Source organism: Cryptomeria japonica, chromosome 11 (assembly GCF_030272615.1).
Source record: "Cryptomeria japonica chromosome 11, Sugi_1.0, whole genome shotgun sequence".
NCBI classification, from domain to species: domain Eukaryota; kingdom Viridiplantae; phylum Streptophyta; class Pinopsida; order Cupressales; family Cupressaceae; genus Cryptomeria; species Cryptomeria japonica.
This window is the reverse complement of record NC_081415.1, coordinates 693723475-694011832: the sequence shown is the minus strand read 5'-3', so window position 1 is coordinate 694011832 and position 288358 is coordinate 693723475. Positions and strand designations below refer to the sequence as shown.

At 38.1% G+C, this 288358-nt stretch overlaps 3 protein-coding genes across 4 annotated transcripts; all 3 read right to left on the bottom strand.

Moving 5' to 3' along the window:
- Positions 1–94493: 94493 nt before the first annotated feature.
- LOC131038090 (ABC transporter G family member 3) lies at positions 94494–239507 on the bottom strand. 2 transcript variants are annotated; one of them, XM_057970397.2, is made up of 11 exons: positions 238321–239506; positions 237581–237660; positions 206349–206641; positions 205906–206077; positions 184853–184966; positions 184609–184737; positions 165014–165205; positions 124281–124367; positions 95458–95730; positions 95213–95320; positions 94494–95095 (listed from the first exon to the last, which is right to left on the bottom strand). In XM_057970397.2, the coding sequence occupies exons 1-11, from the start codon at positions 238664–238666 to the stop codon at positions 94844–94846; spliced, it is 2046 nt and encodes a 681-aa protein (XP_057826380.2). In that variant the 5' UTR covers positions 238667–239506; the 3' UTR covers positions 94494–94843. The 2 variants fall into 2 exon arrangements, 1 of the variants encoding a protein (XP_057826380.2); XR_009359528.1 differs by lacking the exon at positions 94494–95095 and having other exon boundaries at positions 95458–95528; positions 95623–95730; positions 238321–239507.
- LOC131038091 (uncharacterized) lies at positions 193898–198838 on the bottom strand. Its single transcript, XM_057970398.2, has 2 exons — positions 198261–198838; positions 193898–198151 (listed from the first exon to the last, which is right to left on the bottom strand). Exons 1-2 carry the CDS (start codon positions 198373–198375, stop codon positions 197595–197597), a joined length of 672 nt encoding a protein of 223 aa, XP_057826381.2. The 5' UTR covers positions 198376–198838; the 3' UTR covers positions 193898–197594.
- On the bottom strand, positions 199798–201119 carry LOC131859964 (uncharacterized). The gene is made up of 2 exons (XM_059214275.1): positions 200802–201119; positions 199798–200465 (listed from the first exon to the last, which is right to left on the bottom strand). Exon 2 carries the CDS (start codon positions 200441–200443, stop codon positions 199853–199855), a length of 591 nt encoding a protein of 196 aa, XP_059070258.1. The 5' UTR covers positions 200444–200465; positions 200802–201119; the 3' UTR covers positions 199798–199852.
- Positions 239508–288358: the final 48851 nt, after the last annotated feature.

Sequence of the window (288358 nt, the reverse complement as noted above, 5' to 3'; positions counted from 1 at the left end):
GAGGTCACGACAAGCAAAGAGATTACTCACACCGACGGATTACAGATCATTAAGGTAGTTGGTCAATCATCTAGTTCTTCACTGATAGAATTCCAACCACCCAATGTAATAGAGGTGTTGCTTGATTCAATTAAGAAAATAATTGATTGCAATGTGTAGTCACATAAATCTGTCCATTTTAATTAAATAAATATTTCATATTTATTTGATTAAAAATCCACTAGCCATCAATTAATTAAATTAATATTTAATTAATTCATCCTCAAACATTCTTCTATTAATTAAATAAATTATTCAATTTATTTTAATTAATTCATTAAATCAAATTCCATTCAATTAAATAAATAAAATCTATTTATTTAATTAAATCCCCCTATTCCTCTTTTAAATAAATTAAATAAAACATTTATTTAAATCATTATCCCACCCCACTTGCATTTTCCTACAAATGCAACTTGCACACATTTATTGAAATAAATGAATTTTTATTTTTAATAAAATCCTATTTTCCCTCACCCACCAAATCCACTTGCAAAATCTAATCCCCTTCTAGATTCTTCTAACCCCTTCCTAATTAGCCTAATCCATCCCCTAAATATTGTCACATTCATAAGCAAAATGGAGTCACTTCTCAAATGGCCCAAAGTCTTGGATAACCATTGAAGGTTTTCAACCTTCAACCACCAAAAACCCCAAAGTCTTTGAAAACCATTAAAGGCTTCCAACTTTCAACCACTTAATCCCCAAAGTCTCCAATAACCATTAATGGTTAACTCAAACCCTTCCACATGGTTAAAACATTTGTTTTGACTCAACCTCTACCCAACCCAAGGGTCTCATCAAGCCTTTAATGCTTTGACCATGATTATCTCTTAATCATTTGCACAAAGGTTTATCCTTGCATTAACTCCTAATCCAGTGGGTAATCCTAATTTAGGCTTGACCCTTAGCCTTTAGATAACCATGAAGTCTTCTCAGGCATTCAATGCCTCCAACCCCTTTCTTTCAACCCAATCCTGTGTTGACACTTGTCACTATGTCATTGGTGCAAATTGTGCACATGGATCCCCAACTTTCAAGCTTGACCCTTGATTAAACCCTTCAATCTTGGCCATCCATTGCTCCATTTTTCCTATAAATAGAGCCCATTCCTTCATAATCCAGATCCTGAAAACTTGTAAGCATTTAGACTATAGCCATTTTAGAGAGCATTTAGCATAAACAATCTAATCTTTTGTCTTTTTGGTAAAATCAATCATTTTAGCATTAAAAATAGCTTTTCATTTCATGTTTGGAGCTATTCTACAAATCTCAATCCTCCATAAGCATCCATAGTGCAAAAAGCTGCTGAGAGCTACACTATTTTGGAACTTGGAGAGGAGAGGAACAAGGGAGAAAGGAGCTAATATCGTGTTAAGAGATAGTTGGAGATATCTCATTGTCTTACTTCTTTAGTTAGATTCATTAGCATGTTTTTAGTGTCTCCTTTGGAATGCCTTCATATGTTTTAGTTTTTGATTGATTAACTCTAACGTCTTGTGTGTTTTGGGTTGTTTGATCAAGAACTAACATTTTGCCATTTAGGAGGGCATCACAATGCACTTGCATATAATTCAATTGATGACATCATACCAATTTTGAAGATGATTGCACCCAAGTGTTACATAGAAAACAAAGATTCTTTAAGCCAATTAGACACATTGTCTAAGTACATAACCGACAACCTACTAACAATTGATTAGATCAATGAGGAGACTTTTAGAGAGAAAATAAATAAAGAGAAGGAAAAATTCTTTGAGGAGACAGTAAAGAAGAGTAAGGAGCGTATTGATACATTATTACTGGCACTAGGAAAGACAATTTTGGACTTCAATAAATTGTACAGAGATACATGTAAAGAGTGTTTGAAGTGTGTTCGTTTTACAGACCTAGTGCAAATTGAGCCGACTTCAGGCTTTGGAAATACACCTTAAAATAAATCTAAAGGAAGGGTCAAAAACAAGTCCAAGGATTGGGTTGATCTAGACCCATACTCATTTGTGCCTTTTGAGGCAACATTCTTGTGTTTGTGTGCTTGCTTTGTTTTCTTGTCAAAGAAAAATCAGAAAATCAATCCCAAAAACAAAGTATTCATCCAACATCTGTCAACACAACCAAAAACATCAAAAACAAAGTGCAAACAACACAAAGTCACCACTTTTATGACCATTCTTCACATCTTGCGAAAGAAGAAGTGTCATCAGAATATTACCTTGAAAAGAAGACCATTGAGCTCAAAGGCTTTAATCAAAAGAAGGAAATTCTTCTATATCAATCGACAAATCTTTGTCTCCCATAGAGTCTTTCTACATCGCATGCGTCTATACCTTCAAGGTAAAACAAACGAGTTTGATTCAGAATCATTGAACAGCAGAGCTTTTATGCAATATAGAGCTCTGAGTTATCACAAAAATCAAGGAGGAAAAATTAATCCCAACTTCTTCCCAAACATCTGTATCACCTACAACATAGCTCGAGAAGTACCGCCAACACCTGAAAGGGAAGAAGAAGAGTTTGTTCCATTTGTGACACAAAGTTTTTATTGAAGTTGAAAACAAAACATCCATCATCTCATTCATACATCATCACTTCATCATCAATCCATCCCAAAACTCTCAAAACATTAAGAGGTTATTGTCCAAAGATTCCTTTTTAGATATTGCTTGAAATCAAAACACATCACCTCAATTTTTTAGATTGTTTCTACATCTAGGATAAACTCATCCTAAGAGACACATCTACGCAGGTTAAAACTAGTTCATGAGTGAATCCTCTCATTGCTAGGTAGTCAAAATCTGTAATACATCTCAGATTTCTCTACACCTTATCACATCAAATCTTATCAAAACAAACAAGCAATTCAAAGAAGGAATTTCAGTTACATTTACCTTAAAGTGCTAGAGATCACCATACAAACACAAAAACACTAAATCATCCATCTTTCATCGAATAACTCATCATCATCTTCAATCAACTTCAACACAAACTTGCAAACAAAATGGCTCAAACCCGATCACGATCAAGGCAACGAGAAATAGAAATTGAGGAAGAAGAGGACAACCTCAATGAATTTCAAGAAGCACTTGGAGGAAATGTAAATGATGAAAACCCAAGTACTCCCACTCCGTCAACAATCGAAAGGGTTCAGCATAACCCTCACTTTAACAGATTGTTTGATGAAATTCTCAGAAGCAATGCAGATGCTCACTTCTTAAAACTCGCTCAAGAAGGAGCCAAACTCCCCTCGGACTTTGATCTTGCCCAATTAAGACAAGAATCAGAAAGACAAAGTCGCCATGAGGAGGAAAGGGGTAGAAATCACATCAGATATAACATTCCTCGAGGTAACCCACCACCTCCTCCTCCAAATGAAATAGAGATGTTGCGGCAACAAGTTGAGAATCTCGCCCAACAACTTCATAGTGGTGTTAAGACCAATCAATTCTCACTTAATGACATCTGTCCCTATCCGTTTGATAGGAATCTTTATATGCCACCCTTTCCATGAGGATTCGAAACACCCAAATTTGAAAAATATAGAGGAAAGGGGGATCCCCGTGATCATGTCCGAGAATTTCATTCCGCTTGTCTTGAAGTGGCATATGAAGACACATACCTAATGCGCCTTTTTCCCCAAAGCTTGGGAGGAACAACCACATCATGGTTTTCCCGATTACCAGGTGGCATTAGAACATTTGAGGAACTCATCCAGAAGTTCCTATCTCATTACTCTTATAATATTGAACGCGACATCACCATGGCTGATCTATGCAATACCAAACAAAAACCAGGTGAATTATTCTCAGTATTCCTGCAACGATGGAGCCAAATGTCTAGCAGACGTTCTCTTCAGTTACCTGAACAAGAACTAGTGGAAATTTTCATTTCCAACTTAAACGAAGAAATGGAATTTCACCTGGATGTCAAAGATACAGATTCTTTTAACGATATGATCACCAAGGGTATAAAATGTGAAAGGGCACTCATCAAAAAAGGACTCATCAAAATCTTTAATGAACCCAAAGATGGTCCTCGCCCGCGCTTCAATAGCGATAAACCGAACTTCTGGAATAAGAATAAGAATATCGTCAACGATGGAGTTGTGGATGCTCGGACTGTCCAAAATGCACAACCTGTGGTTTGGTTTGCAGGACAAAATCCTCCACCTCAAAATAACACAAATGTTCCTCTTAATCAAGGTCGCATCACATCTCATGATGAACCAAGACCCCGTCCACAAAAACAAAAACGCACATACACTCCCTTAGGGGAACCCATTGAAACAGTGTTGCGACAACTCCTTTCTCAGAATTTGGTCACTCTACCTAAACTATCCAACTATGAGCCTTAGGTAAAACCAGCATGGTGGAGAGATACTGAACACTGTGAGTTTCATCAAGGATGAGGACACAAGACAAGTAATTGTCACCGATTGAAGGATCTCATTCAGGATCTTATTGATCGAGGAGAAATTGAAATTGAAGGACATGACCCAAAAATGACTAATAATGATCATCTCATGTTCAAGGATCCACTTCCATCACAAGATCAAAGGGGTCCTTCCACGTCCAGACGAGGTCCTGATACCACTGATTATACGCAGGCTGCGTATAACTACACTGTAAATCACCTGTATGATGCCAGTGAACAAATTGCAACTATCACCTTCAAAAATCCCACCTCAAATTGCAATGTTGTTACACGTCGTGGCAAGGTCACCATAAAGGCAGCCCCACAAGGCACCACCTCCATCCCAAAGCAGTACAATCTTGTGGAACAATTAGATAAAACGCCTGCGCTCATATCCATTTTGGAGCTATTGCGCCTATCACCATCTCATAAAACAATCTTGGATCAAGCACTCCAAGAGGCGTCAGTCCCTGCAAACCTTAATACGGACCAGTTTCAAGCCATGGTTGGAAATCTAAAGTCATCACCTTGTCTCACTTTTTCTGAAAGTGACAACTCTTCTTTCCAACAACCTCATAACGCCTCACTCCACATTGAAGGCTTTGTCAACCAACATAGGATCAAGCGAGTCTTGATCGATAATGGAGCAGGCCTAAACATCTGTACACTACAGTTGGTCACAGCATTGGGATATGCAATAGAATCAGTGGATCCTCACAAGAAGATCACCATCAAGGCCGATGATGATGCAGAGCGTTCGTCCAAAGGAGCTGTGGTACTACCAATCCGAGTGGGCCCTGTGGTAAAGCACATCATTCGTCAGGTTCTGGACCTTCCTCTGCCATATAATCTATTATTAGGGAGACCTTGGATACATGCCATGCAAGCCGTTCCATCTACCTACCATCAATGTATCAAGTTCCCACATAACGGTATAGAGATCACAATCCTGGGCGATGCAAATCCCTTCGCATTTTGCCATAATATCAGCCATCAACCGGAGATTACTATTCCTAATAATAGGGAAGCTATTTCTTCCACATCATATGTAAATCCCACCTCTCTTGCCAGTTCAAACACTCCTATACCCAAGCAAGAAAAGCTTAAGATGAAAGTCGCAGAGGAAGGTCCTAGAGAATACAACTTAAGTCAGCTCTTTTGTGTGGGACAAATGCCCACTTCTCCTAGAACACATGGTAAACCACAACAGTTACTCCAGCAACCACTAATCACACCTGCATGTGCCTTGACGCCTTTCGTCCTTGGAAGGAGTCAAGAGGAAGAAACACAAGATGAGGACCTAGCGGACTGGATCTATAAAGATCCCATCACCACTGACATACCGTGAGTTACACTTCCTACAGAACAGTGTGGCAAAGGCCTCCTCATTATGCAAAGAATGGGATATGATGGTCAGAGTGCTTTGGGATACTGCAAACAAGGACGATATGAACCGTTGCTGCCAGAGTTCAAGCCCAAAGGTAATACAGGCCTAGGCTTTGAAAAAGAGATCCTTCCTAAACTCAGATTTAAAGGAAAACCTAGCAAACCATTTTGCCCACCTACTGTAAAGAGGACACCTTTCATAATCAAAGCACCATCAAGCAATATTGTCACTGCCCCATCGAGGCTCACAAACCCACCGCAACCGTCATCAGTGCCAAAAATCCCACCAATCGAACTAGTAATCCCATCCACAACAGTCATCACATCAATAAAACCATTCATAGCAGCAACTATATCAGAACCCGCAGCAACATCTATGGCACCAGCCCTTCCAACAGAAGTTACTAAATCAACACTGTCGATACTTCCAGTGACAGATCCTTTAAATCCTATCATGATTCCTGCAGCACCGATCACCTCAAAGGTACATAAACCAATCACACCTGCAGTATTCAACTCCAGCGACATCCCAGTATGGTATAGCAATCGGATGCTGGAAAGTGATTCAGAGACCGACTCACATGAGTGGGAATTTGATTCTGTACAGCTTAACACTTCAGATGAGGAAGACACGTCACCACCTCCGCCACGCAAAGACATTCCTATTTACGGAGAAGCACAGATAAAGACCACTTGGGTACCTGAGCTGGAAACATCTTCCACAGACCCTACGTCTCATCCTACGCCGGATTCTGATAGGGAGAGTACCATCAACGACCTTCACCACACTGTCTTAACGCTCACTGATACATCTCCCGCACTTAACTTAATCGATGAAGTAATGCCCATTATCCACCCTGAACTCATCGAATGGAACCAACCAAATCCCCCATGTCTTGACCTCTTCCAAAACGATGAGGCTATCATTGACTTTTTGGAATTAAGGGATAATCTACCAAGCGGGGATCACAAAGCTAGATTCACCATTGAACTTAATAGCGCAGCATACTTTGGGGCGGATGCCAAACCCTTCAGCTGCAAAAATATAACATTAAAACATCGATCTTCCAGTGAAAACCACACTGTGGCACTGTTTGATCCAACAAAAGTAAAAAGAAAGAGCGTATCCAACGGTGAAAACCTCTCTGAGGCGCCTGAGGATGAAGGGTTTGACATTCTCCCTACTAATACACAACAGGAATGATCAACGATCCTCATTGAGGAGACCAAAGAATACAATGTGGGGACTCCTGAAAACCCTCATATCATACATCTGGCATCTCTTCTCACTCCAGAGGAACAACCTCAATTTATCGAGTTCTTCCAATAGCGCCAGATCAACTTTGCATGGTCATATGCAGACATGCCTAGGCTTGATCCTGATTTAGTCATGCATCATCTCACAGTAGCAAAAGGAGCCAAACCTGTCAAGCAGAAGCTTCATAAGATGCATCCTCAGATTGCCATGCTAGTCAAAACAGAACTCAAGAAACTCCTAGATGTTGGTTTCAATAGACCAATTGATTACGCAGAATGGATCTCCAATATTGTGCCAGTCAGCAAACCAAAAGGGGGCATCCGCATTTGTACAGACTTCAGAGATCTGAATAAGGCATGTCCTAACGATGACTTTCCCCTACCAAATATCGACATCATAGTGGATTTGACAGTAGGACATGCCATGCTTTCACTCATGGATGGCTTTTCAGGATACAATCAAATAAAGATCGCACCAGAGGACCAACATAAGACAGCCTTCACATGTCCATGGGGCACATACTGCTGGAATGTAATGCCTTTTGGTCTAAAGAATGCAGGAGCGACCTATCAAAGAGCAATGACCACCATCTTCCATGACATGATGCATACTATAATGGAAGATTATGTGGATGATTTACTAGCAAAATCACTTACTAGAGAAGGACATCTTCACATCTTAGATAAAATCTTTGATAGACTGGAAAAATACCATGTTCGACTCAACCCAAAGAAATGTGTCTTCGGAGTGACCTCCGGGAAGCTTCTAGGATACATTGTCTCAAGCAAAGGCATTGAGGTCGATCCAGCAAAGGTTAAAGCAATCATGGACATGCCACCTCCAAAGAATATCAGTCAGCTAAGAACACTACAAGGACGGCTTCAATCTATCCGCAGATTCATTGCACAATTGGCTGATAAGTGTCACCCATTCACACACCTGCTACACAAGAACATCCGCTTTCAGTGGGATGACAGATGCCAGCAAGCATTTCAGGCGCTTAAAGACTATCTCATGAATCCACCATTGCTGATGCCACCAGATCCAAGTAGACCATTATTTCTCTATATCTCAGCAACAAGTACAGCATTGGGTGTACTACTGGCACAACATAATGCAGAAGGAAAAGAGTGTGCTATTTACTACATCTCTCGCACACTGGTGGGCTATGAACTCAATTACACACCTATTGAGCGAGCTTGCCTAGCAGTAATCTTGGCAGCCACTAAACTGAGGCACTATCTGTTAACACACAAGGTGCAACTCATTGCAAAGATTGATCCACTCAAGTATTTACTTAGCAAAGCAGCATTGACAGGTCGCTTGGCCAAATGGGTAATGATTCTAAGTGAATTTGACATTGAGTATGTGGACCGTAAAGCTATCAAAGGTCAAGTTATTGCAGATCAGTTGGCCGATGCACCACTCATAGGTGATCATCCTCTCATTTCCAATTTTCCAGATGAAGAGATATTCATGATTACAGAAGCACAGTCATGGAAATTATACTTTGATGGTTCATACACTAGGCACGGCTCGGGGGCAGGCATTCTGTTTATCACACCTCAGGGTGATAGCATCCCGAAGTCTTACAGGCTCACATTTCCATGCACCAACAACATAGCAGAGTATGAGGCCTTGATCACAGGACTCAGGCTAGCCATACAATGGAAATTACAAGAACTGCAAGTATATGGCGATTCCCAACTAGTCATTCGACAAGCAACCGATGAATATCAGACCAAGGATGATAAACTCATGCCATATAAGCAAATGGTGGACACTCTAAAGACATCATTTACTACTATCACTTTTGAGCAGATACCAAGAGATCAGAATCGAGCTGCTAACGCCATGGCTACCATCGCATCTCTACTAGATCTTCCACAGAATTCAACACGCTACGAGTTCTTGGTAGAACAACTTTGGATCCCCGCTTATGATATCCCCGAATCTGAAATGATATGTTGCCTTGTTGGTTCTGAATCCCCATGGTACGGTGAGTTCTACACCTATCTCCGCGATCACACCCTTCCTCCCAACCAATCAAATAACCAACGTAAAACCTTCATTCGCCAAACTGCTCGATATACCATTATTGCCGAAACCCTATATCGACGCGGTCTTGATGGTACTCTCCTTCGATGTCTGGAACAAGGTGAGATAACAAAGGCTTTGGAAGAGGTACATGAAGGAATTTGCAGGACTCACTCAAGTGGTCCGTCACTAGCCAAGAAACTCATGCGAGCTGGATATTATTGGCCATCTATGGAAAAAGACTCCTACTACTTTGTCAGGAAATGCAAGAAATGTCAAGTTCATGGTGACCTGATACATGCACCAGCACAAGAACTGCAACCAATCACAACACCATGGCCTTTTTGTCAATGGGGCCTTGACCTTGTGGGTAAGATTCATCCATCTTCATCCAATGGCCATAAGTTCATTATTACCGCCACCAAATATTTCACCAAGTGGATCGAAGCTGTTCCACTTATCCAAGTCACCGGCAAGCAGATCGCCTCATTCATCCTCAACTACATCATCTGCCGGTATGGTGTACCCATGTCCATTGTCACAGATAACGGTCTTCCTTTCAAAAATCAGGATGTCCGTGAACTTTGTGAGAAATTTCATATCCAACACCGCTTTTCCACTCCCTATTACCCACAAGGCAATGGTCAGGCCGAAGCATCCAATAAAAACATATTAAGGATCCTAAAGAAGACAGTCAATGATGTCGGTCGTGATTGGCATGTTCAATTGAATCCAGCATTATGGGCATATCGAACTAGCATTCGAACCCCTACAGGTGCGACTCCTTATTCATTGGTCTATGGTGCAAAAGCTATCTTACCTATTGAGGTTGAGATACCATCATTACGAGTTTCCTTGCATAATCTCATCGATGATGAAGCATACAGAGTCTCACGTCTTCAAGACTTAGAGTTACTTGATGAGAAGGGACAAGCGGCATACAATCACCTCAAAGCCTATCAGCAGCGCATGAGCAGAAGTTACAATCACCGAGTTAGATCTCGTACATTTGAGGTAGGTGATCTTGTTCTTCGAGAAAATCCTCGCAACCAACCAAATAGAGAACATCAAGGCAAGTTTGAATCAAATTGGCTCGGCCCATATGTTGTCACTGCTGTATTCGGGTCCGGGGCATACCAGTTGGCTACATCAGAAGGAGAACCGCTTGCAGATCCAATCAACAGCATGCACCTCAAACGGTTTTATACCTAAGGTGTACAGAGCATCAGGCTCCCCTACATATCAGAAAAATACCAAAAACATTCAGAAAATATCCTGAAGAAAATACAAAAACATTCAAAAATCTCCTGAAGAAAATACAAAAACATTCAAACAAGTAAAGAAAAATCATGCATCCAAACAGTGAACAAACACTCCGGTGGCACCTTGGGTAAGTACGATGGTGAAAACCTGGCAAACAGGCGCCACTCGTAAAGGCAATGGCTCCAGTATCTTTCAGGCTCGCTGCGATCATATTCATGCACACACACATCCATCCATCCCAACCATGGCTTGCTACTTGATCTGCAATTAAGATAGTACTCCATGCGTCTGGCATCCCGCTTTTTCATAAATCATGTCCAACTTGGGGGCAATGCCCTTACAATCTAGATGATGGAAGTGGATTCTACATTACTGGTGATTCATTGGCAAAAACATTCAAAAATGTCTCGCAAAAATCCAAAAACATTCAAAAATGACTCTCAAAAATACCAAAAACATTCAAAATTGTTTCACAAAATCCAAAAAACATCGGAAAACCCATCAAAAATCACACAAAAACATGGCAACACCTTGTACATATTCATTCGAGCAGATACAAAATAAACATTGACAAACTACTCACACAATGACCATTTATCAATCAAACCAACACAATCGACTTCAACAATCCAAACTGTCTTAAACAAGGATGCATCCTTCCTTACCAAAACAAAGACAAAAGTGACGTTTTCTTTGACAAGAAAATTATGTTAAGATATCAAATGCTTGGTTGATTCGTGAGTAATTCATTTGTTTATCTGTATCAGGATCTTGCAGCATTGTTTTGTATCGTTTGCACATTATTTCCGATGAAGTACTGGGGCATGTACTAATGGTGTCTACGTGGGAAGTTCACTAAGCTACGTGATCTTATGCAAAATACAGTCATAGATCATTACGGCTTGCTGACTACAGCGTATACCTCGACCATATGGACATGAACCATTACCAAGGATCCATATTCTTTATTCTTTATGTATATACTGTTTGTTTACAAGTACAATGCTCATTCTTTGGTTCCTCCTCATCCAATTTGGATAAAGGTTTTTATTTCTTAGTACGGTATGCACTTGTCTCAGGATATGATCAGCCTAAGATCAAGGAGGACGATCCAAGTCATGCACGAAAGGAGATAATCCTTGTCTGTTCCGCAAGCAATACTCTGGTCAACTTGATCTATTATATCAAGTTGCTTGTATTAACTTGCTATATCAAATCCATGTAAGAAATACTCAGGTCATCTTGAATCATTATGTCAAGATGCTTGTATTCTCTTCCAACATTTTAAAGCTCAATGATGAAAATAGAGCACTATGGATCGTCATCTCATCTCATCTGTATATATTGCATTTCGTTGCATTCCACCCATCCATACACTCGTAATAGCTACATATCATGCATACATAGTCATAATAATGCATACTCTATTTTCCTCTTCTTCCATAGGAATGAGTCATAGGTTCTCCATTTCTTCTATCTAACATCGAACCCCCCCCCCCTCACCCTCCCCATCTTGATAATCAGCATCACATACCCTACATCGTGTCTCAATCAACCCAATCAAGCCACGTTCATCACCATCCATCTCTAAATAGGAGGGATTGTGTTTCCTATGCTAAGTCATCCAATAAGCCAAGCAAGTTACTTTGTCTGCACAGATGCATCGACTCACGCACACCTAGACTATCAACAGATACTCTGATCAAGTATCTTCGGGTCTCAACAGGTAATCGATCATGGTAATCCTAGACTACAACAGGCATTTATCATAATGACCTAGTCTCAACGGGGCTGCTATGATTCACCACAACCATCCATCACACGCACATACTATCAATTGATCAACCAATCAAACACAATCTATTGGACAATTACATCAATTGTCTACGTCTCAATGAGTATTTTGCTTCATATACCTTGACTTCATCGGGCAATTGCATCAATTGCCTAAGTCTCATCAGGTCACTTTGATTCACTTACTCAGACTTTATCATGTCCAAGCAAACAACTAGCATCAACTGTCATGCTTTGACTTGACCGGGGCAATTAAACCGATTGCACCAGATTGTTCAACCAATTTTGATCAATTGTATAGCATCAATCCAAACCCCACACTACATCTGCTATGTATCTCTTGCATGACCTCAGGGTACTCGTTGGCTTGTTGTTTCTCCATATTCACTCTATTTTTCTTCCATTCTTTCACTGTTGTTGCTAATTTCTTCTATTCTACCTCCCCTCCACTTCTCATTCTTTTTCGAGAGATTGCCCGATTTTTTTGAAATTTTTCGGCCCATCTCTCGAGGGGGCATACCACCCATTAAATTTACATTTTATGGGGCATTTCTTCACACCAGTTTTTCTTTCTTTGAAACGATGTGATAAACTGCACCGTCTCAAAGAGGGGCAAATGTAGTCACATAAATCTGTCCATTTTAATTAAATAAATATTTCATATTTATTTGATTAAAAATCCACTAGCCATCAATTAATTAAATTAATATTTAATTAATTCATCCTCAAACATTCTTCTATTAATTAAATAAATTATTCAATTTATTTTAATTAATTCATTAAATCAAATTCCATTCAATTAAATAAATAAAATCTATTTATTTAATTAAATCTCCCTATTCCTCTTTTAAATAAATTAAATAAAACATTTATTTAAATCATTATCCCACCCCACTTGCATTTTCCTACAAATGCAACTTGCACACATTTATTGAAATAAATGAATTTTTATTTTTAATAAAATCCTATTTTCCCTCACCCACCAAATCCACTTGCAAAATCTAATCCCCTTCTAGATTCTTCTAACCCCTTCCTAATTAGCCTAATCCATCCCCTAAATATTGTCACATTCATAAGCAAAATGGAGTCACTTCTCAAATGGCCCAAAGTCTTGGATAACCATTGAAGGTTTTCAACCTTCAACCACCAAAAACCCCAAAGTCTTTGAAAACCATTAAAGGCTTCCAACTTTCAACCACTTAATCCCCAAAGTCTCCAATAACCATTAATGGTTAACTCAAACCCTTCCACATGGTTAAAACATTTCTTTTGACTCAACCTCTACCCAGCCCAAGGGTCTCATCAAGCCTTTAATGCTTTGACCATGATTATCTCTTAATCATTTGCACAAAGGTTTATCCTTGCATTAACTCCTAATCCAGTAGGTAATCCTAATTTAGGCTTGACCCTTAGCCTTTAGATAACCATGAAGTCTTCTCAAGCATTCAATGCCTCCAACCCCTTTCTTTCAACCCAATCCTGTGTTGACACTTGTCACCATGTCATTGGTGCAAATTGTGCACATGGATCCCCAACTTTCAAGCTTGACCCTTGATTAAACCCTTCAATCTTGGCCATCCATTGCTCCATTTTTCCTATAAATAGAGCCCATTCCTTCATAATCCAGATCCTGAAAACTTGTAAGCATTTAGACTATAGCCATTTTAGAGAGCATTTAGCATAAACAATCTAATCTTTTGTCTTTTTGGTAAAATCAATCATTTTAGCATTAAAAATAGCTTTTCATTTCATGTTTGGAGCTATTCTACAAATCTCAATCCTCCATAAGCATCCATAGTGCAAAAAGCTGCTGAGAGCTACACTATTTTGGAACTTGGAGAGGAGAGGAACAAGGGAGAAAGGAGCTAATATCGTGTTAAGAGATAGTTGGAGATATCTCATTGTCTTACTTCTTTAGTTAGATTCATTAGCATGTTTTTAGTGTCTCCTTTGGAATGCCTTCATATGTTTTAGTTTTTGATTGATTAACTCTAACATCTTGTGTGTTTTGGGTTGTTTGATCAAGAACTAACATTTTTCCATTTAGGAGGGCATCACAATGCACTTGCATATAATTCAATTGATGACATCATACCAATTTTGAAGATGATTGCACCCAAGTGTTACATAGAAAACAAAGATTCTTTAAGCCAATTAGACACATTGTCTAAGTACATAACCGACAACCTACTAACAATTGATTAGATCAATGAGGAAACTTTTAGAGAGAAAATAAATAAAGAGAAGGAAAAATTCTTTGAGGAGACAGTAAAGAAGAGTAAGGAGCGTATTGATACATTATTACTGGCACTAGGAAAGACAATTTTGGACTTCAATAAATTGTACAGAGATACATGTAAGAAAAACATTTTGACAAAGGATATAGATACAGAGATCAGAAAAGAACAGAAGAAAATCAATAATATTGTTGATAGTTTAATAGGTTCATCAGACTCCATATCGGTAGTAGAACAATAAATTACCGCCTATGAAGAGAAAATTGAAAAACTTGAAAAAGATAAGGAGAGATTAAAATTTAAGGCAAAGGAACTAAAATGCAGACTAGGTCCTAAACTAGATATCCTCATCTCTTTGAGAAAAGAGATTTCTGAGGCTCTTGTTCTAGGACTTCAGACATCAGAAGAGAAAATGCACATACTCACCGGTACAATCCAAAGGATAGAAACAACACTAAAGGATAGTGAGTGGTTCTATAACAACCTAAATTTTGCATTAGAGGATCTATATCAGATTGTAACCAACCGGTTACAAGGAACTAGATAGGAACTACACTCAATTGACATTGAATGACATCCTTTGTCATTGATGCTAAAGGGGGAGTAGTAGAGGATGAGAAAAATGATTGACAGAAGAGATCATCTACTCAAGGGGAGCACACCGTTTTGGTAAGATTTTTGGACAACACTTTTTGGATATAATTTTGGCTTTTTCTCATGAGTGTTGCCATCAATGCCAAAGGGGGAGATTATTGGCAAGTGCACACTCCAATGAGAAATTGTAGGTGATTGAAAGTATTGTCATTGATGGCAACCTTACAATCCTATGGCACTGGTAGGCATCGGCACAGGCAAAGATGTTTACCGACACCCCAGCCGACAGGATTTTATTTTGTATTTAATTGTAAAATCTTTTTGTAAAGACGACAAGGCGAATTGTAATAGGACTCATATAAGTATGAGATCTTGTAAATCATTTGTGTAAGTAAGCATGTATAAAATGTAATAAGCAGATGTGAATATTAAGGCAGATTGTGGAATAAGGTTTATAGAAGTTGTATGAGCTTAAACTGGTACTGAACCTGGCATAGTAGATGCTGAACTGAAGTGGTACATGATATTGGATTTGCATAATCCATTTTTGTAAGTTAGTGAGACTTCCCTTTTGTATTCAAGCAGTGAGCTTTAGGCAGTTGGGATTCCTGCATGTGCAAGCCCCTATTGTAAGTAATATTCACTTATTGGCTAGTGAGAAAATATTGTGGGTCACAAATCCCACCAAAGTTTTTTCCACACCGGGTTTTCTCATTAAAAATATTGTGTTATGGTGTGCTTTCTATGTTGTGGTTATTAATCTTATTTACTGCATTATTTATGGTTTACTGGTACACTATTTTGGAATGCAATTCATTTAATAAGTTTAGAAAATCCATTAACCGGTTAGATACTGATTCACCCCCCCCCTCTCAATATCTTTGGGAATCCTAACAGCCGGAACCCCTCTGCCTGGATGCCACTATTCTTGCTCCACCGCTCGGCCACCAGAGCACCCACCACTCAGCCACCGGAGTGCCACCCATTCGCCACTAGAGTGCCGCTATTGGCCACCTCCACTAGGCTCCTGCCACCGAACCTCCTCCCTCTTGTCTTTCTAAGGGGGGGTTTTTTTTTGGTCATATCTTGGGCATACGGAGTCATTTTTTCTAAAACAAATAGGCATTGGAAAGATGGTTTCGAGCCAAACGCCGTGATATTGGAATTTTTTTCAAATTTTTCTATTTGAATATGTTTTTTTCCAGTCAAAGTGGGGTCTCTTTTTTGCACTCCGGGAGCCATAGAATGAGCATCCGAACTCCATTTTTTGAAAACTTTATATCATTGGAAAGTTTGTCCTGTGCAATTTCCAGCCATATGAGTTTTCTTTCCAAATTCTGCTCGAAGAATATTTTCTTCTATTTTTTTCTTTTTCAGCACTATGTGGATATCTTGGTTGTTTCAGGTCCTGGGATCTCTTCTCTTAGTAGGATGTCTCTATTCTGGTTCTCCTTTTTATTTCTAGTCTTCTTATCATTGTAGCTTATTTTATGCAAACACACTGAGAAAAGTGCCATCATGCATTGTTTACTTGGGATCTTGCACATCTTGTGCCTTATTGTACATGCACTACTTATAAAGTGCCATGAGGGGGTTGATGTTTGCCTTGTTTTCCATCCACCTTTGTCAAGTGAGTGTTCCTTCCACGTCACTATGTACTTTTTCTCTACGCCTTCGATGTTCCTGGTTCTTCGTCATGCAGTTCTTGTTGGCCATTCTTTTTAGTGTACCTATCCCTCTCTCTTTTCAACATTATGGGGAGGTTTGTCCCATTGTTTTAATGCTTCCTTGGTTTGATTGATCAGCTCTTTAGGCTTTGGTTTCTCATTCCATCAGTATCTTAGAGTTTAGTTGTTTGCCTTTGTTTGCATTCTAATTCGAGTAGTATCATTTGAGGGCACTCATACAGATCACAGTCTTCTCTACCTGGTCATGTTCTATTTTAGTGGAGGTTCTTCAGATCAGCAGTTATTCTTTGACAGTGTTTGTAGGTTCTTCATGCTTCAGTGATTCTTTTAATCTTCTTTTGTTCCTATCTTTTTGGAACATTCTTGTTTGGAGGCTTTTTTAGTCCTTCTTCTTGCTTTTTCCATCTCTGTTTGGAGTAGAGATTTTTTTCCCATGTGGTTTTGTCTATTTCTTCAGTTCATAGAGATTTGGTTGTATTTGGGTACCTGATCAGGGCTTGTTGTCGGCACCCATCTTTCTTGTTTTCAGTAGTTGTTCTAGGTTTTAGCTTCTCCCTAAGTCTAGCTTAAGGGGGGGTGTTAGAGTATTCGAGTATTTACTTGATTAATTAAACAATATTTTTTTAATTATTTAAGTTTCCTTTATCTCTTTTACGCTTAAGCTAACTTTAGGTGCATAATAATTAATTATTTTATTAATTATTATATGCAAGCCTAGGTTTTCCTTTTTAGGGTTTCTTGACCTATTAGAGGTTTATTCTTTTCATTGTATTGAAAGGATTATCACATTACACATTTTGTGAATATTGAGCTCTCATCTTTTTTAGCATATTTTTGTGTATTTTTTTTATCTATTATTTGCTTCCTTGCTTCTCCTTGTAACAGGTTATTCAGCTTGCAGAGATCATTTGGGCTTCTATGGTGGTGTATTTCTCAACTCTCACAGCTACCTCCTCCAAAATATTGTCAATGAACAAAATTGGGAATGGGTCCTTGATAGTCACGACATTCGAGCATTTGAAGTCCACACATATCCTGATCTGATTTGCATCCTTCTTTAGGGAGATTAAAACCGGTGATACTCATTCATTGGTTTCTACCTTAAAGATGATTCCAGCCTCCAGCATCTTTTTAATTTCTTCATTCACATTTTCTGCATAGTTCTTGTTCATTCTATATGACCTCCTTCGTATGGGTTGGGCAACCGGTACGAGAGGTATTCTATGTATGCATAGTTCTGGGGGTATCTCTTTCAAGTCCTTGTATGTCCATGCAAACACACCCTTGTACTCCAGGAAAATTTTAAATTTCATCACTTTCAGCATGGGGTTCCAATCCTCCCTGGCCAGGATTACCTTCAAATCAACATCATTCCCTAAATTCACTTTCTTCACGTTGGACTCCTCGTACTTTATGACTTTTTCCCATTCAAAATGGTGTGCAGGTGTATCATCCACACGTGCTACCCCCTCACGGTACTCCCCATATTCTGGGGGAAATGTTGCATCTTCTGTAATTGCACTTGATTCCCTGATCTCATAGATCTGCAACATGTGACAATCAGGGTGAAATACTTCATAGTCTTCCATCTACCAATGGAAGAGCCCAGTGAGGGAGCTTGTTTCATCCTCTGAACATCCCTCCAGTTCTAAAATCCCCTCATCATCAGGTTCCATCCTTTTCTATTCGTTTTATGATCCTCATTCCCAATTGTGCAAGTCATCTGAGTCCAAATCGAACAACACCTATTCCTCACTTATGGCTTGATTCCTCAAGTCAATCACATACTTTTGACCTTCACTCTCAATGGAGAGTTTTTTTCTTCCATTTTTGGTTTTCCTTCGCCATAATCATGTTGGGATCTAAGAACACTGAGAAGGGGGTAAATCAGTGTTTTGCCAAAATGAACAGTTTTTCACTTTCTAAACCATTCATGTATGTATTGGTAAACAAATAAGCATATAACAAGAAGAAAATAAACCATCCACATAAATGAACACCATAACACACATAACTTATACATGAAAAACCTCAATGAGGACAAACCACAATGGGATTTGTGACCCACAATATCAATTCACTGACCATATGAAAAGATATTACATAAAACAGGGGCCTGCACTTGCAAGAGGGCACACTGTGTAGAGAATACTAAAGAGCCTCACTGAATACAAGCTTTTTGCTAAAGTAAATTACTGAAATGAACTCAAGAATGCATCTGTTGTGCCATATAGAGTTCTGGTTCTGGTTCTTCTCTCTACCGATTCACAAACTTTAACTATTACCGATATTACTTCTCCAAGAATGCTTTCCAAGCTATCTATACATCATTGCATGATATAATGTTCACATACAAAAATGATCTCCATACATATATTTCGCATCTCATAGTTCTGCTATACCTATATGTCTATCATCTATTCTATCACAATACCATCATATTAAATTGACCTAGCAGACTGATTTATATACCGATTATACATGATATGCCTTATGTCAGCTTACAATGCATTTACAAAAGATATTCAATGTTGGCCTCGACAATAATTACTACATAAATCTTCCTTGATGTCAGTTTCCTTGAAGTATTGGTGTCGGTGTTGGTGCCGGTGTAGGCCTGGATGCTTCCAATGTCGGTATCTATTGGTATACGCCTCCTAGTGCTGGTTTGTGACTTCCATCAGATCTTGTTGCCATCAATGACAACAAAATGAATCCAATGAGTGTCAATTGCCAACAAATCAGCCATCCCCTTTCTAGAAGGGCATCATAGGCCTTCTTCTCCAATAGTATAACCATGAAGTCAAGGAAAAAGTGTTGGGTACTGACAATAATTTTTTGTGCCATGAGTGTCCCCAGGGGTTTGATTCCATGTTGGTTGGCACCGACGAGGTGGAATGTTGGTGGCTAGAGAGTTGGCTTGCCCAAACCCCTCCATGTCTCCTCTAGGAACATGTTCACTCTGGAGTCATCGTCAACAATGGTGTTTGTCAAATTTTCTCCCATTATCTCCATCTCGACCACGACTGACTTCCAACCAATGCTTACGGTGAGGAGCATGGGGTCTGTAGCAGACGTCTAGGTAATTCTATTATCGTCATGGGGTCTGTGCCAGATGATTTTTCTATCATTTGATAGTGTTCCTGGTTGGCAATGTTATCACCGACTATATTTATAATAGCCATCTTCAATTGTGGCATTTTTTTTAGAAGGTCAGACATGCATATGGGTACGATGGTTTCCAACATCTATTTGATGATAGTTTTCTCAGACTTTGACCAAAGTGGGGTACTGGCGGTATTGTGTGAGGCCCTACGTTCTTCCACCATCACCTATTCCATATCAACCTTTTCTTCCTGGAGTCTCTCCTTCTCTATATGGGGATCAAGGTATACCGCCTTCTTACTTTGCAATCTTGTGATTTTCAGTACCTCCTCTTCTGGCTCCTTTACATCCAACATGTTTTTTCCCTTCTATTTTGGGCAATCAGTATCCTCATGGTTTCCAGGACCACACAATTTTCACAGCAAACCCCCACCATTTGTTCCCATTCTGACATTCCTGAGCAAAGTGGCCCCCCCACTCATTACATTTTTGACACTGGATCATGGGCCGCCCTTTTGCATCATACTGAATTTTACTCCTTGGCATTTTATTAATAGAACGGTTGTTCCCGCGTCGATTATTACAATATCCTCTAGGTGAAGCCTCCGAGTTTGTTGATTGTTTAGGTGGTGTGATTGGTGGAGTAGCTTTCTTGTCTTGAGTCTAGATCACTTGTGTGCTCCATGTTTTTATATTGTATGAAAATTCCTTGGTGGAATGGCCCAATACCTGACAGATGTCACAAAAAGCTTTTTTTGAGCATATGTCCCCTTCGTATTCCCTTCCACCTTACAGTCGGTGCACCAAATTTCTTTTTCATCTCTGCCACTTTCTTGATCAGCCTTCAACTCCTTCATCATTCGCAACATATCCTTTCAAAGATCTTGTAGGGTTTTGGACACACCATTTCTACTTATGTATGTATTGTCATCATCACTTGCCCTTCGTTTCCCCTTTGTTGTTTTACTCTCGCTTTCAATATCCATCGCTCAGTTATAAGCTTCATCATATAACAACAGAGGGACCACCTTCATCTTCTGCCTGAGGAATGATACCAGGCCTTCAACAAATCATCTCTTCTTCAGCCCATCTGATCATTGGTTCTCCATTTTGTTTAAAAGTTCCTTCAACATTCAGTTATAAGCTCGGACACTTTCACTTTTTCCCTATTTGGTATTGTAAATCTCCACCACAATTTCATTGCCATCATGTAGGAGTTTGAATTCCTCTTGGAAGGCCTTCTTCAATTGTTCCATGATGTTTTATGTTGGGCATCAAGGTCTATGTACCAATCAATTTCTATCCCTCGAAGAGTGGCTGAAAATGCCTTCAACCAGTAATCCCAGTTGTCTTGCCCATTTGCCTCCCAAATGGTTATGCATGTCTTGCAATGTCATACAGGATCCTTTGACCCATCTCCCATGAATCTAGGAAGCTTCTATTTCTATGGGTGTGTGTCATTGTCTTTGTCTAGAGGGTTTTATGTGCCACCTAGAAGGTATTAAATGTATGGAAGGTACCATAAGCGTTTGACCAAATAGGACCGTATTTCTCTATCCATGAGCTTTCTACACATCTTCCATGCTTTGGTCATCCTCACTCCTATACTTCCTCCTTCCCGAGGTTTCTAGGTCTGACTCTCCTATTTTTGAGTATTCCTCAAGGGACAGATTTCCAATTCGGTACAAGTTATTCTCAAAGAATTTGATGACCTCATCCTACAGGTCCTATACAACCCCTTCGTCATGGTTAGAGTGCGCTGATAGATTGCTGATAGATCGCTCGATGTCAAGTGAGCAGTGTGGTCATTGATATCATCCTCCACTACATCTGGCAGTGGCAGGGTCCCTGGCAACCCCTACCAACTCGTTCCACATACATGGTTTTTGTCTCTCCCGATTGTGACTCTGACTCTTGCTTCGCCTTTCCGAACTCTCTAGGCCTTCAGCAATCTCTTGCAGTTGATGTCTCTATTTGTTTTGTTCTCTAATACATTGGGATCTCCATATGGACCCCTCACCTACCTCTTTGGTGGTACTAGTATGTCATCAATCCTTGTTGGGACATAGGGGCATTAATTATGGGGGGTAAGACATTTTCTCGTATCCCTCTCTTCTTCTTCCCTACAACTCCTTTCTTCGTACTGCTGCAAGATTTGTTGTTGACGATGTTCCCGACTGGTTTCTTCCCTCTGCTCTTGGTGTTCAATGAGGTTACATGCGAGCAATCTAGGAAGGCTCCCCAGAAGATCAAACATGATAGAATTTAGTGTGAGTTCCTCACATACCATGCCCTCTGGGACCGCTCTCTCCCAAGCTTCCCTCTGCATGTATTGGGTGACAAAAATGTCCCGCAATTCCACCAAATTATTTGTCAATTGATCCTCCCTAGCTTTCGCCTGCTTGGGCTCTTCGTGTGTATCACCTCCAGTGACTATTAATTGTTGTTGATATGGTTGGCCCATTAGTGGTTAGCACCTACCACCATATTGATCTTCAGAATTCAAATCAACAACGGCACCAAAATTTGTACTCCCTATGGTGAATTATTCAAGTAAAGGAAAAGAAGCTTCAAGCACAATGCCCAATTTTAGATAAACTGTGTGGCTAATACTAGTCACACCAAGGGAGTAAAAGCTACATGACACCTTGCATCCAAGGTGTGTTAGATAACATGACCAATAATTAATTCTTATTGTTCATATTGTTAGACAGATCTGGTACCGAGAGAAAACTGAGAGGGGGGTGAATCAGTTTTCTATCAACAATCAGAACTATTGCAGATTAGTACCTTTATACCAGAGCACAAGGAGACCAACATAATGAAAGATAAAACATGAAAGGACAACACATACAACAACAATATTTTTGATGTGGAAAACCCGACAAAAGGGAAAAACCATGGTGGGAAACCCAACCCACAATCAGATAATACTTCTAGAGCAGTATGTGAAATAATTACAATGGGGATTGCACTTGCAATCAAGACAACCGCCTAGAACTCACTGCTCATCACAAAAGAGAAATTATGCTGACTTACAAAAGCATTGGACTACAATCCGAAAAGAATGAACTATGAAAATAGCATCTCCTAATTCTTGATACAATTCCAGTTAAGAACAATTGTCTGCCCCGCAACACTAAAAACCTTTTGTTGAATGATATATCATTGTGTGCACATAAACCTTCCTCTGATAATGCAGACATAACCATCGATACCATCCCATACCATTGATCTCATTGATATCAAAATTACATGAATAATTCACCTATAAATACATATCATCAACCTTATGATAAGGTCGGCTAAACCCTAAACCCATAATTACAAAAGTTATATCACACGATATCACCAGACCAATATTATGATTTACACTACATAGCAAGGACCTAAATCAAATTCCCAAACAAATATATCCATTGGAAATCACCCTGAGACCAATCTCCAACACATTTCACCAACCGATAGAAACCCTTAGCCCATTAACACAAAATATCTAACTAGATCCAAATAAGACCACCATATCAGCATGCTAGCCAATGTGAAGCCACCAAACAATTGGGACATGATCAATGTTTTTTTAGCCAATTATAACAATAACTAGACTTACAGTCTTAACTTAGGGATTGGCCATCCATTCTGAGTAGCTATCATTTCCATGACTGAGGTTCATTTACTTGTCAACACAAGGACGTATTACTTGAAATGGGCCTGCATTGTATACGCACTAAGTTCTAATAAGTGTCACTCTGTCCTACTGCAACAACTAAATCTATCTAAAATAAACAAGCAAAAACATGACAATTGAATTTCTATAGGAAATATTAACATTAACAGATGATTCTAACTAAATAACTGTTAACTAAGTTCAAAGCTAACAAACAGGGATCAGTCTGTATTTTTTGGCTAGAGGAATTGTAACAGGATCTGGTTCCAATGGTTGCAGGAACAGTCAATTGCTAGAACATCTACTACAGCAAAAGAAAACTTAATCTAACAATTACACAAGAGTAATCACCAAGTGGGCCCCCTTGGATGAGTGTATCTAGACTTCAAAATGATTATATATGCTCAGAATAACATAACCTTTATTCATTATTTCTAAAAGTCGATACAATGCATAAAATAAGAGAAATGCTTCAAATTCGGGAAAACGTTGTCTAACCTTTGTGAAGAGGTGCAAGTCTTTATTTATAAGAAATTTATAAAAAAATTTCAACTACTTATATCATGCCCATAAAATTAGGTGGAAACTTTTATTACAACAATAAGAAGAAGTCAATCCATAGAGAACGTGGGACTTTATTACCACGCAGTCAAGAATATAGCATGGCGGTTTTTTACTAGATTGTTACTTGCTGAAGACAGCCATAAATGAGTCTGGTACTACCTCACTATTCCTTTTCCACTTCACTCAAACACCATCTTCTCCACTGTCTTAAATTCTCAACCGCCTCGAAATGTCTCCAACTGCTTGCATGGCATGATTCTCCATCTGACTTAACTCAATCGCTTCTTCAGCAACTTATTTATTCCTGCATCAAAGGTTAAAACATACAAGCATATATATATCCATTTCCCATTAATCACAAGATTTATACATCCACGCATGATATTACCGTAATAATCCACATAGCTATAGGAATATTTAGTCAAAACAATACAGGGCTCAATGGGTTTAGCTATCATTCAAAATGCAAATAATCAAAACTTTGATATATCCTATGACCTTCACATTATCCCAATATGCAACTTAAAACACAAGAAAAACTTATCAATCATAGAAATAAAAAAGCTATTATTTTAGCTCATCATTTTCCCCTGAGCCTAATGTCTTGCTGGTCCTCTAGCAGGAGGAAAATTCCTTACTCAAGCAGTGACTTGAAAATAACCTATGGTACCCTCTCCCATGCCTCTTATAGCGAGGTTCCAATAAAATTCTTTCATCTTCTCCAACCTATGCAGTCTCATCATATTGTTTATCTATAGCTCTGCATCCCATCAGTGGCCACATAAGAAAAGGTGGCTGAAATATCAAAGGTAGCCAATTATTGCCTTTTGTCTCGCCCAAGCAGATATACTTTGGAGCTCTTTGTATGGCTGCATGATAGTTGGAAAATGAATGGGTTTCACCTTGCTTTAGATCCTCTAGAAGGTTGTTCCAACACTGAGCCAAACGTTTAACTGCAGTTTGATTCTCAATTCCAACCAAATTTTCATACTCCTGAAATACTTCCTCTCTCAATGGTAAAAATTGTCTTCTGATATCATGTCTATTCAACAGTTGTTGCCAGTCATAATACATTTGTCATGGCTTTTTAGCCTCAGCTCTCAATGGCAGTGGACAATCAAGTTCCAATTTCCTGTGCATTGTAGATTGTACTCCTATACTAATTTCATTCTGTATCCAATACATCAATGCCTTTAACTGAATATCACCAATATACAGTAGAGGATTCCATTCATTATCAGAAGAGACAACATAATTATGCAAATAAAACTCAAATAGAAAAATTTTAATGGTTGTAGGAGAGCTTTGGTAAGCACTATAAAACTCCTGATGAGTCTCCAAATAAGGACTTAGATCCCTAACAATGTGGTTAAGTTTGAAACACAAATATTGTCCCTTTAGATACAAAGAATAAACTCTTGGCGGATCCCTGCATTGCATTAACTCGAGAACTATGTTTGCTACAATATCTACTTTAGTTTGCAACCCAACAATTTGTTTATCCCTCTTTTCAATTTCCTTTTGTTGTTTGTCAATTATCCCCTATAGCCTACCTTTTTCTATTTCCCACTCTCTATAAAATGTAAGTGCAGTAGATAAGCTAGTGAGATATGAAGGGAGCCTATGAGAAGTTACTAGAGGGCTCAAAATCTTATCACTTGGTTTTGCAAATCAAGCTAAATTTGTCAGTCTTTCAACTTCCTGTCCTTCCTGTGGCTTGCTCTCTTTCTGACTCTCGTGCCCTAATTTTGATGTTTCAACATAAATAACCAAAACTCACACCTCCATTTTCCTGGGATCTCTACCTAACTTGATGACTTCTTCTTAATGGAAATTCTTATTTGGTTGTAGGAGGTTCTGCCACAAGAAAAATCTCCTTCATTTTTTGCTTTTTAGTTGCAGGAGGAACCTAGACTTCTTGAGGCCATTCAATGGTTTCTTCCTCTGCATCTCCTTTTTTTTTAACCTTCCTCTTATGAAATGCATCCCCACTTTGAGTTTGAGTGGAAGGCATATCAACACTTGGCTCAATTATTGTTCCTTTTGCACTAGACAAAGCTTCCTCGGTAATAGGAGGTTCGACTATCACAGAAACTCTAGAAGACAAGGCTTCTCCAATATTTTCTTCTTGAACTACAATTCCTTCTGTAGTAGGAACATTACCTTCTCCAAATTGCCTAATATCCTCAAATTAGCCCCATGACATTTGAGAGACATCCCTAAGAGACTGTTCTACTAATTTTTTTATTAATCCATGATGACTCACAAAGTAGGTACTACCCTTCTGCGTCTCTTTTGGACTGATATAAATGAGGTGATACAAAACATTTGGGATATTCAATCTTCGGCCATGCCTCAAATGACTCAATAATTTAAGTGAACAGACTGCAGATTAGAGTACTTACCATCACATGTCAAATACTTCATCACATGATATGCAACCTACGTCCATTATCCTAGAAGAGACGTCCTCTTAGTTCCTTCCTTGTCCATGCTAAGAGGTCCATCAGTTGGATGAGTGAAATCTTCCCTTGCACTTCTTGCATCCTTCGCCTCAGGAAATAATTCTCCATCTTGTGGAAACATGGTGACCTCTGCTATTCTCTACTCTATGGCTATAACCCATAAACCTTTCACAGAAGCTTCCCCTTCATTGAATGTACGCATAAATTCCTGCGCAATCTCCTCATTAAAATTTGTCAATTTCAAAATATAATCGATCCACCCATAAGTCCGAAAATAGGGTTCACATTGGTCATCCTGCAACAAGGCGTCATGAGTCACATGCTCATGGCGGATAGGCACACCTCCCATGGCTAACTTGACAGTGAAAAATTCCACTACATCAAAATGCAAAGTGTTGAGATATCCTACGAGATTTGAAAACTCATGCCCCGTAACCTTTTATTTATCCTTTAGTACTTATAATCAACTATGGTGGTAGGAAAGGTATACTTGATAAATCAATAATGAATAGTTAGTACTAAACCAATACTGAGAGGGGGGGGTGAATCAGTACTGATAAAAACACTTTTCCTTGAACTGGTTTGACTGAGAACCCTGCATATTGACTAGCAAGCAATAACACCGGTCTAAACCAGATTACTACCAGTTAAGCACAGTGAAAGACATAAACCAGTAACTCATCTTTCCACACAATCTAACATCTTATTTCCACTTCACTCATATACATACATTAGTAATTCTACAACATAAATGTAAAGACTTACTGGTTCAACATGCTTTACCGCTTAACAGAGAATAACAAAGCATCACACATAACACACATATTTTTCACATGGAAACCCAACTGGGAAAAACCATAGTGGGGATGAATAGCCATAAGCTATTCTTTGAACCCTTTTGAAGTCCACTCAGTTAGGAGCCTAGTCTGATTAAAGACTTTACAATAGGTTCTATTAGGAACTGATCTTGCTAGGGATCACCCGGTTAAGGGATGGCTAAAATACCCAGTTAAGGGTTAAACCCTGTTAAAGGTTACATTGTTAGAGGATTTTTAGAACTCAATGATTTTGAGTCACCCTGTTAAAGGATTTTACAGCAAGCCGGTTAAAGCTACCTCGTTAAGGGATTTTCCAACTATTGAAGTGGTTAGAGGTCAATAGGTATTACAATGATCTGGTAACAGTACTCAATGCCAATGTAGATCACTTTAGTTCCTTCCTTCTGCACTCACACTCTGCAAGTATCTATTCTCTTATCTGGTCTGGCAAGAATCACGTATCTTTGCACTTAAATACACACACAACATCAACCTTATAGGAAACGAATAGGTCGGTAGCATAAACCCTAAACCCTAAACATTTCGGTTGAGCAATTCAGTCGGTTCAATCCTGACCATTGAACACTTTGCATTGTATACAACGGTCTTGAACAAATCTCAAGACATTCTCCATCGTTCGTTCTTCACTGCTTCATGGAGGCAATAACCCATCACGCGTTCTCCACCATTTGCAGAGACTTCACACATTCCCAAAGTAGATAGGATCAATCTCCTTCATGCAATATCCTTCATGCACACAAGGCTGACGTGGCAACACGATCTGATCTCCATTACAATACTAACTCATTGCACGACGTCATTGGTTGAATCACACAAGCTTGAAACACTTCAACCAGAAACCCTGAAGCTGAGACTACCAACCGGTAGTCATAACCATATTAAACCTTGATAGAAAACATTTCATATACCGATTCACAAAATCATACCGGTTCTCTTGCCAGCCGGTTACTTACTTCAATATACCAGTTCACTCTTTAGCATATTGACATCAATGACAATATACAATATCATTATGTCAACATACTCTGCACATATGCCAACAATCTCCCCCTTTGGCATTGATGGCAATATACAAAGATATCTATGAGCTTCACATCTTCTCCCCCAATACTGTAGATATCTTCTTCACTTCACATCTTCTCCCCCTTTGACAACAATGCCAAAGTGAAGGCATAAGCATCTATGTTCTACTATGGTGCTCCCCCTAAGAAGTAGCATCCTTCAACACACGAATCCTAAGAAAAATATATGAATGTAAGTCCTGACTAATGTGGAGCACACACCTTTAGTTCACCTCTTGAAGGGGCAGCACCCCTAATTCACCTCTCAAATAGGTAAAGGTAGCCTTTGGTAGAGGCTTAGTGAACATGTCTGCTAACTGCTCCTTATTGTAAATATGTTGTAGTACAACTTCTTTGTTCTGAACCTTTTCCCATAAGAAATGATACTTAAGCTCATGCTTGGTTCTAGAATGTAAAACCAGATTCTTGGAGATGTTAATCGCACTTGTGTTGTCACAAAATATACTTACCGGTTCAGATATAGGAACTTTGAAGCCATTTAATACATGCTTCATCCATATTGTCTAGGTGCAGTTCATAAATGCTGCAACATACTCTGCTTTTGTTGTAGACTAAGAGATACAACTCTATTTCTTACTCATCCATGAGACTAGTCTTCCACCAAGAAAGAATGCACCACCGGTTGTGCTCTTCCGGTCATCAATATTACCAGCCCAGTCAACATATGTAAACACTTTCAGTTGAAATCATTATTGTATGGATACCATAATCCATAGTCAATAGTTCCCTTCAAGTATCTCAGAATTCGCTTGACTGCTACCAAGTAGGATTCTCTTGGGCTTTTTTGGAACCATGCAACAATGCCCACTACATGTGCAATGTTCGGTCTGCTATGTACTACATAATGCAATTTACCAATCATTAATCGATATTCCTTCTCATTTACCAACCCTAAGTTATCCTCTCTAGATAATTTACAACCGGTCACCATCGGTGTACCAACCGGTTTGTTGTCTTCCATGCCAAAGGTCTTCAACACCTCTTTGACATATTTGGACTGAGTGATAAAGATTCCATCTTTCATTTGTTGCATCTATAGTCCAATGAAGAACTTAATCTCCCCTATAAGTGACATCTCAAACTCCTTTTCATCTCATCTACAAAATCATGACTCATCTTGTCATCTCCTCCAAAGATTATGTCATCAATAAATACCTCACAGATCAGAATCTAATCTCCTTCTAACTTCAGGTAGATATTACTATCCTCACTTGTTCTCTCAAATCCAATCTTCACAAGATGGGAGTGCAAGCATTCATACCATGCTCTAGGTGCTTGCTTTAGTCCATACAAGGCCTTATGTAGAATACACACCATGTCACTATCTTCTGATAGCAAAAACCCATCTGGTTGCTCTATATACACCTCCTCTTCTAGTATTACATTCAGGAATGTAGACTTTACATCCATTTGATATACTTTGAATCCCTTGAATGTTGCATATGCAAGAAGCATACAAACTCCTCCCAATTTGGCTACTAGAGGAAAGGTTTCTCCATACTCTTCTCCTTCTTCTTGGGCATATCCTTTACACACCAATCTGGCTTTGTTTCTAGCCACTAAGCCATCTTCATTTAGCTTATTTCTAAAAACCCATTTGGTGCCAATGACATTTTTATGCTTCGGTCTGGGTACCAAAGACCATGTACCATTATTTTCTATCTGGTCAAGTTCCTCTTCCATTGCCTTGATCCAGTCTTCATCTTTATGTGCCTCTATGAATGTTTTAGGCTCAAATTCAGAGATCATGCAAGAGTTTTCTCTTATCTTTATTCTTGTAAGAATTCCTGCATCCTTGTCTCCTATGATCTTCTTTGGATCATGATTCAGCTTTACATACCTAGGAATGATCTTAGTTGTTTCCTCTTTCTTTTCTTCTTCATCCTCATCTTCATTAGCATCAGCATCCACCAGTGTAGGAGCATTATTACTAGTGCTTGGTTGTTTTGCAATTGGTTCCCAGAAGGTTACTATCGGTTCATCTCCTACTTGCTCATTGTCGGTTTCCTCAGATTTCTCAGAGGTTCCATCAATTCTAACATTGATGCTTTCAACAATTCTTTGAGTCCTATTGTTGAAACATTTGAGAGCTTTGCTCTTTGTCGAATATCCTAGGAATATTCCCTCATCACATTTAGCAACAAACTTGCTCTGATGTTCACTCCTCTTGATATAACATCTACTACCAAACACTATGAAGTAGCTTACCACTGGTGTCTTACCAGTCCAATACTCATAAGGTTTTTTGTCCTTACCCTTTTTGATGAGTACCCGGTTCATTGTGTGGACTGCAATACTCACCGCTTCTCTCCAAAAGGTGTGAGCAATCTTTCCTTGGATCAACATAGTTCTAGTTGCTTCAACCATAGTCCGGTTGTTTCTTTCTGCTAGGCCATTCTGCTGTGGAGTTTGGGGGGTAGACAGTTATCTCTTGATGCCATTTTCTTCATAGTATTGGTTGAATTCACCGGAAGTGAATTCTCCTCCTTGATCAATTCTTAAGCACTTAATCCTCTTACCGCTTTCTTTTTCTACAAGTGCTCTGAAGGATTTGAACTTTCCAAAAGCTTCAGATTTTTGCTTCAAGAATGTGACTCACATCATTCTTGAGAAATCATCAGTAAGAATCATAAAATACCTATCTCCCTACACACACCTAGTTTTCATAGGACCAAACAAATCAATATACACAAGATCAAGTAAATTGTCTACAGTGAAAGGTTTACCTTTGAAGGTTGAGGAAGACATTTTTCCGAGTTGACACTCTCTGCACAAAGGACTTTCCGGTTTGCTCAACATAGGAAATCCTCTAATTACCTTGATCTTACTGGCTTTCACAATATTGTCAAAGTTTACATGGCAGAGTCTCCTATGCCATATCCAACTATCCTCAAACTTAGCCATAAGACATGTACTGACGTTAGCATTTAGCTGAAATAGGTTACCTTTGGTCTGCATGCCAATAGCCATCAGTTCACCATTATTTCCCTTGATTTTGCACACTCCATTTCTGAATTCCAGAGTGAGTCTATTATCATTCAGTTGAGCAACACTCAAAAGGTTGTGCCTGAGACCTTCTACCCAATACACATTGTTAGCACTGCTTATTCCATTCAAAGAGATGGACCCTCTGCCTTTTAGCATATATGGTGCATCATTACCAAAACAAACCACACCACCATCATACTCTTCCATAGATAGAAACTTACTCCAGTCACCAGTCATATGGTGAGAACAGCTACTATCAATAATCCACTCATTGGAATTATCAAAGCGGGAGACAAGAGCCTTCTTGTCTAACACATCTTCCTTGACCACTACAAACACAATATGTTAGGAATCTCACAGATACTGAGAAGGGGGGTGAATCAGTATCTAACCGGTAATTAGAATTTCTCAACTTAAAACATGCAGAACATATTATAACAGTGTACTTGTATGTAAGAAATAATTTAATAAACAGAATTAAAAACATCCACATGAAAAGCACACCATGACACAAGGATTTAACAAGGAAAACTGGTGTGGGAAAAACCTCGGTGGGATTTGTGACCCACAATATCCACTTACTGGCCAATGAGAGAATATTACTTACAAAAGGGGGCCTGCACATGCAGGAAGGCCAATTGCCTAGAGCTCACTGCTCAATGGGAAATCTCACTGACTTACAATGTAGATTATACAAATCCAATAACATGAACTGCTTTACAATAGCATCTATAATGCTTGATACAGTACCGGTTTCTACTCTATTTTTTACATAAAACCTTTAACCTATATTTCTCATAATAGGTTTGCCTAATATCTCCCTTTTTTGCTTTCTTCACTTTCTTAATGTCTACAATGATCTCTTTTACATATAAGAGTCATTTTACAACTTGCCAAGTTGGCTTACAAGGTTTTTACAATAATAAACAAAATATAATAAAACAAAAAATCTTCTCGACCTCTGTGTCAGTGTGCTTCCTTTCTCCGTGTCGGTGCCAGTGTAGAGTGTGACCTGTTGATGCCAGTGAACTATCTTGCCGATGTAATGTCTTGCCGATGTAATGCCTTGTTGGTGTCATAGGATTGTAAGGTTGTCATCAATGACAAAACCTTCAATCACATATAATGTCTCATTGGAGTGTGTATATGCCAACAATCTCCCCCTTTGGCATTGATGGCAACACTCATGAGAAATTTCAAAAGTGTATCCAAAAATGTTACCAAAAATGTGTGCTCCCCCTGAGCATATGATTCCTATGATATTAAATTTTCTCATACCACTACTCCCCCTTTGGCATCAATGACAAAGGTTGTCAAGATGTCAGTAGAGTTTGTAGTTTCAACCTTGTAACTGGGTAGTTACAATTTGAAATAGATCCGCCAAAATCAAGTTTATACTCTCCATAAACTTTTTACTGTCTCTTATTGTTGTCTCTGTTCTTTTAACTGTACTGGTGAGGTGCTGCATATGCACTGCCAGTGTTTTCTGTCCCTGTATCAGTGCCTCAGATATTTCCTTCTGCAATGATGCTAGATAGTCCAATCTTGGACTCATTTTTAATCTCAGATGCTTTGCCTTATTCACTATTCTCTCCTTTTCTCTGTCTAATTTAAGTAGCTCTTCCTCAAAATTTGTTATCCTTTGCTCAAAAACTGATAATGTATCAGATGAGTTAACAAAATTATCACCAAGTTTATTGATTTCATCCTGTACCTTGCTTATTTTCTTATCTATGTCTATTGTCAAAAGGTTTTTCATGCAGGTGTCTTTGTACAGAGTTTTGTATTCCTTTAATAAGTTACACAGTTCTGGTAGAAGTGTGTCAAATTCCCTAGTACACTTCTTTATCTGATCTTCAAAGAATTTTTGCTTTTCAATTTCTACTTTGTCCTTCAATGTCTCTTCCTTTATTTTCTCAATGTCTACAATGATCTCTTTTATATATAAGAGTCATTTTACAACTTGCCAAGTTAGCTTACAAGGTTTTTACAATAATAAACAAAATATAATATAACAAAAAATCTTGTCGGCCTCTGTGTCGGTGTCGGTGCCAGTGTAGAGTGTGATCTGTTGATGCCGGTGAACTATCTTGCTGGTGTAATGTCTTGTCGGTGTAATGCCTTGTTGGTGCCATAGGATTGTAAGGTTGCCATCAATGACAAAACCTTCAATCACATACAATGTCTCATTGGAGTGTGCATAAGCCAACACAATATCTTCATTTTCTTCATCTTCTGATTCCTCATCAGTGACACCTTCATCAACTACTACAAAAAGGTTTCTTTGGTTTCTTCCTTTGAACTTCTTGAACCTCTCCAGTTTATCCTTGTTGTCACCATTAGGCTAGTTTACAGCAATGTGTCCTATCTAGTTACAAGAAAAGCATTTCAAAGGAAGCTTACCTCTGTATTTACCGGTTCCCTTGGGAAGTCTCTTGGCAAGAAGAGCTTCAAATTCCATCAGGATCTCCTCATCATCCATTTCTCTACTTTGTCTTGGTTCACCACTGGTACTAGCTTCTTTGCCTTTTCTAGATGGTGCAGTAGATCCTCTGAATGTTGATTCAGTCTTCTCAATACTGCCATCTAATTATTTAGCTCATAAGTTGTTAATATTACAATGATGGAGTCCAGGGATACCTTTGTCTTGTCTACAGACCTCAACTCCTGAATAGCAGCAACCCTTATTTCATAGACCGGTAATAAGGATCTCAAAACTTTGCTAACAATAGTGGAATCTTCTATTTTACCACCTACACTTTTGATATCTACAACAATAGTTTTGATTCCTATTCCATATTGTTGAACGGTCTCTCCTTCAACCATCTGCATGTCTTCAAACTTTCACCTAAGGCTTTCTTCCTTAGCTTGTTTCACATGCTCATCACTGCCATAGATATTCTCAAGGGATCCCATACTTCTTTGGGATTCTCTTTGTCCTGAACATCAATAAACTCAATGTCAGATAAATTGCTAATTAGGGCTTCCATGACTTGCCCATTCTCCTGAATCTCTCTCTTTTGATCATCGATGAGAGTATCGGTAGGGATAACATAAGCATTCTCAACATAGCTCCAATGTTGAGCACCCATGCTTCTCATGTATATCTTCATTCCATCCTTCCATATTTTAAAGTTGTCTCTATTGAACTTTGGACCTTCCCTCTTCATCATTAGAGTAGGATCTTTACCTCAAGCGGTTAAGCTTACAACACAGAGGACCTAGAGGAGGCTCTGATACCAATTGATGAATCAATGATGAACAGTTAGTACCAAACCGGTACTAAGAGAGGGGGTGAATCAGTATTGATAAAAACACTTTTCCTTGAACCGGTTTGACTAAGAACCCTGCACATTGACTGGCAAGCAATAACACCGATCTAAACCAGATTACTATCGGTTAAGCACAGTGAAAGACATAAGTCGGTAACTCAGCTTTCCACACAATCTAACATCTTATTTCCAATTCACCCATATACATACATTAGTAATACTACAACAGAAATGTAAAGACTTACTAGTTCAACATGCTTTACCGCTTAACAAAGAATAACAAAGCATCACACGAAAAAGCATCACACATAACACACATATTTTTCACATGGAAACCCAACTAGGAAAAACCACGGTGGGGATGAATACCCACAAGCTGTTCTTTGAACCCTTTTCAAGTCTAGTCTGTTAGGAGCCTAGTCTGGTTAAAGACTTTACAATAGGTTCTGTTAGGAACCGATCATGCTAGGGATCACCTAATTAAGGGATGGCTAAAATACCCAATGTAGTCACATAAATCTGTCCAATTTAATTAAATGAATATTTGTTATTTGTTTGATTAAAAATCCACTAAGCCATCAGTTAATTAAATTAATATTTAATTAATTCATCTTCAAACATTCTTCTATTAATTAAATAAATTATTCAATTTATTTTAATTTATTCATTAAACCAAAATCACAATCAATTAAAAGAATAAATATTATTTATTTTATTTAATCCCCTATTCCTCTTTTAAATAAATTAAATCAAACATTTATTTAAAATCATTTATCCCCCCACTTGCATTTTCCTACACATGCAACTTGCACACATTTATTGAAATAAATTAATTTTATTTTAATAAAATCCTATTTTTCCTCACCCACCAAATCCACTTGCATTCTTAAACCCCCTTCTAGATTCTTCTAAATCTTTCCTAATTAGCCTAATCCAGCCCCTAATTATTGTCACATTCTAAGCAACTTGGAGTCACTTCTCAAAGACCTCAAAGTCTTTGAAAAGCATTTAATGCTTTGTGTGTTCAACAATTTAACCTCCAAAGTCTTCCAAAACCACTAATGGCTCTTACATGACCATTTATGGTTATTTCAACTTGCACTCATGTGTCTCCTCAAGCATTTATTGCTTTGACCATGGTTATCCCTTTTGCCTTTGCACAAGATTTTATCCATTGGATAAAAGATTTATTCTTTGAATAAAGAATTTATTCATTCAACTAACCTTGACCTTAACTTCCAAGTTAACCTTCAAGTCATGTCAAGCATTTAATGCTTATTCCCTCTCCTCTCAACCTATCTCACATTGACACTTGTCATCCTGGGATTGGGTTGAAAGCCCTCACATGGATTGAATTTCATTCAATCCTAACCCTTGTTGAGATTACTCAATCTCAACCATCCATTGCTCCATTTTACCTATAAATAGAGCTCATTTCTTCATAATCCAAATCCTGAAAACTTGTATGCATTTAATCTATAGTAAATTTTAGAGAGCATTTTAGCATAATAAACTCATCTAATTGTCATTTTGGTTTAAAACAAATCATCTTAGTATCTATAGCATCTAGTATTAGCTTTTCATTCATATTTAGAGCAAATACTTTAATCTTGAATCTCCATAAGCATCCATAGTGCAAAAAGCTGCTAAGAGCTACACTATTTTGGAACTTGGAGAGGAGAGGAACAAGGAAGGAGAAACTACCAGCATGGTAGAGAGCATTTGGAGGAGCTTAGTTGCTTTTTGTAGATTCCTTAAGCTTTCTTTTTGCTTAGTAGTGTCTTTCTTGATATGCTTGCTTAGGATAGTTTTTAATTTATGATTTTCTAACATCTAACAATCGACTTCTTGTTGTTTCTTGTTCGGTGTTTGTTTATCCTAACCTTGTCCTTTTTGCAAAGCATCATTTGGTGAACCCGACGTGAATCCAAACACCTAAAAACAACCTTTTTTTTGACACAACTAACTTGTTTGAATGTTGAAATTGACACACGGGTCGCGCTTTAGTGCTTTTGATCGCGTTGTAGCGCTATTGCAACTTGACATTCTAGCACTATTGTTTTTACAATAGCGCTATTAAAAAAATAGCGCTATTGTACCAAGTTTGGCTCTATTGACCTTTATTCAACGCTTTTGTTATTGTTTTGGTGCCTTTGTGCTTGTTTTAGCGTTTTTTCATTTGTTGTCAAAATTTTACTTTTAGCACTCTTATGTCGGTATTAGCGCATTTGTGTTAAATAGTGCTTCTGTTCAAACACAGAGTGGCGCTATTGTAATAGAACGTTGTAAAAAAAAGACCCTGTAACCAAAAAATTGAAATTTGTTAGGCTTGTAGAAGCCCACCATAAATTTGGTTTTTCCTAACTGTTCGTTTCTTGTGTAGGTGTTTAAAACTAACCCTTTTTGGTGCTCTAAAAATTGAACACAACAAATTTACTTCCTTGCAAGTTAGGTTCATTTTATTTGGTGCTTAAAACAAGACAAGACAAATTTCTTTCTTGCATCAAACTAAAATTTACAATCCACACTTCAAATTTTGGTGCAAATAAAATTCACAATCAACTTGTTTCAATTATGCAAACGATTTACTTCAAGCAAACGTGCTTTTTATTAAGTTGACCAGTATTTTCTTTTCCTAGTTACTTAAACATATTGCCTTTGAAGTTAAAAAGAACATCATGGTTGTTGGAGCAACATCTTCAATTAGATAGAAAATCATTGCAATAAACAAGTTAAAAAGAACAAGTGCTCTTCGTGTTTGGCACGCTTGTGCAAAAAGTTGGTCGAGTGGTCCTACTTCTAACACACACTATCCTCTCCCTTGGCTTTCGTGGTCCTAGGTGCAAGAGAAAAGTGTTAGTAACACTCAAATTTTTATCTTTTTAAGAGAGGCCTGCCAAGAGACACATCACTCTTGGGAACAACCTTGTGCGGTAAATCCTTCGAACCGCTATAGAAATCAGGTGAGAGTGAAAGTTTTAGCCTTGGGTATAGCTGTTCCTACAGTGTAACTTGCTGAAAGGACAAATGGGCCCCACCACAAGTTACAAGGCTCTTAAGTGAGTCACTGCAGAATGAACTTATGTCCAAAGACATCAAAAATTACTAAACACCTTTAAGTAGTATCCCACCCATTCTATTGATTGAGGATATCTGTGATATAATTTAGTGCAAGAGCATAGATGGTTTTTCTCCCAAGATACTCACCATACATATTTCCTTGAGTAGAAACATAGCTTTTTGAAAAGTCACTTGTGGCTTGATAAAAGTGGCAACTCCCCCATCATAGGGATCATCTATTTGTTATGCTCGTGCAAGACTTAGTATATCACATCCTTACCTACCATGGCATGATTCATAAGGTATGTAGTACCAAAGTCGAAGAAATATCAAGATGTGGGCTGAATTTATCGCAACCAACCATTTGACCTTAGGGATACAAAGTGTTTGAAGTGTTTTCATTTTAGTCAAGACCAAGTACAAATTGAGCCGACTTCAGGCTTTGGAAAGAAAAACACCTAAAATACATTTGAAGGAAAGGGTCATCACAAATTCAAAAGATTGGGTTGATCTAGACCCATACTCATTTGTGCCTCTAAAGGCAACATTCTTGTGTTTGTGTGCTTGCTTTGTTTTCTTGTCAAAGAAACATAATAAAATCCAAAAATCAAAACAAGTATTCATCCAACTAAACATTTTTCAAAACAACCAAAAATATCAAAAACAAAGTGCAACGACAAAGCATCAAAACTTTATGACCATTCTTCACATCTTGAGAAAGAAGAATCTTCATCAAAACATCAACTTGAAAAGAAGACCATTGAGCTCAAAGGCTTTGATCAAAAGGAGGAAATTCTTCTATCTAAATAGACAAATATTGTCTCTCATAGAGTTTTTCTACGTCACATGTGTCTCTCCCTTCAAGGCAAATCAAGCGAATTTGATCCAAAGTCATTGAACTGTAGAGCTTTTATGCAATATAGAGCTTTGAGTTATCACAAAAACCAAGGAGGCAAGATCAATCCCAACTTCTTCCCAGACATTTATATCACATACAATGTAGCTCGATAAATGCCACCAACGCTCAAAAGGGAAGAGGTAGAATTTGTTCCATTTGTGACACAAAGCTTTTATTGAAGTTAAAAACACTTCATCCATTATCTCATTCACACATCATCTCATTCATTTCCAACTCTCAAAACATTAAGAGGTTCTTATCCTAAGTTCTCTTTTGGATATTGCTTGAATCAAACACAACAAATCACTTTTAGATTGTTTCTACATCTAGGATAAGCTCATCCTAAGAGACATATCTACGCAGGTTAAAACTAGTTTATGAGTGAATCCTCTCATTACTAGATAGTTAAGTCTGTAACACATCTTAGATTTCTCTAAACCTTATCACATCAAACCTTATCAAAAACAACAAGCAATTCAAAGAAAGAATTTCGATCACATCTACCTTTAAGTGCTAGAGATCCACATGCAAAATAATTCACCAACCATCAATCTTTCATTTCATCAACAACTCATCATCATTTTCACCCAACTTCAACAAAAACTTGTAAACAAAATGGTTCATACCCTATCACAATCAAGGCAACGAGAAATAGAAATTGAAGAAGAAGAGGAGGAAAATATCAATGAATTTCAAGAAGCACTTGGAGGAAATGCTAATGACCGAAACCCAAGTACTCCTACTCCTACAAAAATAGAAAGGGCTCAGCACAAACCTCTCTTTAACAGACTTTTTGACGAAACACTCATGAGCAATGTGGATGCTCACTTTTTAAAGTTTGCTCAAGAAGGAGCCAAACTCCCCTCTGACTTTGATCTTGCACAACTAAGACAAGCATCAGAACGACAAAGTCACCATGAAGAAGAAAGAGGTAGAGATCCCATCAGATATAACATTCCTCGAGGCAACCCACCTCCTCCTCCTTCAAATGAAATAGAGATGTTAAGGCAACAAGTTGAAAATCCCACCCAACAACTTCGCAGTGGCATAAAAACTAATCAATTTTCACTCAATGACATTTGTCCCTATCTCTTTGATAGGAATCTTTATATGCCACCTTTTCCATGAGGGTTCGAAACACCTAAGTTCGAAAAGTATAGAGGAAAAGGAGATCTTCGTGATCATGTCAGAGAATTTCATTCAGCTTGCCTCAAAGTGGCATACAAAGATACGTACCTCATGCGCCTTTTTCCCCAAAGCTTGGGAGGAACAACCACATCATGGTTTTCTCGACTACCAGGTGGCATTAGGACCTTTGAAGAGCTAGTTCAGAAGTTCTTGGCACATTACTCACATAACATTGAACGTGATATCACCATGGCTGATCTATGTAACACTAAACAAAAACCAGGTGAACTATTCTCAGTCTTCCTGCAACGATGGTGTCAAATGTTTAGCAGACGTTCTCTTCAGTTGCCTGAACAAGAACTAGTGGAAATATTTATTTCCAACTTAAACGAAGAAATGGAATTTCACCTGGATGTCAAAGACACGGACTCTTTCAATGACATGATCACCAAAGGATTAAAATGTGAGCGGACTCTCATCAAGAAAGGACTTATCAAAATCTATAATGAACCAAAGGATGGTCCTCACCCATGCTTCAATAGTGACAAACCAAGCTTCTAGAACAAAAAGAAAAATGTCATCAACGACGGGGTTGTGGATGCAAGAACTATCAAAAGTGCACAACCTGTAGTTCGATTTGCAGGACATAATCCCCCACCTCAAACTAACACAGTTGCTCCTCCCAATCAAGGCTGCATCACATCTCATGATGAACCCAGACCTCATCACAAAAAAAAAAGCGAACATACACTCCCTTAGGGGAGCCCATTGAAACTGTGTTACGACAATTGGTTTCTCAAAATTTGGTAACCCTACCCAAAACATCAAACTATGAGCCTCAAGTCAAACCTGCATGGTGGAGGGATACTAAAGATTGTGATTTCCATCAAGGGAGAGGACACAAGACAAGAAATTGCCACAGATTAAAATATCTTATTCAAGATCTTATTGACCGAGGTGATTTCAAAATCGAAGGACATGACCCAAAAACAACAAGCAATGATCATCTGATGTTCAAAAATCCACTTCCATCACAAGATCAAATGGGTCCTTCCACTTCCAGGAGAGGCACTGATACCACTGATTATACGCAACCGCGTATAATTACATTGTAAATCACCTGTATGATGCCAGTGAAAAAATTGCAACTATAACCAAAAAAAATCCTAGCTCCACTTGTAATGTTGTTACACGTCGCAGCAAGATTACCATAAAAGAAGCTCCACAAGGAACCCCATCTATCCCAAAGCTGTATAACCTTGTGGAATAGTTAGACAAAATGCCTGCACTAATATCTATCTTAGAGCTATTGCGCCTATCTCCATCTCATAAAACCATCTTGGATCAAGCTCTCTAAGAGGCGTCAGTCCCTGCAAACCTAAACACAGATCAATTCCAAGCCATGGTTGGAAGTCTAAATTCATCACCTTGTCTCACTTTTTCCGAAAGTGATAGCTCTTCCTTCCAGCAACCTCATAACGCTTCCCTACACATTGAAGGATTTATCAACCAGCATAGGATCGAGCAAGTCTTGATCGATAGTGGGGTCGGCCTGAATATTTGTACACTGCAGCTGGTCATAGCTTTGGGATATGCAATAGAATCAGTGGATCCTCACAAGAACATCACAATCAAAGCTTATGATGATGCATAGCATTCATCCAAAGGAGTTGTGGTACTACCTATCCGAGTGGGCCCTGTGGTGAAGCATATCATCTGTCAAGTTCTGGACCTTCCTTTGCCATACAATCTATTATTAGGAAGACCTTGGATACATGCCATGCAAGCCGTTCCATCCACCTACCATCAGTGTATCAAGTTCCCACATAACGGTGTAGAGATCACAATCCTGGGCGATGCAAACCCCTTTTCATATTGTCATAATATCAGTCATCAACCAGAGATTACCATTCCTAACAATAGAAAAGCCATCTCCTCCACCTCATACATAAGTCTAGCCTCTCTTGCCAGTTCAAACACCACTATACCCAAACAAGAAAATCTTAAGATGAAAATAGTAGAGGAAGGTGCTAGGGAATACAATTTGAGTCAACTCTTTTGTGTGGGACAAATGCCCACTTCTCCTAGAACACATGGAAAACCTCAACAGTTACTTCAAACACCACTGATCATGCTAGCATGTGCTTTGATGCCTTTCATCCTTGGGAAGAGATAAGAAGAAGAAACTAGAGATGAGGACTTGGCGGAATGGATCTATAGGGATTCCATCACCACCGATATACCACAAGCTACACTTCCCACGGATCAGTATGGCAAAGGTCTCCTCATTATGCAAAGAATGGTTTATGATAGTCAGAGTGCTTTGGAACCTTGCAAACAAGGAAGACATGAACCACTACTGCCGAAATTAAATCCCAAGGATAATACAGGCCTAGGCTTTCAAAAGGAGATCTTTCCTAAGCTCAAATTCAAAGGAAAACCCAACAAACCACTATATCAGCCTACTACAAAGAGGACACCTTTTATTATAAAAGCAGCATCAAACACCATCGCAATTCCCCCACTGAGGCTCAAAATACCAACACAACCATCTACAACACCCATCATCCCACTCATCAAACCAGTGATCCCATCAACAACATCAATAACATCAATAGCACCATTAGCAGCAACAACTATATCAGAACCCGCAGCAGTATCTACAACATCAGTACTTCCAGTAGAAGCAGTAGAGTCAATGTTACCGATACTCCCCGTATCAGATTCATTGATCCCCATCATCCTTCCTACAACTCCGATCATTTCATCTACAAAGGTACATCAACCAATCACACCTGCAGTGTTTAACACAAAGGACATCTGAGTATGGTATAGTAATCAGATACTGGAAAGTGATTCAGAGACCAACTCACATGAATAGGAATTTGATTCCATCCAGCTTAATACTTCAGATGAGGAAGACACATCACTACCTCCACCTTGCAAAGACATCCCTATTTACAGAGAAGCATAGATAAAGACCTCTTGGGTTCCTGAGCTGGACACATCTTCCACAGACCCTACCTCACATCCTATGCCTGAGTCTGATAGGGAGAGTACCATCAATAACCTTCACCACACCGTCTTAACCCTCACTGACACATCTAACAAACTTAACCTAATCGATGAAGTAATGCCCATTATCCATCCTGAACTCATCGAATGGAACCAACCTAATCCCCCATGTCTTGACCTTTTCTCCAACGATGAGGCAATCATTGACTTTTTGGAACTACGGGATAACATACCAAGCGGGGATCACAAAGCTAGATTTGCCATTGAAATTAACAGCGCAACATACTTTGGGGTGGATGCCAAACCTTTTAGCTACAAAAATATAACAATAAAACATGGATCTTCCAGTGAAAACCACATCGTGGCACTGTTTGATTCAACAAAAGTAAAAAGAAAGAGTGTATCCAGCGGTGAAAACCTCTCTGAGGTTCCTGAGGATGAAAGGTTTGACATCCTTCCCTGTAGCACACAACGGGAATGATCAATGATTCTTATCAAGGAAACAAAAGAATACAACGTGGGGACTCCTAAAATTCCTCACCACATACATCTGGCATCTCTTCTAACTTCAGAGGAACAACCTAAGTTTGTAGAGTTCTTCCAGAAGTGTCAAATCAATTTTGCATGGTCATATGCAGACATGCCTAGTCTTGATCCAAATTTAGTCATGCATCACCTCACAGTAGCAGAAGGAGCCAAACTTGTCAAGCAGAAGCTTCGCAAGATGCATCCTCAAATTGCAGTATTAGTCAAAGTAGAACTTAAGAAACTCCTAGATGTTGGTTTCATTAGACCAATTGATTATGAAGATTGGATATCCAATATTGTGCCTGTCGGCAAGCCAAATGGGGGCATCCGTATTTGCACTGACTTCAAAGATCTGAATAAGGCATGTCCTAAGGATGACTTCCCCCTACCAAACATCAACATCATAGTGGACCTAACAGTAGGACATGCCATGCTTTCACTCATGGATGGCTTTTCAGGATACAATCAGATAAAGATCGCACCAGAGGATCAACATAAGACAGCCTTCACATGTCCATGGGGAACATACTGCTGGAATGTAATGCAGGAGTCACCTATCAACAAGCAATGACCACCATCTTCCATGACATGATGCATACTATGATGGAAGATTATGTTGATGACTTACTAGCAAAATCACTCACCAGAGAAGGTCATCTAGACATATTAGATAAAATATTTGATAGACTGGAACAATATCATGTTCAACTCAACCCAAAGAAATGTGTCTTTGGAGTAACCTCAGGGAAACTTCTTGGATACATTGCCTCCAGCAAAGGTCAAAGCAATCATGGGCATGCCACCTCCAAAGAACATCGGTCAGCTTAGGACATTAAAAGGATGGCTACAATCCATCTGAAGATTCATTGCAAAACTAGCAGATAAGTGTCACCCCTTTACACATCTGCTACACAAAAACATCCGCTTTCAATGGGATGACAGATGCCAGCAAGCATTCCAGATGCTTAAAGACTATCTCATGAGTACACCATTGCTGATCCCACCAGATCCAAGCAGACCGTTACTACTCTATATCTCAGCAACAAGTACAGCATTGGGTGTACTATTGGCACAACATAATGCAGAAAGGAAAGAGTGTGTTGTTTACTACATCTCTCGCACACTGGTTGGCTATGAACTCAATTACACCCCTGTTGAGCGAGCTTGCCTAGCAGTAATCTTGGCAGCCACTAAACTCAGGCACTATCTGTTAACACACAAGGTACAGCTCATTGCAAAGATTGATCCACTCAAATACTTACTCAGCAAAGCAGCATTGACAGGCCACTTGGCCAAATGGGTGATGATTCTTAGTGAATTTGACATCGAGTATGTGGACCATAAAGCTATCAAAGGTCAAGATATTGCAGATCATTTGGCCGAGGAACCACTCATAGGTGATCATCATCTCATTTCCAATTTTCTAGATGAAGAGATATTCATGATCACAACAACACAACCATGGAAACTATACTTTGATGGTTCGTACACTAGGCATGGCTTGGGGGAAAGCATTTTGTTTATCACACCTCAGGGTGACAGCATCCTGAAGTCTTACAGGCTCACATTTCCATGCACAAATAACATAGCAGAGTATGAGGCCTTGATCATAGGACTCAGGCTAGCCATACAATGGAAGTTACAAGAACTACAAGTCTATGGCGACTCCCAACTGGTCATTCAACAAGCAATAGATGAATATCAGACCAAGCATGACAAACTCATGCCATACAAACAAATGGTGGACAAATTAAAGGCATCATTTACTACTATCACCTTTGAGCAGATACCAAGAGATTAGAATTGAGTTGCTGACGTTATGGCTACTATTGCATCTCTCCTAGATCTTCCACAGAATTCAACACGCTACGAGTTCTTGGTAGAATAGCTTTGGATCCTTGCTTATGATATCCCTGAATCTGAGATGATATGTCACCTTATCGGTTCTGAATCCCCATGGTACGGTGAGTTCTACACCTACCTCCACGATCACACCCTTCCTCCCAACCAATCGAATAACCAACGTAAAACCTTCATTCGCCAAACTGCTCGATATACCATTATTGCTGAAACCCTATACCGACGTAGTCTTGATGGTACTCTCCTTCGATGTTTGGAACAGGATGAGATAACAAAGGCCTTGGAAGAGGTACATGAAGGAATTTGTGGAACTCATGCAAGCGGTATGTCACTAGCAAAGAAACTCCTGCGCACTGGATACTATTGGCCATCAATGGAAAAAGACTCCTACTACTTTGTTAGAAAGTGCAAGAAATGCCAAGTTCATGGAGACCTAATACATGCACCAGCACAGGAATTGCAACCAATCACAACACCATGGCCTTTTTGTCAATGGGGCCTTGACCTTGTGGGTAAAATCCATCCATCTTCATCCAATGGTCACAAATTCATTATTACCGTCACTGAATACTTCACAAAGTGGATTGAAGTTGTTCCACTTACCCAAGTTACCAGCAAGAAGATCCCCTCATTCATCCTCAATTACATCATCTGTCGGTATGGTGTACCCATGTCCATCATCACAGATAACAATCTTCCTTTCAAAAATTTGGATGTCCATGAACTCTGTGAGAAATTTCACATCCAACACCACTTTTCCACTCCCTATTACCCACAAGGCAATGGTCAGGCCGAAGCATCAAATAAAAACATATTGAGGATCCTAAAGAAGACAGTCAATGATGTCGGTCATGATTGGCATGTTCAATTGAATCCAGCACTATGGGCATATCGAACTAGAATTTGAACCCCTATAGGCGCAACTCCCTACTCATTGGTCTATGGTGTAGAAGCTATTTTACCTATTAAGGTTGAGATACCATCACTACAGGTTTCCTTGCACAATCTCATCAATGATGAAGCATATAGAGTATCCCATCTCCAAGACTTAGAGCTACTTGATGAGAAATGACAAGTTGCATACAATCACCTCAAAGCCTATCAGTAGCACATGAGAAGAAGCTATAATCATTGAGTTAGACCTCGTACATTCGAGGTAGGTGATCTTGTCCTTCAAGAAAATCCTTGTAACCAACCCAACCAAGAACATCAAGGAAAGTTTGAATCAAATTGGCTAGGTCCATATGTTGTCACTACTGTATTTGGGTCCGGGGCATATCAGTTGGCTACTTCAGAAGGAGAACCACTAGCAGATCCGATCAATAGCATGCACCTCAAACAATTTTATACATAAGCTACCCAAAGCATCAAGCTCCAATATATACTCGCAAAAATACCAAAAACATCAAAATAGTAAAGAAAAAATCATGCATCCAAACGGTGAACAACCACTCTGGTGGCACCTTGGGTAAGTACGATGGTGAAAACCTGGCAAACAGGTGCCACTCATAAAAGCTATGGCTCCATTATCTTTCAGACTTGTTGCGATCACATTCATTACATACACACATCCATCCACCCAAACCATGGCTTATTATTGATCTGCAATCATGAGATAGTACTTCATGCGTCTTGCATCCCGCTTTTTCATAGTCATGTCTAAATTGGGGGCAATGCCCTTAACCTATTGATGGAAGTGGATTCTACATTGTTTTGTGATTCATTAAGTTCTTCATTCAAAACTATCTCACAAAATACCAAAAACATTCCAAAATTGTCTCACAAAATCCAAAAACATTGCAAAACTATCTCACAAAATCCAAAAAAATCAGAAAACATCGAAAATCAAACAACAAAAACATGGCAACACATTGAACATACTCATCCAAGCAGATACCAAACAAGCATTAAAAAATACTCGCACGATGATCACTTCTCCAAAGTGACCAAACAATCAACATCAACACTCAAACTGTCTTCAACAAGGATGCGTCCTTCCTTACCAAAACAAAGACAAAATGACGTTTTCTTTGACAAGAAAATTCTGTTTAAAGCTATCAAGTACTTGGTTGATTGGTGAGTTATTCATTTGTTTATTCATATCAATTCTTATAGCATTGTTTGTGTATCTTCTGCGCATTATTCTGATGAAGTTCTGGGGCATGTACTAATGGTGTCTACGTGGGAAGTTCACTAAGCTACATGATCTTATGCAAAATGCAGTCATAGATCACTACGGCTTGCTGACTACAGTGTATACCTCGACCATATGAGCATGAACCATTACCAAGGATCCATATTCTTTATTCTTTATGTATATACTATTTTGTTTCCACGAACAATGCTCCTTATTTGGTTCCTCCTCATCCAATTTGGATAAAGGTTTTTGTCTCTTATTAAGGTGTGAACTTGTCTCAGGATATGATCAGCCCAAGATCAAGGAGGACGATCCAAGCCATGCATGAATGGAGATGATCCTTGTCTAATCTGCAAGCAATACTCTGGTCAACTTGACCCATTATATCAAGTTGCTTGTATTAACTTGCTATATCAAAATTCATGTAAGAAATACTCTGGTCATCTTGAATCATTATGTCAAGTTGCTTGTATTTTCTTACAATATTTTAAAAGCTCGATGATGAAAAATAAAGTACTATGGATCGTCATTCCATTTCATCTGTATATATTGCATTCCATTGCATTCCATCCATCCATACATTCATAATAGATGCATATCATGCATACATAGTAATGACAATGCATACTCTATTTTCCTTTTTTTCCATAGGAATGAGTCATAGGTCCTCCATTTCTTCTATCTAACATCGAATCCCCCCTCACCCTCCCCATCTTGATAATCAATGTCACATACCCTACATCATTTCCCATCAACCCAATCAAGCCAGTTACTCTATCGACATAGGCACATCGACTCACGCACACCTAGACTATCAACAGATATTCTGATCAAGTATCTTCGGGTCTCAACAAGTAATCGATCATGGTAATCCTAGACTACATCAGGCATTTATCACAATTACCTAGTCTCAACGGGGCTACTATGATTCACCACAACCATCCATCCCACGCACACACTATCAATTGATCAACCAATCAAACACAATCCAACGAACAATTACATCAATTGTCTAAGTCTCAACAAGTATTTTGCTTCATATACCTTGAATTCATCGGACAATTACATCAATTGTCTAAGTCACCATCAGGTCACTTTGATTCACTTACTTAGACTTTATCCTGTCCAAGCGACCAACTGACATCAACTATCATGCTTTGACTCGACCGAGGCAATTAAACCAATTGCACTTGATTGTCCAACCAATTTTGATCAATTGTATAGCATCACTCGAAAGCACAACACCACATTTGCGTAGTATCTCCTGCATAACCTAAGGGTAGTCACTGGCTTGATATTTCTCCGTATTCACTCTGTTTTCTTCCATTCTTTCACCGTTATTGCTAATTCTTCTCTTCTACCACCCTGCCAATTTTCATTCTTTTTCGCGAGATCGCCCGATTTTTCAAAAAAAATCGGCCCATCTCTCGAGGGGGCATACCACCCATTAAATTAACATTTTATGGGGCATTTCTTCACACCTATTTTTCTTTCTTTGAAACGACGCTATAAACTACACCGTCTCAAAGAGGGGCAAATGTAGTCACATAAATCTATCCAATTTAATTAAATGAATATTTGCTATTTATTTGATTTAAAAACCACTAAGCCATCAGTTAATTAAATTAATATTTAATTAATTCATCTTCAAACATTCTTCTATTAATTAAATAAATTATTCAATTTATTTTAATTCATTCATTAAACCAAAATCACAGATCAATTAAAAGAATAAATATTATTTGTAGACGTCTAAAAATGGTCAATGCTTGCGGAATCATACTTTAACATTTGTGCATTGCCATATTTTAGGGTTCTTGCGTTGCATTAACATTTCTTCTATGTTGCGCACTTGGTCTTTATCATTTGCGAGCATCGAGTCCTTCTTCTGCATTCCTCATTTTTATCGCTTTCAAATTAGGTCTTGTCAATAACAATCTTCAGTCATGAATTTGATCGATCTTTGTCCTTGTCAATCTTGTCATTTTGTGATCGATTTGTTATCAATCCTTGTCCTTGCCAATTTTGTCATTTTGCAATGGATTCATCATTGATCCTTGTTTTCTTCAATCATATCAATTGGTGCTTATCAATTTGATCTCCTTGTCAATCTTGGTCAATTTGTCATTGATTTTTGTCCACCAATTTTAATCATTTATCAACATTGGTCCTTTGTTAGTCAGAATCATGATTGACCCTACATCAATTATCTTTTGTCAAGACCTAATTGTCGTCCTTGCAATTCTAATTCATCTTCTAGGGTTTTATGATTTATTCATTTAATCTTGTTTGTCATTTTCCCTCTAGGTTAAATAATTTATTTATTTATCCTAAGTCTTCTTGTCACAATTAAATATTTATTTAATTGGCTAACTAATTCCTCCTATCTTTGTGAATTAATTAATGAATGAAAAATTGTTAATTGATTCACTTAATTCCTAATTTCCTCATTTTCTAATTTTCCTAATTCCTAATTTCCTCATTTTCTAATTTCCTAATTTCTAATTCATCTAATTTTCAATTTTCTCCTATATTTCTCCTAATTTCATGGGAATGACATAGCAAATTTGTCATAATTTGTCATAATTGACAATCAATCAATTTTGACATAGCAATTTGTCATAATTATCAATCAATCAATCTTGCATAGAAAGTGTCAATTTGTCATAATTTGTCATAATTTGTCATAATTGTCATTCTTGATTTGAAATTTCTTTTCAAATCTCTTCATGCTAATCTTGTCTTTTCTCCAATTTGTCTATAAATTGGATGAATTTCTTCAATCAAAGTCCCTGGTCGAATCAATCACGCTTCTAGTATTCTTGCACTATCGTCTTGTATACTTGCTTTCACATCATGCTTATGCACTAGTAGGTGAGATCCACAACAAAGCTATTTGAAGGAGAAAGAAGGACAATGGAGCCACATGAAGGAGACATTCAAGTTTGCAATGGTTTGCGTTTGAATTGATGTCTTGTTTTCATGTCTTTATTGAGTGTTTTTAGGATTGGTCATTGCAATTGAGTTTTTGTGATTGAACTAGGCTATTGTTTATGTTGCTTTGATGATTTCCACATTTCCTATCTACATTATTTATTTCATTTAATCCCCTATTCATCTTTTAAATAAATTAAATCAAACATTTATTTAAAATCATTTATCCCCCCACTTGCATTTTCCTACATATGCAACTTGCACACATTTATTGAAATAAATTAATTTTATTTTAATTAAATCCTATTTTTCCTCACCCACCAAATCCACTTGCACTCCTAAACCCCCTTCTAGATTCTTCTAAACCCTTCCTCATTAGCCTAATCCATCCATATGCAACTTGCATTTATCCCCCCACTTGCATTTTCCTACATATGCAAGTCGCACACATTTATTGAAATAAATTTATTTTATTTTAATTAATTCCTATTTTTCCTCACCCACCAAATCCACTTCCATTCCTAAACCCCCTTCTAGATTCTTCTAAACCCTTCCTCATTAGCCTAATCCATTCCCTAATTATTGTCACATTCCTAAGCAACTTGGAGTCACTTCTCAAAGACCTTAAAGTCTTTGAAAAGCATTTAATGCTTTGTGTGTTCAACAATTTAACCTCCAAAGTCTTCCAAAACCACTAATGGCTCTTACATGACCATTTATGGCTCTTACATAACCATTTATGGTTATTTCAACTTGCACTCATATGTCTCCTAAAGCATTTATTGCTTTGACCATGGTTATCCCTTTTGCCTTTGCACAAGAGTTTATCCATTGGATAAAATCTTTATTCTTTGAATAAAGAATTTATTCATACAACTAACCTTGACTTTAACTTCCAAGTTAACCTTCAGCTCATGTCTGTTAGGCCCAATATAGAAAGCTAATGTACTGAGAGGGGAGGGGTGAATCAATACTCCAAAACTTTTCTTTTGTAATAACCTTACTGTTATGCATAAACAGAATAGTGCAGTAACATAAAATAAAACTATAATCAACAGATAACAATCATACATGATTCACTCTATAACACATATATTTTGGTCACGCAGAAACTCTTAGTTAGAGAGAAAAACTGTGGTGGGGATGGCACCCACAAATTCACTACTGCAATAATAAAGAATGCTCAGTTAGAGCTACATTTAGCTATTTCTGATAGCTTACCCTATTAGGAGTATTAAGATCAGTTAGATCTACCTTATTAAAGGATTTTTACAACACTATATAAGTGTAGCACCTGGTTAAAGGATTTACAATTTATAGACTTGGTTAGAGTCTTTTACCCTGTTAAAGGTTTCTCTTACAACTTCAAAATTTCAATATAATCATTACAAATATCTGCAACTTTACATCTAAAATGTTAAAGCAGATTCTATGTGCTCTGAATAAGATTACCTAGCTTGTAGCTTACCTCGGTAACCCATAATGAAACTCGGTAAACCCTTCTGCTTACTCTGTTCTTCGACTGTTCACTAATAACCTTCTCAGTGACCTCTTTGTGTCTATGTAACAGTCTTCCTTCATGCATACACACTTCTATCTCATTGTATCTCTTATCACATCATATCATGTCATATGTCTAACCCTAGAATTATGTTGTATATATAGATCTCTTATAGCGGTGATCTGATTCATTGCTTTGATCTTACAAAAAGATTCTTCAAATGAATAACTAAACAAAATATCTCATAGGTTAGATTGGCCTTGTAATCATACACAATCTCATAGTGCAATTTCCAATGCAAAAATGGTTAGATGTGCCTCGATCTTGTAACACGTTTTCATGTGTATGTCCAGGTTCAATGTATCTAGTAAAACATTTCACTTGGTGAATATCAACTCGATGAGTTAACTTTACCACTCGGTAGCCATGAACCTTTACTCGGTAAACAGCTCGATGAGTATTGTGTTCTATGACTGCTTTCTTCAGTAACTGACTAGACTGTTCATACTGACTTCTCTGTGTGTACCGACTGCATGATTCGGTAATACTAACCGACTAGAATATAGTATGACTTTGGATATGAAACTAATGGCAATTTGATAAGTAGTAACAATCTCCCCTTTTGACATTAGTTGAGATGTTTGACAAAAACTACTTACAAAGTCATAACTCAAAAAACTATATACTTGACAAAATGACTATACTTGACAATATGTACAATAGTCAATAGTATATGCAGATATACTCCCCTTATCATTATCCTGTACATAACTTTGAATTTTGCATGTTCGATTTTGTTCTGTACTTGTGTGCTATGAATGCTCTGTATATTCTGCTCAGTATACTCCACTTGTATACAATACTCAAAATTGTGTTATCAAAACTATACTACTCTCCAAATGTAGAATTGCGCCCCCTTTGTTGGGCTTTCCTCTGTGTAGTAACATAATATTACTCCCCTTTTTTGACAAACATTAAAAAATTAATTTGCATCCGGAGGCGGTAACTGATCAAAAATAGTCTTATACTTGGTCCAGGCGTCACTGAGGGCAACTGAGAGTGAGTCCTTGAGACTTTCCATTAATGAGTTTTGTGCTTGAATATCAGATAAGAGTGATATCAAGCCATCAAGAGTGCTTCCCTCTTGGGTAGTTGATAAGCTTGTAGCTCGGTTGAGCTGCTCTTGGACTGATGAGAGATGAAGAAGGAATAGTGTTTGAAGGGTCATTATATCCATCCTAGTTTTATGCTCTTCATTCCTTAGTTCTAACTGTTGAGCCATGAGCTGTTGTAGCTTTTTGTAAAAATTCTGAACTGAATTAGGCTCAGTGGTCAACTTGGATGAGAGATCGATGATCTCTTTCTCAATTGCATCAGTTTTTTTTTTTATGTCTTTAATAAATAAAGAAAATGTACACAATTTCTGGAATAAATAAAGAATGTGCTTGAGTTGAGGGGACAACTCAGCAATGAATTTGACAAGTTTTACCTTGCCAATAGCAATTGATTTTTGGACTTCCTCTATCATTTTTGCTATGAGCTCTTTATCCTTGAGCTTGCTTAGGTATTCGGATGCATCAACTCCAAATGTTTCAATCTAATTGAGTTCATCCAACTGAATATGGATGGTTGCATCGGTTGACACTGTTGCTGATGGTAGCATTTCTGTGAGCAGTGTCCTAACCTTCTGAAGTGCCTTATTCTTTTTCTATATTGCCAGTTGTTTCTCTTGTTCGGCCTTTGCTTTGCATAGTTCACCGAATTCAGTGAGTGCTTGCCCTTTTAATTTGGAGATGTTGACATTGGGCAACACGATCAGTTTAGATAAGTCAAATTTAAAACCATGCTTTCTCACCTTCTTCTCTTTTCCTTTTGTCTGGGGCACTAAGACAAGTGCTTGTGAGGCTTGCTGTCCCTCGGTAGGTTGCTCGGTAGATGCAACACTTTGCACTATTCCTGTAGCAGTTGCAATGTCTTTGAATGGCTCGGTGATAGGGGTCTCTGCTGTAATATTTGTTGTGCTTGCCTGTGCTTGAGACAATTGATCTTTTGTTGTGTCTGCTGCAGCTTCAGACTTATTACTTGTATCTTCTGTAGCTTCAAATTTGTTACCTTCAATAACTTGTTTGGTGTCCTTGGGAGCTTCAGTTGGGACTGTTGGCTTCACTGGTGGATAAGGCTAAACTTGTTCTAAGACTGATTCACTAGACACAAGTTTTGCATAAGTGGTGCCTTCAATCATTTCTTGCTCTGGTGCGGCTTCATCCATTACATCTTCATCAATTTGTATTGTGTCAACCGGGTCTGGACCTTGCTCGGTGACATCTAGATCTTGCTCAGTGACATCAACAATTTCAATTTGAGATTGTTCACTGAAATCCTTTTGTTTGAAGATCTCCTGCCACTTGGCCTTAGTCTCATTCTCCACATCAATATATATCCCATTCATCAATTTTAAGGCTCTCTGTTTCACAAGAAATTTTGAATTGTATGTGGACAAATGCTCCTTGATTTCAGCTACGAACATGTCAGGAAATAAATGGACAAGACTTCTTTCTCTTATTTGTCTCTTTGAATCCATTGCATATTTCCATCTGTTATCAATATGTGAGTAGAGTTCACTCGGAAGTGACTTTGCTAGTTCTAATTATGCTAACCGAAACTTCAGAAGTGTACATATGACAACTTCTTCAATCTGTCATTTCTCATCATTGTTCCTAGACTCATACTTAACATATCTGAATCCTACAAATCCACCATATTCCTTAAGATTGGCACAAAAGTTTTCAACACTGTGAATGTTTGCCTTTTTGCTCTTCACAATCTGGAATTTGTTAGCATCATCAGACTCTGTATCACTCGACTCTTTTGCCAAAATGAGTCTCCGAGTAGATTTCTTATAAGTCTTTGTTACCTTAGGAATGGCAATAATCTTTTGTTTCTTGCTCGGTGATGCAGCTGATGCTCTGGTGTTGGGTCTCTTTGTTGGTGGAGTCGGCAGGACCTTTGTTATGTCTTGTTTCTTTCTTTTTAGAACTTTTCCCTTTGGCAACTCTGTGCTCAATGTTATTGCAGCCTCCTATGCTTCTGATTCTTCCTTGGTAATGGCAAGATTGCCTTTGACAGGTGTAGATGAGGATTCTTCTTTCAATTTCTTAGATAAATCTTTTATCATCTTTGTAGCTTTCCTTGTAGCCTTAGAAACTACAATGCTCATTTTTACTTTCTCCTTCACCTCTTCATAGGTTCCATGCCTTAGTTCAGTTGCCTGCCTTGGCAATGATAGGTAGGCATCAATTTGTTGCTGTGTGATATCATAATCAATTTCATAACCCATTGGTTGCAATGACTGAATCCTCGGTTCAATGGCATTTACATAGAAATAATAAGTGTCGACTTCAAAACATATATTGTCCTTGTATTTTTCGACCAGCTGTGGTGGGATCCTGTACCTGTTGTGCATTTTCTCTTGGAATTCACTAAAGTAATCATCCATGACATCATTAAAGTCATCTCCTAACTTCTTGATGTAATCATTGATCTGATGGGTGATAGGTTGGTGTAGCTCCCATACTACTTTACCGAAAGAGGGAAAGAATTTTTCAAAATAGAAAAACATACAAACAAGTAGTGAACCGAACTTGAGTGTGTTTGCCGAGTTGTTCTTCTTCGGCTTCCTTATTGTGTTCAAGTTCTCAAATAAGCTCTTTAGTAGCACTTCACATAAGTCTACTTTAATTCCCTTCTTTACTATTTTGTAGGCCAGGTCCACTGCAGCACATGGTACACTGTTTTCCCTTGCAGATTGGAAGAAACAGTAACCAATGACTCTGATTGCAAATTTTAGTTTAGCATCAGTGAAATTATTCAATTTCAGTCCTCAGTAATCGGATTCTACTCCGGTTAGATTGATTAGCTCCTTTTGTGATATCATTTTCTATGCACGAGCATGATCATAGATGGGATATCCGGTGATCAGGTGAATGACTTCCTTCATGATCTTGAACGGTTGCTCTTGTAGCCACATGAAATCATCATGTACTCTGCTCAATGCAAACTTAACCCATTGGGGTTTGAAGACATGAGGATAGACTAGGGCTTCAGTTAATCCCTTGATTCTGATATGTTCAAATTTACTATCCAGTTTGTTGTTAGTGCACAGTTCATCATATGTGTCACTAATCTCTACATGACCGAGTTCCTCAACACGGCACTTGGTAAAGAATCTGACATCTTCCACCAATAAGACTCGATCCAGGATGAGTGAAAATGTAGTTTTATCATCTGGTTCTGAGGCAACTTTAGGAGTTAGGGAATACTTTAGAGATGGCTTCTCTACATTTTGGACAGCTACAGGGTCTTGGATCTTGGGTGCCATGGTAGATCTCTAGTAAAATTCAACAGGTTATCCTTAGGGTTTACAAGTGACTTACTCTTCACACTCGGTAGACACTAGCAATTTGACTAGATCAGAAACCAACTAAACAGTGTGAATAGATTGATGTAAATACCTTGAAATTCACTCTGAATGAAGTTTGGTCACTTTGATTCGCTCTACTCTGCTTCTCAAAAACTTGGGTGAATGATAATGACCGCAAAAACACTTTTAAGTACTCAAAAATACCTTATCAGGCTCCATGCAAGTTAGGTGAAGATATTAAATGCACTTGGTTCACCTTTTACTGATTTACTTCATTTTCTGTTTTCACCGAGTATCCAACTTTGCTTTGTTAACCGACTTGACAGGTTTCCTGTATACACCGACTTGACAGGTTTCCTGTATAGTATGCAAACTTTTCTAATTGCATCTTAACTATACAGATTTTGAACTTTGTTCATAATAAAATAGGAACTGTTATGATTTAACTTTTAAAGAATGCAGTCCCTTCATACCTTTTCTTGACTAATTTGAAATAGGTGCACCTAACTCGGTAGGTAAGGTGCTTTCTTCATCAGACATAATTTCTTTCTTTTTCCAAATCATCTTGAATTTTTCTTTTATCTCCTCAGTGTCTCTTCTTGGTTGATCTCTGCAATCTCCAGCTAAATGTCCAGCATTGTGACAATGAAAACATGCCATACTGAGATTTCTCCATGATCTCCGGTTGTTCATTCCAAACCTTATAAAACAGTTGGCACTTATATGTCCATATATTCCACAACATTCACACCATATCCTTGTATTGTAATCCCATGATACTATTGCATATTGTCGGTAAGAATCTGTACGAGTTCGGTAACCTCCAGTGTTTGCTCGGTGTGGATACTTCATGTAGTTCTTTTGCTTAAACCAGCACTTCTCGGTACTATGTCCATATCTTTTGCAATTTTTACAAAACCCTTTGAATTTTGCCTTCTGATGGTTGTTAACAGACTTTGTCCTACATTGATTAGGTATGTGACCATATTTTTTGCAATTATAACAATATCCATTGGACTTAGAGATATTTGGTTGCTTACCTTTTCTGATCTGGCATATGTTGGCAGTATGACCTTGATTTCCACAGTAGTAGCAAATAGGCTTCTTCCTTTTGATGTTATTTCTTTTTTCAGCTTGTTTTGATGATTCTCCTCTCTCGGTAGTATTAATTCCTTTCTCGGTAGAGTCTTTTCCTTTGTAACCGAGTCCTCCATCTTTGTAGAGTCTTCTTGTATTCAGTTGCTCATCCAACATCTTTCATGCTTCATAACTTTTCTCCAATGATTCTTTGGATTTCTTTTCTATTTCAAGTTCACCAATCAACCTTGATACTTCAAGTTTCAATGATTGATTTTCATCATTTTTCAGAATTGCTTCATGATGAGCATAACCTAGTTGATCTGTCATATTTTGTTGAATACCAGTTAACCTTATGATTTCACCATCCTTATCAGATACTAGAGCTTCAAGTTGTTGTTTCTCTCTTTGTAGATCTCTTGCTTTATCCTCAGCTCTCCTTAATGCATCTAGATTTTCAATCATTTGTGTATTGAAATGTTCATGTTCTCTTTTCATGGCTTTTAGTTGATCAGCCAATGCTTTGTTCTTTTCTTTCAACATTCCAATCATTTCTTCAGTTTCTTCAAATATACTGTACTCAGATGATGTCTCGATTTGTTCCACTAGCTCTTGAGAATCCTACAAGTCATCAGATAATCTTCTCCTTACTTTCAGAGATTTTTGCATTTGCCTCTACATGTCTGCAATCACTTGATTTGCATTATCCAGCTCTTCTTGAAGATGCACAATCTTTCGAGATTGTTTGTAGCCTTCCATTGCTAAGATCTTTCTCTTTAGGTGGTTAAACCCTTTTCCAAGATTCAAGCTTTGATACCAATTGTTAGGCCCAATATAGAAAGCTAATGTACTGAGAGGGGAGGGGTGAATCAGTACTCCAAAACTTTTCTTTTGTAATAACCTTACTGTTATGCATAAACAGAATAGTGCAATAACATAAAATAAAACTATAATCAACAGATAACAATCATACATGATTCACTCCATAACACATATATTTTAGTCATGCAGAAACTCTTGGTTAGAGAGAAAAACTGCGGTGGGGATGGCACCCACAACTTCAGTACTGCAATAATAAAGGATGCTTGGTTAGAGCTACATTTAGCTATTTCTAATAGCTTACCCTGTTAGGAGTATTAAGATCAGCTAGATCTACCTTATTAAAGGATTTTTACAACACTATATAAGTGTAGCACCTGGTTAAAGGATTTACAATTTATAGACTTGGTTAGAGTCTTTTACCCTGTTAAAGGTTTCTCTTACAACTTCAAAATATTACAATATAATCATTACAAATATCTGCAACTTTACATCTAAAATGTTAAAGCAGATTCTATGTGCTCTGAATAAGATTACCTAGCTTGTAGCTTACCTCGGTAACCCATAATGAAACTCGGTAAACCCTTCTGCTTACTCTGTTCTTCGACTGTTCACTGATAACCTTCTCAGTGACCTCTTTGTGTCTATGTAACAGTCTTCCTTCATGCATACACACTGCTATCTCATTGCATCTCTTATCACATCATATCATGTCATATGTCTAACCCTAGAATCATGATGTATATATAGATCTCTTACAGTGGTGATCTTATTCATTACTTCGATCTTACAAAAATATTCTTCAAATGAATAACTAAACAAAATATCTCATAGGTTAGATTGGCCTTGTAATCATACACAATCTCATAGTGCAATTTCCAATGCAAAAACGGTTAGATGTGCCTCGATCTTGTAACATGTTTTCATGTGCATGTCCAGGTTCAATGTATCTAGTAAAACATTTCACTCGGTGAATATCAACTCAGTGAGCTAACTTTACCACTCGGTAGCCATGAACCTTTACTCGGTAAACAGCTCGGTGAATACTGTGTTCTGTGACTGCTTTCTTCAGTAATCGACTAGATTGTTCATACCGACTTCTCTGTGTGTACCAACTGCATGATTCGGTAATACTAACCGACTAGAATATAGTATGACTTTGGATATGAAACTAATGTCAATTTGATAAGTAGTAACAATGTCAAGCATTTAATGCTTATTCCCTCTCCTCTCAACCTATCTCACATTGACACTTGTCATCCTGGGATTGGGTTGAAAGCCCTCACATGGATTGAATTTCATTCAATCCTGACCCTTGTTGAGATTACTCAATCGCAACCATCTATTGCTCCATTTTACCTATAAATAGAGCCCATTTCTTCATAATCCAAATCCTGAAAACTTGTATGCATTTAATCTATAGTGAATTTTAGAGAGAATTTTAGCATAATAAACTCATATAATTATCATTTTGGTTTAAAACAAATCATCTTAGTATCTATAGCAGCTAGTATTAGCTTTTCATTCATATTTAGAGCAAATACTTTAATCTTGAATCTCCATAAGCATCCATAGTGCAAAAAGCTGCTAAGAGCTACACTATTTTGGAACTCGAAGAGGAGAGGAACAAGGAAGGAGAAACTACTAGCATGGTAGAGAGCATTTGGAGGAGCTTAGTTGCTTTTTGTAGATTCCTTAAGCTTTATTTTTTCTTAGTAGTGTCTTTCTTGATATGCTTGCTTAGGATAGTTTTTAATTTATGATTTTCTAACATCTAACAATCGACTTCTTGTTGTTTCTTGTTCAGTGTTTGTTTATCCTAACCTTGTCCTTTTTGCAGAGCATCACCCAGTTAAGGGTTAAACCCTATTAAGGGTTACCTTGTTAAAGGATTTTTAGAACTCAATGATTTTGAGTCACCCTGTTAAAGGATTTTATAGCAAGTCGGTTGAAGCTACCATGTTAAGGGATTTTCCAATTGTTGAAGTGGTTAGAGGTCAACAAGTATTACAATGATCTAGTAATAGCACTCAGTGCCAATGCAAATCTGCTTTATTTCCTTCCTTCTGCACTCACACTCTGTAGGTATCTATTCTCTTATCTGGTCTGGCAAGAATCACGTATCTTTGGACTTAAATACACACACAACATTTGCCAACAACCTCAACATGAAACACAACATCGACCTTATAGGAAACAGATAGGTTGGTAGCCTAAACCCTAAACATTTAGGTTGAGAAATTCAGTCGGTTCAATCTTGACCATTGAACACTTTGCATTGTATATATTGGTCTTGAATAGATCTCAAGACGTTCTCCATCTTTCATTCTTCACCGCTTCATGGATGTGATAACCCATCACATGTTCTCCACTATTTATAGAGACTTCGCACATTCCCGAGGTAGATAGGATCAATCTCCTTCATGCAAGACCCTTCACGTGCACAAGGATGATGTGGCAACACGATCTAATCTCCATTACAATGCTAACTCATAACATGATGTCATTGATTGAATCACACAGGCTTGAAATGCTTCAACCAAAATCCCTGAAGTTGAGACTACCAGCCGATAGTCATAACCATATTAAACCTTGATAGAAAACATTCTATATACCGGTTCACTTGGACAAACATACCGCTTCACTTTTTCACATATATCGGTTCACCACATCATACTGGTTCTCTTGTCAACCGGTTACTTACTTCAATATACTAGTTCACTCTTCAACATATTGACATCAATGACAACATACTCTGCACATATGCCAACAATACTCACTCATGCTACAGGCTTTCACATTAGTACTAAACTCATTAAAAAATTATGTCAAGTAAATTAAAACACATCATGGACAAGACACATCATTATGCAGACATAAATAGAACCATAAAACACCCCCCCAACTTAAGATGACACATGTCCATGAATGTGAAAAAGGACAGAGTGGGAAGGGAATGTGGATTATCTTAATCATATCAGGTAATCATGATAATGGAAGTATAAATGCATAGTTAAAGAAAAATAAATAATACATGTACCTACAATTGTGCTAATTAATGTTGTAATCAAATGGTTATTTATTCATAATATGAGGTGAGGTGACATGAAGTGGGTGATGTGGCAGAAATAGAGATGAAATTGTTGGGATCCAAGAACACTGAGAGGGTGGGGGTGAATCAGTGTTCTATCGAAATGAACAATTTTTAACTTTCTAGACTATGCATATATATATATCGGTAAACAAATAAACATGTAACAAGAAGAAAATAAACCATCCACATAAATGAGCACCATAACACACAAAATTTATATGTGGAAAACCTCAATGAGGAAAAACCACGGTGGGATTTGTGACCCATAATATCAGTTCACTGGCCATATGAAAAGATATTACATATAATAGGGGCTTGCACTTGCAGGAAGGCACATTTCCTAAAGCATGTTGCTCATCACTAAAGAGCCTCACTGACTACAAGCTTTTTGCCAAAGTAAATTATTGAAAATGAACTCAAGAATGCATCTGCTATGCCAAATAGATTTCCAGTTCTAGTTCTGCTTTGTACCGGTTCATAAACTCTAAACTGCTACCGGTATCTCTTCTCCTCCAAGAATTCTTTCCAAGCTATCTACATATCATTGCATGATATAGAATTCACATACAAAATGATCTCCATACATATATTTCGCATCATACAGTTCTGCTATATTCTCCTATATCCACACATTTTATATATCTTTCTTCATTACAAAAATAATCTAGCAGACTGACCTATATACCTATTACAAATGATATGCCTTATGTTGGCTTACAATACATTTACAAAAATGTCGGCCTTGACAATAATAATTACAAAATGATTTAAGTAAATCCTCCTGGATGTCAGCTTATAAAGAAGTATTGATGTTGGTGTAGCCCTGAATGCTCAAATCCGGTATCTGTCGATATATGCCTCCTAGTGCTAGTTTATGACTTCCATCATATCTTGTTGCCATCAATGACAACAAAATGAATCCAATGAGTGTCAATTGCCAACAATATCCCCCTTTGGCATTGATGGCAACACTCATGTGAAAAATGGATTCCCTGTCGATATGCTCCCCTTGAGCAATACACCTCATCTGAAATGAGTTTCCCTAATATTTTTCACATATGAACATACTCCCCCTTTGACATTAATGCCAAAGAATGGTGAAATAATTGAAAGAATAAAAGAATACTACTAGTTTCACTAGAGCTTAGTCATCTTCAGGATTTCTGGGTATGTCTTTTGCAATAATTGAAGATATGTATCCCAGCCGGATTTGAAAGTATCAGAAATAGATGCAAGTCCACTTAGTAAGTGGGCAAGTGTTTCTTTCTCTTGGATATCTGTCGGTGTGAGTTTAGCTATCATATCCATACACTCTTTCTTGTGAACACCCAATGAATCTAGTCTAGGACTTACCAATCCTCTTAGATTTCTTGCTCTTCTCATGATTTTATCTCTCCCCTTCTCAAAAGAAAAAATTTGGTTCTCCAAGGACAAAATTTGTTCATCAACAAATGTGATTAGTGTAGTCAATCCATCAAATGAATTAGCAATTTTAGCCATCTTATCATATAACTCCTTCAATCTGCTATCTATATTAGTTGTAAGACTATCTATGTTACAACACACTTTGTAGATATTAGTACATTGCTTTAAACAAACCTCAATAGGGATAAGTTTGTCCTCAATTTTCTTCATCCCTGTTTCTATAAGCTAATCAAAAGTTGTTCTTTCTACTTCTATTAAATTGTCCAAAGCCTATCGGTTTGCTATATGCCTCAGAGATTGAAAATTGTTGGATATGTGTTGTGTTAGAGTCTTGAGCTTACCAGGAGGGATTGCTCCATCTTCAATCTAACAGTCGAGTAATAATCTGTGCAATACAAAGACTGATTGATCAATTAATCTTTTATCTATAGTACCTTCCTTCAGTAATTTTTGAGTAGCCATCATCATTAATTTTGTTGGACTCAACTCAGAGACTGATTTCTTCTCAACTTGAGAAGTGTCAATTACCAAAACTTTTGTCAGGGAATCAGTTTTACCTGTTGATATGGACTCAGTGGCTTTTACCTTGTCCATCTCAACCTCTATTGTACCGGTGGCTTCGCCACTTGGTGCAGTGTTGGTTATTGTCGATGGAGTATTATTCATAGAATTTCCTATGTCCTTTATATTGCCTTGCTAAAAGATGGTATGTGTTGGTACAGACTATACACTCTCTTTAGCTGCCAATTGTGTTTGAGTATCTATGGTTACTATCAGTTGTGTCAAAATTGGAGTTGAACTGCCCAAAATACCTTTCCCTTTTGATTTGTCAAGAATGGTGGAAGATATTGCCCTTGCAAATTCTTCTTGAGATGTGAGAAAGTTTGGGTTTTTCTGAAAGAATTTAGTCCATCCCTTACTTGTCTCATTTACCACCTCATTTACTCTCCCCATCATAAGGCTTATCTATAGGATTTACTACTGAAGATTGTCCTATTTGCAATGTCTATACATCTTTTCATTTCCTCATTATTTACAGTACCACACAATTCTAAAAGTGAAACTTCTTTGATCTCCCTATCTCTCTTGACAGCGTCGAGTCTCCTAACCTCAAGTTTATTATACAAGGATAAAGGTATCTCCTTCAAAATTTCAATAAAGGCTTTCTTATAGATGTCTATATACAAAAAAAATAGCCTCTTCTAATTCACTTTTCTCATTCTCCTATAAATATTTATAATACTTAGATATATTTTTCAATATTCCATCTTTTGTAATTTCGTCAATAAGCTCAGCACAGGTCATTGTGGTCTTACCGGTTCCAGTATCATCACCCTTCTATTTTTTCTTGTGGTTATAGGTGTGACTGGTTTCCTCTTTTGCATAGGATTCTTTGTCGGTGGTGGAGGTGTAGTAGGCTTAGTTGTCTTTCTAACAACTCTCCTCCTAGGCTCTACCTTTGTCTGCTCTACCGATGGTTTTACCATAGTCTTCCTTTGTACCCTTCTGAAAGCTAGAGGTTCATTATCCTCAGGATCAGAGTTAGAAGTGATAGGGGAAATGTCAACTTATGGCTTCTTCACTTCTGCAGTACCAACCTCTGTCAGTTTAGTAGCCTATTTTGATTTGGAACCCAGTTGAGTGTCTATCTTATAAAGAACATCTTGTACATATGCAGACATCTTTTCTATTTTCTTCTCTCTTCTCTTCCTATTAAAACTAGTTTTTACTTCAAGAGCCTTCTCTCCTACTGTACCAAAAAAAAAAATTCTTATCATCTAATGGTGCATCTAACATCATCTTTGCATAGAGTTCAAAAATCCTATCATCCACCTCATATCCAAGCTCAATAATCTAGATTTTCCTAGGTTCAACTACTTTTATAAGAGTTTCATCAGTTTTTACCATGAAACAGATATCAGTGGAACACTTCTTCACAATGTTCTTTGAAATTCTCTCCCTTTTCTTCATGTTTTCTTGAAAAGTCTTAAAATACCCCCAAATTTTCTCATCTCTATTGGTACCAAGACCGGTGATAGCTTCCTTGATCTGCATACCTATCGGTATGTCATGAGCCCAATGCTTCTTCCCTATACCAGGTAGCTCATTTAGGAAGTAAAGCATTAAACAAACAATCAAGTTTCCATATCTAAAGGTGCCTTTCTTGATTCCTTTGATCTTTCCAAGGTTTAGCATCAACTCACTCCTCATCCGATCACATAAATCATACTTCACATTATTCCTCAGCATCTGATATGCAACATGAATGCATGAACTAGCAACAAAATTCAATCAGTTGGATTGAGTTACCTTGTAACCTATGATCATGCTTGCAAACTTTATATCCATGTCAGTGATTGTGCTTATCCTCATTGATCTATTGTCAGGTGTAGCATCGGTGAGTTTTTCGACCTCTATGTTGGAAATTTTCTTGCCAAGTTCTTGTCCGACCCTGGGTAAGCCAGTGATAGCTTGAATTGCCTCCTTCATGATTATGTAAGGCCTATCTAGCCAAATAAATTGGTTGTGACCCCTTCTCAAAACGTATCTAGTCACTTCATCTTTGAATTCTAGTATGTACATAATACCTATTAACCCTAGATCCTCAATTGCTTTGAATTCTGGTTTGATGGTTCCTGATTCTCCTAGTATCACAGATTGATACATTCTTTTTGTGTCTTCAGTGTCTAAATCCTCAAGGGTGCAGTGAATGTATGCCCTCACATCTTCAACATACATTATGCTATCAGGAACCCTAGAAAATGCTCCCGCAGAGTCTTCCTTTTTAGCAATTACGGGAACTTCCTTAGTACTGGCCTTAACCTATCCTTGCTTATGACAATGGTGGGATTTGCAATAAAAGTAGGAGTTGAAGATCCAATTGCCATGTCAAAAAATACTTGAAAGTAAATGCCAATGAAATATTGATAATTGCTTCGAAAGATTTTCACAATGCTTCTACTCGCTCTTGAATCGCCTTTACTTTTCTCTAAATGTTTGAATGCTTGGTGAATGAAAGTTAATTCACTTAACCTCTTTTTTCAGTGAATAAAACCCTAATTTTTTGTAATAAATGTTTCACCAACAACCCTACGGATGTCGATTTCATAGTTATGTGTCAGGTGAACCTTCATCAATGATGAACACAATTCTCCAGATCTCCTTAGATCTCTTTTGAGGTAATATGCAAAATTTAGCAATGACTTTGCCAACCCCTAAGGCTTATGCCTCAGTTGCCAGTGGAATTTCCTACCGATGGAGGAATAATTTGTTCTACCAATGGAGTTACCAGTATAGATCCATCTCCACTTGATTCTTCAGATTTTCTAACCCATTTCTTGGTGTGATCTTGTTGTATTTCATCGACCTTTTGATTTCCTTTCTCATTATCTTTATCATTATTACCGGTTGAGTCTTGCTTCTGCAATACTTAGCAATATGACCTATTTTGTTGCATGCATAACATGTAACATTGTTCTTCTGAATTTCTTTGACATATCCGGTATCATTTCTTGACCTACAATGATTAGAAAAATGTCCAAACTTTCCACATGCATGACATTTAACATTCATTCTGCAATCTTCTGATCTATGACCATATTTCTTGCAGTTTGCACATTGACCAGGAATAGAATTGTAGTTTTGATTTGCCTTATTTCTACATTTTTTAGCCATATGCCCAAATTTATTGCAAACAAAACATCTACCATTGAATTTATCAGCATTAGATTACCTTACCAGTTTCCTCTATTCTGATGAGTTCTGCATATCGGTTGTCTGATCTTCATTTACAGTACCGAAGCTTTCACCTTGTACAAATCCAAGTCCTCTAGAATCATCAATTTGTCTTTGTCTTTTCAAAAAGTCATCCAACTATGTAGCATTGATCCTAAACTTTTCTTTATACTCACTTGCAGTAGTCAGATCATCTCTTAGAGTGGTTACTTGTCTTTCAAGTTCTTGTTCATTGTTTCAGGAGTGTGCCAAATCAAATCTCAACAAATTATTCTCATGAGTCAATATGCCACATTCATCAAATTTGTTCTTTAGAGATATAACAAGATTATCTTGCTTCTTCTTTCTATCCTCAATATCTTTTGATAACCTCATAGTCAGATCTTGCATTTCATTCTTCATGAGCATGTTTTCTTGACTTAGTTTCTGACATTGTTCCTTAAGAGCATTTTTCTCCTCATCATCCAGTTGTTGTAAAAGTTCTTTTCTCTTGGCTTGAGTAGATGATAACCTTTCTTGTAAGATAAGAATGGATTCATTTGCAGAATTCAGTTCTTCTTGCAATTTCAAGTTCTTCATCCTTTTAGCATCATAATCCTCAAGAGCCATCTCAAGTTGCTTCTCCATAGCCACATGCAAATATTTCAGTTTCAGGATCTTCCTCAAGCTGTTAAACTTCTTCCAAGGTATCGGGCTCTGATACCAATTGTTGGGATCCAAGAACACTAAGAGGGGGGGATGAATCAGTGTTCTGTCGAAATGAACAATTTTTAACTTTCTATACCATGCATATATATATCGGTAAACAAATAAACATATAACAAGAAGAAAATAAACCATCCACATAAATGAACACCATAACACACAGGATTTATACGTGGAAAACCTCAATGATGAAAAACCATAGTGGGATTTGTAACCCACAATATCAATTTACTGGCCATATGAAAAGATATTACCTATAATAGGGGCAGACACTTGCAGGAAGGCACACTCCCTAGAGCATACTACTCATCACTAAAGAGCCTCACTGACTACAAGATTTCTACCAAAGTAAATTACTGAAAATGAACTCAAGAATGCATCTGCTATGCCAAATAGAGTTCTGGTTCTGGTTCTGCTCTATACCGGTTCATAAAATCTGAACTGCTATCGATATCTCTTCTCCTCCAAGAATGCTTTCCAAAATATCTACAGATCATTGCATGATATAGAATTCGCATACAAAATGATCTCCATACATATATTTTGCATCATACACTTCTGCTATATTCTCCTATATCCACACATTTTATATATATTTCTTCATTACAAAAATAACCTAGCAAATTGACCTGTATACCTATTACAAATGATATGCCTTATGTAGGCTTACAATATATTTACAAAAATGTCGGCCTTGACAATAATAATTGCAAAATGATTTAAGTAAATCCTATAGGAGTTGAGAAAATACAACACCACAGGAGCCCAAATAATCTCTACAAGCTGAAAAACCTATTACAAGGAGAAGCAAGGAAGCAAATACAGAAAAACAAATACACAGAGAATATGCTCAAAAAAAGAGAGCTCAATATTCACAAAAATATGTAATGTGATTCTTACAATGAAAAGAAAGAACTCAACCTTTAATAGGTCAAGAAACCCTAAAAGGGAAAACCTAGGTTTGCACATAATAATTAATAAAAGAATTAATTATATGCACCTAAAGTTAGCTTAACTGTAAAAGAGATAAAGGGAACTTAAATAATTAAACAAATAATGTTTAATTAATCAAGTAAATACCTGAATACTCTAACAAATCCTCCTTGATGTCGGTGTCAGTATAACCCTGAATGCTCAAAGCCGGTATCTATTGGTATATGCCTCCTAGTGTCGGTTTATGACTTCCATCATATCTTGTTGCCATCAATGACAACAAAATGAATCCAATGAGTGTCAATTGCCAACAGAAATGAGATGACGTGGATGAGAAATTTATTAACGAAGAATGGTATTTCCATAAAATATGAAAATGTTTATTATGAATGCATGCAAAAGGAATTTTAAGACTCTAGGCCGAGAAAGCCCCCTGTAGAGGCTTCAGAAACAATGGTTTGTACTTGGCTATCAAATTTATGTAGGAAGTCTTCTTTTGTAGCAGGCTTATGATAAAGACGTAATCGATGACCATTGACCAAAAGTTTGAATCCGACTAGGTCTATTGTTGCCAACTGAACTACTCCATTTTAAAAAACTTCAACAATCTCATATGAGCCCAACCAAAGTGTCTGCAGCTTCCCCATTGTATCCTTATACCTAGAGTCATATAGCAGTGCCCAATCTCCAGATTTAAATTTTCTCTCCTTAATATATCTATCATGTCCTTTAGCACGTTGATGTTGAATAATTTATGTATGCTGGACAACCATATTTCTTAGTTATCTAGAGCATTCAATTGCATGATGTGGTTTTTTTGTGCTTCTGATAGAGTCATATTCAATTGTAGAGTTGTCCTAAGAGTTTTATGCTCAAACTTAATGGGCATCATGGTTTTTTTTCCATACACCATACCCTGGATGTCTGATGCAAGAGAATCCCTGGTTCACAACAATCTTGCATCAACCAAAAACATTTTCTTTTATGTTTTGTTTTCTATTTGCAGTTTTAGTGTTCCTTTCTGTGTGTTCCAGTCTTGGTGAATGCTTCAAGTGGTATCAGAGTGAAGTTTCATTCTGAAGGTTGCGTGCCTTGAATTTTGTTTTAGGATGGTGGATTACAGATCCAACCTGCAATTGCAGAGGACTGGCATGAATCAATGGCGCGAAGAGGAACTAGGAATGGTGGAACACGTGGGAATGCAGACCCTATTGTGATGGAGATGTTGCGAGGAATAGCAGCCCAGTTAGAATCCATGGAGAGAGCCCAGAGAAGAGGCCAACATATTGAGGATGTGAGTGAAGATGAAGGAGAAGAAGCCTCAACAAAACAAGTGAACCTACCGACATTTGATCCAGATGAAGAAAGGTTTTTAAGGGTTTTGAGTAGGGAGAACAATAAACCTCATTTTACCCCACCAAAATATGATGGGAAGTTAGATTCGGGTGAATTGATGGATTGGATCTCAAAGATGGATAAGTATTTTTATTTTGAAAGCACTATAGAAGAGAGGAAGGTGAAATATGCCTATACCCGGTTGAAAGGTCATGCATCTCTTTGGTGGAGAATTTGCAAGTTGATAGGAAAAGAAGAGGTAAAGAAAAGATTAAGACATGGGATAGGATGATTGTTAAGTTGAAATCAAAGTTTGTCCCGACGAATTATCAAGTGGATTTGTTCTGGAAGTTGCAAAACCTGAGATAGAAGGAAACTAGTGTGAAGGAGTACACTGAAGCAATTTACAAGTTGAACTTCGGATCCGGACATGTTGATGATGAAGTTGAACAAATTGCAAGATATTTGAATGGATTGCAGATGTCTATACAAGATGAACTCAACATGATCAAATTGGAGAGTGTTGAGGAGGCTTGCCAATATGCAATAAAGGCTGAAGAGAAATTGAACAAAAGACATGAGTAGAGATAGAGAGGTAGAGGTGGAAGGTTTATCGGAGGAATATTTCAAGGAGGAAGAGGATATACCAAAAGAAGAGGAACCAGTATAGATCAGAATAAGGACAAGGAAGTGAGCAAAGAAGGTAATTCATACCAAAAGGATGCTAGAAATTTCTACCAGAGGAGAGAACAGGATGGTTACCAAAATGAGAACTTTGGAAGACAAGACAAGAGGACATTTAGGCGAACCTTCTTTAAGTATGGAGGAGAAGGACACCATGCATTTGAATGTAAGAAGTCAAAGGCTACCAAAAGAGAAACAATGGTGGAAGAAAACCCCACCGGATAAAACAGTAAATAGGAAGATGGAGAACTATTGATGATGAGGAGAGCTTTGTGTCATACCGGAGGATATGAAGAACCCTTGCAGAGGAAGAACCTGTTCAAGACCAGATGTAAGGTATCTAGTAAGTGTTGTAAAGTTGTTATTAATAGTGGTAGTTCAGATAATCTTGTTTTAGAAGAGTGGTGAATAAGTTGAAATTGGAGAGGTTGAAACACCCTAAGCCTTATTAGATAACATGGATTATGATGAACATAAGTTGTTAGTAAGCTAATAGTGTTTAGTAAAATTGAAAATTGGGAATTATCATGATGGAGTTTTGTGTGATATTATGCCTATGGATATTTATCATCTTTTATTGGGAAGACCTTGGCAGTTTGATAGACAGGCAATACATGATGGAAGGAAGAACACATACACTATTGTGGCCAATGGGATGAAGCAAACCTTCTTACCTTTGGAGGAACCTTTGAAGAGTGAAGTTTGTACAAATACCAGAATCTGTTCAGTAGATGGAAGGAAATTCATGGATGGACTGAGACATGAGAATGTGTGTTTTGCCTTAATTCCTAAGAAGACTGAGAGATCAGAACCAGAAGGAGAACACCCAAAAGAGATAAGAGACTTCCTGATAGAATATGAGGACATCATTTAGGATAATGTACCTGATGTATTGTCACATGTTAGAAGTATTAGTCATCACATGGACTTATTTTCTGGATATAGTTTTCCTAACAAAGTTGCACACCGGTTGACACCAGAAGAGAATGAAGAACTGAATAGACAAGTACACGAGTTGTTGAAGAAAGGTTTGATCAGGGAAAGTCTGAGCCCTTGTGCAGTACTAGCAGTACTAACACCTAAGAAGAATGGAGAATGGAGGATGTGTACCGATTCAAGAGCAATAAACAAGATCACAGTGAAATACCAGTTTCCTTTACCTAGGATGGATGACATAATGGATTATTTGAGTGGAGCAGAATACTTTACAAAGATAGATTTGAAGAGTGGATATCATCATATCAGGATCAGAGAAGGTGATGAATGGAAGACAACATTTAAGACAAGTGAAGGACTATATAAATGGTTGGTGATGCCTTTTGGATTGACTAATGCACCTAGTACTATCATGAGGCTAATGAATGATGTATTGAAGAAATTCTTGGGTAAGTTTGTTATTGTGTATTTGGATGACATTCTAATTTTTAGTAAGACAAAAGAAGAGCATTTTTTGCAGTTAAGACAAGTTTTACAAAGGTTGAGGGAAGAGAAGTTGTTGATCAATATCAAGAAGTGTACTTTCATGAAGGATGAGTTAGTATATTTGGGCTTTGTGATATATGAGGATGGTTTGAAGATGGGCCCTAAGAAAGTGAAATCCATTGTTGAGTGGCCTACACCAGAAAACATTGGAGAGGTAAGATCATTTCATGGATTGGCTAATTTTTATTGGAATTTTAACAAAAATTTCAATTCAGTTTGTAACCCTATGACTGAGACCATGAGAGGAGATCATAAAGAATTCAAGTGGACCACCAAAGCAAACAAAAGTTTTGAATTGTTGAAGCAGAAAGTGGTTGATCAGCCGGTGTTGGCTTTATCGGATTTCAAAAAGGTATTTCAAGTGGATTGTGATGCAAGTGGAACATCAATAGGAGAAATTTTGAGCTAAGAAGGGAGAATAGTAGCATATTTCAGTGAGAAATCAAATGATGCCTGGAAGAGATATTCAATGTATGATAAGGAATTTTATGCCATAATTCAAGCCTTGAAGAAATGGAGACATTTCTTGTTGCCTAAGGAGTTTGTGTTATATACAGATCATCAATCTTTGCAGTATTTGAACAGTTAGAGTAAGTTTAATCAGAGACATATGAGATGGGTAGAATTCTTGCAGAGTTACACCTTTGTGTTGAAGCATAGAAGTGGAAAATATAACAAATTTGTTGATGCATTGAGTAGGAAAAGGAATTTTCTGACAGAAATGAGAGTCACAGTATTAGGTTTTGAAGATTTGAAGACCTTGTATGATGAAGACTCTGATTTTGCAGAACCTTGAAAAGCATGTAGATTACTAGTTATGGTTGATAGAAGTAAATGGTTGGATTATTTCATTCAGGATGGGATGTTATTCAAGGGAGTTTAGTTATGCATACCTAAGAGTTCCATGAGAGAGAACCTGATAAAAGAGAAACATAGTGAAGGTTTAGTTGGACATTTTGGCATTGATAAAACAGTTGCATTGGTGAGTGACCAGTACTTTTGGCCCCATATTTATAAGGATGTTAAGAGATATGTGCAGAGTTGTAGAGTTTGTCAGGTTGCAAAAGGTAGTAGTCAAAATGTGGGATTGTATAAACCTTCGATAGTACCGGTAAGACCTTGGGAGGATATAAGCATGGATTTTGTGCTTGGATTTCCTAAGACACCAAAAGGGAATGATTCTATATTTGTAGTAGTGGATAGATTTTCAAAGATGACTCATTTCATACCTTGTAAGAAGACATCAGATGCATTGCAATGTAGCAAACCTATTTTTCAAGGAAGTGGTGAGATTGCATGGATTACCTAAGAGCATAGTTTCAAACAAAAATACTATGTTTGTTGGTTATTTTTGGAGAACACTTTGGAAGATGATGAAGACAGATTTAAATTCAATTCTACTTTTCATCCACAGACTAATGGATAGACACAAGTAGTTAACCGAAGTTTGGGAAACTTATTGAGATGTTTAGTGGGAGATAAAACCGGAAGTTGGGATTTGATCCTTGCACAAGCAGCGTTTGCCTATAACAATTCAATGAATAGAAGTACCAGAAAAACACCTTTTGAGATTGTTGCTAGAGTGCATCCTAGAGGAATAGCATAATTGAGATATATTAAGAGTGAAGACCGTAAGAGTTTAGAAGAAGAAGAATTTGCAGATCACATGGCAGCATTGCATATTCAGGTTAAACAACATTTGGAAGACATGAAAAACAAATATAAGGAGAATGCAGATGAGAAGAGGAGACATAAATAATTTGAAGTTGGTGATGAAGTGATGGTATACTTTAGAAAAGAGAGATTCTCGGTTGGAACTTATAGTAAGTTGTAGATGAAGAAGTTTGGACCCTGTAAGATTTTGAGGAAGTTCAATTCTGGAAATGCATAGGAAGTAGAGCTACCGGATAGTCTAAGTATTTCACCTATATTCAATATTGCAGATCTTCATGAGTACCATGAACCAGAATTCAATGAGGACAGTGTTGCAGACCTTGAGAAACAATTGCCTTCGAAGGAACCAAATCATATTGAAGAGATTTTGGATAGTAGGATTGGGCATAGTACCCAAAACAGTCAGTACAAAGAATATCTTGTTAAGTGGAAGAGCAGACCAGTTGAAGATTCATCTTGGATTTATTAGGCAGAGGTAGACCACCTTGGTTTCCCTCTAACTCCAGCAAAGTGAAAGGCTCACTTTTTCATTAACCTCGGATGTCTGATGCAGGAGCATCCCTAATTCACAACAATCTTGCATCAACCAAAAACATTTTCTTTTCTATTTTATTTTTTGTTTGCAGTTTTAGTGTTCCTTTGTGTGTCCTAGTTTTGGCTCACCGGATTCTATGGAGTTGGATTCTACTTGAAGACTTGATCATCTTTCTTTCTTTCAAACTACATCTCTTTTGGATCACTTTTCAACAAGATATCGCTACCGGTTTCCATGACAGATTCTTGTTACCAGTTGTTCCTTTGTTACCGGTTGCCTGAGACCTATTCTAGTGATTTACCAGAACCTATTCCAAAGCTTGTGGAGCCTTGGACATTGATCTCAATGTTTCTTGGTGTGTGGCCAACCTTCTATGTTTCATCCTTTGGATTTTCTGGAGGAATCTCTTGGCGGAGGCCGACCTTGTTCATTTTGAATGTTAGGTCTTTTTCTTCAGGTTTTGATCCTTTTTGGGCCGACTAGATCCTTTGGATCAATATATATATTTTTAATCATGCTTTAGAATGTAATCAATTGGAGAATCAAGAAGTATTAGATAGATAGATTGTGCCTAGAGGATAGATCTTTCGATTCCAGGTCCCAGTGTGACCTGTTCTACTAGGCATGTGTGTCAGTATGTTGTAACCCAATAGTTACCGGTTGGATGTAATCAAATTTCATGTAATAAAACTACCTGTTATGCATTGCCTCCATCATATATGTCTCTTTTCATTGTGTTTACTCTTTCTGGTCGGTTTGGACTGATCTCCTTGAATTCCCTCCTCACCGGTGACTGTTTCACCATTCAAAAGGTGTAAAACTAGGTCTTGTCTTCCATGTTGTTCTATATGCCCAAATGGCTTTAGGAAGTCTATTTGACCAATCTTTCTTATGAAGAGCTACTATCTTGGTGAGAATAGCTTCTAAATCCCTATTTGTAACCTCTACTTGACCATTTGCCTGAGGATGGTACAGAGTATATTTTTTGTGTCTAATATTATATTCATTAACCAATGTTGGGATTAGTGTGGAAGTAAATTGTGGTTCTTGATCTGAAACAAGCTCTCTTGGTACTCCATATCTTGTAAATATTTCCTCATAGAGAAATTCAGCTACCTTATTATCTCTTGCATGTCTCATTGCTCTTGCTTCCACCCATTTTGTAACATAATCAGTGCATACTAGAATATAGGATTTCCCAGTGGAAGGAGGATCAATTGGTCCTACAAAATCCAATCCCCATTTGTCAAATTGTGCAACCAATATTTGGGGATACAATGGCATTCCATCAAATCTAGTGGGCCTACCCATTTGTTGACATCTATCACATTTTCTAGTATATTGAGATGCATCTTTATGCAAAGCTATCCAATAATACCATGTGTTAAGAATTTTAAGTGTTCTTTTAGCAGCAAAATGTCCTCCACATGGTTCATTGGGACATGCATGAAAAATATCATATGTTTCATCCTCTCAGACACACCTTCTTAAGACTTGGTCAAGTCCAATGTAAAATAAACAATCAGCAATCCAAGATAAATTTTTTAAAAATTCAAATAGCAACCTTATTTCTTTGGGAGAAAAATGAGAAGACATCTTATTAGTAGCTAAATAATTTGCAATATCAACATACCAGGGAGTGTGATCTTTTATCAAGAATAAATGTTCATTTGGGAAAGCATCATCTATTGCTTCAGGATTGTCCTGCAATTGAAGCCTAGAAAGATAATCTGCAACTACATTAGCTTTTCCTGGTTTATCAACAACTATAATATCAAATTAATACATAAATAGTAACCATTGAGCCAATCTTCATGTGATTGAAGGCTTGTTCGATCAATATGCACGGATATTTGATATCCTATGATATAATGCCTGAAATTGTTAAGTGCATATATCACTACCAACATCTCCTTTTCTGTGAAAATATAATTAAGTTCAACTCCCTCCATATTTTTGCTAATGAAATAAATTGCATTCTCTAAATTATCCATCTTTTGGCCCAAAACTACTCCTATAGCATAATCTGGTGCATCGATGTGAATATGAAAAGGCAATGACCAGTTCGGACCTTTGAGCATTGGTGCTTGATTCCATGTGTGTTTGAGCTTCAAGAAATCTTCATGGCATGTGAGAGTCCAATCAAACTCCATATCTTTAGCTAAAAGACAATATAAAGGTCCTGCTATTTTACTAAAATCCTTAATAAATCTTCGATAATATCCAACATGACCAAGGGAACTTCTAACATCCTTTTTTTTTGTGGGGACATGAAGGTTTTGAATGACTTCAATTTTGGCTGGATCAACCTATATTCCAGTTGTAGAAATATGATGCCCAAGAATTATTCCTTCCTGCATCATCATAAAGCATTTTTCACTGTTCAATGATAAATTGTAATCTTCACACCTCTATAATACTTTCTTTAAATTCCCCAATGCCTCTTCAAACTCTGAGCCATAAGTGGTAAAATCATCCATATAGATCTTCATGTTATCCTAGGAAATGTCTGAAAATATGCTTATGACTGATCTTTGAAAAGTAGTTGGAGCATTACATAACCCAAAGGGAAGAACAAAATATGCATATGTTCTTCTCCAGGGGCAAGTAAATGTAGTCTTTTCCTAATCCTCTAGAGCAATTCAAATCTGGTTGTAGCCACTGAATCGATCCAAGAATGAAAAGTACCACTTCCTTGCCAAAGAATCTAATACTTGATCCACAAATGGTAATAGATAATGATCCTTCTTAGTTGTTGAGTTCAGAACTCTGTAATATCAACATACCCACCATTTACCTCCTTTATTTGGAACTATGACTAGAGGCGACACCCACTGACTATCTAATATAGGATAGATAAATCCAATATTTAATAATTTTTGTAGTTCCTCTTTAACCATCTCCCTTAATGCAGGATTGATTCTTCTTTGTGGTTGTCTAATGGGTCTACAGTATTTTTTGATATAAATGTAGTGTGTACAAATCGTAGGATCTATTCCTTTCATGTCTTTGTAATCTCACGCAAAAGCGTGCTGATGATATTTGAGAAAATCAACCAGTGTTAGCTTTTGAGTTTCTATGAGCTGATTATTAATTTTCATGTATTTATTTGGATCAACTTCCACTTTGAAAGTAAGATCGATCTGAGCTTCTTCAGAAAGATAAGAAGTGTGGACTTCCTGCAGCAACAAGGTATGCAATATGTCAGTGGTTGCACGATAATTCGATGTTGTAGTACTTGATGTTAGCTCCTGTGATTGTTGGTCCAAGCCATACTTATTTTCTAGAATATTAGAAAGGACAAAATCATCATCATGAAGTCGTTTAAATGATTCTCTATTAATCATCATAAGATGACTGATAGAGTTGACTTCCCCTTCCAATTCCTCCCCCACGTCAGGCCAAACAACTTGTTCTTGATCAAGTTGGGGCTGAGCAAGTGAAAACAAAGCAAGAGTTTTAGTGGAATTTTTTAAAACAGTCATATGTCCCCTAATCAACATCCAATGTATGCATCAGTTGTAGAAAGACAAGGTCTCCCTAAGATGAGCGGATATCCCCCTGATGTAGCTTTAGGAGATAAGATCATAAAATCTGTCAGATATTCCCAAGAATCTAGAGTAACCACAACATCTTCAATCATACCATCAAGACAAACTGTAGAACTGTCAGCAAGTTGTAGGACCATAGGAGTAGGCCTGAGATTGGTTATGTTAAGTTTTTGCATAATGTCCTTTGTCATTACATTGATGGTTGCTTCCAAATCTATTAGTCTATTCTTTATCTGAGTGTCATTGATGACTATTTTCACAACAGGACTACTAGGGTCAAAATATTTAGGTATAGAAACCTTCCCCAACATAATATCAGCCAGTTGACCCATTACATGTATTGTTTGTGGGTCATTTTTCTTCCTACCAAGTTTCTATAAGCATGCTTCTTTAATTGTTTTATCATAGATGGGGACATCCTTAATAGCTTGGAATAATGGAATCTTAACATATATGTGTTTTAGTTGATCAATAATATCAAAATTTATATCCTCTTGTTGATGACTCTCTTCAGCTTGCAGCCTTTGAGGAAATGGGGGTATTTGTTGATTCTGAGGAATTTGGTTTGTTGGAATAGATATTTCATTTTCCTTTTGTACTTCAATTATAACTAGAGGGGACGGGTTAGGCAAAGTTGTCTCGGATCTAAGGTGAATATCACTTATATTAAGAGAATATGTTGGGTATTGAGTAGGATCAGCTGAATATACTTATTGTTGCTACTAAGGCTTTCTATTAGGATTTGGCATGGGTTGAGTGGGAAGTTGTGTGGGTTTAGGCGGAATAGTATTAGGAGCAGGAGGTGGAATTATAGCAGGTTGTCAAGGTTGCTGCAGCGGTTGTTGATACCTAGAAGACTGATTTGACCATTGTTGACTTCCTCTCCATTGAGGAGTAGGTTTCCAATTCCCTTGAAATGGTTGCCATGGTCCTTGAGATTGAGACCAATTTCCTTGTGGTTGCTGCCACTGTGGAGATTGATTGGAAAAAAAATTCCCTTGGCCTTGAGGGTTATACCAATTTTGATACTTTCCAAAATTTTGAGCATATGGAGGTTGCCACTGATTATTTTGTCCATAGAAATTCTCATTATAACCAGAAAAAGAAAGTGGATTGGGAGGCATACCTTGTCTTGGAAAATTTGGCCTTCTTTGAGAAACATAAAATATTTGTTCACCGTCTCCATGTATTGGCTTAAACTCAAGAACATAAGAATTTGCAACCAACTTACATCTATAGTCTCTCTTCTTCTGCCTACAATGTGGACAAAATTATGCAAACATTGCCTTAGCTTCCTCATGCTTCTTCTTAGCTTGAAGTGTGTCTAACTGGGTGACCATACTGTTTATGATATCCTCTTTAAAATCCTTCAAAAGGTGATTGAGCTCCATTCGTGACACTTCATTACTGAATGTTGATGAAGACACTCCCAGCCTGAAATGCCTATTCTTCTTAGAGGATCTGGAATATTTTTGATAAATTTGGCCGATCTCATTCTATGTTGATTGAGTTATATCACCACCTCCCATAAGGTCTAAAGAATTTGTGCATTCCTCACTGATCCCTCTCAAAAATATCAACTTAAGAGAGTCAACATTTAAAGTACTATTCTTGGACTTCTTGACACATAATAGAAATCTCTCTAGATAATCTTCTAGGCTCTCATCCTCCCTTTGTATCATTCTGAAGATATCATCCCCATGGTGGTCAATCGCTTGACAATAATTTTTATATTTCTCAAGAAACAACTGTTTCATCTCATCCCATGTATTGATTGTACTACTCCCGAGACTCATAAACCATCTCAAAGCTGATTCTTTTAAAGTGGGAGGAAATATTTTAAGTCTATGGGCATCTCTAGTGTAGTCCTAACTCCTACAAAGGACATCAAATTCAAACAAAAAAGTATCAGGGTCCTCTGTCACCAGTCTGTAAAATTTAGGCAAAGAAGAGGCCGAAATGTTCTTCAAGTTAGAATTATCGTGCAAATCAGAAATGGGGAACTCAAATGTTGGGTTCACGGGTGGAGGTGGGTTATTCCCTCCACCTCCCAGTGGATTTCCTACCATTGGTCCTTGAGGAGCAGTTACTTGGCAAGGGTCCTCTTTAGGCGGTCCAAAGAGGAAATGAAGGTTGTTCTCAAGAAGTTTAAATGCAGGATTGTTCAAATAATCTAGGGCTTGATAAAGTGCAACAAAAGGGTTTACATCTGGTGCTTCATATAGATTGAGTTTTCTATGATTAGGATGATTAGGAAGGAATCTACCACTAGCATCTCTTCTTCGTCTATGCATGTAGATTCATAAGAAATTACTTAAAACTAACCGAACTATCAAAACCAACTATACTAAAAAACTTAAAAATTCATGACTATGACAAGTTCTTAGTTTGGCACCATCCCCGACAATGACACCAAAAATGTCTACCTAGCCAATTAGAACAATAACTAGACTTACAGTCTTAACTCAGGGTTTGGCCATCCATTCTGAGTAGCTATCATTTCCATGACTTAGGTTCATTTACTTGTCAACTCAAGGATGTATTACTTGAAATGGGCCTACATTGTATATGCACTAAGTTCCAGTAAGAGTCACTATGTCCTACTGCAACAACTGAATCTATCTAAAATAAACAAGTGAAAATATGACAACTGAATGGCTATAGGAAATCTTAACATTAACAGATGATCCTAACTAAATAATTGTTAACTAAGTTCAAAGCAAACAAACAAGGATTATTTTGTCTACTTTGGCTGCAGGAATAGTCAGTTGCTAGAACATCTACTACAACAAAAGAAAACTTAATCTAACAATTACACAGGAGTAATCACCAAGTGGGCCCCATTGGATGAGTGTATCCAGACTTCAAAATGATTCTATATGCTCGGAATAACATAGCCTTTATTCATTATTTCCAAAAGTTGATACAATGCATAAAATAAGAGAAATGCTTATAATTCTAGAAAATGTTGTCTAACCTCTGCGAAGAGGTGCAGGTCTTTATTTATAAGAAAGTTATAACAAACTTTCAACTACTTAGATCATGCCCATGAAGTTAGGTGGAAACTTTTATTACAGCAAGAAGAAGTCAATCCATAGAGAACGTGGGACTTTATTACCATGCAGCCAAGAATATAGCATGGTCGTTTTTTACTCGATCGTCGCTTGCTAAAGATAACCATAAATGAGTCTAGTACAACCTCACTATTCATTTTCTGCTTCACTCAAACACCATCTTCTCCACTTTCTTAAATGCTCAACTGGTTGCATGGCATGATTCTCCATCTAGCTTAAGTCAACCGCTTCTTCAACAATTTATTTACTCCTACATCAAAGGTTAGAACTTACAAGCATATATATATCCATTTCCCATTAATCACAACATTTATACATCTACACATGATATTACCATAATAATCCGCATAGCTATAGGAATATTTAGTCAAAACAATATAGGGTTCAACGGGTTTAGCTATAATTCAAAATGCACATAATCAAAACTTTGATATATTCTATGACCTTCACATTGTCCCAATATGTAACTTAAAACATAGGAAAACTTATCAGTCATAGAAGTAAAAGAGCTAATATTTTAGCTAATCAATCAAGAAACACCTTCAGCACATTAGAAACCATTTCCATAAGATGGACCAAAATCATCAAACATCTCTAACTGATAGAGCTAACCAGTACCAGGAAATACCAACCAGGAACATGAGTGATAGCTTCTGGAGCACCAAATCATGAACCAATGGAATATGACAAACATATAACCATGTGGAATAATCATCCAAAACCGAAACCAGTGATATGATCATACTGGATCAGAATCATAGCCAAAACCAAGATAAACGCCAAATCTAACTGGGATAGGTCCAACCGGGATAGCAAAACCATATCCAATTGAGATGTAGTGTTGACATCAATGACAAAACTTAACCAAATCTAGCATATTGTCAATAATCTCCTCTTTGGCATTGATGGCAACACTGAATGTGAAAAACATCCAAGTGCCAAGGAATGCCAACAATCTCCCAAAGACTGATCTGAAATATATCTCCCCCTTAGATTAACATGAATACCATCTCCTCCAAAGATTAACTATTTTCACATGAACACCATCTCCCCCTTTGACATCAATGATAAAGGATGGATACCAAACCAAAAAGAAAACAGAACCAAATGGCTGACTACTCCCCCTGAGTAGCAGCAGCATCTCATCAACCCAAATCAGAAAGTATGTCTGATAGGCTCACCAGATTGATGCATTCCTGCATCTCTAAGTTTCTTCCGGAGGGGTGGTGACCCCCAACTGATCTCTGAGATATTCAAAAGTATCATTAGGCAATGGTTTTGTTAGAATGTTTGCAATCTATTCCTTAGTAGGCACATAAACTAATCTGACTTCCTTTACTTCAACCTTTTCCTTCAAGAAATTATACCTTATAGAAATGTGTTTTGATTTGGCATGAAATACTAGATTATTTGACATATCAGTAGCAACAATATTATCACAATGTATAACAATAGGCTTATCATAACTTACCCTTATATCTTTCAACACATGTTTCATCCATAAAATCTTAGTGCAGTTAGTTGCAACGGCTACATCTTCAGCTTCAGTAGTAGATAATGAAGTACATGATTGTTTCTTGCTAAGCCATGAAACCAATTTATTTCCAAGAAATAATGCACCACCTATAGTGCTATTCTGATCATCCACGTCTCTCGCCCAATTAGAGTCTGTATATGCACATAGTCTGAAATCACCATCTTTTGGATATCATAACCCATAGTCTGTTGTACTTGCTAAATATCTGAATATCCTTTTGACAACAATATCATGATTTTCTCTAGGATCTTATTGAAATCTAGAGGTAATACAAATAAGATTCATTATATCAGGTATAGTCTGAGTTAAGTACAACAATCCACCAATCATTGATTTGTATCCACTTGGATTAATTCTAGGAGATTCATCATCCTTTGATAATTTGCAACCGGTTATCATAGGAGTACCAATAGGTTTGGAGTTCTCAAGTCCAAACTTCTTAAGAAATTCCTTCACATACTTAGATTGACAAATGAAAATGCCTTTATTAGTCTAAGTAATCTGTAAGCCTGAGATAAAATTCATCTCACCAATCATAGACATTTCAAATTCCTTCTTCATATCATCGGCAAATTTCATGCATAAACTTTCTTCTCCTCCAAAAATGATATCATCCACAAAGACTTCAATGATCAATATATCATCATGCTCAATCTTATAATATAAGTTACTATCAACATTACCTTTGCTAAAACCGATCTTTGAAAGATATTTATCTAATCTAGCATACCATCATCTAGGGGCTTGTTTCAAACCATATAAAGTTTTCTTCAATCTGCAAACCATGTCTTTGTCCTTTGATAAATAAAATTCATCAAGTTGCTCAATGTAGACCTCCTCTTCAAGATCTCCATTCAGAAATGCACATTTGACATCCATCTAATATACCTTGTATTTCTTGTGTGCATCATAGGCAAGAAATAGTCTTACCACTTCAATTCTTGCAACCAAAGCATAATTTTTATCATAATCAAATCCTTCTTCCTATGAATAACCTTTGTAAACCAATCTAGCCTTATTTCTCACAACTTGACCTTCCTCATTTAATTTATTCCTAAAAACCCATTTAGTTCCAATAATATTCTTATCTTTAGGTCTAGGAACCTATTCCCAAGTCTTATTCTTTTCTATTTGATCTAGTTCCTCTTCCATTGCTTTCATCCAATTCTCATCTTTACTTGCTTTAATAAAAGATGTCGGTTCAGTTTGAGAAATTAAGCATACCTCTTCAGTAGCTAACCTTCTTCTAGTCATCACACTTTTCCTTTTATCTACAATGATCCGATCTTCAAAATGATTCAACTTCACATACCTGGGTGTTTTCTGAATGTCTTGACTTTCTGATTCTTTATGCCCTTCATCAGTCACTGTGGAATTTTTTGGTGTCACCAGAGCAATTGGATCTATGCTCTAAACTGATTCTTGCACTGTCGGTTCTGATCTGACAAATTCATCTTCCAGTCCATAGTCATATGATCTGATATGATTGTTATCCTGCTCATCCACCTTGACATTTATTCTTTCCATTATCCTATTCAATCTTTTGTTATAACATATATATGCTTTTCTCTTAGTGGAATAACCCAAAAATATTCCTTCATCACTTCTAGGATCAAATTTTCCTAATGCATCATCTCTTCTAATATAGCATTTACTTCCAAAAATTATGAAATATTTGACAGTAGGAGTATGACCAAACCATAATCCATAAGGAGTCTTACCGGTATCACCTTTTATGTGTACTCTGTTGAAAGAGTACAGCGGTATTGCTAACCTCTCTCCAATAGATATTAGGCTATTTGGCTTCCATCATTATTGTCCTTGCAGCATCTAAGATAGTTGTGTTCTTCCTTTCCACTATTCTGTTCTACTATGGAGTTGTAGGTGCAGAAAATTGTCTTTTGATTCCATGCTTCTTACAAAAGTTGTTGATCTGATCGCCTTGATTTGATCTTAAGCATTTTATCTTCAATCTTGTTTCTGTCTCAACCATAGCTTTGAAAATTTTGAATTTCTCAAGAGCTTCATATTTTTCTTTGAAAAATGCAACCCACATCATTCTAGAATAGTCATCAATAAGCAACATAAAATATTCATCACCTTGAAACCTTTTAGTCCTTGCCGATCCACATAGATCAATATGAATAAGATCAAAAAATTCATTAGATCTATCATGTATGCTTCTGAAAGAAGTTCTAAATTTCTTACCCATTTGACATTCTCTACATACTGAATTATGAGGTTTAACAATCCTGGGAAAATATCTGACAACTTGTATTGAACTGATCTTGACTATGCAATCAAAGTTTACATGACACGTCCTCTTATGCCATAACCAGCTTTCATCAATCTAAGAAATCAAGTAATCCTTCTCACCAGAGTTCAGATGAAAGATGTTTCCTTTGGTCTGAGTTACGGATGCAATCTCCAATCTAAATCTATTGATAATCTTGCATTTACCATTTTTAAATTGCAAATGAAATCCTTTATCCACCATCTATCCTACACTCAAAATATTATTCTTCAATCCTTCAACATAATAAACATTTCCAATATTAGTCTTACCATCCAAGGATATTGTTCCTTTGCCTTTGATTCTACATGCCTTGGTGTCTCCAAATCTAACTAGTCTGGCATCAAATTCTTCCAAAGTTAAGAACTTCCTCTCGTCACCGGCCATGTGATGTGAGCATCCACTATCAATAACCCATTCATCCTTTTCTTCAATTTTAGCAGTTAAAGCCTTCTCCTCAGTATGAGTTGCTTTAATGAGAGGTTCTAGAGAATCATCCTTGATAGCAATAAAGACCCAATCTTTATTGGAGCTTCCATTACCGGATCCACTTACAGGTTCATCATCATCACCATCATCATCATCATCAGTGTGGGTATCTAAAAATGGTTAATGCTTGTGGTGCCATACTTTAACATGTCCGCGTAACATTCTTTTGGGGTTTTTGCATCTTATTTACATTTCTTCTATGTCGTGCACTTGATCTTCATCATTTGTAGGCATCTTGTCTTTCTTCTTCATTTCTTTCCCCTTCAACTATGATTCTCACATTTTCAATTAGGTCTTGTTGACATCATCTTCAAAATGCATTCTTTGGTCGTAATCAATCCTATCATGTCATTTGGACATCGTCAACCCTTTGTCATGTCAAATTAAGGCTTTGTCCTTGGTCTTTATCATCTCCTATCATCTTGGATCAATTATAAGTCATCCTGGATCATGTTGAATATGTTATCAATCATTATCTCTCGTCAATTTGGATCGATTAGTCTTTGGTCCTTATCAATTGGCGTCTGTCAATCATTATCTCTCGTCAATTTAGATCGATTAGTCATTGGTCATCATCAATTGGCACCTATCAATTTAATCTCCTTGTCAATCGTGGTCAATCTGTCATTTATCAACATTGGTCCTTTATCAACCAAAATCATGATTGAACCTACATTAATTGCTTATTGTCATGACCTAATTGATAGTCCTTTCATTTCTATTTTATCTTTTAGGGTTTTATGATTTGTTCATTTAATCCTATTCATCATTTCCCTTTTAGGTTAAATAAATTTATTTAAATCCTAAGTCTCATCTTGTCATAATTAAATATTTATTTAATTGGCTAATATAATTTCCTCCTTTTTTGTGAATTAATTAATAAATGAAAATTTATAATTAATTAATGTCACCTAATTTCTATTTCCTCATTTCCATTTTCCTAATTTTTCCTAATTTCCTAATTCCTAATTTCCACCTCATTTTCTAATTTGCTAAATCTAATTTCCCACTAATTATCCTCTTCTAGTTGCTCCTATATTTTTGCTTCCTTTGTCATAAGTTGGAAGCATGATCCTCTCAATTTGTCATAAGTGTTAAAATAGCAACATGTCATAACTCTTGACATAGCAACTTGTCCTCACACCTTGCATGGGAAATTCATCATAGTCATGACATAGAAGGTGTCATAAGCCTTCTCTTTTCGAATCAATTTGTCATTTTCAAATCAAATTGCTTTTCTCATCCTCGTTCATACTACCAATTTCTCTATAAATTGGATGCCTTTTCTCAATCATTTTGGAAAAAACCACTTTTCAAGTATCCTCATGCTGACAAAATCAATATTGCTTCATGCTTTTGCACTTGTAGGTGAGATCCACACAAGCCCAATTTGGAGGAGAAAGAAGAACAATGGAATAACATAGAAGGAGCATTTGTTTGGTTTGCATTTCCTTTTAATGCTTTGTTTCTATGCTTTCATTGAATGTATCACGATTTATTTCATAACATTTTAGCTTTGTGGTTGGCTTTTATGTGTTATGAACCTTATGCTTGAATTCCTAGTTACAATCAGTAATACCAAGATCATCATCACCGGCATAATAACATGATTTATCCTTATTCCTTCTAAATCTAGGTTTGCTCTGGTATTCTAGATTAGGCTTATAATTCCTCATAAATCTTTCTTGATTCCTATCAGCTCTCTCAAGACATCTAGAAGCAAAATGACCAATCTTATTGCATGAAAAACATTTAAAAGTACTTTCCCTTCATACTTACTTCCGACCGGTCCTTTAGGGATTCTTCTAGCAATTAGGGCTTCCAACTCTTCAAGTTCTTTGTCTTCTCTCTCAATATCTTTCAAATCTTTAGCATATAACTCCTTCCAATCTATCTTTTTCTTACCGAAAGTAGATGCTTTAAATGCAGTCTTTGTTTTAGTAGCACTCTGATCTCCAAGTTCCTCAAGCTCAAAAGCAGTCAATTTCCCAAGTAATGTATCTCTGGTAATAGGGATACTTGACATTGTCCAGAGTTCATTAATTGCAGTAGCCTTCATCTTGTAAGCCAGAGGTAGAACTCTTAGAATCTTTGACACAGCCTCATCCTCACTAACTGATCTGTTGCAGCATTTGATTCTCATGACAATCTCATTCACTCTATCCATGAAAAAACTTATCTTCTCATCTTCCATCTTCAAAGTTTCATATCTCACCCAGAAACCTTCAAGTTTTGCAATATTTACTACTTGGTCACCTTCACAAAGAGTTTCAAGCTTTATCTAGAACTTCTTTGCATTCTCCAACTCTATGACATTCAATAAATTTTCATCAAATAGGGCACTTAGTAATGCTTCCTTCTCTTTGACATCATTTTTATCTCTCTTATGTTCATCAGCAGGTGTCAGTGTTCCAAAATTAGGATCATGAGGTATATACCCTTTCTCCACTATCTCCCAAACTTCATCTCCAAGACATCTCAGATGAATCTTCATTCACTCCTTCCATATCTTGTAATTTGTATCATCAAATCTAGGACTCTCCTTCTGGTAGGGATTAAATGTAGAACTAGATGTTGATGCCATCATATCTCCTCAAGCGGCTAAGCTTCTGCAGAGAGGACCAGGCTCTGATACTAATTGCTAGACATATCTGATACCGGGAGAAAACTGAAAGGGGGGGTGGGTGAATCGGTTTTTTGTCAGAAATCAAAACTGTTGCAGATTATAACCTTTATACCGAAGCACAAGGAAACCAACACAATGAAAGATGAAACATGAAAGCACAACACACACAACACCAATATTTTTGACATGGAAAACCCGATAAAGGGAAAAACCATGTTGGGAAACCCTACCCACAATCAAATAATACTTTTGCAGTAGTATGTGAAATAATAACAATGGGGATTGCATTTGCAATCAAGCCAACCACCTAGAGCTCACTTCTCATCACAAAAGAGAAATCTCACTAAACTACAAGAGCATTGGACTACAATCTGAAAAAAAATGAACTGTGAAAATAACATCTCCTAATGCTTGATACATCTCCGATTAAGCACAGATGTCCTCCCTGCAACACCAAAAACCTTCTATCAAATGATATATCATTGTTCGCACATAAACCTTCCTCTGATAATGCAAACATAACCTTCGATGCCATCCCATACCATTGATCTCATTGATATCAAAATTACATGAATAATTCACCTATAAATACAAATCATCAACCTTATGATAAGGTCGGCTAAACCCTAAACCCATAAAGCCATAATTACAAAAATTACATCACACGACATCACCAAACCAATATTATGATTTACATTACATAGCATGGACCTAAATCAGATTCTCAAACAATTATATCCGCCGAAAATCACGGTGAGACCAATCTCCAACACATTTCACCAACCAGTAGAAACCCTCAGTCCAATAACATAGAATATCTAACCGGATCCAAATAGGACCACCATATCAGCACGTCAGCCAATGCGAAGCCATCAAACAATTGGGACACGATCAAGAAACACCTTCAACATGTTAGAAACTATTTCCATAAGTTGGACCAAAATCATCAAATATCGCTAACCGATAGAGCTAACCGGTACCAGGAAATACTAACTGGGAACATGAGCGATAGCTTCCGAAGCACCATATCATGAACCAACAGAATATGACAAGCATATAACCATCCTAAATAATCATCCAAAACTAAAACCAGGGATCAGATCATACCAAATCATAATCATAGCCAAAACCAAGATAAACACCAAGTCTAACTGGGATAGGTCCAACCAAGATAGCAGAACCATATCCAACCGGGATACAATGTTGACATCAATAACAACACTTAACCAAATCTAGCATATTGCCAACACATACATCTATTAATCATTCTTGATCAAGAATTTTAAAGGCAATCACATCATTTGTGTAACCTTAGTACAAGAATTGCTCAATCATTCATTCCTAACCTTGATACATATATCAATTCCCTTTTACTAACTCTTAAATTATACATGATTTATTTGAATCTCACAAGTGCATTAGGTCATGTATTTACTAATTAATACAAATTTATTTGTCTATCACTAAATATCTAGCAATTCTTTATCCTTAGTAATTCCATTACTCTTATGTAATTGCTAGTGACTTCAAAAATAATTCCCTCTACTCCTTTTAAGATGTCATGCATAATATATACACATATTACTTTTCATAATGATATTGATAGTATCATACTTCTGGATGAGACCAAAATTGAGAACCTAAGGCTTCTATGTTTTTAAGAATCAGTGCTAAGGTTCCAACAATTCAATTTCAAACTTAAGCGAAGACCCTTGCCCTTTAATCACTAATTTACTAGGGTATTCCACTAAAGAATATAAGGTTAAGTGGGGAAATTTTGAATTCAATATGACTATATAGTTTCTTTCTAAGGGAGGTGTTTATTTATGAATGCTATAAAAATAATCACAAAAGCACTATTACTGTATAAATATGCAATAGTCTAAGTGATTTATTTACTAATTACCAAAGTTTTTTAATCAAGCACTAATGTGGCACTAAAAGGGGTCATACTCACCTTTGCATTTGTACAAGTATAATTTAATCACCCCATCTCATACTAGTGCTATTTAATGCATCACTCAACACAAACATTATCTATGGTTATGTTATGTAAGCAAGTGTTACACGAACATCATGGGTGATCAACAATCATACACATAAAGTAACAACTAGTGATAACGTTTTCTATTTACACTCATACACTACCTAATTGACATTTTAAGCAATCAAGCTTTTACTATCTAGAGTGGTGAACTTGATGTCCTAGTGCGGAACCTAGGGCTCTAATACCAAAATGTAAGGACCTGCTTGTCCTAACCCTAGTTAATCCACTATAGTAACTCACAAGTATAGTTAACTTCAATTCATCATTAATGCACACATGAAATTTACATTAACTGACATGCAATTAATAAAATAAGGGAACTTAACATCCATATAATTCATGTCTAACATGTGGTACTTAACATGTGGATCGCATGCAACGTAGCAAAGCGAAGTAAAGTGCGCATGACAATTAAGTAACATGCATAAACCATAATTATCAACGATTTCGAGTTAAGTGTGAACATGTGTAGAAGTAAATCGGTTGCATAATTTACGAAATAAATTAACATGCAAAATGCATAATTGTATCAACTAACTGAAAATTAAATATGAACATGTATGCATGCAAAAAAGAGATCAAATCTACAAAAAGTAAATCATGCATGTTAGTGGGTTATGTTAGTAGTTTTTCTTTCTTTTCTTTTTGATAGTTACATTGCATGGCGACTTTTTGTCGCATTACATCATGGACTTTGTAGGTCTTTTACATAATCTTTTCATGCAACCATTCTAGTCAATTTACAAATAAGACACAATTTATATCATATAATTTACACAAAATTTATCTAAATTCTCTGATTTTGTCTCCAAATGTGTCGTCTTTGTTGCCCTGGATAACCTTCTCTCGCAAACCGGATGACAGACATATGACCCAGGCGTTTTATTCGCCCAACCAAACGAAGCATAAGCTTCTTGGTTATCTTGATAAGCTCTTGCGACGGAGTATTCTAGTAAGTCGATACCAACTAGCAGGAAAGGAACATGTGCATTCATGTAGAACTAACAACCCATCCTGGTTGATCTAACTACATGCGTTATGGCAGGGGAAAAAATAAATAATTATGATGGTCATCATAAACCTATTGGGGAGGTGAAAAAAAAATCACCCTTCCCTGGTTAGCCCATAAACAAGCACCTTGTTCCATAAGCATCCCTCATAGACAGAAAAATTAATACTCCCTGAAATAATATATATATATATATATATATATATATATATATATATATATATATATATATATATATATATATATATATATATATATATATATATATATATATATATAGATATATATATATCTTAATTGTCTTAATTTCCTTTCCATATGTTTCAGAATTTTAATTGATCAAATCTTCTGTGTATGAACTTGTATTAGTCAAGGATTGTTACAACTAAATATAAGTCTTCTAAAATCCCAAATTTGTCACAATGGTACAACTTACAAATTATTCATTAGCCGCATATCTTAACTGCTATAGAGGAAGACGTCCAAATATTCTTTATGCACTGTTTTGAAATCTTACCTTAATTCTCATTAATGGAAATAATCTATTATAAGGTTTTAAATTTTTTTTAAATAATAATAAAGGTAAACAAAACAATACTACCCCATTGGAGAGTCAACCTTATTGAGCGAAAATTGTGAAGTTGGTAACTAGATAATCAATTAACTGTAGCTAACTGTAGCACCGTATATAATATACCCTTCTAATACTTCCTAATTGTCGATTAGACTCAACCCAATTGACTTATAATGCAAATTAGTTTGTTTAATTTTTTTCCTCTAAATGTCCTCGTCTTGTCTTCCAAAATTCTCATTTCAGTAACCATCTTGGTTCTCTCCTCCGGTAGAAATTTCTATCATCCTTCCGAAATGAATTAGTTTCTTTGTTCACTTCCTTGTCCTTGCTCTGATCTGTATTGGTTCCTCTTCCTCCTTGAAATCTTCCTCTGGTAAACCTTTCACCTCTGCCTCTGCTCATGTCTTTTGTTTAACTTCTCTTCTGCCTTTTACTGGTAAGCCTCTTCAACACTCTCCAATTTGATCAAATTGAGTTCATCTTGTATAGACATCCGCAATCCATTCAAATATCTTGGAACTTGTTCAACTTCATCATCAACATGTCTGGATCCAATAGTCAACTTGTAAAATACTTCGGTGTACTCCTTCACACTAGATTCTTTCTGTCTCAAATTCTGCAACTTCCGAAACAAATTCACTTGATAATCAGCTGGCATAAACTTCAATTTCAACTTAGCAAACATCCAATCCCATGTCTTAATCTTCTCTTTACCTCTTCTATGTCTATCGACTTGCAAATGCTCCCACCAAAGAGATGCATGACCTTTCAACCGAGTACAGGCATATATCACCTTCCTCTCTTCTGTAGTGTTTTCAAAATTAAAATACTTCTCCATCTCCGAGATCCAATCCATCAATTCATCCAAATCTAATTTCCCATCATATTTCAGGTGGGGTAAAATGAGGTTTAGCATTCACCCTACTCAAAACCCTCAAAAACCTTTCCTCGTCCGGATCAACCACCAATAGGTTTGCTTGTTCTGTCGGGGCTTCTTCTCTTTCATCTTCACTTACATCTTCAATATGTCAGCCTCTTCTTTGAGTTGTCTCCACGGCTTCCAACCGAGCTGCTATACCTCGCAACATCTCCATCATAGCAGGGTCTGCATTCCCACGTGCTCCACCATTCCTAGCTCCTCTTCGTGCCATCATTCACGCTAGTCATCTGCTACTGCAAGTCGGATCCACAACTCACCACCCTACAACAAAATTTCAGGACACAACCTCCAGAATAAAACTTCGCTCTGATACCACTTGAAGCTGTCACCGATGAGGAGGGACCTCTAAGAGATCAATCCAGTCCTGTCTGCAAGAGTAAACACAACGGAAACAAAAAAGATATGATGAAGGCAATGCATAACAGATTGTTTTATTGCAAGAAAATGGATTACAATTAACTGATAACAATCGGATTACAACATATTGGCTCACAAACTTGGTAGAACATACAGAATAGGTCACAACTAAGACCTTGAATGTTGAGATCTATCTTCTATGCACAGTCTAGCTACTTGATTCTCTAATTGATTACATTCTAATGCACAATTAAAATTATATGTGTGTGTGTGTGTGTGTGTGTGTGTGTGTGTGTGTGTGTCGATCCAAAGGATCCAATCGGCCCAAAAGGGATCAAAACCCAAAGAAAAAGACCTAACGTGTAAAATAACAAGGTCGGCCTCCGCCAAGAGATTCCTTCGGAAAATCCGAAGGATGAAACGAAGAGCGCGAGAAAAGGTCGGCCACGCACCAAGGAACATCGGAATCAACGCCCAAGGTTCCGCAAGCTTTGGAAGGGGTTCTGGTAGATCACCAAAATAGGACCAAGCAACCGGTAACAAGAACTGTCAACTTGTAATAGGAAATTGTCAAGAAAACCGATAGCAATATCTTGCTGGAAATGATCCAAATGCAATGCGGTTTAAAAGCAAAAAAGATGATCAAGTCTTCAAGTAGAATCCAACTCCACAAGATCTGGTGAACCAAGACACACAGAAAGGAAAACTGAAACTGCAAGCAAAAAGCAAAACAGAAAGGAAAATGTTTTTGGTTGATGCAAAATTGCTATGAACCGATGATGCTCCTGCATCAAATAACCAGCTCTCTTGCATCTAAAACTCATTTTTATTCCTATTTTTACATTACATATATTTTCCACATCCTTAATCATTTCTAAATAGATGAAATTGAGGAAATCCAAAAAAGAATATATGCATCACACTTAAAACAAAAACTAAACCTTGATCATAATGAGCACGATGCTAAAGAGTTCAAGGTCCCAACAACATGCTTGAAGAAGATGTGTCATGAGGCCTGGCAATTCTCAACAGTGGATTCCCTAAAATGATTTCACGTGTAAGACAACACCTAGAGTAAAATAGTAGCTATAAAGATAAAGAAGCTAAAGAGCCCAAGTTCTCATGCAAGAGACGTGTGAAGGTGGGGAAATGTTTCACTATAACTGGATAGACTAAAAGAATAATAAATCCCTTGCATCACTCTCAATAATAAAACCCTTAGCATCACTCATTTTGAGGTGAATTATCGAATACTTGTATGTAGCATAACATCTTCTACTTACATATTTGATGAATTGAAAGATGTATTGAAATTGTGTACAATTCATCAAATTCTACATTTATTCTCATTTGATGGGACTTTCCCTTTTTTTTCCACTTTTTGAAAGGGATGGCTTTGTATTACATCAAAGAGCATGACAATAAAATTTCAACCAAAATCTCACCCGATATTGTCAAATATCAGGCATTAAATCAATAGTTGCTATAACAACTATTGGAACACGCACCTCCCACTTAACTAGTGGGTCCTCTCCCCTGCATTAAAGAACATGACAATTGAATTGCAACCAAAATCTCACCCTATGTAAGCTAGAAACTCTGACGCCTCACATTTTACTCAAGGGACAACAGAATTCACGTCTTTACAAAAACTATTGATTATGGCTTTAGTACACACATCCTTATCTTTTTTGAAAATATTCAAATTCTCAACAAAGATTAGAATTATCCTTATCAAAGCTGTCTTGTATCTTATCTCCATAAGGAAAACAATAGCAGGCACACTTAACGTATGCCAGAATTCTTTGTAGCTGTCTCCAATCATCCATTTGTTTGGCTTTTCCAATTTGAAAACTTTTGTAAATGAACTAGCTCGGTTGAAGCTGCAACAAGTTTCCAGATGCACAATGAGTACTTATACAGACAAGTCGAAGCATATAAATCACTTGAGTCATAATACTTGTTCAATAGCATTCCTTAGCAAAGCCGATTTGAAAGGAACGGTATATGTGAATTGAACATTATTCACATTCTATATGTACAGTGCCAACACAAGTTATTTTGAACAATATATAATTTTGTGTTTTAGCCACGGGACTATGTAGCTTAAGTAAATACTGAAAATTAATTAGAATTTTCTGTCTATGATATTTGCCATGATTAGCAATTTACAAATTGCATTATTTACACTGGACTTGTAAGCATTTATACATGCTTAAGATGGAAACTTTGTGTGAGACTAGAAAAGAAATAAATAACTTCATTCACATCCCCAAAAAGAAGATGATAGACCGTGAGATCAAAACCAAACCTGGTACAATTCGAAAGCTCATTGTGAAATAGCAGGAACTGTATAAAATTGGGTGCTAAAATATATCAGAATTGCAGAGATTGCCTTGCAGAAGATTAAATTTATTTTTGGGAAGATGGATGCTCCTGCAGTGAACAGATCTGTGGGAATTTACATTAATTACAAATGTAACATTTATAATAAAAGCAGACTCGAGATCATAACCAAGGTTCAAAAGAGCCTGGGTTACCATATCTACCAAATAACATTTATACTGCCCGAGAATCTAGCTGTCCTTTTCAAGGGAGGGAAAAGAAGATCAAGCACTTCTTTGCTAGCTTACTTTTTATTAGAATAAATTTTATAAACAATGGAATTTGTGCTTTATCTCAATTCACAAAGCATTTGTTTTCTCTGTAACTTCTGTAGGGCCAAGATCTGCACTTTTCTCCCATATAAAGGGATAAAAATAGGATTAATCGATATCCAAGAGCTATGATAACAAGAATCAATAGGTTTATCCACTTGGCATTCCTTGAGCTTGAAATATCATATGAATCCCGCAGAGCTTTTTCTCCAGAAATCGATCCAATTTGTCCCACAGCAAAGGATACTCCTACATATTCATTTTCAAGAAGACCCTGTGCATAATATTAAACATTAATTTTCAAGTTTGGACATTAGAAATAAGTGTGAGAATAAGAAAGTGAATAAGGTGAATAATTACAAACAATTAGTTGAAATATTTTCATTCTTGCCTCAATCGCATATGTATGGAACACCAAATATGATAGTGGGTACTTCCATACTGCCCTTGGGAGTTCATCTCTCAGTCTGAAATATCCTGCAACCAGCATCATGATAATCTACAAAACACATTTGATTGACAATCAATAAATAACTTTAAGGAAAGAGAGACAGAGAACAATAACATTGAGACACCTTCAAGCAACTTAACTTTAACAGTACATGAGTATAATGATTTGTATAGCATAATGCCCACCTGAAGAAAAACCATGGTCAGCATGCCTTTGAATACATTTGGTGAGAATGAAGCGAGAATCATGAGCATGCCTTCATTTATCAGAAGGCACACGAAGAAGTTTAGAACAAAATACATAAACAAGCTGAAATCTGATCTCAGACCAAGTAAGAAGTAAATGACTACCGAACACAAGCTGGAGATGAGAAACAAAAAAGGAATACTGGAAAGCAAGTTTCCTAGCAAAAAGGGAATTAGTCCAGTGTGTCTAGCAGCTTTTTCATGGCTGTAAACCTGCATATAACAAATCAGAATGACCAACTTTAGTTACTCCCTTTTGGAATGCTTATAAATGTATGAAGGGCCAAAGCAGCCATTTTTTTAATGTTATAAAAACAATCATTTCAAGGTAATAAGTTTTTAAGCACAACCATTTTTCAAAATAAAATTTCGCTACACTGCAGCCTCAGTACAAAAAATTAGAATGTATCCTCTATGAAAAAAGGCCAGTAGCCCTTATTACAGCTGTCACTCTTATACAGGCACACCTACAGCCATTATTAAAAAAATATTAGAACTGACTTTGAAACTTCAGTGCAAAAGAACTTCAGAGCCTGGGATTGTCAAAAAGCATGCATGAAATATCAACTATAGTCACTGTAACATACATGTTACGATCAACTATAGCCTATTACAATTGTAATAAATTCGTCATTTAAGTTAGAATATAATTGATAGTCATTGTTGTCTCAAGAATTTGGTTAAACAAATTTCCTTTTACTTTCAGTAGCGTTCATGTTTGCTTATGTTTGATCTCATTTTCTGACTTCTGTAATGATATCTTAATTAGTTTCCTGTTTCACTAAACATGAAATTCAACTGTGTCCTTCAGTGAACTATTATAATAGCACTTTTTGCTAGCAAAATCCTTTGTAACAACCAAATTGCAGATTCTGTACCATTGTAGTAGATTGTATCGAAGTCCTCATCAAATACCAATCAAAAGTAGATCACCACAAGAATTTTTTTGAACACTTGCAAGAAACTAGATTCCTTTACAAACTGCGAACATGTCAACCCTCTTCATAGTTGATACTTGTTTCAATTCTTTGATAAGACAAGACCTTAATCAATTCGACCTACTGATACTGGATATGCTTTTCCTTCCATTGCTCAGAGCCAGGCCATGTTCTTTGGAAAAAACAGTGTGAACAAGTATTCACTAACCCCTTGTACAGATTGTACCACATAGGTTAATTGAGATTGTAGACAGGGTACTGGAACATCGAGCATATTGAAGGATTTGATGAATAGCATGTCTCATTCATCATTGGGTGGACCTGAAAATTCTTAAATTGTCCTTTAAGAGAATTCAACAACATTCTATCCTCGCCTACAGCAAGTGTTTCTGAGACATATGTATTGCTATTTGTTGTTTCTCCAAGCAACACCCCATAATGGTAAAGGAGAATTATAAATTCTCTGCCTTAATAAAGAAAGCTCAAAGTACTTTATAAAGAAAGCTTGAGGTATTCCACAATGTTGTATTTGCAAATTTAATGCTCAAAGTACTTTCTTTAAAGTAGAAAGTACTTTTAGGCATCTTTAGATGATGAGGAGCATTCTCAACCTAAAGTGTTCAAATCATGGTTACAGATGTGGAGTCAAATTAGAAGCAGCAAAACTGCAAACCTATGAAGCCTGGAAATACATCAATGATAAAGAATCTGCTGAAAACAAATGCATATTAATATCTGACCCATAAACACATAATCAGCATGCAACTGATTCTTATGATTTTTAGCATGATATCAGTGTTAAGTGATATCCCATCATTACTTCAAAACCACTCAAGAGCAACAATGATGGTACGACTCTCCTGTGAAACCACAGCGTATGAAGTTACAGATTATATTTGCTAAATTCTTGGTAGCAGCTCGAGCCTAGCTATCTCCAATATTCTAGCAAACTTCTAGCAAACTTCTTGGTATTGCTAACCACATTACTACTCACATGTTCCTTACAAGTTTCTTTACTATGGTAGTACCATCCATTTGTGTTATGTAATGTCCCCATTTTTAGAGTAAGAATAATTAATTAATTTAATTAGTTAAATTGTCCAAATAATTGTTATTTTATGGATAGCTTTATTTAATTATTTTAATTAATAGTATTAAGTTAATTATTTATAAAGTTATCAAATAAATTAAAAATTAAAAGATGACTTTATATTTAATTAATTTAATAAAGTGACTTAATTTAATATTATATCATAAAGTCACTTAAGTGAATTAATATTATTTCTAGAAGCTTCTGGATGATGGATTAAAAAAGTATAAAGGAGGTTTAGCTCATCTTCTAATCAGCCTGGAAATTGATTTTGATATTGATTTAGTTTTGTGGAGCCAAGGGGTTTCTGCAGATCTTTGTCTTTGGGAACGAAAACTCCCATTGATAGCATAACTGAGGGAGTGAAAGATCTCTTGAAGGGTTGCATTTGAGGAGGTGATACTTCAGTCATCTCATTTGTGTTTGAATTGTGGCCAAGGGCCAACCTTGCTTAAGTTCGATTTTGAGAAGTGGTTGAAGACATTGTAAAAGCTTAAGGATTCCAATTCATTCAAGGAGCTGTTAGCACTTGCTCATTTCTGAGTTTATTCTCAGATAACTTCAAATTACAATCAGCTTGTGTGATATCACAATTGTATATCACAAGGGCTCATTTTGATCCACACTTGCATCTACATATCAGGAGAAGAAAGGTGATTCTCTTAGAAGCATTTGGAAGGAGAAATAAGGAGGTTGTGGGGGTCAAATCAGGTCTGAGACAAGTTTGAACTTTGAACCAGACCTCCATTACCCACGTTTTTGCTTCTATCACTTTGCTTGAGCATCAAACCCATCATTTGACTATAGCGCTCTCCTTGGGGAAGGTCAACAATGAAGATTAGTGATTGAAAGGTGACTAAATTGCTGCCAATTAATTGTTATCAGTCTGAAACCAATCCTGAACAGGGGCGATTTTGAGAGGAAATCTATTTGGCACTTTTGAGGTCTCCATTTCAGTGGATATTGCTTGCTACTTCATCTCCAGCATAGGGCGATTTGTCCTACCAGGTTCTTAATGGATTTGTAATGCATTGATCTTATATATATATTGCTGTTGTAGATGCCATTAATCTGAAAATATTATTGAATGATAAGAGTCCAAGTAACTATTTGTTCATTGTAATTGATGATTGCAAATAATAAAGGAGATTGATGTCGCAGCTCTCTATATGATCTTATATCTATATTCATTATGTTTGTAGTTTGCATGCCAAATGCAACTGCACAATTGTCCTATAGAAGTCATGTATATGCATTGGTGGGGTTAAATAGAAGTTATTCGTGCATTATACTTCAAGACTAGACATCGCAGGGATCATTTGCAGTCAATTTTGATGCTGTGTAGTCACTAAAACAATATTATATGAGACTAAAACTCAGACCAGCAAACTGAGTGTCTGTATGTGTAGCATTTGACAATATTTCTTGAGTTGGATTCCACCATTTTCACACCTATTTTAGCAAGGAATATTCTAGGTTAACACTCTTGTTTCTGAAGTTTTTCATCAGTCATATGCCAAGTAAAAACTGCATAACACGCAAGTTATACTAGCTGTCCAGACTGCATAACACGCAGATTATACAGATAGAAAACTAGAACAGCAGGTTGTCAATCCATCATTTGACAATATTCCCTTCATTTTCCGCCTTACAACAGCTGGGGATATTACATGTTAATCTCATTTTTAATAACTCGCCACTGGTAGTGTTACAAGGGTTGAACCAACCATGTACAAAAATATTGTCTTTGATGATATTGGTCTAATTTCTACGCATTGAGGGAAGAAGAGAAAATTGTTGGTAAGTTGCTAGCTATTGATAAAAAGTCTCCTCTGCAAAGTCTCTACAGTAGACTAGCCTATGGTTGAATTGTGACCACATCTGACAAAAACTTCATTGCATCAACTGATGGTGAGAGATCCAGTTGAGCATTTTTAGAACTTCAAAAATCAATTATTACACTTGGTGGTACATCTTTTTGAGTAGGCTTCCTAGAAAATACAAATCACTGATGCCATGTAATTGGCTGTCCCATCCACAAACTGTATTAGTGCAAGTGAGAATTGGAGGATCATCTAGTTCTGACTTATGGTTTATAAAGTAGTTAATCAGCATGCCAAGAGAGAAGTTGCCATGGATAGGATTCCTATGTGTTATGATGATGTCAATGGTGGAGATTACCATGGTGTATCACATTGTGACAAGTTGAAAAAAATAAAAATGGCTCAATTCAAAAACATCTAGTTTATCTCTAAAGGTAGATCAGAGAGATTCCACCCAATGCATTCCACAGGGTAATAAGAAAAGATTAAGCAAATTTAATACTCTTCTATACAATTAATATTTGACTGTTTATCCCTTTCTAGAATTTTACTCATAACACCGTTTTGATTTATCATTATTTACTACTAATTAATATAATCAGCTTAATGTGGAGAATAAACTGGAAAAAAGAATTGATGTATACATAGATAGGCTCCCAGACTTGCAAAGCATCAGTCTGACACTTCATTGGATACAAAAGAGGGACTGAAACAAAACAAAAATGCCTTGAGTAGCATATTACTTGCATGCTGAACATCAGGAGTAGTTCCATGCACCAAAAACGTCGATGCAGAATTAGTGGAAGAGCACAACCAAGAAATGAATATGATGATTAAATTTAGGATTGAGCCAAAGACAGGGAAAAAATGTGATATAGAAGATATCAGCGCTGAAGGTGAAAGAGGAGAGGATAACCAAGTTGGAGAAAAGGGTGAAAGCCCTAGAAATTGCATTGGTTGTAGAGATAAAAAGGACAAAGAAGATTGAGAATACTTTTGTGATCCTATCACAACAGACGCTCAAGCAGAAAAGAAGAAACTGACAAAATCAGTAGAGCTAAAAATGCATTTAGATCGTAGTGCACACTTAATTGAGTAATGAACTGAGGACTTCACAGAATCACTTGCAGCCAGAAAATTGAGGTAAATCAAGTAGCCAATGCCACCTCATTGATGACTGCACCATCTTAGGCAGCTCGTTTAGTGTCACCGGTTCTCATAAGATTGGCAAATCAAGCAGTATCCGATAAACCATCAAGTTCAATGATACCATTATTTTCAATAGGAGGAGGGGAAGAAAAATTCACGGATGTTACTATAATGGTTACTGATTATTTCCTTGGCAGACCAAGCAGATCCATATTCCCTAGTTTCTCACTACCGCATCCACAAAGTCCAACCATTCACTAAGACATTGAACCCTAAAAATTGAGGGTCAAATACCAACTTTAAGTTGAGTTTATTTGATATTGTACTTATCCACATGCTTCGAGATGTAACAATGACAAAATTAATACATGAGGCAAAGGCCAAAAATTAAAGCACTCTGAGGTTTTTTGTTTGTCATTAAGAGGATTGTAATGTCCCCATTGTTATGCAATATTATTCCGTGAGCTCTTGGCTAGTTTTTGAGTTTTCCCATAAGCTTCCAAATTGTTAGGAAATATATTATTAGTATAAATTTTGTTATAATTGTTATGAGTTGTTTTAAACAACTCACTAATTCTAGATTTGGGTAATACTACATGGAGAAATTTGTGGAAGACACCTTCCTATTAATGATTTGCGTCGAGTGGTTTGAGAAGGGGAAGATAATACAATGTTTTGTTTGTGTGTAATGCTCTGAAATCCAATATGGTATCAAAGCAAGTTTGGCATCCAGCAGAGCGACGGTCATCATTTGCATTGTGGTTTTAGTTTTGGCGTAGTTGAGGTGAATAATCTTGAAGACAATTGAAAGTGGAATTCGGATACCGATTCAGATTTGGATTTTGCTAGGGATCCCTATCCACTAAAGCGCTTCCCGACCGACAAGCTTGGTGCGCCACCTGATGAGTACGTGGACCATCCCTGCCATGTGTTTTGTTTGGGTAGGGCAAAAGATTTCACCCATGCCCCCTCAACTAGCTATGTCGTATTTGGTTTTGGATTTTAACAATCATATCCCACCACATCTGTTTGCCAAGAATCCAGTAGATGTGAATTTATATTCATCTGATGTCGATACAGATCTGGATTTCGGTACATATTTGGATTCTGATATAGATATAATTATATTTGTTTGATGTCAATACAGATCTGGATTTCGGTCTACGTCTATAGATTTTGTTTTTACTTTGAAGTCTAATTGTTTTTATTATTATTAAATTGGTCTAGGTTTGTCGATGTGTGAGTTGAGCTCATAAGTAGTAGTAAGTTTGTCTTTGTAAAAAGTGTTATTATCAAGGTCCATTATCGATGGAGCCCAACACCTTTGATTTTCTTTTGATTAAGGGGTAGTCATGGAAAAATTAAATTTCATCGAGAATTTGAAGGGTGAGACTTTCATACTTGGCAATTATAGATGCAGTTGCACTTGATCGAAAAAGATCTTTTGGATGGTGTTAAACCCAACTCAGTCTCTCTAACTGATTCAAATGAACTATCAAAAATCAAAAAGCATTGGGGACTATTGGCCTTGGCTTATCAAAAGCTTACTTACACCATGTGGATTTTATGAAGTCAGCAAAGGAAATTGGGGAGTCATTAAACAAGCTTTTCGGATCTGATGCAGAAAGTGCCAAGACAACATTGAAGCAAATATTGTATAGATTGAAGATGGATAAAGGTACAACAATGGAAAATCATATAAGCAAGTTTCACTCTCTCATAAATCAACTAGTTGGGATTAATGAGAAAGTAAAAGATGATGATGCCAAAACAATACTTTTGAATAGTTTGCCTAAGAATATGTCTAGAATGGTGTTTAAATTAAGTAAGGTAAACATTAGTCTTGAAGGAGTAATATCTACTCTATGATATTGCTATTAGGGTTCAATTGTGTAGTTTTTGAGTCAAACTCATTGACCCATGTTTCATGTGTAGAGGTTCACAAGAACCCATCTCTCATGAGAATCAATGGTCCACTTAGCACTCATTGCATCTAGGTGATTTTCACAGGGGTGAAGCATTTGGACTTCCCGGGATGTCACCCATCCTAGTACTACTCCAACTCAACCGCGCTTGACCACGGAGTTCCCTTCAAGGTTAAACCCACTTAGCTTGCAACCCCATTTGCAAAACCTTCAACAAGTGTTGTGCCTTATGAACCATTCATTATAGAGTCCCCTTTAGCTCGTCAATTGATAAGTAGGAGGTATTTTCCACAGCAAGTCAAGCTATGATATTGCTGTCAGGGTTCAACTGTGTAGTTTTTGAGTCAAACTCATTGACCCATGTTTCATGAGTAGAGGTTCACGAGAACCCATCTCTAATGAGAATGAATGGTCCACTTAGCACTCATTGCATCTAGGTGATGCTCATAGGGGTGAAGCATTGGGACTTCCCGAGAGGTCACCCATCCTAGTACTACTCCAACTCAAGCGTGCTTAACCACGAAGTTCCCTCCAAGGTTAAACCCACTTAGCTTGCAACCTGTTGACGTGTATTTTGTACACAATCATACACAGAATAAAATACCGACAGGCATCTTATCCTCTCTTGAGAAAATAGTCTCTAACTGCTGAAGATCTGCAAAAAGGATCAGTTAGATGGACTCCAAGGTTCTTTTAGTGGGGTCTCCACGTGTGGACAAGCTTTTTTAGTGGTATGATGTGATTTGCTGTTTCCTTCAAGGCGTCTTACGGATTCAAAAGCTCGAAGATTTTACTAATCTAAAGGAACTTTCAAAAAAATGAAAAAAGATAGGGTTTAAGGAAGTCTAGTCTAACCCTATGAACGACTTAGCATGAATGAGATTTGGCAAGACTCAACTAACTTCAATTTTGCCATAAGGTAACAACTCAATTGAAATTAGTGCGATCTTCTAAGGTAATAATGGTATTCAATGCATCAAAGACCGAGGACACTACTACGAAAGTACATCTCCTAGATGCGAAAATGCTTGAAGGTTAAGGACTCAAAATGTTTTCCAGTCGACCACACAAGGCGTTCCTACAATCAGCAAGAAGCTAGTGGTTTGGATAGCGAATCCTACCAAATATCAAATCTCACACTTAGTCTTTCAAATTAACAACTACTTTGATTGAGCGTGATTCAAGTACATCCAACAACCATGAAGATAACTTAAGAAATTTGCAACAAAACACCATAACTTCAATATTTTATTGATTTCCAAGTCATCATATACAACAATTGCTTGAATTTCTCTCTTCAAGACTCAATCTTGCTACAAAATAAAAATTGCTTACAACTCTAATCTCTCTATTTCACTCTTAACTCTATTCTCTATTTTTCTATTGACTATTCTATTACAAATGAAATGGAAAATGGGGGTATAAATAGCATCCCCAGTTACAATGAAAGGTCCAGATTGAAAGTAAATCAATGGACAAGATCATGACACCTAAACCCTAATTAGGGTTTGTTACAAATGACCTCCTTTTTACTGAACAATATTAAATACATAGCCAAATATTAAATTTGGCACAAAAATCTAGGAGGTATCAACCAATGAGAAATAAGATGTCATGTCATCTGTAACAACCTTTCATCTAGAATCTTATTCCCTTTCCAATTCTCTTTCTTAGCATATGCAATGAATTTTGTCACGATTCCTTCGATTTCTGTGCTTGGAATCTCGGGAAGATTCTTGATACTCTCTTCTAAGTGGATAACCTGATCAAATGCATCTAGAAGAGCTGTGTCCCAAGTAGGTTCAAGTTCCTTCGTTCTATCAATCAGGAGCATGGTAGCATACATCTGATCATACTGCTCATCTGTAACATCTGCGTCCTTGCGAAAGATGATCTTGATTCTATCTTCAAATTCTTGTAAATCCACATCTGTCTCGACCTCGATCCTTCTGCCAAGAATGGTACGAAGTACCTCAAATACTCTGTCCTGGATCGGATTGATCACCTCCTCAACTTGACCACATCTAACACTGATGTCCTCAAAGAGAACACTCTTTATATGGAGTAAGGTTGACCACTGAAACAAACTGTGAGAATCACCTTCCAAGATCTTCTCTTGTGCTAAAATTCTTCTGGATGTATGTCTTATAACTTTCAAGACAGGGATGACAACGTCCTTGGTATGGGCAAATGCAGCTACTGTTGCCATCAATCTGTGGATTATCTCAAAAACTTGGATAGCCTGATGGGTGATCTTCGACATCCTTGTAACAAACTCAATGGCCACCGTGTGAGATCTATCCATCCAACTACATGTACGCTGGACCATATTCCTGAATCTTTCTGCTTCATTGATTGATTGAAGGGGCAATGCCTGCAATGGTGATCTAACTGGATCCTGACGTCCCAAAGGTTCATTGATGTGACTGAAATATGTCCTCCATGCACCGACCTCTTTCTCAAGCTTTCTATTCTTTTCTACTTCTTCTCTAAACTTATCCTTCAATGCCTCAAATGTGTCGGTGGCATCATCTAAAGTCTGCTCTGCTGTGGATGGTCCTAACTCAATAGTCTGTATATGATAGTCCTCTGCTAGGATCTCACCCTCATATTTGTCTGCTGCCGGTGTAGCTATCTGCAGTTTTCTAGATCCAGTCTCATCTCGAATCATCTTGGACATCTTTATAGCCTTCTTCTTCTCTGTTGTCATATGTGAACGTCCCACGAGGCTCTCTAAATCAATTGCACTGTCCTCGTCCTCAATTACGATCACCTTAGTCAATCTTTCCTTCAACCAATCTGGGATATTTGATCTTGTCTCTTGAACTTGAATTTCTTTATGTACTATTTCTTCTTGTCTGGGAGGAGATGTTACTTCGTTATCATTATCTAAATCATAGTCTTGGAGAGATCCATCGGATGAAACATGTTGTGCCTGTTCTTCTTCCTGTCTATCATTCTGTACCATCGATTCCATGGATTCTTCCACTCGAACTGTTCTATCCTCTGGCCTGGAAGAAGTACCTGGTGTTTGATCTTTGTTAGCACCTTGCTTTTTCTTGGAAGGCTCTTTCTTTTCTGATCTTTCCTTTCTCTTTGAACCTCTCGAATGGAGATTGCCCTCACTGGCACATCGAAGGTTACCCTCACCTGAATTCCTAGGATTAGGATTGCCTTCACTAACACTGGCTCCACCTTCGGCTGGCTTTTCTTCCAAAGTAAAAGACATGGCCATGCCTTGTTCTCTCAACTTCTGATGTTGAACGTCTACCCATCTGCGAGTACAAGACAAGACTGGTGCCATCAATTCATCTAAATCCACGGCCTCGGGCTCATTCCAATTCAAACTTATTGTTTTGCTTTCTCTATCATATGAAGATTGGATGTGCCTGCCGTTGTCCTGAGCTTGGTCGGCCACTCTGTAAATCTTACATTTCCTGATGAAATCCAAAGGCAATCTAGAATGTATCTTTCGTTTCACTTCGAGATCATCTAGGAGATTCATCATAAAATCTTCAATCTGGTACTCATGTCTAAATCTTCTACCGACTGTCTCCTCTAAATGTCCATGTGGATCAAAACTATTCCTCCAAGCAAAAGATGAGAAAGGATACAAGGCTAACTCCCTCTCTGCGTCATCCATGGCTGATACATTGGGACATACCTCAACTGAATTACCCAAAATAATAGGTACCTGAACTCCATTCTGATGTCTGTGTCTGAATGCCTTCTCATATGCTGCCAACTGCCTTGTTACTTCAAGTAACACGATCCTGTCTGTCGGGTATCTCGGCAACATGTATGGAGGTAAAGGACATCCATACACTCTAATGTAAGTGAACTTGGGAAACTGAATGAACCAAGCACCGTACCTCTTGATTAACTCCTGGGCATCCTGAGATAATCTGTTGTGAATCCCTCCTTGCAACGTCCTTGTGATGTTCATCGTGAAAGTATCATTGATTAACTTGTAGTTCTTCCCTGGTGGATGATGCAAGTAGGTATAGGATTCACAAACTCTGACCTCGCCGGGTCCTCTTCCAATCACTCCTCTGTGAGGTAGTCCTGCGTACTCAACGCTCCTGATTAAGGCATAGATGACGTATGAACTCATGTGGAAGGACTTAGTAGCCCTGAGTCTTCTCAACTGTACGTCTAAGCAATGGCTAATTATCCTAGCCCAATGTATTGTACCCTTTCCTTGAACAATCACCTGGATGAAGTAAAACATCCATTTCTCAAAATAGAAGGCATGAGGTGCTCCTGTAACTCTGTTGAGCATGGTGATCAAATCTCTGTACTCCTCTTGGAAATCGATCCTGTGTGGTGTGTTCGATACTTTGCTCAGACGGGGACGACTCTTAAGTAGCCAGTTCTTGTTGATTATGCTTAGGCAAGCATCTGGATCATCATCGTACACTGATCTGGCTCCTTCAATGCTCTTGTATATCATGTCCCTGTGCTCTGGAAGATGGAAGGCTTCACTTATGGCTTCCTCTGAAAGGTACGCCAAAATGTTTCCCTCATTGGACACAATTGTCCTGGACTGTGGATTGTAATGACGGGCACACTCGATCATCAACTCGTGGCACTGAATGGCTGGAGGAAAACCAGCCGCCTTAATGATGCCACTTTCTATTATTCTCCGGGCGACAGGTGATGGCTTGCCGATGTAAGGGACCTCTCGGAACTTCTTCGTGCTAAAGTTCCCCAAGTTTGTATCTCCAATGTTGCTCCACTTGGACACGATCTTGGTCTCCACTTCTTCAGTCTTCTGATCTTCTTTCATGAGAGCCGAGCGACTGGTGGATGCTCCCGCCTTTGGGGTCGCCATACCTACACAACATTTCATTATAAGAAATAGATTTTTGCAATAAATAACGTAGATAAGAGAGATAAATTTTAGGAAACCTTATGATAAGTCTCTAGAGTTATCATTTCCTAAAATACAACGACTGAGCCAAGAGAAATTCAAGATTCAAAATTTCAAAATTTGAAATATGACGATGAATGAATAAAACAATAACAATAAAATCACCATACCTCGATAGAGAGCTAACTCTAGAATGCAAAAACAAAATTTGCCTAGGCAAAATTTGAGGTATAAAGATAATCTTCAATATGATCTCCTCAAATTTGACTTCGCCACCCTTCGTCTTGAGAGAATGTGATCTTCAATTATCACCTTGGACGTGGTCTCAAATGGATCTTCAAGTTCGCACTAACAAATCTCCAAGTCTTTAGCAAATTCGCCTTAGGCGTGGTCTTGGATGGATCTTCAAATTCGCTTTTGGTGTATCCTCAAGCTCGCACCACCTTGGGAATGTCTACGCCACCTTTGGTTTGCAATCGCACCACCTTGGAAATGTCTAAGCGCGCCACCCTTGGATGAATGAAACTCGCACCACCCTTGAACACACTTCGCACTATATTCGCCTCCCTTAATTCGCATGTAGAGAAGGTAAAATAATGATGTAGAAATGATAACTTTTACCCCCCTTATATAGCGCTTGCATCCTTTACCCCTTAGGCCGACTTAATAAAAAAAATAAAACCATTTTTTTTTTTTTGAATGATTTGCAATGAAATGACAAGGCCGACCTCCACATATGAGCGCTTTTGATAGGATTTTTTATTAATTAATTAATTAATTATTTAATGCCTTGCGTTTTTTTAATTGAGAATTTCGATTTTAAATAAAGGCAAAAAATAATTAATAAGTGTTTAACGCCATATTAAATGCCAATAAAAAATAAGATTTTCAATTTTTAAATCGATTTAGCATTTAATGAAATTCGAATTGTTTAAATTTGGCGCCAAAGATATGAAAATAAAAGGACGTACCTCATCGCTCTGGTCCCTTGGAGAGGGACAGGAGCGATCCATGATTTTGGTCTAGATTCTTGCGTTTTTAACGTTCAACTCCTTCATTTTCACCTCCCAAATCGATCATCTGGTGGTCCTTCGAATTTGAATGCCTATCTTGTGCGAGTAAATGCATCTCATGATCATTATCGCCCTGGTCCCTTGGAGAGGGACAGGAGCGATCTCCATGTTTTTGCTTGAAATTCTCCATTTTGGTACGATCCTTTCCTTGCATCAACTTTTGAATGTCATTTAAAACCCTGTGCGCCCTTGATTTTAAAAGAATATCATGCGCTTTGTCTAACATCGCCCTTGTCCCTTGGAGAGGGACAGGAGCGATCTCCATGTCTTCATGTTCATCTTGTATATTTGACCTTCGAAATATCATTGTAAGGCGAACAACATCCATGCTCATGTCCTTTGCGCTTATTTCCCTTTGCTTTTATTATGTGTTTGGATGTATTAAAGGGACCATCGCCCTTGTCCCTTGGAGAGGGACAGGAGCGATCCATGATTTCTCCTTGATCTTGGCGACTTTTAAACTTCGATCTCCTTTGCAATGTCTCCCCGACGATGTCCTTCGCATTTCCTATCCTCATTTCGCCTTGATCTTTGAAGGAACGTGAGTGTTTTGATAGGATCGCCTTGGTCCTTGTCCAAAGGACAGGAGCGATCTTGATTTTTTTACGTTCAATATGCATTTTTGACCTTCGATCCTTCATTGTGATGTTTTCCAAACGCCGTCCCTTGTCTTGCTTAACCTCGCCTTGGTTCGATTTTGGAGGAATATGAGCGCTTTTGATAGGATCGCCCTGGTCCTTGTCCAAAGGACAGGAGCGATGTGAGGCCTTTACACCATTTGGCGATGTTTGGACGTTCAAAACTCTTGTTTATCACCTTGTTGTCATACCATGGACCCTCTAGAACATTGCAATATATTGTCCTTATGTGAATTTTGCATGAAATGATCAATACATCTAATATCGCTCTGGTCCCTTCCTGAGGGACAGGAGCGAAGTTCATTATTATGTGCTTGTTCTCGTTTTTACCAACTTGCAATTATCTTCATTGCGTGGAATGATGTCCTTTCGACCCTCTTGGTAACTTGAAACTTGTTTGCCTTTTGAAATTTACGCCATTATGTAGATATTGCTCTGGTCCCTTCCCAAAGGACAGGAGCGATCTGGGTTATAGAGCGCAAATCCTTCCATGTGATGACCTTTGCAACGTTGCGCTTGATGGAAATGCCTTGAGATGTCTTCGCCACCCTTCGTCTTGACTTGGATCGGCCTTGAACCTTGGAGGGACGACCTTGAACTTTGGAGGGACGTATCATCACCATTGTATCGCCCTGGTCCCTTGGAGAGGGACAGGAGCGATCCTCCCTTTGTGGCCTTTATCTTACTTTGCCAGGTTCCAAGTTTATATTCAACGGAGTCGTCCTTCTTCACTCTATCCACCCATGCCTTTACATTATTTGTAACTTTGCAAGAAAAGCAATTATATCAAAAATCGCTCTGGTCCCTTCCTGAAGGACAGGAGCGAACTAGGCATTTAGCACTGGTATGGACGTCCAAAAAATCTTCAAATTATATTCAATGCGTTCATCTCATGTTCTCCTTCGTTTTTGAACGTAAACTTGCCTTGACCCTTGTCTGGATTTTGCAAAATGGAGGAAATCGCTCTGGTCCCTGGGAGAGGGACGAGAGCTACAAGGTACCTCGCCCTAGTCCCTTGGAGAGGGACAGGAGCGATTTAGTCAATATAGGTCATTTTCCTTCGTTTTTGCATCTCAAATTATATTCATTTGGCAAAGCATCTTCCTTCGGGCGTCCTCAAATTGTTAAGTTATCAAAATCTTGCAAGGACAAAACGAAATTTGAATCGTAGCTCCGGTCCTTTACTGAGGGACAGGAGCGATTTTCTTCCTGGAGGCCTTTCTGTGCTCATGAAAATCTTCAATTTATATTCAATGGAAAGATCTTGTCGTTCTCTATCACTTCAAACGTAAAATTTGTCTGGACTCTGCAAGGATGATGAGATATTTGAAATTGAGCTCCCGTCCTTTACTGAGGGACAGGAGCGATTTTGCTCCTACAGGCCAAAATAACAAGATTTTTCACATTTTAACACTTCACGATGCGAAAACAAATCAATTCCAATGCCCAGGATCAAACTTCAAAAAAGTCAAAATTTGGTCAAAATATTCAATCAGACAAAAATTCATATTGACGGTCATCATTTAGACAAGTTTAAGCTCTGCATGAACATTCCAATTGAAAATTAGACCATTTTGGCGAATTCATTGCATTCAAAATTTGCATTCTAGAAAAGAAGCTCAAAAAGCTCTCAAAAATGACTGGATTTTGGCTTGAAAAGGCAAAATTTAAAACCCTAAGGCTTGGCCCTAAATCCAGACAACCAACTAACTAACAAAACCCTAAAAACGAAAGCGAAAACGAGCGAAAAACAAGCAAAAAGAGGGGGTCCCCATTTGCGATGGGGCGATGTGTGAAATGGTCACAACACAACCCCATTTGCAAAACCTTCAACAAGAGTTGTGTCTTATGAATCATTCATTATAGAGCCCCTTTTAGCTCATCAATTGATAAGTAGGAGGTATTTTCCATAGCAAGTCAAACTATGATATTGCTATCAAGGTTCAACTGTGTAGTTTTTGAGTCAAACTCATTGACCCATGTTTCATGAGAAACCATCTCTCATGAGAATGAATGATCCACTTAGCACTCATTGCATCTAGGTGATGCTCACATGAGTGAAGCATTGGGACTTCCTGGGAGGTCACCCATCCTCGTAGTACTCCAACTCAAGCGCGCTTAACCACAGAGTTCCCTCCAAGGCTAAACCCACTTAGCTTGCAACCCCATTTGCAAAACCTTCAACAAGTGTTGTGCCTTATGAACCATTCATTATAGAGCCCCCTTTAGCTCATCAATTGATAAGTAGGAGGTTCCACAGCAAGTCAAACTATGATATTGCTATTAGGGTTCAACTATGTAGTTTTTGAGTCAAACTCGTTGACCCATTTTTCATGAGTAGAGGTTCACTTGCTGAAGGTTTTGCAAATGGGGTTGCAAGCTAAGTGGGTTTAACCTTGGAGGGAACTCTGTGGTTAAGCGCGCTTGAGTTGGAGTAGTAGTAGGATGGGTGACCTCCTGGGAAGTCCCAATGCTTCACCCCTATGAGCATCACCTAGATGCAATGAGTGCTAAGTGGACCATTCATTCTCATGAGAGATGGGTTCTCGTGAACCTCTACTCATGAAACATGGGTCAATGAGTTTGACTCAAAAACTACACAGTTGAACCCTGATAGCAATTGTTGTCGGGAATAATCATTATGTTATGTTGTTATATTATGTTTATGTTGTCGTCGGTAATAATGAGTTACGGCGGTCAGTTAGTTAGCCGACGGGTAGGTAATTGGAGTTGCGACGGTTGTGTCGCACCCCTTCGGGTATTATATATTGTGTACCTTTTCTTCGAAAGGATCATGTTAGTCGTGTCAGATGTAATGTTATAAGCACTTATTGTACATGGACTGTTGAATTAATATAGAGACTGGTTATTTAATATATTTCCATTATGTTCTGTGCATTTACTTTCTGCATTTAACCGTTTACCCAGGTGGGCAAACATTTGGCGCCGCTGCCTAGACGTACTCGGGAACGGAAGACACGGATGGCGCACAGACACAATGGGCCTACCCGTTGGTGAAATAAACCCAGAGGCCGACGACGCCCGAACAGAACATTACACAGGAGAAGACACGGCAACGCGAGAATTTTCAATTTTGCTCCAGGTAGCCATTTAGACCTACGTCCGACGAGAGGCAGCGGAGGCAGAAATCCCACCAAGTGCCGTGTGGACAGCGCTGGAGATTAGCCCGGCAGTAAACCGGTTGATGAACCACCTCCCCCGGTTGCTTGCACAGGCATCGCTGGCACAACAGGCCCGCCTGGAGGAGATTGCCCAGGAAGAGCGATGACAACAAATCCTGCAATGCTACGAAGAGAACAACCGACGGGAAACAGAACGAGATGGCGCCAGACCAGGAGGAAATTGAACCTTGTAATAATCCCGACACGCTGCTGATATAAATTGTGGCCGAAAGGCAAAATAAAAAATAAAAAAAATAAAAGTTTTTTTGTGTACATGGCGTGTGTTTGCTGTGTATGGAAGTGACTTATGCCCAATAGACTAAATAAGGACAAAAATAAAAAGATACAGAGTGACGAATGGGAAGTGGCACAAACCGCGTTGAATCTCAGACAACAGATAGAACGAAGGCGTAGGCTAAGGCAGCTTGCCGAGGGACGACCGGCCGAGGGGTTGCCCGAAGGGAACCCAGGAGGTGTCACGGAGGTTGCGGAGGCAGAGATAGACGGAGAGAACTACACTGTCTACACTATTGTAGGGCTGCCAGAAGGAGTCACGGAGGGTGCCGAAGGAGAACTCTACAGTTCGCTAGAATACCACCGTAGGGTAAGAAGCCGCGAAGAGTTGGTGGAACAAACAAGGCGAAGTCTAAACCTGATCGACGCTACCAGAGACTTGCTAAAGAATTTGTCCATTTCAGAGGACAACCGGAGGGAGACAACGGAAGGTGACGGTACGACCGAAGGTGCCGAGGGAGCACAAGGGTACCGTACGGAGGCAATTTGTTTGGTTCGGTGTCAGCAACTTTTTCCGGAGGACCCACGAGTGGAGGTTCAGTTGCAGGAGGCGAAGGATCGCCAGGTACAAGCACACAAGGAATTAGAGGAGTGAGACCCAGTGGTGGGATGGCGAGTAAACAAAAATTGCCAAAGTTCACAGGGGAGGGCAAGGAAGACCCCTTACGGCACTGCCGTACATGTGAAACCATTTAGTCCACCAACGGAGTAACAGACCAGGATGACTGGGTACAGCAGTTCCCAGCCACGTTACGAGGAGTTGCCATAGATTGGTACTCCGATGTGGACAAGCAAAAAGTGGCCACGTGGGCCAATCTACAGAAGGAATTCACGGGGGAGTTTCGATTGCTCCGTGATGACAATGAAATTGTAACGGAGATATACAGTACCAAACAAGGTACCAGGGAGACAGTACGGGCATACAGTCGGAGGCTGAAAGAACTCTTGGGTAAAATGGAAAGCCAACCCGCAGATGGATTGAAGAAACAATGGTTCGTTGAAGGGTTGAAATCCTCCCTACGGAGGAAGATGAAAATTGTACCACCTACATCATATGACGACGCCTATAACAGGGCGATGGACCTAGAGAGCGAATACAAAACGTCAAAGAAGAAAAGTAATAAATATTCATCTGACGATGATGAAGACTCTGACAAGGAAAGCAGCAGCAGTGGCGAATCAAGTAAAAAGGTGCACGCTCTCCAAAAGGACATGGAACGAATGTTGAAAGAATTCAAAGCCATGAAGGGGAATACAAGTAAGACTGAAGAAAACGACGTGTGGTGTACCGACTGTAGGAGTGACGGACACACCAAGGGGTCCTGTCCCAAGAAGGCTTTCTGTGACATTTGTCAGATTGCGGGACATTTGACAAAGGAATGTCCCTACAATATGAAAACCAAGAGCCAACAAGTTCTCTTCACGCAAGAGCAGACGGCCGTCGGAACTTCGCAAACCAACACAACAACATCATCTGGAGGTTACCGAGACAACAGACGCAGCGGTGGAAGGAATAGCAACAATAACAATAATGGAAGCTGTATCCAGTATGACGCCAAGGGCCGACCAATTATCCAATGTAGGGCCTGTAATCAGTGGGGGCACTTCGCCCGTGATTGCACAAAGGAAGCCACCCCTCAGCACCTCTGCCGTTGGTGTGGGCCAGGCGACCATGAGGACGCAAATTGCCCGCAGGCAGGGGTTAATCTCCTCAACATTGAGAACGCTGAGAAGACTGGTGAGAAAGAAGTACTGGTGATCACCCGCGCCCAGACGAAAAAAGCCACTTATCCCGACCCCCGTACGGAGAAGGAGAGATTACGGGAGGCAAAGGCCAATATTGAACATGAGATGACGACCGAACGACGGGACAACGAGGTGGCGAGTACATCATTCCGTACGGAAGCGGAAAATAACATCATTGGGCAAATCTTGCAGATAGAAGTGTCGATAAAGGTAAAAGACCTTCTAGACTCTATGCCACAATTGAGGACTGCCATCCTCACCAATGTGCAAAGCACCGCAGCGTCGAGTGCACCACAGGTACGGGTTCCCGCCACCGCATCATCGAGTGCACCACAGGTATGGGTTCCCGCCACCGCAGCGTCGAGTGCACCACAGGTAGGGGTTCCCGCCACCGCTTCAAAGAGTACACCACAGGTGGAGGTTTCCGTCAGCCCTTCGACTGACCCGATGTTACTAGCCTTGAGCAGTGGTAGACACCCAGCTGTGGTAGAAATGGGTATCCGTGGGACCATTCTGAAGGACACCATTGTGGACGGGGGATCTGGGGTGAATGTACTACCAGAAGAAACATGGAAGCGGCTGGGGAAGCCCACCCTGTGGCCACCCACATTCAACCTGGTGGGAGCGGACCAACACGGCATTAAGCCACTCGGCCTGTTGATGGCCCAGCAAGTGACAATTGGTAAGCAAGCATTCTTGTTAGATTTCGTGGTTATTCCCTCGAAGAAGAAAGGCTATGACGCCATCCTGGGGAGAGCGTGGTTGATCAATGCGAGGGTAAACCACAACTGGAAGAAAAATACGCTTTCCATGGAGAAGGGAGGGCGGAAATATACCATTGACCTACACACCCAAGATGTTGGCGAAGAGCTCGCCTCTTCCGACTCAGACTCAGAGGACTTTAATAAAGGGGAAGGGGGTCCCGATGAAAGCAAGGGCAAGAACGCGATGGAGCCGAACAGTGAAGGGGTGCTCGAATTGGAGGGATGTTCTGAAGATGAGGTATGCTCACTTAACGGGCTCTTCCACTGGCAAATAGAGGATTACGAAATGTTCCAAAGCTACAGGCTCGAAGTAGAGGAACCAGAGCAACCAACAGAGGTGTACCTGCCGGAATACAAAGAATATTGGAAGGGAGACGCCCCAAACCCTGGCGACATAGATAATCCGAAGAGTGTCGGCAATGATTGGAACCCTGTGTGGAAGGCCGCAGCCTTCAAAATCTTTATTATTCTTCTTCTTCTTATGTACGGGAAGGAGGTCGTGGTCCCTATAGAATTTGTGGTTCCAGGTCTTCGGATGGCCATGGAAAATAAACTTGCCACCAATAGGTTCAAATTGAAACCCTACCACACGAAGCGCGCACGGGACCCGAGAGGCCGGACGGACACCCGAGAGCCCGAAGGGAGACCTGAGAGGATGGAAGGGGACCTGAGAGGCCGAGCAGGTGACTCGAGAGGCACGGGACAAAAGGAGACTTTTGGGCGAGGAAAACCGAGAAGGATGAAGGGCGATCCCAGAGACAGGGGACCTGAGAGGCCGGGCAGGCGACTCGAGAGGCACGGGACAAAAGGAGACTTTTGGGCGAGGAAAACCGAGAAGGATGAAGGGCGATCCCAGAGACAGGGGACCCGAGCCGAAGACTCTCTAGACAACTTTATTAAAAAAAAACCCGTACGGTCGTACGAGACAGTTAACTGCACGGCAGGAAAAAAATTTGTGAAAAAAACACCACCGTACGGGGCCGTACGGCAGATGACCGTACGGTTGGAAGACAGAAAGAAAAACGTACGGTTGTATGACAGGCGACCGTACGATCAAAAATTTATAAAAAATGAAAAAATCGCACGGTCGTACGACAGCGACCGTGCGGTCAAAAAATTATTATCAAAAAAAAAGGGGACGAACCTACGGTGGTAACACCGACGGTGACCACCGTGCGGTGGGCCACGGCGGTGGTAACACCGACGGCGACCACCATGCGGTGGGCCACCGGCAGTGGTAACATCGTACGGTGAACACCGACGGTGGCGCCCGCAGCCGCACAACTCACCCGCCGGCACACTCACGCGCCGAACAGCCCACAGCCACAAAGATTAAGACGCACAACCACGTAGCCGCTCCGTCGTCAGTGGTCCGCAATACGGTGGAGGGGTGTTGACGACACGGGAAGGTGGCCGCACAATCGGAGGTGCCAATGCTGTTGTTGACCATACAGGGAGCGCACCTGGGGCGCTGCAACAGGACCCCGCGAGGGGCGCTGCCCCTCAACCCCGCTGGGGCGCTGCCCCAGACCCCCAGTTTATTTTTGAGCTACAGAATACCACGGGAAGTGTTGTGGTTGTCCGTACTGTGAGAAAGAAGCCTGCAGCTAAGCATTGGCAGGGAAGCCATAAGCCGTAGAGGGAGACGGATTTGGAGGTTGGGAACAAACAAAGTTTGAGGGAAGGCATTGCAGGTCCGCGTAGTTGTATGACATCAGGGAGTTATTCAGTTCAGTTTTTAGCCTTTGGGGATTGTGATGGAGGATTTGAGGTGTCTCCTAGCCTTTGTGCCAACGGGTTGTGGCCACCTCCAGGCAGGATAGGTACGCTTTGAGGAACTCGGAGTATGTCTCGGTTGGACGTGAGGTTGCCTTGGTGGATGCACAGAGGGCTCGGGAGGAGCTGACCACCAGGTTGGAGGCAATAGTCGCGTGAGACTTAGTTCAGCGTACCCAGGAGTTGGATGCCGGGAGAGCAGCACGGGTGGCTATCGAGGACAAATTGGCTAGGGAGATAGTATCAATTGAGTAGCAGTTGGTGGAAGCTGAGACTGAAAAACGTGTTTTGCAGACAAGTTTGGGTTAGGCCCAGGAGGACTGTGATGGCAAAGGAAGCAATATTGGTGACATCCGCACTTGAGCATCGGATGGTAGCAGAAAAGGGTTTTCAGGCAAGGACGCAGGAAGTGTATAAGATCCGGGCCCGACTGGCGTCAGTAGTTCCTGCCGTTCATCTCTATTTTGTATTAAGTTGTCGGAGTCGACTTCTTTTCTTGGGGAGGATGATGTTGCCGGGAATAATCATTATGTTATGTTGTTATATTATGTTTATGTTGTCGTCGGTAATAATGAGTTACGGCGGTCAGTTAGTTAGCCGACGGGTAGGTAATTGGAGTTGCGACAGTTGTGTCGCACCCCTTCGGGTATTATATATCGTGTACCTTTTCTTCGAAAGGATCATGTTAGTCGTGTCAGATGTAATGTTATAAGCACTTATTGTACATGGACTGTTGAATTAATATAGAGACTGGTTATTTAATATATTTCCATTATGTTCTGTGCATTTACTTTCTGCATTTAACCGTTTACCCGAGAGGGTAAACAACAATATCATAGTTTGACTTGCTGTGGAAAATACCTCCTACTTATCAATATCTACTCTACTTGACCAAAATGAAGACTCGGAATCTGAAGAAGTCTTATTTGTACATAACAAAGCAAAAAAAAGCAAGTACAAATCCAAGTATATTTCTTCAAAAGGAAAAATTAAATGCTTCTATTGTAATGAAATAGGACATGTAATTTTGAATTGTAAGAAGAGGGCACAATATCTACTAGATGATAAACTAGATCATCTTGCTTCCTTGGCTGAATAAACAGATTGGAAAGAATATGTCAATGATGAAGAGCTAAACTGTCCTACTGATGAGGAATTTTTTTTTAAATAAATGAAAATTGGAGGCAAGAGGCAATGGAGGAAGGAGGACACTCAACATCCTAATGTTAGTCACCAACGACGGGGCCACTTATCAGCTTTGGTAGCATGTTGAGATCTATTGTGGCATGTGCTTTTATTTTTGTAATAATTGGAAATGTCACATCATGGAGGGGATATAACAGCAATATTCCATCCCCAGTGGAAGTGACAATTCCCTATGTTGTTGGAGATTGAAAGACACGATCAACAACAATGGGTATTTTTATTCTTGTGTATGATTTCCTTATGTAACCTCCTAATGTTAAACATTGTAATGGACAAAAGCACTAGTGTAATGTTGTTCATGGATCTTGAAATGGTTAGTGGTAATCCAGAAAACCATATGAAGGGAACATATGAGTGTAGTCTTGTTCATGTTTAGGTTTGCGGTAAACTGGTGTGAAAACCATGAAAGGTTGATGAGAGGTTGCACTTGTTTGAATCAAGATCACCAGAGATAACTTTAAGAAACCCCCCTAAAAAACAGATATAAAATCTTGGCGAATTTTTATTTATTTTGGATAAAAATAATAATTTTTATTCGCAAATCTTTCATTTTTTAAAAGAACAATTTTTATTTTTATTGGCGAATTTTTTTACATCAAAATTCTTTGGTATAAAATCTTGGCAAATTTTTGAAAATAATATGAGCGTGCATTAATTCTAGTATTGCAAATAATTTCATTTAAAAAAATAAATTCTTATATAGAAAAGTAGAGGCTTAAGGTGGAAATCGTTAATGAGTTTAAAGGATAGACACTACTTTATTTAGTTACTGCTATTAATTTAAAATTTAAATTAATCTAATAGCCCTCTTTGTATTTTTTTAGATAAAATGTACTTAAAATTTATAATATTCATGGGCCCAAAATTATTTTTATACCATTGATTTTCATTGGCGTCAACAATTGTAAAGCAACACAACCCCCATGAGCATTACAACTTGTAGGTACAATTTTCCTCATGGAATGCAATGATGGTCATTAGATCATATTTTGAATCAATGGTGGCAACCAAAGATTACTAATAAAACCCTTAAGTAACTAATAATTATGATGTATTGTTGGCTAATTAATTTAATTTTTTATAATAAATTATAAAATTTTGGCGAATTTGATCCAATCATGTATCGAATATTTTGGTGAATCTTTGAGTTCAAAAATTTAATAAAATAAACCCTTTGGCGATTTAAATAAGAATAAAATAAAATTTTGTAAAAATGTGGCGATTTAGGTCACCTTAAAACTTGAACTATTAGCCAAATTTTGATTTTTCAGATTTTAAAAATTAGGCAATTGGCGAATATTAGCCACTAAAAAAATCACTAAAGATCACGAGCCATAAGAGTTGGGCTTATTGTAGTTGAAAGTGTGAGTTTTACCATATTCATACTAAGGGGGAAAATGTTAGGAAATATATTATTAGTGTGAATTTTGCCATAATTGTTTATGAGTTGTTTTAAACAACTACTAATTCTAGAGTTGGGTAAAACTATGTGGAGAAATTTGTGGAAGACAGCTTCCTATAAATAATTTGTATCAAGTCAAATGAGCTGGGGAGAACTCCAAAATTCTTGGAGTACATTGGTTTATTCTTTCTTGGTTTCCATTGTCGTATTTGATCCCAGTTGACATTGTGGTTTGCAGTGACGCTTTCAAAAGCATTTTCAGACTCCTGAGATTTCTTCAAACTTCTTGGAGAGCACGTCTATTTTAGTAAGTCTCTGAGTTGGCACTAGTTTTCATCCCATTACCTTGGTTCCATCTTGGCGTGCTCAAATTTGGTTTTCAACGCCTCGGCAATGCTTTCCAAAACTCCAATGGAAGTATTTAAGTGTTATATTTTTATAAAATCACTTTATGTCACCTGAAGTGGATGCCCAAGTAAAAGAGACTTGCACATAAAATTGTTTTATTAATTTGAAATGTGCCTTTGGCATGAAATGAATTATTTAAAATTTCAAAAGGGCTTTTTTCCCTCCAAAGCTATAAAAGCAGGTTTGGGCTCTCATTTTGGATATGTTGAAGTTGACACATAACAAGATGCTCTTGGATTGAATCTACATGCTCTTCCTTGAATCTTGTGAGGACGAAAACCCTCATTAAATAACTGATTTCAGATTTGAAAGACAATCCCTAGCTGTTTGGAGTGGTTCTAGACAGGAATCACTGTTGTTATTCACAGAAATTGCAGATTTGGGGCATTAGAAATGAAGATTTTTGTGGTGTTTCGATATGCAGATTATTGGGTGTGAACATCAATAAATTTGAAGTTTTTTTTTGTTGTTTTTTGAGTGTGTTTAGAGTTTCTTCTAGCTGGCCATACCCCTCTGGGAGGAGGCTGTACCATCATTACTTGTTAGAGAAATTGAGTTAGAGGGTCTACAATATCAGAGATTGTGTGAATTTTCTTTCTCATGGCCGAGCGACTCATTAAGGTTGGTTTTGAGGTTGTTTACAGCTAGTATGAATTTTTGTTTTTGAGGTTCTTTGCAACTAGAGGAGCAAACACAATCAATGACATTATTAAAAAAGAAGATACAACCATTGTTGGATAAATAGACCTTGAATTTGAAGAGGAAGTAACAAAATATGTGTTCTCTAGAGCCATCATGAAGGCAAGAAATGTGGTTTAATCTCATAACCTACTTAGGTCTAAACTGTAATATCCCCATTTTTACGCCTTCAATCTGATAGGGTTGGCCTGTTCCTGGAGGTTTCTAGTTTCTTAGAGAATGTTTTGGAGTTGTTTAACACTTTTTGGGGTGATTTTGAGCAACTAGTCCGAGACTTAGTAAGTTTCTATTTTTAGTGTCAGTTTTGACACCATTTGGTCAGTTGGGAGTCTAGATTGACTTACTATTTTTAGCAATTACTATAAATGGCAGCTAGTCATAGTTCAGTCTCTTCCCAACTTCAGTATGCAACAACTTTAGTCAATAGGTTTTGTGTGTACCTTCCAAAGCTCTTTTTGGTCACTTTTGTTCATACCTACTATTTACAAAGAGTCACGGGATGATTAGTGGGTATCATGGCTATTTCTGGATAGTTAGTTATTGCAGAAGTTAATAGCGTCATGGAGATTGGAGTTTTATGGATATTATATTAAATAACGTTTGAATAATAAAGTCAAATTAAACTTTACATTATTTAATATGATAAATGACTCTATAAAGTTATTTTATAAAGTGACTTTTAATGGTGCTTTGGGAGACATGGATATTATAAAATATTAAGTCACTTTTAATTTAAAATGTGCAAACCCTAATTAGGGCATTGGGATGAAAGCATTATAAAAAGGCACTTGGGGGCTCATTGAGATATACTTGATTTATTTTATTTTTCTCTTTGAGAAGGTTGGGAGCTTGGCTTTCAATGCAGGAAATCCATGTACGAAAACCCTTGGAGTTTCTCAGTGGTTTGGACGAAAACCCAAATCCATCTTTCATGTGGATTCATCTAAAATTCACCATTGCACTTCATTATAAGATTGCTAGAGGTTCAATTGGAAATCTCTCTAAAGGTTTTGACAAGTACTGGATATTGAGAAGGAGCTGGAAATATTATTTATTTGCAGGTCTACAGCTGTGCTAGGGTTTGGAGCACAAAATAAAGGAAATTTGTGAACAAATCTTATTTTGAAGAATTCTTTAATGCAGATCCATTAGGGTTTTAAACCCATATTTATTGGTTTTTTGTGGGTTTGAAATCGAGGCATAAGGAGGTGGATCTAAACAAGGGGTTCATGCATGCATTTTGGGAAGTTTATTTTCTGAGTGCTTAAAAATTCATCTTCAGGTTGTAGTGAAGAGGTTTCTTGTATTGGCAATTTGGGCCAAATATTCTTGTGGTATTAATCACCGGAATGAGTATGTAAATTGCTAATAGCAAAGAAGACATTGTTGGAATTATTTTCTTGACTGTCAAAAGAATAATTCTGATCATATCAATTTCTTATTTCTGTAATAATTATTTCAGACTACTGATGCTATTACTCAAGTCAAAATTTGAGCCTTTCTTTGTATTTTATGCAAAAAGATTTAATTAAGTAAATCTATTTTGGATGTGTTCAAAATATGCTATTCATTTTGTACTTATGCGAGACAACAAGCAAACATCTTCATTGTAAACTCTCAAGATAACAAAATCATTGTCTTTACATCTCAAACTACTCTCGAGATCAGAACAAGCAAACTGTTTGTCAAATTACCTTACCAGCTGAGTGTAAAGAAGGGGCAAAAAATTGGGTGACAATTTGGGGTAGCATATTACATAAACATAGGAGAATTGATAGAGATAACAAATATGGAGAAATATTTTGATTTTGAATCAATCAAGAAGCCACAAAGCATGAAGCATGCAAGCACAAAGTTGAAGGGGCATGCCACAATATGGTGGAACATTTTTGTGCAAAGTAAATGTGTCAAAACTAAAAGGGATAGGAAAAAGATCTCTGACTAGGATTGCATGTTCAAGAAGCTCAAGGGAAGCTCATGTCACAAAACTACACAATGGATTTGTTTAAGAAGCTCTAGAATTTAGACCAGAAAGAGACATTCATTTAAGAGTGTACAGAGTTCTATAGACTCGACATTCAAACTAGTCATATAGAAGATGATTCAAAGGAGGTCTCTAGGAATGTAAATGATTCAAACCTATTCACAAAGCCCATTAGTCATTGGTGCTACATATAGGCACATAGGATAAACATTAGTGTTGATAGAGTGAAGAATGTAGTTGACTAGAGAGAGTGAGATGTATGATCACTTGGAAGAGAGAGAAAGGGTGAAAGAGAGAGAGAGAGAGAGATGGTGAGTAAAATGTGTGGTTGGCTAGAGAGATAGTGAAGCATTTGGTCAACAAGAAGCTGAAACATGCAGTTTCTTGAATCTTCAATTACAAACAAGTGGCAATCTAAACATCATTGGAAGACCAAGAGTCATATGTGTCTGATTTTAAAGGCCAAATAAGAAAGGGAGGACAAGGAATGTTGAAAATTGGGGATGAGTTCAGAACAGAATAGTTCTTATGCATAGCTATGATCATAAAGGGTTAAATTGTACAACATTTAGTCTCAGTGAGTAGGCTGAATATTCATTGGGTTGTGCAGTGTAGGCTAGTTGGTTTTTGTTTTCTTAATTTTCCACTGTTATTGTGCTTTCATTGTGTAAACTTTGGGCAACTGTTGGAAATTTGTTCATAATATCATATGACCCACTTACAATTTGTGCCATCGAGATATAACCTATAATGTAAATTTTATGTTTGGCTCGTTATACATATCACAAGGCAGATTATTTGGTCCACAAAGCACTTTAGATCAAACACAATGGTTTTATATATGATTGGAAAACTCTTGCAATATGCATAGAAACATTGTATAATAAATCTAATATCATTAAGGTTCCTGAAATGAAAATATGATCCACTTGATGCTCAAACAATAAAAGATAATTCAAGTATCTACCAAAACCACAAAATTCATTCATACATAAGTTATCATATTAAAATAAACTATAACAAATTAAGTTCCAATAATCATATTATAGCTCCTCCCTTATGTGTAAAGTTTGGTGTTTCTTTTGCAATAGGTACTTTCCTTGTCCATTGCATCACAAAAAATAAAATATATTTCTATTTGATAAATTTGTATATATAGAAAAGCACATAGTTCACTCAATGGTGAAGGCATGTGCATTCCATAGTGGAGGTCATAGATTTGCATCTGGACAATGGTAAAGTTGTATATTTTGTTAAACAATATATAAAGTATATGGAAAAAAGCAATCCCCTGGTGGCGCAATTACATATATGGTTTCTCAGACACCAAATTTGTGTCTTGCTCGGTGGTAACCTGTAAGAAACTACTTACTTTTACCTTTTGGCTATGTTGATACCTACTTAAGAAAACTATACTATTACTCAATATTATGGCTCTTTCTCTGTTGAAGCATCTTCAATGCATGCTACCATCTTTACTATTAATGAAAATGAAAAGGACTTTCATAGTTAAAAATTGCAAAATGTATTTCATTGGAAGTTTAACTTAAGATATTTAGATTTGTACACAAGTATTGTAATGAATTTTTAGATAGATTCACCATTAACTAATATGGAAAGCAAATCACATATTGATGGTAATTACAAATGCTTTTTAATTCAATCTTTGATATAGAAATAGTCGCATCCTACAATTCAAAATGCTTATAGCCAATATAAAAACACATTTGCAGCATATATGGTAAACCTTAAGGATGAATGATAAAAGGAAATTTTTGAAATATTCTGCTTACCTTAATTTCTTTAATATGAGAAGGAAAACCCCCAATACTCAATAAAGATGTGAAAGCTATGAAAAAAAAGACTGCAACAACTCTTGCCTGAAAAATACACACCCTTAATTAGTGAGCTCCAAGTTCAAACCATATATCCACAAAGAAACTTAAATTTTAATTGTGTATTAACAATAAATCTAATTAATTCCTTTACTTCGGATATGTCCATTTTATATACAAGCTGCTTAACTTGGTCATGGTTCATGTGAAGCATCTTGGAATTTTAAAATAGAAACAATGTATGATTACTCACTGAGCATGGGATGTCTCCTAGTTACATATAAAAATATATAAATATAACTACTTATAAGTCAAGTGATTTACTTTCTACCATTCATCTCTCTCCCTTGATCGGCAAAAGGGATTTGGCTAAACAAGGGGACTGAGATTGGTGTAATATTGGCAAACCAGTAAGCCCTACTTTTGTGTTGATTAACAGCTGTCGCCAGCCTAGAAAACGATCACATTAGTGAGGTGAAGTTTGACCCTTTTAGTTGTTTCTACAAAAAGTAATACAATTTGACTGAAAAACACTGGAACCAATACTTTTAACTACTATTTTCATTGTAATAAATGTTGGATTGAATGTAACTAATTCTACTGACTACTATTTCATTGTACTTGTAAAAAATATGGGGTTGAATGTAACCAGTTGCATTACTATTGAGTATTGACGACTGTTTTGTTGTAATGAATGTGGAGTTCAATGTAATTAATGCTGTTGACTACTGTTTCAATGTAAATTGTTATAAATGTGGAGTTGAAAGTAACAATTATCAAGGACTTCTTTTAAACTTTGACAAATGCCAAGTTATCTGCAGTAAATGCTGATGACTGCTTTTAGACTAATAAATCCTAAATCAACAGAAATATTTGTTTGGATCCAACAATTATCATTTGGAAGTATAATATGATCTTTCTGTACACTTCATTTTGTTTTTGTGCTAAATATTGATATCCATAGGCAAAAGCCTCTGGCCAAATATTGCCTTCAGCACATTTCCTGTGGGCTGTTCTAGCTTATAGCCATGAGTGCCTTCAGGCTATACCTATCAGACTATCGCCTCCTTCTAGCCATTGCCTTTGAGCCATTATCATGTTCTAACAATTGCCTTCAGACAGATTTACAATATCTTCAGTCCAAAAGCAAAAAAATTGAAAGCATCTTGAGATTCTTATTTTTCATTGTATAACTATCCAATTGCAAGCAAATTTTTATTTCAAAACTTACTGTTGTGTGAAAGTATTAAGAATTTAAGATGGAGATAATCTATAACAATTTTATCTCCTCCGCTCTGCTTCACATCAGACCAGCAACTAAAATATGGCTTCCATGTAAAGCATAATAAACTATACAGTGAGTGACTGCCAATCGTTTTTATTTTTTCACCAATTTTTATCCACACTCCATTTTCAGTTTTTTATGTTTTTTGTTAGAGATTCTTGCTCACTGTTCCTTGCATGTTTTGTAGAACTGTTTGATCTAAAAAACAACTAGAAAGCAAAGAGAAGTGCGATCTACTTTATACTGTATATTCTTTGTTTCCATATATATTAATATATTATAGAGCTTTATGGGTTTGTCATGAATGCATGGGCAAGTTGTATACTAAAAGGCTAAAAGCTGAATCCTTTCCATGGCATAATTCCAGGTTTTAAGATATTTTTGCACTTTTGAAGATTTAGATTTTTAGACTTGGTGTGACTTTAGGAGACTTCCTAGAATTATCAAAAAAAACTGTAGCAATTTTTGGCCTTGACCTTTTGTTGATATTAATGAAATGAACCATTGTGCGATGTTGTGAGCTCCTGCACAAAATTGAGTGAGTTTGGCAACTCGGTAGGAATCCAAATAGTCTGAAGAGATAGTTCTATATATTGTCATTATGCTATGATGATGTGGATTGAATGATAATGGTCATTTCTCATTGTTATCTATAACCATTATGAGATTAAATAGTTCCACTACTCATACTATACTGAAACTTCATGTCAATATTCCTAAGAAAGGAATGTCTGGGCTCTGGGGTACAGTATCTTAGACACTATGCAATTTTGTTGCCAATTTTTAGATAACCATTGAAATTATTCCCACTGATCTAAGCACATTTGAGTGGATCTGCAACATCATTGAATTTCTTGTAATATTCACAATATTATAACACTTCCACTTTGCATCTTGTGAATTTTGCAAGACTTGCAAGTAACAATGTGAACATGTCATCTCCATCTGTACAAGATAATGCTAGGTCACCAACAGAGCACTCACCCAGCACTCGCCCAGCAACTGGTATGTAGGTCGTCTCTATGTATGTATGCATGTATGTATAATACAGCTGTACCTAAACGTATCATACCCAAGAGGAAAATAAATTTTTCATAACAGAATACCAAAACCTCGTACCTGTACCCAACCCTGTACCAAAACCAACTAAGCTGAATAACCAAGGGAGAGACGATTGAAACCCAAGACGTCTGATGATGCTAAGAAATGCACTTTGGCATTAGTCTAGAAGTTCAACTAGGAAGCTTTCAAAGAACATAAAAAGAAAATTTTCTCAGAGTTTAATACCCCAATGGCTCAGCTAGATCCTTCAACACTCTCTGCCAATAACAGTCCTTCATTACAAGTTTCAAACACCAAACTCCACTATAAAATGCAAGTAAATATCAACAACTCAGCATTCCAAAAAGTAATGAACGCCAGGGCATTGGATGATTGCCTTTGACATTTGAAGACATTACTCCATCAATAAGTCCACAAATGCTAAAAATATCACCATTGCAACTAAAAATGTCTAAGTTGTTTTTGTGTTAATACAAGTTTCACAATGTGAAGAAAGAGAGCAAATTCAACAATGTTGATAAGGTCCAAGTTCATTGAAAAGGTGTCTACATAATACAATACTCTCAAGCACTATCATAGTGTGTACAAAAGATTCTAGTTACTAAAACAAAAGAAGGATCATTCAGTGCTAGGATATACAAATAAGATTCATGAACTTTACAGCCATCTAAATCTCTGCAAATAAACCTGCACAAAGTCCTCAAGTACATTAGTGATCTTCATCACCGCATACAAGTTGCCATAGAGTTCCTAACTCGTGAAACATTGAGAAAAGCATATTGACATGCCATCAATATAAAAGAAAAATCCAAGACGAAGTTGAAAGGCTCTACGTATTCTGGGCCTTCGCACAACAGTTTCATTAAACATTCAAGTTAGCATTGTACAAAACTTTGCAATGGGAAGCTTTCCCAAAGGTACAGGAGACTACTCAACAAAAAGCTTGTTGATAAATTGTTGTCATTGATGTTAAAGTGCATTGATGAAGGTAAGAATCATTGCTCCACTATCGAGATTTTTGTTTGGCAAGAATGAAATTATTTTGTAAAATCAATTGATTCTAGCCTACATAGGCTGACCTATGTCTTACACCAAATTGGAGAAGATTAAAATGCAATCAATTGGTTTTTGTATGGAGCCGACTTCCCTTCCTTGGTCGCCCCATTCAAGGAATTTAAAATAAATAATGTTTTTTTGGGGGGCCTCCAAAGAGGGCCAACCTCCTAGGCTTGTGCGACCACTTTGGGCTATGTGACTAAAGATTAAAATAAAAAGTAAATGCAAACTGCCTTGGCCTACCTAGAAAGAAGAGGTGCAGCCATTGGTAAAGTGGTGCATGAGTTGGCATAAATATGAGATCATTCATTCAAGAAATTCATCGAATATCTTTCCATCAATAGCAAATTTGGAGCAGACCTTAGAAGCAGAACTAATGTGATTTTAAGAGCAGTCTTGAAGGCGAATTTCTGTAGACCTGAAGGGCAAATTCTAGCAGACCTTGAGGCGAATTCTTGCAGACCTAAAGGGCAAATTCTAGAAGACCTAAGAGAATTCCTTGAGGCAAATTTTTGCAGACCTAAACGGAGAATTGTAGCAGACTTAAGTGCAGATCTTCAAGGGCGGATTATTGCAGATTTAAAGACTATCTATTGCAGATTTGGAGGATGTTTTATGCAGACTGTAAGGGCAAATAGTTGCAGACCTATGAGCAGAAATTCTTGGGCAGAATTGCAAAAGGGTTTCAGATCTGATTGGAGAAGGAGGTCAAACATTCATCATTTCATTCTATTGGAGATTAGTGCCTCATTTCCAAAGAGATTGGTGTCTCTTATTGAGTTGGTGCTCAGTTGTGGGGATTGGTATCTCCAATGGGTTGGTATCTACAAAACCATCTAGAGGGGATTGGTGTCTCTTGTAGATTGATGCCTACAAAATTTGTAAGTTTTCAACACAAAAGCAATATTTTGTTGTGATTTTCTCCCACAAGGGTTTCCATGTAAATCATGTGTTCTTGCTAGATCTTCCATGTGTGATTGATTAAGCTTTTTGAAATATAAGTATTGCATCTAATCAAGATTTGAGAAGTAAAAGATTGTTGATATACTGATTCGCCCCACATCAAAAGGTTGACACCCATAACTCTCACTTGAATTTAGCAATTGTCAGCTAAGCAAGAGCAAGAAACAAATATTGACATCCAATTTGCTTTAACTTCAATTCTAGACCAACAGCCATCAATGCTTAGGAAAGAAAATGTCTGCAACATCATGTTGGGTAGAGTAATAACCATTCCATGTCATCATCATCACTAAAATTTGGAAGAATATGATCACACAAGACACTGAAGAACATCTAGACCTTGCAAACTTAGCACTTACACAGCCTTACTCATTTGGAAGGTTTGGCAAGGTCAAGCTCAAAGTGACTTGTCAATGCACATTTGATTATGGTGCCTTACCATGCAAGATTCCCTTAAGTAGAAGGAATAGAAGGGGGGTATAGTTGCCAATGACCAATCTTTCGAGTCGCTTCTATTATCTAGGTCATCCCACCTATATCGATAGTATAGACTGATAGAGTCGAGTATAGACTGATGTCGGGTAGAAACGTATAGAGTGCTCGGGGTGGGTGGGAGGCTATAGTTGCCACCTTGACAGCAACTTAAGTAGGAGGTTTACTCGCTTCTTCATGTAACCTGTGGTTTTTTTCTATGCAAGACTTATTTGTATGATTGAGATGACAACTGCAGGGTTAAGCTACAACAGTGTTGTGTTAAGGTCAAAAATTCTCTCTATCACATTCCAAAGTTCCCTTCAAAAGCCAACATTTTATTGGTATCTACAAAGCAATGTAGAAAGCTTGTTTCTCGTGCACAAAAACCATGTTATTCACTGGATTTTGCACCCCTTCAATTTCTAAAACTTTAATGAAGGCCAAAGAATTGGACAAAATATAGAAAATCCTTCAACACAGTCAACAAATGCACAACCAATGTCTATAGATTTTGACTTACAAGCAACAAAAGTACAAGGAATGCCATGATTCACATCAAACACCATACATTTTTCAGGCTGGTCACAAGTTTCAATTGTGCCTATAAAAAGAGCAATTCCAAGGTCCTCACCACACTATTAAACCAATGTGCTATAGTCTGTTAGGTCCCAGAGGCAACTAAGGGGGGGGTGAATCAGTTGTCTATTAATTTCAAACCAAAACTAACTTAACCAAACTTAGTGCATAATACCGGTAAACCAAACTTAATGCCGGTAGACAATTTAACAGTTAATTGCAATACCGGTAAAGTTTAATGCATGAAACAGAAAGACAAATAACATACACAACACATGACACAGTTATTTGCATGTGGAAACCCTGTAAGGGGAAAAACCACAGTGGGAAACCTTACCCACAATCAGATGATACTACTGCAGATAGTATGTGTGTACAAATGGGGTCTGCACATGCAGAAAGGCCAACTGCCTAGAGCTCACTGCTCAATCACAAAATGGGAGTCGCACTGACTACAATTGGATGGTTAAATCCAATGATAATGTACTGCTCAAAATAGCATCTTCATATGTTGGATTCAGTACCGGTTAAGCTTTGATTTGCCTTCTTCAAAAGCCTCCTTGAATCTTCAAATGATGTCTACATGTATAGCTCTGCTTATATTCGCATATACCTTATTACAATCCTTTTTCACTCCTCTACTACTACATAATCTCATAAATGAGATCTTACATATATACCAAGACCTAAGACCAAATGTGTAGGTCGGCTCACTAAGATATTACAATTAAATCAATTACAAATGAATCAATATGTGATGCATGATGTCGGCTCAATGCATTTACAACAATAACAAATCATCTCCATAACATGTCGTGCTGATCTGGAATAGATAATGCTTGCCGGTCCATAACCTAGACCTATTTGCCGGTAACAACAAATATGCAAACCCAATTAGATCAATGACCAAATCACCAAAACCAAGTGTCCAAACAATGTCTTCGACATAACCAAGTAATCTCCAGATGTTAACAGATCATCCTCAGTGCCAGTGAACAATATAACCTGCCGGTGAACCAGATACCGGTGACTGTGCATAAGTCTTTGAACATGTCGGTGAACATAACCAAAGATCTCCAAGTGTTTTCAAGTGTTGACAAGTGTTGACATCAATGACAAAACCAATGCAACACATCCATAATACCAACAATCTCCCCCTTTGGCATTGATGGCAACACAAGATGAAAAAACCATCTAAGTGCCAAAGCAGAAATGCCAAAAACCAAAAACCAACAATCTCCCAAAGAGATCATCGAAATACAGATACAGAGAGTAACAATCTCTCCCCCAATGAATAATCTCTCCCCAAAAGATAATGTGTTTTTCCATAAATATCTCTCTCCCTTTGACATCAAATGCCAAAGCAATACAAAACCAAATACAATCAGTTCAAAGAACTTGTTACAAATACCAATAGTTGTAACCACATTTATTCAATCTACTCCCCCTAAGAAGTAGCTCTCCTTCATCAAAGCCAGAAAAATGATTTCTCTATTAATTCTACAGGTCTGATGCCATGCTCCAACTGTCTAAGTTTCTACCGGTGAGGGTATAACTCCAAGCTGCTCTCTTAGATATTCAAAAGTTTCCTTAGGCAAAGGTTTAGTAAAGATATCTGTAATCTGATCTTTAGTATTCACATAAACCAATTTCACTTCTTTTGCTTCAACATTCTCTTTTAAAAAATTGAATTTGATAGAAACGTGTTTAGTTTTTGAGTGAAATACCGGATTCTTTGATATATCAATTGCTGTCATATTATCACAGTAAATGATTATAGGTTCCTTGCATTTTACCTTTATGTCTTTCAACATTTGCTTAATCCATAATACCTGTGTACAATTAGTTGCTGCTGCAACATATTCTGATTCTGCTGTTGATAAGGATGTACAACTTTGTTCCTTGCTCAACCATGAAATTGGTCTGCTGCCAAGAAAAAATGCTCTATCGGTGGTGCTTTTTCTGTCATCTACATTTCCTGCCCAATTTACATGTGTATGCACATAAATCAAAATTTTCATCTTTAGGATACCATAAACCAAGATTTGTTGTGCCTTGTAGATACCGGAAAATCCTTTTTACTGTTGATTCATGATTTTCCTTAGAATTACTCTGAAATCTTGAAACAATACATACTGCATTCATAATATCAGGTCTTGTTTGTGTCAAATACAGTAAACCTCCTATCATAGACTTGTATCTTGTTGGATTAATAGGTGTTGATTCATCCTTCAAACATAGTTTATCAGTTGTAGTCATAGGTGTGCTTACCGGTTTAGAGTTTTCCATGCCAAAATTCTTAAGTAATTCCTTCAAGTACTTTGATTGATTTATGAATATACCTTTGTCAGTCTGTGAAATTTGCAATCCTAAAAAGAATTTTATCCCTCCAATCATAGACATTTCAAATTCTTCCTGCATCTTATTAGAAAAGTCTTTACACAATCCATCTTCTCCTCCAAAGATTATATCATCAACAGCAACTTCAATAACCAAGATGTCAAAGTGTTCTCAAGTGTTGACAAGTGTTGACATCAATGACAAAACCAACGCAACACATCCATAATACCAACATAGTCCTTACAAGATAATTTACACTGCTAATAAGAATTCTCTTGTCCTAGATCTTCCTCCATACATGGCAATGCCTCATGTTCAATGTCGAACTATTCTAGCTTTCAAACCATACACAACTCAACTCAAGCATTAAAAATTTTAACTTCCCCAATACTACACACTAGATTCCAATCAAAATGAACATGTTGAATCTACCTATAATTGTGCTCGCCTTGGTACTTCTTGTCATTTTATGCCACCCTTGGTTCATCAATGAGAACCAATCAGAGATACGTTCCATGGACCAATACTGCCTCAGTTGATCAAGGGCAAAGCCAATGGAATCATGAAATGTTAAGTGTTGTCTTGTCAGGAGGCCAGTTCCAAGCCTTTTCTTTCTTGACCCCAGAATCCCGAAATTTCCAGTTTCCAAGCCTTTTCCTTCTTGAACCCGGAATCTTAGAATTCCCAATTTCCAAGCCTTTTCCTTCTTGACCCCGGAATCCCAAAACATCCAAGTTCCAAGCCTTTTCATTCTTAATCCTAGAATCCCTAGTATCCAAGCCTTTTCATTCTTAATCCTAGAATCCCTAGTATCCAAGCCTTTTCTTTCTTGACCCCAGAATCTCGAAATTCCCAGTTTCCAAGCCTTTTCCTTCTTGACCCCAAAATCTCGGAACCCCCAAGTTCCAAGCCTTTACATTCTTGACCCCGGAATCTCGAAATTCCCAGTTCTCAAGCCTTTTCCTCCTTGAACCCGGAATCTCAAAATTCCCAGTTCCCAAGCCTTTTCCTCCTTGAACACGAAATACAGGAACTCTGAGGTTCTTGTTTCCTCTCCCCTTGCAATAGGGCCCGACGTCCGACTTCCGAAGACTCGCAACACTTCTAGATGAGGCGATCAAAACTCAAGGTTCTTAATGCTCCACCAATTGTCTACTTTCATTCATGGACCTACAAGGGCACATTTTAATGCTTTTTGCAGGGTTGCCATTAAGAGGAGTCCAGGGCCATGCTTATTTATGGTTACTCTATGGCCTTCATGTCAAGTTTGCATGCTCTGACTTTGGAATATCAGGCAATCCACCTAGAAGTACTTTTCTTTTTGGGATTGCTTTGTCAGGGTATGGCCAGGTTGCTTGCATACACACCATGTCAGGTCTGTGCACCTCCCTGCCTTCCCCAACTGGCATTCCTCTGTGCACGCCAAGGTCAAGGCTTCCTCTCCTTGACCATTGGTCTCTTCTCTGTGACCAATTTTCTATATATAGGTTGTTAAATCTCATTGTAAAGGGTTCTCTCCATGCTGGCTTGAGCTACTTTTTGACTCGTTCACTACTCTTGAAGATTTGTATTTTTTCTTGCATTTTTGCAACTATAAATTTGGCCATTGGCCTGAGAATGAATTGAAATCATCATTATTGCCTCTCTTTGACTTATGCATGCTGTGTATGTTTTCTTACCTTCATGATAAGTGTATGTTTTGTGGTTTTCTCTCACGTATATGATGTGTTAACTTGTTTCTGAGTGACTTGTGGGAAACCTTCTCCCCTTTGACATTCAGCAAATTCTAACCTCCATACATGCGTTTGGGGTCATTCATGCAATTGAAGTTTATGCATCTCTAGGGTATTTCGATTGATGCTTTGTGTCATCTCGGGGTGGGGAGAGGAACATCTCTTTTCTTGGTCCATCACCTCCTTTTATTTTAGCATTTCATTCCTTTGCAAGTTGTTAGGATAGGTTTAGAACTAGAATTTGGAGTGTTGAGTTGGTTCAACACCTGCACCTTGATTTAGAAGGAAGTCGGTCTTCTCCAAAGATTCAACCCCTTTGCACAAGGTCCCACACTTCGAGGTTGTTTCTATGTTTCATGAGGTTGCTGAGTTGATAGCTCAACAAGGGTGCAAACTTTTGTGACAACTATTTCTGGCGCGCCTGGTGGGACGTATCCTTCATCAAGCTGAAGATTTGGTGTGTTCTTTAGTGTATTCAGCCTTGGAGAAGCATCTTTCAAGCACTCGCAACTCTACTATCAATTTGGCAAATTTGTTGGTATGTTATTAGTCTCTGGTTGAGTAGATCCATTTTCTCTTTTAAACATTTTATTAAACAACTTCTATGAAAGATCCCTGATGGATCTCTTTTACCAATCTGCTGTAATTTTTATTTATTTAAATTGATTTTTCCTGCTTATTAATATTTTCTTTCAAAAATAGACAGAAGTTGCAGAAGGGTTGAATTCTTTTTGTATTTTGATGATTTTTCAACAAGTAAATAATGAAGTACAAGTACATGAACAAAGTACTGAAAATGAAGTTCATATACAGCCAAAACAAATTCGATTCAAGGCAGATTTCTGAATATAAAATCAAATATTTGACCAGATGAAGATTTCCAATAATTTCAAGAAGATTACAATCAGGAATAATTCCAACCTGGATGTTGAAAGAGTAACATAACCAAGAATGAAGTTGTGGCAAGATTCCAACCCTCCAAGTGCTACACGTGGGAAGGAAAGTGGCTGCCAGGTACAGCCGTACGACTGCCAAGTACACCCAACTGTTTAGAAACCCCAAACCCCACGCTAAACTCTGTCAGAATCGCTGAACCTCCAGAAAGAATGTTGTACAATCTCCAAGATGCTAATAGCTGCAAACGAATCCAAACCACTGTATTGGGGGCTACGTCCCAAACAGGCAAGGCATTGGGGTTGGCGTCCCAGATGCTGAAAAGCTCTTCCAGAGCCAAATCTCAAATCCAACATGTAAAATGTGTAAAAGATACCAAGAATTAGGTCTCAACTTATAACACCTTCCCACTTAGCTCGAACCCTAAAAGTGACTCAATGTGGCGTTTAGGATTAAAATGTTATATTTCTCATTTTAAGTTGCCAATTGCATAGAAAAACGACCCTTTTTCAAATATAAAGAAATCCGTTCACCGAAAGGATCTGAGTCAAAAGAGAAATATTTAGAAAAGTCCAAGACCTTTCCAACGAGCTATTACACCAAGGGATACGCATCCAGATGAGGCCAAAAACCCCTTATTATACCAAAATGGCTATAAACATAGCCTTATTTAAATAATAAACGCTAACTTAGGAAATATTAAAAATATAACCCAAATAGCTGCAAAATGCTCAAATGACACCACAAACCAGAAAGTCAACCTGCCACCTGTCTGTGACTGAAGTTGGAAATCAAGGATCCACTGGCAATCTCATCCCTAAAATCTAGGGATGCTCCTAGAAACTAGGAAACAAACCCAAATCCTCTGAAACTGAACCCAAGGAATAATCTCAAGGAGACCCAACCCTGGGTATGGTCATAACCTCCTAAATAGTAGGGATATCCTCCATAAGCGTAGGAACTGCCTCCTAAAAATAAGGAACTGCTGCAAACTGATCAACTACTGCTAGAACACCAAGTCCCAAACACTGTATAACCACACTGAGTCTCTATCCATCACTGTCAGCCTACAAGAACCCATAATAAGCTGACTCACATGTCTCTGCTAGACAGAGCTAAAGAGGGGACATGACAGTCCTGCCCTCTTGGAGATGCTTGCCCACAAGCAACTGTAATGCTGGATGTTGTAAAATGGCCTCACCCTCCCAAGTGGCATCCTCTATGGGAAGATCTCTCCAACGTACCAAATACTCACGAATCACCCTACTTCTCAACCGTCGTTCCCTCACCTCAAGAATCTCCTCAGGAACCAAAGTCAATTTACCTTCCTCATCCATGGGAGGCAAATCGAGTGAAACTGTAATATGCTGTCCAAGGGCCTTTTTCAAGCAAGATACATGAAACACATTATGAATTTTACTGCCTGGTGGTAACTCAACCTCATAAGCAACCTCTCCAACTCGCCTGAGTACCCTGAATGGTCCATAAAAAACGTGGTTTGAGCTTCTCAGCTCCCCCCCCCTTTAAGGGTGCTTTGCCGGTATGGCTGTAAGCGCAAGAAAACCATGTCATCCACCTCAAATGCTCTCTCAACCCTATGCCAATCAGTGTATATCTTTTGCTGATTCTGTGCATGCTGTAAATTCTCCCTGAGAGATCTCATGATATCCTGGTTCTCCTGTAACCAATCCTGAGCCAAAGGAACTCTACTGTCACTCAGAGCTAAATCACTGAAGGATAATGCCTCATAGCCGTAGAGAGCTCTGAAAGGCGTCATACCAATGGACATATGGTGCATAGTATTATAACAATACTCGCCCAAATACAACCAACGTACCCATGCCTTCTGCTACCCTGACACATAATTACGCAAATATCCCTCAACCCACTTATTGACTATTTCGGTCTGTCCATCTGTTTGAGGGTGGTAACTAGTACTAGATGTCAACTTAGTGCCTGCTAGCCTGAAAAGTTCCTGCCAAAAGGAACTCATGAATTTGCTGTCCCTGTCACTCACTATGGTCTTGGGAAGACCATGGAATCTAAACACCTCTCTAAAAAATAGCTCAGCCACCTGAGATGCTGTAAAATCAACTACAATGGGAAAGAAGTGGGCATATTTTGTTAGCCTATCCACAACCACATAGATACAATCCTTCCCTTGCACCCGAGGAAGACCTGTAATGAAGTCCATAGAAATCCCAGTCCACTTCTGTTCCGGTATAGGCAAGCGCTATAACAACCCAGCAGGATAAGTATGCTCCGACTTGTTCTGCTGACAAGTCATACACTCACGAACATACCGCACAACATCATCTTTGAGACCCTTCCAAGAGAATCTCTCTCGAACCGCTCTGTAAGTCTTAACATACCCTGGATGTCCTGCCGTAGGAGTATCATGGAAAGCATGCAAAATTTGTTCCTTCAACTGTGAACCCGGAACAAGATAAACCTTGCCCTTGTAATAGATAATATCATCTACCACATCGTATCTGTCATCCACTATCAAACCATCCATGACCTCACAAGCATGCTTATTTTTTGAATACTCAACCAAAAGTTGAGCCTTCCAATCTGCTGAAATCTCGCTCAATGAACATAGGGCAGCAAGTGAGGGTTTCCTAGAGAGTGCATCAGCCACAGTATTATTCTTCCCCTTTATGAATTCGATATCGAAATCATAAGCTTGAATCTTGCTCACCCATTTTTGCTATCAATCATTGAGCTCTGTCTGATCTAGGAAATATTTCAAACTGTTGTGGTCGGTTCTTACCACAAATTTGCTGCCAACAAGATACTATCTGAATTTGGCTAAAGTATGCATAATAGCCAACATTTCCTTATCATAGGTAGAGTACAACCTCTCATTATCTCGCAGCTTCCGGCTCTCATAGGCAATGGGATGTCTGTTCTGCATCAACACAACTCCTATGCCCAAACCTAAAGCATCACACTCTAGGACAAATGGCTGCGAGAAATCAGGTAATGCCAAAACTGGACAAGTGCTCATAACCTCCTTGAGTCTATCAAAGACTCCCTGTGCCTGTTCTGTCCATCTGAACGCCCCTTTTTTTGTGAGGTCTGTCAAAGGTGCTGCCAACTGAGAGAAACCTCTCACAAATCTTCTGTAATAAGCACATAAACCAAGGAACCCACGTAACTCAGTAATGTTCTAAGGGCGGGGCCAATCCCGAATCGCCTGAATCTTCTCCTCATGCACCTTCACCCCATCAGCACTGATCACATGGCCCAAATATAAAACTTCCCTAAGTCCAAACTCACATTTGGATAACTTAGCAAATAGAGACTAGCTCTCCATAATGCTAAGCACCTCCTCAACATGTATGAGATGGTCCTCCCAAGTACGACTATAAATCAATATGTCGTCAAAGAACACTAGAACCGACTTCCTCAACTACTTGTTGAAGATATGGTTCATACAGGACTGGAAAGTGGCTGGTGCATTGGTAAGGCCAAAAGGCATTACCAGAAACTCATAGTGCCCATAGTGACAACAGAAGGCAGTCTTGTGTACATCCTCTGCTCGTACACGTATCTGATGGTAACCTGAACGAAGATCAATCTTAGAGAAGTAGATAGCTCCATGAAGCTCATCCAACAACTCATCAATGCGTGGAATAGGGTATCTGTTCTTGATTGTCTTCTTGTTCAAGGCTCTGTAATCTATACACATCCGTAGAGTCCCACCCTTCTTCTTAACAAGCACTACAGAAGAAGCAAAGGGGCTAGAACTAGGCCGAATGAAACCCATATCCAACAACTCATGAATAGTCTTCTCAATTTCATCCTTATAGGCTCTAGGATGACGATATGGGGTAGTAATCACTGGCTTCGCTCCATCCTCCATCTCTATACCATGCTCAAAACCTCTATCTGGAGGCACTCTAGAAGGTATGTCACCAAATACTCTCCCATGACGGTCCATCACTGACTGAATATCAACATGAAATACCCTGCCATCCCGAGGTGTAGGTGTTTTGGACTTCACCAAACAGTGTGTAGCCCAAATCACATCATTATGTCTAATAATAGTCTCCATCCTGCGAGAAGACACCTCCTTAGGTCCACCATCTGAAGCTACCCTCAAGATAGTCTTCTTCCCCCCAGAAAGGAACTCTAACTGCATACGGTGGTGATCAATAATGTAACACCCAATACCCTGTAACCACTACATGCCCAAGACCACATCATAATCCTCTAATGGAAGCACATAAAAATCATCGATCAGAGTATAATCCCCCATCTGAATACTAAGCTGTGGAATCCGTTTAGTACAACCCAAAACTACACCATCTGCCACCTTCACTCCAAAACCACCAAACTCCTCATTCTGTAATCCACGCCTCTCCACTAACTTCTGATCAATAAAGTTATGCGTGGCACCTTTGTCTACCAAGCTCATGACCCGCTTGCCCTTCAGTGTACCTTTCAACCGAAAGGCATGAAATTTAGGATAACTGGAGAGGGTAGCCATAGTTACTTTGGCTGTCGCCAAAGGCTCAGGGGTATCTAACTCCAACTATGTCTGCACCTGCTCAACATATGCTATCCTCAGTGTCAGTGTCGGGTACCTCCTCATCCCCTAACTCAGATGTCACCTCAATCAAATGAACCTTTCCTTTACCCATACAACGATGTCCTGGTTCCCAAGGTTCCTTGCAGGAAAAGCATAATTTTTTTCTTCTCAATTCGTTCCTCGTCTCCTGATTCATCCAAGGGGGTCTAGATGATGACCCTCCTTTATTCTGTGAAGTATTGGCCTTCTGTGCATGCCGAGAGTCCCTGAATGGCTTCTTATCTGCCTGATAAGAAGTGGGAACGGTATCCAGCCTCAATGTCACATCAATGGCCTCCTTAAGAGTGGTCAGCTGGAAAGCACGTACCAATCCCTTAAGTCTATCTTGCAATCCCTCAATAAATAACATCACACTCCGCCTCTGGGGCATATCAGGTACCATAACCGCAATACGCTGGAACTCATTAATATAAGCTTTTGCATGCCCAGTCTGTCTAAGATGTGCCAACTCTCTATAGTAGAGCTCTGTATCCTTACGGTCAAACCGTGTAATGAGTCGTTCAGTGAACTCGGCATAGGAACGTACCAAGGCGTGATCCTGGGTGACCAATCCATGGTGCCACCAATCATAGGCAATCCCGTCTAAATGCAACACAGCAAACTGAATAACCCTGTGCTAGCTGTTCACCTGGTACAAACTGAGGAAGCAAAGGTCTATCCGTAGCAGGTGTATGATGGCATTCCCACCTAGAGGAATGAAGGGAGCTCCCAACTGATGAATGGGACTGATGGCTATGCTGACTGCCTGCCACTGAAACTGATCTACTCCGCCCATGTCTGCCCCCATGTCTATCCAACTCCATTCGTGCCAAGGTTTCCTATAATCTGTCAAGTGTCTGGACTATCCTGGGCTGTGTAGTGATGAGAGTTCTCATCATCTCCCGTTCTTCATCCTCAATCTGGTTCTGTCTAGCACCCCCTTGTTCATCCGCCATACTTGGTACCTGTTCAATTCCACTCTCACGCTCCTGTTGAGCTACCCTGCGTGTATAATACCTGTGTATCTCCTCTCTAACCGGATGCATAGAATAAAATGTAACCCTAGTGTGAAAATTCCACACAAACCCTACAGGCTGGCAGGATGATAGCTCTGATACCACTGAAAGATCCCTGATGGATCTCTTTTACCAATCTGCTGTAATTTTTATTTATTTAAATTGATTTTTCCTGCTTATTAATATTTTCTTTCAGAAATAGATAGAAGTTGCAGAAGGGTTGAATTCTTTTTGTATTTTGATGATTTTTCAACAAGTAAATAATGAAGTACAAGTACATGAACAAAGTACTGAAAATGAAGTTCATATACAGCCAAAACAAATTCGATTCAAGGCAGATTTCTAAATATAAAATCAAATATTTGACCAGATGAAGATTTCCAATAATTTCAGGAAGATTACAATCAGGAATAATTCCAACCTGGATGCTGAAAGAGTAACACAACCAGGAATGAAGCTGTGGCAAGATTCCAACCCTCCAAGTGCTGCACATGGGAAGGAAAGTGGCTGCCAGGTACAGCGGTACGACTGCTAAGTACACCCAACTGTTTAGAAACCCCAAACCCCACGCTGAACTCTGTTAGAATCGTTGAACCTCCAGAAAGAATGTCATACAATCTCCAAGATGCTAATAGCTGCAAACAAATCCAAACCACTGTATTGGGGGCTATGTCCTAAATAGGCAAGGCATTGGGGTTGGCGTCCCAGATGCTGAAAAGCTCTTCCAGAGCCAAATCTCAAATCCAAGATGTAAAATGTGTAAAAGATACCAAGAATTAGGTCTCAACTTCCTTATAACACCTTCCCACTTAGCTCGAACCCTAAAAGTGACTCAATGTGGCATTTAGGATTAAAATGTTATATTTCTCATTTTAAGTTGCCAATTGCATAGAAAAACGACCCTTTTTCAAATATAAAGAAATCCGTTCACCGAAAGGATCTGAGTCAAAAGAGAAATATTTAGAAAAGTCCAAGACCTTTCCAACGAGCTATTACACCAAGGGATACGCATCCAGATGAGGCCAAAAATCCCTTATTATACCAAAATAGCTATAAACATAGCCCTATTTAAATAATAAACGCTAACTTAGGAAATATTAAAAATATAACCCAAATAGCTACAAAAGGCTCAAATGACACCACAAACCAGAAAGTCAACCTGCCACCTATTTGTGACTGAAGTCGGAAATCAAGGATCCACTGGCAATCTCATCCCTAAAATCTAGGGATGCTCCTAGAAACTAGGAAACAAACCCAAATCCTCTGAAACTGAACCCAAGGAATAATCTCAAGGAGACCCAACCTTGGGTATGGTCATAACCTCCTAAATAGTAGGGATATCCTCCATAAATGTAGGAACTGCCTCCTAAAAATAAGGAACTTCTCCAAACTGATCAACTACTGCCAGAACACCAAGTCCCAAACACTGTATAACCACACTGAGTCTCTATCCATCACTGTCAGCCTACAAGACCCCATAATAAGCTGACTCACATGTCTCTACTAGACAGAGCTAAAGAGGGGACATGACATTCTACCTCTTTCAAATGCTTTATAATGAATGCATATCATGAAAATACTTTCTTTTCCCCTCCATTCCATGAGCCTGCTAGTTATTTTCCTTCTCATCAACAAAATCAAACTAGGAATGCTCCTAGTTTCATCCAGAACCTTGCTACAACAAGGTGTCAACACATCGAGTATGCTTGCCACCCTCCCACCCATACTCAACCTTCTTGGCAACCTAACCATGCTTATCAACCATAGTTGAAAATCTCGGACTCGCCTCGGACTCGGCAAACCAAAATTTTGGACTCGGACTCGGACTCGTGAAAGACTCGCGAAAGACTCGGCAAAGACTCGGCAAAAAAAAAAAACCGTAGTTTTACAAAAAAACATAAAGAAATTAATGCATTTAGAGAACATAAAGAAATTAATGCTGATTTTTCCTTCTTCCCTCTACTCCTCCAAACCCTTCTAACCTGCTCCAGCCAAAAAAAACCCAAATTGAAGTCAAAAAATGAAAAAAAAATTGGTTTTAAGCCCCACGGGCGTGTTTTTTCTGGGCCCGCGAGTCCCTGTGAAAGACTCGCGAGTCCGAGTGAAAGACTCGCGCGAGTCTTTGCGAAAGACTCGCGAGTCTTTCACAGGGACTCGCCTGGACTCGCCACGCGAGTCCTAGGCGAGTCGACTCGGCTCGCCAAAGGACTCGCGAGTCCGTGGCGAGTCCGAGGCGAGTCAAAGAGTTTTAAAACTATGTTATCAACGACCCCAAGAGGTCTATTTTAATTCCTTCCAGCATGCCCATCAAAATGAGAAGAACTCGGAAGATGTCAGCATTAGGGATATAATGTTGAACTTCCAGGAGCAATTAGAAGCTATTGAGAGGGAGCAAGAGTATAGTCTACAACAAGGCCAACTTGCTCATCAAGCTCAGCTTCAGCAACAACAAATGGAAGCCCAAAGACAACAACATGAGAACTTCCTTGCAAGGTAGCTTGCTTCTGCTAGGAAGGAGGAAATTAAGCAGCTAGTAGCTATAGAGATGCAGATCATACAAGAGGAGGGTTCTACCCCTAGGGTTCCTAAGTTTGAAATCCCAAGCTTCAAGCAGGGGAGACCTTCTAAGCCTTCAAATAAACCTCCCAGGTTTAAAAGCCTATGTTTCAAGGTAGCTCAAGCCGTTGTTTTACAGGAGCCTTCCACTCTACAACCTCCCTTGCAACATCCCCTATCAAATCAATCTTCTTTTCCTAACACTATTTTACTCTTCAAAGGTGGACATGTCGTTTGGAAAGTTGATTGGCTTGATCATCAAGGAGGAGGGGAGGTGTTGTCTGCTAGTTGTGAGCTACCTTATGCTCAACAAGATCAAGGTTCAGACAAGCTGCAAAGGAGATTCAAAGATCATTTACAGCAGCAGAGCATTGAGCGAGAGTGTGAGGACAACATGGAGGAACCAGTTAGATCAGCTCATGATGTTGATCATTCAGAACATAAGTTAGCCTATGATGAGAATGGTAAAGAATAAAATATTTTTGATGTCTTGCCTACTTTTGTTCCATTTTCAAAGGATAGGATGGAGATTGATACTCCTTTATGTTCAAAGGATGTGTTTGTTGCTACGCATGTCGAGGAGGCCACAAAAAATGATGTTATTGCCATAGGCAGTATGGGGAAGTAGACATGCCAAGGGCTTGAGGTTATTGCAATTGGTTGCCAAGAGGAAGAAACAAAAACAAAGAGGCAATCTAAAGGTATTAGATCTTCGTATGAAGTGCCTCATAAATTTGAGGTTGGTGTTGATGAGCTAGGTATCGACACATGTGATTATGATGTATGTTGGTTTTCACCTATCTCGAAATGTGATGATGTTGAATTTGAAGTTTTCATTCAAGGTGAAGATGTTTCTTTTAGCATTAGGGACGATGTACGAGCTTGAATGTTTCACTTTGGACCAGCATATCAAGGATGGTGATGTTGAGCAACAACATACATGTCAAAACAGTAATTCCCTTGTTGCCCAAATTGACTATATACCTAAGCTTCAAAGTTTTCTATTTGATGTGCATGAGGAACCCCCTTGTGCAGGTCAAGAAAGAGGTATGGTATACTTTTCATCACTATGTGAGTTTGAGGCCTTTTCTTTTGGTTTCAACTCATGCCTGGAGGAAGTCGGCTATTATGTAAGCAATGTTGCCCCCTTGTATGAAGAAAAAGCTTTCTCTTTTGCAAGGGGTAGTTCTTTTGAGGCTAACCTACTCCTAAAATACTACCCCCTTGCTACTATATGTATGTTTGATGCATCCCAGATTCCTCAAATGCCTATATTCTATGGCTTCCTTATGGTGGCAAGGTGAATGGTGAAGTGTCCTTTCACCATATAAGCAGTATCTATGATCTGATGCATGCATACAAGAGACTTCAATTGTTGCAATTGAGTGGTGAATGCAACTACGGTATGAAGAAGATCAACTCCTTCTAAAGATTCATCTTTAACAGAGGCAAATGTTTTAGTTGCCTCTTGTTGTAAATCAATGTAAATATTAGATTAGAGGTTGTTTTGCTTTCATAAGTGCTTTTGCACCTGCTACATTCTCGTTAGGAGGGTGTGTGCTCTAGTTTCTGGCTTTCCTCCAAGTGTTGGCATGCACATGTTTTAGGTCCTTCCAATGACTTAGTGCCCAATGGATGCTTAAGGATTCTAGATTTCATGCTTAGTAGGCAAGCATCCCGCAAAGGTCGCCAAAATGTTGTCATTTTATCACACCCTTGGTCCATCAGTGAGAACCAATCAAAGATACACTCCATAGACCATTATTGCCTCAGTTGATCAAAGGCAAAGCCAATGGAATCATGAAATTTTAAGTGTTGTCTTGTCAGGAGGTGGGTTCCAAGCCTTTTCCTTCTTGACCCCAGAATCTCAGAATTCCCAGTTCCCGAGCCTTTTCCTTTTTCACCCCGGAATCCCAAAATTCCCAGTTCCAAGCCTTTTCCTTCTTGACCCCAGAATCCCGGAACCCCCAAGTTCCGAGCCTTTTCCTTCTTGACCCCAGAATCCCAAAATTCCTAGTTTCCAAGCCTTTTCCTTCTTGACCCCGAAATCCCGAAATTCCCAGTTTCCAAGCCTTTTCCTTCTTGACCCCAGAATCTCATAACCATTAGGTTCCAAGCCTTTTCCTTCTCAACCCCGAAATCCCAGAATTCCCAGTTCCCAGGCCTTTTCCTCCTTGAGCCCTGAATCCCGGAATTCCCAATTCCCAAGCCTTTTCCTTCTTGAACCCGGAATCTTGGAACTTCGGGATTCCCGTTTCCTCTCCCCTTGTAGTAGGGCCCGACACCCACCTTTCGATGACTTGTGACATTTCCAGATGACGTGATAAACACTCAAGGATCTTAATGCTCCACCAACCCCTACGACTTGTCTACTTTCATTCATGGAGCTACAAGGGTACATTTTAGTGCTTTTTGCAAGGTTGCCATCAAGTGGAGTCCAAGGCCATGCTTATTTATGGTTACTTGATAGCCTTCATTTCAGGTCTACATGCTCTGACTTTGGAATGTCAGGCAATCCACCTTCTCGAAGTACTTTTCTTCTCGGGATTGCTTTGTCAAGATATGGCCAAGTTGCTTGCATACACTAATGGAAATGTTGTCATTGATGTCAAAGATGATTAGTTAAGGAATTGAATAGTTGTGATTTAAATAAAAGAGCTTAATACACAATCCAAATGGAAATGCTATCGTAAAAGGTACAAAGACAATATCATCATTAATGACATGTGTTCGTCATTGATATCTACATACCATGTTAAGAGTCATGTTGATAATATGCAGACGGCAGTTAATGAGAGAATAATAGTAAAGCATCATAAGAGTACAGTGATTTAATTAAAGTGAAATGATCAGCAATGGGAGTCTTAACTATATAAAGACACACAGGATCATCTACTGAACCTTGGAAGACAGCGGTATAGCAAGTGATAGAGAAAGATAAATATCAGCATTGTGGTGACTCTGAAAAAGACATTACGTGCTGGCACATCGTCCCAATTCTCTTGTTTGTGGTTGAAGTCACTTATGAGATGAATTTCAGCAATTAGGAGTTATAAGACAAAAGCTACAAGTTGTTTACAAGGAAGAATGTACAGAAAGGAATTACATGCAATTATAATATGCAGCATGTACAGACAAAATTTTCAACAATCTCATTAAGAGACCGTGTTTACTTAAGGCAGCACTTTCATTGGTGCACCAGCCGGGAATAAAGATTCGTTATCACAGGGAGAAACTATTCTTCAACGATTAAGAAACTGACCAAGAATAGAGATTGTTAAGAGAATTGCAGACTTCAGTATATAGAACATATGATCAGGCGGTCAAAGAACATTAAGGGAGCAAAGATTATTTAAACAAAAAAAGAGAACAGACAACATATGGAAGATCATACTTCTGATTTTATTTCCTGGCAGATTATAGTTTCATTGCAAATAACAAAGTTGAGTCAATACGAGGTCCACAGTATTACTGTAATATGTAGCAGATCATTAGTAAACCAAACCGACAATGGTGAATGATTATCATGGGTCTATGAGATTTATTAAAAATCTGATCTTTGCTTTCATTGCTGATATGAATTATAAGGCACAGCGCTCATTATCTTTGACAGACTCAAAAGATTATAAATAATTATCGATTCACTTAGTGGCAGTTCTGATCGATTCATAATTATCGATCATTATGTGGAAGAATCGATTATAATAAAAGACTTCTAAATCAATTTGAAGACAGCGATTCATGTTATATAATGCAGTGATCAGATTAAGAATACCGGAAAGGACTATGGGAGAAGAAATCGAAGAATTGGGCAAGAAGCGATAAGTAAAAGAAAAAGGAGACGGGGATGTGTACTGTCGGCAAAGATAGTGCGATGAAGATTAGATATTAGAGAGTCGATTTACTTGTGAAATGAACATGAACTAACCACGACATTGACAAACAGAATAATAATAAGTTTATATTTGCAGTGAACAAAAATACTATAATACGATATGTATCAAGAAAATAACACAATATGATGAATACATATTAATGGTGGAATCGTGATTATTCATGAAGTGATTATGATAGCAGCAGAAAGTCGACTTCATTATATGCCGACTTTATTGAGAATGAAGTATGAAAGAAGATGCGACTATGTTAGAAGATAGCGCACATATTCGACTCTCCAATAATAATGAAAGTCAAAAGTGTTTTAGCCGTGAGAGTGATTTTAATAGTAGTTGACTATGTGGATTTCATAAGAGAAACTACGATGGGATTAGAAGTTTTGAAAATCAATATTTATTTCAGATTCCCATGTTTGATGTCCAAGATAAAAACATTAAAAAGAAAGTTCCTAATGATATAACAAATAGTTATTATAACTAAGAGAAACAACGGAAGCTTAAACGGTGCGATTCACTTTGAACTAAAATTATTTGTTATTATAACAAAAAGACAACTCCTTTCGAAAGAGTCATTCTCTCCAGGAAAGAAGATATTAAATAGAGAACAATTTTATGAAAGGAGTGAGTGAGTGTGTATATAATAAAAGATCTTTCTGTAAAAGTGGTGTACGTGTAGTGTGAATAAAGAGATCTTTATTAGAATATTATATACTTGCAGCAGTATTGTGAAATGTGTTAAAAAAAATATATATCTATATATATATATATAAGTCTGCTGTTATATCCCAGAAGGTCTGAAGTAGAAGAGCAGAATATGCTCATACATATTACAGTGATATTTTAAGGTATAGTAGTGTGAAGACTAAGTGTGTGGTGTGTGAAGAATATAATTCTGAAATTATTTTTCAGACTGAGAAAAGTATGTGAGTGGCTGTGTATATACATATTTTGAAGACAATCATATTTGTGTACCAGATTATAGGAAGGTTGTAAATGAAGATATTGTACCAGGTTTATATGACGATATAGTAGTAAGTTTCAAGAGAAGTACATCTACATATTTGGTGAGTAAAGATTTGATCAGAATGTTGCAGATCATAAGTCAATAATTGTGGCAGATCTATAGAAGGAATTAATGTTAAGATATTAAAGAGGAAGATTGTGATCTCGTTGAGATAAAATTGTGATCAACAATATAGATGGTATTGCTGCAGATTTATAGCAGATTTGATGAAAAGGATAAAAAAGTTTTATAGCAGATTTGTGGAAGAGTACTTAGCAGATTTTGAAGAAGAATGTATAACAGATTTCTGAAGAAAATATCCCAGATTTGGGAAGAGATCATAGAAGGTCAGAAGAAGACAATATAGCAGACTTGTGTAATAAATTCATAGTAATCCATCATCAGTTGGTACAGCAACATTGTAAAGGTGGAAAATCAGATATATGTGAAGTGGGTTGGTGCTCACAGATTTTAAAGTGGGAGTTGATGCTTCCAGTGGGTTGGTGCTCACAAAATTCAGAAGTGGGAGTTGGTGCTTCCAGCGGGTTGGTGCTCACAAAATCAGATTTGGGAGTTGGTGCTTCTAGTGGGTAGCTACTCACAAAATCAGATTTGGGAGTTGGTGCTTCCAGTGGGTTGGTGCTCACAAACAAAGTTAGGGGTTGGTGCCTACGAAATGTTGTAAAAGAAGAAATATATAAAAGCATCGATTTACCATGGTTTTCTCCCTTAACGGTTTCCACGTATATATCTTGTGTTCATATTATTTAGATCACATATGAATGTTGGTGTGCAATGAATATGTTAATGAGATAAGTTATATACTTGTGATTGAAGTTGCAAAAGTATAAATTGGTAAAAAATTGATGTTATACTGATTCACCCCCCCCCCCCCCCGCTCTCAGTATAACCGTGTGCTCTTCATACACACCATGTCAGGTCTATGCACCTCCCTACCTTCCCTGACTGACATTCATTTGTGCATGTCAAGGTCAAGGCTTCCTCTCTTTGACCATTGGTCTATACTCTACAACCAGTTTTCTATATATAGGTTGTTAAGCCTCATTGTAAAGGATTCTCTCCTTGTTGGCTTGAGCTACTTTTTGGCTCTTTCACTTCTCTTAAAGATTTGTAATTTTCCTTGCATTTCTGCAACTGTAAGTTTGGTCATTGGCCTAAGAATAAATTGAAATCATCATTCTTGCCTCTCTCAGACTTATGCATGCTATGTATGTTTTCTTACCTTCGTGATAAGTGTATGTTTTGTGGCTTTCTCTCACGTATATGTTGTGTTAACTTGTTTCTGAGTGTGACTTGTGGGAAACCTTCTCCCCTTTGACATTCAGCAAATTATTAATTCCATACATGTGTTTGGGAACATTCATGCAACTGAAATTTGTGCATCTCCAAGGTATTTCAATTGACTCTTTGTGTCATCTCCAGGTGGGGAGAGGAACATCTCTTATCTTGGTGCATCACCTCCTTTCATTTTAGCATTTCCTTCTTCCCTTTTCCTCTGCAAGCTGTTAGGATAGGTTTTAGAAGTAGAATTTGGAGTGTTGAGTTGGTTCAACACCTGCACCTAGATTGAGAAGGAAGCCGACCTTCTCCGGAGATTCAACCCCTTTGCGCAAAGTCCCACACTTCGGGGTTGTTTCTATGTTTCACAAGGTTGTTGAGTTGATAGCTTAGCAAAGGTGCAAACTTTTGTGACAACAATACTCATCAATAGTTTTGAATTGTAAAGATGGGCAACATGCAAATCAAGCTAAATCGTATTTTCAAAAACCATTTTGAGCCTAGTTTTTACAATTGGCTACCCACACAATAAGAACCAAATTGCTATTCAAGGAAGGGTGAATGATCTGAGCACAACTAATTTGGGTTTGCAACATCCAGCAAACTCCTTGCATTATTCTCAAGTTATTAGCAGTACTACTTTATAGCTTACAAACTTCAGTTGCAAGTAACATTGTGAACAACACATCATCTTGTCAAGTTTCACATGTACAACACAATAAAGCTGGGGCACCAATGGAGCATGAACCACACATCAACGGCTTGTGGAATTATAGAATCTTGTAACTGATTCAAAATATCCATTTTCCTCATCATCTCAATTATATTGGGGCATGGATGGGACATGGTTGGAAGTTCTACTATCTTTTACAATATCCACTCAACAGTATACACTCTATCACTAAATTTGGCCTGCAGAAATCCATAGTTTTAGTTTCCAAGTCCAAGATTGTAGTCACGTGTAATATCTTGTTCAAGATAAATAAAACAACCATATTGCCTGTTCCACAATTTTTGTATGTGTAATAGTGCTTACACATTTATTTTTTATTTTCCATTGCATGTTCAAGATAATATACAAATGAGTTCAACAGATTCATTTGTAATTGGTTTCTGAATTGTCCTCCATGCAAGCTCAACTCAACAAAAGTCACAATGCTCCATAGTTTACATTTCTTGTATGATGTTTCTTACTGTTTCTATGATCTATGCTATGGCATGTAATAGGATTGCTTTTAGTGGTTTGTATAAAATTAGAAGTTAAAAATTTTAGTGCCCAAATTTAATGGAAATGATTAGATAACATGATGCAGCGGCATTGTACATGGACCAGGGACCAAGAATGCCAGTGTTTAAAATTTACGAAATTTTGCGGCCATCCAGATTTGAAGCCATTTAGCATACCTGCCAACTATATTTACACCCAATCAGGGACAGTATAAGAATCTGGTGAATTCAAACTTTGCCTAGGTCATTCCTTTAGCTAAGGTGATCAATTTGGCACTCAAGGAGAAGATTTAGACAGGACTAAGTGAAGCGTGTGATCTGAGGAAGAGGATATAAAGGGTTGTGAGCAGGAACAAGAAGAGACGAAGGTTGCATAACAGGAGAAGATTATAAGGAGGCTGCCATGTTATAACATTTGGGTAATTGTTTGTTTGTGTGTGTACAACCAAAGGTGCACGTGGAAAAGATGAACTAGCTAGTGAGATGCCTGGAAAAGAGGACAAAAGAAATCTATCTTGTTGGAGCATGAGTAGCCATAAACGAGGAGGAGAGTTCTAATATTCCTCCATGCAGTAAAAAGGAAAAGAAAGAACATTTCAAATAGTGAGGGGAGAAGGAACATTTCAAATTGAGAGGGGAGAAGTTGACATTCCAAGAAGTCGTGGTATTACTCTTCATGCTGTAAGTGTGAGCTGCCAGCGTGGCATGTGAGAAGGTGAATAGCCTGATTTAGAGGGTAGAGGAAGAAAGCAATAGGGCCACCAAGGAATGGCTTAGACAAAAGGACTGTAATGTCCCCTACCTAATCTATTTAAATATACTAAAATTGATAGATTTTCTTCAATAAGTTATTAACAAGTGCTTGTCTATTTTCCTCATTAGTTGATTAATTTCATTATTCATAGTTCTTAATATAGATATCAAACCCTACTACTACTTCAGTTTTAAGGGAGAAGGGTTTACATATGTTACCAAAGCGCTTAGAGACCAACTACAATAGGTTCCCTCAAAGTTTACAGATCCAAGCCCTTACCTATCTTGGGTCTATACCCTCAAGGCTTATTGGTCACTGATCGCCACCCTATCTTGGGACTTAACCTATTGCTTGGATTTAGACTCCCCCTCTTTGGAACATCTCAATCCCATCTTCTTAAATACGGAAAGTAATAACATGATTTAGACTATAAGTATATATATTTCTTATGTATTATGAATACGTATATGAAATTAAGTATGACTATCATACATATTGCAGTCCATATTAGTATTACTATTAATTCTGCATAAGAACATTATTGGGCTTCATATATTTAATATTAAGGATACTTATTAAACACATCCCCATGCATACCACCAAGAACAAGGATGTTACTACCTGTAACTTAATAACAGTTCTGATCTGATCTGATCCATGGTACTCTTACTAGATGCTTTTGATTCCTTTCCTTTATATCTCTCAATGTGAGGGAGAGGTCACACCTCTTCATCATGTATGCCCTTTGGCAAGAGACACACCCTTTCACCATTCCCTTTGATAGAGTGCAACTCTTCATTATTTATGCCCTTTGAAAGGGACACAACCTCTCATAATCAGATCTGCACTTATCATTTAAATCAGATCTGCACTTCTCATTTCCAAATTATTCCCCCCTCTCAAATGAGGTTCTCTTCTCCCTTTTATATCTCATTGTTGAGGGAGTCACAACCTTTCCTTTCATTTCTTTTGACTTTTCATTAACTTAATTAATTTTTAATTAATCATATTTAATTGTATTTAATTATTTTATTTTATATTTTGATTTAATTTTAAATATTTTAATTTTATTATTATCATTTATTATTGAATTTTATTTCGAAGTGGGGACATTACAAGGACAAAAGAGATCTGTATTCAGGAGTTGTGCACATGCATAAAAGGGTGGAAATAATACTTCAACTAGAGGACTAAAGATTATTGGTCTCAAAAAGTGCAAACACGTGATAAACCGAGGAGTGGTGTGAATGAGGAGAGTGTAAAAGTGGGGATATTACAGCGTAACATTTGCGTTCTTTGTGGTATGCCTCCCAATCTGCAGGCGACATCTACAGTGCGAACTCCAAACGCACGCTACAATCTGCGTACAGGTAAGAGGGGTTAAGAAGTATTAAGGTATATATGTGTGCCACACACACACATATATATTAATGCATTTTTATGAATACATATATCTCTAATGATTACTTATATGAATGTAGCAATAAAGATAGGAATCTATGTAGAATATGTATGTATATTTAGGATCATTAGAAAGATTAAAGAATATGTAAATGAAGACGTAAATTATGGAATGGAAAACAGTAATGAATTATAAATTGTAATATTAATGTGATTATATGATGGAGGCTATAGGGAAGAAATTCTCTTAGCCTAATGGAGGGATTATGATAATCCCTGGTAGGTAGTATATACTGAATATCTATATGCATATATATGGCTTGGTTGACTAAGTTCATCTAAGAAGAGACGGATCTAGCCGGTCCCCTCTAATGGACTTGGATGATGAGATGCATCATCCAAGGCAAGGAATTGACATATGGTCTTCCTTGGATGGCTTGGGTGTAATAACCTTCGATTTCTTGGATGGCTTGGGTGTAAGAAGTTACATCCAAGACAGGAATCGAATTAACCTTCGATTTCCTGGATGGCTTGGGTGTAAGAAGTTACATCCAAGACAGGAATCGAATTAACCTTCGATTTCCTTTATGGCTTGGAACCAAGATGGGTTCCAAGAAGGCGAGCTTCACAGCTGCCTAAGGACATATCTTCGTATGGAATTCGTATCCTTTTTATTTTAAAGAATTGAAAGTAGTGTTAATTAAGTAATTGAACTTTAATTGCAAATTAGATTAGTTATGTATATATATTTTTGTTGTGTTCTAACAATCTGTTTTGCAGGACAATGATCTCTAACTAGTAGGGACAGTACAGAGAGGTTGGTTGTTGCAATAGCTACGTGCTGCTGACTTGAAGTGAAGGTTTCAGCAGTGTGAGGTGTTTAATTTTGGCAGAAGAGTATATCAATGTTGTCATTAGGTTGGGGAGATTTAATCTCTTTATTTGTATGGTAATTGGTTAACATGAATGTCTGAAAATTGTACTCTTATTTACATTGACAATAGAGTGATGATTTCATTGCCACCAATGTTGGGTGTGGTGTATCACTATGTATGTTAAATGCTTATATATAAGTTGCTTTTGTTGACCTATGGTTTCCCTGTTTTGAATGTTATAGAAAGTACATATGTGCATGTGTTGTTTGCTTGTGACAAGGATGAGCATGCAGATTGAGTTGGATCGTTTGTAGCAACAAGTGGCGTTGACCTGGTGCACAGGAGATTGCTTGCAACAACTGTATTACACAACTCTATGTTTGTTATGCCAATAATCCCCACAAGCAGGTAGAGGATTCACTGCCCACACCAAAGAGATGGAAGTTGGATACCAGCTAATGAAAGAAGATATTGAACGGCCCACACTTATCAACTAAAACTCATGCAAGATAGGTGAAGCTCAAGCTACAAAGAAGGAACCTGCACCACAAAAGAGCTGCACTATTGTAGAAGCAATCCACAACAAACTCTCATCATAGGTATTTTGATGAGTTGTGTATTAGTATTCTTCCTATGCCAATATAAAGAGATCTTTCATTGAGACAATAAACCTACAATACCACTGGTGAGAAACCATATACTTTCACTGCTAGATAAAATATAAAGCGCCCAAAAACAATATACTTTCACTTCTTCACGCTGCCTTCATTCTTCACATTAAACTGCCTACACATGCCTTTTATACTTCCTTGAGACCAACAATCGCACCAATTTTATACTTCCGTTGAGACCAACAATCGCACCAATAAATAATACTCACAAGAAAGAGAAAGAATGAGTCCTGTGCAAGTGGTACACAAGCTATGGTTTCAAGAAAGATGAAGTGGCTATCTTTTCTCTTTCTGTTCCTATTTCTTTCAAAACCTTCACGCCACAGGAAGAGAAGTTCCACAGCCAGCACATAGACACTAAAAACCTACACAGAGAGCATTTGTTCTCATGGCATAGGTGAGAACCAACAAGGGACCTTGATAACAGGTGCCCCACTAATGAATAGGCCTAATATGAATAATATCCACTTTTGTCACATATTTATACTATATATTGTAAATAAATATTTCACATGTAAATCAAAAAATTACCAAATGTTGGTCAAAATGGACCAATACTTGAACACGTGAGAATCTATAAATGTTATATAAAAAAGACATAAATACATTCATTAACAAGTGAAATAAATTTTTTTTTTTTCAAATAAAATATCATAGCTATCCACTATAAGTGTATCATTTATAAAATAAGATGCTCACTTAAACAAGTATTGTTATCACAGTGAAAAATTATTATTCTTGTGTACAACTATTGGGGTAGCAATGTATATGCATTGGAGTATTTCATATTAATAATTTGTCTTGTCGCAAATATAAAAGGTGAGCAAAATAAATACCTTGTATTTTTCTATGGAATGTGAGGGATTGTCAAAAGGTTTTAGCATTCAACTATTGGTCCATTTGTGTTGGATATAAGTTGTATATTATATAATAATGTCTTGTTTTTATAACAACAAATATTTTTTTGTGTTCAACTATTGGTCCTTATGTGCTGGATATAAAAGTTAGAGATAACAAACATTTATGATCACTTATAGGTATTTGGTTCATCTAAGTTGCATATAGGTTATATTTTACATAGAAATCCAATATTCTACTGATAACAAATGATACTTTTTTATTCAACTACTAGGGATTTTTAGATTAAGTTTTGGTCATATCTTTAAAAAGTCATATTTTGGACACTTCGCACTAGACATGTTATTTTGACGAGTTACATGATGAGTCACACCTTCAAACCTTAACCATAGATAGTTAAGTGTCCATTTTACATTTCTAAAAAACAATGGAGATCTTGCGATATTCCATTTAACAGCTACATGTTGACGAAGTTAGCCTGCACGACTACTGGTCCCTCTCCCCTACCGCAACATTAGCTTGTTCTATTTTCACGGCCCAAGGAGAATTTCTCATGACTTTGAACTGAATATTAAATCACCATGCAAGATATTAATCACCAAGCAGGATATTAAATCTTTCAAATTCTCCCCATTAGAATATAAGGTGTTTCAATACTCCAATGAAATCGACACTAATTCCCAATTTGCCTCCCTTAATAAAGTCGATACATATAATATAAAGATATACTTTAATTTTTCCTCACGCAGCAAGGGTATTTCACAATATTTTATTTGCCCAAATAATCAAACCAAACAATGTGAATATTCAATCGACTCAAAGTAGATATCAATACAAAGGTGGTCAATATATTATTACGAAGAGTTGCCAAAATATCAATATTCAAATGAATACTTTCTCCACCAATATTATAATTTTCAGAAATATTTTCTTTTTATTCCCAAAAATAATGAGTAATACCTCTGTATCCAATTTCCTTCAAATTTGTCTCTAAAGGAGACTTTACAAATTTGAAACAACCTACCAATGCAATGTGAGCTACTTGGATGATGCCTCCAACAGGAACAAGGTTTTCATCTGATTCCCAAAAATCCCTAAGGGCTTTCATCCTCAAGTTTCAAAACCGAAAGCCAGATGCCCTCGAACCCTCCAAAGAAATAACAAAACCAATCATATCTTGACTGAACCTCTCATTGTTCTTTTGTAGCCCACTAAAGAGATTCTTAGCTTTCCCTCTTCTTTACTTGTTGATTTTCCTTTTCTTTTAATTGAACTTGAGGGAAATAATCATAAAGTGACTTTATTAAATTTTTACTTAACCATTAAAGTCACTTAAATGACCTTATTAAATAATTAAAATAAGTCGTCGTGTGATTTATTTATTTTTGACAACTTAAATTTTATCATTTTTTTATATTTCAAGGAATAAAAAAGGGACATTGCATCAGCCCCCTCTAAATATAAGTATGGGTGTTTTCTTCAATTGGTATTAGAGTGGGTTCCTTCGAAAAACCCTAATCACTTGAAGGAAAGATCTTAAGAACACATATCGCGAGTCAAGAAGGATTTTCCTCAAGCCGAGCTCCATTGTTAGACGGGAACAACTATTCACTATGGAGGGTAAGAATGCACACTTATTTGATGGCTCATGGATTTGATATATGGCAATCAGTCCTGGACGGCTATGTGACACCGTCTACTTCACTACCAATCAAGCCACAAAAAGGGCAAGCAAGAACAATGCTAAAGCTATGAATGCAATCCTAAGTGGCCTAACTAAATCCGAATTTGTCAAAGTCATGCATTGCACTTTGGAAAAAAGAAATGTGGGATAATCTTCAAAAGACTTGTGAAGGAGATGACAAAGTGAAAAAGGCTAAGCTCCAAACCCACAAGAGACAATTTAAGAGTTTTAAGATGAAGGATGAAGAAAATGTTGCTGCCTACTTTCTTCATGTGGATGAAATTGTAAACACCATTCATGGTCTTGGAGAAAAGATTGAGGACAAGATTATTGTGCAAAAATTATTAAGATCTCTCCCCATGAAATTTGATGCAAAGGTTTTGGCCATTGAAGAAATGAAAGATCTAGACACCTTGAAGATGGACAAGCTACATGCCATTCTTACAGCATATGAAATGAGGATCAAGAATGAAACAACATCAAAACGAGGAGACGCCTTCACAGCAGCAAGAAGGATGAAGAAAAAGTTCCAACATTGAGCGAAAGTTCAAGTGTTGAGGAAGAAGCTAACTTTGTAAAGAAATTCAATAAAGGAAAGTCAAAAGATCAAATTTGAGAAGATGGTGAAAAATCCGAAAAGACAACTATGGACTTAAAGACTCAAGTTGAAGAAGCCAAACTCATTGAAGATGTTTTGAAAGAACAGCTAAAAGAAAAAATCTCAGAATGTGAGAAGCTTGAATTGGAAATTGTTTCCCTAAGGAGCTAGAAAACACTAAAGAGCAGCTCAACTGAAACATAAAGTTTGATAAGACTTCTGAAATTAAGAAGATCTTATTAACTCACAAAGATCGCCATTTATCAAAAGGGGTCTTGATTTTGATGGTGACCACTCACAAAAGTAGTTGGATAGTAAGATTTATGTTGTGGCCCTTAAAAGCTCCAACAAAGAAGTAAGCAAGGACGTGAACAAAGAAGAGAATAAAAGGGAAGAAAGAAAAAAGCAAAAAGCAAGCAAACAAAGATGAAAGAAGAAAGATAAAGCCTCACAATTTCATAGATTTAACAAGGACAACCTCGAATGGTCCTTCCCTAAAAGAAAGCCATGCACTTCTAGGTTCAACTATTCCTTTCATGGCTATTGTTTTTCATGCAATCAATACGGTAATAGAGCATTAGAATGTAGAGTGCATATAGGAAATGATTTCAGATTTTCAAAGAGGAACTTCAACTCATTTTCTCCTCTAATGGATTATAATGTCATATGCTATAAGTGTAACTATTGTGACGTTTTCACATATTGCCCCATTGCAAATAGGGGCCCCTTGTTTACGCTTTTTGGCTTAGGTGTTTGCGTGTTTCATTGCATTTCTTGTCTCCCAGTCCTTTGAATTAGTTGCAAGAAAATTTTGCCGAGTTGAATCTTGTCTGGGGAAAAGTTGCTAAGTGTTGAGATTAATTAGTCCTTGTAGGGGTCAATTCTTCCATTTGGGTTCATGTTTTGGATTGACAATTGCTTAACTTCCTAGTTGCAATCAAGTTTTCTCAAGGTGAATTTTGTCCCTATAGGGTCGATTTTCCACTTGTCCCTATGACCTATGAAATTCAACCCTTCTCGAAAAGAAGAATTTACCTCAAGGAAATAGGGATTTCAAGATCAATTATCAATTAGTCCCTTTCAAGATCAATTTCCCATTCTTAGAGGAGTTTTTAGCTTTCAAAATCAATTTATCCTCCTAGAGTTTGATTTTCGGTTTGTCCTCATGAGGATCGAATTTCCACTCTTCCCTCAATGTGAATTTTGTGATGATAGATGAATTTGTCCCTATGGGAGTCGAATTTCCACCCCTGGGATGAGGTTAAAATGCAAGTTATCTTGAAGAGAATGGAAAATATGGATGGAAAAGGAATTTCCACCTTAGAAACTGAAAAGTCCTTGTGGAGGTCGTTTTTCCACTCTAGGGAGAATGGTTGAAAATGGAAGATTAGAAAGAGTGGAAAATCCGGATGGATAAGGAATTTCCACCTTAGAAATTGAAAAGTCGCTATGGAGGTCGTTTTCCCACTCCTAGGGAAAGAATTGAATGAAATAAAATTACGGATTGCAAAAAGTCCCTATGGAGGTCGCTTTTCCACTCTAGGGAGAATGGTTGAAAATGGAAGATCAAGCAAGATTTTCTTTGGTCGATTTTCCACCCAAAATTTCGATCCTATGTCTGCACTACTCAACATACTCTTGGCTTGATCAAGCAAGGTTTTGTTCAGCCTGTCTACTACTCCATTTTGCTACAATGTGTATGGGGTAGTCCTTTGCTTCACAATCCCAACATGTTTATAGAATAAATCAAACTCTTTACAATGAAATTCATTGTCATTAATAATTCTAAGCACATTTCTAACAAGAACATTGAATTAATTAATACCGAGCAAAAAAAACATTGAATTAGTTAAAATTGAGAAATGCCTCAAACTTGTTCCTAAGAAAATATATCCAAGCATACCTATAATAAAAATCATTGAATGACTAATAGTACAAAGACTTTCCAAGGGGTGAGATATCCACAAGACCAAACACATCGTTGTGCATCACCTCCAAAATATCCTTTACTCTAGTGCTTCTAGAGTTGAACCACACTCTATTATGTTTAACTGACACACAATGCTCACAAAAGTCAATAGAATCATTACAATCAACAAGACTTTCTACCACATTCCTACTCACTAAGGTTTAAGCCTTTTCCACTCAAATGACCCAATCACAAATGCCACAATTGCAATGATTGAGATGTAGTGGCATTTGCACAACCAAACAAAGTCAATGCATCCAGCCAATAAAGAGTACTATGTCACACTCCTTTTACAAGCACCAACTTAATTCTAGCTAATCTACATCCTTTTCCATTAGAAGTGGCCTGAATTCTTGAGTCAAAAATTTGTAGCACGGACATTATCTTTTCCACCAAACCTAGTATATGCAATACATCTAGGAGTTTCCATACCATTACTATCCATGAAGGCAACCTTGACTTTCCCCAAGCCAACAATCTACAAAGTGATGTTGTCACCAAGAAATACCTATGAATTATCACTCTTGGTATACTCCACGTACCACTCTCTATGAGGTGTCATAAGAAAAGAGGCACCCAAGTCAATCAACCAGGAATCATCACCAACAACATTAGCAAGCACAAAAGAATCACTACTATAGTCATCAATGAAAAAGAGGTCACAAGTTCAAATCTGCATGGGGTAGTGTATGTGTGCCTCATTAGTATCACAGTTAGGTGCCTCTTGCATGGAGTACGAGGTAGTCCCATATTACCATAAGTCATTTGTAAACCCAAAAACAAATCGAATGGTGTTGTGGACTATAAAATGATCCATTTCCATTCCAATGTCAAAGTAATCATCCTTCTTCTTGAAACAATTTCAAAATTTTACCTTAGACTTACTCAGAGATTTAGATTGGTCTTTCCTCTTAGACTTCTTATCTCCTATCTTCTTCTTATCACTCTACTTTGACCTCCCTCCAATAAGGGCATTAGAAGATTTATCATCCATTGATCTTTTCCTAGTTTCTTCACTTAACAAAATGTTGATAACCTTTTCCAATTTAAGTGTTGTATCAATATTGCTTACAAGAATAGCAAATTTGTCCCACGAATTTAGTAAGAAACAAAGTAACACAATGTATTTGTCTACCAATTTGACTTGTATTGATATAAGTTGACATAAAATCATATTAAATATATTTGAGAGATTAGTTATGCAGAGTCCATCCCTCATTTTCACAGAATCAAACTTCTTCAAAACAAGTTTTCTAACCAAACTATTGGACTGATATAACGTACCTAACTTCTTCCATGATGAATTTGCTGTTTGATCCCAAGACACATCAATTAATAAAGACTTTGAAAGACAAGACTAGATTGTACTTCTTGTTTTCTTGTCTAGTTTTACCCAATCTTCAATACACATACTTGAAAGATCTCTTTCCATTGAAAGATCCTCCATCTTTAACTTCCACAACTAGAAATACTAACCATTGAATTTATCAATTCCACTTGACAAAATATCCATATATTTAATATTGTCTGTCTTCTCAAAGAATCTCTCAAGTCTTCCTTCCTTTCCAATTATACATGAACTGCAACAAACCTGCTAGGGTTTACCACCACAAACACTAGGGCTTGCACTCCAATGAAGTAGTAACCACCCAAACAACACCCTTATGCTCTAATACCAACTATTGGGGATTTTAAACCGTTTTGGAAATGAACAATAGATTGGGATGATAAAAACTTGTGATTATGTATTCAATTAATAATCATCTCTTGCAAAATCTAACATATACAAAAGAAAATAGAACAATGTTCATCCAAGTTACATAAAAACATTTATTTTATGTGTGAAACCCTTTCAAGAGAAAACCTACACCAAAAGACATTTGCAATTATATTATTCAAAATTAACAACAATTCAATACAAGGTCTTTGGAAACCTTCTATAGAGTCTCAAACCATAACATACCCTTCTTCTACAATGGCTCTAATTATCACACACCAACAATGTACAAAAATCTTCAATGCCTAATACATAATTGAATAAGTTTGTTAATATATGTAGGTGTATTCATGGGAATACCAAGCATCCAATTGTCTAACCAACTTGTAGAACACTAGGAGTCATGAAACTATATTCCAACCATACATGACATTAGCATACCCCAAATATCCCCAAATACAACACCTCCACATGGATAATCACCTTGTACATTCTACAACTACTACACGCTGTGAATCAATAGTTACAACCTTAACATATTTTATATGAAAACATGCTTCCAATATAGTCACCACTGCCAACTCATTGCTTATAGTAGCTCACATCAACATAACATTGCTTTGGACTACTTGAAGTATATAGTGCCATCTTCTAGGACATTATAGTAACCTCAAATCATGTTGCATTGACCCTAGTATGTGCTCTTGCATCACCATTCATCATCCAGCAACATTAGATAAATGCAGTTGTGAATTCTTCCAAACACCACGTTGTTGCTTCCACATCATCATTGCATGTGAACCAACATAAATGATGTATTGCAAGACCTACAACATCATTATCATATGTGAATCACAAAGTTTATTGTACAACAATCCCTTAAAACTCATCGCATTCCACCACAAAGTATTCTACAAGCAAACTCTTCCTACGAGGAGTTTTTGTAGGTGAATATCACCCAAGTCCCAACAAAAAGAACTACCAAAAGGAAAGCTTAATGAGAGGAAGAATCAAGGTTTGTGGATTTCTCATTTTGTAGTAGAGCGAGGACCTACTAAAGGGGAAAGATATGTAGAAGAAGACTATAGTTCAAGGAGACCACACTAATCTGAGTAGGTGAAAGAGGAGATGGAGAAAAGACCAATCATAACAACAAAAGAGGAGAGAATGCACAATGATGAATGCAAGCTGCTGCAAGTAGAGGGAATCTATGATACCAAAGAAATGCTATAAATGAAGACAAAATGGGACAGCTCTAAGGAGCCTCCAAGCATGCAAGTGGAGGTGAAGGAAATGTTCATTGCTGCAAGCATGAAGAGTGAAGTTGAAATAATGTTTTGTCCTCTAAGCAGCAAGGAACTGTCAATAGATATTGCATTGCCAAGTACAACAAAAGAAGAGATGATAACAGCTACAAGAGAGGAGAAAAATGGGCAATGAGTGCTTAATCAAATCCAAGTGGATGCAAGTAACCATGAAAATGCAACAAAAATGGTGAAGAAACAGAGAAGGTAGGGTGGAAATAAGCGCCTATGGAAATTAAAGATTGCAACAACAATATTTTTGTTGATTTTTGTGCAAGAAAAGCAATGTTGTATCCAAGGGTGGGCAAGAAGGCAATGAAGAAAGAGGTGTAGATTATATCATAAGGAGATAAAGAAGAAGAAAACAAATGAATGAGTAATTTGAATCCATCATGCAAGAGGCTTTAAGCCTTGAAGAAGAATTCACAACGGAGGAACAAGAGCTGCTCAATGAAATATTGGAAAAAAATGTAGTTGAAGAGGAGAATGTGTAGGAAGGAAGAATTAATGTGGAAAAAAATGAAGAAACGCACATTTATACTGAGAGGGGGGTGAATCAATATAAGACCAAATTTTCGCTTTAATAAAAACTTGAGCAACTATAATGAAATAATTGAAAGCCTACACACAAATAAGATTTAACAATTAAGAACACAAGATGCACACACAATTTATGTGGAAACCCTTGTGGGAGAAAACCACGGCAAAATATTGCTTATATAGGAAACTTCTTACAATCTGTGTAGGCACCAATACGTAGGAGACACAAATCCTCTCCGCTGACCACCAACTCAACAAGAGACACCAATCTCTTTGAATGAGGCATCAACCACCCAATATCATAGAACAGAAGGCACCAACCTTCAAAATATAACAATTTTCTCGACTTATTGGATCTGCCCTAAATCACTTTCAGAAAATCTGCTCACTCTTCCACCAAAATCTGCCTCAAAACTTTACTCTCAAATCTGCAAAATATCTCCACCCAGATCTGTAATATGATCTCCAATAAACGATCATGAATCTGAAATATATCTTCATACGAATCTGCACTAAATCTACTAAAACAAGGTGCAGTTTTGTCTAAAACCCTTGCGACTTTTTATGAAGAAAAACCCATGATTTCACCTCAGGAATAGGTCATGATTTTGCAAAGCAAAAACCGTCAAATTTATTCAAAAAATCGATCAAAAATTCTTAAAAATCCTCATGAAATTTTCAAAGTAAAAAAATACCCACGAATTTTGTTGAAAAAATTTGCCAAAAAAATTGCCCACAAATTTATAAAAACATTGCCACAACTTTAGACCAAATACCCATGAATCTATTGAAAAATCTGCCAAAACATCAAGAAAGAAATCTGAGGTATTTTTTTCCTTATTAGATCCATACAACACCATACAAATTCATAGATCCCTTTTGATAAATTCTCTGTCACCGATCTTGAGTTTCCTGCGAAACCGGGGCTTCCTTCTCATGGTCTGATACCATATTACAAAAAGTAATGACAAAAAATAATTATCAAGATATTTGATATTCAATATTCAATATTAACAAAAAAGTGAAAGTCTTCTTAAATAAGAGTTACAAAGATTGACAACTAAAAAAAGCATAAGATAATGAAAAGAATAAAGAATATTCGTAAAGTCTATCCTAACAACTTAATTGACGATTGTAACTAAATATTACAATATTATTTTAATACCAAGACCTATAAACTTCTTCCTTGAGCATGTTTGAAGAATTTTAAAATGTTGTTCACTATCACTTGAGATAATGACTGGCACTTTTGAGTCATTTTTGCCAATTACTGTGGAATCTTTTGGGTTGTCAAGTGTGCTTCTCCACTTCATTTTATTTACAAAACAATGGGGAAACTGAAGTTCTTTATTATATTTTCATCCATGCTCTTTGCATTTCTCATCAAAACTACACAGTGGAATGTCTATGTGTATCTCTTTGTTTTTTTCTCAAGTTTGTTATGGAGTCCAACAATTGGCACATTACAAGATTCTAGTTGCTCTTCCAAGTTCCAACTCTAAATATGTCCCACCAATAGAAGCAGCAAGACAAAGTTTCATCATTTGTACAAAACCTAACAAAAAGTTCACACAACTTTAGCTGATTTACAACAAACTCAAGCCAAATTCAAGTTACTTCATGACTAACACCAAGCAACTCATTATTTCCAAGTTGAAGACCTTATTTTGCTTCACATGGATAAACAAATGTTTCACAAGCATCACAAGGTAAATTCCATAAGATACATACCTTACACTATTCTCTGAGAAGACAGGCCTAGTTCTTTTGCTTTCCATCTCATCTTGGCATTTATGATGATGACAATACAGACAAGATCATGTTGTATGATCCATCTCACTTGGACTGAAAGGTTTTAATCACTCATCCTGAGACTATGACCTGAGTTTCAAGAATCATTGACCAAGGAAACTTTGCTCAATGCTTAGACTCACACTAATTATAAAGGAAAAGCCACCACATTACTTGTCAACTGGAAAGGAACTCTGCCAATGTAGGCTACATAGTTTTCCAAGTCTCTTTTTCAAGAGAAGAATCATATCTAGAAATTGGGGACAGTTTTCTCTAAATAGGGATGAAATGATTAGGACATCCATTATACTAACTATACGTGTATTATTTATAATTTTATATCAGTGAAAACCCATATGCAAGTGGGTGAGTGGAATTGTTCAAAGGGTAAAAAGAAATAACTATAAAAGAAGGTGAACAATTGGAATTCAGTAGGTGGAAGCAGGAAACGTTAAATCGCTATATTAGATTTTTAGCAAATAAATATAGGTTTCTCTTATTTAAATAGGCATTCAGAAATAGAATCACATCACAAGAATCATCTTCCAATTTTATAGTAGTAAAACCTCCACTTACCTTGACTGAAAACAGTGTATGACCTATATTCGTGAATACTGTCCCCATACTGATCATCAGCAGCATATAGAGCATTAGCCGCAACCAAAAGTATCTAAAATCTCTGGCCATGTTCAAGCATGATCTCCATGTCAATATTAGTATGCATTCAAAGACATTTGCATGACCCTTGCTTTTAATCATTGGCCCTGCCTGCAAAATAACAGGTAACATTAGATGCATTAGATTGGTATTTATTAGCATGCAGAACATTTCTCGTATGCTATAAATTAATGATATTTGAAAATATATTTCAAGAATAAGAAATCATTACAAAATTTCATAAGGTGATGAGCATCCATAGCTAAACTTGTGTTGCTTTGTGATTAAAGAAATACAGAAAATGAAATTATCAAAAATCTTCCTGAATACCTTCTGCCAATTAGTATTGATGAAAAACTACCTTTTGGCTGGATCAAACCACCATGCCAATAAGATTTTCATTCCAGGACTGCTTTTGAAATTGTTTTATACAGATTCAAACACAAGGAAAAGTGAATTATTTACTGTGAACTTAACTTTTCATAAGAGAAATTAACAGTCAATAGATGGTAAGCAAATGGAATTTTGCCCCCTAAAATAACAAATTCAATGCATTTAAAGATATATAGATTCATATTGGATTCTTGCTTAGGGTGCAATGGAAACCATTTAATATTCAGAAGAAAAAGAAAACGATATCTGTGGTCATAAAAGCTTATAATGTTGTGAGGAAATTTAAAATAGCTCCACATCACAAGCTCGAAGGCAATCATATCCCTATGACCGCAAAAGGGAAAATGGAATCCTTAGTCCAAGGCAAACACCATAGAGTTCAAGGTAAGGCCCAAGGAAGAAATCATGCAAACCTAGAAAGATATCTACAAAAGTTGAATTATATTAAAGCCCAAACCAAAATACAACTCATGAAGTAGTGACTTGCATCTTCGACATAATACAAGAATCACAATCCAGTTCTCAGAAAACATATTAAATTAGAAAAAATTAACAAATCCATAATTAGACCTTCAACTTAACCTAAACTAGAGACAATCAAAGCCATTGGAAATGTTACCATGTAAGTATTTCATGTGATTTGTGTGGAAACCACCCAGACCACTAGGTCCTCAAAAATGATGACCACTAACGATCAACCCAAGAATTGGATAAAGATGTTAATAAAACAACTTAATTGAAGATCGCAAAATAAAATGATGATTCAAATCTAAGAAGTCACAATAAAAAATTTGTTAGACACAATGTACCACTGAGAGGGGGGTGAATCAGTGGTACTCAAACTTTTCCCTTTAACTATCCTAGGTGAGTATGCTGGTTATCAGATCTAACTCAATGCAGACTTACTGGTTAGAGGGGAGACCAACACAAATGCAATCACACACGAAGGAGACATCACATAACACCAACATATACAAGGAAAACCCAAGATGGGAAAAACCTCTGTGAGAAATGTTGTTGGAGTCTACTGCTCCAATCCAACCTCACAATGAATCTCTGATTACAATGTTTAGGGCACCAACCCAAGAATCACCAACGCCTGATTTAGGACACCAACCCCTAATTTTAGGGCACCAACCCAAGGAGCTGCAACCCCTGATTTTAGGGCACCAACCCAAGGAGCTACAAGCCCTGCACTGAGCTACAACTCAGTGATTACATAAACATGTTTTATACCAAAGTTATCTTCTTGTTACAAATGGATTTTGTAACACTTCTGCAAATCTCTCTACTAGATCTTCTATCTAGTTCACTGTCGGTTATCTGTCTACTGGTTCTACTCTTTGTTGGTTCTCTCTTCTCTCAACTACTCTGCTGCTCTCCACCGGTACTATCTTTTGTTGGTTCTCTGTTTGCCTACTCTGCACTCTTCTGCAACTCTTCACTACCGGTTTGGTCACCACTGGTTACCTCACTATTGTTGGTTGAACTCTTCAACCCTAGTCTCTCTCACACTCAGTCTCTCTTCTGATACTCGTTGAATACTTGACTGATTTCTTCTCACATGCAGCAACACTCTCTCATTTAGCAGCACAAACAATATCTTTGGCTCGCATACTTATAGCCAGATTTTCCCGCCAAGACGTGAGTTTGAACTTGGCACCTCTAGGGTTTCTTCCACTGATCACGAGGCACATCAAATCCAATCAGATCTCATTCGATCTGATCTCCAAGACAACTACCTGCACATCATTGCCATTAACGTGCCTTCCAATACATGTTTGCTCTGTTTAGCAAACATGGCCCTATTCCTCGACCTACTTCTGTCAATCACATTTAGTGATCTCGCGGTTGCCTTTACCAAATCTGATCTACAGTAGAATGTTTTTCATCGATCATGGCATCACTCAAATCTTTGGTTTGCATCGAGTCGCAAACCCTTTGCTACTCCTCCGCGATTGTCGCAGTCAACATTTAATGTCGACCAACCGCCAGCTACCTCCCCAACACGGCACTTCACTGACCTCTACAAGCTTGCCACTTCAACCCCACATGGCATCCTTGTCAATATCCACCTCAGCAAAGATCTCTGTGTCGGTTAGACTCAGTCACCGACAATCAACACACAACCGGTCCTTCTTTTCTGCCGGTTCTCTAACCCTACCGATATCTCACACTTTACCGGTTAACCATCATGTTTGGACTTTGTTGATCTACTGGTGGAAAACCTTAACTGGTCGCCAGACATGCCTATCCATATCATGCTCATTCTCAACAGGTAGGAGCACATTACTTAGCCTCTTTGCTCTTTTACCAGTTCTCATACTTATCGGTAGGCACCTTGATGACACCATGTCATCAACCTTCAGTTGTTTCCATCTGAGGCATCTACATGCAAGTTGCACTCTCTATCAGCAACTACTCCACTTTGCCTTCTTCATCATCAGACCGGACATCATCTCAACCAGTTTGTCAAGGTGACAAACCCATCACTTCTTTACTCTTCCGTTTATGTCCCGATGGCACAATATGCCAACCCTTTCTAATCCGATGCACATCACTGGTTACATGCACCCGAGGCATCCTTTTGTTTCACCGATAGATCCGGTGTGAGCCTTCAATCACATGCCTTTTTCTTCTATCTTATCTCACAAAACTAAGATGCATACTTTGCATAATAGGAGATAAGCTCCACTTACCGGTGGTAGTGAATCCTTGTCATCTGCATCCAGCAATGCACTCATGTGGCTTCCCTGTTTGTGCAGCATATTTTCAAACGGGCACATGTGATCCAGTTGGGGCACACTCACTACCATTCATCTCTTCACATGGTGACTACATCTCTATCCGGTGGGAGTCCTGTTGTTCTGCATCCACACAGCATACTGGTAACCTGTACATCCTTCTCCTCCGGTGTTGATGTGGTTTAGGTAGCATTCCGCCTCTTCATCACAAACAACAACTCAAGCACCTCACTCATCCTGCTTGTACACTGGTCATATGCTTGTCGGTTGGCAACTACTCACTGTCAACACAACTCTTACCAGTTGACATCCTTTCCTTACCAGTGATGTACAACACAAGGTGATATCAAAGATATCACATCATTTATGCATCCATGGAAGTGCTGCCCATACATCTCTTATAAAGGTACCCTTCTATACCGGTTGACATCAATGACAACACAGTGCCAACAATCTCCCCCTTTAGCATTGATGTCAACTCATGTAGTATCCGGCATACTACTTAATCTTTCTTTTATATAATCCATGGATTCTCATACATGTAGTATGCGGTATACTACAGAATCTTTCTCCCCCTTTGACAGCAATGGCAAAGGGCACTATCAGGGTCTCTCACCTCCTTGTATTTACTAGTCACTGTCAGATATTTTTCTCCCCTTTTGCTCTTTACCAGATGCATCTCCTCTTTTGATACCAATTGGTACAATTTCTCAAGTTACAGCTCTTGAGATGGAGGACTCGACCATCAACTAATACCAATTGAGCATGCAAAACTGATACTAATTGTTAAAGCTATCAATTTGCAGAAGGGTGTGTCAGTGAATACTACTTACTTGCCGGTAAAACAGCATCACCTCTCGTTTGATCCCAAATTTCTTTAGAATCAAGTGTGATCGTACTATGAATACAACCAACCAAATGAAACGTAGATATCCTTAACCATGAAATTCTCCTAGGTATTCCTACAGCCATTTCCATCATCTGCAGTTTAGGCAGTCAGTACACTTACAAGTTCAAGCATGCCGACTCTGCTTCATAAGCACTTGAACTCCCCCTGAGTCATACATCTCAGGTCCTCAATGCCTGTCAGGTCCAATACCGGGGCTCCAATCATCTCCATATACCGGTTGAGTTGTGCAAATGTGATCATTTGATGATCTTTCAACTCCATTATATCCACCACAACCTATGACATGATCTTGGATCTTCACAATGCCATACAATGTCATCATCATGCCGTGAATCAAACCAATTAGCCAAAAAACATGCATGTATACATGATCAACTACTGGGCCATCATATGTCATTCAGGTCTTTTCCAATACCACCTGAGACATAACCACTTCTTCATATCACACCACCAGAATTATTGCAATAATCCTGGATCTCATTGACTTACATAACCTATAATATCAATTAGTATACACACCAGTAACCTATTGCTCATACCGATTTACCAACACTATCGGAGCATCTTCCTCTAACTCTTGTCTTCTTGGGTCAATTTGCATCTGATTCCAATTGTTAATCTCCATCTGTTGACACATGCAATAGTGATCCAACTCTGGTCTGTAGGTGTGTAGCCAAGGCAGCCTCTACACACTTATCTTCTCATTTCCATCCTTCATTCCGGCAGCAGCTTGTTCTTCCAGGTGTCCTTCACTGAGGGGGTAAATGATAAGTTCAGTATATTACTCCACCTAAGGTCCTACATCTCCTTTTAAACATTAGGAGATATTACTTGTGCATTGAATGCACAGTGTCAGTCCATGGTTGCATCCTCTTGCTTCTTCTTCCATTCCTACTTGGTCACATTCTTCTTCCCATTTTCAGTCTTGAGAGCAGATCTTTCCTTCTCCTACTAATGGGTCCTTGTATTTCCGGATTCTACATCGCAACCGGAAGCAGTGCTATAGTAGCACACAGCATCCATCCCAACTTCATGATTGAGGAAATTCTTAACATACCGGTTTGACCATTTTCTTATGGTCATGTTGTTGTGATTGGCAACCAAAACCAGTGGACCTCTTGATCCTGCAAGGACATTTCTCCTTTGACTCTGTTGTGACCTTTTTTCACACATCACCCCATCGCAAATGGGGACCCTCTCTTTTCCTGTTCTCTAGGATTTTGTTAGCGTCATGTGACCTTTTGCTACAGTTTCACCAAGCCTTGTCCAGCTCAGAGCATTTCAGGCCTGACAATTGAAAGTTAGTTTTTGCAAGTTATGTGATTCCGAAATGCGAACACCACCAGAGTGCTTAGAGAGGCCAAAGGATGAAGATCGCAATTGATTTGGACGAATTTGGACAACTTTCTTAGAAAGTTTGCTTTTTTTTGCTTTTTCCTATTTTTTAGGAAGTTTCGTTTTTGGCCTTTTTAGCCCAATCCCCAGTATGGCTAGTTTTAGAAAGTTTTCCCTATTTTTTAGGGATGTCTGCTTTTTGCTTTTTCAGAATGCAAACCTAGGGTTCACACTCGTGCCACTGACCTGCTTCGACCGGAACTCGAAAATTCCAAGTTTTGACCTTAAAAAAAGCGAAATCCCTAGATTTTAGGTTTTTTGCTTTTTCCGGGATGCAAACCTAGGGTTTATACTTGCACCATCGACCAGCTCCGATCAGATCTCAAAAATTCCAAGTTTTGACCTAGAAAAGCGGAATCCCTAGATTTTAGGCTTTTTGCTTTTTCCGAGATGCAAACCTAGGGTTTATACTTGCACCATCGACCAGCTCCGACCAGATCTCGAAAATTCCAAGTTTTGACCTAGAAAAGCTGAATCCCTAGATTTTAGGCTTTTTGCTTTTTCCGGGATGCAAACCTAGGGTTTACACTTGTGCCACTGACCTGCTCCGACCAGATCTCGAAAATTCCAAGTTTTGACCTACAAAAGCTGAATCCCTAGATTTTAGGCTTTTTGCTTTTTCAGATGATCCACCTAAGCACAGATTTCAAATTTCAAGTTAATCCGGTTAAATTAGATTAAACTGTGAAATTTTGAAATTTCTTTGAAAATTCTTCTAAGTCTGGCTAACAAGGGTTTTGAAGTGTTTCTGCAGGTTCAAACCCCATCACGAAAGGTTGAAGAGGCCATGAAGGAGCCATGCATGAAGTCCGCCATGCCTTAGGGATCTGTGTGGGCGCCTTGCCTAAAGTCCTCCATGAGTTTGGAGGTCACATGGGTGCCCACTCCAAAGTCCGCCCCACCTAAGGAGACCATGGAGGAGCAAGCTTCAAAGTCCGCCATGGGTTGAAGGGGCCAGGAAGGAGGCCAAGTCAAAGTCCACCATGCCTTAGAAGGCCATGGGGTAGCAAGGGTTGAAGTCCGCCCAAGCAAGAAGAGGGGCCATGAAGGAGGTAAGCTAAAGTCCGCCCAAGTTTGAAGGGGCCACGAAGGAGCACTCTCCAAAGTCCGCCCAAGGTTGGGAGGCTAAGGAGGAGGAGCGATCAAAGTCCGCCCAAGGAGGAGAAGCACTAGAAGTCCGCCCAAGATGCTAAGTCAAGCAAGAGGAGCAAGGGTTGAAGTCTGCCCAAGTCTATGGAGGTCACATGGGTGCCCAGCCAGAAGTCCGCCATGTGTTGAAGGGGCCATGAAGAGGCCAAGCCAAAGTCCGCCATGCCTTAGAAGGCCATGGGGTAGCAAGGGTTGAAGTCTGCCCAAGCAAGAAGAGGGGCCATGAAGGAGTTAAGCTAAAGTCCGCCCAAGTTTGAAGGGGCCACGAAGGAGCACTCTCCAAAGTCCACCCAAGGTTGGGAGGCTAAGGAGGAGGAGTGATCAGAGTCCGCCCAAGGAGGAGAAGCACTAGAAGTCCGCCCAAGATGCTAAGTCAAGCAAGAGGAGCAAGGGTTGAAGTCTGCCCAAGTCTATAGAGGTCACATGGGTGCCCAGCCGGAAGTCCGCCATGTGCTGAAGGGGCCATGAAGAGGCCAAGCTAAAGTCCGCCAAAGCTTAAGAAGCCATGAAGGCGCTAAGGCTAAAGTCTGCCCCACCTTGATGGAGGTCATATGGGAGCAAGGGTCAAAGTTCACCCCAATGCCTTAGTTAAATTTTCGCTTTAATAAAGAGCCAAGAAGAGGGGCCATGAAGAGGCCAAGATAAAGTCTGCCCAAGGTTGAAGGGGCCATGAAGAGGCCAAGCTAAAGTCCGCCCAAGGTTCAAGAAGCCATGAAGGGGCTAAGGTTGAAGTCCGCCCAAGACGAGAGACCACCAAAGTCCGCCCAAGCTTGCCAAGTGTTGGGAGCAACCTCCAAAGTCCGCCATAGGCTAGGAGGGTCCATGGAGGAGTCAACACCAAAGTCCGCCAAGGTAAAGGAGGCCGTGGAGGAGTCAACATCAAAGTCCGCCCCAATGCCTTAGTCAATTTTTCACGCCACGAAGGAGTTCTAGACAAAGTCCGCCATACCTTGGAGAGGTTGGCAAAATTCGCCAAAATTTGAAAAAGATGGAGATAAAATTCGAAAAATCAACCTACACATGGAAGGTCAAACAAAGTCAACAAAATCCACAGAGATTTCAAATTAAATCCAAAATGAAGAAATATCTAAATAAAAAAATAAATCCAAAATGGAAAGTTTTTTTTGAGAATATTGAAGGAATATTAAAAATTTATTGAGATATTAATTCAAAATGGAAAGTTTTTTGAAAGGGAATATTGGAGGATTAATGAATATCTTCAAACTTAAATCAGAATGGAAAGTTTTTTTTTAGAATTAGAAGTATGAGTTGGGTGATTTTAGGGGTTTTTCTTAAAACTTGTCTACAAATACTTCATTATCAAATTCATTATTACATCAAGAAGTTCAAAATTACTAAGGAGAGCTTAGTAAAGTATGTCAGTTTGAAGATCATCTGGAGGAAATTCTAGATATTGCTGGAAATGGGATAATATTTTTTTTGGCAGAAGGCTTACAGATTTCTGGAGAAAGGCATCTTTTTTGAATTTTCTCAATATTTTGGAGAAAAGTCTAGCCTTATTCCTATCCAAGTTAGAGGTAAAATTAAAATTGTGAATTTTCTGAATATTTTCCAGAATTTAATAAATGATTTTTTTCAAAAATTTTGGAGAAAGAAAATTATTTTTTTTTTGGTTAAAGTATGAAATTTTTTGAAAATTTTAACACTTGATGGTAACTTCAACCGACCTCAAGGTTGAGGGTCTGGAGGTGAAAATTCAATTTTTTTGGCTAAGTATGAAAATTTTCGAAAGTTTTAACACTTGATGGTGACTTCAACCAGCTTCAACGCTGAGGGTCTGGAGGTGAAAATTCAACTTTTGTGTCTAAGTATGAGAGTGAAAAAATGGAAAATTTTCCAACACTTAACCATTTCGCGGCCCCGTTATTTTTTTTTCGAAATTCTGCAGAATTTTTCTAACTTAAAGTTTTTATCATTCATCTGCAAGTCTTAAGCACCATGAAGTTCCAGGTAGATAAAGATGCTCCTCCAGAGTCAAGGATGACTTCCAAGTGGAAGAACATCAGCGACACCAACCTCAGACACATCAATCTGAGGGAGTTTAAGAAGCGAATGTTTGGTCTGGACAACCTTGTGCCTACCACCATTGCGTGGAAAATGATGAAGAGTGGTATCATGCACGCTGTCGGCTTCCTCCCCACCATGCAGTGCAATGAACTAGTAGTTGAATGTGCCAAACACTACAACCCCATCAGTAAGGATATTGTTGCACCTGATGGAAGAGTGTTGGCGAATGTCAGCGATGAGGCCATCAGAGAGGCCTTCAGGATCCCTGAGTACCACAACACAGTATATATGACCAAGGATGAAGCTGACAGTCTGTACCATGATCACCTGGAAGAATATGATGCCATAGTTAATCATTCCTGGCTAGACAAGCCGAGCAAGGGCGCCTCTAAACTCCAGAGAAAAAGCCTAGTGCGAGCATACTTCAAGGAGGACATTGGGGACATGATTGTCTTACTCAATAGAATAATAGGAAATCCTCAGGGAGCTCCATTCGAACCCTGGATGTATTATTTCATTAATGAAATAATCAATGGAGTAAAAATGATAGACTGGGCCCGTATGATCAGCGACAGTTTAGACAGCCAGCTAAGGAATCTGGAGGCAAATAGGACTTTCTTCATGAGTTCTTACTTGTTCTATTCTTTAGCCAGGACCTACAGGTACAGAGGTCTCACTTGTAGAGAAGTTGGGAACAAGGAGAACCAATTTCCGGTATATGATTGCTATGCCCAGCTCCATATGGAGGAGAAGTTCCATTTCAAAAGGGTGAATGATGCCTTCCTGATGCACATTACCCGAACCCTTCAAGGTGGTCTGCACCAGAGGCTCTCTCAAGAGTCTATGGACTTCATCGGTCGATTCGGGTGTTGGTACATCCAATATCCAAAGTTCACTTACCTCTGAATTCAAGGATTCTCTGGTCCTCCATACAAGCTTCCAGCTCACCCTACCAACCGAGTGGTGTTGATCGAGGTTGTGAGACAATTGGAGGAGTATATAGTAATTCAAACGGATAAGCAGAAGAAGGCAGGCACATCCTCACTTACAATTGGTAATGGGCTGGAAACATGTCCATCATCACAAGCTGCAGCTACCACTGAGAAAGAACTGGCCTGGTATCCCTTTTACCAATACAAGGCAAGAAAAGATTTCGATCCATTCCAGAGGATAAAGAAGATCGAAGGGACAACGTTTGAGCACAGACTGGATCTGGAAGACTACTGGGCTAATGCAGCCCATAGTTTCGAGATCCGGAAGAGGTTCTGGTCAAGAATTCTTTAAGTATGGTGAGAGCAACGAAAGTGTTCAAAGTTGCTGATCAGGTGGAAGAAAGCCTAGAACTTCAGCAGCCGGGTTTTGAGAAGATGAAGAATGAACCTTTAGTCTTGATAGATTGGACAAAGGGAGAAAAATCAGATCTAGCAGACCTCATGAGGTCAGTGGTTGAATACTCAAGGTGGTGGGCATCTGAAAAGACAAAACAATTGAAGGCCAAAAGTATGGTTCTAACTTATGAATTAATGGGAGTGGATGATACTTTGTCCGTCCACCCTTGTACCTCCGCCGGTGATGCTCGGAATCCGGAAAGTGTTGGATCTCGAAAGAGAAAGGAGTTGGGTGGAAGCTCCACAAAGTGCACAAGGAAAAGGGATGTAGTTGAGAGAAGAGAATCCAGCGAAAGTCACTCCATCCTAAGTGCTGCTTCCATTGCGCCTGATCAGAGTACAATTGGGGAACAAGAGATGAACCTCTATGTGAGTGATGATGAAGTAAGAGTGCTTTCTCAGCCAGTTGAGGAGGTGGTGGAGAAGGTCTTCCGAACTCGAGACAGAGGGCAGGATGAAGCCCCTATAATCTTCTTGGATGGCATACCAGCGAACCCAGGAGAAGCAGACGATGAGTTTGATCAGAACACTGTAGAACAATCAACCATTCCTGATTGGCTCAGAGCAAGGATAAAGGCCAAGGTTCCCAAGGATGTCCACTCAACCGAGGAGGTTACCGCAGCATTCTTGGAGAAGGTGAATGAACCCGCCGCAGCTAAACCGCCCAAACCAGCCAGGAAGTTCTCCTTGATCCAGAGAGACAGTGTCGGATTCAAGACAGTCCAGATAGCAGTGCCCAAAGAAGGGAAGACTAGGGACAATGTCACCGCAGATGACTACAAGATCACCACCATAAAGATGGGTAAGCCTACCCAAGACCAGGAGATCCAATATTTGACGACTCGTGTAATGTTCTAAAGACAAGGCTGGCTCATGAGAAAGAAAAGAGAAAGAAAGTGGAAGAAGAGAACCAACAATGGAGGAAGTATGTTCTTCACCTTACCAGCCCGCTCAACCATGAAGTCCCAGCTACTCCACCACAGCCTCTTCAACAGGGATCAATGAAGGACTATGATGAGATGAAGGGATCATACACTCAAGAAAAGGAGTGGATTTCAGACACTGTGATACGTGCTGACACTCTGGTAGAAAACTTAGTATCAGCACATGAGGCAACTACTTTGTTGATTGATCGTATCCAGGATCTATCATCCAATTGGGAAGAAGTGGATGAAATTCAGAATGAAATACTCCCTCACCTGAAGGTTATCCGAGGCATGTCAAAGAAGAGCTTAGTGGATGCAGGCATCATACAGACAAGAGACAGGTATGACTTCGGCACGTGGTACTATGCTCTGGTCACTCGGATTGAGGTTCTGAAGAAATCCGAGACCAAGTGTTTTGAGACAGAGGCAAGGGTTAGAGAAATCCTGGGCAAGGTATTCCCGATGGCGTCAGAGATCTGGCAGAAGGAAAGCCTAAGGGAGAAGCATTTACAAGCAGAGAACCTGAGAGCCAGGATTCAGACAAGCTTCTTCCGAGATTCAGGGATGATTGACAAAGGCGATCTTTCGAAGATTGCAAACTTCCTCTCCATCGATGACAACTTCCTCACCCAAGCGGTGGAGTGGGAAGGCATCCTTGCTACATGCGCCGACGATGTGGATCTAGTCGACTTCCAAATTAGCAGTTTGCCAAGTGTCACCATGGAGGAGGTCAAGCTCGTGGTGTCCAGATACGTTGAATCTCTGAAAGAGGAAAGTGGCCACTCACCTCAATAAAATTAGCAGTTGCACCACTTGTCACTCTTTCATTTGCTTGAACTGATAGTATTTCGGGAAACCCTAATTAGGGTTTAGGACTTTCAATCTTGGCCCTTGATCACTGTTTGATCTCGGCCATTCATTTATTTTTGAGAAACTATATAAGGTTGCCTCCTCTCATTTGCAAAGCGTGAGGTTTTTGATGTATTGTTGCTTAAGGTCATTTCCAGATAATATATTGCATGTGCGTTGCTTTGTAATCTCTATTATTTGAATGATTTCCATGGTTTCAATTGCCTCAACACTTAGTTAGAAATAATTTAGATTTGCTTTCATTGTTGTTAATTTGAATGAAGGATTTGATAAGTATCGATTGATGGTGTATTTCCGCTCATACTTTTGGTAAATGGATGATTTCCATTCTACCGTGCAAAGTTAGTCTGAGCCCATCCCCTGTGCATCCCAACATCTCGATCATAAGTACAACCCATTAAAGATTGCACCGGCCTTGTGTAGTTGTCCCTAGTGTGGCGAAGCAGGTTTGGTTTCTCAAGAGCACCCAATTGATACCGTCTCCAGAATTCGTAGGATTAGATTAGCCTTCCTGAACTCTATCCCTTTTTCCCTTTCTTTTGAAAGTCTAAATCCCAGAAAATCCCCAAAAAAAAGAAGAGCCTAAATTGCTAAATCCATCTAAGTTCAGCAGTTCAAAAGAATACTTGTCAAATGTAAGTCCCCCTTGAAAATTTTAGCATACACTACCCAAGAAGCTATTCCACTAAAGTCGCTTGTTCGCACATATAGACCTTGGAATCAGTAGTGATTTTTCAGGAGAGGATAGAATACCTTCAGGTATCCTATCCTAATGTTTGGTAGATGATAAAACAGACACCAACAAACTCCATGCAAGTCTCTGACTTCCATATGCTCTATATCCATTCCTATGTTGAGCATAGTTACTACACCGGTAGTCATGTGACTGCAAGTTCATCCTTCTGCAATTATGACTTTTATGGCCAAAGCCATTACACCTCCAACAGATGACATTATTGTTTCTAGGAAGAACATATTATCTATTCCTAGACTTCATTTTGCATCCATCTGCCCTATGGCCGTATTCTTTGCATGTAAATAGTAACCGGAGAGGGGGCACATAACTTACAAATTTGTTTTGCCATGCATGAGGAGATCTTACCGGTTTAGTATCTGCATTTTTGCTTCTCCGGGGATGAATCTTGGATTGTCTACACTCTGCAACTCTTCCATCCATTCTCTCCTTTTCCCATACTTGCTTTGTCTTGTGGGCAGTAGCATTTCCTTGTCTTCTACCGGTAGGAGGTCTTCTATGTTGTCTTCTCATGTTCTTGCTTTCGGTGAAGTTGCCTTCTCTCAACTTCCCTTTTCCTTTTGGATCTGCATTGTTCATCCTTGCAGCACTGGTCTTCTTCTTCATGTCCTCACCGATTGTAGTCAAATCAATCTTCTTTCTTGGAGCATTTCTAACAGTGAAGGTCTGAACCTTACCATTTTCATTTGAGGAGACAAATTGAATATCTTTGTGGGAGGTCTCCTTGCTTGTAGAGCATTCACCGGCAGCATATCCTAATCCTCTAGCATCCTTGGAATGTTTTTGCTAATTCAACATTTTGTCCAAGGCTTCAGTGCTGCCATCATACCGGTTTCTTACCTTGAGTTCATTTTTGCACTTCTCAAGGTCTTTCCTCAGTTCTCCATTTTCTCTTTCAGCTTTCAACACTCTTTGTCTTTTGTTTCCACTTCTAGCTGCAACTCCTCACATCTTCTTTCATTGGCATCAACGACTGATTTCAATTTATCAGTCATTCCTTTGGCATCTTCAAGTTGAGTTGTCAACATGCAGACATTTTTGTTTGACTCTTCAAGGCATGTTCTCAACTGATTACATTCTTCATGAACTGATTTTTTGTAACTTTTAAAATCATTTCTAACAGATTTCAGTTCACTAAGGGCACTTAGCAACTCACCTTCTAGATCAATTTCAGCTTCATCTTCTTCTTCATCTTCTTCAATACTGCCAAACACATCTTGTCGGTGGGATCTGTCTGCCTTGTCACATTCTAATGTGTGCACTTCACTTTCTGTATCCTGTGCCATGAAGAGGTGAGTTTCCTCTTCATCATTGCTGCAATAGCTGACCGATCTGCTATCAACACCTCCACATGTGTCTACTTTGTTGTTCTTCATGCTTCCACAATCTGTTTCAGCAGTGCACAGTTCATTTCCATAAAGCTTCTTTAGTCTATCCCATAGACTTTTTGCAGTTTTGCACTTATCCACCTGTGAGGAAACCTCATCGGTAAATCCACTGAATATAGCCTTCATGGCTTCAGCATTGCACTTAGATCTTCTTTCTACTTCAGGACCGGTGCGAGGACTAACTTTACTAGGGTAGCCATTTACAACAAACATCCACACATCAAACCCTAGGGAAGACAAGAAGACTTCCATTCTACAACTCCAAATGGAATAGTTTGAACTATCAAAAACTAGAGCAAGGATTGACACTAAACAAACCATTGTGTCCTTAAGCCAGAATCTATCCAAGCTAGAGAAAGCTTATCAACCGGAAACCTAGGCTTTGATACCAATTGTTAGACACAATGTACCACTAAGAGGGGGGTGAATCAGTGGTATTCAAACTTTTCCCTTTAACTGTCCTAGGCGAGTATACCGGTTATCAGATCTAACTAAATGCAGACTTACCGGTTAGAGGGGAGACCAACACAAATGCAATCACACACAAAGGAGACATCACATAACACCAGCATATACGAGGAAAACCCAAGATGGGAAAAACCTCGATGAGAAATGTTGCTGGAGTCTACTAGTCCAATCCAACCTCACAATGAATCTCTAATTACAATGTTTAGGGCACCAACCCAAGGAGCACCAACCCTTGATTTTAGGGCACCAACCCAAGGAGCTACAACCTCTGCACCGAGCTACAACTCAATGATTACATAAACATGTTTTATACCAAAGTTATCTTCTTGTTACAAATGGATTTTGTAACTCTTCTGCAAATCTCTCTATTGGATCTTCTATCCAATTCACTGTCGGTTCTTTGTCTGTTGGTTCTACTCTTTGTTGGTTCTCTCTTCTCTCAACTACTCTGCTGCTCTCCACCAGTACTATCTATTGTCAATTCTCTGTCTGCCTACTCTGCACTCTTCTGCAACTCTTCACTACCGGTTTGCTCACCACCGGTTACCTCACTATTGTTGGTTGAACTCTTCAACCCTAGTCTCTCTCACACTCAGTCTCTCTTCTGATACTCGTTGAATACTTGACTGATTTCTTCTCACATGCAGCAACACTCTCTCATTTAGCAGCACAAACAATATCTTTGGATTGCATACTTATAGCGAGATTTTCCCACCAAGACGTGAGTTTGAACTTGGCGCCTCTAGGGTTTCTTCCACTGATCACGAGGCACATCAAATCCAATCAGATCTCATTCGATCTGATCTCCAAGACAACTACCTGCACATCACCATTAACGTGCCTTCCAATACACGTTTGCTCTGTTTAGAAAACACGGCCCTATTCCTCGACCTACTTCTGTCAATCACATTTAGTGATCTCGTGGTTGCCTTTACCAAATCTGATCTGCAGTAGAATGTTTTTCATCGATCATGGCATCACTCAGATCTTCAGTTTGCATCGAGCCGCAAACCCTCTGCTACTCCTCCGCGATTGTCGTAGTCAACATTTAATGTCGACCAACCGCCAGCTACCTCCCCGACACGGCACTTCACTGACCTCTACAAGCTTGCCACTTCAACCCCACGTGGCATCCTTGTCAATATCCACCTCAGCAAAGATCTTTGTGTCGGCTAGACTCGGTCACTGACAATCAACACACTACCGGTCCTTCTTTTCTGCCGGTTCTCTAACCCTGTCGATATGTCACACTTTACCGGTTAACCATCGTGTTTGCACTTTGCTGATCTACCGATGGAAAACCTTAACCGGTCGCCAGACATGCCTATCCATAGCATGCTCATTCTCAACAAGTAGAAGCACATTACTTAGCCTCTTTGCTCTTTTACCAGCTCATACTTATCGGTAGGCACCTTGATGACACCACGTCATCAACCTTCAGTTGTTTCCATCTGAGGCATCTACATGCTGGTTGCACTCTCTATCAGCAACTACTCCACTTTGCCTTCTTCATCATCAAACCGGACATCATCTCAGCCGGTTTGTCAAGGTGACAAACCCATCACTTCTTTACTCTTCCTTATCTGTCCCGATGGCACAATATGTCAACCCTTTCTAATTCGATGCACATCACTGGTTACATGCACCCGAGGCATCCTTTTGTTTCACCGATAGATCAGTGCGAGCCTTCAATCACATGCCTTTTGCTTATGTCTTATCTCACAGAACTAAGATGCATACTTTGCATAATAGGAGATAAGCTCCACTTACCGGTGGTAGTGAATCCTTGTCATCTGCATCCTGCAATGCACTCATGTGGCTTCCCTGTTTGTGCAGCATATCTTCAAACAAGCACATGTGATCCAGTTGGGGCACACTCACTATTAGTGGATGAATCCGGGGATGATTCCTTTGGATCATAGTGCTGCAGGGTTGATTCCTGATAGTGTGAAATTGGATACTACCCAGGGTTTGCAGGCGGGTGGGAGTCAACAGATGGAGATGGATCAGCAGGTACTGGCTCAGAAGGGACCCATCTCTAGTGCTGAAGTGAAGATGGCTGGTGGGGATGTTTCTCCTACAGCATATAAATTGGACTGTGCTGGGGTTAAAAGTAATAAGATCTCTTTACACCTGGGTCTTCTTCAGAAAGACATTAAAAAGGAGCAACGGAGAAGATTTCGAAGGTTGGTAAAAAGGACTTGGATAAGATCAAATTGATGGGGGAGAATTTGGTTGAGTCAGGGTCAATAAAGACTCTAGATTCTCATTTTTCTAATCCCCCGAAATGATTGTGTTATTATGGAATGTGAGGGGCTTGAACAGTGGCCCTAGACAAAAAGTTGTTCCGGAATTGATAAGGAGGCATTCTCCTGATGTCCTTTTCTTGCTGGAAACTAAATTATCTGTGGAAAGTATGTTGGGTTTGGTGCCAAAGCTATGGGGGAGAGGCGTATGTCAGTGTACTAGGGCATTTGGCTCCTCTGGAGGTGTGGCTTGTGTTTGGAATCCCTTGAGGATTCATCCTCTATGGTGGGTTTCTTTCAGATCACCTTTATCCGGGGTTGCCTCTAGTCTTGAGACTGGGGAATATATCTTGTTTACTAACATTTATGCCCCCACTGATCTTCACGGTAAGCAGAATTTGTGGTCTCATATTACTTTTATGCGTGGGTTTTTTCCTTTTCACCCATGGATTATGGCGGGTGATTTCAATGCCATCTTAGAGTTGAGTGAGAAGAAGGGTGGTGTTATGCAGTTGGAGCCTTCCTCATTCCTTCTTCAAGATAGTATATCAACCTTGAATCTTGTTGACATCAAGCCCGGTAATGGTCTGTTCACTTGAACCAACAAGAGGATAGGGGAGTATTGGATTGCGGAGAGCCTGGATCGCTTTCTGGTTTCTAGTTTTTGGGTTGGTGGGGGGTGGTCCACATGCTCTGAGATTTTAGATTGGAGAGGTTTGGACCACTAGCCCATCAAATTGGTGTCTTCTTCTGCTTGAGTCGCTCGCATTCCTTCAATCAAATTCCAGCTTATGTGGTTGCGAGATCCTTCTTTCCAGGATCATGTTGCAAAGTGGAGGAAGAAAGGGAGGCCAGCCTTTGGCACTGCTATGTGCACTTTTGCCAAGCAGCTGCAATTTGATAAGTTTCAACTTAAACGGTGGAATCGTCAGTGTTTCGGTAATATTTTTCATGCTAAGACAGCTGCTCAATTAGAGTTGAATGGCATTACCAGAGAAATAAGAGAGCATGGATTGTCAGAAGCCTTGCTTAGGGAGGAAGTTAGGGCAGTCAAGGATCCAGAGGAGGTGGAGCTTAGGAAGGAAATCTACTGGAAACACTCGTATTGATTGGCTTCAAGTGGGGGATAAGAATACTGCATTCTTTTTCAATTTAGTGAGACAAGAAGACATGGCAATTCCATCCTTGTTCTGGTTAATGATAGAGGTGAGCAGTGTTTATCCTTGCAGGAGATTTCAAGAGAGTCTGTGCAGTATTTCCAATCCCTTTTTAGTCATGATTCTCAGGAGGAATCGGAAGAGGAGAATCAAGTTTTTGCTTGTATTCCTTCTCTAGTTACTAGAGGGGTGAATGAGCAGCTTATGGGTCCTATTTTGTTGGACGAACTTGAGAGGATTGTTTTCCAAATGAAGAAGGGGAAAGCTCTTGGACCGGATGGGTTTCCGATTGAGTTATATCAAGAATTCTAGGATATTATCAAATTGGACTTATTGGAGGTGGTCCAAGAGTCCCAGAGGAATAAGCAGATGCTTCGGGCTTTGAATGCGACTTTCATTGCGCTCATCCCCAAGTGTGATGGGGCCGACTGGTTAGGCCAGTTCCACCCTATTTCTCTCTGTAATGTGATTTATAAGATTATTTCTAAGCTGATAGCGGAAAGGTTGAAGAATTGGCTTGGGGGTGTCATTTCTAAGGAGCGGAGTGGGTTTGAGGAGGGTCGTCAAATCTTGGATGGAGTGGTCAATGGTAGGCTCATGTCACGGAACGTTCTGAGAAGAAGGGGCAGCCTTCTCTGTTTTTCTTTAGGTAGTTAGAATGATGACCATTAAGGGAGGGTATTAGAATAATATATTCTTATTCTGTTTGTTAATGATCATCTTAGTGTAATTAGTTAGTCTCTAATTTTGTCTTCTGTTATCGTTTGTTTCTTTATGGAAACATCGATCTCTTGCAATTCTATTTGATGATCTTTTGATCATTCTTAATTGAATTCAGTTTTTACCAATTACTTTGTAATAATTAGTTTTAGAAAGTGGCTGATTTGAAAAAAGAAAAAACGGGGATACTTCAAAAAGATGGAAACTCTATTTAAAAATTGCAAAGTTGCTTTTATCATTTTGCTAATTTTTTGCATTCTTTTCAGATACTTCCCATTATTTAAGACAAAATTTCCGATGTTTTGCTTGTCTGCTGAAAGTCAGAATTTTCAAAATTTATCTGCATATTTGTCTGACATATTTCAGACACTTCCACTAAATTGGCATTCACAATTTTTGTAGCACTAACATATTTCAGACACTATCACTTAATTTTGATTCAGAATTTTTACAAGACTACAAAGTTGGAGGAGTATTTGTAGCTTTCAATTTCCCTTGGTTCTACTTAAACTAGATGCTTTATGTCATAAATATATCATCTTTATGGCTTCTACAAAAGGCAAAAGCCTTTGTGCAAGGCCCACGTGGCTCTCTTCAGGCTTAGTGGCAGGATTTTTTAAAATATAATATAAGCCCTTCTACTAGGATCTTGGAATAATTACAATCTTAACTGCTGTAATTTTTATTGCAAATTTATAAGCAAATCCTAATGATTAATGGCTTCTTATGGAAAATGAATTGATTTCATCTTCATACACAAAAATCAATGCTTGCCCATCGACATTCAATGAAATACAGAATGCTATATCCAAATTAAGATATATTCTTACCATCAATCAAGTTCTCGTGTGCAACACTTTGTAGCAAACAAAATATTATTCTCTTAATTTCTGGATTTCTATAACTGTATCTCTTTAACACAAAGCATGGAAATAAAACATTAAGAATTAAGAAAAAGGCAAATAAGTTGAATAATACCTTCTCTGTAAGTTTAACCAGCATGGATTCAACAGCAAGAGCATCAGCCGATGCTTTGTATGTAGTTTCTATAGTCTGGATGGCAGCAGCTGTGTCCATCTTAACAGTTGAAAATTCTCTATGTTCATCCTAATAACATATATTAATTTTCAACATCAGAATTATAAACATAGAAAAGGATACAATATAGTAATCTAGAAAATAATACTAAATTACTAATACTGCACTTACAAGAAGCTTATACCTGCCAGTTTTTACACATTGAAATGATTTTATCAAAATCTGTATTGATAGCTCGTAGGAAGTGATCAGATGGACTTTGCATGACAGGGCAAGGAAACCCTGCATTTGCAAAGTGCTGTACAAAAACATCGTTTAATGGAAAGATAGACAATAATGAATGGCAAAAGTGGTTCATGCTAGCAAAAAGAATAATTTAAATTCATTTTTATATTACAAAGATTTCCCTAACACAAAATTTTATTCCAATATTTAAAAATTTCACTTTATACTGTGCAACATACTCATTTTGCTTTTGTGCCTCAAAACCACTGACTTGAAATAAATATAGGGGAACTCTTATACAGGAATCTCATTACCAAATATGTAAATTAATGTTGCTAATATTGGGTAAGAAAACCCTCTTAGAGGGTATGCAGAGGTGAGACTACTGAGCTTTTATCATTTGCAGAACTGAGGTGATTCCTCTTGCAATTAAGTGTGATACATCAGTCATCAGGATTGCATGTTTCCAATGACTCACATGCATCTCCTTCTAGAGTTTCTCCACAACTAAGCTTGAACTCAGGTATATAAATAATAATCAGCCATAGATAAAGACTTGAGCCTCAACATCTCCAAAAATTTAAAGAGAAAGTTTTAATGATATGCTCAGAAACCTATTACAAGAAACATGCATTTGTACATTACTTGAGATGAGCATGATGGTATCAATGTATTGATAAACAGATTTGTCGCTGCAATATTTCACTGCGATCAGCTCAAACTCACTCAATGGACAGCAACAAACACTCCAACAATTGAACAGATCACTATTCAATTAGCAATCTTCCTCTGTGTTTGAGAAAGGCAGCTCCCTCATATGATATTAATGTGAGTTTTTCAGGGGTATGCTATTGACCAGAAAGAAAAAAAGGCACACAAAAAAAAAAAAAAGTGGAGAGAAACCCTAGATGTGAGATAAGAAAATAACCTAGACTTGGGAAGAATAGCCTTGAAATAAAAGTGAGCAGAAACAAATAGTGACACAAAGTTCAACAGTTTGTGCCCACAACAATAACTGATAAGATTTGGAATTACCACTTCTTGGCATGCAAGAAAAATGAGGAATTGATCAGACATTAGACACATAATGAATATGTAATCAAGAAAGGATATACTAGCTCAAAGTCTAATTTTCTTTCAATTCCTATAACCCAGATGCAGCCATACATGACAGAGCGTTTTCAAAGAATGCTTACAAATTAACATAAGAAAAACTTGAATCTATGAGGTCAAATTAGACACAAAGTTCTGAAATACTCATTCAACTCTTCAATGAAATGAGAAGTCAATGTCTCTTAAAAATCCTTGTACAATGGTTGTGTTGAAAAAATCACTAATTGCCAACAAAAGCTCCCAAATGAAAAAACCCTCTTAAAAAGCTCTCTAGATGAGAGATTGGAAAAGGATCCCCCTATTGAATTTTGATTCCATATTTATAGAGTTTCCTCCCTATTTGGAACATAACTGATTCTTGAAGATTAATTACAATAATGGAACTTTTCAATTACCTTGCACATAGCATTTTACTCATAAAATAAAAGCATATATTTCAGCTTGAGATTGACTAGTTAACTACCGTCATGATATTTTGCATGGGTTGTAGGTGTTTGTCTATAGATGGTATTGGAATTCAAATACTTGAACTACAAATCCTCAAAACGGTATTCTCTCCATGTACAAGGATAAAACTTTTATGATTTTGTATATTAGTTCCTTTCAATGAATATAATACTTCAATATACTTCCATAGATTTTGCTCCTATCATTCAATTCAACATCTAGCATCTCAATATATTCATCAACTGTAGTTGGAAACATTCCCAACAATTTCCAACATTTCTCTTGAAGCTCTGCAACAAATTTCTTTTCCATGCTTGGAAAGAAAGGTAAGCCCCCATTTGACCAAGTCGGCAAGGTTCATTTTGCTTTGCTTTCCCGGAAAGTTCTATTAATTACCAAGGATTCACAAGCGAAAAGAACCCATATCATGCCATGAATATATCATTTGGGCTTTTCTCCATATAGATAATAATCATATCGTATCCTACTTTTACAGACTATCTAGCATTGATGAATACCTTGACATTTGATCTTTCTCATACTATCAATATGAACATTTGGGTTGAAATGAATAGTTAATTGTATCTCTTGGCATTTTTCCAAATAGTTTGAATGCCTATCTATGCTTCCCTCTTTGCATACATATTAACTAGAGAAACATCTAACAAAAGAATGAGCACACCTTATCCTATGGCTCACATTTCTGCATGAGTTAGGAGAACGCCCAAAAATGTTGTGGAGACTAGACGTCACATTTTGCCTAATGATTTGCTTGAAAGCTTCTCCAACAAATAGATTTTGTGCAAACCATCCAATCATGGCTGCCAAGATTTTTTTTTAACCATTCAAAGATTGAACATATCATTCTTTTCTATCCCAAGTGCAGGCCGAACACCTAATATTGTAAGATTGTTGCCAAGAACTATAGAGTTGTCATAACGATAATCATGGGTAGCAGCTCCGATTGTGAATATCCATGCACTGAAGGATAAAACGCTCTCTAGAGATGGTCCAATGTTTCCTACAACTTGAACAACAAATATTCCAACTTCTGCGATAGACAACAATGCAATGTCTATTGGGTTGAAGAAGGTTGCAATCCCAAGACGTAGCCTACGAGGTGTAATTGGGAGTAATACAAACTATTTGGAAAAATGCCAAGAGATACAATGCCACTAACAAGAATAGGGATGCCATAGTTTGAATGCCAACTATGGCATTTTTGTAATGTCTCGTTTTAGGAACAATGCAATATAACCACAAAATGTAACGCTTTGATACCACTTGTAATGTCCCTTCTAGGATAATATGTTATTAAGAGACCAATTGGTGTACGTTTTATCATATACCGAACATTAGAATAAAATACCACAAGGATACTCTATCCTATCCTGAACAAAATCACTACTTGTGCCAAGATTGCGAGAAAGACCACAAGGCGACTCCAAGGTCTATATGTGTGAACAAGCGAATTTAGTGGGATAGCTTCTTGGGTAGTGTATGCTGAAAATATCAAGGGGGACTTACGCTTGACAACTAATATCATTCACAAGCCAGACTTAGGCTAATTTACCAATGACTGCTCTTTGTTTTTGGATTTTCTGATTTAAGACTTCAAAAAGATAAAAAAGGATGAGGGTTTAGGAATTCTAACTACTTCTAAGCTATTCCTATGAACTCAAGAGACTATAAAGACTGGGTGAAACGGGTAACGACACTTTGTTTCGCCACACTCGGACAACTATGCAAAGTGGGTGCAATCTTCTAGGGTTATGCTTAAGATTTTCACACTTAGGAAGAATACCAACAATTGAAAAATATCATTCCAAGTAGAAGTTAAACATCCATATTAAAAGCTCAAACTAACTTTACACATTGAATGAAAATCATTCATCCAACAAAAGTATGAGCAAGATTTCACCAATCAATACTATCAGATTTATCATTCATCTAACAGCTTGAAAGCAAATAACTTAAACAAATTTAATCCAAGTGTTGAAGGGAATATGTAACCATGCAACCATTTAGCAATTAAAAAGACTTCAAAACAATACTGATAATGAAATTTATATTACTCAAATAGCTCTACGCAACAATTTCATAAATCTCTCCACACTTAAATGAAATGAGAGAGTGAGTTTATATAGAGTTTTTGAAAGCCAAATAAATGGCCGAGATCAATCTAAGATCGACGGCTGAGATCTAGACAACCTAACCCTAGATAAAGTTTCCAAAATAATATCAAAGATCAACTTCAAAAGAGACAAGTGGTGCGAGATACTATTTTTTAGGATTGCATCCCTTTCTTTTGGCATTCAATGAATTTGGACACAATTTGGTCCACTTCCTCCATGGTGACATGTGGAAACATGTTGATCCTAAAGTCTAATCCTTCCAAGTCATCTGCACACAAAGCAAAGGTGATCTCCCAATCCAATTCCTGTTTGTGAAAGGCATCTTTAATGGACATGAGGTTTGACGCATTAGCCAAATTATTCTTCAAGACTGGTCCTGTGATGGCAAAGAAGATGTCCGGAACTCTGGCCTTCAAATTCTCCAACTGCATATCACTCTCTCGGATGGTCTCCTTCCCAATCATTTATGCAACTACAAGGAAGATCTTGTCTTGAATCGCCTTTATCTGTCCTTCTATTCTATCAGCATCATCTTTCACCTTCTCCAAGACTTCATTCTGTGCAACCAATGTGCAATGCCAACTGTTGAAATCATAGGCAGCCCCTACTTCAATTATCTTCTGATCAACCAACTCTTGAGATGAGATTCCTTTCAGCTCTCTAAGGCATGGAATGATTCTATCCTGGACATCCTGCAAGTCAGCCCACATTTCTGCCATGTTCTCAATCCTGGAAAGTCTCAATCCTAGAAAGGAAAGAAGAAGTTTGTTCATATGCTGATGATATTCCTTCCATGAACTTGGTTGCTTCTTCTTTTGTACTTTCCATCCAATCTCTAGTTTCTCTGGCTATCACTACATCTTCCTCAGAACCTTTGGCTACCTGTTGTGAATCCAAAAGTAGGAGAACCTCTGGATTGGCTTGATCAAGTGGCTTAGTAGTCAACTGTCGAATATATTCTTTCAAGCACTCAACTTTTCTCTTATGTTCATTTTTCTTTTGTGTCTCTTCATCCAGTTTTGCCTTCATGGAAGCAGCTGAATTGTCTAAGTCCTCTTTCACTTGGGCCTTTGTGCTTGGGCCTAAGTCAAAAGTGGTGATCTCATACTCATGAGGAGCAATGTCTCACTTTGCTTTGTTCACCTTAGGCACAGCTATCTGCACTATGTAGTTGCCTGTCTCATCTCTCTAAATGGTAGAAAATCTCTTGCTTGGCTTCTTCACAGTAGTTTGCTCTAATCTGGCCAAGAAATCTGCCATGTCAGCTTCTTCTTGTTCTTCTACTACTAGTGCGTTCATCTTCAATCTCTCCCTCAGCCATTCAGGAACAGTGGGCTACTCAATGCCTTCTACCTCTTGGTCATCCTTTGTTTCTTTGTCACGTGCAATACCCCGAAGAGCAAAAATCATCCCTTCTTGAAACTCTCCCTCTTCAATATCTATGTCATGCTCTGATTCTAGGATTTTTGTGCCAGTAGGAGATGTTCATCTTCTTGATGGACCGATTCTGTATTTTCCTCATGAATAGAGAAGGAATTTTTATTTCAGCCAATGATTCATCAACAGTTAATATATATTTCTCATTCCTTGATGTGGCGGAACAAGATGGTTCTATCCTTTGCTTCTTCTAAGCAGGTTCGTCATTCTCAACTGCCTTCCCCTTCCTTTTAGCACTCTTGATTGGTCTGGCATTTTGTGTTACTTCTTCATTTGAAGGATATCCTTCTGCGCCTCCCATCAGATTATAAGTCAAAGTTGTATTCTTCTACTTCAGCCTATGACACTGTTGATTAACCCACCACTTTGTGTATGTCATGACTGAATGCATCAAGGTGGTCAAATCTGTATGTTCTGGTGTTGACCATTTGATAGGAGGAAGAGGTGCATGCTCATCAAAGCCAGGTTGAGTATGCTCTCCACTATCTTCTAACTGATCTGGTACGAGAAAAGGTTGAGTCTCTCTAATGAAATTTATTGATAGCCAGGAGTATAACCTTTTCCTGATTTCATACTCATCAGCAGCATTTGCCCAGAAATCTTCTATATCTACTTTATGTCTGAATCTTTCCTCCTTCGCTGATCTGATGTTATTGTGAGGATCATAATTAGTTCTGGATTGGTAGAATGTGAAAGGATACCACTACATCTCTAGCCTGACACTCTCAGCTGCCTGCGCAGTTGAACAAGATTCTTCCATATTTTCAATGAAGAATGGGAAAGATATGGCCGCCTTTTGCCTTACTCTTTTGAAGCTCTAATATGTTTCCAACTGTCTGAGAACTTCCAACTGGACCATCCTATTGGTTGGGTAGATTGGCAATCGGTAAGGACGGCCAGCGAAACCTTTGATTTTGATATAAGTGAACTTTGGAAACTGGATAAACCAAGATCCGTATCTGTTGATTAGACTTTTTGATTCAGGAGAAAGTCTCTCATGAGTACCTCCTTGCAGTGTTCTTGTGATGTACATTTGGAATGCATCATGGGCTCAGAAACTTTTGTCCTTAAGATGCAGCTGAGGATAACAATCATATGATCAGAATTCATTCCCACCACCTCCTACTATGCCTTTGCAAATCAGTCTTGAATATCTGTAAGTTGCAGCCAACAGATAAATTATATAAGAACTCATGTGGAATGTCTTTGTCCTTTCCAATTTCATCAATTGTTCATGAAGATTATCGCTGATTATGCGGGACCAATTGAATAACTTGGTTCCTGAGGTGATTTCATCTATGAAATAATATATCCATGTCTCGAATAGCTAACCCTTAAGGCTGCCCTTTACTCTATTCAGCAGTAGGATGATATCACCATATTCTTCTTTGAAGTATGGACGCAACAAATACTTCAGTATTTTCCCTTGAGGTCTTTTCTTCTCCAACCAAAACTTGTTTACATTTGTGGCACATAGTTCAGATTGACTATCATAAACCCTTTGTCCTTTAGTCTTGTAGGTAGTTTTACTGTGGTTTGGTATGTCAAATGTCTCTTGGATGGACAATTCTAGAAGATTTGCCAGAACTCTTCCATCTAGTGCAATGATTTCTCTCGATTGTGCTTTATAGTGCAAAGCACATTCAACTATTAGCTCAACACACTCTTTGGCTGGTGGAAATCCAGTTGCCTAGACAATTCAATTGTGCATCATTTTGCGGGCAATAGGTGTAGGAATGTGTCCATCATGTCCATGCATTCTTTTCTTGAATTCCTCCATATCAACATTTCCATGGTCTGTATCAGTGATATTCTTCCATTTGGATTTGATTTTGGACTTCAGTTGTACACCTTTGTTGGCGAAGTTCACTGCTACCGGTAAAACCACATGAAAACTCCACGTTATTTTCAAAATTTATTTCTGATTTTAAATTCTTTTTCTGAAAATTTCACTTTTAGCCTATTAAAAGGTTAAGTTTCTGCAAAAAAGCGAATTGAAAGTGAAGGGTTTGGTCAAGAAATTGATGAAAATTAAGAAAAGCCACTTTTAGCCTGTTAAAAGGTTAAGTTTCTGCGAAAAAGCAAATTGAAAGTGAACGGTTTGGTCAAGAAATTGATGAAAATTGAGAAAATAAGACAGAAAGGTGAGGAAATTCAGTCAAATTGAGTTTTTGAATCCTCTTTATGACTGAAATTTACCTCTGATTCTGAAAATCTGTCTTAAAATCAGAGAAAAGTGCTTAATTTCTAGACATTTAACACTTAGAAGAATCTTCTTCTGGACAGTTCTTCTTCAAAAATCAAAAATTCATAAAATTTGAGAGAAAACTTCTCTTCGATGCTCTCAAAAATTCTCAACCTGAATTGTGAAAGTGAATTGGTTGAAAATATATAGAGTTTAGGGTTCCTAAATTTAGAAGTTTTTGTTTTGTTTTATTGTTTTGTTTTGTTTTTAATAATTTTTATTGTTTTTTTGTGTTTTAATCTTTCCAAAATGGAAAGTTTTATTTTTTCTCTCAAAAATTCAATCTTATCAAGGAATCTTCTAGAACTTTCTAGAAATCTTGAATTTTGAAAATTCTCTATGTTGAGAATTATTTTCAATTTTAATTTTGGAAGATAATTTAAATTTATTTCAAGTGACATTTATTTTCCAACATGCTGGTCTAATTCATGTGAAATTTTTTATCAAAATTTATCTTTGTTCCTGGCATGTCAACTGAATTGTCTTCAAATATTAGGTCTCTGGCTAGGTATCTTCACATATTCCATTTATGCCCAGATGAATCAATTTGTGTGTTTGATCAACTTGCAAGGGTTTGGACAATTTCTTCATGCCTTATGTGTTAGAGTAATTGGGTATTTACTTGATTAATTAAACAATATTTATTTAATTCTTTAAGTTCCCTATTATCTTTTTACACTTAAGCTAACATTAGGTGCATAATAATTAATTCTTTTATTAATTATTATGTGCAAGCCTAGGTTTTCCCTTTTAGGGTTTCTTGACCTATTAGAGGTTATTTTTCATTTCTTTGTATCATTATGACACTACACTTTTTTGGTGAATATTGAGCTCTCCTCTTTTGAGCATATTTTTTGTGTGTATTGTTCTTCAGATTGCTTTGCTTCATTGCTTCTCCTTGTGACAGATTGTTTTAGCTTGCAGAAGATCTTTAGGCTCCTGTGGTGTTGTGTTTCTCAACTCCAACATGGTATCAGAGCTCAAATCTGCAACTATCTGTTTCTGTTTTTGAGAATTTTTTGCATTGGAAGCAGATCTGGGGTTTCAGGTAATTTTTTTGTGTGCTTAGGGATAGGTTTTTTTTTCTGAGCACGTTGGGCCTAAACGAACCTCGCCATCGTGCTCAAAAGGTCCAAAAACCCCTATAGTCATATAAAATTTGTCTATCTTTGACTCCTGAGCATCTGGGTGATTTTTTTCTCCAACATCCGGCCTTACGACTCTGGCATACAAATCGAGAAAAAAATTGTGCCTTTTTACGACATGCAGGCCGGATTTTTTTTTTTTTTTAAAAAATCACAAAAAAGGGTGGAAAAAAAACAAGTTTTTTTTAAAAAAAATTGTTTTGGGTTTTGGGGATTGCGCAGGTACACGTACTGACAGTCCGGCCGTCGTACGGTGACTGGCATTGCCAGTCCGGCCCGCGTGCAGGTTCCCATCGGCTCGGCCCCTGCCGGCCCCGACCACCGGCGGCACCCCCTCCGGCCCTCGCCGTCCACCGGCCCCCACCAGCCACCGCCATGCCGGCTCTACCGCCGAAACTCACCACCACCGCCGGCGCCGCTCACTGCCTCCGCTCGGCCCGGAAATCACAACCTCCGCCCGGCCCGACCACCACCACCGCCACCCTCCGGCCACCTCCTCTTGGCTTCGCCACCCTCTAGCCTTTTTTGAGGGGGGGTTGGTTTTTGGTCCTATCTTTCACATTTGGAGTAGTTTTTTGAAAAACGAATAGGCGTCAGAAAGCTGATTCTGAGCCAAACGTCGTGGAGTTGGATTTATTTTCCGAATCTTTTGTTTGACTGTACTTTTTTCCAGTCAAAGTCGGGCTTCTTTTCTGCACTTCCAGGGCCGTAGAATGGGCAAACGGACTCCGTTTTTCGAAAACGAATAGGCGTTGGAAAGCTCTCAGCATGTTCTATTCAGATTTGTGATCTTTTTTCTCAGAATTTTCATCAGGTACATGAGATATCAGTTTGAAGTTTTTTTTGCTTATGCACTACTTCCTTCTCATCAGTATGTACTAGGGTTTGGGTTTATCTATTGTGGGGGGGTGTTTTTTTCTTGCTTTCTGTCATTTATATCAGAAATCCAAAACACCAAAACTCTGAAAACAAACAAACCCTTCTGCATCTTCTATCTATTCTGAAAGATCACATAATAAAAAAAACCAAGCAGGTGCAGGTGCAGATACAAAGTTTTGTTCTCATGGCAAATCTTTCAGTTGAGTTGTTGACTTCACACAACTATCACACCTGGAAGCCCCGCATCACGAGGCTTCTCAAGGCACGAGGGTTGTGGTCTTGTTTGGATGAGGTTCAGCCTGTATTGCAACGTCCTTATGAGCTTCTTCAACACATGAACAAGATGGATGAGGCCATGGGGTTGCTCTCCTTGCATGTCTCAGACACTCTTCTATTTCACCTTGATGAGTTGCTCACTCCTCGAGCTATGTGGTTGAAGTTTGATTCTCTCTTTGGGAGGGTCAATGAGATTCAGGCATTGCAGATTGAGGCGGAGTTGGTTTCTTTGTCACCTGATTCCTTTCCCACCATTGAGGATTTCTTGAACAAGTTCAAGACTACCAGATCTGTTCTTCAGGGTTGTGGCAAGATCAAGACGGACACAAAGTGCATTCATTTGATTATTTCGAAGCTTCGGGGTCATTTTCAGTTTTTTGCCTCTACTTTCTACTCCACCATGGATGGCTTGGGTGCTCGTTTCACCATGCCTACCTTTGATGTCTTTTGTGAGCGTTTGTCTCGTGAGCAGTCTCATCTTTCTCAGTTGGATATGCTTTCAGGATCCAAGAACAAAGCATTGGTTGCTCAGTCCTCTAAGGAAAAACAAAAGCAGAAATCAAAGCCGAAGAAGCCTTCTGCAGGTAATGAGAATCCCTCCAAGCCTGCTCATAAGTTGAATCTAAACCACCATTTCCTCCCAAGCATGGGAAATCTTCACAATCTAGTGAGTCTTCCTCCAAGACTAAGAAGAAATCAGGAGATACTTGTAGTTTTTGTGGCAAGGAAGGACATCCCGTTTCCAAGTGTTGGAAGTGTTTAGAGGCTTTAGAGGAAGCCATGCAGCAACATCACATCTCCTCACCTCAGGCATCTTCTCCTTCCACAGGGAAAGGTCATGCTCGAGCTTCGACCTATGGGTCCACATGGATTCTAGATTCTGGTGCTTCTCACCATATGACTCACACTCAGTAGTTGGTTGTTTCTCTTGCCTCTTGTGGTACTTCACAGATTGCAGTGGGTGACTCGGTTCAACTTTCAGTCTTGGGTTCAGGTTCTGTCTCATTGGATGGGGGGTACTCTGCAGGATGTTCTGGTTGTTCCTGACATCTTGACGAAACTTCTATCCATTTATCAGAGTTGTCACTATGGCTCTGGTAAGACAGTTGAGTTGTCACCACATGATGTGGTTATTCAGGACCTCCATGATTCTGACTTAGTTGTTGCTACTGGGAGTGTTGATACTGCTTCTCGTCTATACAGATTTGATGGATTTGAGCCCTCTTTGGGTGTTGGTTCGTCTCTTATAGCCCATGCAGATTCAGTGAGTAAGCTTTGGCATGAGCGCTTGGGCCATGTCAATTACAGATATCTTCAACAGATGAGTACGCAGGCACTTGTTCTTGGGCTCCCACAGATTTCCTGCACTGATGGTGTTTGTCATGGTTGTGTGCTAAGCAAGCATCACAGAGATCCCTTTCCAAAGGAAAGAGCCCCTCGTGCTTTGGCACTCTTGGAGTTGATTCACAGTGATCTCATGTCATTTCCCACTCCTTGTTCTGGGGCCAAGTATGTGCTCACTTTTATTGATGACTTCTCCAAACGCACATCGGTGTACTTTCTTAAGTACAAGTCTGATGTCTTTGATTCATTTTGAATCTTCAAGACATTTGTTGAGAAGCGGTCGGGTTGTTCTATTCGGAAGATACGTACAAACAATGGGGGGGAGTATGTGAACCAGGCTTTCAAAGATTTTTGCACTGAGCATGGTTTGCAGCATCAGTTTACTGTTCCCTACACCCCTCAACAGAATGGTGTCGCTGAGCGCAAGAACAGAACCTTACGGGAGATGGCGAATTGTATGATTCAGTCCAGGTCCATGGATTTGTCTTTTTGGGCTGAGGCAGTCAAGTGTACCAACTATATTCAGAATCGGATGCCTCACAAGGCTATTCGACATATGACTCCTGAGGAGGCTTGGTCTCATAACAAGCCTGATGTTTCTTTTTTCCGAGTGTTTGTCAGTGAGGCATGGGCTTTTATTCCTGATGCTCAGAGGAAAGCCATGGAGCGGAAGAGCCGACCTCTCATTTTTGTTGGCTATTGTGAGGATGTTAAGGCGTACAGGTTGTTTGATCCTGATTCCAGAGAGGTCCTGTTTCGACGAGATGTTCAGTTTGATGAGCGCCTTCCCACAATGGATACCCCGACTCCGGTGTCTACTCCTCTGCCTACTCCTTCCACTGCATCTCTTCAGGATCTTTTTGAGGATGATTCTGATGATGGTGCTGATGATCCACCATCCCCACCTCCACCTGCTCCACCTCAGATGCCCAAGTGGGCTCGCTTTACTGTTAAGGCGGCAGGTCCTCTGGCCAGTGATCCTTTAGATACTCGTCGTACCCGTTCTCATACTGTGGGTTCTAGTCTTTTGAGTCATGCTATTTCAAATGATCCTCAGAAGTTTTCAGAGGCTACCGGTCGTCCTGAGTGGGATTGTGCTATGGAGGAGGAGTATTCTTCTTTGATGAGGAATCATACTTGGGATCTCTGTCCTCTTCCTAAGGGCAGAAAGATGGTTAGGTGTCGCTGGTTGTATCGCACCAAGTATGCTGCTGATGGTTCCATTGAAAAGTACAAAGCACGTCTTGTTGCAAAGGGTTTCTCACAGGTTGAGGGTATTGATCAAAGAAACGGGACTCGGACTCGACGCGGACTCGGCAAGGGTGACTCGACTCAGGACTCGGGACTCGGATCGGCTAGGACTCAGCAAAGTGAAAAACCCAAGAAATTTAGCGATTTTTAAGGATTTAAAACTTGTTTCATGCACCCTTTATTAAACAAACCTTAAATACACAATAACATCATCAAATAGAAGTTAATTTGATCACATACACAAGTATACATCGATCACATTAGTATAAACACAAATTGTAGCTGAAGGAAATAGCAACCAATAACCATAGATATATAAATAGTGTCAAATGTAAAAATATTACAAAACTCATGGAATATCAAATCCATGACATCAAAATTCAAATGTTCCAGTTCCACACATATATCAAAAGTAAAACAACTACAAGTCTATGGCTCAAAGGAGCTTGGGTCCTTCCTACGAAGGCGTCTAACCCTAAGGTAGGTCCTAGATGCATCAACAGCCATACTCTCTGCCCGTGACTCCATTCTACCCTCACAAACATCAGCTGTGTCTGGCTCTAGCTCTGGCTCTAGCTCTGGCTCTGGCTCTGGCTCTGGCTCTCCTCGCGCTCTAACCTCCTCCTCTGCCATGGCTACAACCTCAGCCTCTCTATCTACCTCGTCGATCCAATCTAAGTCCTCATCACCAAACATAGGATCTGTAGCCTCACTGATCCACTCAGATTCTGGATCAACCTCCTCTAGCGTGATCGGGGTGCTGTCATGGTCCATAACCTGTTTGTGTCTAAGACAGAGGTTGTAATGAACAAAGACTAGATCATTCAACCTCTCCACAGACAGTCTATTGCGCCTCTTGGAGTGTATGTGCTCAAACATACTCCAATTGCGCTCACAACCGGAAGCACTGCATGGTTGGCTCAAAATACGAATGGCTACCTGTTGAAGATTTGGTGTTTTAGGACCAAACATCTGCCACCACCTATCTGAGATGAGAAAAAGGAAAACAAAATCAGCCTCATTTAATAATTAATAACAAATTGAATAACATATAATTAAAATTATGCTCTTAATTTCTTAAAATATGCATTTTACCTGGCTGCATTTTTGTCCGATTTTCTTTGCAAAGCATACGAGAGAAGACCTCCCCTTCAGCATTAGAAAAAGCCTCTAGCTCCTGGACTATATTGCTGCTATGACCAGGCGACATTCACTCTATCACTGAGTAGAGCCCACTAAGAACAGCCTCATCCGCCTTGAAATCAGGGCGGAAATGGAATGCCGGATTGAGGTAATAAGCAGCTGCATGAAGGGGCCTCTGAAGCTGGGTCTGCCATCTCCTGTCAATGATATCCCAAATGGGACGATACTTACTCTCATCCCCTTCATAGGCAGATCTGATGCCCTCCTTGGCCCTATCCATGCCCTCGTATATGTAGCCCATTGCAGGCTTCTCCCCGTCAGCAACACGTAGGAGAACTACCAAGGGCTCAATGAACTGCAAATATTGTGAAACAATATGTAATATCAGTTAATGTAAGTGTGAAATTGTAAATGAAAATAAGCAAATAAAAGAAAAATACGAATAAAAATAAAAACTTAAAACTTAAAACATAAGGTAGAGATTAGAATGCTTAAAAATTTTACCTTCACGATCTCAGCACAAGGGGTTCAAAAGCCTGGCTCATCAAAAATGTAATCTGCAACATCAACTCCTGCAACACTCGTAGCATAGGATGAGGAAGTCCACTCCTCACCAACAAGCATACGTCTCAAAGCTGCCTTACTGCGAATCAAGGATTGCAGTGTGATGAAGTTAGTGGCAAATCTAGTGATTCCAGGACGAGCCAACTCCTTTTGCCCCGTGTATTGCCTCATTAAGCTAAGGACCCATGCATGATTGTATACAAATTTGCAAATATTTTTTGCCTTCTCTACACATGTCCTGATCCATGCAATCTTAGCAATGTCCTCCAACATGAGGTCAATGCAATGGGCAGCACAGGGAGACCAAAATATAGATGGGTGCCTCTCCATCAAAAGTTTACCTGCAGCAACATAATTTGTTGCATTATCGGTCACCACTTGTACTACATTCTCCTCGCCCACTTCATATATGACCTCCTCTATAACCTCACATAGGTAAGTGGCATTTTTAGAATGTGCGGAAGCATCAATGGACTTAATGAACATGGTGCCACCTGAAATTTGAAAACAAAGTAAAAACAGTGATCAATGATAATTCAATAAATCTCAACTCAAAAAAAAAATACGAATAAGAATCATTTAATAAAATTTAAGTTATTCAATCACCTGCAGAAGAAACAAGAAAATTTAGGAGCGTCCGATTTCTCCTATCAGTCCAACCATCGGTCATGATGGTGCAACCCTTCTTCTTCCATATCTCTCGATGTTCCTCTAATGTGGCTTTTACATCAGCCACCGATTCTATCAAGATTGGGCCACTTATCTCGGAATCAGAAGGGGCTTTGAAACCCGCCCCACAAATAGCAATGGCATCAACCATGCTTTGCCAATAAGGAGACCTATCACAAATAAATTAAATAAGATAAGTATAAAATTATAAAATTAGAGTCTTAGACAATCACAAAGTCACAAAACAAATTAAGAATATTAATAATTAACAACTTAAAAACTTAAAACAATCAAATAAAAACTAAAAGGAATTACCTGGCTGCGAAAAATGGAATATTGCAATAAAACCAAAATCTTCCAATTGCAGCTTTAGCCTTATTGTGTACCTCTTTGTTCCAAGCCATGCTCTCAAGTGAAGGTTGGGCACCAGGAGTAGTGCGTGGCTCAAAATATGAATCCATCCTAGATTTACGAACTCTAGGACCAATGGTTGGAGTTGCATTGATACTACCACTAGCACTGACACTACCGGCAACAGAAGCACTAGCACTCCCACTAGGACAATATGAAGGCATGGAAGAGGCCTCTCCAACACAACCAATGCTAGCTTGAGCCAACTCCTCCCTTTGCCTCTTCTTTATTTCTTTTCGAGTCTCAAATGTTTCTAATAGCACTTGGCACTCACGAATAGCCTCAGGAAGTGCTTTTGTGCAAGGCTCTGCATCATGGCCACATATGCCAGCAAGGTGGTATTTCAATCTATTTATGCCTCCATGAAAGATTGTTTTGCAAAATTTACATTTTGCCTCTCCTTTTTTTTTCCCAGGAAAAGGTTCTGTATATTTCCAAGCTGGATCTTTTCTACCCGGGATTGCTCTATGAGGAGGACTGGAAGTAGACATTGTTTTCAAAAGTTGAAGGTTGCTGGAATAAGACACAATTACAAAAAAAATGAATATTTGTCCATTGTTAAATTATAAATTAATACAAAAAAAAATATAATAGCAATGTTTTGATTTTGATACAAAAAACAATGTAATAGAATTTGCATCATTTTTTTCAAAGAAATTAGCAAACCTACCATGTAGATTGTTTTTTCATTTCAAAACATAAAAAAATCAGCAAACCCTACAATGTACATTTTTAAACAAAAAAAATGTACATTGTAGGGTTTGCTGATTTCTTTAAGTTTTAAGAAAACAAAAAAAATGTAAATTTTGCTTATAAAAGACCAAAAAAACCAAAAAATATAAATCTTACCTCTTATAAGAAGGTTGAAATGAAATGCAACCTCTTTCCAATCCTCTCTAACAAGCTTTTGATGCACCAAATGCAAGTATTACACTGCCCCAATGTGATTTGTTGAAGAAATTCTACTCCTCCTCCTTGCTAGTTGCCCTACTATGCTCTCTTCTTTTTCCTCACAACTCACTCTTCTCCTCCTATTTTTTCAATAGAATGAAATGAGATGCCTTTTACAACTAAGCTAAAAATATAAATGAAAAAAAAAGCAAGCAAAACCATTTTTTAAATGTTTTTTTTTTGCTTTTTTCGGCTGTTTACGCCGGCCGATTTTTGGGCTCGGGACTTGCCGGGTCCGAGCCGAGTCACCGAGTTCCAGGACTCGCCAGGACTCGGCCAAAACTCGCCGAGTCCGGGTTCGAGCCACCCAGGACTCGCCGAGGGTGACTCGACCCGTGACTCGCCGAGTTTTGGCGAGTCCTGGCGAGTCCTGGAACTCTGGTATTGATTACTCCGAGACCTTTGCCCCTGTCGCCAAGATGAACTCCATTTTCCTTGTACTATCTCTTGCAGCTTCTCGAGGTTGGCCTGTTTTTCAGATGGATGTGAAGAGTGCCTTCTTGCATGGGGATCTACATGGAGCAGCCTCAGGGATTTGTGAGGACAGTTCTTTGGTTTGCAAACTTCGGCGTTCATTGTATGGTCTCAAACAAGCCCCTCGGGCTTGGTATGAGAAGATGGATTCCTTCTTGCTCTCCACTGGGTTCACCCGCAGTCATTCTGATCACACAGTGTATATTCAGCTTCTTGAGGGTGAGATCCTGATTCTTGTGCTATATGTGGATGATCTCCTCATCACCGGTAGCTCATCCTCTATGATTCAGCATACTCAGCGAGCCTTGATGGATCAGTTTGAGATGATAGATCTTGGTCTTCTGCACTATTTCCTTGGTCTTCAGGTGATTCAGTCTTTTGATGGGATCTTCATTTACCAGCAAAAGTATGCTCTTGACATGCTTCAACGTTTGGCATGCTTGATTGCAAGCCTGCTCCCACTCCATTTCAGTCAAGGGTTGTTTTGACCACCACTTGCCCCACTCCTTCAGTAGATTCTACACTTTACAGGCAGCTGGTTGTACCTGACTCACACTCGTCCTGATATTTCCTTTGCGGTTGGCCTTGTCTCTCGATTCTCCCATGATCCTCATGAGAGTCATTGGCAAGCAGCCAAACGTATTTTGTGGTACATTCAGGGCGCTAGTTCTCATGGCATTCACTATACATTAGGGGACACTGACTCAGATTGGGCTGGTGATGTCACTGATCGGAAGTCTACTTCTGGCTTTGTTTTCTGTCTTGGCTCTGGTTCTATCACATGGTCTTGCAAGAAGCAGACTGCTCATGCATTATCATCTACAGAGGCTGAGTACCGCGCTGCTGTGCTCACCACTCAAGAGATCTTATGGCTTCGACAATTGATGACTGAGTTTGGTTTTCCTCCTGATAGTCCCACTGTTCTTTGGTGTGACAATCAGAGTGCTATTCATATTTCCTGCAACCCAGTAGAGCATCAGCGGTCGAAGCACATTGAGCTTCACATGCATTTCATCCGCCAGTTGATTCAGGATGGTGTTCTCATTCTGGAGTACATTCCCACTGTCGAGCAAGTTGCAAACATCTTCACGAAACCTTTTGCATCGCCGCGCTATCTTTAGTTGCGCTCTATGCTTGGGGTGAAGGAAGTTGTCCTTGGGGGGTCTTTATGAGACCTTCCTTCCTTCTTCTTCTTTCAGCATGTTCTTTTATCTCTTTTTGGAGAGGAGTTTTTTTCCACTGGGTTTTCTCCTTTGTCTCCGTTTCATAGAGATTTCATTGTATTTGGGTACCTGATTAGGCCTTGTTGTCGGGACCCTTCTTTCCTGCTTTTAGTAATTGTTTTAGGTTTTAGCTTCTTCCTAAGTCTAGCTTAAGGGGGGGGTGTTAGTGCAATTGGGTATTTACTTGATTAATTAAACAATATTTATTTAATTCTTTAAGTTCCCTATTATCTTTTTACACTTAAGCTAACATTAGGTGCATAATAATTAATTCTTTTATTAATTATTATGTGCAAGCCTAGGTTTTCACTTTTAGGGTTTCTTGACCTATTAGAGGTTATTTTTCATTTCTTTGTATCATTATGACACTACACTTTTTTGGTGAATATTGAGCTCTCCTCTTTTGAGCATATTTTTTGTGTGTATTGTTCTTCAAATTGCTTTGCTTCATTGCTTCTCCTTGTGACAGATTGTTTTAGCTTGCAGAAGATCTTTAGGCTCCTGTGGTGTTGTGTTTCTCAACTCCAACATTAAGGTTTGTGTTTTGGAACCAATTTTCTTCAATATGCACCTTCTATGTCTTGGCATACTTCATGTCGATTTGTTTTGCTCTTTGTCATGTCTGAGACAAGGCGAACTTGGAAAGAGTTTGGACATGCTTTGAGGCCTTCCTCTTGACGAGGCGAAGTTCTCAATTTATTGGACAAGTTTTGTGCTTGGTTTCTTTGGACAAAATCCTTGCCAAGGCGGAATTGGAGGAAGTTTAAACACTTCTGTTCTTACTTTATTTCCTCAGCAAATTTTGAGAATTTTCTTCCTTGAACATGGGCGGACATTCCACATCATTGGACAAGTTTTGTGCTTGGACACAATCCTAAGTTTGTTCATGCTTTTTCTTTATGGCAAACATGTGTATTCCTTTGTGTCCAGCGAACCTCCAATCTCTAACTTTCTTTGATTGCTGCTTTGGATAGCAGTTTAAACAATTTTGCTTGGTTTCCAAACCCTTGGAATGCTTTATTTCTCATCTCCATGGCGAATTTTATAGACTGATTCTATATTTTGATTAAGTTCTTGTCTTTCCATGTCTTGTGAATTTATCCATATCAGTCTGGTCTTCTGTGAAGCTGGCAAACTCTGAGTCTGATTTCTAAACCTTTAGACATACTTTATGGCGAATTTTGCTATGAATCTGATTCTCTTTCCATGTCCTAGGTAGAAATTTGATTAACTCATGTCATCTTCATTGACTGCAGATCGGAGTTTAGTAGGGTTTGGACAGCAATATGTCTTGGACAGACATATATCTTCTTGTCTTGAGCAGATTTAGGAATAAGTTTGAATTTGGGTCTGCTCTGCCTTGAATTGTAGCTCTGCTCCTCCAATTCACACCTTGAAATCCCAAATTTTTTATTAAAATTTGTTGACAAAATTGATAAAACCTTCCTCAATTCGCAGCTCCGCTCCTTTGATGCGAATTTGCTTGGTGATTTTGAATTCTGATTGATAGCTCACTTTCTTCTTGCTTTATATGGGTCTTACCTCATCACACATGTGGAAGTCAACCTTGTATAAGCAAATAATTCTTTACTTTGTTCCCTTAGCACTCCCTCACAGACGACTTCTTTCTTTTATTTCACAATTTACCAATAATTTCATTGAAATTCAAACCCAAAATCAAAGGGTGGAAATTCGAACATAAGGAGGACATTTTAATTTCACTAATCAAAACTCCACTTTCTTACTCATCATTCAAATTGAAACCGAGGGTGGAAAATCGATATGCACAAGGAAATCTTGATTTTTGACAAGGGTGGAATTTCGAGTGGTAGGAGGAAACTAGGAAGTTTTGATTTTTGACAAGGGTGGAATTTCAAGTGGTACGAGGAAACTAGGAAGTTTTCCAAAGGGTGGGATTTCGTGGTCAATAAGGAAATTCCACTCTTACTTCATTTTCACTTGTTAAATTTCACTTTAGAGTGGAAAATCAACCCATAGGAGGAAAGTTTCCACTTTCACCTCCTTTCCTTCAATTACACTTGATTCTTCATTCAATTTCACAGGGTGGAAAAACAACCCCTAGGAGGAAACTAGGAAGTTTTTCTCTTCTTCATTTTCCATTCAATACTTGATCTCTAGGAGTGGAAATTTGACCTCCACACGGAAACCAGGAATTTTTCCTCTTCCATGCTTTAAATCTTCGTCCAACATTTGCCTCCAAGAGTGGAAATTCAAGTGGTAAGAGGAAATTTCCATTCTTCCCTCCCAACCTTCCATTTATTTGAGACTTACCTCAATTCATCTCCCAAGAGGGGAAAATCGACACCTAGGAGGGAATTAGGAAGTTCCCGGTTTTTCATCCTTCCTTGTTTGATTTCTCTTGCATTATTCATCAACTTACCTAGAGGGCGGAAAATTGATCCCTAGGAGGAAGCTAGGAAGTTTCCCAAAGGATCGGATTTCATGGTCAACATGGAAATTCCACTCTTTCTTTTCACTTTTACTTGCAAATATTCCTCAGGAGTGGACAATTGACCATGACAAGGAAATTTTGTTTTTCGCACAATGCTGAAACAAAACAAACCTTATTACTCCACACTTGATTTCGACCATCCTACAAAGGGTGGAAAAACAGCCCCCTAGGAGGAAATCTTGGTTCACTTACCTTGACCTGAAAAACACAACAACCAACAAAAGCTTCAATAAATCCATTTAACTCTACTTTTCCAGACTTGACAAAAATCTCCAAACTTGATCAAACCTAACCTTGGCAATGAACCATGAACTTCAATCTGGGACCCAAAGAGAGCTCCTTCATAAGCCCTGGACCTCAAGATTGCAACCAAAACTGCCAACCCAAGCAAAAAGAGGGGGGTCCCCATCTGCAATGGAGCAATGTGTGAAAATATCACAACACAACCCACACCTAAAATATTGAACCAATGTCACATACAACTTTGCAATTGGACCCAACTAAATATTTAATATGGTTAAACACATCCGCTAAAGATACACCACAAATAAATATTTATTTTACATAACTAAAATGATACTTTCTTTTTTGCAAGGTGTACAACACCCTATTTCTAACATCTTAATGTCTGATAACTCTTGATTGAATGGTGCTTGCCGAACCTCTATTAAGGTCAGGTCTGATCTAGAGGTCCTGAGTAAAATTTATGGTCTAAAAAACTACTTTACATTGACCCAATTGGTTTTTACAACTCTTTACATCTCCAACAATTGAAACTAGAGTTAGTGCAACAAAACTGTAAAACAAATATGTGAGCACAAGTGATGCGTACTTGCAAACAGGATAATGTTTCCCCAAAGAATAGCATCTTTCCATTTGCCAGCAAGCAGATATTGTCAAAGAGGCCAAATACTTCAGTGCTGCTATGATACATGGTAAATATGACAGTACGTCCCGTGCTGGCAAGTTTTTTCAGCATCACCATCATCAATAGAGAAGACACACTGCATGCCAAGCAGATAAATAAAATATGAGATGAGAAAATGGCATATGAATCGTACGAATGCTAAAGCCATACATGTTCTATAATCACAGGTTACAAGATAGTTACTAAAATTATGACAACTTAATTGTAATCCTCCCATACAAGAAAACAGCATATCCAATGTCCCTCACATGGATAAATGACATATTTACTTGATTAATAAATGTCATGAATAAGATGTAATACATGGCACTAGAATTTCTCCTTGCTAAAAATTGCATATTACTAACCAGTCAAGGTGATAAAGGGGTTCATCGATAAATATGAATTGCGGGTTTGTAATCAGCTCCCTGGCAATGCTTATGCGTCTTATTTCACCATTTGATAAACCCTTGCTGTGAAAGTTACTTCCTATGCGTGAATCCGAATATTCCTGCAATGACATAGCTAAGATAGCATCCTCAACCATAGCAGCCTTTTCTGCACGAGATATGAAACCTGGAAGTTGTAAAAGAGAAGCATGGTACAGCATCTCCCGCACAGTAAGAGTGTCTATCAGTTCATCTTTTCGTCCAATATATCCCTATAAAGAAAATAAGAAGACATGAAGAAAAAAAATGTTAGCTAAAATCAACTGCATTTTTCTGGGGTAAACAAGGTGTAAAACCTATAGTTAGAGGAATTCAAATTTGTTAACATTCAGAGCATGTAGAATATCATTGATTTTATAATCTGTAATTAACTTTTTCCCAAACAATCAATATGCTGTAGACCATGACAGATGAGACATCGTACAATGACAACTCTGGAGATTAGTCAGAGTACATAGAATGAAAGGTAACAAACAGAGAAACACAAAATAGCATATGAGTGAAGATACAAAGCCTTGGCTTAGTATACAGATTAAAGCCTTGACGTTATACTATTTTGTGTCTTATTTTATAACGTCAAGGCTTGGTGAAAACTTCAGCAGGCTTTATTTCCTTTACTAAGGCAAAGGCTGTGCTATAAAACTACTGGCTCCATTGTTTTATATACCATTTATCAATGCCAAACCAAGCCCCACCTTTGCTGAATTGTTCAATGCAACCAATCACATTATTCTCCATTCTAAAAACACTCTCAAAACTTTATAAAACTCCGGTGGTCGCTTGATCTGCACAATCTATGGTTGGTGATAGTTTAGCAAAGACAACTGGCTTTATATTTTATCCACACCAATACCTTTGGTTGCGAATTTAGGACAACATACATTGCCCATGGGCTTTGCTTCATTTGAAAATGGCAAGCTTAGGTTTCTTGTTTGAGTAAATGAGTTTTTATCATTTACATATGCTTAAGTTTTACTTAGGCAGCCAACATAATTAGTTATTAGTATTTGATAATGTTAGTGCATTTAAAATTTGGTAGTTGGATAACAGTTATTACTACCTACCAACACCTCTGATATATATAAAAGATGTTTGATACATTATTTGTATCTCAATCCATTTATTCTCTCATTGGTGAAATAGCTTTTGCTTCTCTTGTGTGCCTATATCTCAATCATTTGCAGATTGTTGCAGCTGGGTGGTGATTGCACCAACATGGTATCTATAGCATCCTAAATTGTACTCCCTTTCAATTTTGTCCTCACTTGAGCCCTCACCTTGGCGTTCGTCCCCTAAGGCCTGACTGAAGCCTTGATTCTGCTCACACTATGCATTTTCACTTAAATTTTCATGTTCTACACCTCCTTCCCCAAGATCTTGGGCCTCTGATGTCCAGGACCACGGCACTAGTGCCCTGGTCCTCTTCAAAAGGGCCCATTTTGGGACCTCTCAACAGGAACATGATTTGAGTAGGAAACTGAATCCCTTGTTGGCTCAAGTCGGAAAATTAATTTGTTTTTCGACTAGTATGTATAAAAGGTGGTCTACCCCTCTCATTTTGACATCACACATTCATATCAAACATTCATCAATTCGAATTCAAGATCTCAAATTCAAGTGAACAAGCAATCATTTTCTTTCAAGCATTGGAGCAAAAGTAAAGTCAAGATTCAAGCATTGGAGATGACATTCATGTTATATGTTTTATGAAGACTATCTACATGAAACCCTAATTCCTCGTGGAGACAAACAAAACTCCATAAAGAAGTATATCATTAGTGTTTCAAACATTTCCAGCATTTCCCTCAGAAGGAAATCATTCCCATTACAGTACTTCATTTAAATTTCAATTTCATGGTTAATTCCAAAACCAGGGTTTGACATAAAGCAAACCCCTATTCCCAACCATTTTCCCTTCTCTACTGTATGCAGGAACAACTACAAAGCTGTAATTTTCAGGATCAACATTATTCACAAAAATGAACATGTTCCCCTTTGGACAGCGAAAAGTTCAGAGGACCAAAGCAACGTGTTGTGACCTAATCACACATCATCCCATTCAAAATGGGGACCCCCTACTTTTTAGGCCCTCTTGGTCTTTTGGTTTTCGTTTTTGGGTCTTTTGTGGCAATCTCATCGGTCTCTCTGAGTTTGCAAGTGAGTATGGTCAGTTTGATCAAGCCTGTTTTCGTTTGAGCAATTTTGGCTAAGTCTAGGGCTCGTTTTGTCAGTTTTGGGGTTTTTTCCATTAGTCCTAGATTTTAGGGGTTTCCTTTTACATTTTTGAAAACTAAAAGTTGTAATGGAGTCAGGACCCTTTGAGGAACTTCCCAGTGAAATTTGAGCAAATTTTGAGCAACTTTCTATTTTGAGAAAGTTCCTATTTTTTAGGGATTCCACTGCCTCCCAGAATGTCTTCATTTCACCAAAAATCAAACTTACTATTTTTAGTAAGTTTCTATTTTTAGAAAGTGTCCTTGCATCTTGTTTTGCTCAAACACTAACATTTTGAAAAAGTTTCTATTTTTGGAAAGTCTATTTGTGACAGGTCCTTGTAGGCTAACACTAAAGACCAGATATGCATGATCATTTCTAAATCCAGAAAAGTCAAAGAGCAGGGCAGAGTGATCAAAATTTGGCTGTGTGGGAATCAATCCAGGAATGGAAAGCTTGAAAATCTTCTAAGTCTAGAAATCCACTTGTATTCCTAAGATGGCATCCTGAATTTGGAAATCTCCAATTTGACTAAGTCGAGAAAGTGAAGATGGTGAAATTCCTTCATCTAGTGAAATCTACGCCCTACTGCCAAGTAGGGCCCTAAATTGGAGGCATCATGGAAAATCCAAGGTTGGCAAAATTCCTTCATCAAGTGGATTTAGCACCCTAGTCTGAGGATGGGCACTAAAATGAATGTCTCGTGGAAAGTTTGAAAAGTTTAAAAATCCTTGACCAAGTGGAAAATCCGCCCTAGACAGACAGGTGGGTGCCAAATGGGGATCAACATGGAAAGCTTGAAAAAAGATGAATTCCTTGACCACATGCAAATAGCGCCTAAGTGCCAAGGATGGGCGCTAAAATGAGGCCTCCAAGGAAGGGTTAAAAAGTCAAAATTCCATGGCTCAGTCAAAATTGCGCCCTAGTGTTGTGACGTATTCACACATCGCCCCATTGCAAATGGGGACCCCTACCTTTTTCTTTCTAGGGTTAGTTTTCTTGGTCTTCTAGGTTCTTGTCTATTGAGCTTTTGCATTTGAAGGGTCACCAAGGGGCTCATTAGGGTAGCAGGCTCTGCTTGAGTCAGGTGGATCTCCTCAAGAGGTCGGGTCAATTGAGTGATTAGGGGTAATTTAGATCATTCCTGGGGTGTTTTTGTGTACTATCTAGTCACACTTCAAGTTGCTAAATCAAACCTTGGTTGAATGCATAATGTCCTCCTAGGTCCCATCCCTTACATCAAGGGCAGAGCAAATTCGCCTTGAGAAGACTAGAATGTCATCCTGATCCTCAAATGTCCTGAAATTTGGCTAAGTCTAGAAAATTGAAGAATCCTCCAAAAACTAGATTTTGCATTATCACTCCTGGAGGTCCGAAACCACCCTCAAACATCCTGACAGTATATATGGAATATAACTTAAAGTATAAGACTTATACTTAAATGTTATATTCCATATATGAATCCTAACGGAGAGGCTAAAATGTCAAATTTCGCTCCTAACCCTTCCAAAGGGTCCGGAGCAAAATTTCACAAAGGACCTAAATTCTTCACCTAAATCATTGAATGGTTGAGCAAATTTGCAAGGATATGGAAGGAAATGGATCTAGGATCAAGTCTAAGACAAAGTCAAGTCAGTTTGAAGGTGAATTGAGCCTAGAATAGGAATTTCGCTCCTGACCCTTCCAAAGGGTTCAAAGTGAATTCCTCTATGAGACACTCTACATTGCCCAAAGCCATGAGCTAATCCATGTCCCAGGTATTATTGGAGGCAATTCACTTGTTTAAATGAAGATATGTGGGAAATGGAGTCAGAAATCAACCCAAAATGCAAATTTCGCTCCTGACCCTTCCAAAGGGTCCAGAGCAAAATTCTTGTAAGACCCTATTTCTTCACAAAATCTTGAACTAGATGCCAACTTGAGGAGAAAATTCACTTGATCATGATGGAAGGAGGCCTAAGAAGTTATATCCAAGCCAAAGAAGGGAGGAAAAAGGTGAGAAATGAGCCCAAGTAAGAATTTTGCTCTTGACCCTTCCAAAGGGTCCAGAGCGAAATTCACATAACCTTCATTTTCTTCCTTGTCATGGCCAAGTTTTGGACTTCTAAGGCATGGTTACAGTGCCCTTGAGGTGTTCTAGCATTTGAAAGAAGGTTTGAGGTGATGAAATGGTGAAAATCAACCTAGAATGAAAATTTCGCTCCTGACCCTTCCAAAGGCTCCAGAGCGAAATTCTCCATAAACCTCATTTTCTTCCTTGTTTAGACTAAAAGCCTTGTTCCTTGGACATAGTGGGGGTAAATGGACATGTTCTTGCCTTAGGAAGTGAATGAAAGCATTGAAAAGTGAGGATTTTGTCCAAGATTGGGAATTTCGCTCCTGACCCTTCCAAAGGGTCCAGAGCGAAATTCTCCATAAATCTCATTTTCTTCCTTGTTTGGACCAACATCTTAGTTCCTTAGGCATATTTGGAAGTGGATTGACATGTTTTTTGCCTTAGGAAGTGATTAGAACTGAAGGAGTGAAGGATTTTGTCCTAAAACTAGAATTTTGCTCCTGACCCTTCCAAAGGGTCCAAAGCGAAATTCTTGAGAACACCTATTTTCCCCTTGGAGGAGGTCAAATCCTTGGTTTTTATGGCGTGGATGGAAGTGAAGTGATGTGTCCTTGCCTTTTGAGGTAGTTTGGAATTGAAAAAATGAAGAAATGAGCTCAAGACATGAATTTCGCTCCTGACCCTTCCAAAGGGTCCAGAGCGAAATTCCCAAAATCTCCTTTTTCTGCCAACTTTGTGTCAAGCCAAGTGTGGATCAGGGTGAATTAAGATTGGAGATAGCCCTTTGCATGCCTTTGAATAGCTTGTGACCACCAAATGTGAAGGAATTGAGCTAAAACTTGAATTTCGCTCCTGACCCTTCCAAAGGGTCCAGTGCGAAATTCTCTATAGGTCCTGTACTTGGCCATGGTTTTTAGCAAAATTCTCCTTTCAGGCCTTTTTGAGGTCAAACAAGTGTTGTCTTCGTGAAAGGGGGATCCAAAAGGGAGAGTCAAAGGAAAGTAAGGTATGGAGAATGAAACTAGGTGAAGGAAAACAAGCAAATCAAGAATTTAGCTCCTGACCCTTCCAAATTGTCTAGAGCGAAATTCCCAAAATCACCTAGTTTGCCCATGATTGAGATTAAGAGATGGATTCTCAGGCCTTGGTGGAGAGAAGGCTAGCATGTGCTTGTCTTGGGAGGCATTTTGGAGTAGCGAAATGATAGAATTTGAGCCTAAGGAAGAAATTCGCTCCTGACCCTTCCAAAGGGTCTAGAGGGAAATCCTTAAAACCTCTATTTTGCTCCAATTTTGCATCAAACCTAGTGTTGATTGAGATTAAAGGCATCCTTAGACATGAATTTGAGCAAGTTGTGGTCACAAAATGTGAAGATTTTGTCCTAAAATGCAAATTTCGCTCCTGACCCTTTGTTGATGTGTCTTTTGTACACGACCAAACACAAAATAAAATACCTAAAAGTACCTTATCCTCTCTTGAATAAAGCTCCCGAATGCTGAAGATGTCGCAAAAGGATCAATCGAAGAAGCTTCAAGGTTCTATTATGTAGGATCTCTACTCGTGGATAAGCTCTTTGTGGTACGATGTGATTTTGCTGGAATCACAAGGGGACTTACACTCGATGACCTGAACGTCTGATTTGTTGGAATCACAAGTCTTGCTTACTAACTGGAAGACAAACAAATGGCAAAAGATGCAGGGTTCGAGAAGTCTACTCTACTACCTAGAATGTGAGAAGATGGATGAACGACTAGGTGGAGTCCTACTAGGCTGGGTCTCACCATCAGGCTTGAACAATCCGACACCAACTCAGTGCGATCTTCTAAGGGATGCTTCCAATACGTTCAAATCGTACGTCATCAGACACTGATCACCATTCAAGATAATGCATGAAAAATAGATGTGTAACGACTTAAGATTAAGCTCATTTTATGCCAATTGACCACGCAGGGCGCACTTACAATCAATAAGAGGCTAGTGGTATGGACTAGACGGATTCCACACAGGTGCATTCAACAACTTCTTTCATTCAATTTAATTATCTATCATCTAAAATGAAGATTCAACAAGAGACCATGCATGTTGCAACGAAACAACACATTTCACCATAACTTCAATGAAAATGGAGTTTGTTTACAATCACTGGCAACAATTTATTGCCTTGTCCTCCTAATTTACTCTAATTGCTATTCTATCAGCTGACTATTCACTATTAGCTAACTATTCACCCACTATCAACTATTGACTAACTATTAGCCTTTACAAATGAGGAGCCAGGGCCTATATAGTGCTCTCAATACAATTCAATGGCTCATAACAATTTGAGATCAATGGCCGAGATTTTACGATGAAAACCCTAATTAGGGTTTGTTTCAACAAACTCAATTCTAGCCAATGAAATAATTGCATTATTTGGGCACATGTCTTCTCTGGAATATTCGACCAATGGATAACCGAGGTAGGTACATCGAAGTTAGAGTCATCTTTGATGAGTCAAGAACATTGAATCTGGACACGCTGCAGTGGGCCAATCCGACTAGAGGAGTGATGACTAGGATGCCACCTTGTCTGACCCTTGTAACTTGGTAGATGTTCAATTTGATGATGTTGAGAAGCTAACTTTAATTAACTCTTCTGAAACTCTCTGCTTCTTCAACGGACCCTTGCTTTAACCTCCTTAGTCTTTGATGTGCAGGATGGATGGTGTACGTTTCCTTGAAATGCTGAACTGGAAGAGGGGGTTCCTGATGATGCTAGATTGGAGGAGGTCGTCCCTGATGATGCTAGACTGGAGAAGGTCGTCCTTGATCTGGCCTGGTCTTCTTTCATCTGCAAGACAAACCATAAGATGATTAAGGACACATAATATATTTGTTCTAACATAGCATTTTATACCTTAAATCATCAACAAGAAGACATCAAAATGAAGTTTCTCAAGATTCTTTCCAGGGATAGGCTCCATAAGAATTTCGCCCTGGACCCTTTGGAAGGGTCAGGAGCGATTTTTGCATTCCTGGCTAAAATTCTTCTCACTTTGTGACCATACTTGCTTAGATACATGCCCAAGGATGCCCTCATTCTCAACCAAGACCAAGCTTGATGTAAATTTGGGGCATAATAGAGGTTTCAAGAATTTCGCTCTGGAGCCTTTGGAAGGGTCAAGAGCGAAATTTACATTTTAGGACAAAATCTATCATGCCTCTACTCCAAAACGTCTTCCAAGGCAAGCATACACTAGTCTTCTCTCCACCAAGGTTTGGGAATCCATCTCCTGATCTTCATCATGAGCAATTTAGGTGAAATTGGGAATTTCGCTCTGGACCCTTTAGAAGGGTCAGGAGCGAAATTCAAGTTTTAGGTCTCAATTCCTCATCTCCTTCACTTCAATTCATCTTGCAGGGCAAAGTAACATCATTTCAACCTCAACCACGCCTTAGGACTCAAAGTCTTGACTTGACACAAAGGGGAAATAGTGATTATGAAGAATTTCGCTCTGGACCCTTTGGAAGGGTCAAGAGCGAAATTCACTTTTTGCTTGCCTATTCACACCCAATTTCACTTTCTTCACTTCACTTCATCTGGACTCCCTCACATTGAATCCACTTCCCAACTTGGCAACATTGGTTTGATCTTCACAAGGCCTAAAAAGTCAAATTCGCTCAAAAAACTAGCCAGGGGCAGGACCTATCCAGAATTTCGCTCTGGACCCTTTGGAAGGTTCAAGAGCGAAATTCCAATTTTAGCTCAAAATTTGCATCTTTGGTGGTCAAAAATCTTTCCAAGGACTTCCAAATAGCTTCTTTCACTCTAGTCTAGGCCTGACTTCACTCAAATCTTGGAGAAAAAGGCGGTTTTTAGGGTTTTTGCTCTGGACCCTTTGGAAGGGTTAGGAGCGAAAATCTTGTTTTGAGTTTATTCCTCCATCATTTCAACTTGAATCCACCTCAAAAGGCAAGAAAACACTTCTCCTCACTCATCCAAGCTATAAAAACCCAAGTTTGACTTGATTTTGCAGGGAAAAATAGGTGATTGAAGAATTTTCGCCATGGACCCTTCGGAAGGGTCAGGAGCGATTTTCATCATTTGGCTCAATTCCTTCAAACTTGATAATTATTGGCAATTTGAAGTCATTCCTAAGGCCTTTGATCTTGATTCACTCTAGTCTGCAATTGCCTTGGCATAAAATTGAGGAAAAAAGGTGGTTTAGTGAAATTTCGCCTTGGACCCTTTGGAAGGGTCAGGAGCAAATTTCCCTTTCTAGACTTGATTCTTCATCCTTTCAATTCCAATCCTCTTTGCAAGGTAAAATTTCATCTCTTTTTGCCCAAGGAACAAGGTTTTAGGCCCAAGCAAGGTTAAAAATATAGGTTTGCAAGGAATTTCACTCTGGACCCTTTGGAAGGGTTAGGAGCGAAATTCACCTTCTTGGCTAAAATCCTTCACTTTTGCATCTTTCAAACATTTCCAGAGCCAAAAATATGTCCATTCTTCCTTTCAACATGTCTTTCAAATCAAAATTTGGTCAAACAAGGAAGGGAATGAGGTCTAAGTAAATTTTCGCTCTCGACCCTTTGGAAGGGTCAGGAGCGAAAATCATGATTTGGGCTTGCTTGTTCAATTTTCAAACTTTCAATCTTATTTGGGAGCAAACATAGATCATTCTTCACCTAAGGAGCAAGGTTTCAAGCCAAAACAAGGGAGCAAATGAAGTATATAATGAATTTTGCTTTGGACCCTTTGGAAGGGTCAGGAGCAAAATTCACCTTTTGGGCAAAATCCTCATCTTTCAAAATGTCTAACTCCCTCTCAAGGCAAGAACACACCAATTCATCCTCCTTCATGCCAATGCCTAGCCAAGACAAGGAAGAAAACAAGAGATATAAGGATTTTCGCTCTAAACCCTTTGGAATGGTCCAGAGCGAAATTCTAATTTTGAGCTTGATTCTCGACTTTTCCAACTCCAATCCTCTTTGGGAGGCAAACATAGATCCTTCCTTTTGCATCTCCACCAAGATCCTAACTTTGGCCAAGGGAAAAATGAGTGTTTTCAAGAGTTTCGCTCTGGACCCTTTGGAAGGGTCGGGAGCGAAATTCATCTTCTTGGCTAAAATCCCTCATTTTTCAATGCTCCAGTCACTCCCTAAGGCTAGAACATTCAAAACACCTCCAAACATGCCTTAAAAACTAGGAATTTGGTCTTGACAAGTGATAAATTGAGGTGTATAAGGATTTTCACTCTGGACCCTTTGGAAGGGTCAGGAGCGAAATTCCTAATCTTGGCCAAAATCCTTCAAATTTTTACATTCCATCACCTCAAAACCAGAATGTTGGTCAAAACAAGGGAGAAAATGAGGTTTATGAGGATTTTCGCTCTGGACCCTTTGGAAGGGTCAGGAGCGAAATCCCTACTTCAGGCTAATTTCCATCATTTTGTAGTCTTAAACCTCCTCCCCAAGGCAAACATGCATCCAAACCTTCTCAACTATGCCTCAAAAATCCAAAACTTGGCCATATGAAAGAGCAGAATAGAAGAAAAGGTGAATTTCGCTATGGACCCTTCGGAAGGGTCAGGAGCGAAATTCTAATTTGAGCTAATCTTTCACTTGCTTCCTCCTTTTCATGCCTTGGACACACTTTGCTAGGCTTCCTTCCATCCTGATCCTGCAAATCTACCCTTTAGGTCGACATTTAGCCCAAGAATTTGGTGAAAAATAGGGTTTTACATGAATTTCGCTCTGGACCCTTTGGAAGGGTCAAGAACAAAAATCATGTTCTAGGCTTGATTCTCCTTCAAACTTACTTGACTTTGCCTTGGACATGATCCTAGACAGACTTCCTTCCATGTCATTCGCCAATTTTCTCAACCACTCACTGACTTCCTCGAACTCAAACAAGACACAACCAACAAAACCATGCCTAAGGAAGACCTTGAAAGAAACCCTAACTTGGATCATCCACTGACTCATCCTAGCTCAAGCAGAGCCTATTATCGAGCGATCCCCCTGACAGCACTCATCATGCAAAGGCTAATAGATAAAACCCTAAAAGACCCTGAAAAAAAATCCCTAGAAAGCAAAAAGTAGGGGTCCCCATTTGCAATGGGGCGATGTGTGAATACGTCACAACACCCTTGCAAAGGGTCCAGAGCGAAATTCCTTATAGGTCCTGTCCTTGGCCAAGGTCCAAAGCGAAATCTTCTTTTTTGGTCTTTTTGGAGGTCAAATCAATGATGTCTTCAGGAGAAAACGATTCAAAGGTCAAGAGAAGTTCAAGGCAAGGAGATGAGGTCTAAATTGAGCAAAATAGCAAATTTCGCTCCTGACCCTTCCAAAGGGTCCAGAGCAAAATTCTTATAGGGCCTGTCCCTGGGGAGGATCTTGAGCGAATTTCATTCTAATGCCTTTTTGTTGATGATTTAAGGTAGAAAATGCTATGTGGGATAAATATATCATGTGTACTTAATCATCTTTTGGTTTGTTTTGCAGGTGGAAGAAAATCAGACCAGGACAAGGACGACCTATTCTAAGCCCATCACCATCAAGGACGTCCCAGATGCATAAAGGAGGACTCAAGGTGTTTTGAAGCGTTGGAAGACTTCAAGTGTTCAAGGAGTTGCAAGCTAGCCTCAAGACCTCATTCTACCACATGAAGAAACCACATGATGATAGAGAAGAATGACACTTCAAGGCGAGGTATGCTACGAGAGAAAGAAAACTTGACAGTAAGGAAGCCTCATCAAGCACATGGAAGTCAAAGGAGGTACATCATTCTTCACATCAAGGACAGAGGAGGATCAACCAAGATACAAACGTCAGACAAGGTGGCATCCCAGTCACTTTTCCTCCAGTTGGATTGGTCCACCTCAACATGTCCAGATTCAATGTACCTGACTCATCGGGGACGGCACAAACTTCGGTGTACCTACCCTTGCTTCCTATTGGTCCTCACTCCTGGAATGTAATTTTCTCATTGGCTAAGGAAGTTTGTTATAACAAACCCTAATTAGGGTTTCTATCCTTTAATCCTACCCATTGATTCTAAGTCAATCAAAGTCGTCAATTTGTAAAGGGCTCTCTATGTAAAGCCTTGGCTCCTCATTTGTAAGGGTTAATAGTCAGATAATAGTTAGGAGTTAGCAAAAGAAAGAGAGTCAATAATTAGTAGCTCAATAGTAGATAGCATTTTAGAGTAGAGTAGAAAGAGAAGGCAAAGATTGTTGTCAAGACATTGTTGCAAAAGACATGTAAACTTCATTGAAGAAATGGTGAATTCTATGTGTTGATTCGACAATTTGCATGGTCTCTATACTTCTCAAATTTAATTTCATGTTATTAGATGAATGGAAGAAATCTATATGATCAATGGTGAAATTTGTATATCCATACTACTAGCGGTTTGTTGATTGCAGACTTGCCTTGCGTAGTCAACTGGAATCATTCAGCTTAAGCTCAACTTCAATTATCGCTTCTTCATTGATATGCATCAGCCTAACGGTGTCTATGCTTGTAGCGATGATCTAAACATCATCAAGTCATCCTTAGAAGATCGCACTAACCTTGTGGAGATGATCCTAGCATGTCAAAGCAAGACTTAGTTAAAGTTTCATCAAAGGTCATCCATTGCTCCTACATTCTTAGTTTTAGAATTAGATCCTTCTCCAACCCTTATCCTTTTTTCCTTTTTTCAAAACCAAGGACCAGTGAAATTCCATGTTCCAATGATATCCAAAGCAAATCAAACGCTCAAGTCATTGAATGTAAGTCCCCTTGTGATTCCAGCAAAATCACATCATACCGCAAGAGCTTATCCACACGTAGAGAACCTACAATCAAAACCTTGGAGCTACTCCGATTGATCCTTCTACGAGATCTTCAGCATTCAGGGAAGCTTTATTCAAGAGAGGATAAGGTACCTTTAGGTATTTTATTCTGTGTTTGGTCGTGTACAAAAGACACATCAACACCTAGGAAGGAGTTGTTCGCTAAAACCCCATTGCCATGGAAAATGAACAAAGATGAAAATTCCTTGCCTAGGTGTTTTTAGCGCCCAAGGAAGGATTGTGGGCGCCAAAGTCAGTGCATCATGGAAAATGGAGAAAACACAAAATTCCTCCTTCAAGGTAGTTTAGCGCCCAAGTATGAAGCCTAGCGCCAAAATGCAAGGGTCAAGGAAAACTCAAAATCATCAAAATTCCATCATCAATGAAAAATAGCGCCCAAAGGTGGAGATAGGCGCCAAAATGCACAAGGCATGGAAAATCCCAAAAGAATCAAATTCCTTCATCAAGGAAATTCCACGCCCAAGGTTGAAAGTTTTTCCAAGGCAAAGGGAAATTTGAAGGTCAAGAATGAAATGGAAAAACAAAAAATCCCCTCAGGAAATTTTTAGAAAAATCCATTTTTAGACACCAAATCTCATCAAAATTTCAAAATTTTTGCAGATTTGGACTCGTGAGATAATTCTCTCTCCTGGACTCTGGTCCTAAAATTTAGGAAAGTTCCTAAAAAATAGGAGATGATTGAAAAGTGTTGAAAATCTCCTCCAAGGTGTGAAATGGTCAAAAGGCTTCAAGAAAATTCTTCCCAAGTCAAAAATTCTCTTAAGATTTTCTATCTCATAGGGTTTTTGGCGCCAAGTGGACGGACAAGAAGGAAAATTAAGTCAAACTTCCAAAATTCGAAGAATAGAAGTTGGTGAGTTGGCGAGGGAATATTCTAAATCATGACGCACAACTCAATGCAATGAAAGAAGTTTCCAATTTTGAACTCAACTACGGAGGTGGGGCCCATTTGCATGGTGTCTTGGAGAGCAAAGTATGATGCACAATTAAAATAATTGCCAAATTTGATTCCTCTCAACTTAGCAACACGTTGGAGAAACTCTATATAAGCATGCAATTATAATTCATTTCTCACATGCGAATTTCAAGAAAGAAGAGTTGGAGAGAAAGTGAAGAAAGTCAAACTTAGGGAATTTTTCATCCTTTTCAAGAAGCTTTGTTCGCAAGAAGTGCTGATTTATTCCCAGGATGGCAGAATCAAGCAAGGCGCCCACCATCACCAGGCAGGCACAGATAAAGGCTGAGATGAAAAGATTCCTTCCGGAATCTAAGATGGTATCCAAGTTGAAGGAAATCAGTGATACAAATTTAGGAACATCCAACATGGATGCCTTCAAAATCAGGATGTTTGGGACAGAAGGGCACAATCCATCTCTAACCACTGCCAGAATTGTCAGAAGTGGAATTGTTGCGGCAGCTGGTTTTCCGCTTGCTATCCAATGTCCAGACTTGATCCTGGAGTGTGCGAAGCATTACAATCCGAGGAGGAGGACAATTTCAACATCAAGTGGCAAGTTGTTAGCCACCTTGACTCCAGAAGCAATTGGGGAAGCCTTTGGAATTCCCTCTCATCATACCATGACCTACAGGACCATGAATGAAGCTAAGGCAATATATGAGGCGGGTCCTGACAGATGTGCAAATATTATTAACAAGAGTTGGTTGTAGAAACCTGGACTACACATCTCCAAAATGCCTAAGACGCTTACCATTTTCGAATTCAAGGAGGAGTATGTGGACCTGATAATAATGTTGAGTAGGATAATGGGATGTTCACATGCCATAAATCTCTAGCCATGGATGTTTTTCTACAATGGCGAAGTCATGAATGCCAATGGGTTGGTAGATTGGACCAGATTAATTAGCCGTTACATGCATGAGCAGCTAAAAGATTTGAAAGAAAAGAAGTCCCAATCCTTCTATATGAGCTCCTATGTAATTTATATGCTTGCAAGGATGGGTGGCTTTGATGGTCTGCCGAGAAAAGGAGTCATGGGTTGCGGACCAGCACAGCTGAAAGTTCATGAATGTTATCCTCAACTGCACCTCTACAATACTAATTCTTTCAAGTTGGCGAATGACACTTTCACCATGTACCTGACCAGATTTATGCAAAATGAGCTCCACGCAAGAGTGTCACCACAGGCTAGGGCATTGGTTCAAGAAATTTGGAGCCACGTTCTTGCAATTTCCAAAGTTCACCTACATCTAGACACAAGGTTTCAATTTCCAGCCGTATAAACTACCACGGTATCCATCTGATAAACTAATACTGCTAGAACTTATGAGGCAATTGACAGCTTATGACCAAATTCAGAAGAAGAAAAAGAAGTTGTCTGTTGAATTTCTAGTTGTCCTCGGTGATTATATATAAGTGTGCTCGAACCTGGTAACAGTTGAGAAAGCAGCAGAGGAGTTGGCATTCTACCGCTTGGCGTACTACACCACCAGGGCTCACTACAATCCATACTGTAAGATCAGAAAGGTTGTTGGATTGAAATTTGTACACAAGTTTCACCTAGAAGACTATTGGGCAAGTGCCAAGTATGACCTTGAGGTCAAGAAGAAAATGCTTTCCAGGCTCCCCCTTGACACAATTAGGATAGGTGAAGTAATGCAGGTGCCGGATCAAGTGAAGGAGGATTCGGACTTAGTGCAACCTGAATTTGAAAAGGTGAAGGATCAACCCATCCAGCTCCCAGATTGGTTAGAACTAGAAATAGATGATCTGGACATTTTGGCTAGACCGGTTCTGAAATTCACCAAACATTGGGTAGACCGACATATCATTATTAGAATATTTAATTATATTTTAGTCACCTATATTTAGTTCCTTGTTTAATGGTCATTTAGCTTTTTAGTTAATTAGCTTTTAAGCTTTATTTAGCATTTAGCTTTTTCTTTTTAATTAATTAGCTTTTAGCTCTTTAATCTTTTACTTTAACGTTATGTTCTAATTATAGAACATCGTCTTGTAACCTTTATATATACGTGTGTATATTGTTCAATGTAATCATCCGATTATTGAATCATTCATTCAATTTATTTTTCATGGTATCAGAGCATGGAAATTAAAAATTTCGAAAATTTTTATTATTAAAATTTTTCCAAGTTTTTTTTTTTGAAGAGATTTTTTTAAAACTGTTTTTTTTTAAAAAGCAGATTTTTTTCTCTTCCTAGGCAGTTTTTTTTTGCAGGTTGAAAATTTTCCTAATTTTCCTAGGGTTTCTGCAATTTTCGACTAGGGTTTTGACCCTTCTGTTCAAGTCGAAATTTTATTTTGGTTGCAAATTCTTGGTGGGTTTTTCGAGAGCTCAACTGGGTCGTTGTCAGATTTTTTTGGGTGCATCGTTTTCCATGCCTCGATTTTTGAGCCATCGGATCTGCATTCTATTTTCAAATTCTTGGTGGGTTTTTCGAGAGCTTTTCTGCGTTGGTCTCAGATTTTTCTGGGTGCCTCATTTTCTGTGCCTCGATTTTGTGCCAGCAAATTTGCTTTGGAATTTAATAACAGTTCACAATTTCTGCTATTTCTGTGGACATTCGGATTTTTGCTGTTTTTTTGGCACCATTTATGTTGTTTTAAGTGTGCAAAAAATTTTAATTTTTGGGTTTCTTCCAAACGTCGAAATTTGTGCCTTGGAATTTGTGCCAGAATTCTCCTATAGGGTTTTACTTTTTTCAACAGTTGTTTCTATTCTGATTTTTTTTTTTTCAAAATCCGATTCTTCTGTCTCTTGCTTTCACTTAGTTGACCTCGATCAACCTCGATTTCCGTGATGGCATCATTAACCAACATCATGTTGGAACACAGTCAGAAGTTCAACGGCCGCAACTACAACACCTGGAAATAGCATATGCTTACCATCTTTGAGTATCGTTGCCTTGATCAGCTTGTTTTGGGCAAGGAATCTCGTCCTACAACAGCAGGTGATGATCAAGACAAACATGATGTGAAGAATCGAGAGGCTCTCATGCTTATCAAACTCTCCGTCACAGATGATCAACTCCCACAGGTGCGTTCAGGTAAAATAGCAAAAGAGATTTGGGATCTTTTGAAGGATCTTCATGAAACGTCCGACAAGAGCCGAGCTTTCTTTTTGAAGAATATGTTGTTTTCTATCATGATGGATGAGAAGTCATCTTTCCAGGCACATCTTACGAAGATCAAGGACATCCGTGATCAATTAGAAGCTATAGGCCGAACCATGGTGGAAGAGGATATGGTAGTGATCACGCTGAAAACCCTTCCCAGATCCTACGAGTATTTCATTGATACGCTCAATATCTCCTCTACTAGTGTTGATTTGATGATTTGAAGTTTCCTGATCTTTGCAGCAAGCTGCTACAACAAGATCGATGGAAGCAGCAGTTTGGAAGCAGTGCTAGTTCATCCACTGAACAGGCTTTCACAGCCTTAGCTTCGCCTAAGTACAAGGGTAAAGCTCCGTCCTTCCAGCAGAAAGGACAAGGTCAAGGTCAACCTCAGCAGTCTTCCAAAAAGAAGAGCTTACAGTGTTCCTACTGTCATATATATGGCCATTTGGTGAAAGATTGTCGGAAATTGATAGCATCCCAGCAATCCAAACAGGAAGGGTCCAAGCAGAAAGCCAATTCTGCCACGCATCCAGATCAGAAGGAATCTGCCTTCTATGCGTTCATGGCCCAAACCTCCTCTGATGATGTTCAATCATCAGCCTGGTACATTGACTCTGGAGCCTCTCGACATTTCACACATCGTCAGGATTGGTTTACAGAGTACATGCCTTTCACTGATTCAGTGATCTTTGGTGGAGGCGAAGAGTATACTGTTGTCGGCAAGGGCAACGTTCAGATTTCATCTGGTGGGAGGGATTTAATATTCCTCAATGTATACTTTGTACCTGGTATGAAGCTCAATCTACTGTCAGTCAATCAAATTATGCAGCATTCACCACAGCTGGATGTCATCTTCGGGTTGCACAAGTGCAGCATTGTTGACAGGGAGACTCGCACTACAGTTGCAGTTGGTATTGAGGATCATGGTCTTTATAGACTTGTTGATTCTACTGGTTCTCAGGAGCTCGCCATGGCAGCTAGGAGTACTTCCATCAGCACTCTTTGGCATCAGCGATATGGGCATCTCAATGTCCACTATCTCTCTCAGTTGGTTCGAGAGGATCTAGTCGTAGGATTACCTGGGATTCAAACTCAGAATCATGGAGTTTGCGGAGCGTGTCAAGCTGCAAAGCAGCATAGGACTCCATTTTCAAATGGAGACGCTTGGAGAGCATCCAAGGTCTTGCAACTCGTTCATGCAGACATTTGTGGTCCCATGAACACTCCATCAGTCACTGGATGCAGGTATTTTCTATTATTTGTTGATGATTTCAGCAGACACATGTGGGTTTATTTTCTTAAGCAGAAATCAGAGGTGTTCACCATGTTTCAAACGTTTAAGGCCTTAGTGGAAAAAGAGTCTAGCTGTCAGATAGTAACTCTTCGTCCAACAATGGAGGAGAATTTTGTTCTACAGAGTTCACCAACTTTTGTGCATCACATGGTATTAAGCATCAGCTTACCACACCTTACACCCCACAACAGAACAATGTTGTTGAGCGCAGGAACCGTACAGTCACTGAGATGGCTCGGTCTATGTTGGAGCATAGAAATGTTCCAAAACACTTTTCTGCGGAAGCAGTCTTCACTGCATTCTACCTTCTAAACTAGTCTCCCACAAAGGTCGTTAAGAAGATGACTCCAGAGGAAGCTTGGTCTGGCAGGAAGCCCAAAATCAGTCATTTGAAAGTTTTTGGCTCTACAGCTTATGTTTGGATTCCAAATGCCACGCGCACCAAACTTGATCCAAAGAGTCAGAAATTGATGTTCATCGGCTACAATGACAACCACAAGGCATATCGGTTGGTTGATATAGACACTAATCACCTCATATTCAGTCGAGATGTAGTATTTGATGAAGAAAGAGGGCCTTTTCAGCCTTCCTCTCCTGATTTGAGCATTGAGGATCACCCTCCAAAGGTTGTAAGTATGGGTGTTCATCTTCCCTTAGCTCCACTTGATGGGAGGGATTTAGTTGACTCTGAAGTTGTGGGGTCTCCCAGGCATGACATTGCACCCCCTGACTTTCCTCAAGATCTTCTCGATCCACATCCAGAGGAGCTTGCTCCAGATATTTCAAGCACTCTTCATCCTGCAACAGATGTTGGTACTTCTACTCTCCGGCCTAAGTGGTGGGCCAAGACCATTGGTGATCTTCATGATGATGAGTTCATTGAGGGTAGATCCGTTAGAGGTAAGAGCCAACAACACACAGTTAATTTTGCTCTTATGGCCAACATTCGCAGTATTTATGAGCCTCAAACATATAGAGAGGCTAAAGGTGTACTTGAATGGGAAAAGGCTATGGCAGCGGAGCAACATAGTCTTCTGAAAAACAACACTTGGGTATTGTCTGATCTTCCTCCAGGAAAGAAGCCCATTGGCTGCAAATGGGTGTTTAAAGTCAAGTATAAAGCTGATGGAAGTCTTGATAAGTACAAGGCTCAGTTGGTGGCAAAAGGGTTTTCACAAAAGGAGGGCATCGACTAGAAGAGACATTTGCTCCCACAGCCAAGATGAGTACCATTAGGCTTGTCCTCGCTCTCTCAGCTCAATTTGGATGGAAAGTCCATCAAATGGACGTCAAGAGTGCCTTTCTCAATGGTGATTTGCAGGAAGAAGTCAACATGACGCAGCCTCCAGGTTTCAAGGTTGTCGGTAAGGAACACCAGGTATGTAGACTAGTCAAAGCACTCTATGGCCTCAAACAGGCTCCTCGTGCATGGTACATCAAAATTGATAAGTACTTGATTGATCAAGGCTTTCAGAGGAGTCCTTCAGATCCCAATTTGTATGTCAAACATACTAGTGATGATATTCTATTTCTAGTAGTCTATGTTGATGATCTCATCATTACTGGCAATGCAGCACATCTAATCATGCAGGTCAAACAGAATTTGTGTCAGCATTTTGATATGACAGATTTGGGACTTCTCCATTATTGTCTCGGTGTAGAGGTTTGGCAGACTAATAACCACATATTCATTTCTCAGTCAAAATATGCCAAGAGCCTACTAGATAAGTTTCGAATGCAAGATTGTAAACTTGCATCTACACCTATGGAGATAGGGCTCAAATTATCAGCCAAATCAGATTCACCTGTAGTGGATGAGTCTTCATTCAGGCAACTAGTGGGCAGCCTCATCTATCTCACCGCCACTAGACCTGACATCAGTTATGCTGTGAGCTATATTTCTTGCTTCATGTCAGCCCCAAAAGTTGAACATCGGGTTGCAGCGAAGCGTGTGCTTAGATATGTGAAGGGCACTCCTGATTTTGGCATTCTGTACAGCAGAAGCAAAGATCCTAGGCTGGTTGGCTTTACAGACTCAGATTGGGCAGGTTGTGTTGATGACGGAAAGTCAACTTCTAGGTATGTTTTCAGCTTGGGTACAGGTGCAGTCACATGGACCAGCAAGAAGCAACAGGCAATAGCTCTTTCCTCAACCGAAGCAGAGTATCGGGGAACTGTTAAGGCAGCATGTGAGGCAATTTGGCTACGTAGGATGCTTGCAGACATGCAAATGTCTCAACCAGGACCTACTCCCTTGTTTTGTGATAATCAAGGGGTTCTAAAATTAGCCAAAAATCCAGTCTTCCATGAGCGGACAAAGCATGTGGAGCTTCATTGTCATTTCATCCGCCAGCATGTTGAAGATGGATCAGTGATACTGCAGTACATTCCTACAGAAGATCAAACTGCAGATATCCTCACCAAGTCCTTGAGCCCGGCAAAGTTTCTCAAATTTAGAGGGCAGCTTGGTGTGATAGATAGCATGACCATTAAGGGAGGGTATTAGAATATTTAACTATATTTTAGTCACCTATATTTAGTTCCTTGTTTAATGGTCATTTAGCTTTTTAGTTAATTAGCTTTTAAGCTTTATTTAGCATTTAGCTTTTTCTTTTTAATTAATTAGCTTTTAAGCTTAATTTAGCTTTTAGCTCTTTAATCTTTTACTTTAACGTTATGTTCTAATTATAGAACATCGTCTTGTAACCTCTATATATATGTGTATATTGTTCAATGTAATCATCCAATTATTGAATCGTTCATTCAATTTATTTTTCAATCATGAGGTTGAGAGAAGGAAATGTTTGTTGGCAATTTGGCACTAAGTTGTCATTGATGTCAACCAGTTTGGCAAGGTCACCAGTAAGTTAGAAGTGGTGACCGATATGATGGTGATACACATGAGAGTCAGCAGACAGAAGGAAGGTTACCGATACACATGACTCAAGTCATCTACAAGTAAAGAAGGCTTACCGGTAAGGCATAAACCGGAATGAAGGCACAACAACCGGTGGACAACCAATGAACAGAACCGAAAGGATGGTTGATGGTCATACCGGTGAGATAAGCTAAACCGATAGTCAACCTGGGTCGACAAAGTATGTCAAACCAACATAGGAATCCAAGCAAAGGAGGATGTCGACAAGCATGACAACTGGATGCCAGGTGGAGGTATTGCACAAGTCGGTGGAGTGTGCATCGATGTAACAAATCTGCATGCAGGTTGGCATTTATGAGGAACCCACAAGTCACGGAGGATGCCAGAAGATTGCGGCTTGAGGAAGGCTAGCTGGAAAAGCAATCGCACTGATCTTGCAAGAAGATTTGATCTTCGTAGCTGATAGGTGAAGGTAACAACAAAGCCATTAATGGCGAGTGACAGAGAAAAGCAAAAAAGCGTGGTGTTGACCTCCAGATTTAGAAAACGCACATTGGAATGCGAAGTTCGGCTGGTGATTGATCGTTGTCATAAAGATCACATCCCTGAAAAGCAGATCAAATCAAAGGGGATTCGGATTGAGCTGGAAAAGGAAAACCTAACATGGCAGTGGTTGAATGCATTCTTGGCAGGAATCCATGATTATAAATATACAAGCTCGAAACATAAATGATTGATGCTTGTAGAGAAGAAAAAGAGAAAAGAGAGCTTAAGTGCAAAGAAGGATCATTTTGCCTTAGAATTTATTCTAAAAAAGTTGCAGAGTGAGTGAGCAAGCAAACCGGTGAGGGGGTTTAACCGGCAGTGATTGAGTACCGGTATAATTGTAGCAGGTACAACAGTTAAGCAAACCGGTGAGGTGTGTTAGAGAAAGACAGCATCCAAGCGTGACACAGTAAGTTGCGAGACAGTGAGAGAGAGACAGAGAAGAGATGCCAAGAATCGGAGAGAGTGATCTCACAACCGGTAGTGTGAGATCCAGTGGAGAAGAAAAGACTGTCAACCGGCAGTATGCCATTTGATCAAGAGTTGCAGAATTCATTTGCAACAAGAAGCCTTAACTGTATCTAAATTGTATTTCAATATATACATCACCAAGTTGGAGCTTGGTGCAGGGGTTGGTGCTCCTTGGGTTGGTGCCCTAAATCTTTGTAATCCAGTGTTTTACTTGTGAGGCTGGATTGGAGCAGTAGTCTCCAGCAACTTTTCTCACCGAGGTTTTTCCCATATTGGCTTTTCCTCGTATATCTGGTGTTATGGGTTGCATTTATGTGATTGTTCTCTTTGGTTTCTCTTTTTGCTTTACCGGTTTGATTGTTTGGCACTTAAGATAATAACCGGTATTCTAAAGTTGTTTTAAAAGACAAAAAGTTTAGGAACCACTTATTCACACGCCTCTCAGTGGTACTATGTGTTCAACAATGTCCACCTACTTACAAGTTGATGGGGAATTTGGATTCCCACAATGAAGCTACAGAAGGATCTTTGCAAGGATCAGGCCAAAGAAGGAGAAGTCTGGCAGAAAGAAGTTGAGTCTAGTAAAGGAAAGAGTGCTCCAAAAAAGCCGGGAACAACAAAGAAGAAGGAAGTCCAACAGGAAGCCCAGCAGGAAGAACCACTGCAGAAACGAGCAAGGGTGGAAAGGATGCCATCACTAGCTAACTCTTCCAGCATTTGGGAGGTAGAAATGTTTACACGAAAAAATCCAACAAATCCACCTCAAGGCAACCTACCTGGCAGTGCTCCAGTGTAGGATGTTCTCAGTATCAGCACTTCACACAGGCCAAATCAGCCAGGGATGCAAAGACAAGAACTCTCCTCTCATCCCGAAGAGCCTTGCCAGGACAGTTTCGTAGAAGCCATCCTTGGCAAAATGAAATAAGTTTCACAGGAGTAGCATGAGTAGATGGAGATTCAAGATCAACCAATTTCTGCTCCTGATTGGCTGAAGGATAGATTGAGGAAGGAACCAGAAAAAGAAATTGATCCAGCACGAGAGTTGGAAGAACTCCTGAAGAGGATGGATAAACCAACAAAGAAGAAGGCACCCCGAAAGTTCTCCAAGGTCGTGAGAGATGAGTCTGGATCCCGAACTTTGCATATGGTTGAGCCTGCAACAGATAAAGACAGGAATGAAATCACGCCAAAGGACTAAATAATCAAACAGGTTGATTTAGGACGCGCTTCCACGACGCAGGTTGTGGAGGATTTCGAAGGGTCTTCCTTGGCAATGAGAGAGAAAATGCAAAAATTGAAGGAAAAATGCAAAAGATTGAAAGGTGAAAACAAGGACCTGAGCGACTATGTCAGGAGCTTTAAATATCCACTCAAGGAAGCCGATCCTTCATTCATTCCTCTTTCCTCTCTTCCTCGAGAGGACGTTGATGAAGCTGAAACAATCAAGAGAATAGCCCAAAACGCTAAAGAATGGGTGGAAGATGTCTTTGCTGCGGCTGGGAAATACATTGAAGACCCGACTCATCTTCATTCCAGGCTTGTTAATCTTCTCAACAGATTGGAAGTAGCAGAAGGTCTATGAGAGGATGTTCACATCTATCACAACTTAACCATTCCGCGACTCGAAGCTCTAATGAAAGTTCTGAAGCAAGCATTAATTGATGGGAAAGTGATTCAGGAGAATGAGATCTATGATTTCCCCCGATGAATCTGCGTTGTTTGCTCCGAAAAGAATATCTTTGAAAGGTTTAACATGGAGTCTTTAACTTTAAAAGACTCAATTAGAAGGTACAAGAAGAAATCATCAACGTGATTGAAGCATAGTTTGCAAAGAAGCTGAATGAAGATGGAGTAACAGTGAACTTGCTGACAACCCAATTGCATGAATTCTTCTTTGTAGGGTCATTTTCTAAGGAACATTTTGAGAATGTTTCTTCATTTTACAACATGATGAAGAAGGCACAGGAAAAGATGGCAGAATGGGAGAACTTCTTCTCCAAAAGTGAAGAGGAAATCACCTTGATGGAGTACCAAATTGAGAATGCACCAAGTGTCGCTATGAGTGAATTGGAAGCCGTCATCTCCAAATTCATCACGTATGCAATTAATGAGTGAAACAACGGTCGTCCAAACCTGGACGAGAATCTTTTGACCGAGTAGTGGCAACACACTTATCGTTGGAATATTTTGACTAAGCAGCGGCCCGATCAATGCATGTTGAATGCATGAAGAATCTTTTGCATGCAGCCACCATATTTATGATTTTATAACAGATTCCTTCCACATGTCATCATTGCATGGAGGAATGATGGGCATTTATTTCTACATGGGGAATATTCACTGTATGTTGGGCAAACTTGATGCAAGTGGTGCATTTAATGCACAAATGGATGCCATTTTGGGCATGTTTGAATTAATTGTATATGGGTTTCATGGACATTAATTGTTGATTCCCACCTTGTTGCATCATGTGTGGGGAATCTTTTGGGTGAAACCCTAATTAGGGTTTGCATGTCCTCATGGTGTGAGGCCTATATAAAGGGGTGACCCCCCTCATTTGTAAGGGAGGAGAGATTGATTTCAAAGATTGTTGATGTAAGTTTTGAAGCAATTCACTTAATACATTGTTCAATTGTTGGTGTATTCTTGTGTTGTCTTGAGGCTTGCATGGTCTCACTCTCTCTGTTTAGATTAGATTTGCTTTTAAGTTATTAAATGAACAGGATTTGATAGGGTTGCTTGTTGTGAAGTTTGTGCTCATACCTTTGGTTTGTTGTTGATTGTTGCCAACTGTGCAAGGTTAGTCTAACCTCCTATATGTGTGAACTTAACTTCGATCATCCAGTGAATGTTGTTCAAATTGATGGCCTTCATTTGGTGATGTGAAAAATTATAACACAACAGTTGAAGATTGCACCGCCTTCGTGTAGTTGTGCTATGCTGGCGATGCGAAGAGTCGTTTGATTTGCACAAGTAATCTTGTCTCTTTGTTCATAGGGTTAGATTAGATTTAGCATAGTTCTCTCAACCCTTCCTCTTTACTTTCCGCATATTTTATCCAAAAAAAAAGAGGACTTTTATTGCAAATCTTTCACAAAGTTGTACTTGAATCTGCAAATTCATCTGAATCTTCTTTAAAAATATGTAAGGCCCCTTGGATTACCAATAAAACACATCAGCCGACTGAGTCACGTCCATTGCACGAAGGAACCTTGGAGTTAGCCATTTGAACTTGTTGCAATCTTAGCATATGGTTAAACTTTGATCAAGAGAGAGTGAAGTGACCGTTGGGAACTTTATTTTGTGTTAGACGTTGTCCCAAAAAACATGTCAAACCAACGGGCATTCCAGTCCCAATAATTCAAGTCAACCTTCTGGGAACATATCCGAACCCTCACATATTGCTCAAATCCAAGTTTGTGGCTCCATTTGATGACTATAGCTCACTATTTACACATAATTGCTCTAGTTTACACACATTTACCCTAATTTCAGCATCTTTAATCAAATCAATTCAATTTAAAGAGAAAGAAAAAGCACATCTAAAACCCGTGGAATCTGATCAAAATCTTGGTCTTTTAGGCTTAGATCTATCAAATTCCATCTTTCCCTAATGTATTCGTCCCTATGCAAAAATTAGTGGTTTTACTATATCATTGGGTGAAACCCTAATTTTTCACCAATACAATATCATAGCTAACTCTCTATTTCTACTTTCTCTGAGAGTTTTCATCAATGTTTTTTGATCTCGATATTTTTATTTGCAGATTGATATTCGTTATTTGTGCTTTGTTAGCATCATTTCATTGGCGCACAAAGTTGTGATTATTCTATTCTGCAGTTTATCTTCATTGTCATATGTGCTTTTATATCTTGTTCGCCACTCATTTTTTGATTGCAGAAATCGGCATTGACAGGTTGTGTATGTCGTAGTCCAATTTCTCTATTGGCTGAGACGTTCTTTTTGTTTTTGGGTTCCTTAGTGCATTGGTAGGCATGTCTATATTCCAATTTGGTTTGATTGGGCATTAATATGTAATGTCCCCACTCTGAAATAGAATTTAATAATAGATAACAATAATAAAATTAAAATATTAAAATTTAATTAAGTTAAAGAATGGTCAAAAGACATGAAATGAAAAGTTGTGACTCCCTCAAACATGAGATATAAAAGGGAAAGAGAACCTCATTTGAGGGGAGATAATTTTGGGAATCAGAACTGCAGATCTGATTTAAATAAGAAGTGCAGATTTGATTGTGAAAGGTTGTGTCCCTTTCAAAGGGTAGAAATAATGAAGTGTTGCACTCTTTCAAAGGGTGCTAACGGTGAAAGGGAAGGTCTCTTGCCAGAGGGCATGCATGATGAAGAGGTGTGACCTCTCCCTCACATTGACAGATATAAAGGAAAGGAATCAAAAACATCAAAGAGGATCACCATGGAACAGATCAGATTAGAACTGTTATTAAGTTACAGGCAGTAACCTCCTTGTTCTTGGTGGTATGCATGGGGATGTGCTTATTATATGAAGCCTGATAATGTTCTTATGCAGAATTTAATAGTAATATTAATATAGACTGCAATATGTATGACAATCATACTTAATTTCATATGTATTCATAATGCATGAGAAGTTAGTATGCTCGTAGCCTAATCATTAATCACTCGCTATTGCCCCTTAAGAGGATAGGTTGGTTTTGTAAGGGAGAGGTGGAGTAATTCCTCACAAGGTAGGTGAATCCCAAGATGGGATATGGACGGGGTCCTGAAGCCTTAAGGGAGCCCACTATTAAATTGGTTTCCAAGCACCCTATGACAAGTAATTCCCCATCTTCCTTAGGGTTGATGATTAGGAGAGAAGTAAGGAATTGGGGTTTAAGTATGTTAATTGTCAAATGTATTATGAATCATTAATTGTTTCTTAATTTAATCTGATTTAAATGCATGGTGTTGTATGTTAATCATTGGGAATTGGCAGCCTCCTAGTTGGGGATAGTACATAATCATTTGGAATTCTACGCAATTTTGTTGTAATCGGCTTGTTTATTTCCACAACATCTCAGTGACTTGGATCAGGGCAATGTATTTGTTCTATTTGTGGGTGTTTCCATTATTGCTGAAGGCTCATTCTATGTATTGGAGCATTGAAGATTATCCTGTTTGCATTGCTTTGAATGATGGGCATATCTATTGTCTCCATTGGTGAAGTTTTTCTGATTGGGCTTATTCACTAGCTAATCCCATTCGCTAATTAATATTGTCATTGGCCTGTATTGGCATGGTGACAACGGTTTTTTATTGGTAAGCATTATGTTTATGCTATTAAGGGCTTTATTAGCCAAATTGTGCAATGAGAATGTTGTGGGGCTCATAGGGATTTTGGAAATAGTGGTGTTCAATTGCAATTAGTGGTGACTTGCTTGCAATTTGAGGTTTGCTCTCCATCATAAGGCCTGAGTTGGATGTTGTGAAGCAAGCTATTTATGGCAATTGTACCCGTGTGATAAGTGGCCGGCTTCATCTTGTGCATTGCTTCCTTTGGAGAACAGAGGTTTTGTCAATTGTTCACTAGTCTGTATTGCTACGGTTTCTGAAGAATGATTCCCATCAAAGGCAACTTTTTGATGTGTCAGAGGACGTTACAGAGCAAATCCATGGAGGCTTTGGATTTTTATTGGCTGCTTTGAATTTGTTTTTAGATGCAAACTTTTCGTTTATAAAGTTGTAAGCCACAAATTACCTTTTAGGGTTTTCAATTTTACTGTGAAAAAGCTATTTGTGGATCCCAGCATGCTGGTGTTTTGAGTTTGTCTTGGAAACATTTGTCCCACATTGTTCACAATGCATTTGTTTGCCTCCCTATATGCATTGTTGCTCACTTCAATTGTGTGAATTGGGCTCGTGGAGGTTGTATTGGCTACGTTGAGTTGTGCTTGGAGTGCTCAATTAGCACAGGACACCCGCCAACATTTCGAATATCGCTCCTCTATTCAGCCCTAAGGGCCCTATTTTTTTGCCCCCATGTTCGTTTGCGGTCATATGGTGGGACCAGTTGCTTATTTTGTTGCTTCGAAAGTGCCTAAGATAGGCCTTTTTTTCTCTTTTGCATAACTTTTGCAAACAGAGGGCAATTTTTGCAAATTGACGAAAAGCTCTTTTCATCAATGGTGTTCAAGTATTTTTGGATATTTTGTTGTTTGATGTTGTTTTTAATCCGTTAAAGTTCAAAATTGGTTTTGCTCAATTCTTGTGAGCATAAGGGGTTGATTAATAGAATTTTGAGGGATATTTGTTGCATTCCCTTGTTTCATCATGGATTTGCCTAAAGTAGAGCTTCTAACTCCATACAATTATCATCAATGGAAATCCAATATGGAGATTTTGTTGTTGAAATTACAATTGAAGCAAATTACATTTGGCCAAGATTAGAACCCACATGTGCTACAAAAAGGAGGAAATGGATTGACTGAAGAGATGAAGCTCTTCGTACTTTCATTATGTCTGTTTCTACTGATTTGAGATATCATATTGTATCTTGTTAAAGTCACAATGATATTTGGACTACCCTAGATAGTCTCACTGGTAAGCCAGATAAAATGAGGAAATTTCGATTGGAGAATGAACTAATGAGTCTTGATCTGAGATATTTTGACAATTTCCAAGACTTTTTCACCAAGCTAAATTCTCTTATTAGATTACAATTGTCTAAATGTGGGGTTATAAAAGATGATGAATAGTTGATTCTATCTATTCTCTCTAAGCTAGGTCCTAATTATTCAGAATTTATTTCTGCATTTTATGCTACTATGGATGCTCTAGGTAGTGCACACAAAATGCCTTCTCTTGATGGTTTTGTAGCACAGCTCACAAGGGAACAAGTAAAGTTGGCACAGATGGGCACATTGACGCCTTCGAGGTCTCAAGCACTTCTTGCAAAAGATCCACATCCAAAGGCTTCAAAAGGCAAGGACAAGAAACAACATAAGGATTCTAAGTCTAATGAGAGAGTTAAGGATTCTCCTTCACAGCCTACTCCTGTGTCCAAGACCTCTTTTAAAGAGGAATCATCACAAAAGAAGAAGATGAAATGTGCTTATTGCAAGAGATCAGGACATTATGAGCATAGGTGTTATACTAAGAAAATTGATAAGCTTACACACCTTCTTCAAAAGAACAGCATCTCGCTGCCTCAATGTCTCCTTATTCTTCTTCAACTTCTCAATCAGTAGCATCTTCATCTACACAGTCAAGGAACACAAGATATGTAAATGGGATGAAAGGTAAGCGCTCTTGGCCTGCACTATTCTTGAAAACAGCAGATGGTTTCTTGATTCAGATGCATCTCATCATATGGGATCTTATTTGGATATGTTCTCTTCTTTTGAGCCTTGTAGTTCACCTAATATTTTGATGGGTAACAATACTTTTATGAAGGTTTGTGGGAAAGGTTCTATTGATATGGGTGAAGGATCATTTAATGATGTTCTTTGTGTATCCTCCTTGACCACTAATTTCCCTTCAGTTTATCAAATTACTCATGGGGCACAAGGTAAGATAGTTGAGTTCACTCATGAGCATGTATACATTAGAGATATGGAGACTAGAGATATCATGGATATTGGTGTAGTGGATCATGCAATTGTATTATTTTTCTCATTTTGTTCCTGATAATGATGTTCCTTTGGCTGATGTTCACACCCTTCCATCAAGGGTGAATCATGTTTGTGAGGAGAAGTTTGGTCACTTGTATCTTGGTGTTCTTGATACTAGTGTTGGATGAGTATTTGGCAGGTATTTCAGATTTGTTTGTAGAGTCTCATCTTGCCGATTTGGGAGACATACTTGAGGGGATTTCTCTCCTCTTTGGTGACAGTTTCAGCATGACTATTGATTCATCTATATCTTTGGAGATTGACATTGATGAGTTTTCCTCCTTCACTTGATTTGTCGCATTTCTTGGTTGAATTTGATCATGATTGTGTGGTGACTTATTCTAGCTTGGAGACTCCCACTCAGTTATCAGAGATTTCTATTAGAAGACTTCCCTCCTCCTTTCAGTTGGATTTGGAGTGGCTCCTCCATCATTTGGTGGACTTGTTTCTTCTTAAGGGGAGATGTGTTGCTTGTAGGCAGTGAATCATCTTTTGTTTCCACGCATACTTCATCAGCATTGGAACTTCAGTATGAGGGGGATATCATGTGTCTCTTTTTCCTTCCTATGGGGGGATCATTAATTGTATATACATGTAACATGATGTATGTAGAGTCCTTGGGGGGTCTTGGTGAGTCCTCCATGTATCATCTTGTTTGTTTCTTTCCTCTCTTTTGGAGAGGAGTTTTGTCCCACAAGGTGTTCTCCTTTTCTCAGGTTTGTGAGTGATTTTTTTGCATTGCATTTGCATTGTACATGGGTATCTAACATGGTTTTGTAGTCGGGACCCCTCTTGTATCTTCCTCATATTGCATGATAATTTCCTCCCTAAGTTGCACTTAAGGGGGGGTGTTGAAATTAATGAGTTTTTATCATTTACATATGCTTAAGTTTAACTTAGGCAGCCAATATAATTACTTATTAGTATTTAATAATGTTAATGCATTTAAAATTTGTTAGTTGGATATCAGTTATTGCTACCTACCAACACCTCTAATATATATAGAGTGTGTGGTTGTATATTATTTGTATCTCAATCCAGTTATTCTCTCATTGGTGAAATAGCTTTTGCTTCTCTCATGTATGTGAAGGTGGTTATCATTTGCAGATTGTTGATTCTGGGTGGTGATTGCGTCAACATTTCTAGCATCCCAGATTCTTCAAGCCATATCGAAATATCCCAATTTCCTTTGGCAAAATATCTACCTTATGGATGGCATGCAGATGCAAAGGAATAGTCTAGGAGCCCTCCAAGATTAGAAGCAACCTTCCCTGTCTGGCAATTTACAAGTAATCCATCAAAATGATCTCCAACCACCACCACAAGTGCTTTATCTAGACTAACAGAAGCAAGATTTATAGCACACAAAAAGTAATTATACTGCAGTAAAGAAAAGGTCCCCACATCAAACACACAACCAATAGTATCACTATTTGAAGTCATAAACTGTGTTGCACCACTTGGACTGTCATAAATCTCAACGGCATTAATGATAGCATTCTCATCACAAGTAATCTTTGCACAGTATGAAACACCATGGCCATCCAAATGTTTTGCAACAAGTTCCCCTTGAAATCCACCTGCAACCAGAAGACTTTTCTTGACACGCATCATACAAATATGAATCTTTCCAAGACCTTTCTGTATAATATGAGGATTCTTTTGAACCTTATCTTCATTCGATGGTTTAACAAAAAACAGTTTGAAAAGTCTGGAACTAATTTATTCTAAATTGTTATTGGCAGTTTAGTGAAGAATATCCACATCATTGACAGAACCTACTTCCCATGTTCCGAATAAGTGAATAAAATAACTGTTTATACTTGTGCCTCCTAACATGAATTTTCAACAATTTGAATTGGAATTAGGCATACAAATAAAATAATAATAGGAAACCGTAGGCAATAGGTAAGTTTTCCCAATCATATACAAAATATCGAAGGAAATAGTAGGGATGTCCTGCAAATATAAAGGAATGTCATAAGTATAGATAGATTCAAACTTTATATTAACTTGCTTCAGTAGCCCATGGAATTTTGAATCATTTTCATAGTGACTATAAACCGATTAAAACTCTTCCAAGAGGTTGCATATATGTACTCACATAATTTCCATATTTGAACTCTGATTTTCGACCATTCACAAGAACCTCCCCGTAGACCTTAGCTGTGTTGGGTAATATGCCTACAAAAAGAAAATAAGATATCGGTCTTAGGAACACCCTAAGGGGCATATAAATATATTTTATCAGTATAGAAGAGTGGATTAATCTTCCCATTTGTTAGTTTAAAATTTTGTGCTAGTGTTTGAGAAATTAAAAAAGAAGACCCAGTTAATAATTATGATATTTGGCACGTATATTATATAATCGATCCATGCCTATCCTTCTTCTTCTCGATCTGTTTATTATCTTTGCTTAAAAGAAGCTGGGCCAAATTGCTTATTGTTTTAGAAATTCATAATGTATTTGTAGTTAGAGATGGTGTTGCTTATGAAGCCGTTGATGGTAGGTGTTCTGTAACAGAGTAAACCCTGTCATTTCAACATTATTGACAAAGAGTTACGTTTTTGAGTTAGTCCATCTCGGGGCATATCAGTGCTTCAAAATTTCATCTTAATACGGAACAAAAACATAATTAACTCGATTACATTTTATCTAAAAAAATTTCAAACGCTTTTGATGAATTTCGCAATTGAGAAATCTAAATTGTGATAAAAGTTGAAGAAAATAGCCATGATTGCCCAATTAGTTTTCTTTACTCGGGGTTCTTTAAAAAGAACCCACCCAATTGCCAGTCTACATTGATAAAAGCTTCAAATACCATTCTGAGCTTGAGAAAAGACCTGCAAGAGCTCTGAGCAGAGTAGACTTCCCAGATTTTGCAGGGCCCATAATCACAGTGAGGGTACCGGGAACTGCATAGCCTGTGCAACCCTTTACAACCTTATCGGAGTACTTTCGCTTCCCACTAATTGTAACTGTCACATCCCTCCAAACAAGAGCTGATTCATGCTTCGTATGATAATCAGAAGCAGTTTTCATTCTCCTCTGATCTTCCTCAGTCATATCCTTCTCCAAATCATTCTGCGAAGAAATAGAGCTGGCACTTACGTGCTTTTTCCTTTGGACTTTTGAACCTGAGAAGGAAGATGGACCCTGTGTATCGGGGGAAGAATATATTTCTTCCATTGCAAACAACGCAGGATTGTTGCAGAGAGACTGCCAGAAAATGCTTGAAGGTAAGCCTGTTTTCTTCAAAACGCGGGATAATAAAAATTATCAGTTAAGGCCACCGACACTAAGCAGAGGAGAAGGTAAAGTGTGAGCAGCAATTATCATCCCCATCAAATCAGTCCAAAAGTCATATACAGATATTCCAACAGAGGCCCTACAACTGCCCTTTTAGTTCTTTTATAATAAACCCACAATGGTATCTCGACTCTCGGATCCTGTGCGATTTATTCAATCAAGCAGAACGGTATGATTAATGATAGTACAATCAAGGACAGAAAAAGCAAGCCCTAATGCGCTCATCATGCCATGGTTTCAAACAGTAAATCATAATTTAATTGAAATATATTGTCGCGGTACATAGAATTTCTGCGCAGAGAGAAAACATGGGGGCAACTCATATTTATCTGCAGAATATGGCCCCACTAGAATGGAGGGTCGCCCATTTGAGAATATTTCTCTTTCGGCGCTGATCCTCTATTGATGATCTCCCACACCATCCAAAGTTGGTATTTCTTCATCATTAAAGACGTAAAAGTTGTATCACACACCATACTTGGATTGTATTTTACGTCGTACGAATTTCTGGTGAATTTTTTGTCCCTTAATTCCAACCGGTTCTTGTCATTCAAGCAAACGTTAAAATAAAAGTTCATCTCGCTCTTTTCCAATGTTGTATGTTAACTGGTCATCCTGATTCCTGAACAAAGCAACAAAAGTAAAGCTCGTGGACTGACAGCCTAGACAGAAAGTTAGGCTAAACCCTGCAAGAATAACAGCACTTTTTCCTTCTCTTCTGTGCAGTAAATAAATATGGAGAGAGCTGACGTTTTATACAGTTCAAAAGGAAATACTTGGCTTTTAGGGTTAATCGTGGTTGATCAATCTAATGAAACTATCAAACGTAAATTCATTTTACCTTAGATTAAATAAATTAGTCATGGGAGTTGAGTGAATGAGATCACATAGTTAATATTAGAGAAAGAGACTATTTAGAGACTATTTAGTTTTGGGTTTAAAGAATACATCTTAATCAGTGGACATTAGTGAGATTTGAAGTGTAAAGGTCTTGGATAGTCATGTGTATGGTTCAAAATAAAAATATTTTTGTCTTTTTTTATTGTGGGCTGATTTAGGTCTTGGATAGTCATGTGTATGGATCGAAACAAAAATATTTTTGTCTTTTTTATTGTGGGCTGATTTTCTTATCTTATATCTAATCCACAACTTAGTTTCTAATGATCTTTAATGGCTATCTAGGCCCTAGAATGTATCAAGCATCTATTATAATTTATTTATAATGTATGAGGGATATTGATGTCTTGGTGCATTTCAGGGGTTGGATAGTCATTTCTTTTAAAGTTTGTCTTGTATATTTTTAGGAAATAAATTGACAAACACCAATATCCTCTTTTGCATTCTTGAGTTTTTTCTATCATGTTAGTAGTATTTTAAATTATCTTGATAAGCAATACACTTGAGACATGCATATGAGTTTTAGAATAATCACTAGGTGATTCACATGTGCTAGGATGAGTGTGTGATTAGATGTGCTAGTTAACTACTTGATTTCAAAGATTGAATGCAAATGGGAATGATTGCTCATGCGATTCTTTGTGTGCTAAGAAGAATCTCCTTTATTTTAAAATAAATGAAAACTCGTGTAATTTTACACATGAGCATAACGCCAAATTGTAAAGATTTGTGTATAGTCATCTTGGAAACCTAAATGTAAAAGGGGTCTAGTTTGACTAAAATACTTTATTTTTATCTTGCATTTAGAAGGATCAACATCAATACTCAGGACAATCTCATAGCTACAAACATTATCTAGGTCAAATAATCAAGTAGGATTAGTTTCCAATGGGATCAGATTATAGATTACAATATGATTAATGATCAAAATTAGACAAATAAGCTCATTAGATTGGTATTGTGTGCACATTAAGCATAGGGATAAGCAATGAGTATAGGGCTAAGTGTAAGCTGAAGAACACAAATGGACACTGAAAGGGGGGGTGAATCAGTGTATTTTAAAACTTTAAGTTTGGTGTGTAGATTCTAAGGATGTAATGCAAGCATAAACACACACACACACACAAGAACACATCACATAACACCAGATGTACGAGGAAAACCCAATGTGGGAAAAACCTTGGTGAGAATAGTTGCTAGAGTCTACTGCTCCAATTCAGCCTCACAGTGAATAACAATTTACAATATGTTTTAGGGAACTAACCCAAGGAGCACCAACCCCTAGTTTTATGAGCACCTACTCAAAGGAGCACCTACCCCTGCTCTGAGCACCCACTCAAAGATTTACAGTGATTGTTCAAGTTTACAATGCAATGATATAACCTTGTTACAAATGAGTTTTGTAACACTTACTGTTGGTGTAAATAATTATTCATCATGGATATTATTACACTTACTTAAGTTTACTTAGGATAATGCATTTCATAGTAGTTTGGATATGAGACACTTGGGTGTTTGTGCCACATTGGGATAGTGTGTGTAGGAGAAATTCCACCTCTTATGGTGTTGATCTTGTTATTACACTATCATATCCACTTATTGTGGAGTGATAATTCCACCTTCGGTGGGTGATCCACCTCATGTGGAATATTATATTATTTCTCCTACCTACCCACACCTATTTCCTACCTACCCTTGTTTCTTATTGAGCCACATGTCATATTTGTGTGCTCATACATATCCCTAGCCTTGCCTATATAAGCAGGCTCATCTACATTGTATGTAACTATTGAACAATCATTGATCATTTTCTATTAATGAGAATACAGTTTATTCTTGTCCCATATTATGTCTCTTTCATGTACATTTCAATGACTTCTTGATCTTGGCAAAATCCAACATGGTATCAGAGCTATTGGAGCTTCATTGATTCGTCTTGAAGAGGCATTATTGTGACGTCAAGAGGCAGATCTGAGGAGTATCGTCATTTGGAGGCGTCCTAGACCAGATCCGACCTCTCCATTGCGTCCGGAAGGCCATTTCCATGAATTTTGGTTATAAAGTTGGCCTATTTTGGTGAGGAAAAATTTTTTCCCCAATTTTGCTATTCGTACGGATTTTCGAATTTTATATATATTTTTTCAAAAAAAATTTTCAATTTTCGGCATTTGTTTTGAAAAAATCAAAAATCGAAAAAAAAATTCAAAAAAAATCGAAAAAAATTGAAAAGGAAAAGCAAAAAAATCAAAAAAAAAGAAAAATTATTTGTTGGGGGGTCCGCAGACCCCCCCCGTGCTCCGTACCTACCCCGCGTGTTGCAAGTTGTGTGCAGACTGTCGTACTGCAGAAAGTACCTGTCGCTGCAGGTACCTGCCGGTAGAAACCCCCGGCCCGTGCCGCGTGAGCCAGCAGATCCCGGCAACCTCCGCCCGCAGGTTCTCCGCCGGCTTCCTCTCCCGGCAGCGCCCCTCGTTCTCTGCGCCGCCCCCGCTCTCTGGTGCCCTCGGCTCCGCCCGACAGCAGCGTCTGCTCCCTCCGCCCGTCGTCCGCAGGTTCCCCGGCCTCCCGGCGCCGCCCGCGCCAAGCCCCCGGCTCCGCCCAGGCTCCCGGCCACCTCTCCACAGAGCGCCCGAGCAGTAACCGCCACCGCCACCTGAGCGGCTCCTCCAGCTCCGCTCCCGGGCTCCGCCACGTCACCGGCGCCGCTCCGACCCTCGGTCTCCGGGAACCGCCACGCAGACCGCCACACGGATCCCACGTCAGCACAACCACGCGTCAAAATCGTACGCCACCTCAATCATCCGGACTGCCACATCAGCCTGCCACATCATCATTTCCGTACAGTACGGAACACCAGCTCGATTTGCCGCGTCATCATTCCGTACAGTACGGAACGTACAGTCAGCAGGCCACGTAGTCCGTCCGTACGGTACGGACGCCCAGTCAGCCAGGCAGTGAAGTTTTGGCGACGGTCATACGGCCGTCAAATTTAACATAGTGTTTTGCTGACGTCAGCGCCACATCAACAGGGTTTGGAAATTTTTTGACCCCCTCTCATTTGCATTTTTGATTTTGCAATTCAACTTCAAATGGCCATAACTTGCTCATTTTTGCTCCTTTTTGGGTGCAATTTTTTTTGAAATGGGCTATAATTTCGTGCTCTCCGCAGTGGTGAAAGAATTTTTTGATTTTGATGCACGGATTTTTCAGAAAATGCAGTTTTTGGTGACTGTCCCTGAGTAATCCCTGTTTTTGCAACTTCAGAGGCTTCGTTTGGGGTCATCCGACCTCCTTTTTAGGTGCCGTTTTTTTTGAAAGTGCGTATTTTTTCGTCTACTTTCACATGATGCTATCAGATTGATGTCATTGTAAGTAGAAATTGTACTTTCAGATCTTGGCCATTTTTGGCTCTTTTGGTACTTGTATATTTGCTTGAATCTCAGTTAGATTCATTGCACTATTGATTGAAGTCTCTTGTATCTCATTTGAGAAGTTGTAAAATTTGCATCATAAGCCCACTTTGCCTTGTTTTGCAAGTGGCTCAATGTAATCGCACTAAGTATAAAGTGCCAAAATCATCACTTTTGGGGGGGTACTTTGATTGATTGAATTTGGGGGGTGTCTCTTGTGCTTTTGTGCTCTTGTGTTCTTTCCTTTTTGCTGCTATGAGTTCTTCTAAGTTTCCTCTCTTAACTCCACATAACTATGCTACTTGGAAAATTGATGCATGGAGTAAACTTATGGAAAAAGGACTCACTCATTACATTGATGGAACTATTGTTGCTCCAGCTGATCCTAAGGCTGATCCAGTTGGTCACTTAGATTGGCTCACTAAAAATATCATGGCAATTGGTACCTTAAGAAAGTATGTATCAAAGGATCTCATTTTTCATATTGAGAAATGTACTCTAATCAAGGATGCTTGGCAAAAGTTTCAAGACTTGTATGGTCAAGTTGATGAGATTAGGGGATATCAAATTGATAGTGATCTCACCATGTTAGATCCCAAGAACTTTGATACTATACAAGATTATGTCACTAAGGCAAATGAGTTGAGGGCACAACTCAAAGATTGTGGCATTGATAAGAAGGATACTCAATTGATATTCAACTTGATAGGGAAGCTTCCACAAGAATATGCAGCATTTGTTTCTAGTTTCCAAACTCATAGGATGACAATGGGTTCAAGCTACAAAATGCCTACATTTGATGCTTTCAATGAAATGTTGATGATGGAACAAACTAAGTTGATAAGCATGGGCATTCTTAAGACTTCTTCTAAGTCTCAAGCATTGGTGGCAAATCAAGGAAACAAAGGAAATCAAGGAAAGGACAACTCAAACAAGAAGAAATGGCAATCAAAGCCTAAGGATAAAGCACAATCTTCTCCACAACAAGGAGATTCATCTTCTTCCAAGAAAGATAATTCACCAAAGAGAGAGAGACCTACTTGTGCTTATTGTAAAAAGATTGGTCATGAGGAACATCGTTGCCATACTAAGAAGATTGATGAGCTCACACATATCATCAAAAAGCATAACATTGATTTGCCTAAAGTCTACAAGAAGGATGATTCATCAACTTCCACTTCCTCACATTCAAAAGGAAAAGGGCAAGCATTCATGGCTTCTACAAGTGGAAAGACTCACTCTTTTGGAACAAGAAAAGGACAAGCTCTATGTGCTACAACAAATCATACTTCAGAGAGATGGCTTCTAGATTCAGGGGTTTCTCATCATATGGCATCTTCACAATCTATGTTCTCAACATTTGAGCCTTGCACCATGCCTCAGATTTTGATGGGCAATCATACATACATGGATGTGATTGGGAAAGGATCTATTGACATTGGGGATAACTCCTTCAATGATGTGTTGTGTGTACCCCACTTGACAAACAATCTCCTTTCTATCTATCAAATCACACATGGCGCAACTAAGAGAGTTGTGGAGTTCACACCTGACTCAGTTTTTATTAGAGACATGGAGACTAGAGCTATCATTGCGACTGGGGTGGTTGATCATGCATCTCGGTTATACTCCTTTTCAGATTTTGTTGATGATGATGATTACACATTTGATGATTCTACACATGATGATCACACTTATTGTGATGGTTCAGATTTTGAGGAGAACTTTGGACACTTGAATTTGGGGATTCTCACATGTAACCCAGTTCTTGATTCTTGTACTTCATCTTCTCATATTGATATCACATCACCTATTGCACCTGATGATGCAGATAGTGCGACAGTTTTGCCTTCATGTGATTCAGTGCAGCAGGATATACATTGTCTTCCAGCTTTAGATTCATGGGATGATTACATGACAGATATTGCAGGTTTGTTTGTGGAATCCTACATTGCAGATTTGGGAGACATCATTGATGACATACATCTTCTCTTTGATGAAGATGATCCTTCTTCGATTGTTGCGAGGGCACACTCTGACCCTCTTGTTCATTCTCTACATGATCATTCTTTCGAGGTTGACATGATTGTGGATACTTATGTACAGCAGTTGGAGGAGGTCTCTTTATTCTTTGAGGAGACACATGAGTCTTTGGATATTGTTCTCCATCCATCTCCACTAGATGTTGGAGTTCCTTTTTCAGCAGTATGGCACAGTTTACCATCTTTGGAAGGGGTATCTTTCAGCATCGACATGGGGACACTTGAGCAGTTTTCAGAGATTCCTTTCATCATGAGTTTTCTTCATACATCTTCCCTTCATGATTGGGGAGACTTCATGGATACACCTTTGGTTTTGTTTCTTCCTAAGGGGAGGAATGTTGTTCGACGTTCGTGGAGCAGTTTCTTCATACATCGAGCTTCTATCATTGGTGCATATTCTTCATTGAGGGATGATCACAGTTTGACTTCTCTTCTTCTCTCATATGGGGGGGACTTTTTCCTCACATGGGGTTTTGTTCCTCACATACTTCTTTGAGAGTTTCTTGTATAGCTTTCATCTCTCTTTTTGGGGGAGGGTTTTTTCCCATTGGGTTTTTCTCTCTTTCCCCACTTTGTGAGAGATTTCATTGCATTGGTTTGCATGCATTTGCATTTGTGCATGGGTACCTAACATGGCCTAGTAGTCGGGACCCATCTTGCATTGCTTAGTTGCATTGTAGACTTAAGTGCATTCCCCTAAGTTGCACTTAAGGGGGGGTGTTGGTGTAAATAATTATTCATCATGGATATTATTACACTTACTTAAGTTTACTTAGGATAATGCATTTCATAGTAGTTTGGATATGAGACACTTGGGTGTTTGTGCCACATTGGGATAGTGTGTGTAGGAGAAATTCCACCTCTTATGGTGTTGATCTTGTTATTACACTATCATATCCACTTATTGTGGAGTGATAATTCCACCTTCGGTGGGTGATCCACCTCATGTGGAATATTATATTATTTCTCCTACCTACCCACACCTATTTCCTACCTACCCTTGTTTCTTATTGAGCCACATGTCATATTTGTGTGCTCATACATATCCCTAGCCTTGCCTATATAAGCAGGCTCATCTACATTGTATGTAACTATTGAACAATCATTGATCATTTTCTATTAATGAGAATACAGTTTATTCTTGTCCCATATTATGTCTCTTTCATGTACATTTCAATGACTTCTTGATCTTGGCAAAATCCAACACTTACAAATTTCTCATATTATGAGAATGACTCTCTCAACCTGCTAAAGGTTTTTCTTTTGTTTCTCCTCCTTCCTTTGGTTATCTTCTTCTGCTACTGCATTACACCTACCTGAATGATTTGTTCTTACTCTATTTTCTCTTGGCTGCAACACACACTATCTCTCTATCAAATTCTAACTCTACTCTTGGCAGCAACACTTTTTGTACTTCACCACCACAACACACATCTCTCATCGAATCATATCAGATTACTATGTCTATTGTCAACTCTCTTTTTCAACAAGATCTTATTCTTTGTCTACAAAATGATTTTGGACTGGCTGCATACATTAAATGTGTTTCATCTATCTTCAAGTCGATCAGTACATAGATTACTAAACTTAGTAATCGCAGTCTGCTCTTCAAGGATACAGTCTGCAGTAGATTGGATTTCCCTCCTTGAATCGACCACCTGTATTGAATTACCCTGCTCTATTTTCTTCTTTTTGGTCTTTGTATAGTTCACCTTCTGCACTAGGTTGCTAATTTTAGCAAGCTTGATCTGTCTAGCAGATCTGATCCACCCATTGTTGATCATCTCGAGCCCATCAACAGACTGCAACAGGTTCGCCATTAATGTGTCCTTTTTCCTCCGTCGAACTACTCTGAAAAGATCAACAACAACTTCTATCATCACCGACTTTTGCATATCGAATTTAATTATCGACCACTTGGGGGCCACTTGTCTTCATTTTTTGCATCCACATCACTTGGTCAATGTCGATTAGTCACCACATAAGCCTCTGCATCTATTGGCATCCATCCATGGCATCAAATTTGTCGTTCAACATTTATGTTCACACTTGGTTGACTGCCATGTGGATTACTGAGTCTATTGGCTTGGACACGTGTCGTCCAAATCACTTGGTCAATCCTGGCCAATCACCCATGTGGACCCACAAGCAACACAGACGTGTTCTGCAGATTGTGTGTTATGCACCTCACATGTATGTCTGCCTATTTTACCCATGTGGGATAAGCCTACGCAGGATAAGGTTTCTCCCCTTTTAGTCTATCCTTGAAAAACCTTTGTTTTACTTTGTTAGCCCGCGTCACATTTACAAAGTCTTTTAACTCACGCAGGATAAGCTTTGTCCCTTTTTTTCTTTGCTTGTCAAGCAACTCGTTATCCCACGACCCTTTCCTTATCCCCACAGAGACACGCAGGATAAGGAAACCTTTCCTTTTCCTTTGTAGTCTTATCCCTCAACAATGTTCTTGCAGTTGTAAACCCTCGCGAGATAAGGGTTTCCTTCAAGGCATCGCTTAACTTTGTTATCTTGCGCATTCCTTGTGCAGCCTTTTACTTCGTGCGGGATAAGGGACTTCATACTTCCCTTTAGTTTATTGTCCCGCGTGACTTTTTGTGTGCACATTTGACACCACGGGATAAGAGGGAACAACTCCCTACTTTGACCACTTCTGACTTTCTTATCCTGGACTATCAGCATTGAACACATTTGACAATGCAGGATAAGGTAATAACACTGTTCTTTTCACTTGAGTTTTATCCTGCAGGGTTTCTTACATGCGAATAACATGTCGCGGGATAAGTTGGACAACATAACCTATGTGTTATTGACTTTATCTGCCACACAACAACATTCTCCTGCATGGCCACTATCATCATCGTGTTATTGACATCATGATAGACCAACACGACTAACCCATCATGTTATTGACAACTGCGACTGATACTGCATGTAACTGCATGTGATAACTCAACGTGTTATTGACAATTGTAGCAAACTTTTTCTGATAACCTTCATGTTATTGACAACTGCAACAAACTTTTTACGAGTCAGACCAGATTTCACAATACATTTTCAACGCAATTGCCTGTGTTCTCCTTGTCCATTTTCATTCCCCAATGACACACTTCATGCATTCTCATGTATCTTCTTGTGCATATAACACGATGTGTTATTTGATGTTGCAACGACACTTTTGCCAACCGATCAATTTGAACTCTCCATTGCATCTTGTCTGATCTCTCCACTGCATCTTCTCAATCGCTGACATCAATGACAATCCAATGCCAACATAAGCAAGGTTAAGAATACAAGCCGAATTATACACAAAATGTGCCATTTATAGCTATGTGAATGTATCGTGGCAATACATTGAATGGGAAAATATGTTTGTTCACCATTACAAATATACTAAACACACTACACTTGTAAAGAAAAACACTTAGATTTGTACTTTCTCTTTTCTAGGAGACTCTTTTTTTAATCTTTGCAATGACTAAAAGTTTTTTTAATTATTTTAACTCTTATCTTTTTTCCTTGTCCTTTTTGTTGGAGGCTTTTATGTCAAACCCAAAGCATTTGTGCAACTTGATATAAGAGCACAAGCCTAAAATGGTACCTCTTCGACTAAAAGTCAAAGATTGAAAAGTATCTATTCCACCAAAGTGCCATGTGGCACAATCCCAACCTCGTCCCTTATCGTGTTAGGGATCTTATACTCAATAAGACTTTATCTCTAGTGAGCTCATTCTACACCATTCAACTTCACCAATAAACCAAGAGCCATTTAACTTCTTATATTTTCACTTCACTTCAGCTATGTATCCTCTTCCATATTTAAATGATCATAAACATACATACAATACTTAATAAATTAAGTAGTGATTAAAATGAACACAAATGACAAAATAAGTAGAATCAACAACATTTAAGCAATACCACATATTATAATCTACAATCATTATAACTCGTAGAAAGTACGTTATTGTATTAGTTGCACACATTTAACTTCATTCACTCTTTAAACATTTTCTAATGCAATTAATATCTCATTTTTTCAAATCTTTACGGGACTTGGCTATCAATAAGAAAGTGATATCATTCAAAACCATTTAAGGCAAGTCTCCAAAGGTGCGCCACCTTATCTCAAATATAAAGTTTGCATTTTAAATGTAGGTTGCAAGATCAATAGATGGCACAACACATCAAAAGACATGACCACAATTGTATAGCAAAATAAAAGCACAAATACCCCCACACCCAACAATCACACAAATGAGTCCACCTAATGCAAAACCTAATTACAAAAATGTCAAAAGTAGAATTTTGAATCTTAATTCCTCCTAATCTATAATAGAGAAATAATTTACACCAAATGCTAAACAAACTACACATTACATTCCTTTTCCTCTTACTTTAATTTTAATGACTATCCTCTTTCCAAATTTATTTAGCGTATGAGACATTGTATTTTAAATACTTGAATTTAACTAATGGGCTATAATTTAATTGATTGAGCACGATTACTAAGGATGATTGCACATTTCATGAGTATATCATCCCCAATAGTGATTAAGTCAAGTTCAACTCCTAAATATAATTGACAAACTTAATCCCTCTATTTATGACAACTCAAACAAAAGACAACTTCCAATTTAAATACAAATTTGATCATCATAATAATCTGCTTAAAGAAACAAAAACAACAATATTGATATAATCTGATTAATTTATTAAAAAAAAAATCAATTTAATTTTTTTTTAAATAACTCAATTAAAAATAGAGATCACGGAGCACTTCATCATTAAAGTTTCAAATATTTCCATTTTTTTAATTTTGGAATATAGACAATCAGTTCATTAAAGTAGTCGTGTGTGAATTGATGTTGTCTATTTCAAACATTTTTCCCACTAAAGACAATGTATGTATTTGTTTAGAAGGAAGTGGACATTTCTAGTCAAATTATGTGGCAAAACCTGAATTATTGGTACCCTTGTTTGCCATGTTACTCTTAGACTTGCACAAAACAAATAAGACAAAGTCATCCTCTATTGTACAAACAATTGTTTACATTAAAGCTAAAAGTATATTTTTCTATAAGGATGTAGACATTTGTAATAAAAACTTGAGTAATAAATGTTTAAAAAATTGTTTACTTTATATCTAGTAGTGTATTTATTCTATTAAGTTTACTTAGTTTTAAAATTCAAAAAAAATATCTAGTTATTATTGTTTGAATCATTAATATCTTATTGGCTCTTTTTAACTAAAGTAATTTCATTAATAGATCAATTGTAGAGTTTTCTTAAGTACTAAAAATAATTAAAAATTAAAAATCAATCTTTATAATCTATATTTTTATTGTAGTTCACTTTATTAAAGGTTATGAAGACTTTATCTTATAAGATTTTTAAGAAAAAAACAATTATCTTAATCTCGTGATAAATTGAAAGTCTAATATTTGAGTTAGAGTTAGTTATATCATTATAGAGGGTTGCAGCTAAATTGGCTCCAAAACCGCACGTCAATAACATAAAAAGTCAATAACACGAAATTTTTCAAAAATTACAGATCATTAATCGTGATCAACGGAATTAGCTGCGGCTTTTATTTTTTAATTTTTTTTGAAAAAGTCAATAACACGAATTTTATAACCCTGTTTTGGAGCCAGTTTAGTCGCGTCCATTATAGAGCATAAAAGTGCATACTTTGTGCTTTCCCTCTCTAGTTTTGTGTTCACTTTGGCATGTACTGAGTTAGTATTTGATTTAGGTTATTTATGTACAAAAGCTAACATGATCTATAAATTGCCCAACCATCTTCACATTCTAACTCACATTCATTTATGCATCTTATTCGTCACATGTCTTCACTCCCTAGATGTATTCTCTATTGTAATCATCTCCTAAGATAAGATTGTTAGTGTTATCTCATGATCCCCTAAATTAAAATTGTATTTCCCACTAAAGCTAAGTCAATCTAAATTAAAAAATTATGACAATCACTTGTTAGCTTGCATAATAAATTACTTGAATTAGGGTCTAGATTACTATATTTAAAGGCATGTACTAGATTAATATCATAACACATGAATACATTATCACAAGAGGAGTAAGTGAAAAACATTAAAGCATTAGATTTGTGCACAAAAAAGAGCAAAGCAATTATCATAGTTTGTATACATATTCTAAAAGATAAATTTAACATAATTCATTTTTTCATCTTTGAAAAGAAAAAGCACAAGGCTTGATTAAGGTGTAAATTCAAGTATGAAATTTTAATCTTTGAGTAGCAAGTTCCAAAAGTATTCCTTAGCACATAATAGTTGAAGTCAAATAAAATGTGAAGGTAAACAACATATAAGAGTATTTGCATGTATGGGACAAAATCATATAGAATTTGACATAATTTTATAAATTAGTGAGAATCACATCAACAATCTCATTTAGAACTTACAACAAATAGATCAATGCACCATAGTTATTTCAATACATTATTGACCTCTAATCTAATCTTATAGTTGACCTTTATCGACACATCAATCAACTCATCATAATGAAACAAACATGATGTCAATATTAAATTCTTCTAAGTATTAGAAATGGAGGGAACAGCAGAAGGAACAACGTTTGCAGGGGGAAATTTGAATTCGAGAAATGGAGGGAACAACGATGCTGGTTCCTTTGGGTCTGACTCCATTGCAGCTCGAGGACAAACATCTGATGATGAGGATGGAAGACAGATGGGGACCCACGAACATGGGACCCTCCTCCCGATCCCGAAAACTTAAAAAATTCTCAAGATTCAAGCCCCGAGGCGGTGCAGATCGACTCAGAAAATATTAAGGAGGGGCGAATACCTAAACCCTGGAATAGTCTCTTCGCTAGACAAGCATCTAGTAAACTGACTGATAAATCATCTTTCCCCTTTGTGAAGGATATATCAGACAATAGAACAGGTAAACTTGCGATTGAGATTCCTGATTTGGTTATTGACCATAGTATCTCTTTAATGACTCTTTCTCTGGTGGGGAAATTTGTTGGACCCCGACCTAATATTGAGGATGTTAGATCCTTTGTTAAGAGAAAATGGAGAATGAAAGGACAGGTTGAAGTCTCTGCCCTGCCTAGAGGTTTTTTTGTGTTCTCCTTTTCATGTGGGGAAGATCTGGAAGCGGTTCTAAGTGGTGGCCCCTGGATGTTTGGTAAATCCTCTCTTTCTGTTAGAAAATGGACCCCTAATATGGAACTAAATGACTCTTTTTTTGAATCTACTCAGGTGTGGGTTAGGTTGCCTAGGCTACCATTGGAATACTGGGTGGAGGATGTTTTCTCAGGAATTGCTAACTCCTTTGGGGAGCTTATTGTGATAGACCCAATGACCGTAGCTCGCAAGAGATTGGTGTATGTGCGCATCTGCGTCAACATATCATAGAATATGGATCTCCCAAGTACTATTGACATAAACTCCAAACTTGGGTTATGGGAACAAGCCATTGAATTTGAATCTCTCCCTTTTGTGTGTTTCTCTTGCAAAAAAGCAGGTCACTGGGCTAAGGCTTGCCCCAACAACCCTAAAAGACCTGTGATTAAAGAAAAATATATTCACAAACCGGTTTGGAAAGAAAAAAATAACAACAAATATTGCAACAAGTTAGAAGAAGAAAGTGGAAACCTTGTAAACAAACCTGAACATCAGAAAGTTGACTCCACTGACCCTCCTAAAGACCCCCCCTAAAGGGGTACAAGAAGAATGAAACCAAGGAGTTTGAGATCAAAATAGGCAATACCTTTGAGGCCCTTCAGTCACAGGAGAATGAGAATGAAATCAGCGTAGAGACACATGAAGATGGTGAGATTGAGGATATCACTGACTTTCATCATGAGGAGCTACATGAACCTATATCAAAGAAAGAAGAACCCTGTTTAGGGGAAGAGCTTCAAGAACATGAAATAGAAATGGGAAGGAGTAATAAGTTTGGGTCGCCACAAGCAAATTTAAATGCTTTATTCCAGAACATAGAAGTGAATATGACCACTTCATCCCAGAAAAGAGAAGATCTATGGAGCAACATGCAAGATGAATCTAGAGCAGAACAACAAGAAGAAAACACAACAGGAAATGGAAAGAAAATTAAGACCAAGAAGGCAGGAGGTCCTAATGGAGTAAAAACTAGAACCAGATCTAAGGTTGATTTTGGGGCCTCAAGATCCCCACTGGGATGCAAAACTATGAAATGGCATAGGGACCAGGAGAGTAAGCAAAACATAGCTGATGGAAGGCAACAAACTATCAAGGAGTCCTGCCCCTAGGCTTCCAAATGAAAGTAATATCTTGGAACATCTGCAGCCTAAATGGTCTCAATAAATAGGATATATTAAGGAACCTTATTCGAGATCAAAATCTGGATATTATCCTGGTTCAGGAAACCAAAATGAGTAAAGAGAAAGTGGAGAAATTAAAGTTTTTTAAAAATGGAGGGATCTATGGCAGTAGCTCGAATGGAGCCTCAGGAGGGGTTGCTATATTCTGGAATAAAAGCACAAGCTCTGGAGATATGATAGATGTGGATGGCAATATTTTATCCCTAAAAGCTAAAAGAATCTTTGATGGTAAGGAATTTGTTATCACTAATATCTATGCCCCTAACTCCAAATCTGCTAGAAGTAAATTCTGGAATAAAGTTCAACATAAAAGGAAAAAATTAACTATGCACAACTGGGTTGTGATGGGAGATTTCAATACTCCTCTACAAGACATAGAAAAATTTGGAGGTAGTCAAGCTCAACAAGATAGCAGATCTGACCTGATGGACTTTATTAATGACAATGCTCTCATTGATTTGGATCTCAATGGGGCTTCCTACACTTGATCTAACCAAAGAGATGGTGATGATCTTATCCAGGTAAGACTTGATAGATCCCTTCTCTCTAATGATTGGATTCTTTCTCATAGTTGTTCCCTTTCTGTTATTAATAGAATTGGGTCAGATCATTATCCCATTTCCTTTTTTGCTGAGACCTCTAAGAATAATCAGAGATTCCCTTTTTGTTTCGAAAAGATGTGGATCTCCCACCCTAATCTTGAAAATTCCATTGTTGAATGGTGGAATCTTGATGTTAATGGAACTGCCATGTATAAAGTTGCCAAAAAACTTAAATATGTCAAAACCAATATCAAGACCTGGAACAAGAAGGTCTTTGGTGATATCTTTGATTCAAAGAAAAAATTAAAGGAGGAACTAGACCAGATACAAAATTCCATCCAAAAAGAAGGCTACAAAAAGTATTCCAAAACCATAGAAGATAAGGTCCTAGGCAACATCCACAACATTATTTCTAGGGAAGAAATATATTGGAGACAGAGATCCAGGGCTATATCGCTGAAGGCAGGGGACAGAAACACTAAATTTTTCCACATAACTTCTCTAAAACATAAGGCAGCAAATAGAATTACAAAAGTAACTTTTGAGAACAACACTCTGCTTAATAAGGATGAAATTAGGGATGAAGCTGTCAGATTCTTCAAGCAACTCCTTTCTAGTAACAAGGACCTTGATCAGACCCATCAACTCAATTTGGTTAATAATATTCCTAAGATCATAAACCCTATTCAGAATAAGGCCCTTACTGCCATCCCGTCTGCTAGAGAAATCGAAAAAGTTGTCTTCTCTTTTCAAGGGGATAAAGCTCCGGGCCTTGATGGCTTCCCTATGTTCTTCTTCCAAGAATTTTGGCATATTGTGGGGGAGGATACGGTTAATGCGGTTAAAGAATTTTTTGGATCTAGAAGAATCCTTAAGGAATTGAATTCCAATTTTATAGCCTTAATCCCCAAAGTTGCTAGGGCGGATTCTATGGGAAAATTTAGGCCAATTAGCTTATGCAACTCTTTCTACAAAATTATATCCAAAGTTTTGACTACTAGAATTTTGGCGGTGCTTCCCTTCATCATATCTGAAGAGCAAAAAGGCTTTGTTCCTAGTAGGCAGATTCTGGACTCAATCATTCTTGTTCATGAGAACATTCATTCCCTTAGTGCTGCAAAGAAAGAAGGTTTCTTGATAAAGCTGGATCTGGCAAAGGCTTATGATAGAGTTGAGTGGGATGTTCTCTTTAAGATCATGGGGGCTTTTGGTTTTGATGATAAGATTATCAAAATAATCAAAGAACTAATCACTACTCCTATGTTCTCTATTTTGGTTAATGGATCTCCAACAAACTTTTTTTAAACTTCTAGAGGGCTAAGACAAGGAGATCCCATAGCTCCTATCCTTTTTACCATTTTCACTGAAAGTATGAGCATATTGATTCATAAGTTGAAACAAAGCAAAACTATCAAAGGTCTTCAACCTTCCTCTGCCAATGCTTTTTGCACTCATCAACAGTTTGTTGATGACACTATCCTCATGGGATATTCTTCAGTCAAGGAGGTTGATGCCTTCAAAATAGCTCTCAACTCCTATGCTTTGGCAACTGGTCAGCAAGTTAATTGGGACAAATCGACTATGTACTTCCTCAATACTCCGGTCATAAGACAATAGAAAATTGCTAACATTATTGGGTGCAAAGTGGAAATGCTCCCTTCCACCTATCTGGGTCTTCCTTTAGGGTTGGCACCCCTAATTCCTTCTGGAATATGATCATTGATAAAATTAATAAGAGACTTGCAAGATGGAAAGGCTTAATGTTATCTCAGGCTGGGAAAATGTAGCTCCTCCAAGCTACCCTTCAAAATCTCCCTGTTTATGCCCTCAGTCTGTTTGGTATTCCGGCTAAATTTGCTGAAGCTATGGAAAGAATCCAGAAGAGATTCTTATGGTCGAGAGTGGAAGAAAAAAAGAGAATACCTTTGATTTCCTGGGACAAAGTGTGTAGACCAAAGAACAAAGGAGGGTTGGGGATTAAAGTGATAAAAACCTTTAACAAAGCTCTTCTTGCCAAGTAGTTATGGAGAGCCTATGACACTAAGAAAGATTGGAATCAAATTTGGTTTGACAAATACATGGAGAATCAGACTATCCAAGGAATCCTTAACTTTGAAGATATCCCGACTGGACCCTTCATCTGGAATAGTATTACCAAATCCATAAAAGTTGCAAAAGCTGGGGCTGGATGGGTCCTTGGAAAAGGTGACAAAATAAGGTTTTGGGAAGACCCCTGGATGAAGAATGAAGCCCTTTATGATCAAAACAATAGTCAAATTATTGAAGAGTGTAAAAGGAGGTTTGGGCTTATGGTATGTGACTATTGGAAGGATAATAAGTGGGTTAGACTTGAGGACATCCATTCTGGATTTTCCTCTCTCTAGAAAGAGTTGTTGTCCTTTTCCCCTAATAAATGCCATGATGATGTTTTCCTCTGGAAAAGTGATCCTAAAGGTGAATTCACAGTTGCTTCTGCCTATAAAAACACTTTCTCTCAAACTAGCAATCCCATTTGGAGCAAAGTTTGGAACAGCATCCTGATCCCTAAAGTCAACATTTTCTTTTGGCTTGCTTCTCATAATAGCACCCTTACTCTTGATAATTTAATCTGAAGGGGCTTCAAATTCCCTAATAGATGTGAGCTCTATCATAAGGAGGGGGAATCAATTGATCACCTATTTTTTCACTGCTCCTTCACATGGGAAATTTGGTACAAAATGTGGGAAAAATGGAAAATTAACTAGGTCATGAACAAGAGCATCAAGGATATCATCTGGCAATGGAATTTTCCTACCAAATGTTAAATCATCAAGAACTTGTGGTCTTTGATCCTCCCCATGATATGCTGGGGCATTTGGAAAGAAAGGAATAACAAGATATTTAGGGAAGAGAAGTGTAATACTCAGGTAGTCTTTGAAAAAATATGCAAGGCTATAAAGGAGAACATCAACATTCCTCACAAGAATAATCAGCAATGGGCTATTATTGATATGAATGATATGGAAAAAGACATCCTTACTGAATGGAACCTAATACATAAGGTCTACAGATCAGACAATAAGAAGAAGAGAGATAACATTGTATGGAGGTTTCCTGATTATGACTGGATAAAGGTTAATTTTGATGGGGCGGCTAAAGGGAACCCTGGAAAGGCTGGTGGAGGTGGAGTTATTAGAAATGCTCAAGGAATTTGCATTGCTGCTTTTGCTTCCCCTTTTGGAACCCAAAATAACCATGTGGTTGAAGCTCTGGCCATGCTAAAGAGCCTCTAGTTAGCTCAGGAATTCAAATTTTAAAAAAATTGGCTCGAAGGGGACTCTTTAAATATAATACAAGCCCTTAAAGGTTTTAGTTCTATTTCCTGGAATATTGCCAATATTATTAAAAATGCTAAAGATATTCTAAATAACTATGTTAGCATTATTATAACCCACACCCTTAGAGAGGGCAATAAGGTAGCGGATATCCTTGCCAATGAAGGGGTCAAATTGGAGAAGGACGTCAAATACATAGGGGAAAATCACATCAAACGGGAGATTAAGGAGCAATTATACTTTGATCTCCTCAATGGATCAAGCTAATATCATGATTGATTTCTGGGGAACGAGTACCATTGACAGATTTTGGGGGCGGATTAACTGCCAGATGATGAGTGTTTCTCGGCATCATAACCAAGATCATATGTGTGCAAAAGATAATAGTAATAATAGCTGGGTTTGTATGAACATGAGTAGCAATCTCAAAACTGTGAAAGAGTCTTTACAAGGGGAAACCAAAAATTCAGAGCTTTATCCGCGGATTGAGATTTGCAGCAGAGGATATCTTTACCTGGAAAGTAGAATGGGAGGCAACCTAAACAGGAATGAGCCTTCAGGTTGTGAGAACTGGAAGAGTGAAAGGAAGGTGTGGAGAAGGCTCCATAGACATGGTTTCACTAATTATATGGAGAAGCTCCATGGTAGTAGAAACTTTGTGTCTCACGGTTTCGCTAAAAGCTGGAGCAACAACAGGGCTACCCTGTTTGGGAAAATTTGGCAAATCGATGAAAATTTGATTGCGGAGGTCACGGGACTCAAGATGGAGGGGACAAAATTCTATAGGGATAGAAAGTATGTCGCTGAGGCTTTCAAAAATTTCCTGAAGATGGAGGACGAGAAGGGCAACTTGGCGAATGACAACATATCATACTACACCCCCCAATAGGTAAAACCTTTCTGGCAAAAAGTTCTTTAGGCTTTAATGGAATATTTGATTGTGGATGGAAGATTTATGAAAATTTACAACTATCATTTCGCTATCCTGAACCACTTCCACCATGGGGCTAAAATATCCTTGCCCTTCTATTTAGCCTCCTCTCTAAACAAGAGCTTGGCCGACCATGCCAAAAAGCCCAGCTCCTCTCCTCTAGCGCACCAGGGACTCATCCTGCTTATTTATGAACATATTAAGGATAAGGCTAGGGCTACCAAGGATGATCCTTTGATCATCAATGCTCAGATATCTGAGAAATGTATAGACTCTGATTCGACTGGGGAGCCCAGCACCCCTACCCATAAAAAAAGGAAGGTTGAAACCGAGCAGGATGAAAAGGATGTGCATTTTGATGAAGAAGAGGGAAAGGATAAGGAAACTGATTCTGAAATGGAGCTTAACAAGGAGGAGAATTATGGGGAAGGAGAGGAAGGGGGAATTTCTGAGAATCGTCACTCCAACCCTAAGTTCTCGGAAAGTGAGAAAGAGGCTCTGAATCCTAAGGAAGGTGAAAACCCTAATGTGGAGGAGACTAAATAGAGCAAGGACTCTACGGATACCATTCTGGACACTGCTCGCAACTGCACCCTTGAATTCTTCAATTTTCAGAAGTGGGTGGTTGAAAACATCACCAGCATGCAGGGTAAACAAAGGGAGCTAGAAGTTAAGATCAACAAGCTAATTAAGATGTCTGACTCTGGGAAACAAAACGAGGAGACGAAAAACAGTGAAGCAGAGGAGGAAATGAAATGGAAGACTGGCTGGAGAAAGATCTGATAAAAGGTGACTTGAAACATTTGGAGGTCGTCATTAAAATCATGAAGGAACAGATGGAGGAGGACAAGGACAATGTCAACGCCCAGATGGCCCAAAACGAGAAAGCCTTGAAAAGCCTTATGAACCATAGCCTCCAGGTTCTTAAAGTCTCCTCCCAGAATATGAATGCGCTGGTGAATCATCTGGAAAAGAAAAACCAGGAGAAGAACCTGGTAATTATAGAATATCCTCCTACTTCCAACCTAACCCACCAGACCCCTAGGCGCAAAACCAGGCAGACTATGGCTGAGAAGGACACGAAAATGAAAGAGAGTTAGATTGCTCAGGAAAACACCAACTTGAGGGAAGCGGCCAAGGCAATGATGCTCTTGGTGCAGAATGCAGAAGAAACCATGAAGAGTTTTTAAATTTCTAGTAATGCTGGGCTTGGGGTCAATTTCTTGTTGTCCTTTTCTCTGTTGTTGGCTTTTTTGCTGGTTTTTTGCAGCTGTTGTGTTTTGTTTCTTTCCTAAATATCTTTCGAATGTAAATGGGTTTCGGGTCCCTTAAAACCTGTTTTTACTTAATCAAAAACATGATGTCAATATTCTTCCTATCTTTGCATGTTATGTGAGTGATTTGACTATTCATTTTAATATAAGATTGGATTAGATTAATTAAAATATCATATGTTGTATGCCCAAATCAATATTTAGTGAGAAAGCCAAAGAATTATCTCTTAGAGTTTAATTTGTCTCTTATTTATTCTAGTAAACTTAGCATATCATACACCCCCTAGGGTTTAGCCTTAGGATCTATTCTTCTATTGATATTGATATCAACTTTGATATTTCTAATCTTTTGACAACACCTCTTAGCTAGCCACTTAGGCATCATGAAAACCCTTTTATATTACTATTAACATATTTTCGAAGATGAAACAACAAGTGATCCTTTAATTTTCATTGTTGAGGAAAGTGTGGTTGATTGTATCCCTCACGAGATTGATGGTAAGTGTAATAAATTTCTTGACAAACCTCTTTCTATGGAGGAAATTGATTAGACTCTCTCTTTATAATACATGTGGTTATGGAAAAAATACCAAGAAAGGATGGTCTTCTAGTTGAACTCTATCAACCTTTATGACCATACATTGGAGAAGATTTATATTATGTGTATCTTGAAGGTGTTGAAACTGGGTCCTTGGGACCAATTATCAACCAAGGCCTTATTAAACTCATTCTTAAAGGAAAAGATGAAGATATTGTTGCTAGGTGGTGGCCCATTACCTTGCTCAATACTTTTAAAAAATCATAATGAAAGCTTTGGCTCATAGAATAAAACCCATTTCTCAAATGATAGTGTGACCAAGGAAAACATGATTCTTAGGAGGTAGATTTATCCTTGAAATTTAGTTTGGCTTGGGAGACAACTGAATGGGCTCAATAAACAACCCCAGATGCTCTTATTATCAAATGATACTTTGACAAAGCCTATGATCACATTTGTTGGCCCTTTATTCTTTAAAAGATGAAATGGCTAGGGTTTGCTTCTAAAATTCAGGATCACATCAAAATATTGTTCATGGAAGCAAATGTGAGACTACTTGTTAATGGATCCCTTTCATCTCAATTCATGCTTCAAAGATCCATCAACCAAGCCTACCCCTTCCTCCTTTTCTTTACATCCTAGCTATCGATGCTATTGGATATTTATTGCATCATGTGAAGGCCAATCAAATTATCCATGGGATTTCTCTACCAAATAATGCCTCAACTCTCAATTCACACTTTAGAAATGATAGTATGTTTTTATCCAAAACTTATAAGAGGGGGTGACCAATACCATTGATACTAGAGATTTTTTTTGTATTATTTTTGGATCTGAATTGGCAATGCATAAGACTAAATTTATTATGACTCACCCTAACCCTCGTCTATCTTGGATTCCTACTTAGTGAAAGAAATAAAAGGTAGACCTCAATCTCACAATATTTGGGCATTCTTTTTGGGATTGGAGATTCTCTCAAAGACACGTGGAACTAGTTTTTGACCAAAATCAAGGGAAAACTCTTGAACTAGACAAATAGATTCTTATATATGGCTAGTCTCATTTAAGTGGAGAATAAAATTCTATTTTCTATTCATGTGCACATTTTCTCATGTCGGTTGCCCTCCAAAAGCTACTACAACTGATTAACCTAGCTCATCAAATATTTTTTATGGGCCAAATAGGGGAACAAAAAAGTATTACCTTCTTCTATTTGGCATCACTGCATACAATCAAATGATAAAGGAGGGTTGGGAATCATTGATCCATACACTCAAGGAATTTGCTAATAACTAAATGAATAAAAAAGGCTTTAGAGAGATTTGCATTCAATTAGGCTATCCTGGTCATTCTTGGGACTCTACTAGTTGGGAAGATCAATTCATTCTACCTTAGTTCTTCAAAACTCGTAGATTTTCTCCCTTTAATTTTATCTAGAAAGCTTGGCAGATTACCTCAAAAAAGCTTACCTGATTTGATCAATCCCTCAACCATGGCCTGTTTTGCTTACTCCTCTATTTGGTGGAACAAGTTGGTGTAGCAAAATGGAAATCCTTTAGAAACTATTACTAGACTCAAAGGAAGGAGAATTTTCAAAAAAGGCATTCAAATTTTTCACGACCTATGGGACGCTTCTTCATTTCAATGAAAATCTTGGCCTCTCCTTAAGAATCAGTTCAACCTGTCACCCTTAGACAAACAACTTATTAAAATTTAGCAGCTAGTTACCTCGAATCTTTATTATATGACATCTTTGGATTGTCCCTAATTTCTTGAATAACTAGAGATAGCTTAGTGCTCACAAATTTTGCTTCTTCCCCTTAGAACCATTTTAAAACATCTTCTTCCCCTTATTCATATTTCACCCTACCTCAATATGAAATGGAATTATGCCTTTATCCATCTCAAATAGAATAAAATCAGCCTAAAAATTTGGAAATCTAGAGCAAATTTTTAGTCTCAACTCCTTGCTTGGAAAGTGCTTCATGTTTAACTTCCCATTGGTAATTTCCTTGAGCTTGTTAACCCTCTACCTACTTGTTCTTTTTGTGCCAAAATGGAGTCTATAAACATACCTTTGTAACTATCCCTACTACCCAAGTTTTGGTCCTCATTCAAAATTTAGTTTGTCTTGCTATTCAGTTAAGTTGATCAAGCCATTTCATCATATTGTGGTTTTGAGTCATGATATGGAAAACCCTTCAAAGTTCAACAGTTTATTTAGAACTTACATGTTGGCATCTGACACTCATCCAGTGGCTTCTGATGGTTGATTATCAATTTAGGGTTGTGATTGATGGCAACTCGTCATGAGATTCCTATCTGGTAATTACAGATCTTGATTTCTGGAAGAGAATGTTAATCAGTAGCCAATTAACCGATATTTCAGGTTGAACAGAGCAGTTTTGGGTTCGGAAGCTTTCTGGTGAATGTGGAGCTATGAATCGTGTATGGGATTATTGGGTCGACATAGGGACATTATTTTATTGTTGTTTTGGTGATCTACATTTATCTTTGGTGATCCAATCAAGCTGACATGTGACTACACATTACATTAGCAGGTCGATTTGATAAATGATCTATTTTGTGATTGCGGATATTTAAGACCAATGTAGATGGTCTTTTGGTGTATGGTATGATTGTATTCGAGCAAGTGGTGATTGAGAATCCATTTTGGCATAGTTTCACATGTGCATTCTTGATCCAATAGCTGACTGAGATAGTGAACAAGGCAGAATAGAGCAGAACAACATAGGTGATTCAGTCAGTGTATTTGGCACTTAACCAAAACTCATTTGAGCATTGTAGAATCTATTTTGGAGTTCATTTTATGTAATTCATCATTGTAATTAATCAGTAAGGTAGTGAGCCTTCCGTGGTTGTAGCCCTTATTGTCTTTGAGCAGTGAGCTTTAGGTAGTGTGCCTGAATGCCTATGCATTCCCATATTGTAATATTGTTTTGCTACTGGCCATAGTGGAATAATATTGTGGGTTCAAATCCCACCGTGGTTTTTCCCATTTAGGTTTCAACGTAAAAATCTGGTGTTATGATTTTGTGGTTGATTGTTTTATGTTCCTACATTTCAGTTTCATGTGTATTCTTATGGTGGTTTAAAGTTAAGTCTAAAAATTTGCTAACCAGTAGATCACTGATTCACCCCCCCCCCCTCTTAGTGATCCCTGATTCCAACATTACCAAGGTCCGTGTTTTTGTTTGCATCTAAGTTTTATCGATCATTTTTTGTTCCATTCTTTGAGTCAATCCTTGACACCTCACTTGGTATTGAGAGTTCCAACATATTTCTCTTGTCGGACTTCCAAGTCTAAAATGGAACTTTAGTGTCTCCATCAAAAGTCATTTGTAGAAAATTCTTTTTCCCAGCATCCAAATCCAAGTAAAAAAATGCTTGTTGGACCTCGACATTGGTTCTTGAACCTCTGTTGGGTGAGACATTGGTTCTCGAACCTCTCTTAAGGCCCGACATTGAAAATGCAATGACAAGCTTGAAAGATTGACAAGTTTAAATTGTATAAAGAATCATTTTTCAAAGCATCATCAAAACCCGATAGAAGTTATGAAAGCTTCTTGAGAAACTTTTCGGGTCCAAAGACATATTCCAAAAGTGGGTGTGTTTGGTGACATTCGATAAGGAATTATTGATTCCCAATTCATAAAGAGAAGTATTGATAAAGAAGTTTCCCATAGCTATCCAAATAAACTTCCAAAACATGAAGCAGACTTAGACAAAGTACTAAGAACCATTTAAAAGTTTGATATGTTGGATATTGTTGTTGCTAGAGTATGTTGTTGTCATTGATGTCAACATATTCTTGTGTTCTGGTGTTGCAGAGAGTTGTTTGGTGATCTGGTGATTGCAGTGAGTTGATATGGTTGGTTTATATGTTTGGGATGTTGGAATACTTCATTCCTTATTGGTTTTAGTGATCTGGAAGTTTACTTGATCATATCATTTGATCTGGTTTGAAGTTTAGTCTTTCTATTCAGTGGTTGGCAAAGTTTGGTATTTGATCCATTATGCTCCGGTATCATCATATCTTTGGTTGCGGATTTGGGAGAATGTTTGGATGTTCGTGCATATCTACATTTCAGATGGTTCGTGATTTGGTGCTCCTCAAGTCATCTTTCTAGTCTGAATTGTTGTTGTTTGGTGTTCCTGAGAGCTAGCATGTTGATCGACGAAGATTTGAATAAGTGGTGTTGGTGCAGCTATTGCGGATGGTTCTAATGTGATTATTGGTATTTCCTAATCGTGTCCTATTTATTTTGTTGGTCCCCATTGATCATTGTGTGCGGTATTGGTGATTTTTTTGATCTGGTGATATTCTTCATGTTATGAGATATTTCTGATAGTGTAACATGTTGCGGTTAATCTTGGCGGGATTTTTCGATGGTGATGCGTGTTTGGAGATTTGGTTTAGGTCCATGCTATGTTTTATATGACCTTATATTGGTATGGTGGTTTACTTATATATTGTGTGATGTAATTTTGTAATTGAGGGTTGAGGATTTGGCCGACCTTGTAGTCAAGGTTGATGAATTGTATAAATAGGTGTTAGATTCATGTAATTTGGGTGTGGTTGTAGTGTTTGCATTATTAGAGAGTGGTGTATGTGCACATAAGTGAATTTATCTTTTGGTATGGTGTATTGAGCAGAGATTGTTGTAGGGCAGACAAATGAGCTTAATCAGAATTGTCATCAAGCATAAGAAGATGCTATTTTTGCAGTTCATGTAATCTGGATTGTAGTCCGATCATTATTGTAAGGTAGTGAACCTTCCCTAAGAGTTGGAGCCTTCTGGGTCATTATATATTGAGCAGTGAGCTCTAGGCAGTGTGCTTAAATGCATGTGCATCCCCCATTGTAATATTTACACATACTACTGCAGAGTATCATCTTATTGTGGGTAGGTTCCCACCATGTTTTTTTCCTTAACCAGGTTTTCCACGTCAAAATCTTGGTGTTATGTGTGTTGTTTTTATTGTGTTTATCTTTATTCTTGCTACAATTGATTGAAATGTGAGATTGTGCTTAATTTTCTTATCCTGGTGAAAACTAATTCACCCCCCCTCTTAATTTTGAATGCGCAACATTTATGGCTAGAACCGAAGTAGTTGGGCATTAATTGTACTTATAGACTGGGTTATTTATCTCCATTTCAATCTTAGAAAACATCAATTCAAAGTTTAAATTGTGATTAAGAGGTGAGATTTAGGGGTAAACTCTAGCACATGACTCACATCAAGCAACTATGGAAGTAGTGAAGAGGTGAGTAGCTCAAAATCTCAGAGCATCCATATTATTTCTAAAATTCAATCTTAAGGTTTCTTATAGAGCATAGTAGTGACCGTTTTGGGGTTTTTCAATCAAATTATGTGGAATTCTTGTAAATTGTGGAAAGATAAAGATTAAATATCAAGGTTATGAGCATTTGGATGGATTGTCTAGTTTGTTGCTAGAAGTGGGGGACACAAAGTTGAGTTTTATGTGTTGCAAATGTGTTGTTGATGATCATGTTTGGTTGTTGTTGATGTCAACATAATGGTTGTCATTAGTGTCAACATGTGTTTCTTGGTATTGGTGATCTAGAAGATGTGTCCCCGAAATCTTTGGTGCTCTGGAAATAGTGTTTCATGTTATTGGTGATACAAATATCTCTTTTCATCAAACATGGTGTTGATCGATTGTATCCTAGTTTTATTCCTATTTTTGTTGTATTGGGCAGTGCTTTTTGGGTCTAGATCGAATCCATAATTTGAGGATGTGTAGCAACATTGGCATAGCGTGCGAGTCATGATTTGGGTCTAGAATTTGTAATGGATGTAACGTATTGATCTGATTGATGATGTGTGTTGTGGTATGGTCTACTTCTCATTCCTTCCTACCAGAATTTAGTGTTGACCTATTTTTAGATCTTTGTCTTGGCCAACTTGGAAGATTATGCTTCCCGGAAGATAATATTTATAGGAGGATGATCTAATTGTGTTAGCATGAAAAAAATAGTATTGTTATTGAAGATATGTGAGATTGAGAAGAAATGATCTAATTATTGATGATGCTTGAAGTGTGTGATTGGTTTTGAGGCACAGGAAGCAAACTGGTTTTGCAGTGTTTGTTACAGTGGTGGATTACCTTCCTTCCTTCCTTCCTTTCTTTCTTTCTTTCTTTCTTTGGCAGTGAGCCTTTTTCTGGGCAGTGAGCCCACCTACAATGAGTATTCTGGTAGTGAGCCACCCTTTGTAAAAATCACCTTAACTAGTGTTTTATATTGAGAACTATCATTCTCTGTGGTTTTTCCCTTCTTGGGTTTTCCACATCATATCTGGTATTCATTGTGTGATCCTTGTTGTGTATGTTCTTTCATGTTATATATGCACTTATTAAATCTGTTGGTTGTTGGCATTTTGGATATGTTGATATGGTTTTGTCATTGATGTCAACACCTGTCATCACTTGTCAACACTTATCAGCACTTGGAGATTTTGGTTATGTTCACTAGCAAGTCAGAGACTTATGCATAGTCACCGGTATTTGGTTCACCAGCAGATTATATTATTTACCGGTACTTGGAATGACTTGGAGACTACTTGGTTATATCGAAGATATTATTCGATCACTTGGTTTTAGCGATTTGGTTATTTTCTTATTTGGGTTTGCATATTTGTTGTTATCGACAAATAGGTCCAGGAAATGCATCGATAGGTATATCTATTCCAGATTAGCACGACACGTTATGGAGATGATTTATTATTATTGTAAATGCATTGAGCCGACATCATGCATCAGATATTGATTTATTTGTAATTGATTTTATTGTAATATCTTTTAGTGAGCTGACCTATTCAATTGGTCTTAGGTTATGGTATAAATGTAAGATCTCATTTGTGAGACAAATGTATGAATGCGAAATGGATTGCAATAAGGTATATGCGAAAATAAGCAGAGCTATACACACAAACATCATTTGAAGGTTGGAGGAAGGATTTTGTGAAGGCAATCAAAACTAAATCGGTATTGAATCCATCATATGAAGATGCTATTTTGTGTAGTAGATTATCATTGGATTTAACCATCCAATTGTAGTCAGTGTGACTCTCATTTTGTGATTGAGCAGTGAGCTCTAGGCAACTGGCCTTTCTGCATGTGCAGAATCCATATTGTACACACATATTATCTGGAGTAGTATCATTTGATTGTGGGTAAGGCTTCCCACCATGGTTTTTCCCCTTACAGGGTTTCCACGTACAAATATTTGTGTTATGTGTTGTGGATGTTATTTTCTTTTTGTTTCATGCATTAATCTTTATCGGTATTGCAATTAACTATTAAGACTGTCTACCGACATAAATTTTGGTTTTTCGGTATTAAGCATTAAGTTTTGGTTAAGTTAATTTTGGTTGAATTTATTGGACAACTGATTCACCCCCCCCCCTCTCAGTTATCTCTGGGACCTAAAAATTGGTATCAGAGCCTAGTCCTCTTTTTGCCGAAGTTTAACAGCTTGAGGAGATCCAATGTCTTCTAACTATTTCAGGAAGGACAGTCTGAAACTTGATGGAACTAACTATGGCATATGGAAGATCAGGATGGAGACACATTTGAATTGCATTGGAAAAGACATATGGGATATTACAAAGAATGGCTATACTGCTCCTACTCAAGGTCAACCTATTCCACCTAACTTGGCTAAAGATGAGGAAAATGATTGCAAAGCAAGAGAAGCACTTTTGAGCGCATTGTCAGATCAACAAGTCATGGGATTGTCAGACAGATTTACTGCTAGAGCTATTTGGGACAAATTGGAAACATTGAATGAAGGAGATTCCACAGTCAAAATTGCAAAACTTGAATGCTTCTGGGTCAGATATGAAAGTATGAAAATAGAAGAAGAAGAAAGAATTTTTGCTTTTATGGAAAGAGTAAATGAAATTGTTTTGGGTATACAATGTTGTGGAGGAACCTTAAGTGAAGATGAGATTGTTTCTAAAGTTTTAAGAGCTTTGCCACCGGCATATAAAATGAAAGTTACTGCTACAAATGAATTGAGAACAATGCCTAATGCATCATTATCTAGAGACACTTTGGTTGGAAAACTTTCAGCTTTTGAGCTTGAGGTTTTTTTTCCTGTTACTACTATCAAGATAGATCTAGCTTTCAAGGCATCATCATCAAATGCAACATCATTATCATCTGATAAATTTGATTGGAAAGCCTTCTATGCAAGAGAACTCGAAGAAAGCAGGAGAGAAAATGAAGAACTTGAAGAACTTGAAGCACTATTTGCTAGGAAAATGCCTAAAGGTCCAATTGGAAGTAAGTATGAAGTTAAAGCACCCTTTAAATGTTTTAACTATAGTAAGATTGGTCATATGGCTTCTAGATGCCCTGATAGACATGCAAGATTAAGAGAAGAAGCTAAAAGAACATATAAGCCTAACCCTAACTATCAGAAATACAAGTTTAAGAAGAATAGAGACAAATCTTGTTATTATGCTGATGAAGGAGTTACTGATGATTCTGACGAGGATCCGACAGATAATGGATGGGCTTTTGTTGCTATAACATAAGATCAACTGGCACCCACTATTCAACTGGTAGAACAGGCCCTGGCAGCTAAAGTTGAAGACAAGGATGAATGGATTATTGATTTAGGATGTTCATATCATATGACTGGTGATAAGAGTAAATTCTTAACCTTTTAGGATTACAATGGAAGTCTAGTAAGATTTGGAGATGATAAAGCTTGTTTGATCAAAGGAAAAGGCACTATATCTTTTGATGGTATGCACAATACTAATAATGTTTACTGTGTTGAAGGTTTGAAGCATAATTTTTTGAGTGTTGGTCAATTAGTTGAGAAAGGATTTCAGTTACAATTCAAGAATGGTAAATGCAAAATCTTAAACAAAACTGGTTTGGGAATTGTAACCGGTAATCAGACTAGAGGTAATATCTTTCATTTGAACAACAATGAGAAAGCATGTTTGATTGCACATATTGATGAAAGTTGGTTATGGCATAAGAGACTTTGTCATGTAAATTTTGATTGCATTGTGAAAATCAGTACTACTAAGGTAGTAAGAGATTTACCTAAGATTGTTAAACCTCACAATCTGGTATGTAAGGAATGTCAATTTGGAAAGCAAGTTAGAGCAACTTTCAAGAGTATTCCAGAAAAGTCTAACAATGTTCTTGATTTAATTCATATTGATTTATGTGGTCCAACAAGAACTAGAAGTATACAAGGAGATAGGTATTTTATGCTAATCATTGATGACTATTCTAGAATGTATTGGGTTACTTTTCTCATAGAGAAATCTGAAGCATTTGGGAAATTCAAACTATTCAAGGTGATGGTACAAAATGAAACCGTTAAGAAAATTAAATGTTTGAGATCAGATCAAGTAGGAGAATTCACATCTAAGGAATTTAATATATTCTATGAAGTGAATGGGATCAGAAGATAGTTATCAGCACCCCAGACATCCCATCAAAATGGAGTTGTGGAAAGGAAAAACAAAACTGTCTTGGATGCAGGCAGAAGTATGATATCTGAAGAAAATCTACCTCATATATACTGGAGAGAAGCAGTCAATACAACAATTTATACATTCAAGAGAGTTCACATCAGAGGTGAAACCGGTAAGACCCCACATGAACTATGGTTTGGTAATACTCCTACTCTTAAATATCTCAGAGTATTTGGAAGTAAATGTTATATTAAAAGAGATGAGTATATTGGCAAATTTGATCCTAGAAGTGATGAAGGAATATTTCTTGGTTACTCATCTAAGAGAAAGGCATATAGATGTTTTAACAAGAGATTGCAGAAAATTGTTGAGAGTGCAAATGTGAAGATTGATGAATAGTTTAGAGGAAATTCAAGGTACATAGACTCTGAACTAGCAATGGAGATAATCACAAATGAACCTACTGTGAATACACCGGTACAAAATGGTGATCCAATTACACTGGCATCATCTGGAGATTTAACGGTCACCGAAGAATAGCAGCAAGCAAAAACACCCCGGTATGTAAGATTGAATCATTCTGAAGATCAGATAATTGGAAACAAATTTCAAGGAGTTATGACTAGAGGAAGATTGGCAAATGAAGAGGTATGTCTTATTTCTCAAATTGAACCTACATCAATTAATGAGGCATGTGAAGATAATATTGGATTAGAGCTATGGAAGATGCATTGGAACAAATTGAAAGGAATAACACTTGGTCATTACTTCCCCGACCTAAAGACAAAAATGTAATTGGAACTAAATGGGTTTTTAGAAATAAACTTAATGAAGATGGTAAGGTAATCAGAAACAAAGTGAGATTGGTGTGTAAGGGATATTCACAGAAAGAAGGAATTGATTACAATGAAACCTTTGCACCAGTAGCTAGAATTGAGGCAGTCAGACTTTTATTGGCTTTTGTAGCACACAAGAACTATAAAGTATATCAAATGGATGTTAAATGTGCATTTCTAAATGGAGATCTTGAAGAAGAAGTTTATATTGAACAACCTGATGGATTTTATTTGACAGATAACAAAGACATGGTTTGCAGGTTAAGGAAAGCTTTATATGGATTGAAACAAACTCCTAGAGCTTGGTATGCTAGATTGGACAAATATCTATTGAAGCTTGGATACACTAAAGGTAATGCTAACAACAATCTATACTACAAGGTGACTAATGATGAAATCTTGGTTATTGAAGTTTTTGTTGATGATATAATCTTTGGAGGAGAAGATGGTTTGTGTAAATACTTTTCTAACAAAATGCAACAAGAATTTGAAATGTCTATGATTGGAGAGATAAAATTCTTTTTAGGATTGCAGATTTCATAGACTAATAAAGGTATATTCCTATGTCAATCTAAGTACTTGAAGGAATTACTAAAGAAATTTGGCATGGAAAACTGTAAACCGGTAAGCACACCTATGACTACAACTGATAAATTATCTTTGAAGGATGAATCAACACATGTTAATCCGACTAGATACAAGTCTATGATAGGAGGTTTATTGTATTTGACACAAAAAAGACTTGATATTATGAATGCAGTATGTATTGTTTCAAGATTTCAGAGTAATCCTAAAGAAAATCATGAATCAACAATGAAAAGGATTTTCTAGTACCTACAAAGCACTACAAATCTTGGTTTATGGTATCCTAGAGATGAAAATTTTGACTTATGTACATACACAGATGCTAATTAGGTAGGAGATGTGGATGACAGAAAAAGCACCACCGACGGAGCATTTTTTCTTGGTAGCAAACTAATTTCATGGTTGAGCAAGAAACAAAGTTGTACAAATCTATCAACAACATAATCAAAATATGTTGCAGCAGCAACAAATTATACACATGTATTATGGATCAAGAAAATATTGAAGGACATAAAGGTAAAATGCAAGGAACCTATAACTATTTATTGTGATAATATGGCAGCAATTGATATATCAAAGAACCCAGTATTTCACTCTAAGACTAAACATGTTTCTATCAAATTCAATTTTCTAAAGGAGAATGTTGAAGCAAAAGAAGTGAAATTGGTTTATATGAATATTAAAGAGCATATTGCAGATATTTTTACAAAGCCTTTGCCTAAGGAGACTTTTGAATACCTCAGAGAGCAACTTGGAGTCCTACCCCCACTGGTAGAGACTTAGACAATTGATTTTTTTCATCAATCAACAGAATTAACAGAAAAATCTTTTTTCAGCTTTGATGAGGAGAGCTACTTCTCAGGGGGAGGAGTTGGTATTTTGTATTTGGTTTTGTAATGCTTTGGAATTTGATGTCAAAGGGGGAGAGATTGATATGGAAAAACACATTATCTTTTTCTTTTGGGGAGAGATTATTCCTAGGGGGAGAGATATTATGTATTTTTGATTTCTGGTTAATGATCTCTTTGGGAGATTGTCGGTTTTTGGTTTTTGGCATTTCTGTTTTGGCACTTTGATGGTTTTTCCATCTTATGTTGCCACTAATGCTAAAGGGGGAGATTGTTGGCATTTTGGATATGTTGATATGGTTTTTTCATTGATGCCAACACCTGTCATCACTTGTCAACACTTATCAGCACTTGGAGATTTTGGTTATGTTCACTGGCAAGTTAGAGACTTATGCACAGTCACCGATATTTGGTTCACCGGCATATTATATTATGCACCGACACTTGGAATGACTTGGAGAGTACTTGGTTATGTCAAAGACATTATTAGATCACTTGGTTTTGGCAATTTGGTTATTTTCTTATTCGGGTTTGCATATTTGTTGTTATCGACAAATAGGTCCAGGATATGCATCGACAGGTATATCTATTCCAGATCAACACGACACGTTATGGAGATGATTTATTATTATTGTAAATGCATTGAGCCAACATCTTGCATCGAATATTGATTTATTTGTAATTGATTTTATTTTAATATCTTTTAGTGAGCCGACCTATTCAATTGGTCTTAGGTTATGGTATAAATATAAGATCTCATTTGTGAGACAATTGTGTGAATGCGAAAAAGAATTGCAATAAGGTATATGCAAAAATAAGCAGAGCTATACACGCAAACATCATTTGAAGGTTGAAGGAAGGATTTTGTGAAGGCAATTAGAACTAAACTGGTAGAATCTAGCATATGAAGATGTTATTTTGTGTAGTACATTATCATTGGATTTAACCATCCAATTGTAGTCAACGTGACTCTCATTTTGTGATTGAGCAGTGAGCTCTAGGCAGTTGGCCTTTCTGCACGTGCAGAATCTATATTATACACATATACTATCTGCAGTAGTATCATTTGATTGTGGGTAAGGCTTCCCACCATGGTTTTTCCCCTTACAGGGTTTCCACATACAAATATTTGTGTTATGTGTTGTGGATGTTATTATCTTTTTGTTTCATATATTAATCTTTACCGGTACTGCAATTAACTGTTAAGACTGTCTACCGGCATAAAGTTTGGTTTACCAGTATTAAGCATTAAGTTTTGGTTAAGTTAATTTTGGTTGAAGAGCTTAACTGCTTGAGGTAGATCCTAATCCAAATGACACATAAATTGACTATTCCTATCTTTGAAGGATCCAACTATAGTTTCTAGAAAGTGAAGATGAGAGGCTAACTAATCTCTTTGGGTTACAACACTTGGAAAGAAGTGGAAACTAAGTATGTTCAACCGGAAAATGGTCTTACCACTCTAGATGAGATTCAAGCTTATGAAGAGAATGAAAAGGAAAGGTATGCAATCTTTAGTGCTTTATCAAAGACTAAATTGACAAAGGTTATTTTATTGAATACTACTTATGAGGTTTGGGAAAAGTTGAGAGATATCTATGAAGGGAATGACAGAGTCAAATTATCAAAGAAGCTAATAGCTAAGCGCGAATATGAGAACTTGAAGATGGAAGAAGGAGAAGACATAACAAGCTATTTTTAGATGGTCGATAGTGCTATAAATGAAATTAGAGAACTTGGTGGTACCTTGAAAGATGAAGACATAATTGAGAAGAATTTGATGTCTCTACTAGAAAGCTATAGTGACAAGACCTCAACTATTGAAGAAACCTATGATCCAAAGAAGTTTGCTAGAGAAAATCTCTATGGTACTCTATCAGCATTTGAGATAATGGAGTTTGGAAAAGACAAAGCTAAGACTAAGTCTGCATTTAAAGCATCTGAGGAAGATCCGAAAGATGAAAGTTCAGATGAGATGGAAGCGAACTTTGTAAGGAAACTAAAGAAAGGTGCCGACAAATACAAAGGTATGTTACCTCTTAAATGCTTTAGATGTGGAAAGATTGGTCATATTTCTACTAGGTGTCCAAAGAAAGGTTCAAGACAAAAATCTAGAGAAGGTAAAGTAAAGTTTAATAAGAGATCCTATTATGTCAAAGATGATGTTGGTATTTCAATTGATGAATCAGACAATGAAGATGGTGATTGTTTGTTCATGGTAGAAAAGGATGAACCTAAGATTAATATTCCTAGGACTGTTGCTATTGCATTACATGTTAGAAGAGATAGAAATGAATGGATGATTGATAGTGGATGTTCAAATCATATGACTGGTGACAAAATTAAGGTTGTAAAACTTGAAAAGTATGATGCAGACCTTTTGTTAGGTTCGAAGATGATTAGACAACATAGATTGTGGGAATTGGTTCTATTTCATTTGATGGAAAACATAATACTAGCAATTTTTACTATGTGAAGGGTTTGCATCATAATCTCTTGAGTGTTGGACAGATGTGCGAAAATGGTTACAATTTTGTTTTTCAGGATGATGGTTGTGAGATTCAGAAGGGATCTAGAATTGTTATTGCAACAAGGAAAATGACTGGTGGAAACATGTATCTATTGGAAGGAGCTACAAGGAATTGTTTGTTATCTTAGATCAATGATAGCTATCTCTGGCATAGGAGGATGTGTCATATCAATTTTGACCTTGTAAAGATTAGTTCATCAAGTGTAGTGAGAGATTTATTGAGGCTAACCAAACCATATAACAACATTTGCAGAGAATGTCCAGTTGGAAAGCAGATGAAAGGAACTTACAGAGGAAAGGAGCATTCATCCACCGAATTATTGGGTTTAGTGCACATAGACTTATGTGGTCCAACTAGAACAAGGAGTATACAAGGTGAGAAGTATTTCATGTTGTTGATTGATGATTATTCTAGAATGTCATGGGTTGCATTTTTGAGAGAGAAGTTAGAAGCATTAGAGAAATTCAAAATATTTAAGGCTAAAATTGAAAATCAAGTTGATAGAAAGATTAAGTGTTTGAGGTCTGACAGAGGAGGAGAATTTACTTCTAATGAGTTTAACAACATTTATGAGAAACATGATATTAGAAGACAGTTGTTTGCCCCGAGAACACCTCAACAGAATGTTATAGTGGAAAGGATGAACCAAACAATTCAAGAGGTAGCCAAAACAATGATCAAAGGAGCAAAAATATCGAAAGTCTACTGGAGAAAAGCAATTCAGACTATAGACTACACTCTTCATAGAATTCTATACCAGAAAAGACATGGAAAGACATCATATGAGCTATGGCATGGAAGAGCCCCAACAATAAAATATTTCAAAGTATTCGAAAGGAAGTGTTATATCCAAAGAGATGAAGATAATCTTGGAAAGTTTGACAACAGTGCAGATGAAGGTATATTCCTAGGATATTATACAAGGAGCAAGGCATACTGGTGTTACAATAAAAGGTTAAACAAGATCATTGAAAGTGAAAATGTGAAGGTTGATGAATACATTGCTAAAGAGTCTGATAAATTGGCAAGATATGAGTCTGATGAACCGGATGAAAAAAAAGGAAGAGAAAAATAGAGAAGAAGAAAAGGAAGCTAAAGAGGCTCCAACATCTACATCTTAGACCCCAAGGTATGTATATAAGAATCATCCAGTAGATCAGAACAAGCTGGATGAAGATAGAAAAGTTGTGAGAAATAAAGCAAGATTAGTTTTCAAAGGTTATACTCAGATTGAAGGCATTGATTTTGAGGAGACATATGACCCGATTGCTTGAATGAAGGCAATCCAAATGTTTCTTACTTTGTCGGATTTTAAGGATGTCAAGGTCTATCAAATGGATGTGAAATCAAAATTTTTGAATGGAGAACTAAAAGAAAAAGTTTACATTGAACAACTAGAAGGATTTAAGTTGAAAGATGATTTGAACATTTTTTGTAGATTAAAGAATGCCCTGTATAGTTTGAAACAAGCTCCCAGAGCTTGGTTTGGAAGGTTATATAAGTATTTGATTGATCAAGGCTTTTAGAAGGGTTCGACTGACAACAATTTGTATTTCAAAATTGACTCAATAAATCAAAGTGACAAAGGAATTTTCATTTCTCAATCTAAATACATTAAGGAATTATTGAAGAAGTTTGGGTTGGAGAACTCCCAATCGACGTGTACACTTATGACCACCAGATGTAAATTGAAAAAAGATGACAAGTCCCCTAAAGCCAATGCAAGTTTGTACAAAACAATGATTGGAGGTGTTGGTGTAGTGTCATAAAATTGCGACCTTGCAATTTTCAACCACATTTGAGTCTTCAAATTGGCGAAATGAATCCCTAAGCCTGACTAGAGACCCAAGACATGCTCATACCTCCCACAACATGCATTTTCCTCACATCCTGCACTGCCTATTCCCACTTCCTATCCTAAATTAGGGTAGGATAGGGGCGTGGCACCCCTGTCCTTGCCCTATTTTGGGCCCCCTCCATTTAAACCCTGCATCAAGCTTGTCAATGAGAAGCGGGAAAAGTTTCCCTATGTCGGTCTAAGATGAAATATCAGTCAAATAACCCTAATTGACGAATATATAAGATGCATTTTCCCCACCCATTTTCATAAGTTCATTAAGTTCAATAAGTTCAATAAGTGGAATTTGTGATCCTAAGCAAAATTACATAAGCAAAATCAATCATTCAAGCATTCAAGTGTCCATTCAAGTATTCATTGAGCATCTCAAGTCTCATTTCAAGGCTAGGTGTTGAATTCAAGTCAAGGATTCAACCATTGAAGTAGAGATCTCCTTTGACATTCAATTCTACATATCCTTTCAAACAAATCTATCAACATTGCAATTGCATCCTCTCTTGAGGTGAATTCTACTTTAGTCATTTCCTTTCATTTACTTGCAAGTATTTTTCATCATTGGTTAATTCCAAAATGGGGTTTGATCTAAAGGCAAACCCCCAATCCCAACAACATTTCCTCTCTTTTCTGTGTGTAGGTTGCAGGTGCGCAACTGTATTTGCAAGTTTAGGCTTCATTTTTAGAGATGGAAAAACCCTTTTCGGTGCGCAGATGTTTTAGAGGACCAAGTACACTTTCAACCTGATCTTGACAACTTTCACTCAAATTTATAGGGGAGCTTTGTGTCAGTATTTTACTGCTAATTCCAAGTGCACAACTTCATCCCACATTTCTATCTCAAGTTATAATCATTTCTTTACCATCTTTACACTTAGTCTCAAATTGCTTAATTCAACTTGTCCATTCTAAAATAGGGTTTACTTTACTTTTCAAATTCATTGTCAATTTACTTAACATTCAATCTGTTTCTATTGATATTGGATCTAGTGTATCCAACCCCCTCTTTTAATGTAATGTGTGTGAGAGGTTGAGGAGCATCCTTTGTGAAGCTTTTACTCCTTTCTTGAGGAGGGTAAATATTTCCACTTGATCTCCTCATCACCCCTTTTTCACCATTACATTTTGGTGATCCAACGTCTTGCATGCTTGATATTTCACATTATTGCATATTTTTCATTTACAAGTTTAATTTTCTTGCAAAACTTAGTGGTTAATTCATTCAAAACCCTAGTTGTTAAAATCGGAATTGAACTTGTGTTTTGCAAAAATTGCTATCTATTGTTTTAGATCTAAAAATTGCATTAAATTCAAGTTATTTTTTATCTTGTTCAATTTGCAAATCAATTTTACAAAATTAAGTGGTTAATTATCAAAACCCTAATTTTCAAAAATCAACTTCCACTTGTGCAAAAATTCAATTTACATTTAATTTTCAGATTTGGAATTATTTTCAACCTGTCTTCTTGCCTAAGATTCAAATTTTTCAGTTTCCCTCCTTTTTTTCCAAATTCAAAACTTAGAAATTCAGTGGTTAGGTCCTAAAACCCTAATTTTCAAATTCACTTGGATTTTGTGTAAAATTCAATCAATTTCAACCAATTTTAGTTTTCAAAACATTATTCAAGGTGGCCTTATCAATTAGGTTTTACCTTTTTCAAATTTGCAATTCAATTTCTTATCTTTTTCAAAACCCTAATGGGGTCCTATTCTCACATTCAAACCTTAATTTCGCCTATCTAAACTTTGTAAAATCAACCATTTTTTTGGGGTTAGCTCTAAAATCATCATAGCTTTCATCCTTGAAAATTTCCAAAAAAAGTTGGGCGGACTAGGTGCACTTTCAACCTGGTCCTTGACTTTTTTCCTGAAATTTTGAGAGACTCTTATGACTGTATTAAATTGCTTAAATCCAAAAAATTGGTTGATTTTGTCAAATTTTGATCCCTCTAAAATAAAAATACTTCACAAATTCAACATCACAACTTTCAAGAAAATATTTCAAATTAAGTGGTTAATTGTAATTTGCCCTAATTTTACAACAACTATTTTTTCCCAATTTTAAAGTTAAGTGGTATCCCATTGGCCCTAATTTTAAAATCTCAATTTTTTTCATTCTTATTTTGGAAATTGTATCATTTCTTCTTTCAACAAATTTCAAATTTAATAATCATCATTTGTGCATTATTCAATTTTGCAAACTTTGTTCCCCAAATTCAAAACTCAAATTCAAATTTTCCCTCTAGTGCATGATTTTTACCACTATTAGTCCTACCTCTACTATCCTCGTTAGATGAAGCATTAGAATTAAGTCTTCCCAAAGTTTAATTTCTGAAGAGATGGAGCCTAATTTGGGTGACTTCTTCAATGAGGATAATGCTAATTCTTCCCATCCTAATAACATCCCTATCTACCCAATTGATGATTCTAATGATGAAGAAGAAGATTTGACTAGAGTTTCCATAGATGAACTTTCAAAATTGGACAATCAATATGACAACTTTCAACAATGGATGTCCCAAGAATATCCTAATAGTGAAGCTCTTCCATTAATTGAAGTTCTAAACACATGATTCAAAGTAGAATGGAATTGATATATTGTGTGGTATTGCCCATATTGTTGATTCTAATGTCATGCCTATAAAGAGTTGTGTTGAGAACTTAGGTTATTCACAACCTCCTACACAAATCAATCATTCTATTCCTTTGACCACTTCAATAACTATAATTCCTACTTTTACTTCAAACATCACGACTACATCAACTCAAAATGTTATACCTACAAATATTAGTCATGGGGGAAATCCCTCTTCTTCATTCAATCCTCTATCTTTATCGATGCCTTCAATAAGTATTCCTCTTGTCTCTCAACCACTTAATGTGACACAAGGGGGCAATTCATCCAATCATTCTATCCCTCCTTTTAGTGTCTCATTTCCTACTCAATCGTTGCCTATGCCTACTTACCATAGTGTTCCTCCACCTTATTGTAAATCAATAGCTTCTTTCAACAACATCACACCACCTTCTCAATCAAACATGTCTAACATAAATTCCTCGACCGAAGCAACCATTAATAATCTTGCTTAAACTTTGTCATCATTGCAACAACAAATTGGTTCTACGAGTCAATCCAAGTTTAGTGTGCCCACATTTGATGTTGTGAGCCCACCGTCTCTTGATATTGTTAGAGTTATCCCTCCTAAACATGTTGAAGTCCCTTAGTTGGAACTCTATAATGGAAAAGGTGATCCTTTAACACATGTCAAAATATTCCAAACTTTGTGTACTAACTTTGCTTATGATCAAAGATTGCTTTCCAAACTGTTTACTAGAACACTAAGAGATAAGGCTTTACAATGGTATTGCTCTTTTCCTTTCTATTCTATTACTTCTTTTCAACAATTAGCAAATTATTTTATTCAGCAATTTCAAAACAACAAAGGTCCTAAAATCACTTTGACAGATTTAATGCATTGTAAACAAGGTGTTAAAGAAAAAGTGATTGATTTCATTGGTAGATATAAGCATTTGTATTCTCAAATTTCTTTTCCAATGCCTGATAATGATATGCAAAGAATTTTTATTTCTAATTTGCAAAAAGACATTGGGGACAAACTTCTCCTTTCCGAGTTTACTTCCTTTCCATAGTTGTGTGCAACACTTCACAATTATCAACTGATTGTGAGTCAACTGGAGCAATCTACTCCTATGGCTCTGAGTGATAAGGGTGAGAGTGCTCAACAACCATTTAGGAAGTTCAAAATGAATAAAGGCTTCATCAAGTTCAATGACACAATCAATAACAACAATGCAAATGCTACAATAAGTGTGCCTCCTATTTCTAAATTTTTCAAAAGAGAAAGACAATTTACTACTTTGAATGAATCTTTACATAGAATTATGTCTCAGTTGGTACAAAGAAATGTTATCAAACTTCCCCTAATAAAATCATTTGACCCTTCTAAGGCAGCCTCATCTTACTTTGATAATAGTTCTTTTTGTCAATTTTATCGTCAACCTGGTCATGATACTGAGAAATGTTTTGCATTAAAAAGTAAAATTCAGGACCTGATTGATAATAATACTATATTAGTGGCAGGTGTGAATGATAAGGGAAACAAATCAGTAGCTCCTCCTAATCAAAATCTTAAGATTATTGCTGATCCTTTACCCTCTCATACATCTAACGTGATTGTGACTAAACATATCTCTTTCTCTCCCTCTGATCTTACTACCACGACTCCAAATTGGGTGAATATGGTAGAGAAACAAGAAACACTTAAGCATTCATGTATCACATTTGACCCTAGTGAGACTATTAAAGCACCTGATGGACCTCTATACATAGTTGGGAAGATTCAAGATAAACCTTGTCTTGGTGTGCTTATCGATCCATCTTGCATGGTTAATGTCCTCATTGAGGAGTATCTTTTCATTTTACGTTTGCATACAACAATCTATGATGATACTAATGTGGTCATTAAGTTATTTGATGGATTTTCTTGTCCTACCATGTTGGCAAATGCACACTCCAATGAGAAATTGTAGGTGATTGAAGGTATTGTCATTGATGGCAACCTTACAATCCTATGGCACCGACACAGGCACTAGCACCAGCACAGGCATCAACACAGGCATAGGCATCGACACAGGCACAGACACCGACATCGGCAACGACAATGACAAATATGTTTACCGGCACCCCAACCGACAGGATTTTGTTTATTATATTTTATATTTAATTACAAAATATTTTTGTAAAGCCGACAAGGCGAATTGTAATAGGACTCATATAAGAATGAGATCTTGTAAATCATTTGTATAAAGCATAGATGGAATGTAATAGGTAGATGTGAATATTAAGGCAGATTTTGGAATAAGGTTTATGGAAGTTGTATGAGCTTAAACCGGTACTGAACCTGGCATAGCAGATGCTGAACCAAAGTAGTACATGATATTGGATTTACATAATCCATTTTTGTAAGTTAGTGAGACTTCATTTTTGTAATTAAGCAGTGAGCTTTAGGCAGTTGGCCTTCCTGCATGTGCAGGCCCCTATTGTAAGTAATATTCACTTATTGGCTAGTGAGCGAATATTGTGGGTCACAAATCCCACTAAGGTTTTTCCCACACTGGGTTTCCTCGTTAAAAATATTGTGTTGTGGTGTGCTTTCTATGTTGTGGTTATTGATCTTGTTTACTACATTATTTTTGGTTTACCTGTACACTATTTTGGCATGCAATTCATTTAATAAGTTCAGAAAATCCATTAACCGGTTAGATACAAATTCACCTCCCCCTCTCAGTATCTTTGGGAATCCTAACAATTGGTATCAGAGCTTGGTCCTCTATTTTCAAAAGCCTAACAACTTGAGGAAGATTCTGACACCGGTACAGATGGAAAACCTAAGAAAGCAATTGGAAACAACTCTTGCAGATTATGATGTAGAAAAGTTGAAAAATATGAAACTTGAAGATGATTTGAAGGCTGCACAGGAAATCATTCAAGGACTTCAAGAAAATCTCACTATTGCTAGGAATAAAAGAAGAGAAATTCATGAGAAGATACAAAGTGATGATGATGAAAAAGAAACTCTTAATGATCTTGTAAGCAAGATGAAGCAAGAAAACATGGCCTTGAGAAATGAGATGCAAGATATGACTATGAGGTTTTGTAAAGACATTGAAGACCGAAAGAAGAATGAAGATGACTTGGCTAGGAGAATCAATGATGCTGGAAATGAAAATCTAAGACTCAGTCATAAAAATGATATGTTGAAGACAGATATAATTCACTTGGAACATGATAAGACTGAACTCATGAGACATAAAGATTTCTTGGAAAATGAGTTGGCTACTGCAAATCAACAAAAGGAGAAATTCAAGAAAAGTTCAGAGGAACTTGATGACATGTTGAAAAATCAGAAACCTAATGGAGATACAAATGGCCTTGGATTTGAAATTGGTGAAAGCTCCGTACTGCAAACAATCATGATCACAGTAAACTGGTAAGACAACCTAATGCCTACAAATTCAATTTAAAGTGCTTTAACTGTAACAAGTATGGTCATAGAGAAAATCAGTGTAGATATAGAAACTATTAGAACACCAATGCAACAAAGTTGGTCATAATTCATAAAATTGCAAAATGAATGTAAGATGTTATGTTTGTGGAAGATTTGGACACTTATCTAATCAATGTAGAACACATATTGGCATAGGATATGGACAAGCTATTTAGAAAAACAATGTGACTTGTTATGCTTGTAACAAGATTGGACATATTGTAAAATTTTGTATAAGTAAGGCATCACCGACAAATAACAAAGGACCCAGTTTGAAAGGTAAAAAGAAGGTTGAAGAGGTAAAACAAGAATTCTCAAAACAATGGATTAGAAAGTCAGATCAGAATGTTAATGAAGCTATTCCTTCATCGGTAGAACAAAGTATCACTCCACTGGCAGGAGATTCTTCATCAAACTGAAAAGAAACCTTTTGGGGCTATGGCAACACATTGAAAAACATGCTAATTTACCCTCGATTGATGGTGAGAAGTTGAAATACTTCTTTACCGGCAGATGTGTTAAGTTTCACTTAATCGACAAACATTTAATGTGGTAGTTGAAGGAAATGACATTATAAAGCAAGTGTTTTGGCTCTTTTTCATTCACCAAGCATTCAAATTTCCTTAAAGCGTGAAAATCCCGAGTGAAAGCATCCACAATGAGAAGTGAAGCAAATCATTCAAGCATTCAAACCTAAGGTAGATTAAGGTATTTATACAATGGCTTCCTCCTCTGCACGTGAATTCATTGCAAACCCTACTGTAATTGAAGTTTTTAAGTGCCCTAGACCCATATTTAAAATTATTCCCAAAATTGCGAAGAAAGATGATACCCTAGGAGCATTTTCAAAAATACCCAAAGGAGTTGCTTATGCTAAGGATCCTAGAATTTACATACATTGTCATATTGAAGAACTAGGAGCTGAAGAGATAATGAACATGTATAGAACAGTAATTTATGATGTTAATGTAAATGTGAAACCAGAACATAAGATAGTTGAAACCCTAGGTTTTGTGGAGATTCTTAGTATCCCTAATTTTCCAAAGGATGTTACAAGGGTTGTATTAAGAAGAGTACATGGGGAGTTCTTTTGGTTGGATTCCATGCACAAGATAACAAAAGAGGCAGTTAGGGCAGTGACAGGCTTACCTTCCACCGGTAGCAGGCCTGACAAAACTAAAAAGGTTCCAAATGACACTGTAATGACCCTAACTGATGCAACCTTTGACAAGAGATCCCTAAGAGTAAATGATGTAAAGGATATCAATGTAAGATTCATTAGCATGATTCTTGGATACAAAGTTACACATACCAACATATTAAACTCTATTTCTAGCTTATGTATCAAAAGTGTTTATGACATGGTAAACAACAATGCAAAGATTGGCATATGTGAATGGTTAAAAGATGAGATAATAGACAATCTGAAGAAAATCAAAGGGGACAAGAAAGGGACATTCAGATTAGGCAACTTACTTGTATGCTTATTGCTATATATCACCAAGGAAGTTCTTGGTATTGGTAAAAAGGATTTTGGATTTGACATACCGATAGGAAAACAACTTCTGGATATTCTAAACAACATGGGAGATGATAGGGAGAAGAACATAATTCAACATTTTCAGGCACTGAAGGCTAGGATGAAAACCAGGATAAGACTATCTCAATCCACAGTTGATAAATATCAAAAGGAGATGCTTTGTGATAAAGAAAGATGAAATCTGGATGGAGGCAGTGGTTCTGAGGACAGTTTGGGTTACAGAGATGGTATATGAGGCTGGTGAGAATATAATAGAAACTTATGCAAAAGCCCTTCTAGAAGCCCCTAGAGAACCAACAGAAAAAGTATTTGGAAATGCAAAAACAATTGAAAGCAACATTCAATCACAGAAAAGAATAAAGAAAATTGAACAAATACTTAGAAAAGGAACAAGGTAGGCAAAATCAATCAAGGAAGACATATTGAATAAAGTTGGTATTAAGGATAGCGACTTGGAAGGATTACAACCGGAAACACATCTTTCACCGGTTGCTACCTCCTCTGATAGTGAAATACTGATAGAGTTTAAAAGGGTAAAAAGAAAAAGAAAACCCTCACCGGTACCCTCTCCTGCACCTAAGAGAACAAGATAGAAACAACAGACAGTTAGGCCTCCGACAAAGAAGATGACTTCAAGAAAGAAGAAAGAAAGACAAGTTATCCCTCCACTTGACAATCTTCTACATGAAATAACTGAAGATGGTAACTTATCAAACATTAGCAAGTTGTATAACACATTTTCAAATGAAGAAAAATAAAGCATAGAAAACAGTATTATCCTACACTTGGATATCTACAAGAAATTTTTTATTGAGGTTGTAGATGATTTACCCAATGACTTGTATAGAAGGTTAGATGCTAAAAGGTTAGCAATTGTGGAACTAGACAAGAAGATTAAGATAGAAAAACTACTTGTAGTTCACCTAGTAAATTCAACATAAGAGATTGATGAACTAATAAGTGAGGCAAACCGGAAAATATTTTCAACCGGTAACCGACATGTAGCATTAATGGCTGGTAGAGTAAATGAGATCACAGAAGAGACAACAGATAAGTGAGATATATTCTTTGTAGAAAAGGAAAAACAAGAAGAGCTTAAACGACCAAAGACTTTTAAAGTCTATCAAAAAGAAAAGGATAAAGGTAAAGGTAAGGTAGGTGGACCTCCGAGCATAAAGATAACAGATAACTTGCCCCCACCTTCTTCTGATACTCCACCAAGACAAACCGTTGATACACCACCAGTAATAGATAATGTTGAGAGTATGGAGACAACGCATGAGGACACAAATCTTGATTCAGAGGTGTTTTGTACAATGAATATTGACACACAGGAAGTCAACATTGTGGTTGATAAGGAGACAAGTGAGAAGAGAGATGTGGAAACTGAGCCACCGGTAGAAGACATTACAGTTGAGACAAATGTTGAGGACATAGTTGGCAATATTGAAATTGGGGATGATCAACAAACTGAACAATCAACTAACCCCCTAGACATAGGAAAGGCAGATACCACTAGTATACATACTAATGTATCTATTGAGCAACTGACAACTGATAGCACTGACAAATCTGTTGAGATACCGGCTATAGACAATTCAGAGGTAAACATAGAGAAATCGGTAGAAAACACAGAGTCACAATCACAGAAATCGACAGTGGAAAGCTCTGAGAAACAAACTGAGGTACATATTGAGAAATCAGAAGAGAAGAAGGATGAGCTAAAGGTTCAGATAGAGACTGTGCCACTGGAATTAGTTGAGAAACCTAAACCCTTGCTAGTAGAAATGCAGACTCAAATTGACCTACCAGAGGTCACCATAAGCAAAGAGGTTCCTCACACTGATGGATTACAGATTGTTAAGACAGATGGTCAATCATCTGGTTCTTCACTAACAGAATTCCGGCCAACCAATGTAACATAGGTATTTCTTGATTCAATTAAGAAAATAACTAATTGCAATGCACTTGCATATAAGGCAATTGATGTCACCATAACAATTTTGAAGATGATTGCACCCAAGTGTAACATAGAAAATAAAGATTGTTTAAACCAATTAGACACATTGTCTAAGTATATAACCGACAACCTACTAACAATTGATCGGATTAGTGAGGAGACTTTCAGAGAGAAATTAAATAAAGAGAAGGAAAAATTCTTTGAGGAGACAGTAAAGAAGAGTAAGGAACATATTGATACAACATTACCGACACTAGGAAAGACAATTTTGGACTTCAAGAAATTGTACATAGATACATGTAAGACAAACATTTTGATAGAGGATATAGATATAGAGATCAGCAAAGCACATAAGGAAATCAATAATATTGCTGATAATTTAATAGGTTCATTAGACACCATATCAGTAGTAGAATAGGAAATTATTGGGTATGAAGAGAAAATTGAAAAACTTGAAAAAGATAAGGAGAGATTAAAGTTTAAGGCAAAGGAACTGAGATGCAGACTAGGTCCCAAACTAGATATCCTCATCTCTTTGAGAAAAGAGATTTCTGAGGCTCTTGTTCTAGGACTTAAGACATCGGAAGAGAAAATGCACATACTCACCGGTACAATCCAAATGAAAAAAGCAACACTAAAGGATAGTGAGAGGTTCTATAACAGCCTAAATTTTGCAACCAACCGGTTATAGGGATCCAGATAGGAACTACACTCAATTGACATTGAATGACAGCCTTTGTCATTGATGCCAAAGGGGGAGTAGTAGAGGATGAGAAAAAGGAGTAAGGATATGACAGAAGATCTTGTAAAGCCGACAAGGCGAATTGTAATAGGACTCATATAAGTATGAGATCTTGTAAATTATTTCTATAAAGCATAGATGGAATGTAATAGGCAGATACAAATATTAAGGCAGATTTTGGAATAAGGTTTATGGAAGTTGTATGAGCTTAAACTGGTACTGAACTTGGCATAGAAGATGTTGAACCGAAGTAGTACATGATATTGGATTTACATAATCCATTTTTGTAAGTTAGTGAGACTTCCTTTTTGTAATTAAGCAGTGAGCTTTAGGCAAGTGGCCTTCCTACATGTGCATGCCCCTATTGTAAGTAATATTCACTTATTGGCTAGTGAGCGAATATTGTGGGTCACAAATCCCACCGAGATTTTTCCCACACCAGGTTTTCTCATTAAAAATATTGTGTTATGGTGTGATTTCTATGTTGTGGTTATTGATCTTGTTTACTACATTATTTCTAGTTTATCAGTACATTGTTTTGGCATGCAATTCATTTAATACGTTTAGAAAATCCATTAACCGGTTAGATAATGATTCACCCCCCCTCTCAGTATCTTTGGGAATCCTAACATACCATTGTTTCTATCACACCCCCTATTGAGGTTCACACTAAATCTATAGATGTCAACTTTGTTGTCATTCCTTCCTCTGAATAATTCCATATGAAGTTAGGTTACCCTTGGCTATCTTCCATGAAGGCTATTGCCTCTCCAATCCATAAGTGTTTAAAATTTCCCCACAATGGAGAAATCATAATTGTTAACCATAACTTATTTCAACCATCTGAAAGAAGCCCTGGTGTTCCTATTGATTACTTTTGGCCTCAAAAATTTCAATCTCTTCCACCAACAAGTGATGCTCTCTTTTAAACTTATCAGAAATGGAAGAAATATATTATTCATCCTTAAGACAACCTAGAACTCTAACACTTGATATTCTCACTATTCTTGAAGATGAAGTTCTTTCTCTAACGAATATAACTAATCTTCCTCCTAAGGAAGATTCCCAACCTACTCCTATGGATGAAACTATGCCTTCTCCTAAGAATAACAATAATATCCCTCCTAAGGTTATACCTATACCTCCTCCTCATAATAGACTTGGTATCCTTCCTACACCAAATATTCCTCCTTTATATGGTGCAATTCCACCTCCTTGCTCTTATAGAGAGAAGAGACCTCACCCTAAACCTCCAACTACCAAAGATGAGAATATTTCCCCTTCAACAAATATTCCTCCTTTAATAAATATTCCTCCATCTTCTCATCCTTCTGCTAAGACTCAATGAAATCGTTGTGCGAGAGATCGCTGATAAAAACATTGTGCTAGAGCTCGTGAAGTTGTTTCTCAAAATATTCAATCTCCCAAAACTCCAACAATTGACATGATTCCATTTTCTCCTAAGCCGGATGTTGAACCTAAATCTCTAAATCATAAGTTACAAAAAACATGTGATGGTTTTACTTCTATTCATGTTAGAGATCCTCTTTCTATAAATCTTGATGATGAAATAGGTGAAAATATTATTCATGATGGCAATACAACTCCTAATGCTTCTGATAGTGAATATGAATATGTGGATGTTGACAAACATTTATCTGCAAAATTTTCAAAAGCCTTAATCCTAGCTCCTAGAATCGAACAAAGAGACTTAGAACATGAGCATAGTCCTTGTTTGGATCTTGTGATAGCTCCATTTGATGTGCTCGATGTCACTTGTCTAGCGTG

What these genes read in the sequence shown, in the direction of transcription:
- LOC131038090 (XM_057970397.2), bottom strand. Translation starts at nt 238,666, where the DNA reads ATGGAAGAAATATATTCTTCCCCCGATACACAGGGTCCATCTTCCTTC. An exon ending in AGTTCAAATATGGAAATTAT is followed by an intron (nt 206,642 to 237,580) that starts GTGAGTACATAT and finishes TTTTCTTTATAG; the next exon opens with GGATATATTGGACGAAAAGA. An exon ending in TGGTTAAACTTACAGAGAAG is followed by an intron (nt 165,206 to 184,608) that starts GTATTATTCAAC and finishes GTTATTTTGCAG; the next exon opens with GCAGGGCCAATGATTAAAAG.
- LOC131038091 (XM_057970398.2), bottom strand. Translation starts at nt 198,375, where the DNA reads ATGTCGCCTGGTCATAGCAGCAATATAGTCCAGGAGCTAGAGGCTTTT. An exon ending in TCGGACAAAAATGCAGCCAG is followed by an intron (nt 198,152 to 198,260) that starts GTAAAATGCATA and finishes TTCTCATCTCAG; the next exon opens with ATAGGTGGTGGCAGATGTTT.
- LOC131859964 (XM_059214275.1), bottom strand. Translation starts at nt 200,443, where the DNA reads ATGTCTACTTCCAGTCCTCCTCATAGAGCAATCCCGGGTAGAAAAGAT.